This window comes from Oncorhynchus nerka, linkage group LG17 (assembly GCF_034236695.1).
Source record: "Oncorhynchus nerka isolate Pitt River linkage group LG17, Oner_Uvic_2.0, whole genome shotgun sequence".
Classification (NCBI taxonomy): Eukaryota; Metazoa; Chordata; class Actinopteri; order Salmoniformes; family Salmonidae; genus Oncorhynchus; species Oncorhynchus nerka.
This window is the reverse complement of record NC_088412.1, coordinates 2,323,614-2,562,563: the sequence shown is the minus strand read 5'-3', so window position 1 is coordinate 2,562,563 and position 238,950 is coordinate 2,323,614. Positions and strand designations below refer to the sequence as shown.

Below are 238,950 nucleotides of genomic sequence, written 5' to 3'. Positions count from 1 at the left end.
TTTGTTGTTGGACCTAGGGCGTTTGTTGTTGTTCCTAGGGCGTTTGTTGTTGGACCTAGGGCGTTTGTTGTTGGACCTAGGGCGTTTGTTGTTGTTCCTAGGGCGTTTGTTGTTGGACCTAGGGCGTTTGTTGTTGGACCAAGGGCGTTTGTTGTTGTTCCTAGGGCATGTTGTTCCTAGGGCGTTTGTTGTTGTTCCTAGGGCGTTTGTTGTTGTTCCTAGGGCGTTTGTTGTTGGACCTAGGGCGTTTGTTGTTGTTCCTAGGGCGTTTGTTGTTGGACCTAGGGCGTTTGTTGTTGTTCCTAGGGCATTTGTTGTTGTTCCTAGGGCATTTGTTGTTGGACCTAGGGCGTTTGTTGTTGTTCCTAGGGCGATTTACAGAACGCATATGAGTTGTCTTTTACATGTTCCTTCGAGCCGGATCGGAGCAGTTGTCATTGAAACAGAATAGACAGTGATTTGTGTTCTCTCTCCTGTCAGGTCCCAGCCCAGAGCGTGTCTTCAGAGGACAGTAAACATGTCCTGGTTCGCATCCTGTGGGACAACCCGTCACTCCACCAGGACTCTGTCCAGGCCCTATACATGCTCTGGCACGCACATTGTAAGTCATCACAATGGATCGGATTTATAAAGGGATTTTCCAAACTTTGTAAATGTGTAGTTGAATCACTGTGACAGTGACAGGAAACATCACATGGTTGATTCTTTTTTTATTTTATTTGTAAAAAAAAATTGCCCTTTTTCTCCCCAATTTCATGGTATCCAATTGTTTTAGTAGCTACTATCTTGTCTCATCGCTACAACTCCCGTATGGGCTCGGGAGAGACAAAGGTCCTCTGATACACAACCCAACCAAGCCGCACAGCTTCTTAACACAGCGCGCATCCAACCCTGAAGCCAGCCGCACCAATGTGTCGGAGGAAACACCGTGCACCTAGCAACCTTGCGCCCGGCCCGCCACAGGAGTCGCTGGTGCGCGATGAGACAAGGATATCCCTACCGGCCAAGCCTTCCCTAACCCAGACGACGCTAGGCCAATTGTGCGTCGCCCCACGGACCTCCCGGTCGCAGCCGGTTGTGACAGAGCCTGGGCGCGAACCCAGAGTCTCTGGTGGCACAGCTGGCGCTGCAGTACAGCGCCCTTAACCACTGCGCCACCCGGGAGGCCCCAGAAGGCCTTTTTCAATGGGTTTAAATGCCCCTGGAGGTGATTGAGTAGTCTCAGTCTGAACCGAATCAGGCGGAAATGGTACTCGCTATGCAAGAAGCGTGACGTTCTTTACACTCCTGCTCCTGTCCCTGTCTCTCTGTAGAGTCTGACCCCTCCTGTCTCTCTGTAGAGTCTGACCCCTCCTGTCCCTGTCTCTCTGTAGAGTCTGACCCCTCCTGTCTCTCTGTAGAGATATACCCCTGCTGTCTCTGTCCCTGTCTAGGTGCTAACTCTGTGACCCTGCTGTCTGTCTCTAGTCTCTCTCCCCTCAGCCAGTGGAACGGTGTATGAGGAGGGCCAGCCCCAGGACCATCTCTTCTCCTCTGAGGTCCTACAAGGTGCAGTGAGGAACATCCAGAAGGGGGATGTCTACCAGCCCATGAGTCAGATCCTACAGCTGCTGGGACCAGAGCTGGGCTTCAACAGACAGAGGTATGGGGAAGGACATCTATACACAGACAGACAGACAGACAGACAGACAGAGGTATGGGGAAGGACATCTATACACAGACAGACAGACAGACAGACAGACAGACAGACAGACAGACAGACAGACAGACAGACAGACAGACAGACAGACAGACAGAGGTATGGGGAAGGACATCTATACACAGACAGACAGACAGACAGACAGACAGACAGACAGACAGACAGACAGACAGACAGACAGACAGACAGACAGACAGACAGAGGTATGGGGAAGGACATCTACACAGACACATGAAGTCCTGGCACTGTAACATTTTAAAAAGCGTGACTTAGCAGTTATTCAAAAAATACGTTTGAATACTGCAGCGTGTGATTGGTTTAATTCCTGCATGAACAATGTCCACCTTCTCATGGAGCCCCTATAAAACAGAGGTGTTGACAGTCCCTCTCATGGAGCCCCTATAAAACAGAGGTGTTGACAGTCCCTCTCATGGAGCCCCTATAAAACAGAGGTGTTGAGACATCCCCATTAACAGTCCCTCTCATGGAGCCCCTATAAAACAGAGGTATTGACAGTCCCTCTCATGGAGCCCCTATAAAACAGAGGTATTGAGACATCCCCATTAACAGTTCCTCTCATGGAGCCCCTATAAAACAGAGGTATTGAGACATCCCCATTAACAGTCCCTCTCATGGAGCCCCTATAAAACAGAGGTATTGACAGTCCCTCTCATGGAGCCCCTATAAAACAGAGGTATTGACAGTCCCTCTCATGGAGCCCCTATAAAACAGAGGTATTGAGACATCCCCATTAACAGTCCCTCTCATGGAGCCCCTATAAAACAGAGGTATTGAGACATCCCCATTAACAGTCCCTCTCATGGAGCCCCTATAAAACAGAGGTATTGAGACATCCCCATTAACAGTCCCTCTCATGGAGCCCTAGTCCCTCACGGAGCCCCTATAAGAGGTATTGAGACATCCCCATTAACAGTCCCTCTCATGGAGCCCCTATAAAACAGAGGTATTGAGACATCCCCATTAACAGTCCCCCCTCTATAAAACAGAGGTATGGAGTCCCCCATATAAAACAGAGTTATTGAGACATCCCCATTAACAGTCCCTCTCAAGGAGCCCCTATAAAACAGAGGTATTGAGACATCCCCCATTAACAGTCCCTCTCACGGAGCCCCTATAAAACAGAGGTATTGAGACATCCCCCATTAACAGTCCCTCTCACGGAGCCCCTATAAAACAGAGCTATTGAGACATCCCCATTAACAGTCCCTCTCATGGAGCCCCTATAAAACAGAGGTGTTGAGACATCCCCCATTAACAGTCCCTCTCATGGAGCCCCTATAAAACAGAGTTATTGAGACATCCCCATTAACAGTCCCTCTCATGGAGCCCCTATAAAACAGAGGTGTTGAGACATCCCCATTAACAGATTTTTTATACTCCTACAAGAAGTGTGTAATACATTTAATTACTTTTATTTATAGATTTTATTAGTACTAGAAAGTGCGTTACACCTTATTAGTACTGTGTGATCTGTTGTGTGAAGACGGGGAGCAAGAACGCTGCTGCCACCATTCTTACCCTATTGTTCAATCCCCCTCTTCATCCTCATCATCCAGTTCATTCAAATTCAATAGTGAATTCATGTGCACATCATAATGATAATAAATCAAAATCATTCTCTCTCTATTCTACAGGAGTCTGTACAGAGATCTCCTCTTCCTGGCGTTGACCGCCTTGGGGAAGAGCAACATCAATATTGGTGAGTTAAAACCATATCTTTCAGAGCTCTGCTTTCTTCGTCCACTGAAGCTAGAGAAATACGTTGAAAAATGTTTTTTTTTTTAAACTTTTATTTAACTAGGCATGTCAGTTAAAGAACAAATTCTTATTTCCAATGACTGCCTACCAGGGAACAGTGGGTTGTTCTGGGGCAGAATGACAGCTTTTTACCTTGTCAGCTCAGGAATTCGAATCGTGCAACACTCTAACCACCTGTCGCCCCTATTTATTATGGATCCCCATTAGTTCCTGCCGAGGCAGCAGCTACTCTTCCTGGGTTGTATTATGGATCCCCATTAGTTCCTGCCAAGGCAGCAGCTACTCTTCCTGGGGTTTATTATGGATCCCCATTAGTTCCTGCCAAGGCAGCAGCTACTCTTCCTGCGGTTTATTATGGATCCCCATTAGTTCCTGCCAAGGCAGCAGCTACTCTTCCTGGGTTGTATTATGGATCCCCATTAGTTCCTGCCAAGGCAGCAGCTACTCTTCCTGGGGTTTATTATGGATCCCCATTAGTTCCTGCCAAGGCAGCAGCTACTCTTCCTGGGGTTTATTATGGATCCCCATTAGTTCCTGCCAAGGCAGCAGCTACTCTTCCTGGGGTTTATTATGGATCCCCATTAGTTCCTGTTGCCAAGGCAGCAGCTACTCTTCCTGGGGTTTATTATGGATCCACATTAGTTCCTGCCAAGGCAGCAGCTACTCTTTCCTGGGGTTTATTATGGATCCCCATTAGTTCCTGCCGAGGCAGCAGCTACTCTTCCTGGGGTTTATTATGGATCCCCATTAGTTCCTGCCAAGGCAGCAGCTACTCTTCCTGGGGTTTGTTATGAATCCCCATTAGTTCCTGTCAAGGCAGCAGCTACTCTTCCTGGGGTTTATTATGGATCTCCATTAGTTCCTGCCAAGGCAGCAGCTACTCTTCCTGGGGTTTATTATGGATCCCCATTAGTACCTGCCGAGGCAGCAGCTACTCTTCCTGGGGTTTATTATGGATCCCCATTAGTTCCTGCCGAGGCAGCAGCTACTCTTCCTGGGGTTTATTATGGATCCCCATTAGTTCCTGCCAAGGCAACAGCTACTCTTCCTGGGGTTTATTATGGATCCCCATTATTTCCTGCCAAGGCAACAGCTACTCTTCCTGGGGTTTATTATGGATCCCCATTATTTCCTGCCAAGGCAACAGCTACTCTTCCTGGGGTTTATTATGGATCCCCATTAGTTCCTGCCAAGACAGCAGCTACTCTTCCTGGGGTTTATTATGGATCCCCATTAGTTCCTGCCAAGGCAGCAGATACTCTTCCTGGGGTTTCCTCTCCTCTTCCTCTTCCTGTATTCTCCCATCATGGTCACCTAGTAGGTTTAAACAACCACATCATGATCAGTAATAGTGATTGTAAACTAACCTTGCTTCTCTGTTCCAGATGCGTTTGATCGTGAGTACAAGGTTGCTTACGACCGCCTCAGCCCCAGCCAAGTGAAGCTGACACACAACTGTGACCGGCCTCCGGGAGCAGGAGTCATGGAATGTAGAAGGATGTTCGGGAAACCCATTCTGTGAACCCCCCCCCCCCGGCTGCTATCCATCCATCCCTCCCAAAACATGACTGCTGCTCACTTACTACCAGCCCCTCTCTCTGTGGCCCCTCTCTGTGGCCCCTCGCTCTGGCCCCTCTCTCTGTGGCCCCTCTCTCTGTGGCCCCTCTCTGTGGCCCCTCTCTCCCTCTCTGTGGCCCCTCTCTCTGGCCCCTCTCTCCCTCTCTCTGGCCCCTTTCTCCCTCTCTGTGGCCCCTCTCTCTGTGGCCCCTCTTTCTGGTCCCCTCTCTCCCTCTCTGTGGCCCCTCTCTCTGTAGCCCCTCTCTCTGTGGCCCCTCTCTCTGGCCCCTCTCTTCCTCTCTGTGGCCCCTCTCTCTGTGGCCCCTCTTTCTGGCCCCTCTCTCCCTCTCTGTGGCCACTCTCTCTGTGGCCCCTCTCTCTGTGGCCCCTCTTTCTGGCCCCTCTCTCCCTCTCTGTGGCCCCTCTCTCTGTGGCCCCTCTCTCTGTGGCCCCTCTCTCTGGCCCCTCTCTCCCTCTCTGTGGCCCCTCTCTCTGTAGCCCCCCTCTCTCTGTGGCCCCTCTCTCTGTGGCCCCTCTCTCTGTGGCCCCTCTCTCTGTAGCCCCCCTCTCTCTGTGGCCCCCCTCTCTGGCCCCTCTCTGTTGGGGTGAACTCCTCAGGGCCAGCCCACCTGACACCCCAGACAAGGGAAGGAAAGTCATTGGTACCCAACATGCACTTAGACACTGAAGCGTAGTGTGGAACGAATACACAGAAAAGATCCTAGAAGCTTTCGGAGACGCTCCACACCGGTTACAATAGGACATTTACACGTCAGTCATTTAGCAGGCACTCTTATCCAGAGACACTTACAGGAGCAATTAGAGTTAAGTGCCTTGCTCAAGAGCACATTGAAAGATGTTTCACTTTAGTCGCCCCCCGGGATTCGAATCTGTGACTTTTTGGTTAATGGCCCAATGCTCTGAACCGCTAGGCTACCTGCCTCCTTCACATGGTATTCACATGGTTTGACATGGTATTCACGGTATGACATGGTATTACAATGGGACCACATAGCTATTACATGGTATCTCATGGTATCCCAGTAGAACCTCATGATACCTCATGGTATCACAATAGGACCTCATGGTATCACAATAGGACCTCATGGTATCACAATAGGACCTCAAAGTATCACAATAGGACCTCATGATATCACAATAGGACCTCATGGTATCACAGTAGGACCTCATGGTATCACAGTAGGACCTCATTGTATCACAGTAGGACCTCATGGTAATAGGACCTCATTGTATCACAGTAGGATCTCATGGTAATAGGACCTCATGGTATCACAATAGGACCTCATGGTATCACAGTAGGACCTCATGGTATCACAGTAGGACCTCATGGTAATAGGACCTCATGGTATCAGAATACGACGTCATGGTATCAGAATACGACCTCATGGTATCACAGTAGGACCTCATGGTATCACAATAGGACCTCACGGTATCACAGTTGGACCTCATGGTAATAGGACCTCATGGTATCACAGTAGGACCTCATGGTATCACAGTAGGACCTCATGGTATCACAGTAGGACCTCATGGTATCACAGTGGGACCTCATTGTATCACAGTAGGACCTCATGGTATCACAGTAGGACCTCATGGTATCACAGTAGGACCTCATGGTATCACAGTGGGACCTCATTGTATCACAGTAGGACCTCATGGTATCACAATAGGACCTCATGGTATCACAATAGGACCTCATGGTGTCACAGTAGGACCTCATGGTAATAGGACCTCATGGTATCACAGTAGGACCTCATGGTATCACAGTAGGACCTCATGGTAATATTACCTCATGGTATCACAGTAGGACCTCATGGTATCACAGTAGGACCTCATGGTATCACAGTAGGACCTCATGGTAATATTACCTCATGGTATCACAGTAGGACCTCATGGTATCAGAATAGGACCTCATGGTATCACAATAGGACCTCATGGTATCACAATAGGACCTCATGGTATCACAATAGGACCTCATGGTAATAGGACCTCATGGTATCACAATAGGACCTCATGGTATCAGAATAGGACCTCATGGTATCACAATAGGACCTCATGGTATCACAATAGGACCTCATGGTATCACAATAGGACCTCATGGTATCACAATAGGACCTCATGGTATCACATGTATTATTCCTCTGTATTTTCACTATTATTACATTACTCAAATGTTTGTAATATACCATGTGATATATTCTATATATTTGAAGACAATCTGTATCTGATTAACTTGTAAGCGTGTTGTTTCTGTTTTGTTGTGTGAGCTTTGTGTGTTTTCTGTACCACAGTCAGGGCTGTTTTACTGTTGTGATGGGAGGGTTGTTAGGTGTAATGTAAAAGTCTTTCACATGTGATTTTAAGCACTTTCCAAAGAGTAATTTACATTATCTCTTACATTATTGACTTTCACGGGAGTGTTTATTTATGAATCCTTTTGTATCAAAGAAAAATACATTGGAACAACCAAAACAACTGAGCCTGCCCAAATATAAAATATATATGAATATGATTTGTTGATATGTTTTAATTAATTACTAAAGCAATACTCTTTTTATAAGGTCAGAATGTGTGGATTAAGACGTGTTTTCTAATTCTTTCATCAACACACACATTACTTTTTGTAAATAAATGTATGGAGCTGTTCTGTTTCTCTGTATAGTTGTACAGAGTGAATGGTATATTCTGTTTCTCCGTATAGTTGTACAGAGTAAATGGTATATTCTGTTTCTCTGTACAGAGTAAATGGTATATTCTGTTTCTCTGTACAGAGTAAATGGTATATTCTGTTTCTCTGTATAGAGTGAATGGTATATTCTGTTTCTCTGTACAGAGTGAATGGTATATTCTGTTTCTCTGTACAGAGTGAATGGTATATTCTGTTTCTCTGTACAGAGTGAATGGTATATTCTGTTTCTCTGTACAGAGTGAATGGTATATTCTGTTTCTCTGTACAGAGTAAATGGTATATTCTGTTTCTCTGTATAGTTGTACAGAGTGAATGGTATATTCTGTATAGAGTGAATGGTATTCTGTTTCTCTGTATAGTTGTACAGAGTGAATGGTATATTCTGTTTCTCTGTACAGAGTGAATGGTATATTCTGTTTCTCTGTGAAGTATAGTGAAGTGAATGGTATATTCTGTTTCTCTCTGTATATTCTGTTTCTTGTATAGAGTGAATGGTATATTCTGTTTTCTAGTTGTATAGAGTGAATGGTATACAAGTGAATGGTATATTCTGTTTCTCTGTACAGAGTGAATGGTATCACAAGTGAATGGTATATTCTGTTTCTCTGTACAGAGTAAATGGTATATTCTGTTTCTCTGTACAGAGTAAATGGTATATTCTGTTTCTCTGTACAGAGTGAATGGTATATTCTGTTTCTCTGTACAGAGTAAATGGTATATTCTGTTTCTCTGTACAGAGTGAATGGTATATTCTGTTTCTCTGTATAGTTGTACAGAGTGAATGGTATATTCTGTTTCTCTGTACAGAGTAAATGGTATATTCTGTTTCTCTGTACAGAGTGAATGGTATATTCTGTTTCTCTGTATAGAGTGAATGGTATATTCTGTTTCTCTGTATAGAGTGAATGGTATATTCTGTTTCTCTGTACAGAGTGAATGGTATATTCTGTTTCTCTGTATAGTTGTACAGAGTGAATGGTATATTCTGTTTCTCTGTACAGAGTGAATGGTATATTCTGTTTCTCTGTACAGAGTGAATGGTATATTCTGTTTCTCTGTACAGAGTGAATGGTATATTCTGTTTCTCTGTATAGTTGTATAGAGTGAATGGTATATTCTGTTTCTCTGTATAGTTGTATAGAGTGAATGGTATATTCTGTTTCTCTGTACAGAGTGAATGGTATATTCTGTTTCTCTGTACAGAGTGAATGGTATATTCTGTTTCTCTGTACAGAGTGAATGGTATATTCTGTTTCTCTGTATAGTTGTATAGAGTGAATGGTATATTCTGTTTCTCTGTATAGTTGTATAGAGTGAATGGTATATTCTGTTTCTCTGTATAGAGTGAATGGTATATTCTGTTTCTCTGTATAGAGTGAATGGTATATTCTGTTTCTCTGTACAGAGTGAATGGTATATTCTGTTTCTCTGTATAGAGTGAATGGTATATTCTGTTTCTCTGTACAGAGTGAATGGTATATTCTGTTTCTCTGTACAGAGTGAATGGTATATTCTGTTTCTCTGTATAGTTGTACAGAGTGAATGGTATATTCTGTTTCTCTGTACAGAGTAAATGGTATATTCTGTTTCTCTGTACAGAGTGAATGGTATATTCTGTTTCTCTGTATAGTTGTACAGAGTGAAGTATATTCTGTTTCTCAAATATAAGTGAATGGTATATTCTGTTTCTCTGTACAGAGTATGTATATTTGTTTCTCTTACAGAGTGAATGGTATATTCTGTTTCTCTTACAGAGTGAATTATATTCTGTTTCTCTGTACAGAGTAAATGGTATATTCTGTTTCTCTGTATAGTTGTACAGAGTGAATGGTATATTCTGTTTCTCTGTACAGAGTGAATGGTATATTCTGTTTCTCTGTACAGAGTGAATGGTATATTCTGTTTCTCTGTATAGTTGTACAGAGTGAATGGTATATTCTGTTTCTCTGTATAGAGTGAATGGTATATTCTGTTTCTCTGTACAGAGTGAATGGTATATTCTGTTTCTCTGTACAGAGTGAATGGTATATTCTGTTTCTCTGTATAGTTGTACAGAGTGAATGGTATATTCTGTTTCTCTGTACAATAATATTCTGTTTCTCTGTATAGTTGAGCAGAGTGAATGGTATATTCTGTTTCTCCGTATAGTTGTACAGAGTGAATGGTATATTCTGTTTCTCTGTATAGTTGTACAGAGTGAATGGTATATTCTGTTTCTCTGTACAGAGTAAATGGTATATTCTGTTTCTCTGTATAGTTGTACAGAGTGAATGGTATATTCTGTTTCTCTGTACAGAGTGAATGGTATATTCTGTTTCTCTGTATAGTTGTACAGAGTGAATGGTATATTCTGTTTCTCTGTACAGAGTGAATGGTATATTCTGTTTCTCCGTATAGTTGTACAGAGTGAATGGTATATTCTGTTTCTCTGTACAGAGTGAATGGTATATTCTGTTTCTCCGTATAGTTGTATAGAGTGAATGGTATATTCTGTTTCTCTGTACAGAGTAAATGGTATATTCTGTTTCTCTGTACAGAGTGAATGGTATATTCTGTTTCTCCGTATAGTTGTACAGAGTGAATGGTATATTCTGTTTCTCTGTACAGAGTGAATGGTATATTCTGTTTCTCTGTACAGAGTAAATGGTATATTCTGTTTCTCTGTATAGTTGTACAGAGTGAATGGTATATTCTGTTTCTCTGTACAGAGTGAATGGTATATTCTGTTTCTCTGTACAGAGTGAATGGTATATTCTGTTTCTCCGTATAGTTGTACAGAGTGAATGGTATATTCTGTTTCTCTGTACAGAGTGAATGGTATATTCTGTTTCTCTGTACAGAGTGAATGGTATATTCTGTTTCTCTGTACAGAGTGAATGGTATATTCTGTTTCTCTGTATAGTTGTACAGAGTGAATGGTATATTCTGTTTCTCCGTATAGTTGTACAGAGTGAATGGTATATTCTGTTTCTCTGTATAGTTGTACAGAGTGAATGGTATATTCTGTTTCTCTGTACAGAGTAAATGGTATATTCTGTTTCTCTGTATAGTTGTACAGAGTGAATGGTATATTCTGTTTCTCTGTACAGAGTGAATGGTATATTCTGTTTCTCTGTATAGTTGTACAGAGTGAATGGTATATTCTGTTTCTCTGTACAGAGTGAATGGTATATTCTGTTTCTCCGTATAGTTGTACAGAGTGAATGGTATATTCTGTTTCTCTGTACAGAGTGAATGGTATATTCTGTTTCTCCGTATAGTTGTATAGAGTGAATGGTATATTCTGTTTCTCTGTACAGAGTAAATGGTATATTCTGTTTCTCTGTACAGAGTGAATGGTATATTCTGTTTCTCCGTATAGTTGTACAGAGTGAATGGTATATTCTGTTTCTCCGTATAGTTGTACAGAGTGAATGGTATATTCTGTTTCTCTGTACAGAGTGAATGGTATATTCTGTTTCTCCGTATAGTTGTATAGAGTGAATGGTATATTCTGTTTCTCTGTATAGAGTGAATGGTATATTCTGTTTCTCTGTACAGAGTAAATGGTATATTCTGTTTCTCTGTACAGAGTGAATGGTATATTCTGTTTCTCTGTACAGAGTGAATGGTATATTCTGTTTCTCTGTATAGTTGTACAGAGTGAATGGTATATTCTGTTTCTCTGTACAGAGTGAATGGTATATTCTGTTTCTCTGTACAGAGTGAATGGTATATTCTGTTTCTCTGTATAGTTGTACAGAGTGAATGGTATATTCTGTTTCTCTGTACAGAGTAAATGGTATATTCTGTTTCTCTGTACAGAGTAAATGGTATATTCTGTTTCTCTGTACAGAGTAAATGGTATATTCTGTTTCTCTGTATAGTTGTACAGAGTGAATGGTATATTCTGTTTCTCTGTACAGAGTGAATGGTATATTCTGTTTCTCTGTACAGAGTGAATGGTAGTATATTCTGTTTCTCTGTATAGTTGTACAGAGTGAATGGTATATTCTGTTTCTCTGTATAGAGTGAATGGTATATTCTGTTTCTCTGTATAGTTGTATAGAGTGAATGGTATATTCTGTTTCTCTGTACAGAGTAAATGGTATATTCTGTTTCTCTGTATAGTTGTACAGAGTGAATGGTATATTCTGTTTCTCTGTATAGTTGTACAGAGTGAATGGTATATTCTGTTTCTCTGTACAGAGTGAATGGTATATTCTGTTTCTCTGTATAGTTGTACAGAGTGAATGGTATATTCTGTTTCTCTGTACAGAGTGAATGGTAGTATATTCTGTTTCTCTGTATAGTTGTACAGAGTGAATGGTATATTCTGTTTCTCTGTACAGAGTGAATGGTATATTCTGTTTCTCTGTATAGTTGTACAGAGTGAATGGTATATTCTGTTTCTATGTATAGTTGTACAGAGTAAATGGTATAATGGTATGCAGTAAATGGTATGTATTCTTCTGACTGGGTTTTGAAACTGTCACTATATCACCCCCCCCCCCCCCCCCCCCACACACACACACACAAAAAAAATGGAACTTTTGTATATTGTGAATGAACTGGCTTTAGAGAGAAGGGTTCCGACATCATCCCACAACAGAATGGTTCTAATTTAGAATGATTCCTTTACATTCCTTCCTAAAGAGCTCGTAAAACAAACACAGCACTTGATGACAGTTTACAGTAGACTAGCTTTAGGCTTTAGGTTGAGGATTATTCAACAAATGTCTTGTTTTACCATGTCAGACTGTTAAAAGTAAGTAGAAAACACCCTGCCTGTTTACTGCCAAGAAAAAGTACTGTGATATTATATATGAATGTCATTTCACTCATCATTACAACCAGACGTAATAGCTCTCTATTCATCCTGGATGGCTGAAACGTTACAGACTGTGCGGTAGAAATTTTATTTCAGATGGAGACGACATCTGCAGTGTTTACGGTAAAATGCAGGCTCCGCTATAACGCCGGGAACATTGCCTTTAAATTTAAATCAAGCCGTAGCGTTGTACTTCAGTGATACGGATTGCATAGAGCGCTTCAATAATGACTTGGTCTGATAAATATTTGAATACTAATCATAAAAGACCCACTAGTTTATAAATGATGGTTTTTCACAGCTTAAACAGTTGGAATTAAAGTTGAGACCCAGCAGGCATAATTTGGCGTGGGGACGTCAGAAAAGGAAATCAGTTTAAACATATTTTCTATCAATTTTTCTATCTTCTATTTACCCTTTTGGAAGAAATATGAATTGATTGTGTTTTAAATCTCTCCTTGTTATGCTTGATGTCACAGTATGAGTGAAAGCTTTGTGTATAAAAGGTGTACTTTGGTATGTGGCCATTACATAACTCTGTACCAGGGGTCTCCAACCCTGTAGGTTTACACTCCAACCCTGTTCCTGGAGAGAGACCCTCCTGTATAAGGTTTTAACTCCAACCCTGTTCCTGGAGAGAGACCCTCCTGTAGGTTTTAACTCCAACCCTGTTCCTGGAGAGAGACCCTCCTGTAGGTTTTAACTCCAACCCTGTTCCTGGAGAGAGACCCTCCTGTAGGTTTTAACTCCAACCCTGTTCCTGGAGAGAGACCCTCCTGTAGGTTATAGCTCCAACCCTGTTCCTGGAGAGATACTGTCCTGTAGGTTTTAACTCCAACCCTGTTCCTGGTGAGAGACCCTCCTGTAGGTTTACACTCCAACCCTGTTCCTGGAGAGATACTGTCCTGTAGGTTTTAACTCCAACCCTGTTCCTGGAGAGATACTGTCCTGTAGGTTTTAACTCCAACCCTGTTCCTGGAGAGATACTGTCCTGTAGGTTTTAACTCCAACCCTGTTCCTGGAGAGATACTGTCCTGTAGGTTTTAACTCCAACCCTGTTCCTGGAGAGAGACCCTCCTGTAGGTTTTAACTCCAACCCTGTTCCTGGAGAGAGACCCTCCTGTAGGTTATAGCTCCAACCCTGTTCCTGGAGAGATACTGTCCTGTAGGTTTTAACTTCAACCCTGTTCCTGGTGAGAGACCCTCTTGTAGGTTTACACTCCAACCCTGTTCCTGGAGAGAAACTGTCCGGTAGGTTTTAACTCCAACCCTGTTCCTGGAGAGATACTGTCCTGTAGGTTTTAACTCCAACCCTGTTCCTGGAGAGATACTGTCCTGTAGGTTTTAACTCCAACCCTGTTCCTGGAGAGATACTGTCCTGTAGGTTTTAACTCCAACCCTGTTCCTGGAGAGATACTGTCCTGTAGGTTTTTAACTCCAACCCTGTTCCTGGAGAGATACTGTCCTGTAGGTTTTAACTCCAACTCTGTTCCTGGAGAGATACTGTCCTGTAGGTTTTAACTCCAACCCTGTTCCTGGAGAGATACTGTCCTGTAGGTTTTAACTCCACCTCCAGGACAGTATCTCTCCAGGAACAGGGTTGGAGGGCCCTGTATGTAACTACTATACACATTGACCATGATATCACCATATCATCACTATAGATATCAATATGTTGTTGTTTACACCGTTGAAGCACTGTTATGTATTTTGAATATATAATATGTATCATTTTTACCACAGTTTAATACTAATTTGTAAAATTTTGTTTTCATGGAATCTGCCTGACTGGATCTACAGATTGTTTTAAATTCTGAATAAACCACCAGAATAATAAACATGTGTTTCTGGTTTGCCTGATTCAGGATAAACATCCTGGTTCACAGATCCATTTTGTATAAACATTGTGTATTCTATATCACATCTTATATTCCTTCTGGGATACACGAATAAATTAAAAAAAAAAGTGATTCTACAATGAACAAAAATATGAACCCAACATGCAAGAATTTCAAATATTTTACTGAGTTATAGTTCATTTTTAGAAAATCAGTCAATTGATATAAATTCATTAGGCCCTTAATCTATAGATTTCACATGACTTGGAATACAGATATGCATCTGTTGGTCACAAATACTTTTTTTAAAAAAGAAGAAAAGAGTCGGGTCGTGGATCAGGAAACCAGTCAGTATCTGGTGTGACCACTATTTGCGACATAGTATTGTGCATTATCATGCTGATACATGAGGTGGTGGTGGCGGTGGATGAATGGCACGACAATGAGCCTCAGGATCTCGCCACGAGCACGCAAATGAGCTTCCCAGAGACGGTTTCTGGCGGTTTCTTCAGAAATTCTTCGGTTGTGCAAACCCACAGTTACATCAGCTGTCCGGGTGGCTTGTCTGCATTTGAAGAAACCATATGTGGAGGTCCTGGGCTGACATTTCTGGGATCTTTTATTTCAGCTCATGAAACATGGGACCAACACTTTACATGTTGAGATACATTTTTTGTTCAATATATCTATTTATATTCGGTATCATTTTCGAAAAACATTTTTTGTTATCATGCATAATATAACAAATCTATCATCAACATGTTAACATAAACATTTGATAAATTACTCACAAAGGGTCCTAAAAAGTATATCAAGATATCTATAAGTACAGCGCTGTCCTACCTGCCATGAAAGTGTGTTTGGTACCAGATGAGGGGTGTAATTTCTTCACTCTTGGGGTGAATGGCGGGGAGGTTCTCGCAGCGGGTGTATCGCTCATGGCACTATCACCCCGAGGACGCAACGCGAGAGAGGTCTTCACCGTGGATCAGAATATACCTTATGTAATACCTGAGGACAGATAAGATGCATTTATAGATGAATGGTTATGAATAATTATACTTTTCTCAAGTATGCCCCTATTAAAAATACATTTAATTTAGGAGATATGACAGAGCTGTGAGAAATAGAAAAATGAAGATGTATCGGAAATTTGGTCATTCAAAGAAGAATATATATATTTTTTTCACCTTTATTTAATTAACCAGGTCGGCTAGTTGAGAACAAGTTCTCATTTGCAACTGCGACCTGGCCAAGATAAAGCATAGCAGTGTGAACAGACAACACAGAGTTACACATGGAGTAAACAATTAACAAGTCAATAACACAGTAGAAAAAAAAGAGAGTCTATATACATTGTGTGCAAAAGGCATGAGGAGGTAGGCGAATAATTACAATTTTGCAGATTAACACATTTTGTTCTATAATTCATATTTAATTGAAATAATTTGATTTAATCTGTTCATTGATATAATGGTTGAATTTATTGTCTCGTCAGTGGCTGTCAGAACCTCATCGTCTGTTTTCTAATCTGGAATGTCTCGATGTGCTTCTCGCCCTAGGAACTAATGGGGGAAAGGAATGCTTCCGCCCGGACATAATAGTGAACAGTACAAATCCATCGAGAAGATTTCTACGTTGATGGGTATGAATCTTTCTGTTTTTGTCGTTTTCATTATATAACTTTTTAAATACCTGCTCGGCATAATGCATAGTTCTATCTATACTATTTATTTGCAAGCTAAACTCTGTCCTCAAATAAAGGTTAATTTCAAAGCTAGCTATCTTCCTGCCATGATTCGTTAGCTAGCCGTATTGAAAGGACCGGAAAGATAGCCGGCCTGACACGTTTAGCTGGGCTACTTGTTTCTCAACCTGGGATGACAGACATTGGCGGTCGGTGGAGTTTAAAATGAGGGAGAAGTCGTTTTTAAAAATTTTTTTTATGAGTATTGCCTTATTTCTATTACAGCATATTGGATGGCTGTCATTCATATTCCATTCACCCAGCTCATTGTTATCATCGATAAGTTTAGGCTACTACATGATATTAGAATGTTCCTTGACCCATCATGAGTTGCTACAACCTAGCCTATGAATGAAAGTTCACAACGCACAGGTCGAGAGGATTTTGAGTAATCAAGGTGACAGACACATTCAATTCCTCCTTGTACCCTCTGGCCTGCATCTAGCTGATCTAGGGTGGAATCATTAGTCCAACAGTTGCAAATGAGAGTTTCAATTGCACACATTCCGGTATGTTTATCCCCGTGTCGTTACGTTTGCTTCTGTTTAAGAAGTGTTTTTCAACAGAGTCGGCAGAATGAATACACCTCTCACTTTCATAGCAACCGCATAAAAACAGCATAATCACTTTCCTTCTTGTATATATAATTCCCTCTCGCTACTATCTACTCTCTCTCCTCTCACCTTTTTCCTTCGCTTGTGGACTTCAGTGCACAACCCATCAGCTGTCTGTGACCAGGTGAAAATACCTTTTCCAAGCCAAACCTTCATATCATGACCTCTAACCTCTACACACAACCTACAACACTGTCACGTCCTAGTCAACATAATAGAACTAACGTGTTAGTAAACCTGCTACAATCAGTACAGTCAGAAAGCAGTTTAGCAGTTACACCGGTGGGCCCCATTATATGCACTGCAGTGCTAGCTAGCTGAAGCTTGTGCTTTCAGTACTAGATTCATTCTCTGATCCTTTGATTGGGTGGACAACATGTCAGTTCACGCTGCAAGAGCTCTGATAGTGTGATGTCATAATTACTGTGTAAGTCTATGGCAAGGGGTGAGAACCCTGAATCTCCTGGGTTTTGTATTGAAGACAATGTACCCAGAGGAGGACGGAAGCTAGCTGGTCCTCAATGAATTTAATAAAAATTAAAAGTTTTAACATTAAAAAAAGACATCCTCCACTGGATGAAAATGAATGATTGAAGGAATGAGATCCCAACATTGTCAATAATTCTGGGAGTTTAAGGTATTAAGGTATTCTGTACAGTTTGTGGTAGCATAGTACCCATATGTTTCATTCTGTTCTGTTCTCAATAGTGTCCGTGCTGCAACACACAATTTATATAATATATTCCAGGGGTAGGCAACTAGTTAGATTCAGCTGCAGGCCGGAACATGATTATAATAAATTGTACACTGCAAATTGATCACAACTAAGCCCCAAAATGTATTTGAAAATAACAATAATTTCATACCTTCATTACATTGAGACACGATCACACGTCTTTACCCACACTGGTTGAATCAACGTTGTTTCCACGTCGTTTCAACGACATTACGTTGAACCAATGTGGAACAGACGTTGGAATTGATGCCCTGCAGCAGCAGTGTTGTAGTACAGTCTGTATCTCGATGTCGAATCCATTTTTTATTCGGGTCTTGACTCGCTCGTTTCTCGGACACATTGAGGACTCTTAAATTCTTCCCGAGATCAGCGGAGTAAAACAAATGATCAGGTCCCATTCAGTCAGTGCATGAAACCTCTTGGCCAGGTCAAATACCCACACTCCTTTCATAATACATTAATTAGAAACCTGGGCTTTCTATTTTACACCTAACATTACTGTCCTTTTCACTTTTGTTGAATAATATCCTCAAACCTTATCGCGCTCGTTGTCCGCTAGTAGGGAAGAGTGGGGGAAATAGTTTGAAAGTAGCGCACTCACAGTTAGTAAGAGATAGGAAGGAAGAGGAGTAAGTGCAGACTGACAAAAGTTGGAAGACGTTTTGCATCTCTATCTATTTATTTAGAGAACCGTTTGATAGTTAGTTTGATTGATCGTTAGTGATAATTTGTGGAGAGTCTCTTTAGAATGCATTCTGATGTTGTTCTGAAATATAAACACAGAAATACTGGACATTTAGAACTTTTATGGTGGTGATTTGACACAATTACAATCATGGTGTTGAGTTGGACCAGCGTTGTTCTGGTGTTGAGTTGGACTAGCGCTGTTCTGGTCCTGAGTTGGACCAGCATTGTTCTGGTGTTGAGTTGGACCAGCATTGTTCTGGTGTTGAGTTGGACCAGCATTGTTCTGGTGTTGAGTTGGACCAGCATTGTTCTGGTGTTGAGTTGGACCAGCATTGTTCTGCTGTTGAGTTGGACTAGCGCTGTTCTGGTCCTGAGTTGGACCAGCATTGTTCTGGTCCTGAGTTGGACCAGCATTGTTCTGGTCCTGAGTTGGACTTGTTTTGCTCCGGTCTTGTTCTGGAATCTGTCTCGTGGTTTTTATTTCATTTTTTTCTGCTTTTAAAAAAAAATTCCTGGTAATTTTACAGCCTCTTTTGACCAAAAACTAAAGATCACTCCGGAGGGTTGTTTTGGCCCTATTCTATTGTTGACCCTCAATATGTCTTCGTTTTTCCATTGTCTCTTTCAGGTCTTGTCGAGGCACAAATGATTTCCTTACATCAGATACCGGTTGATAAACAAGATGCCCCCACTTTATTTCTAATGTCAACATGCACTATTCTGACTAACGCACGTTTCTGTATTTTCCAGAGTCAGTGTTGTAGTTTCTGTATTTTTCCAGTGTTGTAGTTTCTGTATTTTCCAGAGGCAGTGTTGTAGTTTCTGTATTTTCCAGAGTCAGTGTTGTGGTTTCTGTATTTTCCAGAGTCAGTGTTGTAGTTTCTGTATTTTCCAGAGTCAGTGTTGTAGTTTCTGTATTTTCCAGAGGCAGTGTTGTAGTTTCTGTATTTTCCAGTGTTGTAGTTTCTGTATTTTCCAGAGTTTCTGTATTTTCCAGTGTTGTAGTTTCTGTATTTTCCAGAGGCAGTGTTGTGGTTTCTGTATTTTCCAGAGTCAGTGTTGTAGTTTCTGTATTTTCCAGAGTCAGTGTTGTAGTTTCTGTATTTTCCAGTGTTGTAGTTTCTGTATTTTCCAGAGGCAGTGTTGTAGTTTCTGTATTTTCCAGAGGCAGTGTTGTGGTTTCTGTATTTTCCAGAGGCAGTGTTGTAGTTTCTGTATTTTCCAGTGTTGTAGTTTCTGTATTTTCCAGAGGCAGTGTTGTAGTTTCTGTATTTTCAGAGGCAGTGTTGTAGTTTCAGAGGCAGTGTTGTGGTTTCTGTATTTTCCAGAGGCAGTGTTGTAGTTTCTGTATTTTCCAGAGGCAGTGTTGTAGTTTCTGTTTCTGTATTTTCCAGAGGCAGTGTTGTGGTTTCTGTATTTTCCAGAGGCAGTGTTGTGGTTTCTGTATTTTCCAGAGGCAGTGTTGTAGTTTCTGTATTTTCCAGAGGCAGTGTTGTAGTTTCTGTATTTTCCAGAGGCAGTGTTGTAGTTTCTGTATTTTCCAGAGGCAGTGTTGTAGTTTCTGTATTTTCCAGAGGCAGTGTTGTAGTTTCTGTATTTTCCAGAGGCAGTGTTGTGGTTTCTGTATTTTCCAGAGGCAGTGTTGTGGTTTCTGTATTTTCCAGTGTTGTGGTTTCTGTATTTTCCAGTGTTGTAGTTTCTGTATTTTCCAGAGGCAGTGTTGTGGTTTCTGTATTTTCCAGAGGCAGTGTTGTAGTTTCTGTATTTTCCAGTGTTGTGGTTTCTGTATTTTCCAGAGGCAGTGTTGTGGTTTCTGTATTTTCCAGAGGCAGTGTTGTGGTTTCTGTATTTTCCAGAGGCAGTGTTGTAGTTTCTGTATTTTCCAGAGGCAGTGTTGTAGTTTCTGTATTTTCCAGAGGCAGTGTTGTAGTTTCTGTATTTTCCAGAGGCAGTGTTGTAGTTTCTGTATTTTCCAGAGGCAGTGTTGTAGTTTCTGTATTTTCCAGTGTTGTAGTTTCTGTATTTTCCAGAGGCAGTGTTGTGGTTTCTGTATTTTCCAGAGGCAGTGTTGTAGTTTCTGTATTTTCCAGTGTTGTAGTTTCTGTATTTTCCAGAGGCAGTGTTGTAGTTTCTGTATTTTCCAGAGGCAGTGTTGTAGTTTCTGTATTTTCCAGAGGCAGTGTTGTAGTTTCTGTATTTTCCAGAGGCAGTGTTGTAGTTTCTGTATTTTCCAGAGGCAGTGTTGTAGTTTCTGTATTTTCCAGAGGCAGTGTTGTAGTTTCTGTATTTTCCAGAGGCAGTGTTGTAGTTTCTGTATTTTCCAGAGGCAGTGTTGTAGTTTCTGTATTTTCCAGAGGCAGTGTTGTAGTTTCTGTATTTTCCAGAGGCAGTGTTTGGGTTTCTGTATTTTCCAGTGTTGTAGTTTCTGTATTTTCCAGAGGCAGTGTTGTAGTTTCTGTATTTTCCAGAGGCAGTGTTGTAGTTTCTGTATTTTCCAGTGTTGTAGTTTCTGTATTTTCCAGTGTTGTAGTTTCTGTATTTTCCAGAGGCAGTGTTGTAGTTTCTGCATTTTCCAGTGTTGTAGTTTCTGTATTTTCCAGTGTTGTGGTTTCTGTATTTTCCAGAGGCAGTGTTGTGGTTTCTGTATTTTCCAGTGTTGTAGTTTCTGTATTTTCCAGTGTTGTAGTTTCTGTATTTTCCAGTGTTGTAGTTTCTGTATTTTCCAGTGTTGTAGTTTCTGTATTTTCCAGTGTTGTAGTTTCTGTATTTTCCAGAGGCAGTGTTGTAGTTTCTGTATTTTCCAGTGTTGTAGTTTCTGTATTTTCCAGAGGCAGTGTTGTAGTTTCTGTATTTTCCAGTGTTGTAGTTTCTGTATTTTCCAGAGGCAGTGTTGTAGTTTCTGTATTTTCCAGTGTTGTAGTTTCTGTATTTTCCAGTGTTGTAGTTTCTGTATTTTCCAGTGTTGTAGTTTCTGTATTTTCCAGTGTTGTAGTTTCTGTATTTTCCAGTGTTGTAGTTTCTGTATTTTCCAGTGTTGTAGTTTCTGTATTTTCCAGTGTTGTAGTTTCTGTATTTTCCAGTGTTGTGGTTTCTGTATTTTCCAGAGGCAGTGTTGTAGTTTCTGTATTTTCCAGAGGCAGTGTTGTGGTTTCTGTATTTTCCAGAGGCAGTGTTGTAGTTTCTGTATTTTCCAGTGTTGTAGTTTCTGTATTTTCCAGAGGCAGTGTTGTAGTTTCTGTATTTTCCAGTGTTGTAGTTTCTGTATTTTCCAGAGGCAGTGTTGTAGTTCCTGTATTTTCCAGTGTTGTAGTTTCTGTATTTTCCAGTGTTGTAGTTTCTGTATTTTCCAGTGTTGTGGTTTCTGTATTTTCCAGAGGCAGTGTTGTAGTTTCTGTATTTTCCAGTGTTGTAGTTTCTGTATTTTCCAGAGGCAGTGTTGTAGTTTCTGTATTTTCCAGAGGCAGTGTTGTAGTTTCTGTATTTTCCAGAGGCAGTGTTGTAGTTTCTGTATTTTCCAGTGTTGTAGTTTCTGTATTTTCCAGTGTTGTAGTTTCTGTATTTTCCAGAGGCAGTGTTGTAGTTTCTGTATTTTCCAGAGGCAGTGTTGTAGTTTCTGTATTTTCCAGAGGCAGTGTTGTAGTTTCTGTATTTTCCAGAGGCAGTGTTGTGGTTTCTGTATTTTCCAGAGGCAGTGTTGTAGTTTCTGTATTTTCCAGAGGCAGTGTTGTGGTTTCTGTATTTTCCAGAGGCAGTGTTGTGGTTTCTTTATTTTCCAGAGGCAGTGTTGTGGTTTCTGTATTTTCCAGAGGCAGTGTTGTGGTTTCTGTATTTTCCAGAGGCAGTGTTGTAGTTTCTGTATTTTCCAGAGGCAGTGTTGTGGTTTCTGTATTTTCCAGAGGCAGTGTTGTGGTTTCTGTATTTTCCAGAGGCAGTGTTGTAGTTTCTGTATTTTCCAGTGTTGTAGTTTCTGTATTTTCCAGAGGCAGTGTTGTGGTTTCTGTATTTTCCAGTGTTGTGGTTTCTGTATTTTCCAGAGGCAGTGTTGTGGTTTCTGTATTTTCCAGAGGCAGTGTTGTGGTTTCTGTATTTTCCAGAGGCAGTGTTGTGGTTTCTGTATTTTCCAGAGGCAGTGTTGTGGTTTCTGTATTTTCCAGAGGCAGTGTTGTAGTTTCTGTATTTTCCAGAGGCAGTGTTGTAGTTTCTGTATTTTCCAGTGTTGTGGTTTCTGTATTTTCCAGTGTTGTAGTTTCTGTATTTTCCAGAGGCAGTGTTGTGGTTTCTGTATTTTCCAGAGGCAGTGTTGTAGTTTCTGTATTTTCCAGAGGCAGTGTTGTGGTTTCTTTATTTTCCAGAGGCAGTGTTGTGGTTTCTGTATTTTCCAGTGTTGTAGTTTCTGTATTTTCCAGAGGCAGTGTTGTGGTTTCTGTATTTTCCAGAGGCAGTGTTGTGGTTTCTTTATTTTCCAGAGGCAGTGTTGTAGTTTCTGTATTTTCCAGTGTTGTAGTTTCTGTATTTTCCAGAGGCAGTGTTGTGGTTTCTGTATTTTCCAGTGTTGTAGTTTCTGTATTTTCCAGTGTTGTAGTTTCTGTATTTTCCAGTGTTGTAGTTTCTGTATTTTCCAGAGGCAGTGTTGTAGTTTCTGTATTTTCCAGTGTTGTAGTTTCTGTATTTTCCAGAGGCAGTGTTGTAGTTTCTGTATTTTCCAGAGGCAGTGTTGTGGTTTCTGTATTTTCCAGAGGCAGTGTTGTGGTTTCTGTATTTTCCAGAGGCAGTGTTGTAGTTTCTGTATTTTCCAGAGGCAGTGTTGTAGTTTCTGTATTTTCCAGAGGCAGTGTTGTGGTTTCTGTATTTTCCAGAGGCAGTGTTGTGGTTTCTGTATTTTCCAGTGTTGTGGTTTCTGTATTTTCCAGTGTTGTGGTTTCTGTATTTTCCAGAGGCAGTGTTGTGGTTTCTGTATTTTCCAGAGGCAGTGTTGTGGTTTCTGTATTTTCCAGAGGCAGTGTTGTAGTTTCTGTATTTTCCAGTGTTGTGGTTTCTGTATTTTCCAGTGTTGTGGTTTCTGTATTTTCCAGAGGCAGTGTTGTAGTTTCTGTATTTTCCAGAGGCAGTGTTGTGGTTTCTGTATTTTCCAGTGTTGTGGTTTCTGTATTTTCCAGAGGCAGTGTTGTGGTTTCTGTATTTTCCAGAGGCAGTGTTGTGGTTTCTGTATTTTCCAGAGGCAGTGTTGTGGTTTCTGTATTTTCCAGAGGCAGTGTTGTAGTTTCTGTATTTTCCAGAGGCAGTGTTGTAGTTTCTGTATTTTCCAGAGGCAGTGTTGTGGTTTCTGTATTTTCCAGTGTTGTGGTTTCTGTATTTTCCAGAGGCAGTGTTGTGGTTTCTGTATTTTCCAGAGGCAGTGTTGTAGTTTCTGTATTTTCCAGTGTTGTAGTTTCTGTATTTTCCAGAGGCAGTGTTGTAGTTTCTGTATTTTCCAGTGTTGTGGTTTCTGTATTTTCCAGTGTTGTAGTTTCTGTATTTTCCAGAGGCAGTGTTGTGGTTTCTGTATTTTCCAGAGGCAGTGTTGTAGTTTCTGTATTTTCCAGAGGCAGTGTTGTGGTTTCTGTATTTTCCAGAGGCAGTGTTGTAGTTTCTGTATTTTCCAGTGTTGTAGTTTCTGTATTTTCCAGAGGCAGTGTTGTGGTTTCTGTATTTTCCAGAGGCAGTGTTGTAGTTTCTGTATTTTCCAGAGGCAGTGTTGTAGTTTCTGTATTTTCCAGAGGCAGTGTTGTAGTTTCTGTATTTTCCAGAGGCAGTGTTGTGGTTTCTGTATTTTCCAGTGTTGTGGTTTCTGTATTTTCCAGAGGCAGTGTTGTAGTTTCTGTATTTTCCAGAGGCAGTGTTGTAGTTTCTGTATTTTCCAGAGGCAGTGTTGTAGTTTCTGTATTTTCCAGAGGCAGTGTTGTAGTTTCTGTATTTTCCAGAGGCAGTGTTGTAGTTTCTGTATTTTCCAGAGGCAGTGTTGTGGTTTCTGTATTTTCCAGAGGCAGTGTTGTGGTTTCTGTATTTTCCAGAGGCAGTGTTGTAGTTTCTGTATTTTCCAGAGGCAGTGTTGTAGTTTCTGTATTTTCCAGAGGCAGTGTTGTAGTCTCTGTATTTTCCAGAGGCAGTGTTGTGGTTTCTGTATTTTCCAGTGTTGTGGTTTCTGTATTTTCCAGAGGCAGTGTTGTGGTTTCTGTATTTTCCAGTGTTGTAGTTTCTGTATTTTCCAGTGTTGTAGTTTCTGTATTTTCCAGTGTTGTAGTTTCTGTATTTTCCAGTGTTGTAGTTTCTGTATTTTCCAGTGTTGTGGTTTCTGTATTTTCCAGAGGCAGTGTTGTAGTTTCCATTGTAGACTGTGTTGTATTCACACATCCAGAGAGACTGTGGATGCTTCATTATTAAACTCATTCTGCTTTAGTGGAAACCACATCACCGTCATCATGCCGACGGTGGTCCTGATGGACAGAGGCGTCTCTGTCCATGACTGCGGCCGGTCTCTCTGGAGCAGTGTTCCGAGGAGTTGCAGAGGAAGAACCTAGCTGTGGCCGGACTCACCATGCTGTTTGAGCACATGGCTAACAACTACAGACTGGAATTCACAGTGTTTCTCTAGTGGCCTTCTCTTCCTGTCCAGGGAGCTACTGGTGCCTTTCACCAGGGACTACAACACCCTACAGGTACACAGGTCTGGCTAACACCGCAGGGACTACAACACCCTACAGGTATTTTTCCAGAGGCAGGTCTGTCTAACACCAGGGACTACAACACCCTACAGGTCTGGCTAACACCAGGGACTACAACACCCTACAGGTACACAGGTCTGGCTAACACCAGGGACTACAACACCCTACAGGTACAAAGGTCTGGCTAACACCAGGGACTACAACACCCTACAGGTACACAGGTCTGGCTAACACCGGGGACTACAACACCAGTGTGTTGTGGTTTCTATTTTTTCCAGGTGGGTACACAGGTCTGTCTAACATTTTCCAGGGACTACAACACCCTACAGGTACACAGGTCTGGCTAACACCAGGGACTACAACACCCTACAGGTCTGGCTAACACCAGGGACTACAACACCCTAGGCAGTGTTGTGGTACACAGGTCTGGCTAACACCAGGGACTACAACACCCTACAGGTCCAGAGGCAAAGGTCTGGCTAACACCAGGGACTACAACACCCTACAGGTACACAGGTCTGGCTAACACCGGGGACTACAACACCCTACAGGTACAAAGGTCTGGCTAACACCAGGGACTACAACACCCTACAGGTACACAGGTCTGGCTAACACCGGGGACTACAACACCCTACAGGTCTGGCTAACACCAGGGACTACAACACCCTACAGGTACACAGGTCTGGCTAACACCAGGGACTACAACACCCTACAGGTACAAAGGTCTGGCTAACACCAGGGACTACAACACCCTACAGGTACACAGGTAGACAGGGTAATGTTCTGTGCAGACAGGGTAATGTTCTGTGCAGACAGGGTAATGTTCTGTGCAGCCAGGGTAATGCAGCCAGGGTAATGTTCTGTGCAGCCAGGGTAATGCAGCCAGGGTAATGTTCTGTGCAGCCAGGGTAATGTTCTGTGCAGCCAGGGTAATGCAGCCAGGGTAATGTTCTGTGCAGCCAGGGTAATGCAGCCAGGGTAATGTTCTGTGCAGCCAGGGTAATGTTCTGTGCAGCCAGGGTAATGCAGCCAGGGCAATGTTCTGTGCAGACAGGGTAATGTTCGGTTCAGCCAGGGTAATGCAGCCAGGGCAATGTTCTGTGCAGACAGGGTAATGTTCTGTGCAGCCAGGGTAATGCAGCCAGGGCAATGTCCTGTGCAGCCAGGGTAATGCAGCCAGGGTAATGTTCTGTGCAGACAGGGTAATGTTCTGTGCAGCCAGGGTAATGCAGCCAGGGCAATGTTCTGTGCAGACAGGGTAATGTTCTGTGCAGCCAGGGTAATGCAGCCAGGGTAATGTTCTGTGCAGCCAGGGTAATGTTCTGTGCAGCCAGGGTAATGTTATGTGCGGACAGGGTAATGTTCTGTGCAGCCATGGTAATGTTCTGTGCAGCTAGGGTAATGCAGCCAGGGTAATGTTCTGTGCAGACAGGGTAATGTTCTGTGCAGCCAGGGTAATATTCTGTGCAGAGAGGGTAATGTTCTGTGCAGCCAGGGTAATGTTCTGTGCAGACAGGGTAATGTTCTGTGCAGCCAGGGTAATGCAGCCAGGGTAATGTTCTGTGCAGACAGGGTAATGTTCTGTGCAGACAGGGTAATGTTCTGTGCAGACAGGGTAATATTCTGTGCAGACAGGGTAATCCAGCCAGGGTAATGCAGCCAAGGTAACACTCCTCTGCTCTGCTGTGCAGGAAGCCCTGAACAACCTGGAGGACTATGACAAGACCTGCCTGGAGGCAGCTTTACACGGAGTCAGCAACGTGGTGCAGCAGGAGTGGGGCCACGCCTGTCCTACACAGGTACTATAACCACGCCTGTCCTACACAGGTACTATAACCACGCCTGTCCCACACAGGTACTATAACCACGCCTGTCCTACACAGGTACTATAACCACGCCTGTCCTACACAGGTACTATAACCACGCCTGTCCTACACAGGTACTATAACCACGCCTGTCCTACACAGGTACTATAACCACGCCTGTCCTACACAGGTACTATAACCACGCCTGTCCTACACAGGTAATATAACCACGCCTGTCCTACACAGGTACTATAACCACGCCTGTCCTACACAGGTACTATAACCACGCCTGTCCCACACAGGTACTATAACCACGCCTGTCCTACACAGGTACTATAACCACGCCTGTCCTACACAGGTACTATAACCACGCCTGTCCCACACAGGTACTATAACCACGCCTGTCCTACACAGATGAATGTACTGACTATGACTGGTCCACCTAGCTATCTGGAGATGAATGTACTGACTATGACTGGTCCACCTAGCTATCTGGAGATGAATGTACTGACTATGACTGGTCCACCTAGCTATCTGGAGATGAATGTACTGACTATGACTGGTCCATCTAGCTATCTGGAGATGAATGTACTGACTATGACTGGTCCATCTAGCTATCTGGAGATGAATGTACTGACTATGACTGGTCCACCTAGCTATCTGGAGATGAATGTACTGACTATGACTGGTCCACCTAGCTATCTGGAGATGAATGTACTGACTATGACTGGTCCACCTAGCTATCTGAAGATGTACTGACTATGACTGGTCCACCTAGCTATCTGGAGATGAATGTACTGACTATGACTGGTCCACCTAGCTATCTGGAGATGAATGTACTGACTATGACTGGTCCATCTAGCTATCTGGAGATGAATGTACTGACTATGACTGGTCCACCTAGCTATCTGGAGATGAATGTACTGACTATGACTGGTCCACCTAGCTATCTGGAGATGAATGTACTGACTATGACTGGTCCACCTAGCTATCTGAAGATGAATGTACTGACTATGACTGGTCCACCTAGCTATCTGGAGATGAATGTACTGACTATGACTGGTCCACCTAGCTATCTGGAGATGAATGTACTGACTATGACTGGTCCACCTAGCTATCTGATGAATGTACTGACTATGACTGGTCCACCTAGCTATCTGATGAATGTACTGACTATGACTGGTCCACCTAGCCATCTGGAGATGAATGTACTGACTATGACTGGTCCACCTAGCTATCTGGAGATGAACGTACTGACTATGACTGGTCCACCTAGCTATCTGGAGATGAACGTACTGACTATGACTGGTCCACCTAGCTGTCTGGAGATGAACCACTATGACTGGTCCACCTGATCTATGACTGGTCCACCTAGCTATCTGGAGATGAATGTCCTGACTATGACTGGTCCACCTAGCTATCTGGAGATGAATGTACTGACTATGACTGGTCCACCTAGCTATCTGGAGATGAATGTACTGACTATGACTGGTCCACCTAGCTATCTGAAGATGAATGTACTGACTATGACTGGTCCACCTAGCTATCTGGAGATGAATGTACTGACTATGACTGGTCCACCTAGCTATCTGAAGATGAATGTACTGACTATGACTGGTCCACCTAGCTATCTGGAGATGAATGTACTGACTATGACTGGTCCACCTAGCTATCTGGAGATGAATGTACTGACTATGACTGGTCCACCTAGCTATCTGGAGATGAATGTACTGACTATGACTGGTCCACCTAGCTATCTGGAGATGAATGTACTAACTGTAAGTCACTGGATAAGAGCGTCTGATAAATTGCTAAAATGTTAAATGCAGGTGAATTTTGGTGAATATGGCTGCAGTTTTCCTCATGGCCACCAGGTGGTGCTCTCTGAGACACTCCCTACAGACTATTACATTGATTATTGATCTGGTGGCCACCAGGTGGTGCTCTCTGAGACACTCCCTACAGACACAGGTGGTCCCTTCTGAGACACTCCCTACAGACTATTAGATTGATTATTGATCTGGTGGCCTACAGGTGGTGTTGGTAACAGACGGCTCTCTGGGGATCGGTAAAGGCTCTCTGAGACACTCCCTACAGACTCTGAAAGGACGACCAGAGGATAAGAAGTTCCCCCTGCCCTTCCCTTTCCCTGCCAAGCTGTTCATCATGTGCATCGCTAACGCAGAGGAGGTACGACAGCACCACACTGAATAGCTACTTATTGACCTTATAGACCTGATCACAGCTGGTTGTTTAATTGTAAGGTTAGTAGACGACAGTAGCTAGATATAGGGGCTGGTGTTGCTCCTGGTTGTTTAATTGTAAGGTTAGTAAAGGGCAGTAGCTAGATATAGGGGCTAGTGTTGCTCCTGGTTGTTTAATTGTAAGGTTAGTAAAGGGCAGTAGCTAGATATAGGGGCTAGTGTTGCTCCTGGTTGTTTAATTGTAAGGTTAGTTAAGGGCAGTAGCTAGATATAGGGGCTAGTGTTGCTCCTGGTTGTTTAATTGTAAGGTTAGTTAAGGGCAGTAGCTAGATATAGGGGCTAGTGTTGCTCCTGGTTGTTTAATTGTAAGGTTAGTTAAGGGCAGTAGCTAGATATAGGGGCTAGTGTTGCTCCTGGTTGTTTAATTGTAAGGTTAGTAAGGGCAACTAGCTATAGGGCAGTGTTGATAGGGCTGGAATTTGTTTAATTGTAAATTTAGTTAATTGGGGCAGTAGCTAGATATGGGCAGTGTTGCTCCTGGTTGTTTAATTGTAAGGTTAGTAGACGACAGTAGCTAGATATAGGGGCTAGTGTTGCTCCTGGTTGTTTAATTGTAAGGTTAGTAGATTCACAGTAGCTAGACCAATCAGGGCAACAGTGTTGCTCCTGGTTGTTTAATTGTAAGGTTAGTAGACGACAGTAGCTAGATATAGGGGCTAGTGTTGCTCCTGGTTGTTTAATTGTAAGGTTAGTAGACGACAGTAGCTAGATATAGGGGCTAGTGTTGCTCCTGGTTGTTTAATTGTAAGGTTAGTAGACGACAGTAGCTAGATATAGGGGCTAGTGTTGCTCCTGGTTGTTTAATTGTAAGGTTAGTTAAGGGCAGTAGCTAGATATAGGGGCTAGTGTTGCTCCTGGTTGTTTAATTGTAAGGTTAGTTAAGGGCAGTAGCTAGATATAGGGGCTAGTGTTGCGCCTGTACATCTTAGACAACAAGCAGATGCACTATTAAACAACTATCTGCTACTGTGTGTTGGCAAGGTGACTGATAGGGCTGCACGGTTAGTGGGTCGAGTTTTTATCAAAATTGAGGACGTGATATGGGCAATGTCCATATCGCTGTTCTCTCTCCATCTCTTTTGGCCAATCCCAATCCCACACACAGCAAGCCCCGCCCCCTCTCACTCAACCAGGCAGTTCCTCTAGATTCACTCTGCACCTATTGACCAATCAGCACGCAGTCAACAGATTGTTCCAAACAAGAATGATGCAGCTTTCCACTTTGCATCTTTAATATAAATATATTTTTTCTATATTATTTGTGTAGTTAGAGGGTGGAGTTAGTGGGTGGAGTTAGTGGGTGGAGTTAGTGGGTGGAGTTAGTGGGTGGAGTTAGAGGGTGTAGTTAGAGGGTGTAGTTAGAGGGTGTAGTTAGTGGGTGGAGTTAGAGGGTGTAGTTAGAGGGTGGAGTTAGTGGGTGGAGTTAGAGGGTGTAGTTAGAGGGTGGAGTTAGTGGGTGGAGTTAGTGGGTGGAGTTAGTGGGTGGAGTTAGTGGGTGGAGTTAGTGGGTGGAGTTAGTGGGTGGAGTTAGTGGGTGGAGTTGGTGGGTGTAGTTGGTGGGTGTAGTTAGTGGGTGTAGTTAGAGGGTGTAGTTAGAGGGTGTAGTTAGTGGGTGGAGTTAGTGGGTGTAGTTGGTGGGTGTAGTTAGTGGGTGTAGTTAGAGGGTGTAGTTAGTGGGTGTAGTTGGTGGGTGTAGTTGGTGGGTGTAGTTAGTGGGTGTAGTTGGTGGGTGTAGTTGGTGGGTGTAGTTGGTGGGTGTAGTGGGTGGGTGTAGTTGGTGGGTGTAGTTGGTGGGTGTAGTTGGTGGGTGTAGTTGGTGGGTGTTGTTGGTGGGTGTAGTTGGTGGGTGTTGTTAGTGGGTGTAGTTAGTGGGTGTAGTTGGTGAGTGGAGTTGGTGGGTGTAGTTGGTGGGTGTAGTTAGTTGGTGTTAGTGGGTGTCGTTAGTGGGTGTCGTTAGTGGGTGTAGTTAGTGGGTGTCGTTAGTGGGTGTCGTTAGTGGGTGTCGTTAGTTGGTCTTAGCAAGCTGCAAATGTGTCTTTAAAAAAAATGGTGTTTGCCTCTAATGCTAATGCTTATCGCTTGCTAGCTGATTCTACCTGATGTTCTGTTCGCTACCAGACCACTGGACCACTCCACTACATCCCCTGTTGTTCTATAGTTACAGATGACAGACACGATGCATAACCTGGAGCAGCTGCTCCAGCTGAACGGAGGAGATGGACAGATCTTCACTATGGAAGGCCAGCTCTGTCTGAAGAGTGTCCAGGTCATGTTCGGGTGCGTATGTCAACCCAGAAGCTTCCGTCCAACTCTTCATGTTTACTTCTCAGGGTGGAAGCTAAATCTGAAACTAGTGGAAACGACACAAGCGCCTGGCCCTTTCTCTGGGACCTAGCTAGGTCTTTGGTTGGCACAATTATCGTGTAACTGTGTAACCGACTGTTATAGATGAAGGTCGTTGTGAAAGTGAAAATAACAGTCCAAACAGAAAGGGTTTGTGGAACGTACAGCTGAACTGAAGACGTCTCATTCGATTGAGTCAGTTTCTGTGGTAACGTGGATTCTTAACTCGAGTCGATGTCCGCGCCCCCCACTGAAATCTAATGAGCATAATTACAAACATCCCCATTAATAATCTGTCAGGTTAAGATGGAGAGAGAGATCTATCCACCACATCCCCATTAATAATCTGTCAGATTAAGATGGAGAGAGACATCTATCCACCACATCCCCATTAATAATCTGTCAGGTTAAGATGGAGAGAGACATCTATCCACCACATCCCCATTAATAATCTGTCAGGTTAAAATGGAGAGAGACATCTATCCACCACATCCCCAATAATAATCTGTCAGGTTAAGATGGAGAGAGAGATCTATCCACCACATCCCCATTAATAATCTGTCAGGTTAAGATGGAGAGAGATCTATCCACCACATCCCCATTAATAATCTGTCAGGTTAAGATGGAGAGAGACATCTATCCACCACATCCCCATTAATAATCTGTCAGGTTAAGATGGAGAGAGAGATCTATCCACCACATCCCCATTAATAATCTGTCAGGTTGAGATGGAGAGAGAGATCTATCCACCACATCCCCATTAATAATCTGTCAGGTTAAGATGGAGAGAGAGATCTATCCACCACATCCCCATTAATAATCTGTCAGGTTAAGATGGAGAGAGACATCTATCCACCACATCCCCATTAATAATCTGTCAGGTTAAGATGGAGAGAGATCTATCCACCACATCCCCATTAATAATCTGTCAGGTTAAGATGGAGAGAGACATCTATCCACCACATCCCCATTAATAATCTGTCAGGTTAAGATGGAGAGAGAGATCTATCCACCACATCCCCATTAATAATCTGTCAGGTTAAGATGGAGAGAGATCTATCCACCACATCCCCATTAATAATCTGTCAGGTTAAGATGGAGACGGTTTAGTGCCAAAAGCAAGAGGTTAAATACATGTAAGTCTGTCCTAGATCTCTGATGTTATTCAATGTGTTTCTATGGGCTAATAGCAGTAAGGACTATCTGTTATTCAATGTGTTTCTATGGGTTAATAGCAGTAAGGACTATCTGTTATTCAATGTGTTTCTATGGGCTAATAGCAGTAAGGACTATCTGTTATTCAATGTGTTTCTATGGGCTAATAGCAGTAAGGACTATCTGTTATTCAATGTGTTTCTATGGGCTAATAGCAGTAAGGACTGTCTGTTATTCAATGTGTTTCTATGGGCTAATAGCAGTAAGGACTATCTGTTATTCAATGTGTTTCTATGGGCTAATAGCAGTAAGAACTCTCTGTTATTCAATGTGTTTCTATGGGCTAATAGCAGTAAGGACTATCTGTTATTCAATGTGTTTCTATGGGCTAATAGCAGTAAGGGAAAAAATATTTTTCATCAAATACTTTTTTTGATATAATGTTTTGATACTTCAAGTGGACCTTAAAATTCAACATCCAAATAGCTAAATGATTCTTGGTTTGTCCTTAAAATAATTCAATATATATATATATATATATATATATATAATATATATACAGTAGAACCCTTTCCCCAGCTTAGACCATTAATGGGTTAACAACGTGATTTCCTCTTGTTGCTCCTTGTTGAAACAAGCAAGGTGTTGTAGTAAACTAATCTTTGCAGCAGCAACACACACAGAAATAGAATGAATAGAACAGGCTTGGAACCTCTAACCCTGGGGATTTGTCATGGTTACGCTCGACAATGGCTGCCTGGTATTGTGATGCAATCATTTCCATGGTAATGTAGAATGTTCACTCAAATTATGTTAATTGATTTGTCTCATGCAAATGGAATGTTTTTTTTGTTTGTATTGTCAGTTGAGTTGAATCAACAAATCACAGCACATTTTGATGGGTTCACTTCCTGCTTTACTTCCTGCTTTGCTTCTATGGGTACTTCTATAGCTGAAGAGAAAATGTGTGTAAAAAAAAATATATATATATATTTTGCTATTCGAACGGTTATTACGGTGAATGCAGTCAGTTGGCTGGCCAATTACTGTCATCCCAAATTCCATGAACGTCTTCTCGTTCTTTCTCTCAGCTTGTGTCCTGTTTCTCCTTAATGGTCAAACTGATCTGTCTGTCCAGGAGTCTGATAGATGAGGTCTACTGCCCCCTTCCATGCTGTGTGTGTGTGTGTTGTTGTTTTACACACTGGGTGTGTGTGTGTGTGTGTGTGTGTGTGTGTGTGTGTGTGTGTGTGTGATACAGGCGTCTGATAGATGAGGTCTACTCCCCGTTCCCTGCTGTACTGCGTTGTGGGAACCTGGCATCTGATGTCCAGGTGTTCCCCAGACCTGAGCCTGTGTTCCTGGATGAAGAAATCGACCCTATGCCCCGACACATCCTCACAGGTACCTAACAGACTCTCTAAATCGACCCTACGCCCAGACACATCCTCACAGGTACCTAACAGACTCTCTAAATCGACCCTATGCCCAGACACATCCTCACAGGTACCTAACAGACTCTCTAAATCGACCCTACGCCCCGACACATCCTCACAGGTACCTAACAGACTCTCTAAATCGACCCTACGCCCAGACACATCCTCACAGGTACCTAACAGACTCTCTAAATAGACCCTATCATACAGTACCTAACAGACTCTAAATTATGGAGTAGCCAATCAGAGCTCTGACCTCAATCCAGTCAGTGGAGTGACCCAATCAGAGCTCTGACCTCAATCCAGTCAGTGGAGTGACCCAATCAGAGCTCTGACCTCAATCCAGTCAGTGGAGTGACCCAATCAGAGCTCTGACCTCAATCCAGTCAGTGGAGTGACCCAATCAGAGCTCTGACCTCAATCCAGTCAGTGGAGTGACCCAATCAGAGCTCTGACCTCAATCCAGTCAGTGGAGTGACCCAATCAGAGCTCTGACCTCAATCCAGTCAGTGGAGTGACCCAATCAGAGCTCTGACCTCAATCCAGTCAGTGGAGTGATCCAATCAGAGCTCTGACCTCAATCCAGTCAGTGGAGTGACCCAATCAGAGCTCTGACCTCAATCCAGTCAGTGGAGTGACCCAATCAGAGCTCTGACCTCAATCCAGTCAGTGGAGCTCTGACCTCAATCCAGTCAGTTTAGTGACCCAATCAGAGCTCTGACCCCAATCCAGTCAGTGGAGTGACCCAATCAGAGCTCTGACCTCAATCCAGTCAGTGGAGTGACCCAATCAGAGCTCTGACCTCAATCCAGTCAGTTTAGTGACCCAATCAGAGCTCTGACCCCAATCCAGTCAGTGGAGTGACCCAATCAGAGCTCTGACCCCAATCCAGTCAGTGGAGTGACCCAATCAGAGCTCTGACCCCAATCCAGTCAGTGGAGTGATCCAATCAGAGCTCTGACCCCAATCCAATCAAACATTTGTGCCATGACTTAAAGTTTGCTGTCCATCAATGCTTCCCAAGAAACTTGCCAGAGCTTGAACAGTTTTGTAAAAAAATGACGGTCAAATATAATACAAATATAATCTAGGTGTGCAAAGTTGGTAGCGACCTGTCCCAGCAGGCTGACAGCTAATGGCTGACCCAAGATGCTTCCACCAAGTGTCATCTAAGGGGAGGCTGAGAATGATCCAATTATGACATTTCAGTTTTGTGTTTTTGGTGTGTAGATTAGTGGCAAAAGTCCTTATTTAAATGCATGAAACTCTGAGTCACTGTCACAACAAAATATAAACGGAAGTTCAAGAGGTTTGCAGACTCTAGGCGCTGTATGTTCTCTACCATCCCAGTCACCTGACTTCGTCTCCTTCACTTCAACTGTGTTCAACTCTCTCTTACGGACTTTCACATGTTCTTGATGAACTATCACAGTTCATTGATTTAGATGTGTTATTGCATGTTGTGTATACTGCCATTCCACCTCAAGCTGCCAATGTATACATCAAGTATAACTAAGTACCAAACTGTGTTCCAGATCTGGAGATAGTTGGTTTCATAGAGATAGGAGACATCTCCAGTCCTCCTGTCATGTCCAGACACCTGGTCCTGCCTATCGCTGTCAATAAAGGTTAGTTACTGCTTCTAACTAATACCAACATGGTGTTCTAACCTTCTAGAATATCCTTTTAAATGAGTGTTGTGTAATGTTCTAAAATAGTTATATATTATAAAAGACTGTTCTAATGTTCTAAATGAATGTTCTAAAAGACTGTTCTAATGTTCTAAAAGAGTGTTCTAAAAGGAGTGTTCTAATGAGTTTATTGTTGTGTTCTTGGTTCCAGAGGTGGATGATGTGGGTCCAGGAACCACAGAGGAGCCAGAGGAGGAGACATCAGCCAACCAGCAGGCAGGGAAAGTCCCCAACTTCTGTGTCCTACTCCATGGCAGTCTGAAGGTAGAGGGCATGGTGGCGCTGGTGCAGCTGGGGTAAGATAGCACTATGTTCTGTTATAACACATTATAAAGGTTCATAACGTGCTTATAGCTTGTTATAAAGGTTATAGAGGGCATGGTGTCTCTGGGTAAGATATTAATGTTTTATTCTTTTCTCTCTCAATTCAATTTGCTTTATTGGAGATTTACAATATTGATTATTATTATTTTAAACGGGACAATAGTAACCAACAAAATAACCAACACATTCAACAATAACAATAAGCAATTACAGTAGAGGACATGTGCAGGTTGATTGGTCTGTCAGACACTGTCCCTCATCTTATGGCAGGCAGTAATGTAGTGCGCTGCCAACCCACAGCTCTCTGCGTCCTCCCCCAACAGGACGGGTAGCCTATCCTCATCAGAGAGCTCTTTGAAACGTGGAATAAGTCTTTTCAAATCTGGGGAAAAATGACACTCTGTAATTGTTTAATATTTTGTAACATTTTCTCTCTGTAGCCCAGAGTGGTATGGTATGCTGTACTCCCAGGCAGACAGCAAGAAGAAGTCTAATCTGATGATGTCTCTGTTTGAGCCTGGACCTGAGCCTTTACCCTGGCTGGGCAAGGTGTCTCAGCTAGGACCTATATCAGGTAGCTAATCAAATGGTTAATTAACCCCCCACACACACACACACACCTGTCCAGAGATCTACCAGCTGACAATGGTAGCTTGATTTTCTGACCTTTAACCTCTCTCTCTTTCAGATGCAGCTGAGAACCCGTACGGGGAGGATGACAGTAAGAGTCCTTTCCCTCTGCAGCCTAAGATCAAACGCAGCTACGCTCAGAACGTCACTGTCTGGATCAAAGCTAGCGGACTGCAGGTACAGATAACGGGCTGTGGAAATAGAAGCTAGCGGACTGCGGGTACAGATAACGGGCTGTAGAAATAGAAGCTAGCGGACTGCAGGTACAGATAACGGGCTGTAGAAATAGAAGCTAGCGGACTGCGGGTACAGATAACGGGCTGTAGAAATAGAAGCTAGCGGACTGCAGGTACAGATAACGGGCTGTGGAAATAGAAGCTAGCCGACTGCGGGTACAGATAACGAGCTGTAGAAATAGAAGCTAGCGGACTGCAGGTACAGATAATGGGCTGTGGAAATAGAAGCTAGCGGACTGCAGGTACAGATAACGGGCTGTGGAAATAGAAGCTAGCCGACTGCCGGTACCGATAACGGGCTGTAGAAATAGAAGCTAGCCGACTGCAGGTACAGATAACGGGCTGTGGAAATAGAAGCTAGCCGACTGCAGGTACAGATAACGGGCTGTAGAAATAGAAGCTAGCCGACTGCGGGTACAGATAACGAGCTGTGGAAATAGAAGCTAGCGGACTGCGGGTACAGATAACGAGCTGTGGAAATAGAAGCTAGCGGACTGCAGGTACAGATAACGAGCTGTAGAAATAGAAGCTAGAGGACTGCGGGTACAGATAACGGGCTGTAGAAATAGAAGCTAAGGGACTGCAGGTTCAGATAACGGGCTGTGGAAATAGAAGCTAGCGGACTGCAGGTACAGATAACGGGCTGTGGAAATAGAAGCTAGCCGACTGCGGGTACAGATAACGAGCTGTAGAAATAGAAGCTAGCGGACTGCAGGTACAGATAATGGGCTGTGGAAATAGAAGCTAGCGGACTGCAGGTACAGATAACGGGCTGTAGAAATAGAAGCTAGCGGACTGCAGGTACAGATAACGGGCTGTAGAAATAGAAGCTAGCGGACTGCAGGTACAGATAACGGGCTGTGGAAATAGAAGCTAGCGGACTGCAGGTACAGATAACGGGCTGTAGAAATAGAAGCTAGCGGACTGCAGGTACAGATAACGGGCTGTAGAAATAGAAGCTAGCCGACTGCGGGTACAGATAACGAGCTGTGGAAATAGAAGCTAGCGGACTGCGGGTACAGATAACGAGCTGTGGAAATAGAAGCTAGCGGACTGCAGGTACAGATAACGAGCTGTAGAAATAGAAGCTAGAGGACTGCGGGTACAGATAACGGGCTGTAGAAATAGAAGCTAAGGGACTGCAGGTTCAGATAACGGGCTGTGGAAATAGAAGCTAGCGGACTGCAGGTACAGATAACGAGCTGTGGAAATAGAAGCTAGCCGACTGCTGGTACAGATAACGGGCTGTAGAAATAGAAGCTAGCCGACTGCAGGTACAGATAACGGGCTGTAGAAATAGAAGCTAGCCGACTGCAGGTACAGATAACGAGCTGTAGAAATAGAAGCTAGCCGACTGCTGGTACAGATAACGGGCTGTGGAAATAGAAGCTAGCCGACTGCGGGTACAGATAACGGGCTGTAGAAATAGAAGCTAGCCGACTGCAGGTACAGATAACGGGCTGTGGAAATAGAAGCTAGCCGACTGCTGGTACAGATAACGGGCTGTGGAAATAGAAGCTAGCCGACTGCGGGTACAGATAACGGGCTGTGGAAATAGAAGCTAGCGGACTGCAGGTTCAGATAACGGGCTGTAGAAATAGAAGCTAAGGGACTGCAGGTTCAGATAACGGGCTGTAGAAATAGAAGCTAAGGGACTGCAGGTTCAGATAACGGGCTGTAGAAATAGAAGCTAGCCGACTGCGGGTACAGATATCGGAGTCTTGATAGCCGAGTGGAATTATGAAAGACCATGATTGGAGATGTGTTAAGGCCTCACTGTAAGGATTATGTGGATTGGTTGAGAGGTGCTTGACTTCCTGTGTGTCAACTAATCAACAGACTGATGTGCAGAAGATCCTGAGGAACGCCAGGAAACTGCCAGAGAAGACTCAGACCTTCTACAAGGTACAAGCCCGTACAGGAGTTGTAGCGATGAGACAAGATAGTAACTACTAACAATTGGATACCATGAAATTGGAGAGGTACGGTACAGTGAGAAAGTTCTGGGATGGATACTTAAGTTTTCCTGATTTAACCTGGGTCATGTTCAATGGTTCGCAAACATGGAGGTAGAATCATTTCATTTTCCGTTGCAAAACGTTTTACAACGTTTTGATGTTGTGCCCTAATGAACACAATCCTGGTTCTGACCGCCTATTATTATGTTCACTCTATAATGGAGGTAAACTGATCTATTCATTCTATAATGGAGGTAAACTGATCTAGTCATTCTATAATGGAGGTAAACTGATCTATTCATTCTATAATGGAGGTAAACTGATCTATTCATTCTATAATGGAGGTAAACTGATCTATTCATTCTATAATGGAGGTAAACTGATCTATTCATTCTATAATGGAGGTAAACTGATCTATTCATTCTATAATGGAGGTAAACTGATCTATTCATTCTATAATGGAGGTAAACTGATCTATTCATTCTATAATGGATGTAAACTGATCTATTCATTCTATAATGGATGTAAACTGATCTATTCATTCTATAATGGAGGTAAACTGATCTATTCATTCTATAATGGAGGTAAACTGATCTATTCATTCTATAATGGAGGTAAACTGATCTATTCATTCTATAATGGATGTAAACTGATCTATTCATTCTATAATGGAGGTAAACTGATATATTCATTCTATAATAGAGGTAAACTCTGATCTATTCATTCTATAATGGAGGTAAACTGATCTATTCATGCTATAATGGAGGTAAACTGATTCATTCTATTATGGAGGTAAACTGATCTATTCATTCTATAATGGAGGTAAACTGATCTATTCATGCTATAATGGAGGTAAACTGATCTATTCATTCTATAATGGAGGTAAACTGATCTATTCATTCTATAATGGATATAAACTGATCTATTCATTCTATAATGGATGTAAACTGATCTATTCATTCTATAATGGAGGTAAACTGATCTATTCATTCTATAATGGATATAAACTGATCTATTCATTCTATAATGGATGTAAACTGATCTATTCATGCTATAATGGAGGTAAATTAATTCCTCTATATGTTGTCTATTGCTAGCAGCACCATTTCACATTCTGGGTCTGTAAATATACAGTTGAAGTCGGAAGTTTACATATATCTTAGCCAAATATATTTAAACGCAGTTTTTCACTATTCCTGACATTTAATCGTAGTAAAAATTCCCTGTTTTAGGTCAGTTAGGATCACCACTTTATTTAAAGAATGTGAAATGTCAGAATAATAGTAGAGAGTGATTTATTTCAGCTTTTATTTCTTTCACCACATTCCCAGTGGGTCAGAAGTTTACATACACTCAATTAGTATTTGGTAGAATTGCCTTTAAATTGTTTAACTTGGGTCAAATGTTTCGGGTAGCCTTCCACAAGATTCCCACAATAGGTTGGGTGAATTTTGGCCCATTCCTCCTGACAGAGCTGGTGTAACTGAGTCAGGTTTGTAGGCCTCCTTGCTCGCACATGCTTTTTTCAGTTCTGCCCACAAACGTTCTATAGGATTGATGTCAGGGCTTTGTGATGGCCACTCCAATACCTTGACTTTGATGCCATTTTGCCACAACTTTGGAAGTATGCTTGGGGTCATTGTCCATTTGGAAGACCCATTTGCGACCAAGCTTTAACTTCCTGACTGATGTCCTGAGATGTTGCTTTAATATATCCACATAATTGTCCGTCCTCATGATGCCATCTATTTTGTGAAGCGCACCAGTCCCTCCTGCAGCAAAGCCCCCCCACAACATGATGTTGGGATGGTGTTCTTCGGCTTGCAAGCCTCCCCCTTTTTTTATTTTTGTTTCATCAGACCAGATGACATTTCTCCAAAAAGTACAATCTTTGTCCCCATGTGCAGTTGCAAACCGTAGTCTGGATTTTTTATGGCGGTTTTGGAGCAGTGGCTTCTTCCTTGCTGAGTGGCCTTTCAGGTTATGTCGATATAGGACTCGTTTTACTGTGGATATAGATATTGTTGTACCTGTTTCCTCTAAAATCTTCACACGGTCCTTTGCTGTTGTTCTGGGATTGATTTGCACTTTTCGCACCAAAGTACATTCATCTCTAGGAGACAGAACGCGTCTCCTTCCTGAGCGGTATGACGGCTTGCGTGTTCCCATGGTGTTTCTACTTGCGTACTATTGTTTGGACAGATGAACGTGGTACCTTCAGGTGTTTGGAAATTGCTCCTAAGGATGAACCAGACTTGTGGAGGTCTACAATTTTTTTTCTGAGGTCTTGTCTGATTTCTTTTGATTTTCCCATGATGTCAAGCAAAGAGACACTGAGTTTGAAGGTTGGTCTGGAAATACATCCACACCAACTGACGTCAATTAGCCTATCAGAAGCTTCTAAAGCCATGACGTCATTTTCTGGAATTTTCCAAGCTGTTTAAAGGCACAGTCAACTTAGTGTATGTAAACTTCTGACCCACTGGAATTGTGATACAGTGAATGAATCTGTTGGAAAAATGACTTGTCATGCACAAAGTAGATGTCCTAACCGACTTGCCAAAACTATAGTTTGTTAACGAGAAATTTGCAGAGTGGTTGAAAAACAAGTTTTAATGTCTCCAACTGTACTTGGTGAATAAAAGTGATGTTTATTTAGTTGCGTGTCTCCATCTGCCCACCAGGAGCTGAACCGTCTGCGGAAGGCAGCGCTGGCGTTTGGTTTCTGGGAGCTGCTGAAGGGCGTGGCAGAGCTGTTGGAGAGGGAGTGTACCCTGCTGCCAGACACGGCTCACCCCGACGCAGCCTTCCAGCTGTCACACGCTGCCAAGCAGCTTAAACTGGCCTCCACAGGAGACTCCCAGTACGCTGCCTTCGACCAGAACATCAACCCCATGCACACAGACTTCTCTGGGGGAGGAGCTGGCATGTAGAGGAAGGAAGACTGCTTCTGAAATGGCCCTGTGACCTCTCTAATGCCCAGGAAGCTCCGATTCAAGTAGAGATGTTGGCCTGTGTCCTCTCTAATGCCCAGGAAGCCCCAATTCAAGAAGAGATGTTGGCCTGTGTCCTCTCTAATGCCCAGGAAGCCCCAATTCAAGAAGAGATGTTGGCCTGTGTCCTCTCTCACGCCCAGGAAGCCCCAATTCAAGTAGAGATGTTGGCCTGTGTCCACGCCCAGGAAGCTCCCGTTACGGCTTTGTAAGCGTTGTCAAAATGTTAGTTGCTCAGTGAAACTCCATATTTGGTGAGTAACTATCTTCATTTACTCCCGTTACAGCCGGTATGTAATTTCAGAAAATATCGAGAAAAACCTCTTCGGCACCTACAAATCAGAAGTCTACAACAGCTGGCCAATGAGGCTTTTTCCCCCCTCGATTCCTTGTACATTTGTATTTAGACCTAATAATGAAAAACTTAAATTTGTTGATTAACGGCTGTATTTTGACAATTTGAGCTTCCTGGGTTGTTAGAGAGGAGCCCTGTCGTGCACTATATAGGGAATAGGGTTCTGGTCTAAAGTAGTGCACTATATAGGGAATAGGGTTCCGATCTAAAGTAGTGCACTATATAGGGAATAGGGTGCTGTTTCGGACTATTAGAATGGCACACCAACTGTTAAAAGTTAAAGCTTCACATGTGTTTTTGACCATATCGTTTTTATAACTTTCCTAATGAATAAACTGAAAAAAAAAAAAGATTTCTTTTTTTCCAACGATGAGTATTTTTTATTAATTTTACCCAGGAAGTGGAACTGCTCATTTTTATTCAGCATATTAATTGACGTGACTTTTCCCCCTGAGGACGTTTGTTAGCAGTAAAACATCATACTGCAACGAGGAAAATTCCAAGGTTCTCCTAACTGGGACTTCTGGAAATGTTGAGGAAAAATACTGGAATTTAGTCAACCTAGATGAGATGATGGGAACAGGACAGGCAGCAGAGGTTGTTGGAGGTCAGTTAGACTTCCTCTTCTTGGTCCGGAACCTCTTCCTCCTCTGTTTGTACAGGTGGCGGAAATTGATGAGAAGCCCTGCAAACACAACAGACGAATATTGTTAAGTCATAAGTTGATGAACAATTTAAATATGGGGCGTCCATCTTTTTATATATATGAGGGTGTGGCCGATGTTGTTACATGTACACAGCCTTTAAAGATGGACACCTCAATATTGTCACAATGAGTAATTACCCTATAACTGCAAAGGTGGACAGTATGTATATTGATCCATTTTTCACAACTCACCGATGACCATGAGAGGTAGGTAGATATAGAGGACACAGGAGAAGCTGGCAGAGGAGCCCAGGGCCTCAGGTAGAGGGATACTGAACAGTCTGCTCTGGTCAAACACTGAGATGGACTGGACCACTGCAACCGCTGGAGAGGTAGGGGGGAAAGAGAACTGCTGAGTAAATGGACTGGACCACTGGAGAGGTAGGGGGTGAGAGAACTGTTGGGTATTCTGTCCATTCTTCAGGCTTCCCATTGCCTCTCTTAGTATTACTGTACACCCGTAAACTAACTCACCTTCAGACAGCACCCCCAGAGGGTACAGGACTATCCCGACGGTGTCCCCGTAAACTAACGCACCCCCAGAAGGTACAGGGGTATCCAGACGGTGTCCCCGTAAACTAACGCACCCCCAGAGGGTACAGGGGTATCCCGACGGTGTCCCTATAAACTAACGCACCCCCAGAGGGGACAGGACTATCCAGACGGTGTCCCTGTAAACTCACCTTCAGAGGGTACAGGACTATCCCGACGGTGTCCCCGTAAACTCACCTTCGGCCAGCACCCCCAGAGGGGACAGGACTATCCCGACGGTGTCCCTATAAACTAACGCACCCCCAGAGGGTACAGGGGTACCCAGACGGTGTCCTCGTAAACTCACCTTCAGCCAGCACCCCCAGAGGGTACAGGGGTATCCAGACGGTGTACCTCAGCCAGGTGATCGTCTTCCACTCTGTGTCGATACAACCCAGCATGTAGAATGGATACCTGGGGGGAGGAATGGATTTTCATTGGGGGAAAAAATGGCATCCTTCTGAAGACAAAAAGTAAAGCATAACATTTTCTTTGCTGTTATTCATGAGCTACAGATGTGTGTCAGTGTTGTGGAATAAAAGAGGGTAACATCTACAGAGGAAACTGGACAGATAACTTTACTATTGATCTTACACATGGCTGAGGAAGGTTCCTGACGATCGGCCATTTTGCTTCCACAGCCATACAACACACACACACACAGAGAGCATGAATGACCGACCCCTTTATGTACAGTAGGCTTATAATCCCACCTAAACATCTCTAAAACCACTCCAGAGGTAGAAGACAGTATATACCACCTAAACATCTCTATACCCACCTAAACATCTCTATACCACTCCAGAGGTAGAAGACAGTATATACCACCTAAACATCTCTAAAACCACTCCAGAGGTAGAAGACAGTATATACCACCTAAACATCTCTATACCCAACTAAACATCTCTATACCCACCTAAAGATCTCTATACCACCTAAACATCTCTATACCACCTAAACATCTCTATACCACTCCAGAGGTAGAAGACAGTATATACCACCTAAACATCTCTATACCCAACTAAACATCTCTATACCCACCTAAACATCTCTATACCCACCTAAAGATCTCTATAGCACTCCAGAGGTAGAAGACAAAGAAGACCACTGGTTTGTTGTGCATCTCCTGCAGGCTGCCGAGGATGATGAAGAGGATGAAGTTCCTACCAATCACCTGGAGATGAAGAGCACCACAGTACAGAGTCACAAACACCAGAGAGACTGGCAGAAAGACGTCAACTCCACAGTACACAGAGTCACAAACACCAGAGAGACGTCAACTCCACAGTACACAGAGTCACAAACACCAGAGAGACTGACAGAAAGACGTAGACTCCACAGTACAGAGTCACAAACACCAGAGAGACTGACAGAAAGACGTAGACTCCACAGTACAGAGTAGACTCCACAGTACAGAGTCACAAACACCAGAGAGACTGACAGAAAGACGTAGACCCCACAGTACACAGAGTCACAAACACCAGAGAGACTGACAAAGACGTCAACTCCACAGTACACAGAGTCAAACACCAGAGAGACTGATGTCAACTCCACAGTACACAGAGTCACAAACACCAGAGAGACTGACAGAAAGAGTACAGAGTCAAACACCAGAGAGACTGACAGAAAGATGTCAACTCCACAGTACAGAGTCACAAACACCAGAGAGACTGACAGAAAGACGTAGACTCCACAGTACAGAGTCACAAACACCAGAGAGACTGACAGAAAGACGTAGACTCCACAGTACAGAGTCACAAACACCAGAGAGACTGACAGAAAGACGTAGACTCCACAGTACAGAGTCACAAACACCAGAGAGACTGACAGAAAGACGTAGACCCCACAGTACACAGAGTCACAAACACCAGAGAGACTGACAAAGACGTCAACTCCACAGTCAGTCAAACACCAGAGAGACTGACAGAAAGATCAACTCCACAGTACACAGACTCCACAGTACAGAGTCACAAACACCAGAGAGACTGACAGTACAAAGTCACAAACACCAGAGAGACTGACAGAAAGACGTCAACTCCACAGTACAGAGTCACAAACACCAGAGAGACTGACAGAAAGACGTCAACTCCACAGTACACAGTCACAAACACCAGAGAGACGTCAACTCCACAGTACAGAGTCACAAACACCAGAGAGACTGACAAAGACGTCAACTCCACAGTACACAGTCACAAACACCAAAGACCAGAGAGACTGACAGTCAAACAAAGAGACGATGTCAACTCCACAGTACAGAGTCAAACACCAGAGAGACTGATGTCAACTCCACAGTACACAGTCACAAACACCAGAGAGACTGACAGAAAGACGTCAACTCCACAGTACACAGTCACAAACACCAGAGAGACTGACAGAAAGACGTCAACTCCACAGTACACAGTCACAAACACCAGAGAGACTGACAGAAAGACGTCAACTCCACAGTACACAGTCACAAACACCAGAGAGACGTCAACTCCACAGTACAGAGTCACAAACACCAGAGACTGACAGAAAGACGTCAACTCCACAGTACACAGTCACAAACACCAGAGAGACTGACAAAGACGTCAACTCCACAGTACACAGAGTCAAACACCAGAGAGACTGATGTCAACTCCACAGTACACAGAGTCACAAACACCAGAGAGACTGACAGAAAGACGTCAACTCCACAGTACACAGTCACAAACACCAGAGAGACTGACAGAAAGACGTCAACTCCACAGTACACAGATACACAGAGAGACTGACAGAAAGACGTCAACTCCACAGTACACAGATACCAGAGAGACTGACAGTACACAGTCAGACTGGTGACTGTGACTCCACGTAGAACGTTAGAAAAATCATTAAAACCGTTGTTAACACCTAATAACAATTTTATAAATACGCCATTACAAATGTAGAGTATGATGAACGACCACAGTAAACTACCCGTGTTGTAGAGTATGATGAACGACCACAGTAAACTACCCGTGTTGTAGAGTATGATGAACACTACCCGTGTTGTAGAGTATGATGAACGACCACAGTAAACTACCCGTGTTCCCTGATGCTGTCGGTGTTGTAGAGTATGATGAACGACCACAGTAAACTACCCGTGTTGTAGAGTATGATGAACGACCACAGTAAACTACCCGTGTTGTAGAGTATGATGAACGACCACAGTAAACTACCCGTGTTCCCTGATGCTGTCGGTGTTGTAGAGTATGATGAATGACCACAGTAAACTACCCGTGTTGTAGAGTATGATGAACGACCACAGTAAACTACCCGTGTTGTAGAGTATGATGAACGACCACAGTAAACTACCCGTGTTGTAGAGTATGATGAACGACCACAGTAAACTACCCGTGTTGTAGAGTATGATGACCACAGTAAACTACCCGTGTTGTAGAGTATGATGAACGACCACAGTAAACTACCCGTGTTGTAGAGTATGATGAACGACCACAGTAAACTACCCGTGTTGTAGAGTATGATGAACGACCACAGTAAACTACCCGTGTTGTAGAGTATGATGAACGACCACAGTAAACTACCCGTGTTGTAGAGTATGATGAACGACCACAGTAAACTACCCGTGTTGTAGAGTATGATGAACGACCACAGTAAACTACCCGTGTTGTAGAGTATGATGAACGACCACAGTAAACTACCCGTGTTGTAGAGTATGATGAACGACCACAGTAAACTACCCGTGTTGTAGAGTATGATGAACGACCACAGTAAACTACCCGTGTTCCCTGATGCTGTCGGTGTTGTAGAGTATGATGAACGACCACAGTAAACTACCCGTGTTCCCTGATGCTGTCGGTGTTGTAGAGTATGATGAACGACCACAGTAAACTACCCGTGTTCCCTGGTGTTGTAGAGTATGATGAACGACCACAGTACACTACCCGTGTTCCCTGGTGTTGTAGAGTATGATGAACGACCACAGTAAACTACCCGTGTTGTAGAGTATGATGAACGACCACAGTAAACTACCCGTGTTCCCTGATGCTGTCCCGTGTTGTAGAGTATGATGAACGACCACAGTAAACTACCCGTGTTCCCTGATGCTGTCGGTGTTGTAGAGTATGATGAACGACCACAGTAAAGTATGCTGTCCCGTGTTGTGATGAACGACCACAGTAAACTACCCTTGTTGTGTTCCAGTAAACTGATGTTCCCCTGGTGTTGTAGAGTATGATGAACGACCACAGTAAACTACCCGTGTTCCCTGGTGTTGTAGAGTATGATGAACGACCACAGTAAACTACCCGTGTTCCCTGATGCTGTCCCGTGTTGTAGAGTATGATGAACGACCACAGTAAACTACCCGTGTTCCCTGATGCTGTCGGTGTTGTAGAGTATGATGAACGACCACAGTAAACTACCCGTGTTCCCTGATGCTGTCGGTGTTGTAGAGTATGATGAACGACCACAGTAAACTACCCGTGTTCCCTGATGCTGTCCCGTGTTGTAGAGTATGATGAACGACCACAGTAAACTACCCGTGTTCCCTGATGCTGTCGGTGTTGTAGAGTATGATGAACGACCACAGTAAACTACCCGTGTTCCCTGATGCTGTCGGTGTTGTAGAGTATGATGAAGCGACCACAGTAAACTACCCGTGTTCCCTGGTGTTGTGATGAACGACCACAGTAAACTACCCGTGTTCCTGGTGTTGTAGAGTATGATGACCACAGTAAACTACCCGTGTTGTAGACAGTACGACCACAGTAAACTACCCGTGTTCCCTGATGCTGTCCCGTGTTGTAGAGTATGATGAACGACCACAGTAAACTACCCGTGTTCCCTGATGCTGTCGGTGTTGTAGAGTATGATGAACGACCACAGTAAACTACCCGTGTTCCCTGATGCTGTCGGTGTTGTAGAGTATGATGAACGACCACAGTAAACTACCCGTGTTCCCTGGTGTTGTAGAGTATGATGAACGACCACAGTAAACTACCCGTGTTCCCTGATGCTGTCCCGTGTTGTAGAGTATGATGAACGACCCGTGTTCCCTGATGCTGTCCGTGTTGTAGAGTATGATGAACGACCACAGTAAACTACCCGTGTTCCCTGATGCTGTCCGTGTTGTAGAGTATGATGAACGACCACAGTAAACTACCCGTGTTCCCTGATGCTGTCGGTGTTGTAGAGTATGATAAACGACCACAGTAAACTACCCGTGTTCCCTGATGCTGTCGGTGTTGTAGAGTATGATAAATGACCACAGTAAACTACCCATGTTCCCTGATGCTGTCGGTGTTGTAGAGTATGATGAACGACCACAGTAAACTACCCGTGTTCCCTGATGCTAAACTACCCGTGTTCCCTGGTGTTGTAGAGTATGATGAGCGACCACAGTAAACTACCCGTGTTCCCTGATGCGGTCCCGTGTTGTAGAGTATGATGAACGACCACAGTAAACTACCCGTGTTGTAGAGTATGATGAACGACCACAGTAAACTACCCGTGTTCCCTGATGCTGTCGGTGTTGTAGAGTATGATGAACGACCACAGTAAACTACAGTGCCTTGCGAAATTATTCGGCCCCCTTGAACTTTGCGACCTTTTGCCACATTTCAGGCTTCAAACATAAAGATATAAAACTGTATTTTTTGTGAAGAATCAACAACAAGTGGGACACAATCATGAAGTGGAACGACATTTATTGGATATTTCAAACTTTTTTAACAAATCAAAAACTGAAAAATTGTGCGTGCAAAATATCCAATAAATGTCGTTCCACTTCATGATTGTGTCCCACTTGTTGTTGATTCTTCACAAAAAAATACAGTTTTATATCTTTATGTTTGAAGCCTGAAATGTGGCAAAAGGTCGCAAAGTTCAAGGGGGCCGAATAATTTCGCAAGGCACTGTACCTGTGTTCCCTGATGCTATCGGTGTTGAAGTGGCGTTTGTGCCAACAGCGAATGCTTAGATTGAAAGTAGAGTACCTGAAAACGCAGACAGTACGATACCTGTATAAAAGCAGGAACAACCGCAGCCTTGACCACTCCAAACATAGCATTGAGGACTTCTACACTGGCTAATATTTGGCAGAAAAACATCACGTCGGAGATGGTGTAGAATGTGTCATAGATAGAATCTGAAAGGAAAACAGTTGAAAATATATGTCATGCCATGTCCTTCACTGCCAGAGTTGACAATTTACACTGTTTTCTGAACAGCGAACTCAGCCAGACTGGATGACACACAGGCTCAAACAACCTCATGTCTAACTGAAGTGATTCACCTCGTCCCAGTATAAAGAGTCGGATGGTCATGTCTAACTGAAGTGATTCACCTTGTCCCAGTATAAAGAGTCAGATGGTCATGTCTAACTGAAGTGATTCACCTCGTCCCAGTATAAAGAGTCAGATGGTCATGTCTAAGTGATTCACCTCGTCCCAGTATAAAGAGTCAGATGGTCATGTCTAACTGAAGTGATTCACCTTGTCCCAGTATAAAGAGTCAGATGGTCATGTCTAACTGAAGTGATTCACCTCGTCCCAGTATAAAGAGTCAGATGGTCATGTCTAAGTGATTCACCTCGTCCCAGGATGAAGAGTCGGATGGTCATGTTGACGAAGATCCAGGAGAAGCCCAAGAACTGAACCAGGTTGTAGGTGAACAGAAAAGCTTTCTTCAGAGTGATGTATGCTGGGAAGGAATTCACAATAGGTCACATGTCACATTCTCTGCCTATATTTCTTACACATAAAAATACAGTGTGTTGTACTCACAGTCCTCTGACAGCCTTGACTCCATGTTCAGTCGATTCTTTTTCTCCTCCTGGAAAGTTACAACACAACGAATATACATTAAGTGTTCTATATTGTTATGAATCAATTATAGCATATACATATGAAGTAATCACTGTCCCATTGTGCTATGCTTGATGCTCTTCCCTCACCGCAGAGACAGGCAGGCAGACAGACACAGGCAGACAGACAGGCAGACAGACAGACACAGGCAGGCAGACAGGCAGACAGACAGACACAGGCAGGCAGACACAGGCAGGCAGACACAGGCAGGCAGGCAGGCAGGCAGAAAGACACAGGCAGACACAGGCAGAAAGACACAGACAGACAGACAGGCAGGCAGGCAGGCAGGCAGACACAGGCAGGCAGACAGACACAGGCAGAAAGACACAGACAGACAGACAGACAGACACAGGCAGAAAGACACAAGCAGACAGACACAGGCAGGCAGACACAGGCAGACACAGGCAGACAGACACAGGCAGACACAGGCAGACAGACACAGGCAGAAAGACACAGACAGACAGACACAGGCAGGCAGGCAGGCAGACACAGGCAGAAAGACACAGGCAGAAAGACAGACAGACAGACACAGGCAGGCAGGCAGGCAGACACAGGCAGACACAGGCAGGCAGACAGACACACAGACACAGGCAGGCAGACAGACACAGGCAGGCAGGCAGACACAGGCAGAAAGACGCAGGCAGACAGACACAGGCAGGCAGACACAGACAGGCAGACACAGACAGAAAGACACAGGCAGACACAGGCAGAAAGACACAGGCAGACACAGGCAGAAAGACACAGACAGACAGACAGACAGACACAGGCAGGCAGACACAGGCAGAAAGACACAGGCAGAAAGACACAGACAGACAGACAGACACAGGCAGAAAGACACAGGCAGAAAGACACAGGCAGAAAGACACAGACAGGCAGAAAGACACAGGCAGACAGACAGACACAGGCAGGCAGACAGACACAGGCAGGCGCTGTCTCTCATTAATGAGCCTTATCTGCTGTAACACCAAATGTATCCTGACATCCTGAATTAGCATTACAGGACGTCACCTTCTCCCGTAGCTCCATCTCAGCGTCAGACTCGTCCATCCAGCGGTCGAAGTCAGGAGCCAGGAACAGAGGTTTCTTCTCCTGTAGGGTGAGTCTGTCCCACCAGCCACTCAGCTGCTTACGCACTGTGATGTTAACCTGGCGTTGGGTCGACCTGTGGCTCACCTGGAGAACACATGATATCTATTAGATTAGAATAACCAACACACACACACACACACACACACACCATCTAGTAAACACAGTCTATTATTCAGAATAGTCTAGTTAACAGTATATTATTATTCAGAATAGTCTAGTAAACAGTATATTATTATTCAGAATAGTCTAGTTAACAGTATATTATTATTCAGAATAGTCCATCTAGTTAACAGTATATTATTATTCAGAATAGTCCATCTAGTTAACAGTATATTATTATTCAGAATAGTCCATCTAGTTAACAGTATATTATTATTCAGAATAGTCTAGTAAACAGTATATTATTATTCAGAATAGTCCATCTAGTTAACAGTATATTATTATTCAGAATAGTCCATCTAGTTAACAGTATATTATTATTCAGAATAGTCCATCTAGTTAACAGTATATTATTATTCAGAATAGTCCATCTAGTTAACAGTATATTATTATTCAGAATAGTCTAGTTAACAGTATATTATTATTCAGAATAGTCTAGTTAACAGTATATTATTATTCAGAATAGTCCATCTAGTTAACAGTATATTATTATTCAGAATAGTCCATCTAGTTAACAGTATATTATTATTCAGAATAGTCCATCTAGTTAACAGTATATTATTATTCAGAATAGTCTAGTAAACAGTATATTATTATTCAGAATAGTCTAGTTAACAGTATATTATTATTCAGAATAGTCTAGTTAACAGTATATTATTATTCAGAATAGTCTAGTTAACAGTATATTATTCAGAATAGTCTAGTTAACAGTATATTATTATTCAGAATAGTCCATCTAGTTAACAGTATATTATTATTCAGAATAGTCCATCTAGTTAACAGTATATTATTATTCAGAATAGTCTAGTAAACAGTATATTATTATTCAGATTAGTCCATCTAGTTAATTAGTATATTAGTTATTCAGTAAACACAGTATATATTATTAGTCTAGTTAACAGTATATTATTATTCAGAATAGTCTAGTTAACAGTATATTATTATTCAGAATAGTCTAGTAAACAGTATATTATTATTCAGAATAGTCCATCTAGTAAACAGTATATATTATTATTAGTCTAGTAAACAGTATATATTATTATTAGTCTAGTAAACACAGTATATTATTATTAGTCTAGTAAACACAGTATATTATTATTAGTCTAGTAAACACAGTATATTATTATTAGTCTAGTAAACACAGTATATTATTATTAGTCTAGTAAACACAGTATATATTATTATTATTAGTCTAGTAAACACAGTATATATTATTATTAGTCTAGTAAACAGTATATATTATTATTAGTCTAGTAAACAGTATATTATTATTAGTCTAGTAAACACAGTATATTATTATTAGTCTAGTAAACAGTATATATTATTATTATTAGTCTAGTAAACACAGTATATTATTATTAGTCTAGTAAACAGTATATATTATTATTAGTCTAGTAAACACAGTATATTATTATTAGTCTAGTAAACAGTATATATTATTATTAGTCTAGTAAACACAGTATATTATTATTAGTCTAGTAAACACAGTATATTATTATTAGTCTAGTAAACACAGTATATTATTATTAGTCTAGTAAACAGTATATATTATTATTAGTCTAGTAAACACAGTATATTATTATTAGTCTAGTAAACAGTATATTATTATTAGTCTAGTAAACAGTATATATTATTATTAGTCTAGTAAACAGTATATTATTATTAGTCTAGTAAACACAGTATATATTATTATTAGTCTAGTAAACAGTATATATATTATTAGTCTAGTAAACAGTATATATTATTATTAGTCTAGTAAACAGTATATATTATTATTAGTCTAGTAAACAGTATATATATTATTATTATTAGTCTAGTAAACACAGTATATTATTAATAGTCTAGTAAACAGTATATATTATTATTATTAGTCTAGTAAACACAGTATATTATTATTAGTCTAGTAAACAGTATATATTATTATTATTAGTCTAGTAAACACAGTATATTATTATTAGTCTAGTAAACACAGTATATTATTATTAGTCTAGTAAACACAGTATATTATTATTAGTCTAGTAAACACAGTATATTATTATTAGTCTAGTAAACACAGTATATTATTATTAGTCTAGTAAACAGTATATATTATTATTATTAGTCTAGTAAACACAGTATATTATTATTAGTCTAGTAAACACAGTATATTATTAATAGTCTAGTAAACACAGTATATTATTATTAGTCTAGTAAACAGTATATATTATTATTAGTCTAGTAAACTGTATATATTATTATTAGTCTAGTAAACTGTATATATTATTATTAGTCTAGTAAACAGTATATATATTATTATTATTAGTCTAGTAAACACAGTATATATTATTATTATTAGTCTAGTAAACAGTATATATTATTATTATTAGTCTAGTAAACAGTATATATTATTAGTCTAGTAAACACAGTATATTATTATTAGTCTAGTAAACACAGTATATTATTATTAGTCTAGTAAACACAGTATATTATTATTAGTCTAGTAAACACAGTATATTATTATTAGTCTAGTAAACAGTATATATTATTATTAGTCTAGTAAACAGTATATTATTATTAGTCTAGTAAACACAGTATATTATTATTAGTCTAGTAAACACAGTATATATTATTATTATTAGTCTAGTAAACACAGTATATATTATTATTATTAGTCTAGTAAACACAGTATATTATTATTAGTCTAGTAAACACAGTATATATTATTATTAGTCTAGTAAACACAGTATATTATTATTAGTCTAGTAAACACAGTATATTATTATTAGTCTAGTAAACACAGTATATTATTATTAGTCTAGTAAACACAGTATATATTATTATTATTAGTCTAGTAAACACAGTATATATTATTATTATTAGTCTAGTAAACACAGTATATATTATTATTATTAGTCTAGTAAACACAGTATATTATTATTAGTCTAGTAAACACAGTATATATTATTATTAATAGTCTAGTAAACACAGTATATTATTATTAGTCTAGTAAACACAGTATATTATTATTAGTCTAGTAAACAGTATATATTATTATTATTAGTCTAGTAAACACAGTATATTATTATTAGTCTAGTAAACACAGTATATTATTAATAGTCTAGTAAACACAGTATATTATTATTAGTCTAGTAAACAGTATATATTATTATTATTAGTCTAGTAAACACAGTATATTATTATTAGTCTAGTAAACACAGTATATTATTATTAGTCTAGTAAACACAGTATATTATTATTAGTCTAGTAAACAGTATATATTATTATTAGTCTAGTAAACTGTATATATTATTATTAGTCTAGTAAACAGTATATATATTATTATTATTAGTCTAGTAAACACAGTATATATTATTATTATTAGTCTAGTAAACAGTATATATTATTATTATTAGTCTAGTAAACAGTATATATTATTATTAGTCTAGTAAACACAGTATATTATTATTAGTCTAGTAAACAGTATATATTATTATTATTAGTCTAGTAAACAGTATATATTATTATTATTAGTCTAGTAAACACAGTATATATTATTATTAGTCTAGTAAACAGTATATATTATTATTAGTCTAGTAAACAGTATATATTATTATTATTAGTCTAGTAAACAGTATATATTATTATTATTAGTCTAGTAAACAGTATATATTATTATTATTAGTCTAGTAAACACAGTATATATTATTATTAGTCTAGTAAACAGTATATATTATTATTAGTCTAGTAAACAGTATATATATTATTATTATTAGTCTAGTAAACAGTATATATTATTATTAGTCTAGTAAACACAGTATATTATTATTAGTCTAGTAAACAGTATATATTATTATTATTAGTCTAGTAAACAGTATATATTATTATTATTAGTCTAGTAAACACAGTATATATTATTATTAGTCTAGTAAACAGTATATATTATTATTAGTCTAGTAAACACAGTATATATTATTATTAGTCTAGTAAACACAGTATATTATTATTAGTCTAGTAAACACAGTATATTATTATTAGTCTAGTAAACACAGTATATTATTATTAGTCTAGTAAACACAGTATATTATTATTAGTCTAGTAAACAGTATATTATTATTATTAGTCTAGTAAACAGTATATATTATTATTATTAGTCTAGTAAACACAGTATATATTATTATTAGTCTAGTAAACAGTATATATTATTATTAGTCTAGTAAACAGTATATATTATTATTAGTCTAGTAAACACAGTATATATTATTATTAGTCTAGTAAACACAGTATATTATTATTAGTCTAGTAAACAGTATATATTATTAGTCTAGTAAACACAGTATATATTATTATTAGTCTAGTAAACAGTATATATTATTATTAGTCTAGTAAACAGTATATTATTATTAGTCTAGTAAACAGTATATTATTATTAGTCTAGTAAACAGTATATTATTATTAGTCTAGTAAACAGTATATATTATTATTAGTCTAGTAAACACAGTATATTATTATTATTAGTCTAGTAAACACAGTATATATTATTATTAGTCTAGTAAACAGTATATATTATTATTAGTCTAGTAAACACAGTATATTATTATTAGTCTAGTAAACACAGTATATTATTATTAGTCTAGTAAACACAGTATATTATTATTAGTCTAGTAAACAGTATATATTATTATTAGTCTAGTAAACAGTATATATTATTATTAGTCTAGTAAACAGTATATATTATTATTAGTCTAGTAAACAGTATATATTATTATTAGTCTAGTAAACAGTATATATTATTATTATTAGTCTAGTAAACAGTATATATATTATTATTATTAGTCTAGTAAACACAGTATATTATTATTAGTCTAGTAAACAGTATATTATTATTATTAGTCTAGTAAACACAGTATATTATTATTATTAGTCTAGTAAACACAGTACCTCTGTCTTCACAGCTTTAAGAAACGGCAGACTAAACTGATAATCATTCTGTCCTCTTGCTCCATGGCCCTGGGCTGGAAACAAAGAAACAAAATGATCATTTGTTTCTTCAAAGCCATGCTCTCATGGTAGGCGAATGAGTCTTCAAAGCCATGCTCTCATGGTAGGTGAATGAGTCTTCAAAGCCATGCTCTCATGGTAGGCGAATGAGTCTTCAAAGCCATGCTCTCATGGTAGGTGAATGAGTCTTCAAAGCCATGCTCTCATGGTAGGCGAATGAGTCTTCAAAGCCATGCTCTCATGGTAGGTGTCTTCTAGTTGATAATACTGTAATAAAGAATACGTACCCCTGAATTGGAGGACATTATCATGCACGCTGATGTCAAGATTCTGCAAGAGAAGAGAAGACAGTTCAGACTACATTATGAGTTGCTCCTCTTTAGACTCTACCAAAGAGGATACAGACTACATCATGAGTTAAAGTTGCTCCTCTTTAGACTCTACCAAAATGAAGACAGACAACTAGTTTGTGTTGTCGATGCAAATGAAAGCAGTCAGGACTCGTTATCAGCCCCTAGTCTATCTGTGAAGAGGAAGTCTCGCTATGTCAAAACACTATCTTCAAACACCATCTCCATGCACTTAAGATGTAGACCACACTGATGTTATTTACCACCTCTGAAGAAGCCCGCTAGCCACTCTGAAGAAGCCCGCTAGCCACTCTGAAGAAGCCCGCTAGCCACTCTGAAGAAGCCCGCTAGCCACTCTGAAGAAGCCCGCTAGCCACTTCTGAAGAAGCCCGCTAGCCACTTCTGAAGAAGCCCGCTAGCCACTCTGAAATGGCCTGCTAGCCACCTCTGAAGAAGCCCGCTAGCCACTCTGAAGAAGCCCGCTAGCCACTCTGAAGAAGCCCGCTAGCCACTCTGAAATGGCCCGCTAGCCACCTCTGAAATGGCCCGCTAGCCACCTCTGAAGAAGCCCGCTAGCCACCTCTGAAGAAGCCCGCTAGCCACTCTGAAGAAGCCCGCTAGCCACTCTGAAGAAGCCCGCTAGCCACTCTGAAGAAGCCCGCTAGCCACTCTGAAGAAGCCCGCTAGCCACCTCTGAAGAAGCCCGCTAGCCACCTCTGAAGAAGCCCGCTAGCCACTCTGAAGAAGCCCGCTAGCCACTCTGAAGAGGAGCCCGCTATGTCACCTGACTCAGTTATTATGCCCGCTAGTGACCAGTAAAATGGCCCGCATCACAGTGACTCACCTCTGAAGACATCCAGTGACTCAGTTATTCTGAACACATCACAGTGACTCAGTTATTATGAACACATCACAGTGACTCAGTTATTATGGACACATCACAGTGACTCAGTTATTATGGACACATCACAGTGACCAGTTATTATGGAGCATCACAGTGACTCTTATTATGGACACATCACAGTGACTCAGTTACCTCTGAACACATCACAGTGACCAGTTATTAGAACATCACAGTGACTCAGCCAATTATGGAACATCCAGTGACTCAGCCATTCTGAAGAAGCCAGTGCCACTTATTATGCCCGCATCACAGTGACTCAGGATAATGGATATGTCCCCGTGACTCAGTTATTATGGACACATCACAGTGACTCAGTTATTATGGACACATCACAGTGACTCAGTTATATCACAGTGACTCAGTTATTATGGACACATCACAGTGACTCAGTTATTATGGACACATCACAGTGACTCAGTTATTATGGACGCATCACAGTGACTCAGTTATTATGGACGCATCACAGTGACTCAGTTATTATGGACGCATCACAGTGACTCAGTTATTATGGACGCATCACAGTGACTCAGTTATTATGGACACATCACAGTGACTCAGTTATTATGGACGCATCACAGTGACTCAGTTATTATGGATACATCATTCTCAGAAACACAAGCATACAATTGTATTTATATTCTATTCTGGGGCGGTAGGGTAGCCTAGTGGTTAGAGCGTTGGGTCAGTAACCAGCAGGTAGCATAGTGGTTAGAGTGTTGGGCCAGTAACCAGCAGGCAGCCTAGTGGTTAGAGCGTTGGGCCAGTAACCAGCAGGTAGCCTAGTGGTTAGAGTGTTGGGCCAGTAACCAGTAGGTAGCCTAGTGGTTAGAGCGTTGGGCCATTAACCAGCAGGTAGCCTAGTGGTTAGAGTGTTGGGCCAGTAACCAGCAGGAAGCCTAGTGGTTAGAGCGTTGGGCCATTAACCAGCAGGTAGCCTAGTGGTTAGAGCGTTGGGCCAGTAACCAGCAGGAAGCCTAGTGGTTAGAACGTTGGGTCAGTAACCAGCAGGTAGCCTAGTGGTTAGAGCGTTGGGCCAGTAACCAGCAGGTAGCCTAGTGGTTAGAGTGTTGGGCCAGTAACCAGCAGGTAGCCTAGTGGTTAGAGCGTTGGGTCAGTAACCAGCAGGTAGCCTAGTGGTTAGAGTGTTGGGTCAGTAACCAGCAGGTAGCCTAGTGGTTAGAGTGTTGGGTCAGTAACCAGCAGGTATCCTAGTGGTTAGAGCGTTGGGCCAGTAACCAGCAGGTAGCCTAGTGGTTAGAGTGTTGGGCCAGTAACCAGCAGGTAGCCTAGTGGTTAGAGTGTTGGGTCAGTAACCAGCAGGTATCCTAGTGGTTAGAGTGTTGGGTCAGTAACCAGCAGGAAGCCTAGTGGTTAGAGTGTAGAGGTGGCAGGTAGCTTAGTGGTTAGTGTTGGACTAGTAACCGAAAGGTTGCAAGATCAAATCCCTGAGCTGACAAGGTACAAATCTGTCGTTCTGCCCCTGAACAGGCAGTTAACCCACTGTTCCTAGGCCATCATTGAAAATAATAATTTGTTCTTAACTGACTTGCCTAGTAAAATAAATCAAAATGATTTTCTATAATGCAATGATAGCCTACTCAGTCACATTAGGGCTACATCCTCATGCTAAGGGTCGATTCTCAACCCAATGTGAACTTCGGAGTACAGTGTTTGTGAGCGGTGTATTTATTGCCTCTGGGTGACAGGTCCTCTCTCCACTCACCTGCGCGTCAATCAGCTCCACTCGCAGGTAGATGTCCTCATGCCGCTGAGCCCAGTAGACGTGAGGAGTCAGCGTCTGCTGCATCGCACCTGTTGAGAATATCAGCACAATTCACGAAAGCATGAAAAAAAAAAACTAAAATAACATGCCGGACGATGTGTCTCTCTTGCGGAAGCCGTCGAGGAGCCAGAATATTCTATGGAACTAGCGTGCGCGCTCACGAAAGGTCGTTGCGATACGTGCTCGTTCACCAGTCACGGTTGGTCACGTGGTATCAATGTTTACGGAAGCTGCATCATGCGAAGTTTATAGAGGCTAAAAGTTGGCGATATTTTGCGTATTCTTGGCAATCAGCATGCTCCTAATAACGTGTTGAAGTTGTTTTTTTGTAGTGATCGTTTTCCAGCTAACATGCAGGCGGAATCACCCGTAACGTCTCCGAAATTTGATTTGTTAGACTCGTGTGGTAAATTTCGTGTGCTGGTTGGGGTCACGGGTAGTGTGGCAGCGCTCAAAGTGCCTCTGTTGGTCTCCCAACTTCTAGAGTTGCCCGGGGTAAGTAGATAGGCATCTAACTGGGATGTATTTCCTGCTAGCTATATTTGGATTCATTTTTTTATTTTTTTTATTAACTATTAATTATTATATATGTATGTATGTGTATATATATATATATACTATATTTTTATTTATTTTTATTTATTAGAGAAAGAAGAAAAAATGCAATATATATATATATATATATATAACCCACTGTTATATATATATATAAAAATGCTATATTTTTTAATATATATAATAAATAATATTGCATATTTTTATATAATATATTTGGATTCATGAGTCAGCGTTACTCAAACAGGTATGGGGTCAACCGTTGCTCTCTGTGACCTGCACATGCATGATTATACCGCTGGAGGACGATGTGCACCTTGTATCAAACCAAATCTATCGCTGTATTGTCAAGAGGGGTTATTATGCCATTTAATGGAAACTGACGGGGAAATTCCATACGCAAATAATTATTTACATATCCTAGAGGCGCAGTCACGACGTTACACTTGTAATATCAGGTAATCTCAGCATTAATGTAACAGGTTAATGCTACCACATCCGGTTTTCAGCAGAAAAGGAAGCTACGTTGAATTAGCTCTATCCCCGAAAATCTGTTATGTAGGTAGATAGGCCTAGATAATCAACACTTCTAATAGCAGGTCATATCGAGGCCGAGCTAAATGATCAAACCCCTTACCGGCCCAATAAACTTATCAACTTCAGTTTACCTTGAAGAATATCAGAATGTCAAATTATGGACATTTGTAGAGGCACAAACAGAGGTAAATCACAAATAAGGTTCGGACATCAGCCACACAAAAAAAATCATCCTCATATCTGGACTGTAACACTGCAATATAATTCATAATGAATCTATTTGTTCATGCTTTCATGTGATGGTTCTATTTTGGGGAGTGCCACTGTATAAGACAAAATAAAACATGTATTCCCCTACCTGAGAATAGTAAACCACTGGCTCAAATAGTCAACCAATCAGCCTGTTACCAACCCTTAGTAAACTTTTGAAAAAAATGGTGTTTGACCAGATACAATGCCATTTTACAGTAAACAAATGAAGTCTTTCGGCTGATAGAGAAGGACATTCAACAAGCACAGCACTTACACAAATGACTGATGATTGGCTGAGAGAAATTGATGACAAATGATTGTGGGGGGCTGTTTTGTTAGACTTCAAGTGCAGCTTTTGACATTATTGATCATAGTCTACTGCTGGAAAAACGTTTGTGCTATGGCTTTACACCCTCTGCTATAATGTGGATAAAGAGTTACCTGTCTAACAGAACACAGAGGGTGTTATGGCTTTACACCCCCTGCTATAATGTGGATAAAGAGTTACCTGTCTAACAGAACACAGAGGGTGTTATGGCTTTACACCCCCTGCTATAATGTGGATAAAGAGTTACCTGTCTAACAGAACACAGAGGGTGTTATGGCTTTACACCCTCTGCTATAATGTTGTTAAAGAGATACCTACCAAGGAATAAGTCAAAACTAAAAGCATTGTATTTGGGACAAATCAAACACTAAATCCTAAACCTCAACTGAATTGTGTAATGAATAATGTGGAAATTGAGCAAGTTGAGGTGACAACTGCTTGGAGTAACCCTGGATTGTAAACTGTCATGGTCAAAACATATTGATTCAACAGTAGCTAAAATGGGGAGAAGTCTGTCCATAATAAAGCTTTGCTCTGCCTTCTTAACAACACTATCAACAAGGATGGTCCTACAGGCCCTAGTTTCTACCTTCTTAACAACACTATCAACAAGGCAGGTCCTACAGGCCCTAGTTTCTACCTTATTAACAGCACTATCAACAAGGATGGTCCTACAGGCCCTAGTTTCTACCTTCTTAACAGCACTATCAACAAGGCAGGTCCTACAGGCCCTAGTTTCTACCTTCTTAACAGCACTATCAACAAGGCAGGTCCTACAGGCCCTAGTTTCTACCTTCTTAACAACACTATCAACAAGGCAGGTCCTACAGGCCCTAGTTTCTACCTTCTTAACAGCACTATCAACAAGGCAGGTCCTACAGGCCCTAGTTTCTACCTTCTTAACAACACTATCAACAAGGCAGGTCCTACAGGCCCTAGTTTCTACCTTCTTAACAACACTATCAACAAGGATGGTCCTACAGGCCCTAGTTTCTACCTTCTTAACAACACTATCAACAAGGCAGGTCCTACAGGCCCTAGTTTCTACCTTCTTAACAGCACTATCAACAAGGCAGGTCCTACAGGCCCTAGTTTCTACCTTCTTAACAACACTATCAACAAGGCAGGTCCTACAGGCCCTAGTTTCTACCTTCTTAACAACACTATCAACAAGGCAGGTCCTACAGGCCCTAGTTTCTACCTTCTTAACAGCACTATCAACAAGGCAGGTCCTACAGGCCCTAGTTTCTACCTTCTTAACAACACTATCAACAAGGCAGGTCCTGCAGGCCCTAGTTTCTACCTTCTTAACAGCACCATCAACAAGGCAGGTCCTACAGGCCCTAGTTTCTACCTTCTTAACAACACTATCAACAAGGCAGGTCCTACAGGCCCTAGTTTCTACCTTCTTAACAGCACTATCAACAAGGCAGGTCCTACAGGCCCTAGTTTCTACCTTCTTAACAACACTATCAACAAGGCAGGTCCTACAGGCCCTAGTTTCTACCTTCTTAACAACACTATCAACAAGGCAGGTCCTACAGGCCCTAGTTTCTACCTTCTTAACAACACTATCAACAAGGCAGGTCCTACAGGCCCTAGTTTCTACCTTCTTAACAGCACTATCAACAAGGCAGGTCCTACAGGCCCTAGTTTCTACCTTCTTAACAACACTATCAACAAGGCAGGTCCTACAGGCCCTAGTTTCTAGCTTCTTAACAGCACTATCAACAAGGCAGGTCCTACAGGCCCTAGTTTCTACCTTCTTAACAACACTATCAACAAGGCAGGTCCAACAGGCCCTAGTTTCTACCTTCTTAACAACACCATCAACAAGGCAGGTCCTACAGGCCCTAGTTTCTACCTTCTTAACAACACCATCAACAAGGCAGGTCCTACAGGTCCTAGTTTCTACCTTCTTAACAACACCATCAACAAGGCAGGTCCTACAGGCCCTAGTTTCTACCTTCTTAACAACACTATCAACAAGGCAGGTCCTACAGGCCCTAGTTTCTAACTTCTTAACAACACTATCAACAAGGCAGGTCCTACAGGCCCTAGTTTCTACCTTCTTAGCAACACTATCAACAAGGCAGGTCCTACAGGTCCTAGTTTCTACCTTCTTTACAACACTATCAACAAGGCAGGTCCTACAGGCCCTAGTTTCTACCTTCTTAGCAACACTATCAACAAGGCAGGTCCTACAGGTCCTAGTTTCTACCTTCTTAACAACACCATCAACAAGGCAGGTCCTACAGGCCCTAGTTTCTACCTTCTTAACAACACTATCAACAAGGCAGGTCCTACAGGCCCTAGTTTTGTGTCACCTGGACTACTGTTTAGTCGTGTGGTCAGGTGCCACAAAGAGGGACTTAGGAAAATTGCAATTGGCTCAGAAAAGGGCAGCATGGCTGGCCCTTGGATGTACACAGAGAGCTAATATGAATAATATGCATGTCAATCTCTCTTGGCTCAAAGTGGAGGAGAGATTGACTTCATCACTACTTGTATTTATGAGAGGTATTGACATGTTGAATATACCGTAACTGATGCAGCAGTAGAATCAGGGTATATGGGCTAGGGGTTGATCCTAGGGTATAGGGGCTAGGGGTTGATCCTAGGGTATAGGGGCTAGGGGTTGATCCTAGGGTATAAGGGCTAGGGGTTGATCCTAGGATATAGGGGCTAGGGGTTGATCCTAGGGTATAGGGGCTAGGGGTTGATCCTAGGGTATAAGGGCTAGGGGTTGATCCTAGGGTATAGGGGCTAGGGGTTGATCCTAGGGGACAGGGGCTAGGGGTTGATCCTAGGGTATAGGAGCTAGGGGTTGATCCTAGGGTATAGGGGCTAGGGGTTGATCCTAGGGTATAGGGGCTAGGGGTTGATCCTAAGGGAGAGGTGGTAGGGATTAGGGGTTGACCCCAGGGGAGAGGTGGTAGGGATTAGGGGTTGATCCCAGGGGAGAGGTGGTAGGGATTAGGGGTTGATCCCAGGGGAGAGGTGGTAGGGATTAGGGGTTGATCCTAGGGGAGAGGTGGTTGGGATTAGGGGTTGATCCCAGGGGAGAGGTGGTTGGGATTAGGGGTTGATCCCAGGGGAGAGGTGGTAGGGATTAGGGGTTGATCCTAGGGGAGAGGTATTAGGGGTTGATCCCAGGGGAGAGGTGGTAGGGATTATGGGTTGATCCTAGGGGAGAGGTGGTAGGGATTAGGGGTTGATCCTAGGGGAGAGGTGGTAGGGATTAGGGGTTGATCCTAGGGAGAGGTGGTAGGGATTAGGGGTTGATCCTAGGGGAGAGGTGGTAGGGATTAGGGGTTGATCCCAGGGGAGAGGTGGTAGGGATTATGGGTTGATCCTAGGGGAGAGTTGGTAGGGATTAGGGGTTGATCCTAGGGGAGAGGTGGTAGGGATTAGGGGTTGATCCTAGGGGAGAGGTGGTAGGGATTAGGGGTTGATCCCAGGGGAGAGGTGGTAGGGATTAGGGGTTGATCCCAGGGGAGAGGTGGTAGGGATTATGGGTTGATCCTAGGGGAGAGGTGGTAGGGATTAGGGGTTGATCCTAGGGGAGAGGTGGTTGGGATTAGGGGTTGATCCCAGGGGAGAGGTGGTAGGGATTATGGGTTGATCCTAGGGGAGAGGTGGTAGGGATTATGGGTTGATCCTAGGGGAGAGGTGGTAGGGATTAGGGGTTGATCCCAGGGGAGAGGTGGTAGGGATTAGGGGTTGATCCTAGGGGAGAGGTGGTAGGGATTAGGGGTTGATCCCAGGGGAGAGGTGGTTGGGATTAGGGGTTGATCCTAGGGGAGAGGTGGTAGGGATTATGGGTTGATCCTAGGGGAGAGGTGGTAGGGATTAGGGGTTGATCCTAGGGAGAGGTGGTAGGGATTAGGGGTTGATCCTAGGGGAGAGGTGGTTGGTATTAGGGTTGATCCTAGGGGAGAGGTGGTAGGGATTAGGGGTTGATCCTAGGGGAGAGGTGGTAGGGATTAGGGGTTGATCCCAGGGGAGAGGTGGTTGGGATTAGGGGTTGATCCTAGGGGAGAGGTGGTTGGGATTAGGGGTTGATCCTAGGGGAGAGGTGGTTGGGATTAGGGGTTGATCCCAGGGGAGAGGTGGTAGGGATTAGGGGTTGATCCTAGGGGAGAGGTGGTAGGGATTAGGGGTTGATCCTAGGGGAGAGGTGGTTGGTATTAGGGGTTGATCCTAGGGGAGAGGTGGTAGGGATTAGGGGTTGATCCTAGGGGAGAGGTGGTAGGGATTAGGGGTTGATCCCAGGGAGAGGTGGTTGGGATTAGGGGTTGATCCTAGGGGAGAGGTGGTTGGGATTAGGGGTTGATCCTAGGGGAGAGGTGGTTGGGATTAGGGGTTGATCCCAGGGGAGAGGTGGTAGGGATTAGGGGTTGATCCTAGGGGAGAGGTGGTAGGGATTAGGGGTTGATCCTAGGGGAGAGGTGGTAGGGATTAGGGGTTGATCCTAGGGGAGAGGTGGTTGGGATTAGGGGTTGATCCTAGGGGAGAGGTGGTAGGGATTAGGGGTTGATCCTAGGGGAGAGGTGGTAGGGATTAGGGGTTGATCCCAGGGGAGAGGTGGTAGGGATTAGGGGTTGATCCCAGGGGAGAGGTGGTAGGGATTAGGGGTTGATCCTAGGGAGAGGTGGTTGGAATTAGGGGTTGATCCTAGGGGAGAGGTGGTAGGGATTAGGGGTTGATCCTAGGGGAGAGGTGGTTGGGATTAGGGGTTGATCCTAAGGGAGAGGTGGTTGGGATTAGGGGTTGATCCCAGGGGAGAGGTGGTAGGGATTAGGGGTTGATCCTAGGGGAGAGGTGGTAGGGATTAGGGGTTGATCCTAGGGAGAGGTGGTAGGGATTAGGGGTTGATCCCAGGGGAGAGGTGGTTGGGATTAGGGGTTGATCCTAGGGGAGAGGTGGTAGGGATTATGGGTTGATCCTAGGGGAGAGGTGGTAGGGATTAGGGGTTGATCCTAGGGGAGAGGTGGTAGGGATTAGGGGTTGATCCTAGGGGAGAGGTGGTAGGGATTAGGGGTTGATCCCAGGGGAGAGGTGGTTGGGATTAGGGGTTGATCCTAGGGGAGAGGTGGTAGGGATTATGGGTTGATCCTAGGGGAGAGGTGGTAGGGATTAGGGGTTGATCCTAGGGGAGAGGTGGTAGGGATTAGGGGTTGATCCTAGGGGAGAGGTGGTAGGGATTATGGGTTGATCCTAGGGGAGAGGTGGTAGGGATTAGGGGTTGATCCTAGGGAGAGGTGGTAGGGATTAGGGGTTGATCCTAGGGGAGAGGTGGTAGGGATTAGGGGTTGATCCCAGGGAGAGGTGGTTGGGATTAGGGGTTGATCCTAGGGAGAGGTGGTAGGGATTATGGGTTGATCCTAGGGAGAGGTGGTAGGGATTAGGGGTTGATCCTAGGGAGAGGTGGTAGGGATTAGGGGTTGATCCTAGGGAGAGGTGGTAGGGATTAGGGGTTGATCCTAGGGGAGAGGTGGTAGGGATTATGGGTTGATCCTAGGGGAGAGGTGGTAGGGATTAGGGGTTGATCCTAGGGGAGAGGTGGTATTAGGGGTTGATCCCAGGGGAGAGGTGGTAGGGATTATGGGTTGATCCTAGGGGAGAGGTGGTAGGGATTAGGGGTTGATCCTAGGGGAGAGGTGGTAGGGATTAGGGGTTGATCCTAGGGGAGAGGTGGTTGGGATTAGGGGTTGATCCTAGGGGAGAGGTGGTAGGGATTAGGGGTTGATCCTAGGGGAGAGGTGGTTGGGATTAGGGGTTGATCCTAAGGGAGAGGTGGTTGGGATTAGGGGTTGATCCCAGGGGAGAGGTGGTAGGGATTAGGGGTTGATCCCAGGGGAGAGGTGGTAGGGATTAGGGGTTGATCCTAGGGGAGAGGTGGTAGGGATTAGGGGTTGATCCTAGGGGAGAGGTGGTAGGGATTAGGGGTTGATCCTAGGGGAGAGGTGGTAGGGATTAGGGGTTGATCCTAGGGAGAGGTGGTAGGGATTAGGGGTTGATCCTAGGGAGAGGTGGTAGGGATTAGGGGTTGATCCTAGGGGAGAGGTGGTAGGGATTAGGGGTTGATCCTAGGGGAGAGGTGGTAGGGATTAGGGGTTGATCCTAGGGGAGAGGTGGTAGGGATTAGGGGTTGATCCTAGGGGAGAGGTGGTAGGGATTAGGGGTTGGTTTGTTTTTCAAGGTTGGAATAACACCCTTATTGTGTGTGTCTTCCCGTTTGCAGGTGGATGTGCGTGTTGTCACTACAGAACACGCCAAGCACTTCTACAACCCTGCTGATGTGGCTGTCAGAGTCTACAGTGACACACATGAGTGGGAGGTTGGTTATCAAACAGAGGTCCTGTCTAGATAAGATGGAGTTTAGGTCAAATTGACATCCCAAAGTGTTTTGTTGTTGTTGCATTTTTAGCTAATCCTAACCCTTTTCCTAACCTTATACTAATTATCCTAACCTGCTGCGAAAATTCTCCTAACCTACTATGAAAAGTCCATTCTGACATAAACAGTATACCATCTAGTGAAAACCTCAGACACAGGGTTTAGTCGTGAAGAGTTATAATTGATTTGTAGTTGACTGGCCGGCAGGTAGCCTAGGGGTTATTGGGGCAGGTAGCCTAGGGGTTATTGGGGCAGGTAGGCTAGGGGTTATTGGGGCAGGTAGCCTAGGGGTTATTAGGGCAGGTAGCCTAAGGGGTTTTGGGGCAGGTAGGCTAGGGGTTTTGGGGCAGGTAGCCTTGGAGTTATTGGGGCAGGTAGCCTAACCTGGGTTATTGGGGCAGGTAGCCTAGGGGTTATTGGGGCAGGTGGCCTTGGGGTTATTGGGGCAGGTAGCCTAGGGGTTATTGGGGCAGGTAGCCTAGGGGTTATTGGGGCAGGTAGCCTAGGGGTTATTGGGGCAGGTAGCCTTGGAGTTATTGGGGCAGGTAGCCTTGGAGTTATTGGGGCAGGTAGCCTAGGGGTTAATGGGGCAGGTAGCCTAGGGGTTATTGGGACAGGTAGCCTAGGGGTTATTGGGGCAGGTAGCCTTGGGGTTATTGGGGCAGGTAGCCTAGGGGTTATTGGGGCAGGTAGCCTAGGGGTTATTGGGGCAGGTAGCCTAGGGGTTATTGGGGCAGGTAGCCTAGGGGTTATTGGGGCAGGTAGCCTAGGGGTTATTGGGGCAGGTAGCCTAGGGGTTATTGGGGCAGGTAGCCTAGGGGTTATTGGGGCAGGTAGGCTAGGGGTTATTGGGGCAGGTAGCCTAGGGGTTATTGGGGCAGGTAGCCTAGGGGTTATTGGGGCAGGTAGGCTAGGGGTTATTGGGGCAGGTAGCCTTGGGTTATTGGGGCAGGTAGCCTATGGGTTATTGGGGCAGGTAGCCTAGGGGTTATTGGGGCAGGTGGCCTTGGGGTTATTGGGGCAGGTAGCCTAGGGGTTATTGGGGCAGGTAGCCTAGGGGTTATTGGGGCAGGTAGCCTAGGGGTTATTGGGGCAGGTAGCCTTGGAGTTATTGGGGCAGGTAGCCTTGGAGTTATTGGGGCAGGTAGCCTAGGGGTTAATGGGGCAGGTAGCCTAGGGGTTATTGGGACAGGTAGCCTAGGGGTTATTGGGGCAGGTGGCCTTGGGGTTATTGGGGCAGGTAGCCTAGGGGTTATTGGGGCAGGTAGCCTAGGGGTTATTGGGGCAGGTAGCCTAGGGGTTATTGGGGCAGGTAGCCTAGGGGTTATTGGGGCAGGTAGCCTAGGGGTTATTGGGGCAGGTAGGCTAGGGGTTATTGGGGCAGGTAGCCTAGGGGTTATTGGGGCAGGTAGCCTAGGGGTTATTGGGGCAGGTAGGCTAGGGGTTATTGGGGCAGGTAGCCTTGGAGTTATTGGGGCAGGTAGCCTAGGGGTTATTGGGGCAGGTAGCCTAGGGGTTATTGGGGCAGGTAGCCTATGGGTTATTGGGGCAGGTGGCCTTGGGGTTATTGGGGCAGGTAGCCTAGGGGTTATTGGGGCAGGTAGCCTAGGGGTTATTGGGGCAGGTGGCCTTGGGGTTATTGGGGCAGGTAGCCTAGGGGTTATTGGGGCAGGTAGCCTAGGGGTTATTGGGGCAGGTAGCCTTGGAGTTATTGGGGCAGGTAGCCTTGGGGTTATTGGGGCAGGTAGGCTAGCGGTTAAAGCGTTAACCGAAAGGTCGCTGGTTCGAATACTTTAGCCGACAAGGTGAAAAATCTGTCGATGTGCCCTTGAGCAAGACACTCAATCCAAATTGCTCCAGTTACGACGTACTACTGTGGCTGACCCTGTAAAACAACACATGTACCTATCCGGTAACCGGTATATGTGACAATGAAATATATATATATAGAATTATTTACTGGTCTGATATTTCCATATCTAATTGCGGTTAAAACACAGTTTGGAAATCAAATGTCTTCTCAGACGAATCTGTCTGTAGTTGTGGCTACCAAAATATTTTCTCAACTCTTCATATTGAGCGACTACAGGAGCACATCTGCCATCCCGGTAAGAGATGTGTATTTATCCTCTTTCAGATGTCAAACAGCCTGGTTCCAGTCTCACACCAAGGTAAAGTGTTTGGTAAATGTTGACTGGACTCTATTGGACCCCTGTAGGTTTGGTAGGTAGGAATCTGGGGAATAGGAATCTGGGTTTGGCAGGTAGGAATCTGGGTTTGGCAGGTAGGAATCTGGGTTTGGCAGGTAGGAATCTGGGTTTGGCAGGTAGGAATCTGGGTTTGGCAGATAGGAATCTGGGTTTTGTAGGTAGGAATCTGGGTTTGGCAGGTAGGAATCTGGGTTTTGTAGGTAGGATTCTGGGTTTGGCAGGTAGGAATCTGGGTTTTGTAGGTAGGAATCTGAGTTTGGTAGGTAGGAATCTGGGTTTGGCAGGTAGGAATCTGGGTTTGGCAGGTAGGAATCTGGGTTTGGTAGGTAGGAATCTGGGTTTGGCAGGTAGGAATCTGGGTTTGGCAGGTAGGAATCTGGGTTTGGCAGGTAGGAATTTGGGTTTTGTAGGTAGGAATCTGGTTTTGGCAGGTAGGAATCTGGGTTTGGCAGGTAGGAATCTGGGTTTGGTAGGTAGGAATCTGGGTTTGGCAGATAGGAATCTGGGTTTGGCAGGTAGGAATCTGGGTTTTGTAGGTAGGAATCTGGGTTTGGCAGGTAGGAATCTGGGTTTGGCAGGTAGGAATCTGCGTTTGGCAGGTAGGAATCTGGGTTTTGTAGGTAGGAATCTGGGTTTGGCAGGTAGGATTCTGGGTTTGGCAGGTAGGAATCTGGGTTTGGCAGATAGGAATCTGGGTTTGGCAGGTTAGGAATCTGGGTTTTGTAGGTAGGAATCTGGGTTTGGCAGGTAGGAATCTGGGTTTTGTAGGTAGGAATCTGGGTTTGGCAGTTAGGAATCTGGGTTTGGCTGGTAGGAATCTGGGTTTGGCAGGTAGGAATCTGGGTTTGGTAGGTAGGAATCTGGGTTTGGTAGGTAGGAATCTGGGTTTGGAAGGTAGGAATCTGGGTTTGGCAGGTAGGAATCTGGGTTTGGCAGGTAGGAATTTGGGTTTTGTAGGTAGGAATCTGGTTTTGGCAGGTAGGAATCTGGGTTTGGCAGGTAGGATCTGGGTTTGGCAGGTAGGAATCTGGGTTTGGCAGATAGGAATCTGGGTTTGGCAGGTAGGATCTGGGTTTTGTAGGTAGGAATCTGGGTTTGGCAGGTAGGAATCTGGGTTTGGCAGGTAGGAATCTGGGTTTGGCAGATAGGAATCTGCGTTTGGCAGGTAGGAATCTGGGTTTTGTAGGTAGGAATCTGGGTTTGGCAGGTAGGACTCTGGGTTTGGCAGGTAGGAATCTGGGTTTGGCAGATAGGAATCTGGGTTTGGCAGGTAGGAATCTGGGTTTTGTAGGTAGGAATCTGGGTTTGGCAGGTAGGAATCTGGGTTTTGTAGGTAGGAATCTGGGTTTGGCAGTTAGGAATCTGGGTTTGGCTGGTAGGAATCTGGGTTTGGCAGGTAGGAATCTGGGTTTGGTAGGTAGGAATCTGGGTTTGGTAGGTAGGAATCTGGGTTTGGAAGGTAGGAATCTGGGTTTGGCAGGTAGGAATCTGGGTTTGGCAGGTAGGAATTTGGGTTTTGTAGGTAGGAATCTGGTTTTGGCAGGTAGGAATCTGGGTTTGGCAGGTAGGAATCTGGGTTTGGCAGGTAGGAATCTGTGGTTGGTAGGTAGGAATCTTGGTTTGGCAGGTAGGAATCTGGGTTTGGCAGGTAGGAATCTGGGTTTGGCAGGTAGGAATCTGGGTTTGGCAGGTAGGAATCTGGGCAGGTAGGACTCGGTGGGTTTGGCAGGTAGGACTCGGTGTGGTTGGCAGGTAGGACTCGGTGGGGTTGGCAGGTAGGAATCTGGGTTTGCCTGGTAGGAATCTGGGTTTGGCAGGTAGGAATCTGGGTTTGGCAGGTAGGAATCTGGGCAGGTAGGACTCGGTGGGTTTGGCAGGTAGGACTCGGTGTGGTTGGCAGGTAGGACTCGGTGTGGTTGGCAGGTAGGACTCAGTGTGGTTGGCAGGTAGGACTCGGTGGGTTTGGCAGGTAGGAATCTGGGCATGTACGACTCGGTGGGTTTGGCAGGTAGGACTCGGTGGGTTTGGCAGGTAGGACTCGGTGGGGTTGGCAGGTAGGAATCTGGGCAGGTACGACTCGGTGGGGTTGGCAGGTAGGACTCGGTGGGGTTGGCAGGTAGGAATCTGGGCAGGTAGGACTCGGTGGGGTTGGCAGGTAGGACTCGGTGGGGTTGGCAGGTAGGACTCGGTGGGGTTGGCAGGTAGGACTCGGTGGGGTTGGCAGGTAGGACTCGGTGGGTTTGGCAGGTAGGAATCTGGGCAGGTAGGACTCGGTGGGGTTGGCAGGTAGGACTCGGTGGGGTTGGCAGGTAGGACTCGGTGGGGTTGGCAGGTAGGACTCGGTGGGTTTGGCAGGTAGGACTCGGTGGGGTTGGCAGGTAGGACTCGGTGGGGTTGGCAGGTAGGACTCGGTGGGGTTGGCAGGTAGGACTCGGTGGGTTTGGCAGGTAGGACTCGGTGGGGTTGGCAGGTAGGACTCTGTGGGGTTGGCAGGTAGGACTCGGTGGGGTTGGCAGGTAGGACTCGGTGGGGTTGGCAGGTAGGACTCGGTGGGGTTGGCAGGTAGGACTCGGTGGGGTTGGCAGGTAGGACTCGGTGGGTTTGGCAGGTAGGACTCAGTGGGGTGGGCAGGTAGGTCTTTACCCAGGCCTACATCTCTTAGGGGATATCTATACCTAACCCTACATGACTCACTAGGCTAATCCTAAAATAATCCTGGAGCACGCCAGTGACTTTAAAAACCGTTGGTCTGCATTGTGCTCACAGAGTCTAGGGATTAAATTGGCACCTGCAAATGTATTGAAACAGAACCACAGCTAGCTACAGCCTGGCTGACGCGACTCAGGTGGAACACAACGAGGGAGAGCTGTGAAGACTTCGAGGGAGGTGACAGACTAAGCTAGCTGAAGATTGAAGACATAGTTATATTAATCCTCAGTGACCACTCGCTGTGTTAGACAGCTACTAAATTCTGTGTTAGATTCTCACAGTGTGAGTTAACCTCCAACGCTAATTAGCCCGCTAACTTCCTGTCCTGCGATCAATATAGCTGGAAGAATGGCGATATGGCCTATATACAGTGCCTTGCGAAAGTATTCGGCCCCCTTGAACTTTGCGACCTTTTGCCACATTTCAGGCTTCAAACATAAAAGATATAAAACTGTATTTTTTTTGTGAAGAATCAACAACAAGTGGGACACAATCATGAAGTGGAACGACATTTATTGGATATTTCAAACTTTTTTTAACAAATCAAAAACTGAAAAATTGGGCGTGCAAAATTAAAGGTCAAATACACTGTTTGAACAGCCTGTCCACCTGAAATCACGTGGCATACGTTTATTTCTCAGAATAAAATGCGTATCCCTGGGTAAAATATCATTTATACTCTTATTAGAGTGAAATAATGTCTCACTGTGTTTTAGTGTCCATGTGACCGTTTCTGTTGGACCAAACCTAAAATATAAATAACGAGTTTGAAAGCGCTCGTCAGAGAGGAAGATGTGATTTCTCAGTATTGTTAGCGTGTGAAACATAAGAGGGAGAAGCGAAGCGAGAAGTTTAACTCTCGCTAAAAAAAAAATCTGTCCAAAAGAAGTCCAAATGCGTTGCTATGGGTTTATTTTCGACCTTAAGAGACAATTTTTTCTTGATCCGAAAATGTTGTCGGAAATGGATGATGTGACACAATCGCAGAGCCTCCGGATGTACGCAGGGGGACAAATGGAACTCGCTGTGCGCCTCTCAAATGTTGTAACAATGCGGAAGGTATATATAGCTCCGCATTGACATGATTGGTTGATGGTAGGTGAGGGGGCGGGAGATCCTAAATAAACAAACTCACTCCCTTTGTCAACTTCCTTCACAAAATGCTCTGCACTGCTCAGCGAAGTGCAAGAAGTATGAATATGCCCTGACTTCTGCAAGAGGCCCTATGACACCGTAAATGCTGCGCGGCTAATGCAGACTTCGGATTGACTTTACATTTGTCGTCTCCCTTCCCGCCTTTGGGACAACGACTCCCATTGAAAAGGCAGAAACGTGCATGTCTTCATTATATACAGGTCTCTGGTGTAAATGGGGAGGTGCACACAGCGCAGAGAAGTGAAGGAGGGGAGGGGGGGGGGGTAGCGGTGATGTTGACACTAACACACTCTGACTCTGCACAGGACGGTATTAAGCAAACAGCATCAGCTTGTTCAGGGGGACTTCTATTTGGAAATATGATGTTTCAAACATACTTTAGGTCATTTTCGTTCATTTTCGATCAAAACTATTAAATAACACACATGGAATCATGTAGTAACCCAAACAAAGGTGTTAAAACAAATCAAAATATATTTTATATTTGAGATTCTTCAAAGTATCCCACCGTTTTGCCTTGATGACAAGCTTTGCACAGTGTTGGCATTCAGTTTAATTGGTTTATGTTTACTAGTACAGAAATCAGTTCATGTTCACCAAAGGACATCCAGCCAATTTGACACAACTGTGTGGGAAGCATTGGAGTCAATTTTTGTCCAGCATCCCTGTGGGAGGTTTACGACACCTTGTAGAGTCCATACCCCGAAGAATTGAGGCTGTTCTGAGGACAAGGGGGGTGGGGTGTGGAGGGGCTGGTTTGCAAGTCAATATCAGGAAGGTGTTCCTAATGTTTGGTACAGTCAGTGTACATGCTACACACACACACACACACACACACACACACACACATCACAACTGCTGCTTATCACTCTTATTATGATTGCTAAACACCGCTCAGTTTATACACTGCCCCCCCCCGCCCCCCCGTCTCCAATACACATGTAAATATTGAACTATAAATGGTGTCTTCCTGTATTATATTGATGCTAAATGTCTACTCTACTGCCATTCACGTTATGATGTTATCCCTATCTTTTATGTCTTATTGTCGTTGTCCAGAAGGAACCTGCAATTTGGTTGGAAGGTGTATACCATGTGTATTATGTACATACAACGAATACAACTCAGGAAAAACTCCTGATTAAATAGGCAGTCTAACAGCTGAGTTGAGTCTGCCAGTGAACAGCTCTTTTGCAATATATATATATATATATATTTTTTTAAATTTATATACAATCACTGGTTTAAACACTGGAAAACAAGTGGCTACTGGTGAAGACTGTCTCATCTGTCTGACTAAGACTTGAGTCTCCAGTCATGTACATTATGTCGTGTTGCATCGCCGTGCCTTTATAACAAGGACACATTCATCACGGACCCGAAGGATCCAGAAATGATCTTCACCTCGTGTGTAAATCCTAGAAAACACCTGTGGACCTAGAGGTGATAACTGGTCTGAATACTACTCCTCTGTCTCAGTTGTAGACCTAGAGGTGATAACTGGTCTGAATACTACTCCTCTGTCTCAGTTGTAGACCTAGAGGTGATAACTGGTCTGAATACTACTCAGCTGTAGACCTAGATGTGATAACTGGTCTGAATACTACTCCTCTGTCTCAGCTGTAGACCTAGAGGTGATAACTGGTCTGAATACTACTCATCTGTAGACCTAGAGGTGATAACTGGTCTGAATACTACTCATCTGTAGACCTAGAGGTGATAACTGGTCTGAATACTACTCATCTGTAGACCTAGAGGTGATAACTGGTCTGAATACTACTCCTCTGTGGACCTAGAGGTGATAACTGGTCTGAATACTACTCCTCTGTGGACCTAGAGGTGATAACTGGTCTGAATACTACTCCTCTGTGGACCTAGAGGTGATAACTGGTCTGAATACTACTCCTCTGTGGACCTAGAGGTGATAACTGGTCTGAATACTACTCCTCTGTGGACCTAGAGGTGATAACTGGTCTGAATACTACTCCTCTGTGGACCTAGAGGTGATAACTGGTCTGAATACTACTCAGCTGTAGACCTAGAGGTGATAACTGGTCTGAATACTACTCCTCTGTGGACCTAGATGTGATAACTGGTCTGAATACTACTCATCTGTAGACCTAGATGTGATAACTGGTCTGAATACTACTCAGCTGTAGACCTAGAGGTGATAACTGGTCTGAATACTACTCAGCTGTAGACCTAGATGTGATAACTGGTCTGAATACTACTCCTCTGTGGACCTAGAGGTGATAACTGGTCTGAATACTACTCCTCTGTGGACCTAGAGGTGATAACTGGTCTGAATACTACTCCTCTGTGGACCTAGAGGTGATAACTGGTCTGAATACTACTCCTCTGTGGACCTAGAGGTGATAACTGGTCTGAATACTACTCAGCTGTAGACCTAGATGTGATAACTGGTCTGAATACTACTCAGCTGTAGACCTAGAGGTGATAACTGGTCTGAATACTACTCCTCTGTCTCAGTTGTAGACCTAGAGGTGATAACTGGTCTGAATACTACTCCTCTGTCTCAGTTGTAGACCTAGAGGTGATAACTGGTCTGAATACTACTCATCTGTCTCAGTTGTAGACCTAGATGTGATAACTGGTCTGAATACTACTCAGCTGTAGACCTAGAGGTGATAACTGGTCTGAATACTACTCCTCTGTCTCAGCTGTAGACCTAGATGTGATAACTGGTCTGAATACTACTCCTCTGTCTCAGCTGTAGACCTAGATGTGATAACTGGTCTGAATACTACTCAGCTGTAGACCTAGATGTGATAACTGGTCTGAATACTACTCCTCTGTGGACCTAGAGGTGATAACTGGTCTGAATACTACTCAGCTGTAGACCTAGATGTGATAACTGGTCTGAATACTACTCAGCTGTAGACCTAGATGTGATAACTGGTCTGAATACTACTCAGCTGTAGACCTAGATGTGATAACTGGTCTGAATACTACTCCTCTGTGGACCTAGAGGTGATAACTGGTCTGAATACTACTCATCTCAGCTGTAGACCTAGATGCGATAACTGGTCTGAATACTACTCATCTGTGGACCTAGAGGTGATAACTGGTCTGAATACTACTCCTCTGTCTCAGTTGTAGACCTAGATGTGATAACTGGTCTGAATACTACTCCTCTGTGGACCTAGAGGTGATAACTGGTCTGAATACTACTCATCTGTGGACCTAGAGGTGATAACTGGTCTGAATACTACTCATCTGTGGACCTAGATGCGATAACTGGTCTGAATACTACTCATCTGTGGACCTAGAGGTGATAACTGGTCTGAATACTACTCCTCTGTCTCAGTTGTAGACCTAGATGTGATAACTGGTCTGAATACTACTCCTCTGTGGACCTAGAGGTGATAACTGGTCTGAATACTACTCAGCTGTGGACCTAGAGGTGATAACTGGTCTGAATACTACTCCTCTGTCTCATCTGTGGACCTAGAGGTGATAACTGGTCTGAATACTACTCCTCTGTCTCAGTTGTAGACCTAGATGTGATAACTGGTCTGAATACTACTCAGCTGTAGACCTAGATGTGATAACTGGTCTGAATACTACTCAGCTGTAGACCTAGAGGTGATAACTGGTCTGAATACTACTCAGCTGTAGACCTAGATGTGATAACTGGTCTGAATACTACTCAGCTGTAGACCTAGATGTGATAACTGGTCTGAATACTACTCAGCTGTAGACCTAGAGGTGATAACTGGTCTGAATACTACTCAGCTGTAGACCTAGATGCGATAACTGGTCTGAATACTACTCATCTGTGGACCTAGAGGTGATAACTGGTCTGAATACTACTCCTCTGTCTCAGTTGTAGACCTAGATGTGATAACTGGTCTGAATACTACTCCTCTGTGGACCTAGAGGTGATAACTGGTCTGAATACTACTCAGCTGTGGACCTAGAGGTGATAACTGGTCTGAATATTACTCCTCTGTCTCAGCTGTAGACCTAGATGTGATAACTGGTCTGAATACTACTCAGCTGTAGACCTAGATGTGATAACTGGTCTGAATACTACTCAGCTGTAGACCTAGATGTGATAACTGGTCTGAATACTACTCAGCTGTAGACCTAGATGTGATAACTGGTCTGAATACTACTCAGCTGTAGACCTAGATGTGATAACTGGTCTGAATACTTCTCAGCTGTAGACCTAGAGGTGATAACTGGTCTGAATACTACTCAGCTGTAGACCTAGATGTGATAACTGGTCTGAAGACTACTCAGCTGTAGACCTAGATGTGATAACTGGTCTGAATACTACTCAGCTGTAGACCTAGATGTGATAACTGGTCTGAATACTACTCAGCTGTAGAACTAGATGTGATAACTGGTCTGAATACTACTCATCTGTGGACCTAGAGGTGATAACTGGTCTGAATACTACTCCTCTGTCTCAGTTGTAGACCTAGATGTGATAACTGGTCTGAATACTACTCCTCTGTGGACCTAGAGGTGATAACTGGTCTGAATACTACTCCTCTGTCTCAGTTGTAGACCTAGAGGTGATAACTGGTCTGAATACTACTCAGCTGTGGTCCTAGAGGTGATAACTGGTCTGAATACTACTCAGCTGTAGACCTAGAGGTGATAACTGGTCTGAATACTACTCATCTGTAGACCTAGATGTGATAACTGGTCTGAATACTACTCAGTTGTAGACCTAGATGTGATAACTGGTCTGAATACTACTCAGCTGTAGACCTAGAGGTGATAACTGGTCTGAATACTACTCATCTGTAGACCTAGATGTGATAACTGGTCTGAATACTACTCAGTTGTAGACCTAGATGTGATAACTGGTCTGAATACTACTCAGCTGTAGACCTAGATGTGATAACTGGTCTGAATACTACTCAGCTGTAGACTTAGATGTGATAACTGGTCTGAATACTACTCAGCTGTAGACCTAGATGTGATAACTGGTCTGAATACTACTCAGCTGTAGACCTAGAGGTGATAACTGGTCTGAATACTACTCCTCTGTCTCAGCTGTAGACCTAGATGTGATAACTGGTCTGAATACTACTCAGCTGTAGACCTAGATGTGATAACTGGTCTGAATACTACTCAGCTGTAGACCTAGAGGTGATAACTGGTCTGAATACTACTCCTCTGTAGACCTAGATGTGATAACTGGTCTGAATACTACTCCTCTGTCTCAGCTGTAGACCTAGAGGTGATAACTGGTCTGAATACTACTCAGCTGTAGACCTAGATGTGATAACTGGTCTGAATACTACTCCTCTGTCTCAGCTGTAGACCTAGAGGTGATAACTGGTCTGAATACTACTCCTCTGTCTCAGCTGTAGACCTAGAGGTGATAACTGGTCTGAATACTACTCCTCTGTCTCAGCTGTAGACCTAGATGTGATAACTGGTCTGAATACTACTCAGCTGTAGACCTAGATGTGATAACTGGTCTGAATACTTCTCAGCTGTAGACCTAGATGTGATAACTGGTCTGAATTCTACTCATCTGTCTCAACTGTGGACCTAGAGGTGATAATGTATCTGATAATGTCTTGATAATGTTCCCATTGTCCCATAGCTGTGGAGCCAGCGTTCTGACCCTGTCCTGCACATAGAGCTGAGACGCTGGGCTGACCTCTTCGTTATAGCCCCTCTGGACGCTAACACACTGGGGAAGATCGCCAGCGGCATCTGTGACAACTTACTGGTGAGATCTTGTACTGGTAGACTGACAGGACATGGTTAGGACCCTCTAACTAGACAGACTGCCTGTCAACAGGACATGGTTAGGACCCTCTAACTAGACAGACTGACCATGAACACTACTATGAACACTACTATGACCATGAACACTACTATGACCATGAACACTACTATGAACACTACTATGACCATGAACACTACTATGACCATGAACACTACTATGACCATGAACACTACTATGAACACTACTATGACCATGAACACTGCTATGACCATGAACACTACTATGACCATGAACACTACCATGAACACTACTATGACCATGAACACTACCATGAACACTACTATGACCATGAACACTACTATGACCATGAACACTACTATGAACACTACTATGACCATGAACACTACTATGAACACTACTATGACCATGAACACTACTATGAACACTACTATGACCATGAACACTACTATGACCATGAACACTACTATGAACACTACTATGAACATGAACACTACTATGAACACTACTATGACCATAAACACTACTATGAACATTACCATGAACACTACTATGACCATAAACACTACTATGACCATGAACACTACTATGAACATGAACACTACTATGAACATGAACACTACTATGACCATGAACACTACTGTGACCATGAACACTACTATGACCATGAACACTACCATGAACACTACTATGACCATGAACACTACTATGAACACTACTATGAACGCTACTATGACCATGAACACTACTATGAACACTACTATGAACACTACTATGACCATGAACACTACTATGACCATGAACAGTACTATGAACACTACCATGAACAATACAATGACCATGAACACTACTATGACCATGAACACTACTATGAACATTACCATGAACACTACTATGACCATAAACACTACTATGACCATGAACACTACTATGACCATGAACACTACTATGAACATGAACACTACTATGACCATGAACACTACTGTGACCATGAACACTACTATGACCATGAACACTACCATGAACACTACTATGACCATGAACACTACTATGAACACTACTATGAACTCTACTATGACCATGAACACTACTATGAACACTACTATGACCATGAACACTACTATGACCATGAACAGTACTATGAACACTACCATGAACAATACAATGACCATGAACACTACTATGACCATGAACACTACTATGACCATGAACAGTACTATGAACACAACCATGAACAATACAATGACCATGAACACTACTATGAACACTACCATGACCATGAACAGTACCATGACCATGAACACTACTATGACCATGAACACTACCATGACCATGAACACTACTATGAACATTACCATGAACACTACTATGACCATGAACACTACCATGACCATGAACACTACTGTGACCATGAACACTACTGTGACCATGAACACTACTATGACCATGAACACTACCATGACCATGAACACTACTATGAACATTACCATGAACACTACTATGACCACTACTATGACCATGAACACTACCATGACCATGAACACTACTATGAACATTACCATGAACACTACTATGACCACTACTATGACCATGAACACTACTATGACCACTACTATGACCATGAACACTACTATGACCATGAACACTACTATGACCATGAACAGTACTATGAACACTACTATGACCATGAACACTACTATGACCATGAACAGTACTATGAACATGAACACTACTATGAACACTACTATGACCATGAACACTACTATGACCATGAACAGTACTATGAACATGAACACTACTATGAACAGTACTATGAACATGAACACTACTATGAACAGTACTATGAACAGTACTATGAACATGAACACTACTATGAACACTACTATGAACAGTACTATGAACAGTACTATGAACATGAACACTACTATGAACACTACTATGACCATGAACACTACTATGAACAGTACTATGACCATGAACACTACTATGAACACTACTATGAACACTACTATGACCATGAACACTACTATGAACACTACTATGACCATGAACACTACTATGAACACTACTATGAACACTACTATGAACAGTACTATGAACAGTACTATGAACACTACTATGAACACTACTATGACCATGAACACTACTATGAACACTACTATGACCATGAACACTACTATGAACACTACTATGACCATGAACACTACTATGAACACTACTATGAACACTACTATGACCATGAACACTACTATGAACACTACTATGACCATGAACACTACTATGAACACTACTATGACCATGAACACTACTATGACCATGAACACTACTATGAACACTACTATGACCATGAACACTACTATGAACATTACTATGAACACTAATATGAACAGTACTATGAACAGTACTATGAACAGTACTATGAACAGTACTATGAACACTACTATGAACAGTACTATGAACACTACTATGAACACTACTATGAACACTACTATGAACACTACTATGAACAGTACTATGAACACTACTATGGACACTAATATGAACAGTACTATGAACAGTACTATGAACACTACTATGAACAATACAATGACCATGAACACTGTAATGTACTACACTACTACTACTAGTACACTGGAATGTACTATATTCTACTGTGCTGTACTATACTGTACTCTACTATACTGTGCTGTACTATACTGTAATGTGCTCTACTATACTGTACTCTACTATACTGTACTCTACTATACTGTGCTGTACTATACTGTACTGTACTCTACTATACTGTAATGTGCTCTACTATACTGTAATGTACTGCTATACTCTATTGTACTCTACTATACTGTAATGTGCTCCACTATACTGTGCACTAACTGTACTCTACTATGCTGTAATGTACTCTATTGTACTCTACTATACTGTAATGTGCTCTACTATACTGTGCTGTACTATACTGTACTCTACTATACTGTAATGTACTATACTGTACTCTACTATACTGTGCTGTACTATACTGTACTCTACTATACTGTGCTGTACTATACTGTACTCTACTATACTGTAATGTGCTCTACTATACTGTACTCTACTATACTGTAATGTACTGTGCTCTACTATACTGTAATGTACTGTGCTGTACCCTACTATACTGTACTCCACTATACAGTAATGTACTCTGCTATACTCTATTGTACTCTACTATACTGTAATGTGCTCTACTATACTGTGCTGTACTATACTGTACTCTACTATACTGTAATGTACTATACTGTACTCTACTATACTGTGCTGTACTATACTGTACTCTACTATACTGTGCTCTACTATACTGTACTCTACTATACTGTAATGTGCTCTACTATACTGTGCTGTACTATACTGTACTCTACTATACTGTGCTGTACTATACTGTACTCTACTATACTGTGCTGTACTATACTGTAATGTACTGTGCTGTACCCTACTGTACTGTAATGTACTATACTGTACTCCACTATACAGTAATGTACTCTGCTATACTCTATTGTACTCCACTATACTGTAATGTGCTCTACTATACTGTGATGTACTCTACTATACTGTAATGTACTCTGCTATACTCTATTGTACTCCACTATACTGTAATATCCTCTGCTATACTCTATTGTACTCCACTATACTGTAATGTACTCTGCTATACTATATTGTACTCCACTATACTGTAATATCCTCTGCTATACTCTATTGTACTATACTGTAATGTACTCCACTATACTGTAATGTACTCTACTATACTGTAATGTACTCTACTGTAATATCTTCTACTATACTGTAATGTACTCTGCTATACTATATTGTACTCCACTATACTGTAATATCCTCTGCTATACTCTATTGTACTCTACTATACTGTAATGTACTCTACTATACTGTGATGTACTCTACTATACTATATTGTACTCTACTATACTGTAATGTACTATACTGTAATGTACTCTACTATACTGTGATGTACTCTACTATACTGTAATGTACTCTACTATACTGTGATGTACTTTACTATACTGTAATGTACTCTACTATACTGTAATATCCTCTGCTATACTCTATTGTACTCCACTATACTGTAATGTACTCTGCTATACTATATTGTACTCCACTATACTGTAATATCCTCTGCTATACTCTATTGTACTCTACTATACTGTAATGTACTCTACTATACTGTAATGTACTCTACTATACTGTAATGTACTGTGTATACTGTGATGTACTCTACTGTAATATCCTCTACTATACTCTTGTACTCCACTATACTGTGATGTACTCTACTATACTGTAATGTACTCTACTATACTGTACTCTACTATACTGTGATGTACTCTACTATACTGTGATGTACTCCACTATACTGTAATGTACTATACTGTAATGTACTCTACTATACTGTAATATCCTCTACTATACTGTAATGTACTCTACTATACTGTAATGTACTCTACTATACTGTAATGTACTCTACTATACTGTGATGTACTCTACTATACTATATTGTACTCTACTATACTGTAATGTACTCTACTATACTGTGATGTACTTTACTGTAATATCCTCTACTATACTCTTGTACTCCACTATACTGTAATGTACTCTGCTATACTATATTGTACTCCACTATAGTGTAATATCCTCTGCTATACTCTATTGTACTCTACTATACTGTAATGTACTCTACTATACTGTAATGTACTCTACTATACTGTAATATCCTCTGCTATACTCTATTGTACTCTACTATACTGTAATGTACTCTACTATACTGTGATGTATTCTACTATACTGTAATGTACTCTGCTATACTGTAATGTACTCTGCTATACTGTAATGTACTCTACTATACTGTAATGTACTCTACTATACTGTGATGTACTCTACTATACTGTGATGTACTCTACTATACTGTAATGTACTCTACTGTACTCTATTGTACTCCACTATACTGTAATGTACTCTACTATACTGTAATGTACTCTACTATACTGTAATGTACTCTACTATACTGTAATGTACTCTACTATACTGTGATGTACTCTACTATACTGTGATGTACTATACTGTGATGTATTCTACTTATTTTCAGACGTGTGTGGTACGGGCCTGGGATACCAGTCGTCCTCTACTCTTCTGTCCAGCGATGAACACTGCTATGTGGCATCACCCCATCACCTCTCGCCAGGTGGACATCCTTAAAGAGTTTGGCTACGTTGAGATCCCCTGCATCGCCAAGAAACTGGTCTGTGGAGACCAAGGTGTGTTGCGCTGATAGTTCATAACGTGCGGAATGTTTAGATTGACGGAATCGACGCTTGTGTTAGTCGTTCCTCACTGCTAAATGAAACATACTATTGTATTCTGTCTGGACTATGTACAAGCTTTCACCTTTTGTACCTCTTACCTGTTTCTATTGTGGTTTATACGTCGTTGAAGTAACTTGGGAGTGTCACTTTACAGGTAAAGGGGCCATGGCAGAGGTGTCAACGATCGTAGATGTTGTGAACCAATTCATCCAGAAAGCTGCCGAGTCTCCTCAGGAAGGAGCAGGCCAGGTGCTGTGAGGAAGGAGCAGGCCAGGTGCTGAGAGGAAGGAGCAGGCCAGGTGCTGTGAGGAAGGAGCAGGCCAGGTGCTGTGAGGAAGGAGCAGGCCAGGTGCTGTGAGGAAGGAGCAGGCCAGGTGCTGTGAGGAAGGAGCAGGCCAGGTGCTGTGAGGAAGGAGCAGGCCAGGTGCTGTGAGGAAGGAGCAGGCCAGGTGCTGAGAGGAAGGAGCAGGCCAGGTGCTGTGAGGAAGGAGCAGGCCTGTGAATATGAATGAACTGCAGATAGTAAAACCCAGATGGACTCCTAGACCCTATGCACTTGTGGAGATCTGAGAGGATTTTGATTGGAATAGGTAATATGCTGAAACTTCCATCTAGCTTATCAGAGGGCAAGGTGGAACTATTACCATAATGACTGCGCCTGTCAAATCTTCTCAGATCTGCTTAAATCAATCCCTAGGTCCTAGGGGTCCAGTGGGATTGGGCCGGGGGTCCGTTTGGAATTGGGCCATTGACACGAAGATGAGGCATTCAGATGAAGATTGCTGCAGTTGTGATGTGATGTAATCATTTGAATGTAAATGAACCTATTTTATTGAAGCCCCAAATGTTAAAGAGACAAGAGTTTGCAATAGATGTTTGTAATTTAATTATCGAGGAATTTGTGTCGGATATTCTTGCTGACTTGGATTAGCAGCAACTGCTGCTATGTGAGTGTTATGTACACACACCCCTAGTAAAGGTGTGTTATAATGCTCCTCCCCCTAGTAAAGGTGTGTTATTATAATGCTCCTCCTCCCCCCTAGTAAAGGTGTGTTATAATGCTCCTCCCCCTAGTAAAGGTGTGTTATTATAATGCTCCTCCCCCTAGTAAAGGTGTGTTATTATAATGCTCCTCCTCCCCCCTAGTAAAGGTGTGTTATTATAATGCTCCCCCCCTAGTAAAGGTGTGTTATTATAATGCTCCACCTCCACCTAGTAAAGGTGTGTTATTATAATGCTCCTCCTCCCCCTAGTAAAGGTGTGTTATTATAATGCTCCTCCTCCCCCCTAGTAAAGGTGTGTTATTATAATGCTCCTCCTCCCCCTAGTAAAGGTGTGTTATAATGCTCCTCCCCCCTAGTAAAGGTGTGTTATTATAATGCTCCTCCTCCCCATAGTAAAGGTGTGTTATTATAATGCTCCTCCACCTAGTAAAGGTGTGTTATTATAATGCTCCTCCTCCCCCTAGTAAAGGTGTGTATAACGCTTTTCCCCTAGTAAAGCTCCCTCCCCCTAGTAAAGGGTGTGTTATAATGCTCCTCCCCTAGTAAAGGTGTGTTATTATAATGCCCTCCTCCCCTAGTAAAGGTGTGTTATTATAATGCTCCTCCTCCCCTAGTAAAGGGGTGTTATTATAATGCTCCTCCTCCCCTAGTAAAGGTGTGTTATAATGCTCCTCCTCCCCTAGTAAAGGTGTGTTATAATGCTCCTCCCCCTAGTAAAGGTGTGTTATTATAATGCTCCTCCCCTAGTAAAGGTGTGTTATTATAACGCTCCTCCCCCTAGTAAAGGTGTGTTATTATAATGTTCCACCTCCCCTAGTAAAGGTGTGTTATAATGCTCCTCCTCCTAGTAAAGGTGTGTTATTATAATGCTCCTCCTCCCCCTAGTAAAGGTGTGTTATAATGCTCCTCCTCCTAGTAAGGTGTGTTATAATGCTCCTCCTCCCCCTAGTAAAGGTGTGTTATTATAATGCTCCCCTAGTAAAGGTGTGTTATTATAACACTCCGCCTCCCCTAGTAAAGGTGTGTTATTATAATGCTCCTCCCTAGTAAAGGTGTGTTATTATAATGCTCCTCCTCCCCTAGTAAAGGTGTGTTATTATAATGCTCCTCCTCCCCATAGTAAAGGTGTGTTATTATAACGCTCCTCCCCCTAGTAAAGGTGTGTTATTATAATGCTCCTCCTCCCCATAGTAAAGGTGTGTTATAATGCTCCTCCCCCCTAGTAAAGGTGTGTTATTATAATGCTCCTCCTCCCCCCTAGTAAAGGTGTGTTATTATAATGCTCCTCCCCCTAGTAAAGGTGTGTTATAATGCTCCTCCCCCTAGTAAAGGTGTGTTATTATAATGCTCCTCCCCCTAGTAAAGGTGTGTTATTATAATGCTCCTCCTCCCCCTAGTAAAGGTGTGTTATTATAATGCTCCTCCTCCCCATAGTAAAGGTGTGTTATTATAATGCTCCTCCCCCTAGTAAATGGGTGTTATTATAATGCTCCTCCCCTAGTAAAGGTGTGTTATTATAATGCTCCTCCTCCCCTAGTAAAGGTGTGTTATTATAATGCTCTTCCCTAGTAAAGGTGTGTTATTATAATGCTCCTCCTCCCCTAGTAAAGGTGTGTTGTTATAATGCTCCTCCCCTAGTAAAGGTGTGTTATTATAATGCTCCCCCTAGTAAAGGTGTGTTATTATAATGCTCCACCTCCACCTAGTAAAGGTGTGTTATTATAATGCTCCTCCTCCCCTAGTAAAGGTGTGTTATTATAATGCTCCTCCTCCCCCTAGTAAAGGTGTGTTATTATAATGCTCCTCCTCCCCTAGTAAAGGTGTGTTATAATGCTCCTCCCCTAGTAAAGGTGTGTTATTATAATGCTCCTCCTCCCCATAGTAAAGGTGTGTTATTATAATGCTCCTCCCCTAGTAAAGGTGTGTTATTATAATGCTCCTCCTCCCCCCTAGTAAAGGTGTGTTATTATAACGCTTTTCCCCCTAGTAAAGGTGTGTTATAATGCTCCTCCCCCTAGTAAAGGTGTGTTATTATAATGCCCCTCCTCCCCCCTAGTAAAGGTGTGTTATTATAATGCTCCTCCTCCCCCCTAGTAAAGGGGTGTTATTATAATGCTCCTCCTCCCCCCTAGTAAAGGTGTGTTATAATGCTCCTCCTCCTAGTAAAGGTGTGTTATAATGCTCCTCCCCCTAGTAAAGGTGTGTTATTATAATGCTCCTCCCCTAGTAAAGGTGTGTTATTATAACGCTCCTCCCCCCTAGTAAAGGTGTGTTATTATAATGTTCCACCTCCCCCTAGTAAAGGTGTGTTATAATGCTCCTCCTCCTAGTAAAGGTGTGTTATTATAATGCTCCTCCTCCCCCCTAGTAAAGGTGTGTTATAATGCTCCTCCTCCTAGTAAAGGTGTGTTATAATGCTCCTCCTCCCCCCTAGTAAAGGTGTGTTATTATAATGCTCCCCCCTAGTAAAGGTGTGTTATTATAACACTCCGCCTCCCCCTAGTAAAGGTGTGTTATTATAATGCTCCTCCCCCTAGTAAAGGTGTGTTATTATAATGCTCCTCCTCCCCCCTAGTAAAGGTGTGTTATTATAATGCTCCTCCTCCCCATAGTAAAGGTGTGTTATTATAACGCTCCTCCCCCTAGTAAAGGTGTGTTATTATAATGCTCCTCCTCCCCATAGTAAAGGTGTGTTATAATGCTCCTCCCCCTAGTAAAGGTGTGTTATTATAATGCTCCTCCTCCCCCTAGTAAAGGTGTGTTATTATAATGCTCCTCCCCTAGTAAAGGTGTGTTATAATGCTCCTCCCCTAGTAAAGGTGTGTTATTATAATGCTCCTCCCCTAGTAAAGGTGTGTTATTATAATGCTCCTCCTCCCTAGTAAAGGTGTGTTATTATAATGCTCCTCCTCCCCATAGTAAAGGTGTGTTATTATAATGCTCCTCCCCCTAGTAAAGGTGTGTTATTATAATGCTCCTCCCCTAGTAAAGGTGTGTTATTATAATGCTCCTCCTCCCCTAGTAAAGGTGTGTTATTATAACGCTCTTCCCCCTAGTAAAGGTGTGTTATTATAATGCTCCTCCTCCCCCCTAGTAAAGGTGTGTTATAATGCTCCTCCTCCTAGTAAAGGTGTGTTATAATGCTCCTCCTCCTAGTAAAGGTGTGTTATTATAATGCTCCTCCTCCCCCCTAGCAAAGGTGTGTTATAATGCTCCTCCTCCTAGTAAAGGTGTGTTATAATGCTCCTCCTCCTAGTAAAGGTGTGTTATAATGCTCCTCCTCCCCCCTAGTAAAGGTGTGTTATAATGCTCCTCCTCCTAGTAAAGGTGTATTATAATGCTCCTCCTACCCCCTAGTAAAGGTGTGTTATTATAATGCTCCCCCCCTAGTAAAGGTGTGTTATTATAACGCTCCGCCTCCCCCTAGTAAAGGTGTGTTATTATAATGCTCCTCCTCCCCCTAGTAAAGGTGTGTTATAATGCTCCTCCCCCAAGTAAAGGTGTGTTATTATAATGCTCCGCCTCCACCTAGTAAAGGTGTGTTATAATGCTCCTCCTCCCCCCTAGTAAAGGTGTGTTATTATAATGCTCCTCCCCCCTAGTAAAGGTGTGTTATTATAATGCTCCACCTCCCCTAGTAAAGGTGTGTTATTATAATGCTCCACCTCCCCCTAGTAAAGGTGTGTTATTATAATGCTCCTCCTCCCCCCTAGTAAAGGTGTGTTATTATAATGCTCCACCTCCCCCTAGTAAAGGGGTGTTATTATAACGCTCCTCCCCCTAGTAAAGGTGTGTTATTATAATGCTCCACCTCCCCCTAGTAAAGGTGTGTTAATATAATGCTCCACCTCCCCCTAGTAAAGGTGTGTTATTATAATGCTCCACCTCCCCCTAGTAAAGGTGTGTTATTATAATGCTCCTCCTCCCCATAGTAAAGGTGTGTTATTATAATGCTCCACCTCTAGTAAAGGTGTGTTATTATAATGCTCCTCCTCCCCCTAGTAAAGGGGTGTTATTATAACGCTCCTCCCCCTAGTAAAGGTGTGTTCTTATAATGCTCCTCCTCCCCCCTAGTAAAGGTGTGTTATTATAACGCTCTTCCCCCTAGTAAAGGTGTGTTATTATAATGCCCCTCCTCCCCCTAGTAAAGGTGTGTTATTATAATGCTCCTCATCCCCCCTAGTAAAGGCGTGTTATTTTAACGCTCCTCCCCCCTAGTAAAGGTGTGTTATAATGCTCCTCCTCCCCCCTAGTAAAGGTGTGTTATAATAATGCTCCTCCCCTAGTAAAGGTGTGTTATTATAACGCTCCTCCCCCTAGTAAAGGTGTGTTATTATAATGCTCCACCTCCCCTAGTAAAGGTGTGTTATAATGCTCATCCTCCTAGTAAAGGTGTGTTATAATGCTCCTCCTCCCCTAGTAAAGGTGTGTTATAATGCTCCTCCTCCTAGTAAAGGTGTATTATAATGCTCCGCCTCCCCTAGTAAAGGTGTGTTATTATAATGCTCCCCCTAGTAAAGGTGTGTTATTATAACGCTCCTCCTCCCCTAGTAAAGGTGTGTTATTATAATGCTCCTCCCCCTAGTAAAGGTGTGTTATAATGCTCCTCCCTAGTAAAGGTGTGTTATTATAATTCTCCTCCTCCCCCCTAGTAAAGGTGTGTTATTATAATGATCCACCTCCCCCTAGTAAAGGTGTGTTATTATAATGCTCCTCCTCCCCATAGTAAAGGTGTGTTATTATAATGCTCCTCCCCCTAGTAAAGGGGTGTTATTATAACGCTCCTCCCCCTAGTAAAGGTGTGTTCTTATAATGCTCCTCCTCCCCCTAGTAAAGGTGTGTTATTATAACGCTCTTCCCCCTAGTAAAGGTGTGTTATTATAATGCCCCTCCTCCCCCTAGTAAAGGTGTGTTATTATAATGCTCCTCATCCCCCCTAGTAAAGGTGTGTTATTATAACGCTCTTCCCCCTAGTAAAGGTGTGTTATTATAATGCCCCTCCTCCCCCTAGTAAAGGTGTGTTATTATAATGCTCCTCCCCCTCTAGTAAAGGTGTGTTATTATAATGCTCCTCCTCCCCCTAGTAAAGGTGTGTTATTATAATGCTCCTCCTCCCCCCTAGTAAAGGTGTGTTATTATAATGCTCCTCCTCCCCATAGTAAAGGTGTGTTATTATAATGCTCCTCCCCCTAGTAAAGGTGTGTTATTATAATGCTCCTCCTCCCCCCTAGTAAAGGTGTGTTATTATAATGCTCCTCCCCCTAGTAAAGGTGTGTTATTATAATGCTCCTACCCCTAGTAAAGGTGTGTTATTATAATGCTCCTCCTCCCCCTAGTAAAGGTGTGTTATTATAATGCTCCTCCTCCCTAGTAAAGGTGTGTTATTATAATGCCCCTCCTCCCCTAGTAAAGGTGTGTTATTATAATGCTCCTCCTCCCCTAGTAAAGGTGTGTTATTATAATGCTCCTCCCCCTAGTAAAGGTGTGTTATTATAATGCTCCTCCTCCCCTAGTAAAGGTGTGTTATTATAATGCTCCTCCCCTAGTAAAGGTGTGTTATAATGCTCCTACCCCTAGTAAAGGTGTGTTATTATAATGCTCCTCCTCCCCCTAGTAAAGGTGTGTTATTATAATGCTCCTCCTCCCCATAGTAAAGGTGTGTTATTATAATGCTCCTCCCCCTAGTAAATGGGTGTTATTATAATGCTCCTCCCCCTAGTAAAGGTGTGTTATTATAATGCTCCTCCTCCCCCCTAGTAAAGGTGTGTTATTATAACGCTCTTCCCCCTAGTAAAGGTGTGTTATTATAATGCCCCTCCTCCCCCTAGTAAAGGTGTGTTATTATAATGCTCCTCCTCCCCCCTAGTAAAGGGGTGTTATTATAACGCACCTCCCCCTAGTAAAGGTGTGTTATTATAATGCTCCTCCTCCCCCCTAGTAAAGGTGTGTTATTATAACGCTCCTCCCCTAGTAAAGGTGTGTTATTATAATGCTCCTCCTCCCCCCTAGTAAAGGTGTGTTATAATGCTCCTCCTCCTAGTAAAGGTGTGTTATAATGCTCCTCCCCCCCCTAGTAAAGGTGTGTTATTATAATGCTCCTCCCCCCTAGTAAAGGTGTGTTATTATAATGTTCCACCTCCCCCTAGTAAAGGTGTGTTATAATGCTCCTCCTCCTAGTAAAGGTGTGTTATAATGCTCCTCCTCCTAGTAAAGGTGTGTTATTATAATGCTCCTCCTCCCCCCTAGCAAAGGTGTGTTATAATGCTCCTCCTCCTAGTAAAGGTGTGTTATAATGCTCCTCCTCCTAGTAAAGGTGTGTTATAATGCTCCTCCTCCCCCCTAGTAAAGGTGTGTTATAATGCTCCTCCTCCTAGTAAAGGTGTATTATAATGCTCCTCCTACCCCCTAGTAAAGGTGTGTTATTATAATGCTCCCCCCCTAGTAAAGGTGTGTTATTATAACGCTCCGCCTCCCCCTAGTAAAGGTGTGTTATTATAATGCTCCTCCTCCCCCTAGTAAAGGTGTGTTATAATGCTCCTCCCCCAAGTAAAGGTGTGTTATTATAATGCTCCGCCTCCACCTAGTAAAGGTGTGTTATAATGCTCCTCCTCCCCCCTAGTAAAGGTGTGTTATTATAATGCTCCTCCCCCCTAGTAAAGGTGTGTTATTATAATGCTCCACCTCCCCCTAGTAAAGGTGTGTTATTATAATGCTCCACCTCCCCCTAGTAAAGGTGTGTTATTATAATGCTCCTCCCCCCTAGTAAAGGTGAGTTATTATAATGCTCCTCCTCCCCCTAGTAAAGGTGTGTTATAATGCTCATCCTCCTAGTAAAGGTGTGTTATAATGCTCCTCCTCCCCCCTAGTAAAGGTGTGTTATAATGCTCCTCCTCCTAGTAAAGGTGTATTATAATGCTCCGCCTCCCCCCTAGTAAAGGTGTGTTATTATAATGCTCCCCCCTAGTAAAGGTGTGTTATTATAACGCTCCTCCTCCCCCTAGTAAAGGTGTGTTATTATAATGCTCCTCCTCCCCCTAGTAAAGGTGTGTTATAATGCTCCTCCCCCTAGTAAAGGTGTGTTATTATAATTCTCCTCCTCCCCCTAGTAAAGGTGTGCTATAATGCTCCTCCTCCCCCCTAGTAAAGGTGTGTTATTATAATGCTCCTCCCCCTAGTAAAGGTGTGTTATTATAATGCTCCTCCTCCCCTAGTAAAGGTGTGTTATAATGCTCCTCCTCCCCTAGTAAAGGTGTGTTATTATAATGCTCCTCCCCTAGTAAAGGTATGTTATTTTAATGCTCCTCCTCCCCTAGTAAAGGTGTGTTATTATAATGATCCACCTCCCCTAGTAAAGGTGTGTTATTATAATGCTCCTCCCCTAGTAAAGGGGTGTTATTATAATGCTCCTCCTCCCCTAGTAAAGGTGTGTTCTTATAATGCTCCTCCTCCCCCTAGTAAAGGTGTGTTATTATAACGCTCCTCCCCTAGTAAAGGTGTGTTATTATAATGCTCCTCCTCCCCCTAGTAAAGGTGTGTTATAATGCTCCTCCTCCTAGTAAAGGTGTGTTATAATGCTCCTCCTCCCCCTAGTAAAGGTGTGTTATTATAATGCTCCCCCTAGTAAAGGTGTGTTATTATAACGCTCCTCCCCCTAGTAAAGGTGTGTTATTATAATGCTCCTCCTCCCCTAGTAAAGGTGTGTTATAATGCTCCTCCCCCAAGTAAAGGTGTGTTATTATAATGCTCCGCCTCCACCTAGTAAAGGTGTGTTATAATGCTCCTCCTCCCCTAGTAAAGGTGTGTTATTATAATGCTCCTCCCCTAGTAAAGGTGTGTTATTATAATGCTCCACCTCCCCCTAGTAAAGGTGTGTTATTATAATGCTCCACCTCCCCCTAGTAAAGGTGTGTTATTATAATGCTCCTCCTCCCCATAGTAAAGGTGTGTTATTATAATGCTCCTCCCCCTAGTAAAGGGGTGTTATTATAACGCTCCTCCCCCTAGTAAAGGTGTGTTCTTATAATGCTCCTCCTCCCCCCTAGTAAAGGTGTGTTATTATAACGCTCCTCCCCCTAGTAAAGGTGTGTTATTATAATGCTCCTCCTCCCCCCTAGTAAAGGTGTGTTATAATGCTCCTCCTCCTAGTAAAGGTGTGTTATAATGCTCCTCCTCCCCTAGTAAAGGTGTGTTATTATAATGCTCCCCCTAGTAAAGGTGTGTTATTATAACGCTCCTCCCCCTAGTAAAGGTGTGTTATTATAATGCTCCTCCTCCCCCTAGTAAAGGTGTGTTATAATGCTCCTCCCCCAAGTAAAGGTGTGTTATTATAATGCTCCGCCTCCACCTAGTAAAGGTGTGTTATAATGCTCCTCCTCCCCCTAGTAAAGGTGTGTTATTATAATGCTCCTCCCCCCTAGTAAAGGTGTGTTATTATAATGCTCCACCTCCCCCTAGTAAAGGTGTGTTATTATAATGCTCCACCTCCCCCTAGTAAAGGTGTGTTATTATAATGCTCCTCCTCCCCATAGTAAAGGTGTGTTATTATAATGCTCCTCCCCCTAGTAAAGGTGTGTTATAATGCTCCTCATCCCCCCTAGTAAAGGGGTGTTATTATAACGCTCCTCCCCCTAGTAAAGGTGTGTTCTTATAATGCTCCTCCTCCCCCCTATTAAAGGTGTGTTATTATAACGCTCTTCCCCCTAGTAAAGGTGTGTTATTATAATGCCCCTCCTCCCCCTAGTAAAGGTGTGTTATTATAATGCCCCTCCTCCCCCTAGTAAAGGTGTGTTATTATAATGCTCCACCTCCCCTAGTAAAGGTGTGTTATTATAATGCCCCTCCTCCCCTAGTAAAGGTGTGTTATTATAATGCCCTCCTCCCCCTAGTAAAGGTGTGTTATTATAATGCCCCTCCTCCCCTAGTAAAGGTGTGTTATTATAATGCTCCTCCTCCCCATAGTAAAGGTGTGTTATTATAATGCTCCTCCCCCTAGTAAAGGGGTGTTATTATAACGCTCCTCCCCTAGTAAAGGTGTGTTCTTATAATGCTCCTCCTCCCCTAGTAAAGGTGTGTTATTATAATGCTCCTCCCCCTAGTAAAGGTGTGTTATTATAATGCTCCACCTCCCTAGTAATGCTCCTCCTCCCCATAGTAAAGGTGTGTTATTATAATGCTCCTCCTCCCCATAGTAAAGGTGTGTTATTATAATGCTCCTCCTCCCCCTAGTAAAGGGGTGTTATTATAACGCTCCTCCCCCTAGTAAAGGTGTGTTCTTATAATGCTCCTCCTCCCCCTAGTAAAGGTGTGTTATTATAACGCTCTTCCCCCTAGTAAAGGTGTGTTATTATAATGCCCCTCATCCCCCCTAGTAAAGGCGTGTTATTTTATAATGCTCCTCCCCCTAGTAAAGGTGTGTTATAATGCTCCTCCTCCCCCCTAGTAAAGGTGTGTTATAATAATGCTCCTCCCCCTAGTAAAGGTGTGTTATTATAACGCTCCTCCCCCCTAGTAAAGGTGTGTTATTATAATGCTCCACCTCCCCCTAGTAAAGGTGTGTTATAATGCTCATCCTCCTAGTAAAGGTGTGTTATAATGCTCCTCCTCCCCTAGTAAAGGTGTGTTATAATGCTCCTCCTCCTAGTAAAGGTGTATTATAATGCTCCGCCTCCCCCCTAGTAAAGGTGTGTTATTATAATGCTCCCCCCTAGTAAAGGTGTGTTATAATGCTCCTCCTCCCCCCTAGTAAAGGTGTGTTATAATGCTCCTCCTCCCCCTAGTAAAGGTGTGTTATTATAATGCTCCTCCTCCCCCCTAGTAAAGGTGTGTTATTATAATGCTCCTCCCCCCTAGTAAAGGTGTGTTATTATAATGCTCCTCCTCCCCCTAGTAAAGGTGTGTTATAATGCTCCTCCTCCCCCCTAGTAAAGGTGTGTTATTATAATGCTCCTCCCCCTAGTAAAGGTATGTTATTTTAATGCTCCTCCTCCCCCCTAGTAAAGATGTGTTATTATAATGCTCCACCTCCCCCTAGTAAAGGTGTGTTATTATAATGTGCCTCCTCCCCATAGTAAAGGTGTGTTATTATAATGCTCCTCCCCCTAGTAAAGGGGTGTTATTATAACGCTCCTCCCCCTAGTAAAGGTGTGTTCTTATAATGCTCCTCCTCCCCCCTAGTAAAGGTGTGTTATTATAACGCTCCTCCCCCTAGTAAAGGTGTGTTATTATAATGCTCCTCCTCCCCCTAGTAAAGGTGTGTTATAATGCTCCTCCTCCTAGTAAAGGTGTGTTATAATGCTCCTCCTCCCCCTAGTAAAGGTGTGTTATATAATGCTCCCCTAGTAAGGTGTGTTATTATAACGCTCCTCCCCCTAGTAAAGGTGTGTTATTATAATGCTCCTCCTCCCCTAGTAAAGGTGTGTTATAATGCTCCTCCCCCTAGTAAAGGTGTGTTATTATAATGCTCCTCCTCCCCTAGTATTAAATGCTCCGCCTCCACCTAGTGTGTTATTATAATGCTCCTCCTCCCCCTAGTAAAGGTGTGTTATTATAATGCTCCTCCCCCTAGTAAAGGTGTGTTATTATAATGCTCCTCCCCTAGTAAAGGTGTGTTATTATAATGCTCCTCCTCCCCATAGTAAAGGTGTGTTATTATAATGCTCCTCCCCTAGTAAAGGGTGTTATTATAATGCTCCTCCCCTAGTAAAGGTGTGTTCTTATAATGCTCCTCCTCCCCTATTAAAGGTGTGTTATTATAACGCTCTTCCCCCTAGTAAAGGTGTGTTATTATAATGCCCCTCCCCCCTAGTAAAGGTGTGTTATTATAATGCTCCTCATCCCCCTAGTAAAGGCGTGTTATTTTAATGCGCTCCTCCCCCTAGTAAAGGTGTGTTATAATGCTCCTCCCCTAGTAAAGGTGTGTTATAATGCTCCTCCTCCCCCTAGTAAAGGTGTGTTATAATAATGCTCCTCCTCCCCTAGTAAAGGTGTGTTATTATAACGCTCCTCCCTAGTAAAGGTGTGTTATTATAATGCTCCACCTCCCCTAGTAAAGGTGTGTTATAATGCTCATCCTCCTAGTAAAGGTGTGTTATAATGCTCCTCCTCCCCCCTAGTAAAGGTGTGTTATAATGCTCCTCCTCCTAGTAAAGGTGTATTATAATGCTCCGCCTCCCCCTAGTAAAGGTGTGTTATTATAATGCTCCCCTAGTAAAGGTGTGTTATTATAATGCTCCTCCTCCTCCTCCCTAGTAAAGGTGTGTTATTATAATTCTCCTCCTCCCCCTAGTAAAGGTGTGCTATAATGCTCCTCCTCCCCCCTAGTAAAGGTGTGTTATTATAATGCTCCTCCCCCCTAGTAAAGGTGTGTTATTATAATGCTCCTCCTCCCCCTAGTAAAGGTGTGTTATTATAATGCTCCTCCTCCCCTAGTAAAGGTGTGTTATTATAATGCTCCTCCTCCCCTAGTAAAGGTGTGTTATTATAATGCTCCTCCCCTAGTAAAGGTGTGTTATTATAATGCTCCTCCTCCCCCTAGTAAAGGTGTGTTATAATGCTCCTCCTCCCCCCTAGTAAAGGTGTGTTATTATAATGCTCCTCCTCCCCCTAGTAAAGGTATGTTATTTTAATGCTCCTCCTCCCCCTAGTAAAGGTGTGTTATTATAATGCTCCTCCTCCCCCCTAGTAAAGGTGTGTTATTATAATGCTCCACCTCCCCCTAGTAAAGGTGTGTTATTATAATGTGCCTCCTCCCCATAGTAAAGGTGTGTTATTATAATGCTCCTCCCCTAGTAAAGGGTGTTATTATAACGCTCCTCCCCTAGTAAAGGGTGTTATTATAACGCTCCTCCCCTAGTAAAGGTGTGTTCTTATAATGCTCCTCCTCCCCCTAGTAAAGGTGTGTTATTATAACGCTCCTCCCCTAGTAAAGGTGTGTTATTATAATGCTCCTCCTCCCCCCTAGTAAAGGTGTGTTATAATGCTCCTCCTCCCCCTAGTAAAGGTGTGTTATAATATCCTCCCCCTAGTAAAGGTGTGTTATAATGCTCCTCCTCCCCCTAGTAAAGGTGTGTTATTATAATGCTCCTCCTCCCCCTAGTAAAGGTGTGTTATTATAATGCTCCTCCCCCTAGTAAAGGTGTGTTATTATAATGCTCCTCCTCCCCCCTAGTAAAGGTGTGTTATAATGCTCCTCCTCCCCCTAGTAAAGGTGTGTTATTATAATGCTCCTCCCCTAGTAAAGGTATGTTATTTTAATGCTCCTCCTCCCCCTAGTAAAGATGTGTTATTATAATGCTCCACCTCCCCCTAGTAAAGGTGTGTTATTATAATGTGCCTCCTCCCCATAGTAAAGGTGTGTTATTATAATGCTCCTCCCCCTAGTAAAGGGGTGTTATTATAACGCTCCTCCCCCTAGTAAAGGTGTGTTCTTATAATGCTCCTCCTCCCCCCTAGTAAAGGTGTGTTATTATAACGCTCCTCCCCCTAGTAAAGGTGTGTTATTATAATGCTCCTCCTCCCCCCTAGTAAAGGTGTGTTATAATGCTCCTCCTCCTAGTAAAGGTGTGTTATAATGCTCCTCCTCCCCCCTAGTAAAGGTGTGTTATTATAATGCTCCCCCCCTAGTAAAGGTGTGTTATTATAACGCTCCTCCCCCCTAGTAAAGGTGTGTTATTATAATGCTCCTCCTCCCCCTAGTAAAGGTGTGTTATAATGCTCCTCCCCCAAGTAAAGGTGTGTTATTATAATGCTCCGCCTCCACCTAGTAAAGGTGTGTTATTATAATGCTCCTCCTCCCCCTAGTAAAGGTGTGTTATTATAATGCTCCTCCCCTAGTAAAGGTGTGTTATTATAATGCTCCACCTCCCCCTAGTAAAGGTGTGTTATTATAATGCTCCTCCTCCCCATAGTAAAGGTGTGTTATTATAATGCTCCTCCCCCTAGTAAAGGGGTGTTATTATAACGCTCCTCCCCCTAGTAAAGGTGTGTTCTTATAATGCTCCTCCTCCCCCTATTAAAGGTGTGTTATTATAATGCTCTTCCCCTAGTAAAGGTGTGTTATTATAATGCCCTCCTCCCCTAGTAAAGGTGTGTTATTATAATGCTCCTCATCCCCCCTAGTAAAGGCGTGTTATTTTAACGCTCCTCCCCCCTAGTAAAGGTGTGTTATAATGCTCCTCCTCCTAGTAAAGGTGTGTTATAATGCTCCTCCTCCCCCCTAGTAAAGGTGTGTTATAATAATGCTCCTCCCCCTAGTAAAGGTGTGTTATTATAACGCTCCTCCCCCCTAGTAAAGGTGTGTTATTATAATGCTCCACCTCCCCCTAGTAAAGGTGTGTTATAATGCTCATCCTCCTAGTAAAGGTGTGTTATAATGCTCCTCCTCCCCCCTAGTAAAGGTGTGTTATAATGCTCCTCCTCCTAGTAAAGGTGTATTATAATGCTCCGCCTCCCCCCTAGTAAAGGTGTGTTATTATAATGCTCCCCCCCTAGTAAAGGTGTGTTATTATAACGCTCCTCCTCCCCCTAGTAAAGGTGTGTTATTATAATTCTCCTCCTCCCCCTAGTAAAGGTGTGCTATAATGCTCCTCCTCCCCCCTAGTAAAGGTGTGTTATTATAATGCTCCTCCCCCCTAGTAAAGGTGTGTTATTATAATGCTCCTCCTCCCCTAGTAAAGGTGTGTTATTATAATGCTCCTCCTCCCCCTAGTAAAGGTGTGTTATTATAATGCTCCTCCTCCCCTAGTAAAGGTGTGTTATTATAATGCTCCTCCCCCTAGTAAAGGTGTGTTATTATAATGCTCCTCCTCCCCTAGTAAAGGTGTGTTATAATGCTCCTCCTCCCCCTAGTAAAGGTGTGTTATTATAATGCTCCTCCTCCCCTAGTAAAGGTATGTTATTTTAATGCTCCTCCTCCCCCTAGTAAAGGTGTGTTATTATAATGCTCCTCCTCCCCCCTAGTAAAGGTGTGTTATTATAATGCTCCACCTCCCCCTAGTAAAGGTGTGTTATTATAATGTGCCTCCTCCCCATAGTAAAGGTGTGTTATTATAATGCTCCTCCCCCTAGTAAAGGGGTGTTATTATAACGCTCCTCCCCCTAGTAAAGGGGTGTTATTATAACGCTCCTCCCCTAGTAAAGGTGTGTTCTTATAATGCTCCTCCTCCCCCCTAGTAAAGGTGTGTTATTATAACGCTCCTCCCCCTAGTAAAGGTGTGTTATTATAATGCTCCTCCTCCCCCCTAGTAAAGGTGTGTTATAATGCTCCTCCTCCTAGTAAAGGTGTGTTATAATGCTCCTCCTCCCCCCTAGTAAAGGTGTGTTATAATGCTCCTCCTCCTAGTAAAGGTGTGTTATAATGCTCCTCCTCCCCCCTAGTAAAGGTGTGTTATTATAATACTCCTCCCCCTAGTAAAGGGGTGTTATTATAACGCTCCTCCCCCCTAGTAAAGGTGTGTTATTATAATGCTCCTCCTCCCCCTAGTAAAGGTGTGTTATAATGCACCTCCCCCCTAGTAAAGGTGTGTTATTATAATGCTCCTCCCCCTGGTAAAGGTGTGTTATTATAATGCTCCACCTCCCCCTAGTAAAGGTGTGTTATTATAATGCTCCCCCTCCTCCCCATAGTAAAGGTGTGTATTATAATGCACCTCCCCCCTAGTAAAGGTGTGTTATAATACTCCTCCTCCCCCTAGTACAGGTGTGTTATAATGCTCCTCCTCCTAGTAAAGGTGTGTTATTATAATGCTCCTCCTCCCCCTAGTAAGGTGTGTTATAATGCTCCTCCTCCCCTAGTAGTAAAGGTGTGTTATTATAATGCTCCTCCTCCCCTAGTAAAGGTGTGTTATTATAATGCTCCTCCCCTAGTAAAGGTGTGTTATTATAATGCTCCTCCTCCCCTAGTAAAGGTGTGTTATTATAATGCTCCTCCTCCCCCTAGTAAAGGTGTGCTATAATGCTCCTCCTCCCCCCTAGTAAAGGTGTGTTATTATAATGCTCCTCCTCCCCCCTAGTAAAGGTGTGTTATTATAATGCTCCTCCTCCCCCCTAGTAAAGGTGTGTTATTATAATGCTCCTCCTCCCCCCTAGTAAAGGTGTGTTATTATAATGCTCCTCCTCTCCCTAGTAAAGGTGTGTTATTATAATGCTCCCCCTAGTAAAGGTGTGTTATTATAATGCTCCTCCTCCCCCTAGTAAAGGTGTGTTATTATAATGCTCCTCCCCTAGTAAAGGTGTGTTATTATAATGCTCCTCCTCCCCTAGTAAAGGTGTGTTATTATAATGCTCCTCCTCCCCCTAGTACAGGTGTGTTATAATGCTCCTCCTCCTAGTAAAGGTGTGTTGTTATAATGCTCCTCCTCCCCCTAGTAAAGGTGTGTTATTATAATGCTCCTCCTCCCCCTAGTAAAGGTGTGTTATTATAATGCTCCTCCCCTAGTAAAGGTGTGTTATTATAATGCTCCTCCTCCCCTAGTAAAGGTGTGTTATTATAATGCTCCTCCTCCCCTAGTAAAGGTGTGTTATAATGCTCCTCCTCCCCTAGTAAAGGTGTGTTATTATAATGCTCCTCCCCCTAGTAAAGGTGTGTTATTTTAATGCTCCTCCTCCCCCTAGTAAAGGTGTGTTATTATAATGCTCCTCCTCCCCTAGTAAAGATGTGTTATTATAATGCTCCACCTCCCCTAGTAAAGGTGTGTTATTATAATGTGCCTCCTCCCATAGTAAAGGTGTGTTATTATAATGCTCCTCCCCCTAGTAAAGGGTGTTATTATGCTCCTCCCCCTAGTAAAGGTGTGTTCTTATAATGCTCCTCCTCCCCTAGTAAAGGTGTGTTATTATAATGCTCCTCCCCCTAGTAAAGGTGTGTTATTATAATGCTCCTCCTCCCCCTAGTAAAGGTGTGTTATAATGCTCCTCCTCCTAGTAAAGGTGTGTTATAATGCTCCTCCTCCCCCTAGTAAAGGTGTGTTATTATAATGCTCCCCCTAGTAAAGGTGTGTTATTATAATGCTCCTCCTCCCCCTAGTAAAGGTGTGTTATTATAATGCTCCTCCTCCCCTAGTAAAGGTGTGTTATAATGCTCCTCCCCCAAGTAAAGGTGTGTTATTATAATGCTCCTCCTCCCCTAGTAAAGGTGTGTTATTATAATGCTCCTCCTCCCCTAGTAAAGGTGTGTTATTATAATGCTCCTCCCCTAGTAAAGGTGTGTTATTATAATGCTCCTCCTCCCCCTAGTAAAGGTGTGTTATTATAATGCTCCTCCCCCCTAGTAAAGGTGTGTTATAATGCTCCTCCTCCCCCTAGTAAAGGTGTGTTATTATAATGCTCCTCCCCCTAGTAAAGGTATGTTATTTTAATGCTCCTCCTCCCCTAGTAAAGGTGTGTTATTATAATGCTCCTCCTCCCCTAGTAAAGATGTGTTATTATAATGCTCCACCTCCCCCTAGTAAAGGTGTGTTATTATAATGTGCCTCCTCCCATAGTAAAGGTGTGTTATTATAATGCTCCTCCCCTAGTAAAGGGGTGTTATTATAACGCTCCTCCCCCTAGTAAAGGTGTGTTCTTATAATGCTCCTCCTCCCCTAGTAAAGGGTGTGTTATTATAACGCTCCTCCCCTAGTAAAGGTGTGTTATTATAATGCTCCTCCTCCCCTAGTAAAGGGTGTGTTATAATGCTCCTCCTCCTAGTAAAGGTGTGTTATAATGCTCCTCCTCCCCTAGTAAAGGTGTGTTATTATAATGCTCCCCCTAGTAAAGGTGTGTTATTATAATGCTCCTCCTCTCCCTAGTAAAGGTGTGTTATTATAATGCTCCCCCCTAGTAAAGGTGTGTTATAATGCTCCTCCTCCCCTAGTAAAGGTGTGTTATTATAATACTCCTCCCCTAGTAAAGGTGTGTTATTATAATGCTCCTCCTCCCCCCTAGTAAAGGTGTGTTATTATAATGCTCCTCCTCCCCCCTAGTACAGGTGTGTTATAATGCTCCTCCTCCTAGTAAAGGTGTGTTGTTATAATACTCCTCCTCCCCCCTAGTAAAGGTGTGTTATTATAATGCTCCTCCTCCCCCTAGTAAAGGTGTGTTATTATAATGCTCCTCCCCCTAGTAAAGGTGTGTTATTATAATGCTCCTCCTCCCCCCTAGTAAAGGTGTGTTATTATAATGCTCCTCCTCCCCCTAGTAAAGGTGTGTTATAATGCTCCTCCTCCCCTAGTAAAGGTGTGTTATTATAATGCTCCTCCCCCTAGTAAAGGTATGTTATTTTAATGCTCCTCCTCCCCCTAGTAAAGGTGTGTTATTATAATGCTCCTCCTCCCCCCTAGTAAAGATGTGTTATTATAATGCTCCACCTCCCCCTAGTAAAGGTGTGTTATTATAATGTGCCTCCTCCCCATAGTAAAGGTGTGTTATTATAATGCTCCTCCCCCTAGTAAAGGGGTGTTATTATAACGCTCCTCCCCCTAGTAAAGGTGTGTTCTTATAATGCTCCTCCTCCCCCCTAGTAAAGGTGTGTTATTATAACGCTCCTCCCCCTAGTAAAGGTGTGTTATTATAATGCTCCTCCTCCCCCCTAGTAAAGGTGTGTTATAATGCTCCTCCTCCTAGTAAAGGTGTGTTATAATGCTCCTCCTCCCCCCTAGTAAAGGTGTGTTATTATAATGCTCCCCCCCTAGTAAAGGTGTGTTATTATAACGCTCCTCCCCCCTAGTAAAGGTGTGTTATTATAATGCTCCTCCTCCCCTAGTAAAGGTGTGTTATAATGCTCCTCCCCAAGTAAAGGTGTGTTATTATAATGCTCCTCCTCCCCTAGTAAAGGTGTGTTATTATAATGCTCCTCCCCCCTAGTAAAGGTGTGTTATTATAATGCTCCTCCCCCTAGTAAAGGTGTGTTATTATAATGCTCCTCCTCCCCCTAGTAAAGGTGTGTTATTATAATGCTCCTCCTCCCCTAGTAAAGGTGTGTTATAATGCTCCTCCTCCCCCTAGTAAAGGTGTGTTATTATAATGCTCCTCCCCTAGTAAAGGTATGTTATTTTAATGCTCCTCCTCCCCTAGTAAAGGTGTGTTATTATAATGCTCCTCCTCCCCTAGTAAAGATGTGTTATTATAATGCTCCACCTCCCCCTAGTAAAGGGTGTGTTATTATAATGTGCCTCCTCCCCATAGTAAAGGTGTGTTATTATAATGCTCCTCCCCTAGTAAAGGGGTGTTATTATAACGCTCCTCCCTAGTAAAGGTGTGTTCTTATAATGCTCCTCCTCCCCTAGTAAAGGTGTGTTATTATAACGCTCCTCCCCTAGTAAAGGTGTGTTATTATAATGCTCCTCCTCCCCCCTAGTAAAGGTGTGTTATAATGCTCCTCCTCCTAGTAAAGGTGTGTTATAATGCTCCTCCTCCCCCCTAGTAAAGGTGTGTTATTATAATGCTCCCCCCCTAGTAAAGGTGTGTTATTATAACGCTCCTCCCCCCTAGTAAAGGTGTGTTATTATAATGCTCCTCCTCCCCCTAGTAAAGGTGTGTTATAATGCTCCTCCCCCAAGTAAAGGTGTGTTATTATAATGCTCCGCCTCCACCTAGTAAAGGTGTGTTATAATGCTCCTCCTCCCCCCTAGTAAAGGTGTGTTATTATAATGCTCCTCCCCCCTAGTAAAGGTGTGTTATTATAATGCTCCACCTCCCCCTAGTAAAGGTGTCTAATTATAATGCTCCACCTCCCCCTAGTAAAGGTGTGTTATTATAATGCTCCTCCTCCACCCTAGTAAAGGTGTGTTATTATAATGCTCCACCTCCCCCTAGTAAAGGTGTGTTATTATAATGCTCCTCCCCCTAGTAAAGGTGTGTTATTATAATGCTCCTCCTCCCCCTAGTAAAGGTGTGTTATTATAATGCTCCTCCTCCCCATCGTAAAGGTGTGTTATTATAATGCTCCTCCCCCTAGTAAAGGGGTGTTATTATAACGCTCCTCCCCCTAGTAAAGGTGTGTTCTTATAATGCTCCTCCTCCCCCCTATTAAAGGTGTGTTATTATAACGCTCTTCCCCCTAGTAAAGGTGTGTTATTATAATGCCCCTCCTCCCCCTAGTAAAGGTGTGTTATTATAATGCTCCTCATCCCCCCTAGTAAAGGCGTGTTATTTTAACGCTCCTCCCCCCTAGTAAAGGTGTGTTATAATGCTCCTCCTCCTAGTAAAGGTGTGTTATAATGCTCCTCCTCCCCCCTAGTAAAGGTGTGTTATTATAACGCTCCTCCCCCCTAGTAAAGGTGTGTTATTATAATGCTCCACCTCCCCCTAGTAAAGGTGTGTTATAATGCTCATCCTCCTAGTAAAGGTGTATTATAATGCTCCGCCTCCCCCCTAGTAAAGGTGTGTTATTATAATGCTCCCCCCCTAGTAAAGGTGTGTTATTATAACGCTCCTCCTCCCCCTAGTAAAGGTGTGTTATTATAATGCTCCTCCTCCCCCTAGTAAAGGTGTGTTATTATAATGCTCCTCCTCTCCCTAGTAAAGGTGTGTTATTATAATGCTCCTCCTCTCCCTAGTAAAGGTGTGTTATAATGCTCCTCCCCCTAGTAAAGGTGTGTTATTATAATGCTCCTCCTCCCCCCTAGTAAAGGTGTGTTATTATAATGCTCCTCCTCTCCCTAGTAAAGGTGTGTTATAATGCACCTCCCCCTAGTAAAGGTGTGTTATTATAATTCTCCTCCTCCCCCTAGTAAAGGTGTGCTATAATGCTCCTCCTCCCCCCTAGTAAAGGTGTGTTATTATAATGCTCCTCCCCCCTAGTAAAAGTGTTATTAAAATGCTCCTCCTCCCCCTAGTAAAGGTGTGTTATTATAATACTCCACCTCCCCCCTAGTAAAGGTGTGTTATTATAATGCTCCTCCCCCTAGTAAAGGTATGTTATTTTAATGCTCCTCCTCCCCCTAGTAAAGGTGTGTTATTATAATGCTCCACCTCCCCCTAGTAAAGGTGTGTTATTATAATGCTCCACCTCCCCCTAGTAAAGGTGTGTTATTATAACGCTCCTCCCCCTAGTAAAGGTGTGTTCTTATAATGCTCCTCCTCCCCCCTAGTAAAGGTGTGTTATTATAACGCTCCTCCCCCTAGTAAAGGTGTGTTATAATGCTCCTCCTCCTAGTAAAGGTGTGTTATAATGCTCCTCCTCCCCCCTAGTAAAGGTGTGTTATTATAATACTCCTCCCCCTAGTAAAGGTGTGTTATTATAACGCTCCTCCCCCCTAGTAAAGGTGTGTTATTATAATGCTCCTCCCCCTAGTAAAGGTGTGTTATTATAATGCTCCTCCTCCCCCTAGTAAAGGTGTGTTATTATAATGCTCCTCCTCCCCATAGTAAAGGTGTGTATTATAATGCACCTCCCCCCTAGTAAAAGTGTGTTATAATACTCCTCCTCCCCCTAGTAAAGGTGTGTTATAATGCTCCTCCCCCCTAGTAAAGGTGTGTTATAATGCCCCTCCTCCCCCTAGTAAAGGTGTGTTATTATAATGCTCCTCCCCCCTAGTAAAGGTGTGTAATAATGCTCCTACTCCCCCTCGTAAAGGTAACATTAGCGCTGTAGAAACTATTGCATTTCTAGGGTTCATCCTTAAAGTGCTGAGTGTCAAAGACAAAAAAAAAACGAATTATGCACTTTAATATTTGTTTGTCTTTGAAATGAACAACTAATCTCTTCCAACATTTTATACACTAACTTTGTAAATAAGAAATACAATTTTAATAGCAGAAAGAAAATGTAGAAAAGTTTTTTTTTTTGAGGGGGGGGGGGGGGGGTGAAGCTTCTATCAAATGAAAGTAGCTGCTTTCATGTTACTTTGAATGTTAAATTGAAATGTTGGTAGCGAACAAGCAAGCATACAGACATTGTGATGATAACAGAAGAATATGTCCCAAATTAATCCCTATTCCCTACGTAGTGCATTAGCTCTGGTCAAAAGAAGTGCACTATATAGTCATTTGGGACGTAGAGCAAGCATACAGACATTGTGATGATAACAGAAGAATATGTCCCAAATGAATCCCTATTCCCTACGTAGTATGATGTAGTGCATTAGCTCCGGTCAAAAGAAGTGCACTATATAGTCATTTGGGACGTAGAGCCTGTGGGTCTCACAGACGGCTGTAGCTGCAAGACAGAGGGACACATGGATTTTCCTTCGTAAAGAAAAATTCAAATTCAATCATTGATTCGTCACCTGGGCAGAGGAACAAAACAAAAGCATCTGAAAGCCTGACACAGCATACAAGTCACAACTACAACTTTTGTCCCGTAACACAGTGTATTATTCGGGGTAAATCCATACAAACATTACTGGAGTACCACTCTTCATATTTTCAAAAAAACGTAGTGGTGGCTGCATCATGTTATGGGTATGATTGTAATCGTTAAGGACTGGCGAGTTTCAGGATAAAAAAAATAAAGAAACGGAGCTAAGCACAGGTAAAAAAAAAAAATCCTAGACGAAAACCTGGTTCAGTTTGCTTTCCACCAGACATTTTTGGAGAGGAATTCACCTTTCAGCAGGTCCTAAATAACAAGGCCAAATATAGAACGGAGTTGCTTACCAATTAGACAGTGAATGTTCCTGAGTGGTCTAGTTAGTTTGTCTTAAATCTGCTTGAAAATGGTAATCTAGCAATGATCAACAACCAATTTGAGAATTTAAAGATGGAAAATATTGTACAATCCAGGTGTGTAAAAGATATTAGAGACGTACCCAGAAAGACTCACAGCTGTAATCACTACTAAAAAGGTGATTCTAACATGTATTCACCCAGGATTGTGAATACTTAAATGAGATTTCCATATTTAAAATGTTCAATATATATTTGAAAAGAATTGTACAAACATGTTTTCACCTTGTCATTATGGGATATTGTGTATAGATATTTAATCCATTTTAAATTCAGGCTGTATCAAATTGTGGAAATAAGTCAAGGGGTATGAACACTTCCTCTAATATGTAAATACATTTGATGCAACTTTTTTTTTCTGCCCAAAAGACCACTAGTATTCATCTCCTCCCTCTCTCCCTTTCTCTCCCCTTCCTCCCTCTCTCCCCTTCCCCTCCTCCCTCTCTCCCCTCTCATCTTGTCTGAATGAATCTGAACATAATTTCACCCATTCTGGAAGTTTGGAAAGCCTTGTTCACATTGCCAGTTTTTAGTTACTCAAAAACAAAATGTGCATATCTGATTCAAAATGTTATTTTTCCTTGCAGCCACATTTCAAACAAACTTGGCCATGTGACTTTATTTGGCGTCAAGTGGTTTTTAAGTGGTCATTATTTGGATTTGTTTTACACTTTTTTTTGGTTACTACATGATTCCACGTGTGTTATTTAATTAGTTTTGATATTATTCTACAAAAATAAATGAAGAAAAAACCTGGAATGAGTTGGTGTCCAAACCTTTGACTGGTACGGCGTGTGTGTTTTGCCAGCTGCTCTGTTGACAGTTCAGTTCGACAAGAACATGTTCAAGCTAACTAGCGTGTTAATTGTTCACAAACAAAATAGTTAACAGCTAGCTCTAAGCTAGCTCGTTGACTGCTGTGGCTAGACAAAAAAAAAAAAAAGGGACTCGTTTTTTCAAGTTGGTTCATCTAAAAGTGTACTTACATTTTGATTTTGGACATTCAGAGCAACGGGGAAATATCCATTGTTGTCATAACTTCTGTGTGACAGGAAGCACAAGCACCACCACTAATCAGCCTAAACACCTGTGCACATACACACACACACCCGTCGTTACTATGACAACTAGCATAGCCATACGAGCAAACGACTGCCGTCTGAACACACACACACACCCGTCGTTACTATGACAACTAGCATAGCCATACGAGCAAACGACTGCCGTCTGAACACACACACACCTGATTTGTGAACGAGGCTTTAGAGATCTCATTCTAGACTGATTTAACACACTGCAAATTAAGGTCGCGAAAATCCTGGTTGGAGGGATCCCAGATTTCTGCTTATTCGCTCCTGATAGTGGGAATCTTCCAACCAGGATTTCTGAAGAACCTGTGAACAGAATTCTGAATACTACAGTGCAAATACACACCGAGACACTCCTGTTGTATATTCAAGTAATTCATATAAAACAATTTCAGTTGAGAGTTCTAATTCTACTGACTCACACAATACTCCCAGTAATGACATTTATTAAAATCAAAACATATCATTTAATAGAATTATACTTCCTTAATAATGGTGTCAACACATAAGCATTTTGGGGGCGAGAACGAGTCCTAAATTTGCCAAAACGACTGGGGCAAAAAAAAAAAAGGATTGGTTTTGAACGATGGCCACCTTCAGACTTAACTGCAGCAGCTGTTCTAGCTGATTTTCGATGTGATCTATGCCCCTTTTTTTGGCAGTCGTATGAAATCTGATGCAGTTCAGTAACACCCGGCCAGGAGGGATGGACTGGGACCAGAAATCGATCCACTCTTGAATGGTCAGTCTTCTCACACTGTTTTAATATTCTACCCCTCTTATTGATGATTTCCTTTGAAAGTTTCCATTCAACCAGGGAGGTGAGTAGGATGTAATGGTGGGTGGTGTCCCAGGAGATATCCTCTAAACTAGGAGATAGTCCATGGTGATGTGCAGAAGGTAGAAGAAAGAGATATTCTATTCTCTAGAGAAGAGATACTCAGAGATGGTGTGGAGAGGGTAGAGACAGTAGAGAGAAACACTTACAGAACACAGATATCCTCTCCTCAAGGACTAAGAACAAATATTCTCTAGAGATGGTCCACGAGGAGAGAGAGGGGGGGGCAAAGAAAATATATTCTCTCTAGAGATGGTCCACGAGGAGAGGCCAATGTACTCCCATTGGTCCTTCTTAATCCTCTATGTACTCCCATTGGTCCTTTTCATAGCCTTCGTGAACATGTTGTAGCAGCACCCTCCGCCGGCTCTCACAATATCTACACAAGACACAGGAGAGAGATGATGTACAGCATCTACACACATGGGAGAGAATATACACAGGAGAGAATATACACAGGAGAGAATATACACATGAGTACACCAAACTTCAAGAACACCTCTTTCCATGACAGACTAGGTGAAAACAGGGGTCCCTTATTGGATGTCACCTGTTAAATCCACTTCAAAATCAGAGTAGATGAAGGGGAGGAGACATGTAGATGAAGGGGAGGAGACATGTAGATGAAGGGGAGGAGACATGTAGATGAAGGGGGAGGAGACATGGAGACATGTATATGAAGGGGGAGGAGACATGTAGATGAAGGGGGAGGAGACATGTAGATGAAGGGGAGGAGACATGTAGATGAAGGGGAGGAAACAGGTTAAAGAAGGATTTTTAAGCCTGGAGACAATTGAGACATGGATTGTGAATGTCTGCTATTCAGAGATTATATATTCACTTTGTATGTTGTCTACCTCACTTGCTTTGGCAATGTTAACACATGTTTCCCATGTCAATAAAGCCCTTGAATTGAATTGAGTGAACGGGCAAGACAAAATATTAATGTGCCTTTGAACGGGGTAGCGGGTCAACAGTTTCCTGTGTGTATCAAGAATGGTCCACCACCCAAAGGACATTCAGACAACTGTGGGAAACATTGGAGTCCACATTTTCAACACCTCGTAGAGTCCATGCCCCAATGAATTGAGGCTGTTCTGAAGGGGGGTGGGGGGGCATCTCAGTATCAGAAAGTTGTTCCTAATTTTTTGACAACTCAGGTATATATTGGACAATATCTCTAGACACTGATTTATTTATTTTTACCTTTATTTAACTAGGCAAGTCAGTTAAGAACAAATTATTATTTTCAATGACGGCCTAGGAACAGTGGGTTAACTGCCTGTTCAGGGGCAGAACTACAGATTTGTACCTCGTCAGCTCGGGGGTTTGAACTTGCAACCTTCCGGTTACTAGTCCAACGCTGCTAACCACTAGGCTACCCTGCTGCCCCAAATGTTTCAGGGCCTTACCAAAGAGGGTCAAATGTGTCACACTATGCCATTTTCAGGTTGTAAATTGGTTCATGTAGCGACGTAAAAAGCTTCCAAACCCACCTGTATTTATCTTGTACTTTTTGCTTGATATCCTGCAAGGAATCCTGGGAGATGTCCCTCTCCAGATATCCTGACAACGTCTCTGTGCAGTTCTCCAGGTCCGCCTGGTTGTTCTGATGACACGACAACAAGTCCGTCTCAGTCAGTGAGCGTTCAGCCTAGTCACCCATATTACCACCACACCGGGGGTCACAACGCACCAAACCCGAGAAAACAGGGACATATACCATTGCAATTTGTCCAATAGGAAATGGTCACACTACCTAGCCACTTTCACCATACATCAAGTATGACGACAGGCTGTTCTTGAAGGGTTTGAGTTAGCTGTCTATACAGAAGAGTTTAGGGTTGGAGCTGGGGCCGGCTAGCTACCAGGGTTGGAGCTGGGGCCGGCTAGCTACCAGGGTTGGAGCTGGGGCCGGCTAGCTACCAGGGTTGGAGCTGGGGCCGGCTAGCTACCAGGGTTGGAGCTGGGGCCGGCTAGCTACCAGGGTTGGAGCTGGGGCCGGCTAGCTACCAGGGTTGGAGCTGGGGCCGGCTAGCTACCAGGGTTGGAGCTGGGGCCGGCTAGCTACCAGGGTTGGAGCTGGGGCCGGCTAGCTACCAGGGTTGGAGCTGGGGCCGGCTAGCTACCAGGGTTGGAGCTGGGGCCGGCTAGCTACCAGGGTTGGAGCTGGGGCCGGCTAGCTACCAGGGTTGGAGCTGGGGCCGGCTAGCTACCAGGGTTGGAGCTGGGGCCGGCTAGCTACCAGGGTTGGAGCTGGGGCCGGCTAGCTACCAGGGTTTGAGCTGGGGCCGGCTAGCTACCAGGGTTTGAGCTGGGGCTAGATTCCTCCCCCTCCCCTTACATCAAATTAAACTCAGTCCTCTGGGCCCCATTTTGTTTTTATCCCATACACTACACAGCTGATACAAATTATCAAAGCTTGATGGTTAGTTATTTTAAAATCAGCTGTGTATTGCTAGGACAAAAAAATAAATAAAAAATAACAGAGTTTGGGAAAACCCTGGGTTAAGGTCACACCGTACCTCAAAGATGATGGACTGGTTGTTCTTCTTCAGGTAGAAGGCGAAGACGTAGGTGAACATGAGAGTGGAGCGACACTGACACAGCACGTCCACGGCCTTCTTCAGGAACTGCACCTCGATCCAGGACATGTTGTGCTGCTGCATCTCCTCCATCTTGGCCTTGACCCCGGCGTACAGCTTGTGCTCGAAGCGCAGCGACTGCATGTGGTTCATGTAACGGTTGCAGTAGAACAGGTACCGCTGTAACATTGCTCTGGAGCGCTGTAACGCACACGCCTTAACTTAATTACAGTAGAACAGGAAGTGCTGTAACGCCTTAACTTAATTACAGTAGAACAGGAAGTGCTGTAACGCCTTCAATTAATTACAGTAGAACAGGAAGTGCTGTAACGCCTTCAATTAATTACAGTAGAACAGGAAGTGCTGTAACGCCTTCAATTAATTACAGTAGAACAGGAAGTGCTGTAACGCCTTCAATTAATTACAGTAGAACAGGAAGTGCTGTAACACCTTCAATTAATTACAATAGAAGAGGAAGTGCTGTAACGCCTTCAATTAATTACAGTAGAACAGGAAGTGCTGTAACGCCTTCAATTAATTACAGTAGAACAGGAAGTGCTGTAACGCCTTCAATTAATTACAGTAGAACAGGAAGTGCTGTAATGCTTTCAATTAATTACAGTAGAACAGGAAGTGCTGTAACGCAACAGTGACTATATAACCTACCTACCGCCCACTACAACAGTGACTATAACCTACCTACCGCCCACTACAACAGTGACTATAACCTACCTACCGCCCACTACAACAGTGACTATAACCTACCTACCGCCCACTACAAAAGTGACTATAACCTAACCTACCTACCGCCCACTACAACAGTGACTATAACCTAACCTACCTACCGCCCACTACAACAGTGATTATATAACCTACCTACCGCCCACTACAACAGTGACTATATAACCTACCTACCGCCCACTACAACAGTGACTATATAACCTACCGCCCACTACAACAGTGACTATAACCTACCTACCGCCCACTACAACAGTGACTATAACCTACCTACCGCCCACTACAACAGTGACTATATAACCTACCGCCCACTACAACAGTGACTATATAACCTACCGCCCACTACAACAGTGACTATAACCTACCTACCGCCCACTACAACAGTGACTATAACCTACCTACCGCCCACTACAACAGTGACTATAACCTACCTACCGCCCACTACAACAGTGACTATATAACCTACCTACCGCCCACTACAACAGTGACTATATAACCTACCTACCGCCCACTACAACAGTGACTATAACCTACCTACCGCCCACTACAACAGTGACTATAACCTACCTACCGCCCACTACAACAGTGAAAATATAACCTACCTACCGCCCACTACAACAGTGACTATAACCTACCTACCGCCCACTACAACAGTGACTATAACCTACCTACCGCCCACTACAACAGTGACTATAACCTACCTACCGCCCACTACAACAGTGACTATAACCTACCTACCGCCCACTACAACAGTGACTATAACCTACCTACCGCCCACTACAACAGTGACTATAACCTACCTACCGCCCACTACAACAGTGACTATAACCTACCTACCGCCCACTACAACAGTGACTATAACCTACCTACCGCCCACTACAACAGTGACTATATAACCTACCTACCGCCCACTACAACAGTGACTATATAACCTACCTACCGCCTACTACAACAGTGACTATAACCTACTGCCCACTACAACAGTGACTATAACCTACCTACCGCCCACTACAACAGTGACTATAACCTACCTACCGCCCACTACAACAGTGACTATATAACCTACCTACCGCCCACTACAACAGTGACTATAACCTACCTACCGCCCACTACAACAGTGACTATAACCTACCAGTGACTATAACCTACCCCACTACAACAGTGACTATAACCTACCTACCGCCCACTACAACAGTGACTATATAACCTACCTACCGCCCACTACAACAGTGACTATAACCTACCTACTGCCCACTACAACAGTGACTATATAACCTACCTACCGCCCACTACAACAGTGACTATATAACCTACCTACCGCCCACTACAACAGTGACTATATAACCTACCTACCGCCCACTACAACAGTGACTATAACCTACTGCCCACTACAACAGTGACTATAACCTACCTACCGCCCACTACAACAGTGACTATAACCTACCTACCGCCCACTACAACAGTGACTATATAACCTACCTACCGCCCACTACAACAGTGACTATATAACCTACCGCCCACTACAACAGTGACTATAACCTACCTACCGCCCACTACAACAGTGACTATATAACCTACCGCCCACTACAACAGTGACTATATAACCTACCGCCCACTACAACAGTGACTATAACCTACCTACCGCCCACTACAACAGTGACTATAACCTACCTACCGCCCACTACAACAGTGACTATATAACCTACCTACCGCCCACTACAACAGTGACTATATAACCTACCTACCGCCCACTACAACAGTGACTATATAACCTACCTACCGCCCACTACAACAGTGACTATATAACCTACCTACCGCCCACTACAACAGTGACTATAACCTACCTACCGCCCACTACAACAGTGACTATAACCTACCTACCGCCCACTACAACAGTGACTATAACCTAACCTACCTACCGCCCACTACAACAGTGACTATATAACCTACCTACCGCCCACTACAACAGTGACTATATAACCTACTTACCGCCCACTACAACAGTGACTATATAACCTACCGCCCACTACAACAGTGACTATAACCTACCTACCGCCCACTACAACAGTGACTATAACCTACCTACCGCCCACTACAACAGTGACTATAACCTACCTACCGCCCACTACAACAGTGACTATATAACCTACCTACCGCCCACTACAACAGTGACTATAACCTACCTACCGCCCACTACAACAGTGACTATATAACCTACCTACCGCCCACTACAACAGTGACTATATAACCTACCTACCGCCCACTACAACAGTGACTATATAACCTACCTACCGCCCACTACAACAGTGACTATAACCTACCTACCGCCCACTACAACAGTGACTATAACCTACCTACCGCCCACTACAACAGTGACTATAACCTACCTACCGCCCACTACAACAGTGACTATATAACCTACCTACCGCCCACTACAACAGTGACTATAACCTACCTACCGCCCACTACAACAGTGACTATAACCTACCTACCGCCCACTACAACAGTGACTATAACCTACCTACCGCCCACTACAACAGTGACTATATAACCTACCTACCGCCCACTACAACAGTGACTATAACCTACCTACCGCCCACTACAACAGTGACTATATAACCTACCTACCGCCCACTACAACAGTGACTATATAACCTACCTACCGCCCACTACAACAGTGACTATAACCTACCTACCGCCCACTACAACAGTGACTATATAACCTACCTACCGCCCACTACAACAGTGACTATATAACCTACCTACCGCCCACTACAACAGTGACTATATAACCTACCTACCGCCCACTACAACAGTGACTATAACCTACTGCCCACTACAACAGTGACTATAACCTACCTACCGCCCACTACAACAGTGACTATATAACCTACCTACCGCCCACTACAACAGTGACTATATAACCTACCTACCGCCCACTACAACAGTGACTATATAACCTACCTACCGCCCACTACAACAGTGACTATATAACCTACCTACCGCCCACTACAACAGTGACTATAACCTACCTACCGCCCACTACAACAGTGACTATAACCTACCTACCTACAACAGTGACTATATAACCTACCGCCCACTACAACAGTGACTATAACCTACCTACCGCCCACTACAACAGTGACTATAACCTACCTACCGCCCACTACAACAGTGACTATATAACCTACCTACCGCCCACTACAACAGTGACTATAACCTACCTACCGCCCACTACAACAGTGACTATAACCTACCTACCGCCCACTACAACAGTGACTATATAACCTACCTACCGCCCACTACAACAGTGACTATAAACCTACCGCCCACTACAACAGTGACTATAACCTACCTACCGCCCACTACAACAGTGACTATAACCTACCTACCGCCCACTACAACAGTGACTATAACCTACCTACCGCCCACTACAACAGTGACTATATAACCTACCTACCGCCCACTACAACAGTGACTATATAACCTACCGCCCACTACAACAGTGACTATAACCTACCTACCGCCCACTACAACAGTGACTATAACCTACCTACCGCCCACTACAACAGTGACTATAACCTACCTACCGCCCACTACAACAGTGACTATATAACCTACCTACCGCCCACTACAACAGTGACTATAACCTACCTACCGCCCACTACAACAGTGACTATAACCTACCTACCGCCCACTACAACAGTGACTATATAACCTACCTACCGCCCACTACAACAGTGACTATATAACCTACCTACCGCCCACTACAACAGTGACTATAACCTACCTACCGCCCACTACAACAGTGACTATAACCTACCTACCGCCCACTACAACAGTGACTATAACCTAACCTACCTACCGCCCACTACAACAGTGACTATATAACCTACCTACCGCCCACTACAACAGTGACTATATAACCTACCTACCGCCCACTACAACAGTGACTATATAACCTACCTACCGCCCACTACAACAGTGACTATATAACCTACCTACCGCCCACTACAACAGTGACTATATAACCTACCTACCGCCCACTACAACAGTGACTATATAACCTACCTACCGCCCACTACAACAGTGACTATAACCTACCTACCGCCCACTACAACAGTGACTATAACCTACCTACCGCCCACTACAACAGTGACTATAACCTACCTACCGCCCACTACAACAGTGACTATATAACCTACCTACCGCCCACTACAACAGTGACTATAACCTACCTACCGCCCACTACAACAGTGACTATAACCTACCTACCGCCCACTACAACAGTGACTATAACCTACCTACCGCCCACTACAACAGTGACTATATAACCTACCTACCGCCCACTACAACAGTGACTATAACCTACCTACCGCCCACTACAACAGTGACTATATAACCTACCTACCGCCCACTACAACAGTGACTATATAACCTACCTACCGCCCACTACAACAGTGACTATAACCTACCTACCGCCCACTACAACAGTGACTATATAACCTACCTACCGCCCACTACAACAGTGACTATATAACCTACCTACCGCCCACTACAACAGTGACTATAACCTACCTACCGCCCACTACAACAGTGACTATAACCTACCTACCGCCCACTACAACAGTGACTATAACCTACCTACCGCCCACTACAACAGTGACTATATAACCTACCTACCGCCCACTACAACAGTGACTATATAACCTACCTACCGCCCACTACAACAGTGACTATAACCTACCTACCGCCCACTACAACAGTGACTATAACCTACCTACAACAGTGACTATAACCCACTACCGCCCACTACAACAGTGACTATAACCTACCTACCGCCCACTACAACAGTGACTATAACCTACCTACCGCCCACTACAACAGTGACTACTACCTACCGCCCACTACAACAGTGACTATAACCTACCTACCGCCCACTACAACAGTGACTATAACCTACCTACCGCCCACTACAACAGTGACTATATAACCTACCTACCGCCCACTACAACAGTGACTATAACCTACCTACCGCCCACTACAACAGTGACTATAACCTACCTACCGCCCACTACAACAGTGACTATAACCTACCTACCGCCCACTACAACAGTGACTATAACCTACCTACCGCCCACTACAACAGTGACTATAACCTACCTACCGCCCACTACAACAGTGACTATAACCTACCTACCGCCCACTACAACAGTGACTATAACCTACCTACCGCCCACTACAACAGTGACTATAACCTACCTACCGCCCACTACAACAGTGACTATATAACCTACCTACCGCCCACTACAACAGTGACTATACCTACCGCCCACTACAACAGTGACTATAACCTACCTACCGCCCACTACAACAGTGACTATAACCTACCTACCGCCCACTACAACAGTGACTATATAACCTACCTACCGCCCACTACAACAGTGACTATATAACCTACCTACCGCCCACTACAACAGTGACTATATAACCTACCTACCGCCCACTACAACAGTGACTATATAACCTACCTACCGCCCACTACAACAGTGACTATAACCTACCTACCGCCCACTACAACAGTGACTATAACCTACCTACCGCCCACTACAACAGTGACTATAACCTACCTACCGCCCACTACAACAGTGACTATATAACCTACCTACCGCCCACTACAACAGTGACTATAACCTACCTACCGCCCACTACAACAGTGACTATATAACCTACCTACCGCCCACTACAACAGTGACTATAACAACAGTGACTATAACCTACCTACCGCCCACTACAACAGTGACTATAACCTACCTACCGCCCACTACAACAGTGACTATAACCTACCTACCGCCCACTACAACAGTGACTATAACCTACCTACCGCCCACTACAACAGTGACTATATAACCTACCTACCGCCCACTACAACAGTGACTATAACCTACCTACCGCCCACTACAACAGTGACTATATAACCTACCTACCGCCCACTACAACAGTGACTGATATAACCTAACCGCCCACTACAACAGTGACTATAACCTACCTACCGCCCACTACAACAGTGACTATAAACCTACCGCCCACTACAACAGTGACTATAACCTACCTACCGCCCACTACAACAGTGACTATAACCTACCTACCGCCCACTACAACAGTGACTATAACCTACCTACCGCCCACTACAACAGTGACTATAACCTACCTACCGCCCACTACAACAGTGACTATAACCTGACCTACCGCCCACTACAACAGTGACTATATAACCTACCTACCGCCCACTACAACAGTGACTATAACCTACCTACCGCCCACTACAACAGTGACTATAACCTACCTACCGCCCACTACAACAGTGACTATAACCTACCTACCGCCCACTACAACAGTGACTATATAAACCTACCGCCCACTACAACAGTGACTATAACCTACCTACCGCCCACTACAACAGTGACTATAACCTACCTACCGCCCACTACAACAGTGACTATAACCTACCTACCGCCCACTACAACAGTGACTATAACCTACCTACCGCCCACTACAACAGTGACTATATAACCTACCTACCGCCCACTACAACAGTGACTATAACCTACCTACCGCCCACTACAACAGTGACTATATAACCTACCTACCGCCCACTACAACAGTGACTATATAACCTACCTACCGCCCACTACAACAGTGACTATAACACTACAACAGTGACTATAACCTACCGCCCACTACAACAGTGACTATAACCTACCTACCGCCCACTACAACAGTGACTATATAACCTACCTACCGCCCACTACAACAGTGACTATATAAACCTACCGCCCACTACAACAGTGACTATATAACCTACCTACCGCCCACTACAACAGTGACTATAACCTACCTACCGCCCACTACAACAGTGACTATATAACCTACCTACCGCCCACTACAACAGTGACTATAACCTACCTACCGCCCACTACAACAGTGACTATATAACCTACCTACCGCCCACTACAACAGTGACTATATAACCTACCTACCGCCCACTACAACAGTGACTATAACCTACCTACCGCCCACTACAACAGTGACTATAACCTACCTACCGCCCACTACAACAGTGACTATAACCTACCTACCGCCCACTACAACAGTGACTATAAACCTACCGCCCACTACAACAGTGACTATAACCTACCTACCGCCCACTACAACAGTGACTATAACCTACCTACCGCCCACTACAACAGTGACTATAACCTACCTACCGCCCACTACAACAGTGACTATAACCTACCTACCGCCCACTACAACAGTGACTATAACCTACCTACAACAGTGACTATATAACCACTACCGCCCACTACAACAGTGACTATAACCTACCTACCGCCCACTACAACAGTGACTATATAACCTACCTACCGCCCACTACAACAGTGACTATAACCTACCTACCGCCCACTACAACAGTGACTATAACCTACCTACCGCCCACTACAACAGTGACTATAAACCTACCGCCCACTACAACAGTGACCGCCCACTACAACAGTGACTATATAACCTACCTACCGCCCACTACAACAGTGACTATAACCTACCTACCGCCCACTACAACAGTGACTATAACCTACCTACCGCCCACTACAACAGTGACTATAACCTACCTACCGCCCACTACAACAGTGACTATAACCTACCTACCGCCCACTACAACAGTGACTATATAACCTACCTACCGCCCACTACAACAGTGACTATAACCTACCTACCGCCCACTACAACAGTGACTATATAACCTACCTACCGCCCACTACAACAGTGACTATATAACCTACCTACCGCCCACTACAACAGTGACTATAACCTACCTACCGCCCACTACAACAGTGACTATAACCTACCTACCGCCCACTACAACAGTGACTATAACCTACCTACCGCCCACTACAACAGTGACTATATAACCTACCTACCGCCCACTACAACAGTGACTATAACCTACCTACCGCCCACTACAACAGTGACTATATAACCTACCTACCGCCCACTACAACAGTGACTATAACCTACCTACCGCCCACTACAACAGTGACTATATAACCTACCTACCGCCCACTACAACAGTGACTATATAACCTACCTACCGCCCACTACAACAGTGACTATAACCTACCTACCGCCCACTACAACAGTGACTATATAACCTACCTACCGCCCACTACAACAGTGACTATAACCTACCTACCGCCCACTACAACAGTGACTATAACCTACCTACCGCCCACTACAACAGTGACTATAACCTACCTACCGCCCACTACAACAGTGACTATAACCTACCTACCGCCCACTACAACAGTGACTATAACCTACCTACCGCCCACTACAACAGTGACTATAACCTACCTACCGCCCACTACAACAGTGACTATATAACCTACCTACCGCCCACTACAACAGTGACTATAACCTACCTACCGCCCACTACAACAGTGACTATAACCTACCTACCGCCCACTACAACAGTGACTATAACCTACCGCCCACTACAACAGTGACTATAACCTACCTACTGCCCACTACAACAGTGACTATATAACCTACCTACCGCCCACTACAACAGTGACTATAACCTACCTACCGCCCACTACAACAGTGACTATATAACCTACCTACCGCCCACTACAACAGTGACTATAACCTACCTACCGCCCACTACAACAGTGACTATATAACCTACCTACCGCCCACTACAACAGTGACTATATAACCTACCGCCCACTACAACAGTGACCTATAACCTACCACTACAACAGTGACTATAACCTACCTACCGCCCACTACAACAGTGACTATAAACCTACCGCCCACTACAACAGTGACTATAACCTACCTACCGCCCACTACAACAGTGACTATAACCTACCTACCGCCCACTACAACAGTGACTATAACCTACCTACCGCCCACTACAACAGTGACTATATAACCTACCTACCGCCCACTACAACAGTGACTATAACCTACCTACCGCCCACTACAACAGTGACTATAACCTACCTACCGCCCACTACAACAGTGACTATAACCTAACCTACCGCCCACTACAACAGTGACTATAACCTACCTACCGCCCACTACAACAGTGACTATAATAACCTACCGCCCACTACAACAGTGACTATATAACCCTACCGCCCACTACAACAGTGACTATAACCTACCTACCGCCCACTACAACAGTGAATATAACCTACTGCCCACTACAGTGACTATAACCTACCGCCCACTACAACAGTGACTATATAACCTACCTATCGCCCACTACAAGTGACTATAACCTACTGCCCACTACAACAGTGACTATAACCTACCTACCGCCCACTACAACAGTGACTATAACCTACCTACCGCCCACTACAACAGTGACTATATAACCTACCTACCGCCCACTACAACAGTGACTATATAACCTACCTACCGCCCACTACAACAGTGACTATATAACCTACCTACCGCCCACTACAACAGTGACTATATAACCTACCTACCGCCCACTACAACAGTGACTATAACCTACCTACCGCCCACTACAACAGTGACTATAACCTACCTACCGCCCACTACAACAGTGACTATATAACCTACCGCCCACTACAACAGTGACTATAACCTACCTACCGCCCACTACAACAGTGACTATATAACCTACCTACCGCCCACTACAACAGTGACTATAACCTACCTACCGCCCACTACAACAGTGACTATAACCTACCTACCGCCCACTACAACAGTGACTATAACCTACCTACCGCCCACTACAACAGTGACTATATAACCTACCTACCGCCCACTACAACAGTGACTATAACCTACCTACCGCCCACTACAACAGTGACTATAACCTACCTACCGCCCACTACAACAGTGACTACAACCTACCGCCCACTACAACAGTGACTATAACCTACCTACCGCCCACTACAACAGTGACTATAACCTACCTACCGCCCACTACAACAGTGACTATATAACCTACCTACCGCCCACTACAACAGTGACTATATAACCACCTACCGCCCACTACAACAGTGACTATATAACACTACAACAGTGACTATAATAACCTACCGCCCACTACAACAGTGACTATAAACCTACCGCCCACTACAACAGTGACTATAACCTACCTACCGCCCACTACAACAGTGACTATAACCTACCTACCGCCCACTACAACAGTGACTATAACCTACCTACCGCCCACTACAACAGTGACTATAACCTACCTACCGCCCACTACAACAGTGACTATATAACCTACCTACCGCCCACTACAACAGTGACTATATAACCTACCTACCGCCCACTACAACAGTGACTATATAACCTACCGCCCACTACAACAGTGACTATAACCTACCTACCGCCCACTACAACAGTGACTATAACCTACCTACCGCCCACTACAACAGTGACTATAACCTACCTACCGCCCACTACAACAGTGACTATATAACCTACCTACCGCCCACTACAACAGTGACTATAACCTACCTACCGCCCACTACAACAGTGACTATAACCTACCTACCGCCCACTACAACAGTGACTATATAACCTACCTACCGCCCACTACAACAGTGACTATATAACCTACCTACCGCCCACTACAACAGTGACTATATAACCTACCGCCCACTACAACAGTGACTATATAACCTACCGCCCACTACAACAGTGACTATAACCTACCTACCGCCCACTACAACAGTGACTATAACCTACCTACCGCCCACTACAACAGTGACTATAACCTACCTACCGCCCACTACAACAGTGACTATATAACCTACCTACCGCCCACTACAACAGTGACTATAACCTACCTACCGCCCACTACAACAGTGACTATAACCTACCTACCGCCCACTACAACAGTGACTATAATAACCTACCTACCGCCCACTACAACAGTGACTATAACCTACCTACCGCCCACTACAACAGTGACTATATAACCTACCTACCGCCCACTACAACAGTGACTATAACCTACCTACCGCCCACTACAACAGTGACTATAACCTACCTACCGCCCACTACAACAGTGACTATAACCTACCTACCGCCCACTACAACAGTGACTATAACCTACCTACCGCCCACTACAACAGTGACTATAACCTACCTACCGCCCACTACAACAGTGACTATAACCTACCTACCGCCCACTACAACAGTGACTATAACCTACCTACCGCCCACTACAACAGTGACTATATAACCTACCTACCGCCCACTACAACAGTGACTATAACCTACCTACCGCCCACTACAACAGTGACTATATAACCTACCGCCCACTACACAACAGTGACTATAACCTACCTACCGCCCACTACAACAGTGACTATAACCTACCTACCGCCCACTACAACAGTGACTATATAACCTACCTACCGCCCACTACAACAGTGACTATAACCTACCTACCGCCCACTACAACAGTGACTATATAACCTACCTACCGCCCACTACAACAGTGACTATATATACCTACCGCCCACTACAACAGTGACTATAACCTACCTACCGCCCACTACAACAGTGACTATAACCTACCTACCGCCCACTACAACAGTGACTATAACCTACCTACCGCCCACTACAACAGTGACTATATAACCTACCTACCGCCCACTACAACAGTGACTATATAACCTACCTACCGCCCACTACAACAGTGACTATAACCTACCTACCGCCCACTACAACAGTGACTATAACCTACCTACCGCCCACTACAACAGTGACTATAACCTACCTACCGCCCACTACAACAGTGACTATAACCTACCTACCGCCCACTACAACAGTGACTATATAACCTACCTACCGCCCACTACAACAGTGACTATATAACCTACCGCCCACTACAACAGTGACTATAACCTACCTACCGCCCACTACAACAGTGACTATAACCTACCTACCGCCCACTACAACAGTGACTATATAACCTACCTACCGCCCACTACAACAGTGACTATATAACCTACCTACCGCCCACTACAACAGTGACTATAACCTACCACCGCCCACTACAACAGTGACTATATAACCTACCTACCGCCCACTACAACAGTGACTATAAACCTACCGCCCACTACAACAGTGACTATAACCTACTACCGCCCACTACAACAGTGACTATATAACCTACCTACCGCCCACTACAACAGTGACTATAACCTACCTACCGCCCACTACAACAGTGACTATAACCTACCTACCGCCCGCCCACTACAACAGTGACTATATAACCTACCGCCCACTACAACAGTGACTATAACTTACCTACCGCCCACTACAACAGTGACTATAACCTACCTACCGCCCGCCCACTACAACAGTGACTATAACCTACCTACCTACCGCCCACTACAACAGTGACTATAACCTACCTACCGCCCACTACAACAGTGACTATAACCTACCTACCGCCCACTACAACAGTGACTATAACCTAACCTACCTACCGCCCACTACAACAGTGACTATAACCTACCTACCGCCCACTACAACAGTGACTATAACCTACCTACCGCCCACTACAACAGTGACTATATAACCTACCGCCCACTACAACAGTGACTATATAACCTACCGCCCACTACAACAGTGACTATAACCTACCTACCGCCCACTACAACAGTGACTATAACCTACCTACCGCCCACTACAACAGTGACTATAACCTACCTACCGCCCACTACAACAGTGACTATAACCTACCTACCGCCCACTACAACAGTGACTATATAACCTACCTACCGCCCACTACAACAGTGACTATATACCTGCCTACCGCCCACTACAACAGTGACTATAACCTACCTACCGCCCACTACAACAGTGACTATAAACCTACCGCCCACTACAACAGTGACTATAACCTACCTACCGCCCACTACAACAGTGACTATAACCTACCTACCGCCCACTACAACAGTGACTATAACCTACCTACCGCCCACTACAACAGTGACTATAACCTACCTACCGCCCACTACAACAGTGACTATATAACCTACCTACCGCCCACTACAACAGTGACTATATAACCTACCGCCCACTACAACAGTGACTATAACCTACCTACCGCCCACTACAACAGTGACTACATAACCTACCGCCCACTACAACAGTGACTATAACCTACCTACCGCCCACTACAACAGTGACTATAACCTACCTACCGCCCACTACAACAGTGACTATAACCTACCTACCGCCCACTACAACAGTGACTATATAACCTACCTACCGCCCACTACAACAGTGACTATATAACCTACCTACCGCCCACTACAACAGTGACTATATAACCTACCTACCGCCCACTACAACAGTGACTATAACCTACCGCCCACTACAACAGTGACTATAACCTACCTACCGCCCACTACAACAGTGACTATATAACCTACCTACCGCCCACTACAACAGTGACTATATAACCTACCTACCGCCCACTACAACAGTGACTATATAACCTACCTACCGCCCACTACAACAGTGACTATAACCTACCTACCGCCCACTACAACAGTGACTATAACCTACCTACCGCCCACTACAACAGTGACTATAACCTACCTACCGCCCACTACAACAGTGACTATAACCTACCTACCGCCCACTACAACAGTGACTATAACCTACTGCCCACTACAGTGACTATAACCTACCGCCCACTACAGTGACTATAACCTACCGCCCACTACAACAGTGACTATATAACCTACCTATCGCCCACTACAACAGTGACTATAACCTACTGCCCACTACAACAGTGACTATAACCTACCTACCGCCCACTACAACAGTGACTATATAACCTACCGCCCACTACAACAGTGACTATAACCTACCTACCGCCCACTACAACAGTGACTATAACCTACCTACCGCCCGCCCACTACAACAGTGACTATATAACCTACCGCCCACTACAACAGTGACTATAACTTACCTACCGCCCACTACAACAGTGACTATAACCTACCTACCGCCCGCCCACTACAACAGTGACTATAACCTACCTACCTACCGCCCACTACAACAGTGACTATAACCTACCTACCGCCCACTACAACAGTGACTATAACCTACCTACCTACCGCCCACTACAACAGTGACTATATAACCTACCGCCCACTACAACAGTGACTATAACCTACCTACCGCCCACTACAACAGTGACTATAACCTACCTACCGCCCGCCCACTACAACAGTGACTATAACCTACCGCCCACTACAACAGTGACTATAACCTACCTACCGCCCACTACAACAGTGACTATAACCTACCTACCGCCCACTACAACAGTGACTATATAACCTACCTACCGCCCACTACAACAGTGACTATATAACCTACCGCCCGCCCACTACAACAGTGACTATAACCTACCTACCGCCCACTACAACAGTGACTATAACCTACCTACCGCCCACTACAACAGTGACTATAACCTACCTACCGCCCACTACAACAGTGACTATAACCTACCTACCGCCCACTACAACAGTGACTATAACCTACTGCCCACTACAGTGACTATAACCTACCGCCCACTACAGTGACTATAACCTACCGCCCACTACAACAGTGACTATATAACCTACCTATCGCCCACTACAACAGTGACTATAACCTACTGCCCACTACAACAGTGACTATAACCTACCTACCGCCCACTACAACAGTGACTATATAACCTACCGCCCACTACAACAGTGACTATAACCTACCTACCGCCCACTACAACAGTGACTATAACCTACCTACCGCCTATAACCTACCGCCCACTACAACAGTGACTATATAACCTACCGCCCACTACAACAGTGACTATAACCTACCTACCGCCCACTACAACAGTGACTATAACCTACCTACCGCCCGCCCACTACAACAGTGACTATAACCTACCTACCTACCGCCCACTACAACAGTGACTATAACCTACCTACCGCCCACTACAACAGTGACTATAACCTACCTACCGCCCACTACAACAGTGACTATAAACCTACAACAGTGACTATAACCTACCCCACTACAACAGTGACTATAACCTACCTACCTACCGCCCACTACAACAGTGACTATATAACCTACCGCCCACTACAACAGTGACTATAACCTACCTACCGCCCACTACAACAGTGACTATAACCTACCTACCGCCCACTACAACAGTGACTATATAACCTACCTACCGCCCACTACAACAGTGACTATAACCTACCTACCGCCCACTACAACAGTGACTATAACCTACCTACCGCCCACTACAACAGTGACTATAACCTACCTACCGCCCACTACAACAGTGACTATAACCTACCTACCGCCCACTACAACAGTGACTATAACCTACCTACCGCCCACTACAACAGTGACTATAACCTACCTACCGCCCACTACAACAGTGACTATAACCTACCTACCGCCCACTACAACAGTGACTATAACCTACCTACCGCCCACTACAACAGTGACTATAACCTACCTACCGCCCACTACAACAGTGACTATAACCTACCTACCGCCCACTACAACAGTAATCGAATGGCAGATATAATAGGTGAAAGTGTTTTGTAAAAGTTTAACCCTGTAGACTTACCTCCTGTGCATCTCTGGCTGCCTTGGCATCGTCTTCATTGTAGCGGTTGCAGTTGTACCTGCAGGAGTTTATTATTAGGTACACCAACACATTAGCTCCTGCAGACAGTGAGTCACATGTCTCGCTATATATATATATATAAAGGAGGCAGACAGGCATCAAGGCATTCAGTTACTGTTCGACTTCACGTTAGAATGGGCAAAAAAAACAACAACGACTCAAGCGACTTTGTTCGTGGTGTGATCGTCGGTGCCAAGACGCGCCGGATCCAGTATCTCAGAAACATCCGCCCTCCTGGGCTTTTCACCCACGACATTGTCTAGGGATTATCGAGAATGGTGCGACAAAACACAAAACATCCAGTCTGTGGCAGTTCCCTTTTGGGGTGAACACAGGTCGTTGACGAGAGGTCCAAGGAGAAGCGGGAGTCATGCAAGCTAACGGGCGGGCCACAAACAGGTCCCTAAATACGCAGTGGTGCGCAGAACGGCATCTCGGAAACGCACCACTCGTCGACCCTCGTCACGGATTGGCTATTACCTGCAGACGACCACACCAGGTTCCACTCTTATCTGCTGTTCTGAAGGCAAAATGAGGAATGACCCCGGGACTAGATGGGTGTACCTTATAAAACTGTTTGGTGACTATATATACACAGTATACCATTTAGCAGACACTTGAATCCAAACTTCCAGTCATGCGTGCCTTTTTTTATTTTTTTATGCGTGGGTGGCCTCGGGAATCGATCCCACTATCCTGGCAGTTACAAGAGCCATGCTCTACCAACTGAGCTTACAGAGGGCCGTGAAGTGAGTACACGGTCACCTGTCCGGTTTCTCCAGACTCACCAAACGTGTGTGTGATTCTTACTACTCACCATGCTGAGCCGTGTGGCTCCCAGGGCCCCAGACAGACCCAACAGAACTCAGCTTTACAGCTCTGGTTCCGACACACCATGTGATTGCAGCCGCCGTCCTTCTCAATGGTCACGTGACACTTTGGACACTCCTGTGAAAAAGTGTGCCGAGGACAGTGAAACCCCCTAGTGGAGCGCAGCCAATACCAAGGGTATGAAAAACGTCTATCTAGATCACATTAGCCTGGGCCCATATTCACACAGCGTCTCAGAGTAGGCCTCTCTTACATCAGTATTCCTAGTCTGAAACGCTTAATACAATACAGACCACGATGTTCTCGCTGTACAGTTCTGTAGATCTGGACTGGTAACATATCTTGGTATTATGTTATGTAGCATTATAACCATACCTTAGTATTAGGTGTTATGTAGCATTATAACCATACCTTAGTATTAGGTGTTATGTAGCATTATAACTATACCTTAGTATTAGGTGTTAGGTAGCATTATAACTATACCTTAGTATTAGGTATTATGTAGCATTATAACTATACCTTAGTATTAGGTGTTATGTAACATTATAACTATACCTTAGTATTAGGTGTTATGTAGCATTATAACTATACCTTGGTATTAGGTGTTATGTAGCATTATAACCATACCTTAGTATTAGGTGTTATGTAGCATTATAACTATACCTTAGTATTAGGTGTTATGTAGCATTATAACCATACCTTAGTATTAGGTGTTATGTAGCATTATAACCATACCTTAGTATTAGGTGTTATGTTATGTAGCATTATAACTATACCTTAGTATTAGGTGTTATGTAGCATTATAACTATACCTTAGTATTAGGTGTTAGGTAGCATTATAACTATACCTTAGTATTAGGTGTTATGTAGCATTATAACTATACCTTAGTATTAGGTGTTATGTAGCATTATAACTATACCTTAGTATTAGGTGTTATGTAGCATTATAACTATACCTTAGTATTAGGTGTTATGTAGCATTATAACTTAGTATTAGGTGTTATGTAGCATTATAACTATACCTTAGTATTAGGTGTTATGTAGCATTATAACTATACCTTAGTATTAGGTGTTATGTAGCATTATAACTATACCTTAGTATTAGGTGTTATGTAGCATTATAACTATACCTTAGTATTAGGTATTATGTAACATTATAACTATACCTTAGTATTAGGTGTTATGTAGCATTATAACCATAACTTAGTTTTAGGTATTAAGTTACGTAGCGTTATAACCATACCTTGGTATTCTGTTATGTAGCATTATAACCATACCTTGGTATTCTGTTATGTAGCATTATAACCATACCTTGGTATTCTGTTATGTAGCATTATAACCATACCTTGGTATTAGCTGCAATCCAGTTGGATGTTTCACTGTCATCGTCACACTTTTTAATCCACTTTCTCAGCCACTGTAGGACAGCAGAGCAACAGAGGTCAGCTAATTGTTGCATATTCATCCAGCAAGAGAGACAAACACCGAGTGTACAAAACATTAGGAACACCTGTACTTCCCATGACATAACCTGGACCAGGTGAAAGCTATGATCCCTTATTGGGACGTCACCTGTTAAACCCACTTCAATCCGTGTAGATGAAGGGGAGGAGACGTGTTTTTAAAAGCTATGAGAAAATTAAGACATGGATTTTGTATGTGTGCCACTCAAAAGTGCCTTTGAACAGAGTATGGTAGTAGGTGCCAGGTGCACCGGTCCATCACCCAACCGATATTCAGCCAACTTGACAACAGCATCCATGCGAAATGCTTTTTGACACCGTGGAGTCCATGCCACGACGAATTGAGGATGTTCTAAGGGCGAAAGGTGAGTGGTGCACCTCCATATTAGGAAGCTGTTCCTACTGTTATGTACACTCAGTGTACATGATATTATTACACGATATCATGTCGTGTCCGAGGGTAGAACCTAGCCCTATGTCGTGTCCGAGGGTAGAACCTAGCCGTATCCGAGGGTAGAACCTAGCCCTATGTCGTGTCCGAGGGTAGAACCTAGCCCTATGTCGTGTCCGAGGGTAGAACCTAGCCCTATGTCGTGTCCGAGGGTAGAACCTAGCCCTATGTCGTGTCCGAGGGTAGAACCTAGCCCTATGTCGTGTCCGAGGGTAGAACCTAGCCCTATGTCGTGTCCGAGGGTAGAACCTAGCCCTATGTCGTGTCCGAGGGTAGAACCTAGCCCTATGTCGTGTCCGAGGGTAGAACCTAGCCCTATGTCGTGTCCGACGGTAGAACCTAGCCCTATGTCGTGTCCGAGGGTAGAACCTAGCCCTATGTCGTGTCCGAGGGTAGAACCTAGCCCTATGTCGTGTCCGAGGGTAGAACCTAGCCCTATGTCGTGTCCGAGGGTAGAACCTAGCCCTATGTCGTGTCCGAGGGTAGAACCTAGCCCTATGTCGTGTCCGAGGGTAGAACCTAGCCCTATGTCGTGTCCGAGGGTAGAAGCTAGCCCTATGTCGTGTCCGAGGGTAGAACCTAGCCCTATGTCGTGTCCGAGGGTAAAATCTAGCCCTATGTCAAGTCAGGATAGAACCCAGCCCTATGTCATGTCAGGATAGAACCCAGCCCTATGTCATGTCAGAGGATAGAACCCAGCCCTATGTCATGTCAGAGGATAGAACCCAGCCCTATGTAATGTCAGGATAGAACCCAGCCCTATGTCATGTCAGGATAGAACCCAGCCCTATGTCATGTCAGGATAGAACCCAGCCCTATGTCATGTCAGAGGATAGAACCCAGCCCTATGCCATGTCAGGATAGAACCCAGCCCTATGTCATGTCAGAGGATAGAACCCAGCCCTATGTCATGTCAGGAAAGAACCTAGCTCTTTGTAAAGTCTTGTCAGAGGGTAGAAGCTAGCCCTATATCATGTCGTGTCAGAGGGTAGAAGCTAGCCCTATATCATGTCGTGTCAGAGGGTAGAAGCTAGCCCTATATCATGTCGTGTCAGAGGGTAGAAGCTAGCCCTATATCATGTCGTGTCAGAGGATAGAACCCAGCCCCATGTCGTGTCAGAGGGTAGAAGCTAGCCCTATATCATGTCGTGTCAGAGGGTAGAACCTAGCCCTATATCATGTCGTGTCAGAGGGTAGAAGCTAGCCCTATATCATGTCGTGTCAGAGGGTAGAAGCTAGCCCCATGTCTTGTCAGAGGGTAGAAGCTAGCCCTAAATCATGTCAGAGGGTAGAAGCTAGCCCTATATCATGTCGTGTCAGAGGGTAGAAGCTAGCCCTATATCATGTCGTGTCAGAGGGTAGAAGCTAGCCCTATATCATGTCGTGTCAGAGGGTAGAACCTAGCCCTATATGTCGTGTCAGAGGGTAGAAGCTAGCCCTATATCATGTCGTGTCAGAGGGTAGAAGCTAGCCCTATATCATGTCAGAGGGTAGAAGCTAGCCCTATATCATGTCATGTCAGAGGGTAGAAGCTAGCCCTATATCATGTCATGTCAGAGGGTAGAAGCTAGCCCCATGTCTTGTCAGAGGGTAGAAGCTAGCCCTAAATCATGTCAGAGGGTAGAAGCTAGCCCTATATCATGTCATAGGGTAGAAGCTAGCCCTATGTCATGTCATGTCAGAGGGTAGAACCTAGCCCTATATCATGTCGTGTCATAGGGTAGAAGCTAGCCCTATATCATGTCGTGTCAGAGGGTAGAAGCTAGCCCTATATCATGTCAGAGGGTAGAAGCTAGCCCTATATCATGTCATGTCAGAGGGTAGAAGCTAGCCCTATATCATGTCATGTCAGAGGGTAGAACCTAGCCCTATATCATGTCGTGTCAGAGGGTAGAAGCTAGCCCTATATCATGTCAGAGGGTAGAAGCTAGCCCTATATCATGTCATAGGGTAGAAGCTAGCCCTATGTCATGTCATGTCAGAGGGTAGAACCTAGCCCTATATCATGTCGTGTCATAGGGTAGAAGCTAGCCCTATATCATATCATGTCATGTCAGAGGGTAGAAGCTAGCCCTATATCATGTCGTGTCAGAGGGTAGAAGCTAGCCCTATATCATGTCGTGTCAGAGGGTAGAAGCTAGCCCTAAATCATGTCTTCTGCACATACCTTACACTTGACAGGATCGTGCCAGTTCTCCCCACAGTTGAAGCTAGAATGATAAAATACATCCCATTAGTATCAATTGTTTCTATTCTCCCCCATGTTGTAGTTGCAGGGATTAGGTAAAAGGTTGCCAACAGGAAGCTATGCTCCCAGAGGAGCCTGTTGTGACTGGTGGCAGCTACGTGGGGAGGAAAACTCAAGGCTGCCGGGATCTCATACCAACTCCTTTTGGGTCTCGACTAACCCAGCCACCGCCCGAGTCTCGACTAACCCAGCCACCGCCCGAGTCTCGACTAACCCAGCCACCGCCCGAGTCTCGACTAACCCAGCCACCGCCCGAGTCTCGACTAACCCAGCCACCGCCCGAGTCTCGACTAACCCAGCCACCGCCCGAGTCTCGACTAACCCAGCCACCGCCCGAGTCTCGACTAACCCAGCCACCGCCCGAGTCTCGACTAACCCAGCCACCGCCCGAGTCTCGACTAACCCAGCCACCGCCCGCCAGTCTCGACTAACCCAGCCACCGCCCGAGTCTCGACTAACCCAGCCACCGCCCGAGTCTCGACTAACCCAGCCACCGCCCGAGTCTCGACTAACCCAGCCACCGCCCGAGTCTCGACTAACCCAGCCACCGCCCGAGTCTCGACTAACCCAGCCACCGCCCGAGTCTCGACTAACCCAGCCACCGCCCGAGTCTCGACTAACCCAGCCACCGCCCGAGTCTCGACTAACCCAGCCACCGCCCGAGTCTCGACTAACCCAGCCACCGCCCGAGTCTCGACTAACCCAACCCAGCCACCGCCCGAGTCTCGACTAACCCAGCCACCGCCCGAGTCTCGACTAACCCAGCCACCGCCCGAGTCTCGACTAACCCAGCCACCGCCCGAGTCTCGACTAACCCAGCCACCGCCCGAGTCTCGACTAACCCAGCCACCGCCCGAGTCTCGACTAACCCAGCCACCGCCCCAGTCTCGACTAACCCAGCCACCGCCCGAGTCTCGACTAACCCAACCCAGCCACCGCCCGAGTCTCGACTAACCCAGCCACCGCCCGAGTCTCGACTAACCCAGCCACCGCCCGAGTCTCTAACCCAGCCACCTAACCCAGCCACCGCCCGAGTCTCGACTAACCCAGCCACCGCCCGAGTCTCGACTAACCCAGCCACCGCCCGAGTCTCGACTAACCCAGCCACCGCCCGAGTCTCGACTAACCCAGCCACCTCCCGAGTCTCGACTAACCCAGCCACCTCCCGAGTCTCGACTAACCCTAACCCAGCCACCGCCCGAGTCTCGACTAACCCTAACCCAGCCATCTCCTGAGTCTTGACTAACCCAGCCATCTCCTGAGTCTTGACAAACCCAGCCATCTCCTGAGTCTTGACAAACCCAGCCATCTCCTGAGTCTTGACAAACCCAGCCATCTCCTGAGTCTTAACAAACCCAGCCATCTCCTGAGTCTTGACAAACCCAGCCATCTCCTGAGTCTTAACAAACCCAGCCATCTCCTGAGTCTTGACTAACCCAGCCATCTCCTGAGTCTTGACAAACCCAGCCACCTCCTGAGTCTTGAGACATTGTTGTTCTAAAGATGTGCCTTAAAACTTCTTACGGAGTAGACTGTACTGTCATTTCATAGTAAAGAGAGGACAAGGCAGATCATTTAGGAGACTTGTCTTACCAGAACTGTCGACCACACTTGCACCTGACCGGCTTGGCGTCGGGGTACTGGACTTTAACGACGTGATGGCAGTCTGGTGCGGGACACCACTTCAACAGTCTATTACACTGGAGAAGTGGGAGATTAGGACAGTAAGACCCATTCAGTAATCCAATCGTATTAAATCATTCAAAAAAATAAACGCAATAAATTCATTCTAATGCACATTGAATGTAACAGCGGTCTGGTCTAATGCACATTGAATGTAACAGTGGTCTAGTCTACTGCACATTGAATGTAACAGCGGTCTAGTCTACTGCACATTGAATGTAACAGCGGTCTAGTCTACTGCACATTGAATGTAACAGCGGTCTAGTCTAATGCACATTGAATGTAACAGCGGTCTAGTCTAATGCACATTGAATGTAACAGCGGTCTAGTCTAACGCACATTGAATGTAACAGCGGTCTAGTCTAACGCACATTGAATGTAACAGCGGTCTAGTCTACTGCACATTGAATGTAACAGCGGTCTAGTCTACTGCACATTGAATGTAACAGCGGTCTAGTCTACTGCACATTGAATGTAACAGCGGTCTAGTCTACTGCACATTGAATGTAACAGCGGTCTAGTCTAGTCTGCACATTGAATGTAACAGCGGTCTAGTCTAGTCTAATGCACATTGAATGTAACAGTCGTCTAGTCATTGAATGTAACAGCGGTCTAGTCTACTGCACATTGAATGTAACAGCGGTCTAGTCTAATGCACATTGAATGTAACAGCGGTCTAGTCTAGTCTAATGCACATTGAATGTAACAGCGGTCTAGTCTAACGCACATTGAATGTAACAGCGGTCTAGTCTAACGCACATTGAATGTAACAGCGGTCTAGTCTAATGCACATTGAATGTAACAGCGGTCTAGTCTAATCGCACATTGAATGTAACAGCGGTCTAGTCTACTGCACATTGAATGTAACAGCGGTCTAGTCTAATGCACATTGAATGTAACAGCGGTCTAGTCTACTGCACATTGAATGTAACAGCGGTCTAGTCTACTGCACATTGAATGTAACAGCGGTCTAGTCTACTGCACATTGAATGTAACACATTGAATGTAACAGCGGTCTAGTCTACTGCACATTGAATGTAACAGCGGTCTAGTCTAATGCACATTGAATGTAACAGCGGTCTAGTCTAATGCACATTGAATGTAACAGCGGTCTAGTCTAATGCACATTGAATGTAACAGTGGTCTAGTCTACTGCACATTGAATGTAACAGCGGTCTGGTCTACTGCACATTGAATGTAACAGCGGTCTAGTCTAACGCACATTGAATGTAACAGCGGTCTAGTCTAGTCTAACGCACATTGAATGTAACAGCGGTCTAGTCTACTGCACATTGAATGTAACAGCGGTCTAGTCTAACGCACATTGAATGTAACAGCGGTCTAGTCTAATGCAGCACATTGAATGTAACAGCGGTCTAGTCTACTGCACATTGAATGTAACAGTGGTCTAGTCTAATGCACATTGAATGTAACAGTGGTCTAGTCTAATGCACATTGAATGTAACAGCGGTCTAGTCTAACGCACATTGAATGTAACAGTGGTCTAGTCTAATGCACATTGAATGTAACAGCGGTCTAGTCTAACGCACATTGAATGTAACAGCGGTCTAGTCTAACGCACATTGAATGTAACAGCGGTCTAGTCTAACGCACATTGAATGTAACAGCGGTCTAGTCTAACGCACATTGAATGTAACAGCGGTCTAGTCTAGTCTAATGCACATTGAATGTAACAGCGGTCTAGTCTAGTCTAACGCACATTGAATGTAACAGTCGTCTCATTGAATGTAACAGCGGTAGTCTAACGCACATTGAATGTAACAGCGGTCTAGTCTACTGCACATTGAATGTAACAGCGGTCTAGTCTAACGCACATTGAATGTAACAGCGGTCTAGTCTAATGCACATTGAATGTAACAGCGGTCTAGTCTAACGCACATTGAATGTAACAGCGGTCTAGTCTAACGCACATTGAATGTAACAGCGGTCTAGTCTAATGCACATTGAATGTAACAGCGGTCTAGTCTAGTCTAATGCACATTGAATGTAACAGCGGTCTAGTCTAGTCTAACGCACATTGAATGTAACAGCGGTCTAGTCTACTGCACATTGAATGTAACAGCGGTCTAGTCTAGTCTAACGCACATTGAATGTAACAGCGGTCTAGTCTACTGCACATTGAATGTAACAGCGGTCTAGTCTAGTCTAATGCACATTGAATGTAACAGCGGTCTAGTCTAGTCTAATGCACATTGAATGTAACAGTGGTCTAGTCTAGTCTAATGCACATTGAATGTAACAGTGGTCTAGTCTACTGCACATTGAATGTAACAGTGGTCTAGTCTAACGCACATTGAATGTAACAGCGGTCTAGTCTAACGCACATTGAATGTAACAGCGGTCTAGTCTACTGCACATTGAATGTAACAGCGGTCTAGTCTACTGCACATTGAATGTAACAGCGGTCTAGTCTACTGCACATTGAATGTAACAGCGGTCTAGTCTACTGCACATTGAATGTAACAGCGGTCTAGTCTACTGCACATTGAATGTAACAGCGGTCTAGTCTAGTCTACTGCACATTGAATGTAACAGCGGTCTAGTCTAACTGCACATTGAATGTAACAGCGGTCTAGTCTACTGCACATTGAATGTAACAGCGGTCTAGTCTACTGCACATTGAATGTAACAGCGGTCTAGTCTACTGCACATTGAATGTAACAGTCTAACGCACATTGAATGTCTAGTCTACTGCACATTGAATGTAACAGCGGTCTAGTCTACTGCACATTGAATGTAACAGCGGTCTAGTCTAACGCACATTGAATGTAACAGCGGTCTAGTCTAATGCACATTGAATGTAACAACATTGAATGTAACATTGAATTGAATGTAACAGCGGTCTAGTCTACTGCACATTGAATGTAACAGCGGTCTAGTCTAACGCACATTGAATGTAACAGCGGTCTAGTCTAATGCACATTGAATGTAACAGCGGTCTAGTCTAACGCACATTGAATGTAACAGCGGTCTAGTCTAACGCACATTGAATGTAACAGCGGTCTAGTCTAGTCTAATGCACATTGAATGTAACAGTGGTCTAGTCTAACGCACATTGAATGTAACAGCGGTCTAGTCTAACGCACATTGAATGTAACAGCGGTCTAGTCTAATGGACATTGAATGTAACAGCGGTCTAGTCTACTGCACATTGAATGTAACAGCGGTCTAGTCTAATGCACATTGAATGTAACAGTGGTCTAGTCTAATGCACATTGAATGTAACAGCGGTCTAGTCTACTGCACATTGAATGTAACAGCGGTCTAGTCTAGTCTACTGCACATTGAATGTAACAGCGGTCTAGTCTACTGCACATTGAATGTAACAGTGGTCTAGTCTAGTCTACTGCACATTGAATGTAACAGCGGTCTAGTCTGCACATTGAATGTAACAGCGGTCTAGTCTAGTCTACTGCACATTGAATGTAACAGCGGTCTAGTCTAATGCACATTGAATGTAACAGTGGTCTAGTCTACTGCACATTGAATGTAACAGCGGTCTAGTCTAATGCACATTGAATGTAACAGCGGTCTAGTCTAGTCTAACGCACATTGAATGTAACAGCGGTCTAGTCTAGTCTAACGCACATTGAATGTAACAGCGGTCTAGTCTACTGCACATTGAATGTAACAGCGGTCTAGTCTAGTCTACTGCACATTGAATGTAACAGCGGTCTAGTCTAATGCACATTGAATGTAACAGCGGTCTAGTCTAATGCACATTGAATGTAACAGTGGTCTAGTCTAATGCACATTGAATGTAACAGTGGTCTAGTCTAACGCACATTGAATGTAACAGCGGTCTAGTCTAATGCACATTGAATGTAACAGCGGTCTAGTCTAATGCACATTGAATGTAACAGCGGTCTAGTCTAATGCACATTGAATGTAACAGCGGTCTAGTCTAATGCACATTGAATGTAACAGCGGTCTAGTCTACTGCACATTGAATGTAACAGCGGTCTAGTCTAACGCACATTGAATGTAACAGCGGTCTAGTCTAGTCTAATGCACATTGAATGTAACAGTGGTCTAGTCTAATGCACATTGAATGTAACAGCGGTCTAGTCTAGTCTAATGCACATTGAATGTAACAGCGGTCTAGTCTAACGCACATTGAATGTAACAGCGGTCTAGTCTAACGCACATTGAATGTAACAGTGGTCTAGTCTAACGCACATTGAATGTAACAGCGGTCTAGTCTAGTCTACTGCACATTGAATGTAACAGCGGTCTAGTCTAATGCACATTGAATGTAACAGCGGTCTAGTCTACTGCACATTGAATGTAACAGCGGTCTAGTCTAACGCACATTGAATGTAACAGCGGTCTAGTCTAGTCTAACGCACATTGAATGTAACAGCGGTCTAGTCTAACGCACATTGAATGTAACAGCGGTCTAGTCTAATGCACATTGAATGTAAAGCGGTCAGTGCACATTGAATGTAACAGCGGTCTAGTCTAATGCACATTGAATGTAACAGCGGTCTAGTCTAATGCACATTGAATGTAACAGTGGTCTAGTCTAGTCTAACGCACATTGAATGTAACAGCGTCTAGTCTAGTCTATGCACATTGAATGTAACAGTCTAACGCACATTGAATGTAACAGCGGTCTAGTCTAGTCTAACGCACATTGAATGTAACAGCGGTCTGGTCTAATGCACATTGAATGTAACAGCGGTCTGGTCTAATGCACATTGAATGTAACAGCGGTCTAGTCTAACGCACATTGAATGTAACAGTGGTCTAAGTCTAACGCACATTGAATGTAACAGCGGTCTAGTCTAACGCACATTGAATGTAACAGCGGTCTAGTCTAACGCACATTGAATGTAACAGCGGTCTAGTCTAACGCACATTGAATGTAACAGCGGTCTAGTCTAACGCACATTGAATGTAACAGCGGTCTAGTCTAACGCACATTGAATGTAACAGCGGTCTAGTCTAACGCACATTGAATGTAACAGCGGTCTAGTCTAACGCACATTGAATGTAACAGCGGTCTAGTCTAACGCACATTGAATGTAACAGTGGTCTAGTCTAGTCTAATGCACATTGAATGTAACAGTGGTCTAGTCTAACGCACATTGAATGTAACAGTGGTCTAGTCTAACGCACATTGAATGTAACAGCGGTCTAGTCTAGTCTAACGCACATTGAATGTAACAGCGGTCTGGTCTAATGCACATTGAATGTAACAGCGGTCTAGTCTAACGCACATTGAATGTAACAGCGGTCTAGTCTAACGCACATTGAATGTAACAGCGGTCTAGTCTAACGCACATTGAATGTAACAGCGGTCTAGTCTAACGCACATTGAATGTAACAGCGGTCTAGTCTACTGCACATTGAATGTAACAGCGGTCTAGTCTACTGCACATTGAATTTTCTTATTGTTCCAGTCTAATGCACATTGAATGAACTCATAAATGCACATTGAATGTAAAGGTAAAACAATTGAATGTTACAGTGGTCTAGTCAAAACATTATTGGCACATTAATTAAATGTCTTGGTACATTGAATGTCAGCTTGCACATTTTAGAGTCTGTTATGAGGTCGCCTGTAACAGCGGGGTCTAATGCAAAATGTAACAAACTGCACATTATTAGCGGTCGATCCATGATGTCTTGACAAAATAAGCTAGCTTTTCCCTGGGTAAGTGCGTTCGGAAAGTATTCAGACCCCTTCACCTTTTCCCCACATTTTGTTATGTTACAGCCTTGTTCTATAATGGATTAAATAAAAAATTAAATAAATCTACACACAACACCCCATAATGACAAAGCGAAAACAGGTTTTTTGAAATTGTTGCTATTTTATAAAAGAAATAAACCGAAAAACCCTTATTTGCACAAGTATTCAGATACTTTGCTATGAGACCCGAAATTGAGCTCAGGTGCATCCTGTTTCCATTGATCGTCCTTGAGATGTTTCTACAACTTGATTGGAGTCCACCTGTGGTAAATTCAATTGATTGGACATGATTTGGAAAGGCACACACCTGTCTATATAAGGTCTCAGAGTTGACAGTGCAAGTCAGAGCAAAAACCAAGCCATGAGGACGAAGGAATTGTCCGTAGAGCTCCGAGACAGGATTGTGTCGAGGCACAGATCTGGGGAAGGGCACCAAAACATTTCTGCAGCATTGAAGGTCCCCAAGAACACAGTGGCCTCCATCATTCTGCAGCATTGAAGGTCCCCAAGAACACAGTGGCCTCCATCATTCTGCAGCATTGAAGGTCCCCAAGAACACAGTGGCCTCCATCATTCTGCAGCATTGAAGGTCCCCAAGAACACAGTGGCCTCCATCATTCTGCAGCATTGAAGGTCCCCAAGAACACAGTGGCCTCCATCATTCTTAAATGGAAGAAGTTTGGAACCACTAAGACTTCCTAGAACTGGCCGCCCGGCCAAACAGAGCAATTGGGGGAGAAGGGCCTTGGTCAGGGAGGTGACCAAGAACCCGATGGTCACTCTGACAGAGCTCCAGAGTTCCTCTGTGGTGATTGGAGAACCTTCCAGAAGGACAACCACATTTGCAGCACTCCACCAATCAGGTCTTTATGGTCGAGTGGCCAGATGGAAGCCACTCCTCAGTAAGACAACGACAACCCGCTTGGAGTTTGCCAAAAGGAACCTAAAAAGGACTCTGACCATGAGAAACAACATCCTACTTATGTAAATGTGATTTACATGTGGTTTATTTAAATGATTTAAGTGATATTTAAGTGATATTTAAGTGATATTATTTAAGTGATTTAAATGTGGTTTATTTATAAATTAGCCAAGATTTCTAAAAAAACTGTTTTGGCTTCATCATTATGGGGTATTGTGCGTAGATTGTCCCCCCCCCCTCATCAATTTAACCAATTTTAGAATACGGCTGTAACGTTACAAAATGTGGAAAAAAATTCAAGGGGTCTGAATACTTTCAGAAGGCACTGTAGCTACTACCAATATGGTGCGTTTGCTATAATTCTGCAGAATTATGGGTTGAGTCTGCCTCACTAACGGAGGAGAAACCACATCTAGGTTGTTAAGTAAATGGCTACATGAATGTTGTATGGTGTTGAGGCCTGCTGTAACCTGACTGTCAACATTTAGTCAACAGCGTACTGCAGTGAGACTCTACGGCCGTAGTGAGATCAGGGTGAGACTCTACGGCCGTAGTGAGATCAGGGTGAGACTCTACGGCCGTAGCGAGATCAGGGTGAGACTCTACGGCCGTAGCGAGATCAGGGTGAGACTCTACGGCCGTAGCGAGATCAGGGTGAGACTCTACGGCCGTAGCGAGATCAGGGTGAGACTCTACGGCCGTAGCGAGATCAGGGTGAGACTCTACGGCCGTAGCGAGATCAGGGTGAGACTCTGACGGCCGTAGCGAGATCAGGGTGAGACTCTAAACGGCCGTAGCGAGATCAGGTGTGAGACTCTACGGCCGTAGCGAGATCAGGGTGAGACTGTAGCTACTACGGCCGTAAGCGAGATCAGGGTGAGACTCTACGGCCGTAGCGAGATCAGGGTGAGACTCTACGGCCGTAGCGAGATCAGGGTGAGACTCTACGGCCGTAGCGAGATCAGGGTGAGACTCTACGGCCGTAGCGAGATCAGGGTGAGACTACACGGCCGTAGCGAGATCAGGGTGAGACTACACGGCCGTAGCGAGATCAGGGTGAGACTACACGGCCGTAGCGAGATCAGGGTGAGACTCTACGGCCGTAGCGAGATCAGGGTGAGACTGCACGGCCGTAGCGAGATCAGGGTGAGACTGCACGGCCGTAGCGAGATCAGGGTGAGACTCTACGGCCGTAGCGAGATCAGGGTGAGACTCTACGGCCGTAGCGAGATCAGGGTGAGACTCTACGGCCGTAGCGAGATCAGGGTGAGACTGCACGGCCGTAGCGAGATCAGGGTGAGACTCTACGGCCGTAGCGAGATCAGGTGAGACTCTACGGCCGTAGCGAGATCAGGGTGAGACTCTACGGCCGTAGCGAGATCAGGGTGAGACTCACGTAGCGAGATCAGGGTGAGACTCTACGGCCGTAGCGAGATCAGGGTGAGACTCTACGGCCGTAGCGAGATCAGGGTGAGACTCTACGGCCGTAGCGAGATCAGGGTGAGACTCTACGGCCGTAGCGAGATCAGGGTGAGACTCTACGGCCGTAGCGAGATCAGGGTGAGACTCTACGGCCGTAGCGAGATCAGGGTGAGACTCTACGGCCGTAGCGAGATCAGGGTGAGACTCTACGGCCGTAGCGAGATCAGGGTGAGACTCTACGGCCGTAGCGAGATCAGGGTGAGACTCTACGGCCGTAGCGAGATCAGGTGAGACTCTACGGCGAGATCCGTAGTGAGATCAGGGTGAGACTCTACGGCCGTAGCGAGATCAGGGTGAGACTCTACGGCCGTAGTGAGATCAGGGTGAGACTCTACGGCCGTAGCGAGATCAGGGTGAGACTCTACGGCCGTAGCGAGATCAGGGTGAGACTGCACGGCCGTAGTGAGATCAGGGTGAGACTGCACGGCCGTAGCGAGATCAGGGTGAGACTGCACGGCCGTAGCGAGATCAGGGTGAGACTGCACGGCCGTAGTGAGATCAGGGTGAGACTGTACGGCCGTAGCGAGATCAGGGTGAGACTGCACGGCCGTAGCGAGATCAGGGTGAGACTCTACGGCCGTAGCGAGATCAGGGTGAGACTCTACGGCCGTAGCGAGATCAGGGTGAGACTCGGGCTGTAAATTAGCTTTAGAGCTGCCTACTGGGTCAAGACAGGAAGCTACAGATTAACAATCATGTCCTCAATACAGTCTACAGGCATTAGGGTCCCTTATTGGATGTCACCTGTTAAATCCACTTCAAAATCAGAGTAGATGAAGGGGAGGAGACATGTAGCTGAAGGGGAGGAGACATGAAGGGGAGGAGACATGAAGGGGAGGAGACAAGATAAAGAAGGAAACAGGTTTTTAAAGCCTCTATACAATTGAGACATGGATTGTGAATGTCTGCTATTCAGAGAGTGAACGGGCAAGACAAAATATTGAAGTGCCTTTGAACGGGGTATGGTAGTAGGTGCGAGGCGCACCGGTTTGTGTCAAGAACTGCTGGGTTTTTCACACTCTACAGTTCCTTGTGTATCAAGAAATGGTCCACCACCCAAGGGACATCCTGCCAACTGGACAACTGTGGGTCAACATGTCCCCGGCATCCCTGTGAGAAGCTTTGTAGAGTCCATGCCCTAATGAGAGGGGGGACAAAAGGTGGTTCAACTCGATATTAGGAAGGTGTTCCTAACGGTGCACTCAGACCATAACGATACTCACATGACTGTGTTGTCATCCACTAAGATGTCACAACTATGGGCAGGGCAGGAGATGGTCTGAAAAAAAAACAAAAAAGACAATGAGTTCAAAAGACGGTGACTGAACAGTCGGGTGTCACCAGTCCCTTTTACATACGATCATCACACTACCTGTCCCATCCCCTCCTCGATGATTTTGGTTGTCAGGTAATCTCCCCAGCACTGTAGACAAAACTTGTGTCCACACTCTAAGCCAGTGAAATACTGCGGGGAAAAACAAAAGAAAACATTATTTTAGGATTTTCAGACACCGCCGCCAAAAAACAGCCGAGTCTCAGGGTCTCCGACCGGAGGGTAGCTCCTTCCAGAGCACAATGTTTGTCACAGCTTCATCTGCATCTAATAGGGCTCGGGGGTTCATAGTGCGCAGTATAGGGTTCCACAATGGGCCGACGCTCCAGTCAGTCCCTACGGGAACCGTAGCCATGGATACCACTGGACAGACGTGACAAGAGTGTTACGTCGTTTTCACAATGTGTATCGTCTGGCTGCCTAAAGAGCCGTTTCCTGGATAGACCGCTGTCATTTACCCTATCAGGGTGAGATCTGCATTGCCTAGCAACAAAACACAGTGGAATTTCATTGAATAGCCAGTCTCTTGCTTAATTTAAGTATATATTTTTTTAAAATCTTTACTTAACTCGGCAAGTCAGTTAAGAACTAATTCTTATTTATAATGACGGTTTACCAGGGAACAGTGGGTTAACTGCCTTGTTCAGGGGACAGAAAAACGCATTTCTACCTGGTCAGCTCGGGGATCCGATCTTGCAACCTTTCGGTTACCAGTCCAACGCTCTAAACACTAGCCCAGATAGTGAACCCTGAAGGAACTGAACCTACAACCTAACTGTGTTAGACGGAGGCATAATGTTTTTGATAAAATGGTATGGAACCGTTGCACAGCGAGCCCAATACAGGTTTACCTTTACCAGACTCGTATCCAGAGGGATTATATAGTCAGTACATTCATCTTCAGATAGCTAGGTGGACCAGTCATAGTCAGTACATCTTCAGATAGCTAGGTAGACCAGTCATAGTCAGTACATCTTCAGATAGCTAGGTGGACCAGTCATAGTCAGTACATTCATCTCCAGATAGCTAGGTGGACCAGTCATAGTCAGTACATTCATCTCCAGATAGCTAGGTGGACCAGTTATAGTCAGTACATTCATCTCCAGATAGCTAGGTGGACCAGTCATAGTCAGTACATTCATCTCCAGATGGCTAGGTGGACCAGTCATAGTCAGTACATTCATCTCCAGATAGCTAGGTGGACCAGTCATAGTCAGTACATTCATCTCCAGATAGCTAGGTGGACCAGTCATAGTCAGTACATTCATCTCCAGATAGCTAGGTGGACCAGTCATAGTCAGTACATTCATCTCCAGATAGCTAGGTGGACCAGTCATAGTCAGTACATTCATCTCCAGATAGCTAGGTGGGCCAGTCAGTCAGTACATTCATCTTCAGATAGCTAGGTGGACCAGTCATAGTCAGTACATTCATCTCCAGATAGCTAGGTGGGAGTCAGTACATCTTCAGATAGCTAGGTGGACCAGACATTCATCTCCAGATAGCTAGGTGGACCAGTCATAGTCAGTACATTCATCTCCAGATAGCTAGGTGGACCAGTCATAGTCAGTACATTCATCTCCAGATAGCTAGGGGACCAGTACATTCATCTCATAGCTCAGTACATTCATCTCCAGATAGCTAGGTGGACCAGTCATAGTCAGTACATTCATCTTTAGATAGCTAGGTGGACCAGTCATAGTCAGTACATTCATCTCCAGATAGCTAGGTGGACCAGTCATAGTCAGTACATTCATCTCCAGATAGCTAGGTGGACCAGTCATAGTCAGTACATTCATCTCCAGATAGCTAGGTGGACCAGTCATAGTCAGTACATTCATCTTCAGATAGCTAGGTGGACCAGTCATAGTCAGTACATTCATCTTCAGATAGCTAGGTGGACCAGTCATAGTCAGTACATTCATCTTTAGATAGCTAGGTGGACCAGTCATAGTCAGTACATTCATCTCCAGATAGCTAGGTGGACCAGTCATAGTCAGTACATTCATCTCCAGATAGCTAGGTGGGACAACCTCATATCACAGTCAGTACATTTTTCCTCAATAGGTAATAACCTTATGACAGGTAGTTTAGATAACAGATCTGACACGGCAGGTAATATAATTATAATATATGAAGGGACTGACTGAGTTTGGGTAGTTTAGATAATAGATCTGACACGGCAGGTAATATAATTATAATATATGAAGGGACTGACTGAGTTTGGGTAGTTTAGATAACAGATCTGACACGGCAGGTAATATAATTATAATATATGAAGGGACTGACTGAGTTTGGGTAGTTTAGATAACAGATCTGACACGGCAGGTCCTATAATTATAATATATGAAGGGACTGACTGAGTTTGGGTAGTTTAGATAACAGATCTGACACGGCAGGTAATATAATTATAATATATGAAGGGACTGACTGAGTTTGGGTAGTTTAGATAACAGATCTGACACGGCAGGTCCTGAACAGCGGATCTTGTGTTCATCAGTCTGGTCCTCGACTTCTTACAGGGGTTGATGACGTGGCACTCTGAGAACAGCTTATCCACATTACCGTCGAAATACCTGCAGAGAGAAGAGGAGGAGCGGGGAGAGGGGGAGAGAGAATTGAAGAGGGCACTAGAACAGTCTGCAGCACTCGGCCTCACCCAGCCAAGGGAGGGCCTACAGCAACACCTAGATATTCTGCACAGATTGGGCCCTGAGAGTAAATCTCAGTAAGACAAAACGACTGGTTTTCCCCAACAACAAAAAAAAAAATCCAGTTGCCAGGATCACAAATACAAATTCCATCTAGACGTCGTTGCCCTGGAGCACACAAAAAAACTATACATACCTCGGCCTAAACATCAGCACCACAGGTAAGTTGCACAAAGCTGTGAACGATCTGAGAGACAAGGCAAGAAGGGCATTCTATGCCATCAAAAGGAATATAAAATTCAACATACCAATTAGGATCTGGCTAAAAATACTTGAATCAGTCATAGAGCCCATTGCCCTTTACGGGTGTGAGGTCTGGGGTCCGCTCACCAACCAAGAATTCACAAAATGGGACAAACACCAAATTGAGACTCTGCACGCAGAATTCTGCAAATATATTCTCTGTGTAAAACGTAAAACACAAAATAATGCATGCAGAGCAGATCTAGGCCGATACCCGCTAATTATACCCGCTAATAATCTAGAAAAGAGCCGTTAAATTCTACAACCACCTAAAAGGAAGTGATTCCCAAACCTTCCATAACAAAGCCATCACCTACAGAGAGATGAACCTGGAGAAGAGTCCCCTAAGCAAGCTGGTCCTGGGGCTCTGTTCACAAACACAAACACACCCTACAGAGCCCCAGGACAACAGCACAATTAGACCCAACCAAATCATGAGAAAACAAAAAGAATATTACTTGACACATTGGAAAGAATTAACAAAAAAAAAACAGCAAACTAGAATGCTATTTAGCCCTAAACAGAGAGTACACAGTGGCAGAATACCTGACCACTGTGACTGACACAAATTTAAGGAAATCTTTGACTATGTACAGACTCAGTGAGCATAGCCTTGCTATTGAGAAAGGCCGCCGCAGGCAGACATGGCTCTCAAGAGATGTGCTCACTGCCCACAAAATGAGGTGGAAACTGAGCTGCACTTCCTAACCTCCTGTCCAACGTATGACCATATTAGAGAGACATATTTCCCTCAGATCACACAGATCCACAAAGAATTTGAAAACGAATCTAATTTTTTTTGATAAACTCCCATATCTACTGGGTGAAATACCACAGTGTGCCATCACAGCAGCAAGATTTATGACCTGTTGCCACGAGAAAAGGGCAACCAGTGAAGAACAAACACCATTGTAACCTTTCCCACATTGTTACGTTACAGCTTCATCTTAAAATGGATGAAAAGTGTTTTATACATTTGCAAACATTCATTAAAAAAAAACTGTTTTTTTTTGTCATTGTGGGGTATTGTGATGTCATTATGGGGTATTGTGATGTCATTATGGGGTATTGTGATGTCATTGTGGGGTATTGTGATGTCATTGTGGGGTATTGTGATGTCATTATGGGGTATTGTGATGTCATTGTGGGGTATTGTGATGTCATTGTGGGGTATTGTGATGTCATTGTGGGGTATTGTGATGTCATTGTGGGGTATTGTGATGTCATTGTGGGGTATTGTGATGTCATTGTGGGGTATTGTGATGTCATTGTGGGGTATTGTGATGTCATTTGGGGTATTGTGATGTCATTGTGGGGTATTGTGATGTCATTGTGGGGTATTGTGATGTCATTGTGGGGTATTGTGATGTCATTGTGGGGTATTGTGATGTCATTGTGGGGTATTGTGATGTCATTGTGGGGTATTGTGATGTCATTGTGGGGTATTGTGATGTCATTATGGGGTATTGTGATGTCATTATGGGGTATTGTGATGTCATTATGGGGTATTGTGTGTCGATTGATGAGGTGAAAAAAAACCCAATGTAATCAATTTTAGAATAAGGCTGTAACGTAACAATGTGTAAAAAGTCAAGGGGTCTGAATACTTTTCCGAATGCCCTGTAAATTACAACCCATTTTTTATGTTAATTAATTTTCCTTTAACTATCGGTACATTGTTACAACACTGTAAATATATAATGGCTAACTTTAGTGAGTAATGTTTACTGTTCATTTATGTTTGTTTATATGTATATTATCTACTTCACTTGCTTTGGCAATGTTAACATATATGTTTCCCATTCCAATAAAGCCCTTTCAACTGAATACACACACACACACACACTGTTCATTTCTATTGTAACGTTGTGTTTGGCAAAATGGATCAACACATCATGCCAATAAAGATAACTGAAATAGAATTTAAGGAGAGACAGAAACAAGCTTTGACAAACACATCATCATCATCGTTTGAAACCAGCAGAATGAAACAAAGGTCATAAAACTGGAGAAAATAAAAAAAAACTTAACCGGGTCGGTATACCTTTCCATGAGCTTCTCTCTGTCCCAGTTGAAGTGACTCAGAAGGATCCTGGTGATTGTTGCAGGATTCTAACAGGAAACAGAAGAGAAATGGCTGTGTTATACTGGCTGTGTTATACTGGCTGTGTTATACTGGCTGTGTTAGTTATACTGGCTGTGTTAGTTATACTGGCTGTGTTATACTGGCTGTGTTATACACGCAACAAGTTAGCACCGTATACAGTCCAACATTAGACACGGAAAGCGGTCGCTAAGCTGTAGCCCAGGACAGGTTTATAATGTTGTTGTCACCAGTAACAAAAACACAAGTGATTATTATAACATAGACGATATGTGTGAGTGCCAGTCAAACCTCATCACTGATCATAACTACGGCATTGTATTTTTACGCAGTTATGTGATATAGCAAGAGATTCTTCCTGTATTTTAAGAGTTATCCAGAAACGAGAAAGCGTAAAGGGATGGTCCTCAGGAAACTGTAAAGATTTGGTCCTCAGATCCTCTAAAGGTTCTACAGCTGCACCATCGAGAGTATCCTGACTGGTTGCGTCACTGCCTGGTATGGCAACTGCTCAGCCTTCGACCACAAGGCACTACATAGAGTAGTGCGAACAGCCCAGTACATCACTGGGGCCAAGCTTCCTGCCATCCAGGACCTCTCTACCAGGCGGTGTCAGAGGAAGGCCCTACATTTTTTTTAAAGACTCCAGCCACCCTAGTAATAGACTGACCTCTCTGCTACCACACGGCAAGTGGTACCGGTACCGGAATCTAGGTCCATAAGACTCCTGAACAAATAATCAAAGGGCCCCTCTTTTACACTGCTGCTACTCTCTGTTTATTATCTATGCATAGTTATTTTAACTCTACCTACATGTACATATTACCTCAATTACCTCGACTAACCGGTACCCCCTGTATATAGCCTCCACATTGACTCTGTACCGGTACCCCCTGTATATAGCCTCCACATTGACTCTGTACCGGTACCCCCTGTATATAGTCTCCGCATTGACTCTGTACCGTAACACCCTGTATATAGCCTCCGCATTGACTCTGTACCGTAACACCCTGTATATAGTCTCCGCATTGACTCAGTACCGTAACACCCTGTATATAGTCTCCGCATTGACTCTGTACCGTAACACCCTGTATATAGTCTCCGCATTGACTCTGTACCGTAACACCCTGTATATAGTCTCCACATTGACTCTGTACCGTAACACCCTGTATATAGCCTCCACATGGACTCTGTACCGTAACACCCTGTATATAGCCTCCACATTGACTCTGTACTGGTACCCCCTGTATATAGCCTCCACATTGACTCTGTACCATAACACCCTGTATTTAGTCTCCACATTGACTCAGTACCGTAACACCCTGTATATAGTCTCCGCATTGACTCAGTACCGTAACACCCTGTATATAGCCTCCACATGGACTCTGTACCGTAACACCCTGTATATAGCCTCCACATTGACTCTGTACTGGTACCCCCTGTATATAGCCTCCACATTGACTCTGTACCATTACACCCTGTATATAGCCTCCACATTGACTCTGTACTGGTACCCCCTGTATATAGCCTCCACATTGACTCTGTACCATAACACCCTGTATATAGCCTCCACATTGACTCTGTACCGGTACCCCCTGTATATAGCCTCCACATTGACTCTGTACCGTAACACCCTGTATATAGTCTCCACATTGACTCTGTACCGTAACACCCTGTATATAGCCTCCACATTGACTCTGTACCGTAACACCCTGTATATAGTCTCCACATTGACTCTGTACCGTAACACCCTGTATATAGCCTCCACATTGACTCTGTACCGTAACACCCTGTATATAGTCTCCACATTGACTCTGTACCGTAACACCCTGTATATAGCCTCCACATTGACCCTGTACAGTAATACCCTGTATATAGCCTCCGCATTGACTCTGTACCGGTACCCCCTGTATATAGCCTCCACATTGACTCTGTACCGTAACACCCTGTATATAGCCTCCACATTGACTCTGTACCGTAACACCCTGTATATAGTCTCCGCATTGACTCTGTACCGTAACACCCTGTATATAGTCTCCGCATTGACTCTGTACCGTAATACCCTGTATATAGTCTCCACATTGACTCAGTACCGTAATACCCTGTATATAGCCTCCACATTGACTCTGTACCGTAACACCCTGTATATAGTCTCCACATTGACTCTGTACCGTAATACCCTGTATATAGTCTCCACATTGACTCTGTACCGTAACACCCTGTATATAGCCTCCACATTGACTCAGTACCGTAACACCCTGTATATAGTCTCCACATTGACTCTGTACCGTAACACGCTGTATATAGCCTCCACATTGACTCTGTACCGTAACACCCTGTATATAGCCTCCACATTGACTCTGTACCATAACACCCTGTATATAGCCTCCACATTGACTCTGTACCGTAACACCCTGTATATAGCCTCCACATTGACTCTGTACCGTAACACCCTGTATATAGTCTCCACATTGACTCTGTACCGTAATACCCTGTATATAGCCTCCACATTGACTCTGTACCGTAATACCCTGTATATAGCCTCCACATTGACTCTGTACCGTAATACCCTGTATATAGCCTCCACATTGACTCTGTACCGTAATACCCTGTATATAGCCTCCACATTGACTCAGTACCGTAACACCCTGTATATAGTCTCCACATTGACTCAGTACCGTAATACCCTGTATATAGCCTCCACATTGACTCTGTACCGTAACACCCTGTATATATCCTCCACATTGACTCAGTACCGTAACACCCTGTATATAGTCTCCACATTGACTCAGTACCGTAATACCCTGTATATAGTCTCCACATTGACTCAGTACCGTAATACCCTGTATATAGCCTCCACCTTGACTCTGTACCGTAACACCCTGTATATAGCCTCCACATTGACTCTGTACCGTAACACCCTGTATATAGCCTCCACATTGACTCTGTACCCTGTATATAGTACCCTGTATATAGCCTCCACCTTGACTCTGTACCGTAACACCCTGTATATAGCCTCCACATTGACTCTGTACCGGTACCCCCTGTATATAGCCTCCACATTGACTCTGTACCGGTACCCCCTGTATATAGCCTCCACATTGACTCAGTACCGTAACACCCTGTATATAGCCTCCACATTGACTCTGTACCGTAACACCCTGTATATAGCCTCCACATTGACTCTGTACCAGTACCCCCTGTATATAGCCTCCACATTGACTCTGTACCGTAATACCCTGTATATAGCCTCCACATTGACTCAGTACCGTAACACCCTGTATATAGTCTCCACATTGACTCAGTACCGTAATACCCTGTATATAGCCTCCACATTGACTCTGTACCGTAACACCCTGTATATATCCTCCACATTGACTCAGTACCGTAACACCCTGTATATAGTCTCCACATTGACTCAGTACCGTAATACCCTGTATATAGTCTCCACATTGACTCAGTACCGTAATACCCTGTATATAGCCTCCACCTTGACTCTGTACCGTAACACCCTGTATATAGCCTCCACATTGACTCTGTACCGTAACACCCTGTATATAGCCTCCACATTGACTCTGTACCGGTACCCCTGTATATAGCCTCCACCTTGACTCTGTACCGTAACACCCTGTATATAGCCTCCACATTGACTCTGTACCGGTACCCCTTGTATATAGCCTCCACATTGACTCTGTACCGGTACCCCCTGTATATAGCCTCCACATTGACTCAGTACCGTAACACCCTGTATATAGCCTCCACATTGACTCTGTACCGTAACACCCTGTATATAGCCTCCACATTGACTCTGTACCAGTACCCCCTGTATATAGTCTCCACATTGACTCAGTACCGTAACACCCTGTATATAGCCTCCACATTGACTCTGTACCGTAACACCCTGAATATAGCCTCCACATTGACTCAGTACCGTAACACCCTGTATATAGCCTCCACATTGACTCTGTACCGGTACCCCCTGTATATAGCCTCCACATTGACTCTGTACCGTAACACCCTGTATATAGTCTCCACATTGACTCAGTACCGTAACACCCTGTATATAGCCTCCACATTGACTCTGTACCGGTACCCCCTGTATATAGCCTCCACATTGACTCTGTACCGGTACCCCCTGTATATAGCCTCCACATTGACTCTGTACTGTAACACCCTGTATATAGTCTCCACATTGACTCTGTACCGTAATACCCTGTATATAGTCTCCACATTGACTCAGTACCGTAATACCCTGTATATAGCCTCCACATTGACTCAGTACCGTAATACCCTGTATATAGCCTCCACATTGACTCTGTACTGTAACACCCTGTATATAGTCTCCACATTGACTCAGTACCGTAATACCCTGTATATAGCCTCCACATTGACTCAGTACCGTAATACCCTGTATATAGCCTCCACATTGACTCAGTACCGTAACACCCTGTATATAGCCTCCACATTGACTCTGTACCGTAACACCCTGTATATAGCCTCCACATTGACTCAGTACCGTAATACCCTGTATATAGCCTCCACATTGACTCTGTACCGTAATACCCTGTATATAGCCTCCACATTGACTCTGTACCGTAACACCCTGTATATAGCCTCCACATTGACTCTGTACCGTAACACCCTGTATATAGCCTCCACATTGACTCTGTACCGTAACACCCTGTATATAGCCTCCACATTGACTCTGTACCGTAATACCCTGTATATAGCCTCCACATTGACTCTGTACCGTAACACCCTGTATATAGCCTCCACATTGACTCTGTACCGTAATACCCTGTATATAGCCTCCACATTGACTCTGTACCGTAACACCCTGTATATAGTCTCCACATTGACTCTGTACCGTAATACCTGTACCCCCTGTATACACCCTGTATATAGCCTCCACATTGACTCTGTACCGTAATACCCTGTATATAGCCTCCACATTGACTCTGTACCGTAATACCCTGTATATAGCCTCCACATTGACTCTGTACCGGCACCCCCTGTATATAGCCTCCACATTGACACTGTACCGTAATACCCTGTATATAGCCTCCACATTGACTCTGTACCGTAACACCCTGTATATAGCCTCCACATTGACTCTGTACCGTAATACCCTGTATATAGCCTCCACATTGACTCTGTACCGTAATACCCTGTATATAGCCTCCACATTGACTCTGTACCGTAATACCCTGTATATAGCCTCCACATTGACTCTGTACCGTAATACCCTGTATATAGTCTCCACATTGACTCTGTACCGTAATACCCTGTATATAGCCTCCACATTGACACTGTACCGTAATACCCTGTATATAGCCTCCACATTGACTCTGTACCGTAACACCCTGTATATAGCCTCCACATTGACTCTGTACCGTAATACCCTGTATATAGCCTCCACATTGACTCTGTACCGTAATACCCTGTATATAGCCTCCACATTGACTCTGTACCGTAATACCCTGTATATAGCCTCCACATTGACTCTGTACCGTAATACCCTGTATATAGTCTCCACATTGACTCTGTACCGTAATACCCTGTATATAGCCTCCACATTGACTCTGTACCTGTATATAGCCTATTGATACCCTGTATATAGCCTCCACATTGACTCTGTACCGTAATACCCTGTATATAGCCTCCACATTGACTCTGTACCGTAATACCCTGTATATAGCCTCCACATTGACTCTGTACCGTGAACACCCTGTATATAGCCTCCACATTGACTCTGTACCGTAATACCCTGTATATAGCCTCCACATTGACTCTGTACCGTAATACCCTGTATATAGCCTCCACATTGACTCTGTACCGTAATACCCTGTATATAGCCTCCACATTGACTCTGTACCGTAATACCCTGTATATAGCCTCCACATTGACTCTGTACCGTAATACCCTGTATATAGCCTCCACATTGACTCTGTACCGTAATACCCTGTATATAGCCTCCACATTGACTCTGTACCGTAATACCCTGTATATAGCCTCCACATTGACTCTGTACCGTAATACCCTGTATATAGTCTCCACATTGACTCTGTACCGTAATACCCTGTATATAGCCTCCACATTGACTCTGTACCGTAATACCCTGTATATAGCCTCCACATTGACTCTGTACCGTAATACCCTGTATATAGCCTCCACATTGACTCTGTACCGTAACACCCTGTATATAGCCTCCACATTGACTCTGTACCCCCTGTAATAGCCTCCACATTGACCTGTATATAGCCTCCACATTGACTCTGTACCGTAATACCCTGTATATAGCCTCCACATTGACTCTGTACCGTAATACCCTGTATATAGCCTCCACATTGACTCTGTACCGTAATACCCTGTATATAGCCTCCACATTGACTCTGTACCGTAATACCCTGTATATAGCCTCCACATTGACTCTGTACCGTAATACCCTGTATATAGCCTCCACATTGACTCTGTACCGTAATACCCTGTATATAGCCTCCACATTGACTCTGTACCGTAATACCCTGTATATAGCCTCCACATTGACTCTGTACCGTAACACCCTGTATATAGCCTCCACATTGACTCAGTACCGTAACACCCTGTATATAGCCTCCACATTGACTCTGTACCGTAACACCCTGTATATAGCCTCCACATTGACTCTGTACCTGTATATAGTACCCCCTGTATATAGCCTCCACATTGACTCTGTACCGTAACACCCTGTATATAGCCTCCACATTGACTCTGTACCGTAACACCCTGTATATAGCCTCCACATTGACTCTGTACCGTAACACCCTGTATATAGCCTCCACATTGACTCAGTACCGTAACACCCTGTATATAGCCTCCACATTGACTCTGTACCGTAATACCCTGTATATAGTCTCCACATTGACTCTGTACCGTAATACCCTGTATATAGCCTCCACATTGACTCTGTACCGTAATACCCTGTATATAGCCTCCACATTGACTCTGTACCGTAACACCCTGTATATAGCCTCCACATTGACTCTGTACCGTAATACCCTGTATATAGACTCTACCGTAATACATCATTGACTCTGTACCGTAATACCCTGTATATAGCCTCCACATTGACTCTGTACCGTAATACCCTGTATATAGCCTCCACATTGACTCTGTACCGGTACCCCCTGTATATAGCCTCCACATTGACTCTGTACCGTAACACCCTGTATATAGCCTCCACATTGACTCAGTACCGTAACACCCTGTATATAGCCTCCACATTGACTCAGTACCGTAACACCCTGTATATAGCCTCCACATTGACTCTGTACCGTAACACCCTGTATATAGTCTCCACATTGACTCTGTACCGTAACACCCTGTATATAGCCTCCACATTGACTCTGTACCGTAATACCCTGTATATAGCCTCCACATTGACTCTGTACCGTAATACCCTGTATATAGCCTCCACATTGACTCTGTACCGTAACACCCTGTATATAGCCTCCACATTGACTCTGTACCGTAATACCCTGTATATAGCCTCCACATTGACTCTGTACCGTAACACCCTGTATATAGTCTCCACATTGACTCTGTATATACATTGACTCTGTACCCCTGTATATAGCCTCCACATTGACTCTGTACCTGTATATAGCCTCCACATTGATACGTAACACCCTGTATATAGCCTCCACATTGACTCTGTACCGTAATACCCTGTATATAGCCTCCACATTGACTCTGTAACACCCTGTATATAGCCTCCACATTGACTCTGTACCGTAATACCCTGTATATAGCCTCCACATTGACACTGTACCGTAATACCCTGTATATAGCCTCCACATTGACTCTGTACCGTAACACCCTGTATATAGCCTCCACATTGACTCTGTACCGTAATACCCTGTATATAGCCTCCACATTGACTCTGTACCGTAATACCCTGTATATAGCCTCCACATTGACTCTGTACCGTAATACCCTGTATATAGCCTCCACATTGACTCTGTACCGTAATACCCTGTATATAGCCTCCACATTGACTCTGTACCGTAATACCCTGTATATAGCCTCCACATCTGACTCTAGCCTCCACCGTACCCTGTATATACCCTGTATATAGCCTCCACATTGACTCTGTACCGTAATACCCTGTATATAGCCTCCACATTGACTCTGTACCCTGTATATAGCCTCCACATTGAACCGTAATACCCTGTATATAGCCTCCACATTGACTCTGTACCGTAATACCCTGTATATAGCCTCCACATTGACTCTGTACCGTAATACCCTGTATATAGCCTCCACATTGACTCTGTACCGTAATACCCTGTAATACCCTGTATATAGCCTCCACATTGACTCTGTACCGTAATACCCTGTATATAGCCTCCACATTGACGTAATACCTGTATATAGCCTCCACATTGACTCTGTACCGTAATACCCTGTATATAGCCTCCACATTGACTCTGTACCGTAATACCCTGTATATAGCCTCCACATTGACTCTGTACCGTAATACCCTGTATATAGCCTCCACATTGACTCTGTACCGTACCCCCTGTATATAGCCTCCATTGACATTGACTCTGTACCGTAATACCCTGTATATAGCCTCCACATTGACTCTGTACCGTAATACCCTGTATATAGCCTCCACATTGACTCTGTACCGTAATACCCTGTATATAGCCTCCACATTGACTCTGTACCGTAATACCCTGTATATAGCCTCCACTTTGACTCTGTACCGTAATACCCTGTATATAGCCTCCACATTGACTCTGTATATAGCCTCCACATTGACTCTGTACCGTAATACCCTGTATATAGCCTCCACATTGACTCTGTACCGTAATACCCTGTATATAGCCTCCACATTATGACTCTGTACCGTAATACCCTGTATATAGCCTCCACATTGACTCTGTACCGTAATACCCTGTATATAGCCTCCACATTGACTCTGTACCGTAATACCCTGTATATAGCCTCCACATTGACTCTGTACCGTAATACCCTGTATATAGCCTCCACATTGACTCTGTACCGTAATACCCTGTATATAGCCTCCACATTGACTCTGTACCGTAATACCCTGTATATAGCCTCCACATTGACTCACATTGACTCTGTACCGTAATACCCTGTATATAGCCTCCACATTGACTCTGTACCGTAATACCCTGTATATAGCCTCCACATTGACTCTGTACCGTAATACCCTGTATATAGCCTCCACATTGACTCTGTACCGTAATACCCTGTATATAGCCTCCACATTGACTCTGTACCGTAATACCCTGTATATAGCCTCCACATTGACTCTGTACCGTAATACCCTGTATATAGCCTCCACATTGACTCTGTACCGTAATACCCTGTATATAGCCTCCACATTGACTCTCTACCGTAACACCCTGTATATAGCCTCCACATTGACTCTGTACCTTAATACCCTGTATATAGCCTCCACATTGACTCTGTACCGTAATACCCTGTATATAGCCTCCACATTGACTCTGTACCGTAACACCCTGTATATAGCCTCCACATTGACTCTGTACCGTAATACCCTGTATATAGCCTCCACATTGACTATGTACCGTAATACCCTGTATATAGCCTCCACACTGACTCTGTACCGTAACACCCTGTATATAGCCTCCACATTGACTCTGTACCGTAATACCCTGTATATAGCCTCCACATTGACTCTGTACCGTAATACCCTGTATATAGCCTCCACATTGACTATGTACCGTAACACCCTGTATATAGCCTCCACATTGACTCTGTACCGTAACACCCTGTATATAGCCTCCACATTGACTCTGTACCGTAACACCCTGTATATAGCCTCCACATTGACTCTGTACCGTAATACCCTGTATATAGCCTCCACATTGACTATGTACCGTAACACCCTGTATATAGTCTCACTATTTTACTGGTGCTGTTTAATTATGTTACTTTTTTATTTAACACTTAAAGCATTGTAAGTGAAGGGCTTTGTAAGTAAGCATTTCACTGTTGTATTTCGGCGCATGTGACAAATCAAATGAGTTGACCATTGGGCGTAAGAAGAAAAAAAAAAGGTCAAGTTTGATGAAAAAGCTTTAAATAAATTTAAAAAAAGGTTCAAATTCAGGTCATGTGACAATTGTGCAAAACCAAGGGCCCTAATTCATTACTACAATCCTCTGTTTGGTTCAAAAGCACAGCTTCAATAATGTTCCTGGTGACTCTGTATATTATGATGGGAGGCGGGTACGGGACCCGACGGGAGGCGGCTACGGGACCCGACGGGAGGCGGCTACGGGACCCGACGGGAGGCGGCTACCGACGGCGGGCGGCTACGGGACCCCGACGGGAGGCGGCTACGGGACCCCGACGGGAGGCGGCTACGGGACCCCGACGGGAGGCGGCTACCGACGGCGGGCGGCTACGGGACCCCGACGGGAGGCGGCTACCGACGGCGGGCGGCTACGGGACCCCGACGGGAGGCGGCTACGGGACCCCGACGGGAGGCGGCCACGGGAGCCCGACGGGAGGCGGCTACGGGACCCTGACGGGAGGCGGCTACGGGACCCCGACGGGAGGCGGCCACGGGACCCCGACGGGAGGCGGCCACGGGACCCCGACGGGAGGCGGCTACGGGAGCCCGACGGGAGATGGCTACGGGACCCGACGGGAAGCGGCTACGGGAGCCCGACGGGAGGTGGCGACGGGAGCCCGACGGCAGGTGGTTATGGGAGCCCGACGGGAGGCGGCTACCGACGGCGGGCGGCTACGGGAGGTGGCTATATTGTAATTTTCTGACCTGGTCTGGCGATGAACTGCCTGCTATATTTAGGGGAGAGTCTGTGTCCCAATTTCCAAAATGGCACCCTATTCCCTATATAGTGCACTACTTTTGACCAGAGCCACTATAAAAGGGAATTAAGTCCCATTTGGGACACAACCACTGTCACGCTGGTGTCTCAACATCGTGCCAACCAAAAACCACATTCATAGAAAAATACAAAATCGGATTTTTGAATGTAATCAGCAGCCAGCAACTGATATGGTGGTTTTGCATTTCAGATGAAGTCATGAGAATACAAGAGGTTTGATTGTAGTGTATTACCCTGATAAGGAAGTTAGCTTCTATCATGTCATGGTGTTTAAAAAAGAACAATGGGGGCAGGTGGTCAACTGGTTGGCTAACTCTGGATCATTGCTTGATGTACAGGCTATGTGTATGGAAACACCTCATAGGAAGACGATATGTAGGCAGGCAGCAGTTGGAGCATGGGGAATACCAACTCCGCTTGTGCTTGTGAAATCAAAATTTGATTTATCATAGTCTACAACCTGCGGTTTACCAAGCATAACAGTGAAATGCTTACTTTACAAACCTTACTTCCCAACAACACAGAGAGAAAAATAGATACTTTTTCCAAAAAAACAACCTGTTTTTGCTGAATCTTTATGGGGTATTTATTGTATTCATACAGTGCATTCAGGAAGCATTCAGACCCCTTCACCTTTTCCACATTTTGCTACATTACAGCCTTGTTCTAAAAAAGTATTACATTATTTATTTTCCACACCAATAATTTTATAGAATAAGTCTGTAACGTAACAAAATGTGGAAAAAGTGAAGGGGTCTGAATACTTCCTGAATGCACTGTATGAACACAATACGAAAACAGGTTTTTAGAATTTTTTGCAAATGTATTAGAAAATAAAAACAGAATTACCTTATTTACATAAGTATTCAGACCCTTTGCTTTGAAACTCAACATTTCACAAATTAACAAGGCACACCTGTTAATTGAAATGCATTCCAGGTGACTACCTAGTGACTGCCGGTTGAGAGAATGCTAAGAGTGTGCAAAGCTGTCATCAAGGCAAAGGGTGGCTACTTTGAAGAATCTCAAATATATTTTGATTTGTTTAACACTTTGGTTACTCCAAAATGTCCTCATTATTATTCTACGATGTAGAAAATAGTCAAAATAAAGTAAAACCCTTGAATGAGTAGGTATCCAAACGTTTGACTGGTACTGTATATATATATCTATCTCGTACCCCTGCACATGGACTCAGTACTGGTACCCTGTGTATAAAGCCAAGTTATCGTTACTCATTGCGTGTTTATTAAGTGTTTTATTTTTCTATTTCCTTTCTCTTTGCATTGTTGGGAAGGCCCCTCACTAAGCATTTCACTGTTAGTCAACACCCGTTGTTCACCAAGCATGTGACAAAATAACATTTGATTTGAGACTAGACCTACAATACTGTACAGTTGAGTTCCCTCCTCTAGGATTTGTATGTATTTATTTTATTTCACCTTTATTTAACCAGGTAGGCTAGTTGAGAACAAGTTCTCATTTACAACTGCGACCTGGCCAAAAGGATTCATGCCCAGGCTTAGCTTAGAATTTAACACCAATGTTGACAATTTAAAGATATTACATTGTCAAAATGAAGAGGTAAATTCTTAGCTACACCAGGCCGATACATATAAAGCGCTAGTTAGGGTGTCTCTTCAGACCAGAGGCACTGGACCATGGTTTAAAATGTGTTGTTGTTATTGCTGAGGTTATTAAGACATTGACAGGGGCCGTGGGGCACGGTCAGCTGAGCACATCTCAATGGGCAGTTTTATAAAATGATAGTAATCCTGGTGGGGGGGAATAGGCTACCTGGCAGATACTTTGATCACAGAAGGGCTGTGGGAGGCACATAACTAGCTAGTTGACGTATACAGCTATGTTTCATGGTTAATTGATAAACTAGCTAACTTTAACTAGTAAGGATATTTGAAAGAGACATCTAGCTAATCACCTTGCCTAGTTGACGTTAATTAGCTTCCGGGTACGAGTTAGCTTAGCTACCCGACCTTAGCTACTAGCCGTTAGCTACCCGGCCTTAGCTACCCGCGTTAGCTACCCGCCCTTAGCTACAAGCCAGATGGCGAAACAACTTTAGTCGATAACATGTAAGATACTAACAAAACACATGTTGTCTTCAGTTAACTAGTCAGTTAATCTAAAACGAGCCGTTTAATTTGTACGGTTAGTCTAGCTAACAGCAGGATAGGTGGCCTGTCAACTTTCCACCGTCCCCGGTCTTTCCTGCACCGACACGTCTCGTAATACCTCACCTGGATGACCTCGTTGACCTCCCTGATACACTCCACCATATGCTGGAGTATCTGCTCGGCAGTCAGGACTTCGAAGCGGTAGTCCTCTTCCTCTTGCCCGGTCCCATGACCACTTCCCCCGGTCTCCAAACCTTCGTCCCGTTCCCCTCCGGCCTCCGCGGGATCGACCAGTTCCACCTCGTCCTCGCCTAACTCCAGGGTGTCTTCCCCCGGTTCCTCTGCGCCGCTGTCTTCGCTACATTCGTCCTCGTCGAAGTCATAGTTATAACCTTCGTCTGAGTCCATTACTCGGTTAATAATCGAGAATGTGACAAACCGATGTAAGATGCTTGGAATGGGGCAGTTTGCTTGTTATGGAATGGATCCAAACAACAACAACAGCAACAAAAAAACAACAAAACACACACGGTCGGGTCGGTCTTGTATTTTTTTTTCAGTTGTAGTGAAAATAACAACAAATGTCGCCGCTAGATGAAACCGTGCACAAAGAGACGCGGCGTCGTGACGCACGTCAGTTGGATGACTAGGGGCGAATAAAAACAGGGTCGTGGCTAGAAGGGATCCAACTTTTTGTCAAATTAACGTATAAAAAGGGCAAATTCTTTGCATTTTTTTTTTTTTTTTTTAGCTAACCCTAACTCTTTTCCTAACCTTAACTTAATTCTCCGAACCTGCTACGAAACGTAAAATATACTAATGGTGAACCATAATTAATACAAATCCATTCATTAATATACATACAAATCTGACGTTAATTTGACAAAAGCTGAATCCCTTCTAGCAATGACCTAAAAAGATGCTTACAATGTTTTGTATTTTATTATCCGTTTTTTAAATAAAGTAAATTAAAATAATATTTTGGGGTATATTGAGTGCAGCGCAATGTTTATTTATTTATTTGTAAGTCACTACGGAAGTTCTAGAGCGCAGTTACATTTGGCTTAAAAGCATTTTAAAACTCCATGGGTTGAAGTAGTAAGAGATAGATGTAATTGTTGTAAAAAAACTAAAAAAAACTGAGTGTGCTTCATTTACTATCATCCTAAATTTAAAATATTGAATTATTTTGTCACATTTATTTTATATTATGCCAATTTCCTCAATGTGGACAGTTTGTGGTACTGCATTTTCACCGCAGAATTACACATCCTGTTTGCTTCAGATTGGTGACGTTCATATAAAAGTTTACAGTCATCACGAATACAGTAAATTGATTGCTTAAAACAGATTCATATATTTGGCTTGGTACTACAGGCGCCTGTCCGTCTCAGGACATAAACGTCTCTGCATTAAAAGTCGATGGCAAACAAATTCACGGATTTGACAGTCATGCTATCACTAAAATGAAAGCCAACCTCTTTGTCACTTTGTAGAACTACCTGTGAGGTGATGATTCATTTAAGTGAAATTTAAAAAAAAAAAAAAAAAAAAGCAGCCACCCAGAATCTCCATTTGACATTCTAGAATTTAGAATGATTAACAATTCTAGAATGTTGTCTTCGACAAATTGTCTTCTAACCAGTGATGTTAAATAGTATTTTCTTAAACAGTGCATACACACCAAACGTTTGTCCCCTGTGCTATTGATTTCAACATGTTATAGCTGGAAGTGATTAACACATATTTTTTTGTTGTTGTTACATACATACAGATGCAATTTTCCGGGGGGTGGTTTGGGGAGAGCAGTGTGTTTGTTTCCTGGTTTAAATTCACTCTTTTTCAGGTTTTAACTATACAATTTCTTCCACATGTCCTCATCTGCTTGCATGCTCCTCCCCTATCAAGGTGTTTTGGTACTTCCCTTATGCACTATGTACTTTCTGCATGCTCCTCCCCTATCAAGGTGTTTTGGTACTTCCCTTATGCACTATGTACTTTCTGTATGCTCCTCCCCTATCAAGGTGTTTTGGTACTTCCCTTATGCACTATGTACTTTCTGCATGCTCCTCCCCTATCAAGGTGTTTTGGTACTTCCCTTATGCACACTGCTCCTCCCTATCAAGGTGTTTTGGTACTTCCCTTATGCACTATGTACTTTCTGCATGCTCCTCCCCTATCAAGGTGTTTTGGTACTTCCCTTATGCACATGCATGCTCCTCCCTATCAAGGTGTTTTGGTACTTCCCTTATGCACTATGTACTTTCTGCATGCTCCTCCCCTATCAAGGTGTTTTGGTATTCCCCTTATGCACTATGTACTTTCTGCATGCTCCTCCCCTATCAAGGTGTTTTGGTATTCCCCTTATGCACTGTGTACTTTCTGCATGCTCCTCCCCTATCAAGGTGTTTTGGTATTCCCCTTATGCACTGTGTACTTTCTGCATGCTCCTCCCCTATCAAGGTGTTTTGGTATTCCCCTTATGCACTGTGTACTTTCTGCATGCTCCTCCCCTATCAAGGTGTTTTGGTACTTCCCTTATGCACTATGTACTTTCTGCATGCTCCTCCCCTATCAAGGTGTTTTGGTATTCCCCTTATGCACTGTTTTTCAGTGTGCCAACTTTTACTATACCACAGGTCAGTACCAGTGTAACGGACTCTCCACCTTTCATAGTGACAATAGTGGATCGGTTGTCCAGATCTGCAGTAGGCTAACTAGCAATCATACTACACGAAAAAACGTTAAAAGCTGCATACATTTTCTATATGAATCGACAAGAACCAATAGGAGTAGCTGATATGCAATGGAGAGACATCATGAAAGAACAGTGAAGACAGGAGACACAGCTGAACCTGTACACTGCTGCTACTTGCTGTTTATTATCTATGGTCACTTCACCCCAACCTACATGTACAGATTACCTCTAACGTCTACACTTGTTGTGTTCATCGTTTCACGGTAAAGTCTACACTTGTTGTGTTCGGCGCATGTGACAAATAAAGTTTGATTTTTAATTTAATTTGAAACATCTCCCCTATTGATCTTGTTTAGGGACAATACAAGTATTCCACTGAATGCGCTGTCTGTTGCAGATCATTATTCTCCCAAGTCGTCCTATAATAACATGGCCACATTAGGCTCCCAGCAGATCCAGTTATTCAGGAAAGCTTAAGACGTGTTCAGCCTCCTCTCCAATCAGAGCGACTATTCCTCGAGCACCTAGAACCTATAACGTTAAATTATAAATATATAAATAAATAAAATAAATAAATAAATATAAATAAAAATAAATAAAATTAAATATTGCCTAAACATGTATTATTGTACTTTTTTTTTTTAAAAAATGTATTCCCTTTTATTCATAAACACAACAGTCGTAATGTTTTAATCTGATTAGGCTACTTTAAAAGTATCCTGTAGGTAAGAACACGTTCATCCAAAATACACTATATATACATAAGTATGTGGACGCCCCTTCAAATGAGTGGATTCGGCAATTTCAGCCACATCCGTTGTTGACGGGTGTATAAAAATCAAGCACACCGCCATGCAATCTCCATAGACAAACATTGGCAGTAGAAGGGCCTTATTGAAGAGCTCAGTGACTTTCAATATGGCACCGTCATAGGATACCACCTTTCCAACAAGTCAGTTCGTCAAATTTCTGTCCTGCTAGAGCTGCCCTGGTCAACTGTAAGTGCTGTTATTGTGAAGTGGAAACTTCTAGGCGCAACAATGACTCAGCCAAGAAGTGGTAGGCCACGCCATCTCACAAAACAATGACTCAGCCAAGAAGTGGTAGGCCACGCCATCTCACAAAACAATGACTCAGCTAAGAAGTGGTAGGCCACGCCATCTCACAAAACAGGACCGTGTAAAATGTATCTGTCCTCGGTTGCAACACTCACTACCGAGTTCCAAACTTCCTCTGGAAGCAACGTCAGCACAAGAACTGTTCGTCTGGAGTTTAATGAAATGGGTTTCCACGGCCGAGCAGCCGCACACAAGCCTAAGATCACCATGCGTAAATGCCAAGCGTCAGCTGGAGTGGTGTAAAGCTCCCCGCCATTGGAAACACGTTCTCTGGGGTGATTAATCATGTTTCACCATCTAGCAGTTTCTGGGTTTGGCAGATGCCATGAGAGCACTATCTGCCCCAATGCATAGTGTAAACTGTAAAGTTTGGTGGAGGAGGAATAATGGTCTGGGCCCTTAGTTCCAATGAAGGGTGAAATCTTAACGCTACAGCATACAATGACATTCTAGACGATTCTGTGCTTTCAACTTTGTGGGAACAGGTTCGAAAAGGCCCTTTCCTGTTTCAGCATTACAATGCCCTCTCCCTTTCCTGTTTCGGCATTACAATGCCCTCTCCCTTTCCTGTTTCGGCATTACAATGCCCTCTCCCTTTCCTGTTTCGGCATTACAATGCCCTCTCCCTTTCCTGTTTCGGCATTACAATTCCCTCTCCCTTTCCTGTTTCAGCATTACAATGCCCTCTCCCTTTCCTGTTTCGGCATTACAATGCTTTCCTCTCCCTCTTCCTGTTTCCTGGCATTACAATTCCCTCTCCCTTTCCTGTTTCGGCATTACAATTCCCTCTCCCTTTCCTGTTTCGGCATTACAATGCCCTCTCCCTTTCCTGTTTCGGCATTACAATGCCCTCTCCCTTTCCTGTTTCGGCATTACAATTCCCTCTCCCTTTCCTGTTTCGGCATTACAATTCCCTCTCCCTTTCCTTTCCTGTTTCCTGTTTCGGCATTACAATGCCCTCTCCCTTTCCTGTTTCGGCATTACAATGCCCTCTCCCTTTCCTGTTTCGGCATTACAATTCCCTCTCCCTTTCCTGTTTCGGCATTACAATTCCCTCTCCCTTTCCTGTTTCGGCATTATAATTCCCTCTCCCTTTCCTGTTTCGGCATTACAATTCCCTCTCCCTTTCCTGTTTCGGCATTACAATTCCCTCTCGCACAAAGCCTGGTCCCGTCCCTCAAGTCAGTGAGTCAACACAGGAAGGAGCAATGGATGGATTTTTAATTTTTTTTAAAAATTTAACCTTTATTTAACTAGTTCATTTATTTCCAACGCTGCAATTGACGGGACACACACAGCAATTAGTCGACGCGATATAAATAGCACGCAGCAATTCTCCATCAATCTGCCGTATAATATACTATACTATATTAACAATATATATATAATATATAATATATATAATATATAATATACTAACAAACAAAAAAAAAACTATCGAAATGTCTATCAAGATCATTGTGATCATATTGTGGATTTAACCATTTCTAATAATTCCTAATTTACTATGATAAAAATACATTGTTTCCATGTGTAATCTCACATTCACAACATCATAATGAACCATCATCCATTTTAGTATTCAAGATGTATAAAATGAAACCTGAAGAATGACTCAATGTCCCCATCTTGTGGCGAAGAAATACAACACACCTGGAATATACAACATATTTTCCTAAACGAACAAAACCAGGCTACTACGCTGGCTGGGTTTATTAAACAAATAATTTATACATTTGTCATAAATTACCTGCAATGATGGGACACACACAGTATGGATGATTTATCATTAGTCGACAGGACATAAATATGACTCCTAAAGAAGATGCATTTTCCAGTTTTTTCAGAAAACTGAGATTCAGAAGAAACTAGCTTCTAGTGGAAAGCCTTCCCAGAAGAGTGGAGGCTGTTATAGCAGCAATGTTCCAACATCTAGTGGAAAGCCTTCCCAGAAGAGTGGAGGCTGTTATAGCAGTAATGTTCCAACATCTAGTGGAAAGCCTTCCCAGAAGAGTGGAGGCTGTTATAGCAGCAATGTTCCTACATCTAGTGGAAAGCCTTCCCAGAAGAGTGGAGGCTGTTATAGCAGCAATGTTCCTACATCTAGTGGAAAGTCTTCCCAGAAGAGAGTGGAGCAATGCTGTTATAGCAGCAATGTTCCAACATCTAGCAGCAATGTTCCTACATCTAGTGGAAAGTCTTCCCAGAAGAGTGGAGGCTGGAAGCCTTCCCAGAAGAGTGGAGGCTGTTATAGCAGCAATGTTCCTACATCTAGTGGAAAGTCTTCCCAGAAGAGAAGGAGGCTGTTATAGCAGCAATGTTCCAACATCTAGTGGAAAGCCTTCCCAGAAGAGTGGAGGCTGTTATAGCAGCAATGTTCCAACATCTAGTGGGAAGCCTTCCCAGAAGAGTGGAGGCTGTTATAGCAGCAATGTTCCTACATCTAGTGGAAAGTCTTCCCAGAAGAGTGGAGGCTGTTATAGCAGCAATGTTCCAACATCTAGTGGAAAGCCTTCCCAGAAGAGTGGAGCAATGCTGTTTTAGCAGCAATGTTCCAACATCTAGTGGAAAGCCTTCCCAGGAGAGTGGAGGCTGTTATAGCAGCAATGTTCCTACATCTAGTGGAAAGCCTTCCCAGAAGAGTGGAGGCTGTTTTAGCAGCAATGTTCCAACATCTAGTGGAAAGCCATATTAATGCACATGATTTTGGAATATAGTGTATAATTCCAGCATCCTCAAAATGGCTTGACACCAACCAGGTTTCATCCAGGTTTCCATCCAACCTTTTATGTAAGAAAAGTTTTTAATCAGGAAAGTAATTTTCTGATTAAAAAAAATGCCATCACATCGTAGGAAAGCACGCAGTTTATTAGGCTACAAATGAAATAAATGATGATTAACTTCACAGGGTGGTGAAAGTGCACAGAGATGAGGTTGATGCTCCTTTCAATAAATATCAAGGGTCTTATTCTGGTGACATGATTGTCGATGCTTAGCCGCCATTAGACAAATAAAATTAATCTTGCACTTTTGTCCATAATAATTTCATCATGCACCTGGCTATACCAGTACATGGCCGGATTTATGGACGGGGCCTAGGAGTCCTGGTCCGCCCTATCGTACATCCTTGCACATCCAAATAATGTATTTATTTCTAATTTATTTGACCGATATCTGACCGATATCTCAGATAAAGCATCCGAGAGAGCGAAACAGCTCTGTCTCCGTTGTAGACCATATATCTGATACCGTCTGGACATAAGGGTCATACTGTTTCTGACCAGACAGCATCAGATACACGTTCTACATATAGTACGACTGAGGACGCTGGTTCGCTCGCGTGTTTCCGCAGAGAGGAAGAGGTGAAGCGTGTACCGACACGGTGAAACACCGCTTCCCATTCATTTTCAATGGAAGGAAAGCGGTGACAAATGGCGAGGGGCCGTTGGGCAGCGCGAATATGGCGTGGGAGGCGGTGAAAACGTTCAGCCACAGATAGAACGATGAGACAGATATTTCACCGGATGTATAACTGTGAAGCATCCGCTTGGCGTTTCCACTCACCATCATTCTGGCAGTGAGAGGAAGCCCAGTGTCCGGCAGTGGGACAAGATGGAAGGAGATCGATTTTGGGGCTGAAATTCTGCACATTTTCTCATCGATGAAACATTTTTCATCACAATACAGTTTTCTGTTCCCAAAACTAGAATCTGATACGAACAGAGTGGACTACATTTTGTAGACTTTAACCTTTGCTCAATTTGTAAAAAAAAAAAAAATCGCGCTTTTTAAAAGGAGTGTAAAGGTGAATTGAGTTATTGCACACAGAGTAGGCGTTCCCTAACGGAAATATGCAGATATCTTCTTGAACGGGCCAATAGAAAGGAGGGTGCGGGGCCGTGGGTATCAGTGAAGGCTTTATTGATTTTGTCCTGAAATGAAGTTACTAAAAGTAAATGTAAGTTATGTAAGTGCAGTGCCATGTTTGGTGGAGCACAGAGAACAAGGAGTGTAAACGTTAGACCGGAACACAGACCAGCCGTCCGCTAGATGGCAGTGTATTCCTAACTCTCTCCTCAAGCTGCACTTTGCCCTGCAGCCGAGCAACAGGTAAACACGGAAGTAACGCACTTGCTGCCAACAAAAATACATTTAAAAAAATCAATAATTTGACCGTTAAAACATCTGCATGATGTCATGATTTTGTCCATAAATACACACATATTTAACTTATTTAGTGAGGTCGTTATTGAGCGTTAAAGTTTACAGGACAATGTATAATAAAGCGTCTGGATATCAGTCTCTACCGCAACGAGATTTGCTCACTGCCAAACCGGGGTTGTTCGTGGCGACAGAAAGCTTCGTCCAATCTCCATTCCACCATCATAAAGGACATTCGTTTGACTACATCCCCAATGTTAGAGACAACGACTACAGTGGTAAGTATTGGCTAAATTAATGCACGACTCGTTAGTTAGTTAGTTAGTTAGATAACGTTACATACAACGTCGGTACTAACTACCTAACAGATCGTTGCTCAGTTTTTTTCCAGCAATTTCTTCTTGCAACAAGCTTGGTATGCAAGTACCGTATTGTAGTAGTGATCCACGCTATACTCGAGACCTAGGTTCGTTTCCCATTCCCCCCTGTTTGCTACATTGGTGTCAGAAGTGGAATGGCGGGAGGCCATCGCAACGCGTATGCGTACATGTGAAGGGGCTTGAAAGAAAGTTGTAGCATGCGGGCACGAGCCTTCCCGTTAGCGGTGGGCAGTGTAGCGATATTGGTGCAATGCGTTCACGCCCCCCCGAACACTTCCGGTTTTGCTTCCCGCTCCATCCGTTCTCTACAGTATTTATAATTATGATTAGGTAGACTGATGGACTGGTTCTTATTTTCTCAAATGTATTTGATTAGCTCCTAGATCAAACCTAACATCTCTTCTCTATTCTCCAGACTCCACTCAGGGATGGCTGTCCTGGATCTGCAATGTTATTGTCTGCTTCATGGTCTATGTCTGCACCTTCATAACCTTCCCCATATCAGGCTGGTTCGTACTGAAGGTAACACACCCCCATACCCTTCACATATCAGGCTGGTTTGTACTGAAGGTAACACACTAACCTTCCACATATCAGGCTGGTTCGTACTGAAGGTAACACACACCTCCATACCCTTCACATATCAGGCTGGTTCGTACTGAAGGTAACACACACCTCCATACCCTTCACATATCAGGCTGGTTCGTACTGAAGGTAACACACTAACCTTCCTCATATCAGGCTGGTTCGTACTGAAGGTAACACACTAACCTTCCCCATATCAGGCTGGTTCGTACTGAAGGTAACACACTAACCTTCCCCATATCAGGCTGGTTCGTACTGAAGGTAACACACTAACCTTCCCCATATCAGGCTGGTTCATACTGAAGGTAGTAACACACTAACCTTCCCCATATCAGGCTGGTTCGTACTGAAGGTAACACACCCCTCCATACCCTTCACATATCAGGCTGGTTCGTACTGAAGGTAACACACTAACCCTTCCCCATATCAGGCTGGTTCGTACTGAAGGTAACACACTAACCTTCCCCATATCAGGCTGGTTCGTACTGAAGGTAGTAACACACTAACCTTCCCCATATCAGGCTGGTTCGTACTGAAGGTAACACACTAACCTTCCTCATATCAGGCTGGTTCGTACTGAAGGTAACACACTAACCCTTCCCCATATCAGGCTGGTTCGTACTGAAGGTAACACACTATCCTTCCCCATATCAGGCTGGTTCGTACTGAAGGTAACACACTATCCTTCCCCATATCAGGCTGGTTCGTACTGAAGGTAACACACTAACCCTTCCCCATATCAGGCTGGTTCGTACTGAAGGTAGTAACACACTAACCTTCCCCATATCAGGCTGGTTCGTACTGAAGGTAACACACTAACCTTCCCATATCAGGCTGGTTCGTACTGAAGGTAACACACTAACCTTCCCCATATCAGGCTGGTTCGTACTGAAGGTAACACACTCCAACCTTCCATATCAGGCTGGTTCGTACTGAAGGTAACACACTAACCTTCCCCATATCAGGCTGGTTCGTACTGAAGGTAACACACTAACCTTCCCCATATCAGGCTGGTTCGTACTGAAGTAGTAACACACTAACCTTCCCCATATCAGGCTGGTTCGTACTGAAAGTAGTAACACACTAACCTTCCCCATATCAGGCTGGTTCGTACTGAAGGTAGTAACACACTAACCTTCCCCATATCAGGCTGGTTCGTACTGAAGGTAGTAACACACTAACCTTCCCCATATCAGGCTGGTTCGTACTGAAGGGTAACACACTAACCTTCCCCATATCAGGCTGGTTCGTACTGAAGTAGTAACACACTAACCTTCCCCATATCAGGCTGGTTCGTACTGAAGGTAACACACTATCTCTGTTGATTTATTAACAGGAATATCTTCCTCCAGGTTGTCCCTAACTCAGGCTGGTAGTGTTTCGTCTGGTAACAGAGTACGTCCTCCTAATAGGGCCAGGCTGGTTCTGCCTCTTATTGACCAATGGCAGAGGTGACCTACGAACCCGGGCCTTCCAACATCCCTCCATGCCAGGTATCACGCACACACACACGCACACGCAATCTAGCTCAAACATTAACGATCGGCAGGGTACAAATCAAACTGCTGTTTTTAGTTCTGACTGTCTGCTAAAGGACTCAAATGTAAATTATCAGTGCCCTGGTAACCACTACTCCAAGGTAACACATCTAACCTTCCCCATATCAGGTGTGGTGTCTGTACTGAGCAGGTAAGTTATATAAACCTCTCTATATCAGTTATAACCCTCTCTATAACAGTTATAACCCTCTCTATAACAGTTATAACCCCTCTATAACAGGTTACTACCAGGTAACGGAGGTGTGGTGTCTGTTGCATTTATTAACAGTTAATACCCTCTCTATCCAGGTTCCCTACCAGGGAGCGCAGGTGTGGTGTCTGTGGGCAGATATTCAGTTATATAACCCTCTCTATAACAGTTATAACCTGTTGTTATCCCTCTATAGGTTACTACAATGGACGGAGGTGTGGTGTCTCAACAGGGGCAGATATTCAGTTATATAACCCTCTCTATAACAGGTTACTACCAGGGACTGAGGTGTGGTGTCTGTAAGATATTCAGTTATATAACCCTCTCTATAACAGGTTCTACCAGGGACAGAGGTGTGGTGTCTAAAGGGGCAAATGTAAATTATAACCCTCTCTATAACAGGTTACTACCAGGGACGGAGGTGTGGTGTCTGTAGGGGCAGATATTCAGTTATATAACCCATCTATAACAGGTTACTACCAGGGACGGAGGTGTGGTGTCTGTAGGGGCAGATATTCAGTTATATAACCCCTCTCTATAACAGGTTACTACCATAACGGAGTTGGTGTCTGTAGGGGCAGATATTCAGTTATATAACCCTCTCTATAACAGGTTACTACCAGGGACGGAGGTGTGGTGTCTGTAGGGGCAGATATTCAGTTATATAACCCTCTCTATAACAGGTTACTACCAGGGACGGAGGTGTGGTGTCTGTAGGGGCAGATATTCAGTTATATAACCCTCTCTATAACAGGTTACTACCAGGGACAGAGGTGTGGTGTCTGTAGGGGCAGATATTCAGTTATATAACCCTCTCTATAACAGTTATAACCTCTATAACAGTTATAACCTCTATAACAGTTATAACCCTCTCTATAACAGGTTACTACCAGGGACAGAGGTGTGGTGTCTGTAGGGGCAGATATTCAGTTATATAACCCTCTGGATAACAGGTTATGTCAGTGTGGTGTCAGTAGGGGCAGATATCAGTTATATAACCCTCTCTATAACAGGTTACTACCAGGGACAACCAGTCTGGGGGCAGATATTCAGTTATATAACCCTCTCTATAACAGCTGTTACTACCAGGGACTGAGGTGTGAGTGTCAGCAGCAGATATCAGTTATATAACTGTCTCTATAAAGGTTCAACCAGGGACGGAGGTGTGGTGTCTGTAGGGGCAGATATTCAGTTATATAACCCTCTCTATAACAGTTATAACCTCTATACAGTTATAACCCTCAGTTCAGGTTACTACCAGGGACTGAGGTGTGGTGTCTTAGGGGCAGATATTCAGTTATATTCTCTATAACAGGGACTACCAGGGATGAGTGCATCTGTTGGTCATTCAGTTATATAACCCTCTCTTAAAGGTTATAAAAGGGAGGGGTGTGGATCTGTAGCAGAATTCAGTCAGTATAACCCTGGTCTGGATAACAGAGAACCAGGGACAGTATCTGGTGTCTGGATCAGAGAACCAGTTATATAACCCTCTCTGGACAGAGTTACTACCAGGGATCAGTATCTGTCTGTGGATCAGAAAACCAGTCAGTATCTCTCTATAACAGAAACCCTATCAGTTATCCCTCTCTGGATAAGAGTTAACCAGTCAGGATCGGAGGTGTGGTGTCTGTAGGGGCAGATATTCAGTTATATCTGGTATAACAGGTTACTACCAGAAAACCAGTCAGTATCTGTCTGTGGATCAGAAATTCAGTTCCGTATCTGGAGCCGGTGAGTCAGTCAGTGTCTGGTTCAGGATCTTAACGAACCAGTCAGTATCTGTGTGGATCAGACAACCAGCCTGGGCAGGAATCGTGGTGTGGATCAGAGAGAACCAGCTGGGAGTACCTTGGGGTGTGGAGCAAAACCAGTCAGTATCTGAACAAAAATATAAACTCAACATGCAACAATTTCAGAGAACCAGTCAGTATCTGGTGTGGATCAGAATTTAAATACAGTAATTGGCCCTAATCTATTGATTTCACATGACTGGGAACCAGTCAGTATCTGTTGGTCAGAGAACCTTTAAAATAAAAGGTAGGGGTGTGGATCAGAGAACCAGTCAGTATCTGGTATGGATCAGAAAACCAGTCAGTATCTGGTGTGGATCAGAGAACCAGTCAGTATCTGGTGTGGATCAGAGAACCAGTCAGTATCTGGTGTGGATCAGAAAACCAGTCAGTATCTGGTGTGGATCAGAAAACCAGTCAGTATCTGGTGTGGATCAGAAAACCAGTCAGTATCTGGTGTGGATCAGAAAACCAGTCAGTATCTGGTGTGGATCAGAGAACCAGTCAGTATCTGGTGTGGATCAGAAAACCAGTCAGTATCTGGTGTGGATCAGAAAACCAGTCAGTATCTGGTGTGGATCAGAAAACCAGTCAGTATCTGGTGTGGATCAGAAAACCAGTCAGTATCTGGTGTGGATCAGAAAACCAGTCAGTATCTGGTGTGATCAGAAAACCAGTCAGTATCTGGTGTGGATCAGAGAACCAGTCAGTATCTGGTGTGGATCAGAAAACCAGTCAGTATCTGGTGTGGATCAGAAAACCAGTCAGTATCTGGTGTGGATCAGAGAACCAGTCAGTATCTGGTGTGATCAGAGAACCAGTCAGTATCTGGTGTGGATCAGAAAACCAGTCAGTATCTGGTGTGGATCAGAAAACCAGTCAGTATCTGGTGTGGATCAGAAAACCAGTCAGTATCTGGTGTGGATCAGAAAACCAGTCAGTATCTGGTGTGGATCAGAAAACCAGTCAGTATCTGGTGTGGATCAGAAAACCAGTCAGTATCTGGTGTGGATCAGAAAACCAGTCAGTATCTGGTGTGGATCAGAAAACCAGTCAGTATCTGGTGTGGATCAGAGAACCAGTCAGTATCTGGTGTGGATCAGAGAACCAGTCAGTATCTGGTGTGGATCAGAGAACCAGTCAGTATCTGGTGTGGATCAGAAAACCAGTCAGTATCTGGTGTGGATCAGAGAACCAGTCAGTATCTGGTGGATCAGAAAACCAGTCAGTATCTGGTGGATCAGAAAACCAGTCAGTATCTGGTGGATCAGAAAACCAGTCAGTATCTGGTGTGATCAGAAACACATCTCCTTCACATAGAGTTGATCAGGCTGTTGATTCTGGCCTGTGGAAGAAACCAGTCTCTTCAATGGCTGTGGAAGAAAACCAGTCAGTATCTGGCTGTCAGGAACCAGTCAGTATCCTCTTCAGAAAACCATGGCTGTGGAATGTCGTCCCCACTCCTCTTCAATGGCTGTGGAAGAAAACCACTCAGTATCTCAATGGCTGTGGAATGAAAACCAGTCCCCATCTCCTCTTCAATGGCAGTCAGTATCTGTTGATCAGAAAACCAGTCAGTATCCTCTTCAAAACCAGTGGAATGTGTCAGAAAACCTCTTCAATGGCTGTGGAATGTTGCCCCCACTCCTCTTCAATGGCTGTGGAAACCAGTCCCCATCTCCTCTTCAATGGCTGTGGAATGTTGTCCCCACTCCTCTTCAATGGCTGTGAATGTTGAACCCTCTTCAACGGCTGTGGAATGTTGTCCTCTTCAATGGCTGTGGAATGTTGTCCCCACTCCTCTTCAATGGCTGTGGAAACCAGTCTCTTCAATGGCTGTGGAATGTTGAACCAGTCCTCTTCAATGGCTGTGGATGAAAACCAGTCCTCCTCTTCAATGGCTGTGGAATGTTGTCCCCAGTCTCCTCTTCAATGGCTGTGGAATGTTGTCCCCACTCCTCTTCTGGCTGTGAATGTTGAAACCAGTCCTCTTCAATGGCTGTGGATGTTGTCCCCACTCAGTCTTCAATGGCTGTGGAAGAAAACCACTCCTCTTCTGGCTGTGGAATGTTGAAAACCAGTCTCTTCAATGGCTGTGGAATGTTGAAAACCAGTCCTCTTCTGGCTGTGGAAGTTGAACCTCTTCAATATCTGTGGATCAGAAAACCACTCCTCTTCAATCTGTGGTGTTGACTCCTCTTCAATGAAAACCAGTGGCTGGATATTGGTGGGAACAGAGAACCAGCTGTTGTACATCGTCGATCAGAGCATCCCAAACATGCTCAATGGGTGAAATGTCTGGTGTGTATCAGGCCATGGAAGAGCTGGGACATTTTCAGCTTCCAGGAATCATGTTCAGATCTGGGGCCGTGCATTATCATGCTGAAACAGGATGTGATGGCGGCAGATGAACCAGTCAGTATCTGGGTCTCAGGAACCAGTCAGTTTCTGGTATGCATTCAATTTGCCATCGATTAAAACCAGTCAGTATCTGGTTGTGGCAGCTTCTGCCTGCCCATGTCAAACCCCCCACCACCATCATAACCCCACCACCACCAACCATAACCCCACCACCACCATGGACCATAAACCACCACCATCTGGTGTGGACCAGATAACCCCACCTCCAGTAACCCCACCTGTGGATCAGACCCCACCACCAGTCAGTATCCACTCCACCCCATACCATAACCCCCACCATCTACCATAACCCCACCACCACCATACCATAACCCCACCTCCACCATACCATAACCCCACCACCACCATACCATAACCCCCCACCAGAAAACCACCTCCAGTATCTAACCCCACCTCCACCATACCAAACCAGTCACCATCTACCATGGACCCCACCAAAACCATACCAGTATCTCCACCTTGGACCATAAACCAGTCAGTATCTAACCCCACCACCACCACCATCATAACCCCCCACCACCATACCATAACCCCACCACCACCATCTGGTGTATCCACACCAACCAGTCATATCTGGTGTGGACCATACCATAACCCCCCAGTCACCATATCTAACCCCACCTCCACCAGATAACCACCACCACTGGTGGATAACCCCCCAGAACCAACCACCCCACCACCACCATATCTGGTGTGGATGAGAGAACCAGTCACCACCTGGTGTGACCATAACCAGTCAGTATCACAACGTGTGGACATCAGCAAAACCACCATAACCCCACCACCACCATACCATAAACCACCACCAGTAATCCACTGCCACCACCATACCATAACCAGTCACCACCTGGGGCTGATCAGACAACCAGTCAGTATCAGTGTGATCAGATAACCACCAGTATCTGGGTGTGGACATCAGTAAAACCATACCAGTATCCACCATGGATCAGAACCCCAACCAGTCAGTATCTGGTGTGGATAACCCCACCAGAACCAGCCAGTATCTGGTGTGGATCAAAACCACCACCAGTATCTGGTGTGGATCAGAAACCAGTCACCATCTGGTGTGGATCAGAGAACCAGTCAGTATCTGGTGTGGATCAGACCAACCAGTACCAGTACCCCCCCGCCACCATCAGAAAACCACCACCATCCATAACCCCAGTCAGTATCTAACCCCCCCACCACCAACCATAAGTCAGTATCACCATACCATCAGACCAACCAGTCAGTATCTGGTGTGATCAGAAACCAGTCAGTATCTGGTGTGGACCAGAGAACCAGTCAGTATCTGGTGTGGATACCATAAACCAGTCAGTATCTGGTGTGACCCCACCACCAAACCAGTCAGTATCTGGTGTGGATCAGAAACCAGTCAGTATCTGGTGTGATCAGAGAACCAGTCACCATCTGGTGTGGATACCAGAGAACCAGTCAGTATCTGGTGTGGACCAGAAAACCAGTCAGTACCATCACCTGTGATACCATAAAACCACCATACCATATCTGGTGTGGACCAGAGAACCCCCAGTATCTACCATAACCCCACCACCACCATACCATAACCCCACCACCACCATGACCATAACCCCACCACCACCAGTTGATCACCACCACCATTGTGGCCATGTGGAACCACCACCATACCATAACCCCACCTTCAATGGCTGTGGAACCCCACCACCACCATACCTAACCCCTTCAATGACTGTGGACCCCATCCACCTTGTCCCCACTCCACCATACCATTCAATGGCTGTGGAATGTTGTCCACCACCATACCATAACCCCACCACCACCATACCATTCACCAATGGCTGTGGAACCACCCCATACCTCCCCTTCAATGGCTGTGGAATGTTGTCCACCACCATACCTCTTCAATGGCTGTGGAACCCCACCACCATACCATAACCCCTCTTCAATGGCTGTGGAATGTTGACCAGCAAACACCATACCTCTTCAATGGCTGTGGAATAACCCCACCACCACTCTTCAATGGCTGTGGACCACCATACCATAACCCCCCCACCTCTTCAATGGCCTGTGGAACAACGTTGTCCCCACCTACCTAACCCCTTCAATGGCTGTTCACAAGTGGCTGGATATTGGTGGGAACTAGAACACGCTGTTGTAACCCCACCTCCATCCAGAGCATCCCAAACATGCTCAATGGGTGAAATGTCTGGTGAGTATGCAGGCCATGGAAGAGCTGGGACATTTTCAGCTTCCAGGAATCACCACCAGATCCATAACCCGTGCATTATCATGCTGAAACAGGATGTGATGGCGGCAGATGAACACCACGACAATGGGGTCTCAGGATCTCATCACGGTTTCTCTATGCATTCAATTTGCCATCGATTAAAATGCAGTACCATAACCCCCCACCACCATACCATAACCCTGCCACCACCATGTCATAACCCCCCCACCACCATACCATAACCCCACCACCACCATACCATAACCCCACCACCACCATACCATAACCCCCCACCACCATACCATAACCCCACCTCCACCATACCATAACCCCACCTCCACCATACCATAACCCCACCACCACCATACCATAACCACTCCACCCCCATACCATAACCCCCCACCACCATACCATAACCCCACCACCACCATACCATAACCCCACCACCACCATACCATAACCCCACCACCACCATACCATAACCCCCCACCACCATACCATAACCCCACCTCCACCATACCATAACCCCACCTCCACCATACCATAACCCCACCACCACCATACCATAACCCCACCACCACCATACCATAACCCCACCTCCACCTTACCATAACCCCACCTCCACCATACCATAACCCCACCACCACCACCATACCATAACCCCCCACCACCATACCATAACACCCCACCACCACCATACCATAACCCCACCACCACCATACCATAACCCCCCACCACCATACCATAACCCCCCACCACCATACCATAACCCCACCACCACCATACCATAACCCCACCACCACCATACCATAACCCCACCACCACCATACCATAACCCCACCACCACTATGGGGCTGTTCACAACGTTGACATCAGCAAACACCATACCATAACCCCACCACCACCATACCATAACCCCACCACCACCATACCATAACCCCACTGCCACCACCATACCATAACCCCCCCCACCACCATGGGGCCACCAACGTTGACATCAGTAAACACCATACCATAACCCCACCACCACCATGGGGCTAACCCCAACGCTGACATCAGTAAACACCATACCATAACCCCACCACCACCATACCATAACCCCACCTCCACCATACCATTACCCCACCTCCACCATACCATAACCCCACCACCACCACCATACCATAACCCCATGGGGCTGTTCAACGTTGACATCAGCAAACACCATACCATAACCCCAACCGACCATACCATAACCCCACCACCACCATACCATAACCCCACCACCACCATACCATAACCCCCCCACCACCATACCATAACCCCCCCCACCACCATACCATAACCCCACCACCACCATACCATAACCCCACCTCCACCATACCATTACCCCACCTCCACCATACCATAACCCCACCACCACCATACCATAACCCCACCACCACCATACCATAACCCCACCACCACCATACCATAACCCCACCACCACCACCATACCATAACCCCACCACCACCACCATACCATAACCCCCCGCCACCATACCATAACCCCACCACCACCATACCATAACCCCACCACCACCATACCATAACCCCCCCACCACCATACCATAACCCCACCACCACCACCATACCATAACCCCCCCCACCACCACCATACCATAACCCCACCACCATACCATAACCCCACCACCACCATACCATAACCCCACCACCACCATACCATAACCCCACCACCACCACCATACCATAACCCCACCACCTCCACCATACCATAACCCCACCACCACCATACCATAACCACTCCACCCCCATACCATAAACCCCCCACCACCATACCATAACCCCACCACCACCATACCATAACCCCACCACCACCATACCATAACCCCACCACCACCATACCATAACCCCCCACCACCATACCATAACCCCACCTCCACCATACCATAACCCCACCTCCACCATACCATAACCCCACCACCACCATACCATAACCCCACCACCACCATACCATAACCCCACCTCCACCTTACCATAACCCCACCTCCACCATACCATAACCCCACCACCACCACCATACCATAACCCCCCACCACCATACCATAACCCCACCACCACCATAACCCCACCACCACCATACCATAACCCCACCACCACCATACCATAACCCCCCACCACCATACCATAACCCCCCACCACCATACCATAACCCCACCACCACCATACCATAACCCCACCACCACCATACCATAACCCCACCACCACCATACCATAACCCCACCACCACCATACCATAACCCCACCACCACCATACCATAACCCCACCACCACTATGGGGCTGTTCACAACGTTGACATCAGCAAACACCATACCATAACCCCACCACCACCATACCATAACCCCACCACCACCATACCATAACCCCACTGCCACCACCATACCATAACCCCCCCACCACCATGGGGCTGTTCACAACGTTGACATCAGTAAACACCATACCATAACCCCACCACCACCATGGGGCTGTTCACAACGCTGACATCAGTAAACACCATACCATAACCCCACCACCACCATACCATAACCCCACCTCCACCATACCATTACCCCACCTCCACCATACCATAACCCCACCACCACCATACCATAACCCCACTACCACCATACCATAACCCCACCACCACCATACCATAACCCCACCTCCACCATACCATTACCCCACCTCCACCATACCATAACCCCACCACCACCATACCATAACCCCACCACCACCATACCATAACCCCACCACCACCATACCATAACCCCACCACCATACCATAACCCCACCACCACCACCATACCATAACCCCGCCACCATACCATAACCCCACCACCACCACCATACCATAACCCCACCACCACCATACCATAACCCCCCACCACCATACCATAACCCCACCACCACCATACCATAACCCCCCACCACCACCATACCATAACCCCCCACCACCATACCATAACCCCACCACCACCATACCATAACCCCACCACCACCATACCATAACCCCACCACCACCATACCATAACCCCACCACCACCATACCATAACCCCACCACCACCATACCATAACCCCACCACCACCATACCATAACCCCACCACCACCATACCATAACCCCACCACCACCACCATACCATAACCCCCCACCACCATACCATAACCCCACCACCACCATACCATAACCCCACCACCACCATACCATAACCCCACCACCACCATACCATAACCCCCCACCACCATACCATAACCCCCCACCACCATACCATAACCCCACCACCACCATACCATAACCCCACCACCACCATACCATAACCCCCCACCACCACCATACCATAACCCCACCACCACCACCATACCATAACCCCCCACCACCATACCATAACCCCCCACCACCATACCATAACCCCACCACCACCATACCATAACCCCACCACCACCATACCATAACCCCACCTCCACCATACCATAACCCCACCTCCACCATACCATAACCCCACCACCACCATACCATAACCCCACCACCACCATACCATAACCCCACCACCACCATACCATAACCCCACCTCCACCATACCATAACCCCACCTCCACCATACCATAACCCACCACCACCATACCATAACCCCACCACCACCACCATACCATAACCCCACCTCCACCATACCATAACCCCACCACCACCATACCATAACCCCACCACCACCATACCATAACCCCACCACCACCATACCATAACCCCCCACCACCATACCATAACCCCACCACCACCATACCATAACCCCCCACCACCATACCATAACCCCACCACCACCATACCATAACCCCCCACCACCATACCATTACCCCACCTCCACCACCATACCATAACCCCACCACCACCATACCATAACCCCACCACCACCATACCATAACCCCACCACCACCATACCATAACCCCACCACCACCATACCATAACCCCACCACCACCATACCATAACCCCACCACCACCATACCATAACCCCCCACCACCATACCATAACCCCCCACCACCATACCATAACCCCACCACCACCATACCATAACCCCACCACCACCATACCATAACCCCCCACCACCACCATACCATAACCCCACCACCACCACCATACCATAACCCCACCACCACCATACCATAACCCCCCACCACCATACCATAACCCCACCACCACCATACCATAACCCCACCACCACCATACCATAACCCCACCACCACCACCATACCATAACCCCACCACCACCACCATACCATAACCCCCCACCACCATACCATAACCCCACCACCACCATACCATAACCCCACCACCACCATACCATAACCCCCCACCACCATACCATAACCCCCCACCACCATACCATAACCCCCCACCACCATACCATAACCCCACCACCACCATACCATAACCCCACCACCACCATACCATAACCCCACCACCACCATACCATAACCCCACCACCACCATACCATAACCCCACCACCACCATACCATAACCCCACCACCACCATACCATAACCCCACCACCACCATACCATAACCCCACCACCACCATACCATAACCCCACCACCACCATACCATAACCCCACCACCACCATACCATAACCCCCCACCACCATACCATAACCCCACCACCACCATACCATAACCCCACCACCACCATACCATAACCCCACCACCACCATACCATAACCCCACCACCACCACCATACCATAACCCCACCACCACCACCATACCATAACCCCACCACCACCATACCATAACCCCCCACCACCATACCATAACCCCACCACCACCATACCATAACCCCACCACCACCATACCATAACCCCACCACCACCACCATACCATAACCCCACCACCACCATACCATAACCCCCACCACCATACCATAACCCCACCTCCACCATACCATAACCCCCCCCACCACCATACCATACCCCCCCCACCACCATACCATAACCCCACCACCACCATACCATAACCCCACCACCACCATACCATAACCCCACCTCCACCATACCATAACCCCACCACCACCATGCCATAACCACTCCACCACCATACCATAACCCCCCACCACCATACCATAACCCCCCACCACCATACCATAACCACTCCACCACCATACCATAACCCCCCACCACCATACCATAACCACTCCACCACCATACCATAACCCCCCACCACCATACCATAACCCCCCACCACCATACCATAACCCCACTACCACCATGTCATAACCCCACCACCACCATACCATAACCCCACCACCACCATACCATAACCCCCCACCACCATACCATAACCCCACCACCACCATACCATAACCCCAACACCACCACCATACCATAACCCCACCACCACCACCATACCATAACCCCACCTCCACCATACCATAACCCCACCACCACCACCATACCATAACCCCACCACCACCATACCATAACCCCCCACCACCATACCATAACCCCACCACCACCATACCATAACCCCACCACCACCATACCATAACCCCACCTCCACCATACCATAACCCCACCACCACCATACCATAACCCCACCACCACCATACCATAACCCCACCACCACCATACCATAACCCCACCACCACCATACCATAACCCCCCACCACCATACCATAACCCCCCCCACCATACCATAACCCCCCCACCATACCATAATCCCCCCCACCATACCATAACCCCCCACCACCATACCATAACCCCCCACCACCATACCATAACCCCACCACCACCATACCATAAACCCCCCACCACCATACCATAACCCCCCCACCACCATACCATAACCCCACCTCCACCACCATACCATAACCCCCCACCACCATACCATAACCCCACCACCACCATGGGGCTGTTCCCAACGTTGACATCAGTAAACACCATACCATAACCCCACCACCACCACCATACCATAACCCCCCACCACCATACCATAACCCCACCACCACCATACCATAACCCCCCACCACCATACCATAACCCCCCACCACCACCATACCATAACCCCACCACCACCATACCATAACCCCCCACCACCATACCATAACCCCACCACCACCATACCATAACCCCCCACCACCATACCATAACCCCCCTCCACCATACCATAACCCCACCTCCACCATACCATAACCCCACCACCACCATACCATAACCCCCACCACCATACCATAACCCCACCACCACCATACCATAACCCCACCTCCACCATACCATAACCCCACCACCACCATACCATAACCCCCACCACCATACCATAACCCCCCCACCACCATACCATAACCCCACCACCACCATACCATAACCCCACCACCACCATGGGGCTGTTCACAACTTTGACATCAGTAAACCGCTCGCCCGCGTGACGCCATACACGTGGTTTGTGGTTGCGAGGCCGGTTGGACGTACTGCCAAATGCAACGCTCCCTCAAAACTTGAGACAAACTGTGGCATTGTTTTGTGTGACACAACGGCACATTTTAGAGTGGGCCTTTTATTGTCCCCAGCACAAGGTGCACCCATGAAATGATTCTGATTTGTAATCAGCTTCTTGATATTCCACACCTGTCAGGTGGATGGATTATTTTGGCAAAGGAGAAATGCTCACTAACGGGGATATAAACCAATTTGGGGCCAAAATGTGAGAGAAAGAAGCTTTTTGTGCATACAGAATATTTCAGGGATCTTTTTATTTCAGCTCATGAAATATGGGACCAACACTTTACATGGTTGCATTTATATTTTTGTTCAGTGTATTTAAATATAACACTTAATATGCATTAGTGCTGGGCGATATGGCAAAAATATAATTTCACATTATTTTTCTGATTTATGACGGTTTTATGTTAGTAGTGTGTCACCCTAGGATGACAACACATAACATTCTAAGTGATTTTCAATGGGTCTTTCTCCATTCTGATTGGTTTATAGCAGGGATGGGCAACTTTGATTGGGGGTGAGACCATAAAAAACTGAGTGGCTCGTGGGGCTGCAGTGGCTCGTGGGGCTGCAGTGGCTCGTGGGGCTGCAGTGGCTCGTGGGGGCTGCAGTGGCTCGTGGGGCTGCAGTGGCTCGTGGGGCTGCAGTGGCTCGTGGGGGCTGCAGTGGCTCGTGGGGCTGCGGACCATCCATGGGGCTGCAGGTTTAAATGGGGCTGGTCGCTAGACTAACTTACCATTTACCCATCTTGTTCAATTAAACTTCAACCCCAAAAAGGTTTCAGCATTTTCATCCATTTCTGTATTTCCTCATTTGAGATCATTTCCACACTGCAAATCAAATCCAATACAATTTTAACACAGGACTGTAAGATATGGGCAAATAAATCTAGGTTTTATTTTTAACCTAATATTGCAAATGCAATTTAGATCAAAACTCTTGGATGAACTGTTGGAATCTTGGAAATATAATGATTTATTCTAGTAGTTATTCTAGTAGTTATTCTAGTAGTTATTCTAGTAGTTATTCTAGTAGTAATTCTAGTAGTTATTCTAGTAGTAATTCTAGTAGTTATTCTAGTAGTTATTCTAGTAGTTATTCTAGCAAATATTCTAGTAGTTATTCTAGTAGTTATTCTAGTAGTTATTCTAGTAGTTATTCTTAGTTATTCTAGTAGTTATTCTAGTAGTAATTCTAGTAGTTATTCTAGTAGTAATTCTAGTAGTTATTCTAGTAGTAATTCTAGTAGTTATTCTAGTAGTTATTCTAGTAGTTATTCTAGTAGTTATTCTAGTAGTTATTCTAGTAGTTATTCTAGTAGTTCTTCTAGTAGTAATTCTAGTAGTAATTCTAGTAGTAATTCTAGTAGTAATTCTAGTAGTAATTCTAGTAGTTATTCTAGTAGTTATTCTAGTAGTTATTCTAGTAGTTATTCTAGTAGTTATTCTAGTAGTTATTCTAGTAGTTATTCTAGTAGTAATTCTAGTAGTAATTCTAGTAGTTATTCTAGTAGTTATTCTAGTAGTAATTCTAGTAGTTATTCTAGTAGTTATTCTAGTAGTAATTCTAGTAGTAATTCTAGTAGTTATTCTAGTAGTTATTCTAGTAGTTATTCTAGTAGTTATTCTAGTAGTTATTCTAGTAGTTATTCTAGTAGTAATTCTAGTAGTTATTCTAGTAGTTATTCTAGTAGTTATTCTAGTAGTTATTCTAGTAGTTATTCTAGTAGTAATTCTAGTAGTTATTCTAGTAGTTATTCTAGTAGTTATTCTAGTAGTTATTCTAGTAGTAATTCTAGTAGTAGTTATTCTAGTAGTTATTCTAGTAGTTATTCTAGTAGTTATTCTAGTAGTTATTCTAGTAGTTATTCTAGTAGTTATTCTAGTAGTAATTCTAGTAGTTATTCTAGTAGTTATTCTAGTAGTTATTCTAGTAGTTATTCTAGTAGTTATTCTAGTAGTTATTCTAGTAGTAATTCTAGTAGTTATTCTAGTAGTTATTCTAGTAGTTATTCTAGTAGTTATTCTAGTAGTTATTCTAGTAGTAATTCTAGTAGTTATTCTAGTTATTCTAGTTATTCTAGTAGTTATTCTAGTAGTTATTCTAGTAGTTATTCTAGTAGTTATTCTAGTAGTTATTCTAGTAGTAATTCTAGTAGTTATTCTAGTAGTTATTCTAGTAGTTATTCTAGTAGTTATTCTAGTAGTAATTCTAGTAGTTATTCTAGTAGTTATTCTAGTAGTTATTCTAGTAGTAATTCTAGTAGTTATTCTAGTAGTTATTCTAGTAGTTATTCTAGTAGTTATTCTAGTAGTTATTCTAGTAGTAATTCTAGTAGTTATTCTAGTAGTAATTCTAGTTATTCTAGTAGTTATTCTAGTAGTAATTCTAGTAGTTATTCTAGTAGTTATTCTAGTAGTAATTCTAGTAGTAATTCTAGTAGTAATTCTAGTAGTAATTCTAGTAGTTATTCTAGTAGTAATTCTAGTAGTAATTCTAGTAGTTATTCTAGTAGTTATTCTAGTAGTTATTCTAGTAGTTATTCTAGTAGTAATTCTAGTAGTTATTCTAGTAGTTATTCTAGTAGTAATTCTAGTAGTAATTCTAGTAGTTATTCTAGTAGTTATTCTAGTAGTTATTCTAGTAGTAATTCTAGTAGTAATTCTAGTAGTAATTCTAGTAGTAATTCTAGTAGTAATTCTAGTAGTTATTCTAGTAGTAATTCTAGTAGTTATTCTAGTAGTTATTCTAGTAGTTATTCTAGTAGTTATTCTAGTAGTTATTCTAGTAGTTATTCTAGTAGTAATTCTAGTAGTTATTCTAGTAGTAATTCTAGTAGTAATTCTAGTAGTAATTCTAGTAGTTATTCTAGTAGTAATTCTAGTAGTAATTCTAATAGTAATTCTAGTAGTTATTCTAGTAGTTATTCTAGTAGTTATTCTAGTAGTTATTCTAGTAGTAATTCTAGTAGTTATTCTAGTAGTTATTCTAGTAGTTATATATTCTATAGTTAGAATATAATAGTGGGCACTTTGAATACAGTGTTTGACCATGACAACAAATTAAAATGCCAGGGAGGAGTTATTGTGACAGGGTAGGAACCAAAGTGATGGTCAGCGTTTCCTAGGGGACCCTATAATCTTTGGCTACATTAAATGTTTTCTCTTAGCTACTTCACGTTGCCAGAGAAATGGTATGAGGTTAGTATCATAGCGTCTCTCTCCATTGAAAACAGACGGTTGACCTCAACAACCCTCATCAAATATATATATATTTTTTAAATAATATTGAGATGTATCCACCAGTCCAAAGAAAGGACGGGAGCTAGACAGTCCTCCGTGCCGCTTTGTGGACAATGATTCCCATTGTCAGGGTTGAGAGACATGCATCTTGTCAGTATATCCATAATCTTTGATGTAGCAATATCATATTTAACAAAACCAAACATTGAAATACCGTTATAGAAGGTAAAGTGAAAACCCAAAGTGATCTATAGTCTTATCGCCCAGCCCTAATATGCATCGGGTCACAGTTATCATCTAATATCTGTTAGGGTCACTGTATCTTGGTAAGTTAGTACTCATAACATCTCTTCTACCGTTGAAGTGGATGGTCCCTCTCTCCATCTTCCCTCACTTCCTCTCTCCTCGCCTCCTTCTGAAAACCCATTGCAGTTCCTCCGTTTAGGTCCTCTCCTACAAAGTGTTTTTATAGAAGGAGAGAGAGGATGTGAAATCACCACGGTTTCTTAACCTTTTCTTTCCCAGATGGACATCAATGAGATGACTAAGCCCTGGGGTCTGGAGGTAGACAGGGTGGAGCTGACTGTAGGTGCTGTCCTGAAGCCCCCAGAGGACCATTCATCTGGGCCTGGCTCGGTCATCCTACCCCCCTCTATTCCTGGTCTCGAGGGCCTGGCTGGACCCATACAACAACTGGCTATGCACTTCCTGGGCAATACCTCCCTGGTTGGACAGGTACAACCATGGAGCTCCCTGGTTAGGACAGGTACAGTCACAATGGAGCTCCCTGGTTAGGACAGGTACAGTCACAATGGACCTCCCTGGTTAGGACAGGTACAGTCACAATGGACCTCCCCTGGTTAGGACAGGTACAGTCACAATGGACCTCCCCTGGTTAGGACAGGTACAGTCACAATGGAGCTCCCCTGGTTAGGACAGGTACAGTCACAATGGACCTCCCCTGGTTAGGACAGGTACAGTCACAATGGAGCTCCCCTGGTTAGGACAGGTACAGTCACAATGGACCTCCCCTGGTTAGGACAGGTACAGTCACAATGGACCTCCCCTGGTTAGGACAGGTACAGTCACAATGGACCTCCCCTGGTTAGGACAGGTACAGTCACAATGGACCTCCCCTGGTTAGGACAGGTACAGTCACAATGGACCTCCCCTGGTTAGGACAGGTACAGTCACAATGGAGCTCCCCTGGTTAGGACAGGTACAGTCACAATGGAGCTCCCCTGGTTAGGACAGGTACAGTCACAATGGAGCTCCCCTGGTTAGGACAGGTACAGTCACAATGGACCTCCCCTGGTTAGGACAGGTACAGTCACATAGTAACAATGGACCTCCCCTGGTTAGGACAGGTACAGTCACAATGGACCTCCCCTGGTTAGGACAGGTACAGTCACAATGGACCTCCCTGGTTAGGACAGGTACAGTCACAATGGACCTCCTGGTTAGGACAGGTACAGTCACAATTGAGCTCCCCTGGTTAGGACAGGTACAGTCACAATGGACCTCCCCTGGTTAGGACAGGTACAGTCACAATGGAGCTCCCCTGGTTAGGACAGGTACAGTCACATAGTAACAATGGACCTCCCCTGGTTAGGACAGGTACAGTCACAATGGAGCTCCCCTGGTTAGGACAGGTACAGTCACAATGGACCTCCCCTGGTTAGGACAGGTACTGTAACAATATACCTCCCCTGGTTAGGACAGGTACAGTCACATAGTAACAATGGACCTCCCCTGGTTAGGACAGGTACAGTCACAATGGAGCTCCCCTGGTTAGGACAGGTACAGTCACAATGGACCTCCCCTGGTTAGGACAGGTAGAGTCACATAGTAACAATGGACCTCCTCTGGTTAGGACAGGTACAGTCACATAGTAACAATGGACCTCCCCTGGTTAGGACAGGTACAGTCACAATGGAGCTCCCCTGGTTAGGACAGGTACAGTCACATAGTAATAATGGACCTCCCCTGGTTAGGACAGGTACAGTCACAATGGACCTCCCCTGGTTAGGACAGGTACAGTCACAATGGACCTCCTGGTTAGGACAGGTACAGTAACAATGGACCTCCCCTGGTTAGGACAGGTACAGTCACAATGGACCTCCCCTGGTTAGGACAGGTACAGTCACATATTAACAATGGACCTCCCCTGGTTAGGACAGGTACAGTCACAATGGACCTCCCCTGGTTAGGACAGGTACAGTCACATAGTAACAATGGACCTCCCCTGGTTAGGACAGGTACAGTCACAATGGACCTCCCCTGGTTAGGACAGGTACAGTCACAATGGAGCTCCCCTGGTTAGGACAGGTACAGTCACATAGTAACAATGGACCTCCCCTGGTTAGGACAGGTACAGTAACAATATACCTCCCCTGGTTAGGACAGGTACAGTCACATAGTAACAATGGACCTTCCCTGGTTAGGACAGGTACAGTCACAGTAACAATGGACCTCCCCTGTTAGGACAGGTACAGTCACAATGGACCTCCTCTGGTTAGGACAGGTACAGTCACATGGTAACAATGGACCTTCCCTGGTTAGGACAGGTACAGTCACATAGTAACAATGGAGCTCCCCTGGTTAGGACAGATACAGTCACATAGTAACAATGGATCTCCCCTGGTTAGGACTGGTACAGTCACAATGGACCTCCCCTGGTTAGGACAGGTATAGTCACATAGTAACAATGGACCTCCCCTGGTTAGGACAGGTACAGTCACAATGGACCTCCCCTGGTTAGGACAGGTACAGTCACATAGTAACAATGGACCTCCCCTGGTTAGGACAGGTACAGTAACAATATACCTCCCCTGGTTAGGACAGGTACAGTCGCAATGGACCTCCCCTGGTTAGGACAGGTACAGTCGCAATGGACCTCCCCTGGTTAGGACAGGTACAGTCTCAATGGACCTCCCCTGGTTAGGACAACCTGCAAAATCGGCAGTGTATCAAATACTTGTTCTCCCCACTGTAGTGATAATGATACAGACAGACAGACAGACAGACAGACAGTACCAGGCAAAAGTTTGGGCACACCAATGGACCTCCCTGGTTAGGACATACAGTCAAGTTTGACATTTTCTGGTTTTACTATACAGCACCTCAGGTACAGTTGGACCTCTGTAGTCTCTGTGACCTCCTCAGAGGACAGCATCAGCTTCTCTGTATCTCTGTGTCCTCAGAGGACAGCATCAGCTTCTCTGTATCTCTGTGTCCTCAGAGGACAGCATCAGCTTATCTGTATCTCTGTGTCCTCAGAGGACAGCATCAGCTTCTCTGTATCTCTGTGTCCTCAGAGGACAGCATCAGCTTCTCAGACGAGGTGAGCAGTGCTCCCCTGGCTATAAGTTGTACCGGAGCCAGGGATGAAGCTGTAACCAGGCCCATGTCAGTGCTGGAACTGTACGAGGGCCTTCTCCTCTCAGAGTCTCTGGTCAGTCAGGTGGGAGCCTGCTTCCTGTTCCTCCTCCAATCGCCTGACGGACAACAGACAAGCTATTACGTAGACCTGAGCCAAGGTGAGACGACGACAAACTGTCATTCTATAAGAGTCTTATAGGCCCGGGTTTCCTGGACAAAAAGCATTCTCTGAGGATGGTTTGTTCTAGGTCTGGGAAACTGGCGTGACATTGTTTTGCAAACATGGTCTCTGGACCTCCTTTGTCATGTAAAGCAAATGACTAGTTTGGGCGGCAGGGTAGCCTAGTGGTTAGAGCGTTGGACTAGTAACCGGAAGGTTGCAAGTTCAAACCCCCGAGCTGACAAGGTACAAATCTGTAGTTCTGCCCCTGAACAGGCAGTTAACCCGCTGTTCCTAGGCCGTCATTGAAAATAAGAATTTGTTCCTAACTGACTTGCCTGGTTAAATAAAGGTAAATAAAAACAACAACAAATAACAGTCTCTATCCCTCCGGCCTGTGTTTGATAAGATAAACCTTTTTTTTAGGGCCAGTTTCCCCCAGACACATTCAGCCCTCACGAAAGATAACTTTCAATAGGATTGAACATCCGTTCTAGTTTAGGGCTTAGTCTGTATTCAGTAAGTCGTTATCATCTCTGTCAGATAACAGACTAACGGTGAGTTCCCCTCCTCCTCTGTGTGTAGGTAGTGGCTCAGCAGGACCAGGGTCCCCTCCAGAGGGCCAGGTACCAGACGTCACCCTCAGTATGACGGACCAGGACCTGCTGGCTATGTTCGAGGGAACCCTACGACCCTTCGCAGCCTACGCCACTGGGCGACTCAAGGTCCAGGGAGACCTGAAGACTGCCATGAAGCTGGAGGAAGTCATCAAGCTACTCCGGCCTTAAGCACTGGCTTCAGACCTGTCCTTTATATAAATACCAGGTCCTAGAAATACATGGTTCTGACCTTAACCACTGGCTTCAGACCTGTCCTTATACAAGTACCAGGTCCTAGAAATACATGGTTCAGACCTTAACCACTGGCTTCAGACCTGCCTTTATATAAATACCAGGTCCTAGAAATACATGGTTCTGACCTTAACCACTGGCTTCAGACCTGCCTTTATATAAATACCAAGTCCTAGAAATACATGGTCACTAATAACAGTTCATATAGACCCATCTCTTTAATGATGACAAGCATGCCAATCTCTCATGGCTCAAAGTGGAAGAGATTTGACTTCCTCATTACGTGTTTTTGTGTGTTGACAAGCTGAAGGTACCGAGCTGTCTGTTTAAAGTACTGGCCACACAGCTCGGATAAAAATGCATACCCCACAAGACATGCCACCAGAGGTCTCTTCACAGTCCCCAAGTCCAGAACAGACTACGGGAGGTGCACAGTACTACATAGAGCCATGACTACATGGAACTCTATTCCACAGTACTACATAGAGCCATGACTACATGGAACTCTATTCCACAGTACTACATAGAGCCATGACTACATGGAACTCTATTCCACAGTACTACATAGAGCCATGACTACATGGAACTCTATTCCACAGTACTACATAGAGCCATGACTACATGGAACTCTATTCCACAGTACTACATAGAGCCATGACTACATGGAACTCTATTCCACAGTACTACATAGAGCCATGACTACATGGAACTCTATTCCACAGTACCTCATAGAGCCATGACTACATGGAACTCTATTCCACAGTACATAGAGCCATGACTACATGGAACTCTATTCCACAGTCCTACATAGAGCCATGACTACATGGAACTCTATTCCACAGTACTACATAGAGACATGACTACATGGAACTCTATTCCACATTACGACATAGAGCCATGACTACATGGAACTCTATTCCACAGTACTACATAGAGCCATGACTACATGGAACTCTATTCCACAGTACTACATAGAGCCATGACTACATGGAACTCTATTCCACAGTACTACATAGAGACATGACTACATGGAACTCTATTCCACAGTACTACATAGAGCCATGACTACATGGAACTCTATTCCACATCAGGTAACTGATGCAGCAGTAGAATCAGATTTAAAAAGCAGATAAAAATACACCTTATGGAACAGCGGGGACTGTGAAGAGACACACACAGGCATAGACACATGCACACACACACACACACGATAACACACACACACATAGGCACAGACCCATGCATACACACACATAATAACACACACACTATACATACACATGGATTTAGCACTGTAGATATGTGGTAGTGGTGGCCTGAGGGTACACACTTAATGTGTTGTGTATTCTGTAATAAATATATTGCAATGTTTTTAAAATTGTGTAACTGCCTTAATTTTGCTGGACCTCAGGAAGAGTAGCTGTTGCCTTGGCAGGAACTAATGGGGATCCATAATAAACCCCAGGAAGAGTAGCTGCTGCCTCGGCAGGAACTAATGGGGATCCATAATAAACCCCAGGAAGAGTAGCTGCTGCCTTGGCAGGAACTAATGGGGATCCATAATAAACCCCAGGAAGAGTAGCTGCTGCCTTGGCAGGAACTAATGGGGATCCATAATAAACCCCAGGAAGAGTAGCTGCTGCCTTGGCAGGAACTAATAGGGATCCATAATAAACCCCAGGAAGAGTAGCTGCTGCCTCGGCAGGAACTAATGGGGATCCATAATACACCCCAGGAAGAGTAGCTGCTGCCTTGGCAGGAACTAATAGGGATCCATAATAAACCCCAGGAAGAGTAGCTGCTGCCTTGGCAGGAACTAATGGGGATCCATAATAAACCCCAGGAAGAGTAGCTGCTGCCTTGACAGGAACTAATGGGGATCCATAATAAACCCCAGGAAGAGTAGCTGCTGCCTCGGCAGGAACTAATGGGGATCCATAATAAACCCCAGGAAGAGTAGCTGCTGCCTCGGCAGGAACTAATGGGGATCCATAATACACCCCAGGAAGAGTAGCTGCTGCCTTGGCAGGAACTAATAGGGATCCATAATAAACCCCAGGAAGAGGAGCTGCTGCCTTGGCAGGAACTAATGGGGATCCATAATAAACCCCAGGAAGAGTAGCTGCTGCCTTGGCAGGAACTAATAGGGATCCATAATAAACCCCAGGAAGAGTAGCTGCTGCCTCGGCAGGAACTAATGGGGATCCGGAAGATTAGCTGCTGCCTTGGCAGGAACTAATGGGGATCCATAATAAATACAAATGAACACATTCAGTTCACATAGATGGGTTGGCATTCTCCTCCACCTACTCATCAACATAAAGATGGGTTGGCATTCTCCTCCACCTACTCCTCCTCATCCAGATGGGTTGGCATTCTCCTCCACCTACTCGTCAACATCCAGATGGGTTGGCATTCTCCTCCACCTACTCATGAACATCCAGATGGGTTGTCATTCTCCTCCACCTTCTCATCAACATCCAGATGGGTTGGCATTCTCCTCTACCTTCTCATCATCCAGATGGGTTGGCATTCTCCTCCACCTACTTGTCATCATCCAGATGGGTTGGCATTCTCCTCCACCTACTCAACATCCAGATGGGTTGACATTCTCCTCCACCTACTCATCAACATAAAGATGGGTTGGCATTCTCCTCCACCTACTCATCAACATCCAGATGGGTTGGCATTCTCCTCCACCTACTCATCAACATCCAGATGGGTTGGCATTCTCCTCCACCTTCTCATCAACATCCAGATGGGTTGGCATTCTCCTCCACCTCATCAACATCCAGATGGGTTGGCATTCTCCTCCACCTTCTCATCAACATCCAGATGGGTTGGCATTCTCCTCCACCTACTCAACATCCAGATGGGTTGGCATTCTCCTCCACCTCCTCGTCAACATCCAGATGGGTTGGCATTCTCCTCCACCTACTCATCAACATCCAGATGGGTTGGCATTCTCCTCCACCTACTCATCAACATCCAGATGGGTTGGCATTCTCCCCCACCTACTCATCAACATCCAGATGGGTTGGCATTCTCCTCCATCTACTCATCAACATCCAGATGGGTTGGCATTCTCCTCCACCTTCTCATCAACATCCAGATGGGTTGGCATTCTCCTCCACCTTCTCATCAACATCCAGATGGGTTGGCATTCTCCTCCACCTTCTCATCAACATCAAGATGGGTTGGCATTCTCCTCCACCTACTCCTCAACATCCAGATGGGTTGGCATTCTCCTCTACCTACTCCTCAACATCCAGATGGGTTGGCATTCTCCTCAACCTATTCCTCAACATCCAGATGGGTTGGCATTCTCCTCCACCTACTCATCAACATAAAGATGGGTTGGCATTCTCTCCACCTACTCATCAACATCCAGATGGGTTGGCATTCTCCTCCACCTACTCATCAACATCCAGATGGGTTGGCATTCTCCTCCACCTTCTCATCAACATCCAGATGGGTTGGCATTCTCCTCCACCTCATCAACATCCAGATGGGTTGGCATTCTCCTCCACCTTCTCATCAACATCCAGATGGGTTGGCATTCTCCTCCACCGACTCCTCAACATCCAGATGGGGTGGCATTATCCTCCACCTACTCATCATCCAGATGGGTTGGCATTCTCCTCCACCTTCTCATCAACATCCAGATGGGTTGGCATTCTCCTCCACCTACTCATCAACATCCAGATGGGTTTGCATTCTCCTCCACCTCCTCGTCAACATCCAGATGGGTTGGCATTCTCCTCTACCTTCTCATCATCTGGATGGTTGGCATTCTCCTCCACCTACTCAACATCCAGATGGGTTGGCATTCTCCACCTTCTCATCAACATCCAGATGGGTTGGCATTCTCCTCTACCTTCTCATCATCCAGATGGGTTGGCATTCTCCTCCAACTACTCATCAACATCAAGATGGGTTGGCATTCTACTCCACCTACTCCTCAACATCCAGATGGGTTGGCATTCTCCTCCACCTACTCCTCCTCATCCAGATGGGTTGGCATCTCCTCCACCTACTCGTCAACATCCAGATGGGTTGGCATTCTCCTCCACCTACTCAAAATCCAGATGGGTTGGCATTCTCCTCCACCTACTCATCAACATCCAGATGGGTTGGCATTCTCCCCCACCTACTCATCAACATCCAGATGGGTTGGCATTCTCCTCCATCTACTCATCAACATCCAGATGGGTTGGCATTCTCCTCCACCTTCTCATCAACATCCTGATGGGTTGGCATTCTCCTCCACCTTCTCATCAACATCCAGATGGGTTGGCATTCTCCTCCACCTTCTCATCAACATCAAGATGGGTTGGCATTCTCCTCCACCTACTCCTCAACATCCAGATGGGTTGGCATTCTCCTCTACCTACTCCTCAACATCCAGATGGGTTGGCATTCTCCTCAACCTATTCCTCAACATCCAGATGGGTTGGCATTCTCCTCCACCTACTCATCAACATAAAGATGGGTTGGCATTCTCCTCCACCTACTCATCAACATCCAGATGGGTTGGCATTCTCCTCCACCTACTCATCAACATCCAGATGGGTTGGCATTCTCCTCCACCTTCTCATCAACATCCAGATGGGTTGGCATTCTCCTCCACCTCATCAACATCCAGATGGGTTGGCATTCTCCTCCACCTTCTCATCAACATCCAGATGGGTTGGCATTCTCCTCCACCGACTCCTCAACATCCAGATGGGGTGGCATTATCCTCCACCTACTCATCATCCAGATGGGTTGGCATTCTCCTCCACCTTCTCATCAACATCCAGATGGGTTGGCATTCTCCTCCACCTACTCATCAACATCCAGATGGGTTTGCATTCTCCTCCACCTCCTCGTCAACATCCAGATGGGTTGGCATTCTCCTCTACCTTCTCATCATCTGGATGGTTGGCATTCTCCTCCACCTACTCAACATCCAGATGGGTTGGCATTCTCCACCTTCTCATCAACATCCAGATGGGTTGGCATTCTCCTCTACCTTCTCATCATCCAGATGGGTTGGCATTCTCCTCCAACTACTCATCAACATCAAGATGGGTTGGCATTCTACTCCACCTACTCCTCAACATCCAGATGGGTTGGCATTCTCCTCCACCTACTCCTCCTCATCCAGATGGGTTGGCATTCTCCTCCACCTACTCGTCAACATCCAGATGGGTTGGCATTCTCCTCCACCTACTCAAAATCCAGATGGGTTGGCATTCTCCTCCACCTACTCATCAACATCCAGATGGGTTGGCATTCTCCCCCACCTACTCATCAACATCCAGATGGGTTGGCATTCTCCTCCATCTACTCATCAACATCCAGATGGGATGGCATTCTCCTCCACCTTCTCATCAACATCCAGATGGGTTGGCATTCTCCTCCACCTTCTCATCAACATCCAGATGGGTTGGCATTCTCCTCCACCTTCTCATCAACATCAAGATGGGTTGGCATTCTCCTCCACCTACTCCTCAACATCCAGATGGGTTGTCATTCTCCTCTACCTACTCCTCAACATCCAGATGGGTTGGCATTCTCCTCAACCTATTCCTCAACATCCAGATGGGTTGGCATTCTCCTCCACCGACTCCTCAACATCCAGATGGGATGGCATTATCCCCCACCTACTCATCATCCAGATGGGTTGGCATTCTCCTCCACCTTCTCATCAACATCCAGATGGATTGGCATTCTCCACCTTCTCATCAACATCCAGATGGGTTGGCATTCACCTCTACCTTCTCATCATCCAGATGGGTTGGCATTCTCCTCCAACTACTCATCAACATCCAGATGGGTTGGCATTCTACTCCACCTTCTCATCAACATCCAGATGGGTTGGCATTCTCCTCCACCTTCTCATCAACATCAAGATGGGTTGGCATTCTCCTCCACCTATTCCTCAACATCCAGATGGGTTGGCATTCTCCTCCACCGACTCCTCAACATCCAGATGGGATGGCATTATCCTCCACCTACTCATCATCCAGATGGGTTGGCATTCTCCTCCACCTTCTCATCAACATCCAGATGGGTTGGCATTCTCCACCTTCTCATCAACATCCAGATGGGTTGGCATTCTCCTCTACCTTCTCATCATCCAGATGGGTTGGCATTCTCCTCCAACTACTCATCAACATCCAGATGGGTTGGCATTCTCCTCCTCATCCAGATGGGTTGGCATTCTCCTCCACCTACTCGTCAACATCCAGATGGGTTGGCATTCTCCTCCACCTACTCAACATCCAGATGGGTTGGCATTCTCCTCCACCTACTCGTCAACATCCAGATGGGTTGGCATTCTCCTCCACCTACTCAACATCCAGATGGGTTGGCATTCTCCTCTACCTTCTCATCAACATCAAGATGGGTTGGCATTCTACTCCACCTACTCCTCCTCATCCAGATGGGTTGGCATTCTCCTCCACCTACTTGTCAACATCCAGATGGGTTGGCATTCTCCTCCACCTACTCAACATCCAGATGGGTTGGCATTCTCCTCTACCTTCTCATCATCCAGATGGGTTGGCATTCTCCTCCAACTACTCATCAACATCAAGATGGGTTGGCATTCTACTCCACCTACTCCTCAACATCCAGATGGGTTGGCATTCTCCTCCACCTACTCCTCCTCATCCAGATGGGTTGGCATTCTCCTCCACCTACTCGTCAACATCCAGATGGGTTGGCATTCTCCTCCACCTACTCAAAATCCAGATGGGTTGGCATTCTCCTCCACCTACTCATCAACATCCAGATGGGTTGGCATTCTCCCCCACCTACTCATCAACATCCAGATGGGTTGGCATTCTCCTCCATCTACTCATCAACATCCAGATGGGTTGGCATTCTCCTCCACCTTCTCATCAACATCCAGATGGGTTGGCATTCTCCTCCACCTTCTCATCAACATCCAGATGGGTTGGCATTCTCCTCCACCTTCTCATCAACATCAAGATGGGTTGGCATTCTCCTCCACCTACTCCTCAACATCCAGATGGGTTGGCATTCTCCTCTACCTACTCCTCAACATCCAGATGGGTTGGCATTCTCCTCAACCTATTCCTCAACATCCAGATGGGTTGGCATTCTCCTCCACCGACTCCTCAACATCCAGATGGGATGGCATTATCCCCCACCTACTCATCATCCAGATGGGTTGGCATTCTCCTCCACCTTCTCATCAACATCCAGATGGATTGGCATTCTCCAACTTCTCATCAACATCCAGATGGGTTGGCATTCACCTCTACCTTCTCATCATCCAGATGGGTTGGCATTCTCCTCCAACTACTCATCAACATCCAGATGGTTTGGCATTCTACTCCACCTTCTCATCAACATCCAGATGGGTTGGCATTCTCCTCCACCTTCTCATCAACATCAAGATGGGTTGGCATTCTCCTCCACCTACTCCTCAACATCCAGATGGGTTGGCATTCTCCTCTACCTACTCCTCAACATCCAGATGGGTTGGCATTCTCCTCCACCTATTCCTCAACATCCAGATGGGTTGGCATTCTCCTCCACCGACTCCTCAACATCCAGATGGGATGGCATTATCCTCCACCTACTCATCATCCAGATGGGTTGGCATTCTCCTCCACCTTCTCATCAACATCCAGATGGGTTGGCATTCTCCACCTTCTCATCAACATCCAGATGGGTTGGCATTCTCCTCTACCTTCTCATCATCCAGATGGGTTGGCATTCTCCTCCACCTACTCATCAACATCCAGATGGGTTGGCATTCTACTCCACCTACTCTTCAACATCCAGATGGGTTGGCATTCTCCTCCTCATCCAGATGGGTTGGCATTCTCCTCCACCTACTCGTCAACATCCAGATGGGTTGGCATTCTCCTCCACCTACTCAACATCCAGATGGGTTGGCATTCTCCTCCACCTACTCGTCAACATCCAGATGGGTTGGCATTCTCCTCCACCTACTCAACATCCAGATGGGTTGGCATTCTCCTCTACCTTCTCATCAACATCAAGATGGGTTGGCATTCTACTCCACCTACTCCTCCTCATCCAGATGGGTTGGCATTCTCCTCCACCTACTTGTCAACATCCAGATGGGTTGGCATTCTCCTCCACCTACTCAACATCCAGATGGGTTGGCATTCTCCTCCACCTACTCATCAACATCCAGATGGGTTGGCATTCTCCTCCACCTACTCATCAACATCCAGATGGGTTGGCATTCTCCTCCATCTACTCATCAACATCCAGATGGGTTGGCATTCTCCTCCACCTTCTCATCAACATCCAGATGGGTTGGCATTCTCCTCCACCTTCTCATCAACATCCAAATGGGTTGGCATTCTCCTCCACCTTCTCATCAACATCAAGATGGGTTGGCATTCTCCTCCACCTACTCCTCAACATCCAGATGGGTTGGCATTCTCCTCTACCTACTCCTCAACATCCAGATGGGTTGGCATTCTCCTCCACCTACTCCTCAACATCCAGATGGGTTGGCATTCTCCTCCACCTATTCCTCAACATCCAGATGGGTTGGCATTCTCCTCCACCGACTCCTCAACATCCAGATGGGATGGCATTATCCTCCACCTACTCATCATCCAGATGGGTTGGCATTCTCCTCCACCTTCTCATCAACATCCAGATGGGTTGGCATTCTCCACCTTCTCATCAACATCCAGATGGGTTGGCATTCTCCTCTACCTTCTCATCATCCAGATGGGTTGGCATTCTCCTCCAACTACTCATCAACATCCAGATGGGTTGGCATTCTACTCCACCTACTCTTCAACATCCAGATGGGTTGGCATTCTCCTCCTCATCCAGATGGGTTGGCATTCTCCTCCACCTACTCGTCAACATCCAGATGGGTTGGCATTCTCCTCCACCTACTCAACATCCAGATGGGTTGGCATTCTCCTCCACCTACTCGTCAACATCCAGATGGGTTGGCATTCTCCTCCACCTACTCAACATCCAGATGGGTTGGCATTCTCCTCTACCTTCTCATCAACATCAAGATGGGTTGGCATTCTACTCCACCTACTCCTCCTCATCCAGATGGGTTGGCATTCTCCTCCACCTACTTGTCAACATCCAGATGGGTTGGCATTCTCCTCCACCTACTCAACATCCAGATGGGTTGGCATTCTCCTCCACCTACTCATCAACATCCAGATGGGTTGGCATTCTCCTCCACCTACTCATCAACATCCAGATGGGTTGGCATTCTCCTCCATCTACTCATCAACATCCAGATGGGTTGGCATTCTCCTCCACCTTCTCATCAACATCCAGATGGGTTGGCATTCTCCTCCACCTTCTCATCAACATCCAGATGGGTTGGCATTCTCCTCCACCTTCTCATCAACATCAAGATGGGTTGGCATTCTCCTCCACCTACTCCTCAACATCCAGATGGGTTGGCATTCTCCTCTACCTACTCCTCAACATCCAGATGGGTTGGCATTCTCCTCCACCTACTCCTCAACATCCAGATGGGTTGGCATTCTCCTCCACCTATTCCTCAACATCCAGATGGGTTGGCATTCTCCTCCACCGACTCCTCAACATCCAGATGGGTTGGCATTATCCTCCACCTACTCATCATCCAGATGGGTTGGCATTCTCCTCCACCTTCTCATCAACATCCAGATGGGTTGGCATTCTCCTCTACCTTCTCATCATCTGGATGGTTGGCATTCTCCTCCACCTACTCAACATCCAGATGGGTTGGCATTCTCCACCTTCTCATAAACATCCAGATGGGTTGGCATTCTCCTCTACCTTCTCATCATCCAGATGGGTTGGCATTCTCCTCCAACTACTCATCAACATCCAGATGGGTTGGCATTCTCCTCTACCTTCTCATCAACATCAAGATGGGTTGGCATTCTCCTCCATCTACTCATCAACATCCAGATGGGTTGGCATTCTCCTCCACCTACTCCTCCTCATCCAGATGGGTTGGCATTCTCCTCCACCTACTCGTCAACATCCAGATGGGTTGGCATTCTCCTCCACCTACTCAACATCCAGATGGGTTGGCATTCTCCTCCACCTACTCATCAACATCCAGATGGGTTGGCATTCTCCTCCAACTACTCCTCAACATCCAGATGGGTTGGCATTCTCCTCCACCTACTCCTCCTCATCCAGATGGGTTGGCATTCTCCTCCACCTACTCGTCAACATCCAGATGGGTTGGCATTCTCCTCCACCTACTCAACATCCAGCTGGCCTTAGCTTTCCTGACTGACTGCGTGTATTGGTTCCTGACTTCCCTGAACAGTTGCATATCACGGGGGCTATTCGATGCTATTGCAGTCCGCCACAGGATGTTTTTGTGCTGGTCGAGGGCAGTCAGGTCTGGAGTGAACCAAGGGCTGTATCTGTTCTTGGTTCTGCATTTTTTGAACGGAGCATGCTTATCTAAAATGGTGAGGAAGTTACTTTTAAAGAATGACCAGGCATCCTCAACTGACGGGATGAGGTCAATGTCCTTCCAGGATACCCGGGCCAGGTCGATTAGAAAGGCCTGCTCACAGAAGTGTTTTAGGGAGCGTTTGACAGTGATGAGGGGTGGTCGTTTGACTGCGGCTCCGTGGCGGATACAGGCAATGAGGCAGTGATCGCTGAGATCCTGGTTGAAGACAGCGGAGGTGTATTTGGAGGGCCAGTTGGTCAGGATGACGTCTATGAGGGTGCCCTTGTTTACAGAGTTAGGGTTGTACCTGGTGGGTTCCTTGATGATTTGAGTGAGATTGAGGGCATCTAGCTTACATTATAGGACTGTGTTAAGCATATCCCAGTTTAGGTCACCTAACAGAACAAACTCTGAAGCTAGATGGGGGGCGATCAATTCACAAATGGTGTCCAGGGCACAGCTGGGAGCTGAGGGTGGCCGGTAGCAGGCGGCAACAGTGAGAGACTTATTTCTGGAGAGGGTAATTTTCAAAATTAGTAGTTCGAACTGTTTGGGTATGGACCTGGAAAGTATGACATTACTTTGCAGGCTATCTCTGCAGTAGACTGCAACTCCGCCCCCTTTGGTGGTTCTATCTTGATGGAAGATGTTATAGTTGGGTATGGAAATCTCTGAATTTTTGGTGGCCTTCCTGAGCCATCAACATCCAGATGGGTTGGCATTCTACTCCACCTACTCCTCAACATCCAGATGGGTTGGCATTCTCCTCCACCTACTCCTCCTCATCCAGATGGGTTGGCATTCTCCTCCACCTACTCGTCAACATCCAGATGGGTTGGCATTCTCCTCCACCTACTCAACATCCAGATGGGTTGGCATTCTCCTCCACCTACTCATCAACATCCAGATGGGTTGGCATTCTCCTCCACCTACTCATCAACATCCAGATGGGTTGGCATTCTCCTCCATCTACTCATCAACATCCAGATGGGTTGGCATTCTCCTCCACCTTCTCATCAACATCCAGATGGGTTGGCATTCTACTCCACCTACTCCTCAACATCCAGATGGGTTGGCATTCTCCTCCACCTACTCCTCCTCATCAAGATGGGTTGGCATTCTCCTCCACCTACTCAACATCCAGATGGGTTGGCATTCTCCTCTACCTACTCAACATCCAGATGGGTTGGCATTCTCCTCCACCTACTCATCAACATCCAGATGGGTTGGCATTCTCCTCCAACTACTCCTCAACATCCAGATGGGTTGGCATTCTCCTCCACCTACTCCTCCTCATCCAGATGGGTTGGCATTCTCCTCCACCTACTCGTCAACATCCAGATGGGTTGGCATTCTCCTCCACCTACTCAACATCCATATGGGTTGGCATTCTCCTCCACCTACTCATCAACATCCAGATGGGTTGGCATTCTCCTCCATCTACTCATCAACATCCAGATGGGTTGGCATTCTCCTCCACCTTCTCATCAACATCCAGATGGGTTGGCATTCTCCTCCACCTTCTCATCAACATCCAGATGGGTTGGCATTCTCCTCCACCTTCTCATCAACATCAAGATGGGTTGGCATTCTCCTCCACCTACTCAACATCCAGATGGGTTGGCATTCTCCTCCACCTACTCAACATCCAGATGGGTTGGCATTCTCCTCCACCTACTCATCAACATCCAGATGGGTTGGCATTCTCCTCCAACTACTCCTCAACATCCAGATGGGTTGGCATTCTCCTCCACCTACTCCTCCTCATCCAGATGGGTTGGCATTCTCCTCCACCTACTCGTCAACATCCAGATGGGTTGGCATTCTCCTCCACCTACTCAACATCCAGATGGGTTGGCATTCTCCTCCACCTACTCATCAACATCCAGATGGGTTGGCATTCTCCTCCACCTACTCATCAACATCCAGATGGGTTCGCATTCTCCTCCATCTACTCATCAACATCCAGATGGGTTGGCATTCTCCTCCACCTTCTCATCAACATCCAGATGGGTTGGCATTCTACTCCACCTACTCCTCAACATCCAGATGGGTTGGCATTCTCCTCCACCTACTCCTCCTCATCCAGATGGTTTGGCATTCTCCTCCATCTACTCATCAACATCCAGATGGGTTGGCATTCTCCTCCACCTTCTCATCAACATCCAGATGGGTTGGCATTCTCCTCCACCTTCTCATCAACATCCAGATGGGTTGGCATTCTCCTCCACCTTCTCATCAACATCCAGATGGGTTGGCATTCTACTCCACCTACTCCTCAACATCCAGATGTGTTGGCATTCTCCTCCACCTACTCCTCCTCATCCAGATGGGTTGGCATTCTCCTCCACCTACTCATCAACATCCAGATGGGTTGGCATTCTCCTCCATCTACTCATCAACATCCAGATGGGTTGGCATTCTCCTCCACCTTCTCATCAACATCCAGATGGGTTGGCATTCTACTCCACCTACTCCTCAACATCCAGATGGGTTGGCATTCTCCTCCACCTACTCCTCCTCATCCAGATGGGTTCGCATTCTCCTCCACCTACTCGTCAACATCCAGATGGGTTGGCATTCTCCTCCACCTACTCAACATCCAGATGGGTTGGCATTCTCCTCTACCTACTCATCAACATCCAGATGGGTTGGCATTCTCCTCCACCTACTCATCAACATCCAGATGGGTTGGCATTCTCCTCCACCTACTCATCAACATCCAGATGGGTTGGCATTCTCCTCCACCTTCTCATCAACATCCAGATGGGTTGGCATTCTCCTCCACCTTCTCATCAACATCCAGATGGGTTGGCATTCTCCTCCACCTTCTCATCAACATCAAGATGAGTTGGCATTCTCCTCCACCTACTCCTCAACATCCAGATGGGTTGGCATTCTCCTCTACCTACTCCTCAACATCCAGGTGGGTTGGCATTCTCCTCCACCTATTCCTCAACATCCAGATGGGTTGGCATTCTCCTCCACCGACTCCTCAACATCCAGATGGGATGGCATTATCCTCCACCTACTCATCATCCAGATGAGTTGGCATTCTCCTCCACCTTCTCATCAACATCCAGATGGGTTGGCATTCTCCTCCACCTCCTCGTCAACATCCAGATGGGTTGGCATTCTCCTCTACCTTCTCATCATCTGGATGGTTGGCATTCTCCTCCACCTACTCAACATCCAGATGGGTTGGCATTCTCCACCTTCTCATCAACATCCAGATGGGTTGGCATTCTCCTCTACCTTCTCATCATCCAGATGGGTTGGCATTCTCCTCCAACTACTCATCAACATCCAGATGGGTTGGCATTCTACTCCACCTACTCTTCAACATCCAGATGGGTTGGCATTCTCCTCCACCTACTCCTCTTCATCCAGATGGATTGGCATTCTCCTCCACCTACTCGTCAACATCCAGATCGGTTGGCATTCTCCTCCACCTACTCGTCAACATCCAGATGGGTTGGCATTCTCCTCCACCTACTCAACATCCAGATGGGTTGGCATTCTCCTCTACCTTCTCATCAACATCAAGATGGGTTGGCATTCTACTCCACCTACTCCTCCTCATCCAGATGGGTTGGCATTCTCCTCCACCTACTTGTCATCATCCAGATGGTTTGGCATTCTCCTCCACCTACTCAACATCCAGATGGGTTGGCATTCTCCTCCACCTACTCATCAACATCCAGATGGGTTGGCATTCTCCTCCACCTACTCATCAACATCCAGATGGGATGGCATTCTCCTCCATCTACTCATCAACATCCAGATGGGTTGGCATTCTCCTCCACCTTCTCATCAACATCCAGATGGGTTGGCATTCTCCTCCACCTTCTCATCAACATCAAGATGGGTTGGCATTCTCCTCCACCTACTCAACATCCAGATGGGTTGGCATTCTCCTCTACCTACTCCTCAACATCCAGATGGGTTGCCATTCTCCTCCACCTACTCCTCAACATCCAGATGGGTTGGCATTATCCTCCACCTACTCATCATCCAGATGGGTTGGCATTCTCCTCCACCTTCTCATCAACATCCAGATGGGTTGGCATTCTCCTCCACCTCCTCGTCAACATCCAGATGGGTTGGCATTCTCCACCTTCTCATCAACATCCAGATGGGTTGGCATTCTCCTCCATCTCCTCGTCAACATCCAGATGGGTTGGCATTCTCCTCCATCTACTCATCAACATCCAGATGGGTTGACATTCTCCTCCATCTCCTCGTCAACATCCAGATGGGTTGGCATTGTCCTCCATCTCATCGTCAACATCCAGATGGGTTTGCATTCTCCTCCATCTCCTCGTCAACATCCAGATGGGTTGGCATTCTCCTCCACCTACTCCTGCTCACCCAGATGGGTTGGCATTCTCCTCCACCTACTCATGAACATCCAGATGGGTTGGCATTCTCCTCCACCTTCTCATCAACATCCAGATGGGTTGGCATTCTCCTCTACCTTCTCATCTTCCAGATGGGTTGGCATTCTCCTCCATCTCCTCGTCAACATCCAGATGGGTTTGCATTCTCCTCCATCTCCTCGTCAACATCCAGATGGGTTGGCATTCTCCTCCACCTCCTCGTCAACATCCAGATGGGTTGGCATTCTCCTCCACCTCCTCGTCAACATCCAGATGGGTTGGCATTCTCCTCCACCTTCTCATCAACATCCAGATGGGTTGGCATTCTCCTCCACCTACTCATCAACATCCAGATGGGTTGGCATTCTCCTCCACCTACTCGTCAACATCCAGATGGGTTGGCATTATCCTCCACCTACTTGTCAACATCCAGATGGGTTTGCATTCTCCTCCACCTACTTGTCAACATTCAGATGGGTTGGCATTCTCCTCCACCTACTCGTCATCATCCAGATGGGTTGGCATTCTCCTCCACCTACTTGTCAACATCCAGATGGGTTGGCATTCTCCTCCACCTACTCAACATCCAGATGGGTTGGCATTCTCCTCCACCTACTCATCAACATCCAGATGGGTTGGCATTCTCCTCCATCTCCTCGTCAACATCCAGATGGGCGGGCATTCTTCTCCACCTTCTCGTCAACATCCAGATGTGTTGGCATTATCCTCCACCTCCTCGTCAACATCAAGATGGGTTGGCATTCTCCTTTACCTACTCCTCCTCACCCAGATGGGTTGGCATTCTCCTCCACCTACTCATGAACATCCAGATGGGTTGGCATTCTCCTCCACCTTCTCATCAACATCCAGATGGGTGCGCATTCTCCTCTACCTTCTCATCAACATCCAGATGGGTTGGCATTCCCCTCCACCTACTCAACATCCAGATGGGATGGCATTCTCCTCCACCTACTTGTCAACATCCAGATGGGTTGGCATTCTCCTCCACCTACTTGTCAACATCCAGATGGGTTGGCATTCTCCTCCACCTACTCATCAACATCCAGATGGGTTGGCATTCTCCTCCACCTACTCATCAACATCCAGATGGGTTGGAATTCTCCTCCACCTACCTGTCAACATCCAGATGGGTTTGCATTCTCCTCCACCTACTTGTCAACATCCAGATGGGTTTGCATTCTCCTCCACCTACTTGTCAACATTCAGATGGGTTGGCATTCTCCTCCACCTACTTGTCAACATCCAGATGGGTTGGCATTCTCCTCCACCTACTCAACATCAAGATGGGTTGGCATTCTACTCCACCTACTCCTCATCCAGATGGGTTGGCATTCTCCTCCACCTACTTGTCAACATCCAGATGGGATGGCATTCTCCTCCACCTACTCAACATCCAGATGGGTTGGCATTCTCCTCCATCTCCTCGTCAACATCCAGATGGGTTGGCATTCTCCTCCATCTCCTGGTCAACATCCAGATGGGTTTGCATTCTCCTCCATCTCCTCGTCAACATCCAGATGGGTTGGCGTTTTCCTCCACCTCCTCGTCAACATCCAGATGGGTTGGCATTCTCCTCCAACTACTTGTCAACATCCAGATGGGTTTGCATTCTCCTCCACCTACTTGTCAACATCCAGATGGGTTTGCATTCTCCTCCACCTACTCATCAACATCCAGATGTGTTGGCATTCTCCTCCATCTCCTCGTCAACATCCAGATGGGTTGGCGTTCTCCTCCACCTCCTCGTCAACATCCAGATGGGTTGGCGTTCTCCTCCACCTACTCATCAACATCCAGATGGGTTGGCATTCTCCTCCACCTACTTGTCAACATCCAGATGGGTTTGCATTCTCCTCCACCTACTTGTCAACATTCAGATGGGTTGGCATTCTCCTCCACCTACTTGTCATCATACAGATGGGTAGGCATTCTCCTCCACTTACTTGTCAACATTCAGATGGGTTGGCATTCTCCTCCACCTACTCGTCATCATCCAGATGGGTTGGCATTCTCCTCCACCTACTTGTCAACATCCAGATGGGTTGGCATTCTCCTCCACCTATTTGTCAACATCCAGATGGGTTGGCATTCTCCTCCATCTCCTCGTCAACATCCAGATGGGTTGGCATTCTCCTCCACCTACTCAACATCCAGATGTGTTGGCATTCTCCTCCACCTACTCATCAACATCCCGAAGGGTTGGCATTCTCCTCCATCTCCTCGTCAACATCCAGATGGGTTGGCATTCTCCTCCATCTCCTCGTCAACATCCAGATGGGTTTGCATTCTCCTCCATCTCCTCGTCAACATCCAGATGGGTTGGCATTCTCCTCCACCTCCTCGTCAACATCCAGATGGGTTGGCATTCTCCTCCACCTACTCATCAACATCCAGATGGATTGGCATTCTCCTCCACTTACTTGTCAACATTCAGATGGGTTGGCATTCTCCTCCACCTACTCGTCATCATCCAGATGGGTTGGCATTCTCCTCCACCTACTTGTCAACATCCAGATGGGTTGGCATTCTCCTCCACCTACTTGTCAACATCCAGATGGGTTGGCATTCTCCTCCATCTCCTCGTCAACATCCAGATGGGTCGGCATTCTCCTCCACCTTCTCATCAACATCCAGATGTGTTGGCATTCTCCTCCATCTCCTCGTCAACATCCAGATGGGTTGGCATTCTCCTCCACCTACTTGTCAACATCCAGATGGGTTGGCATTCTCCTCCACCTACTCAACATCCCGAAGGGTTGGCATTCTCCTCCATCTCCTCGTCAACATCCAGATGGGTTGGCATTCTCCTCCATCTCCTCGTCAACATCCAGATGGGTTGGCATTCTCCTCCATCTCCTCGTCAACATCCAGATGGGTTTGCATTCTCCTCCATCTCCTCGTCAACATCCAGATGGGTTGGCATTCTCCTCCACCTCCTCGTCAACATACAGATGGGTTGGCATTCTCCTCCACCTACTCATCAACATCCAGATGGATTGGCATTCTCCTCCACCTACTCGTCAACATCCAGATGGGTTTGCATTCTCCTCTACCTTCTCATCAACATCCAGATTGGTTGGCATTCCCCTCCACCTACTCAACATCCAGATTGGTTGGCATTCTCCTCCACCTACTCATCAACATCCAGATGGGTTGGCATTCTCCTCTACCTTCTCATCAACATCCAGATGGGTTGGCATTCTCCTCCACCTACTCATCAACATCCAGATGGGTTGGCATTCTCCTCCACCTACTCTTCAACATCCAGATGGGTTTGCATTCTCCTCCACCTACTTGTCAACATCCAGATGGGTTTGCATTCTCCTCCACCTACTTGTCAACATTCAGATGGGTTGGCATTCTCCTCCACCTACTCGTCATCATCCAGATGGGTTGGCATTCTCCTCCACCTACTTGTCAACATCCAGATGGGTTGGCATTCTCCTCCACCTACTCATCAACATCCAGATGGGTTGGCATTCTCCTCCACCTCATCAACATCCAGATGTGTTGGCATTCTCCTCCATCTCCTCGTCAACATCCAGAAGGGTCGGCATTCTCCTCCACCTCATCAACATCCAGATGTGTTGGCATTCTCCTCCATCTCCTCGTCAACATCCAGATGGGTTGGCATTCTCCTCCATCTCCTCGTCAACATCCAGATGGGTTTGCATTCTCCTCCATCTCCTCGTCAACATCCAGATGGGTTGGCATTCTCCTCCACCTCCTCGTCAACATCCAGATGGGTTGGCATTCTCCTCCACCTACTCATCAACATCCAGATGGGTTGGCATTCCTCTCCACCTTCTCATCAACATCCAGATGGGTTGGCATTCCTCCTCCACCTACTCATCAACATCCAGATGGGTTGGCATTCTCCTCCACCTACTCATCAACATCCAGATGGGTTGGCATTATCCTCCACCTACTTGTCAACATTCAGATGGGTTGGCATTCTCCTCCACCTACTCATCAACATCCAGATGGGTTGGCATTCTCCTCCACCTACTCAACATCCAGATGGGTTGGCATTCTCCTCCACCTACTCATCAACATCCAGATGGGTTGGCATTCTCCTCCATCTCCTCGTCAACATCCAGATGGGTCGGCATTCTCCTCCACCTTCTCATCAACATCCAGATGTGTTGGCATTCTCCTCCATTTCCTCGTCAACATCCAGATGGGATGGCATTATCCTCCACCTCCTCGTCAACATCCAGATGGGTGGCATTCTCCTCCACCTACTCCTCCTCACCCAGATGGGTTGGCATTCTCCTCCACCTACTCATGAACATCCAGATGGGTTGGCATTCTCCTCCACCTTCTCATCAACATCCAGATGGGTTGGCATTCTCCTCTACCTTCTCATCATCCAGATGGGTTGGCATTCTCCTCCAACTACTCATCAACATCCAGATGGGTGCGCATTCTCCTCTACCTTCTCATCAACATCCAGATGGGTTGGCATTCCCCTCCACCTACTCAACATCCAGATGGGTTGGCATTCTCCTCCACCTACTTGTCAACATCCAGATGGGTTGGCAATCTCCTCCACCTACTCGTCAACATCCAGAAGGGTTTGCATTCTCCTCCACCTACTTGTCAACATTCAGATGGGTTGGCATTCTCCTCCACCTCCTCGTCAACATCCAGATGGGTTGGCATTCTCCTCCACCTACTCATCAACATCCAGATGGGTTGGCATTCTCCTCCACCTACTCATCAACATCCAGATGGGTTGGCATTCTCCTCCACCTACTCATCAACATCCAGATGGGTTGGCATTCTCCACCTACTCATCAACATCCAGATGGGTTGGCATTCTCCTCCACCTACTCATCAACATCCAGATGGGTTGGCATTCTCCTCCACGTACTTGTCAACATCCAGATGGGTTTGCATTCTCCTCCACCTACTTGTCAACATTCAGATGGGTTGGCATTCTCCTCCACCTACTTGTCAACATCCAGATGGGTTGGCATTCTCCTCCACCTACTCAACATCCAGAGGGGTTGGCATTCTCCTCCACCTACTCAACATCCAGAGGGGTTGGCATTCTCCTCCACCTACTCATCAACATCCAGATGGGTTGGCATTCTCCTCCATCTCCTTGTCAACATCCAGATGGGTTGGCATTCTCCTCCACCTACTCATGAACATCCAGATGGGTTGGCATTCTCCTCCACCTACTCATGAACATCCAGATGGGTTGGCATTCTCCTCCAACTTCTCATCAACATCCAGATGGGTTGGCATTATCCTCCACCTACTCAACATCCAGATGGGTTGGCATTCTCCTCCACCTACTTGGTAACATCCAGATGCGTTGGCAATCTCCTCCACCTACTCATCAACATCCAGACGGGTTGGCATTCTCCTCCACCTACTTGTCAACATCCAGATGGGTTTGCATTCTCCTCCACCTACTTGTCAACATTCAGATGGGTTGGCATTCTCCTCCACCTACTTGTCAACATTCAGATGGGTTGGCATTCTCCTCCATCTCCTCGTCAACATCCAGATGGGTTTGCATTCTCCTCCACCTACTTGTCAACATTCAGATGGGTTGGCAATCTCCTCCACCTACTTGTCAACATTCAGATGGGTTGGCATTCTCCTCCACCTACTCAACATCCAGATCGGTTGGCATTCTCCTCCATCTACTCATCAACATCCAGATGGGTTGCCATTCTCCTCCATCTCCTCGTCAACATCCAGATGGGTTGGCATTCTCCTCCACCTCCTCATCAACATCCAGATTGGTTGGCATTCTCCTCCACCTACTCCTCAACATCCAGATGGGTTGGCATTCTCCTCCACCTACTCTTCCTCATCCAGGTGGGATGGCATTCTCCTCCACCTACTCGTCAATATCCAGATGGGTTGGAATTCTCCTGCACCTACTCCTCAACATCCAGATGGGTAGGCATTCTCCTCCACCGACTCCTCAACATCCAGATGGGATGGCATTCTCCTCCACCTACTCATCATCCAGATGGGTTGGCATTCTCCTCCACCTTCTCATCAACATCCAGATGGGTTGGCATTCTCCTCCACCTTCTCATCATCCAGATGGGTTGGCATTCTCCTCCACCTACTCCTCAACATCCAGATGGGTTGGCATTCTCCTCCACCTACTCATCATCCAGATGGGTTGGCATTCTCCTCCACCTTCTCATCAACATCCAGATGGGTTGGCATTCTCCTCCACCGACTCCTCAACATCCAGATGGGTTTGGCATTCTCCTCCACCTACTCTACTCCTCCTCATCCAGATGTGTTGGCATTCTCCTCCACCTACTCCTCATCATCCAGATGGTTTGGCATTCTCCTCCACCTACTCCTCCTCATCCAGATGGGTTGGCATTCTCCTCCACCTACTCCTCCTCATCCAGATGGGTTGGCATTCTCCTCCACCTACTCCTCAACATCCAGATGGGTTGGCATTCTCCTCCACCTACTCCTCATCATCCAGATGGAATGGCATTCTTCTCCACCTTCTCATCATCATCCAGATGGGTTGGCATTCTCCTCCACCTACTCCTCCTCATCCAGATGGGTTGGCATTCTCCTCCACCTCCTCGTCAACATCCAGATGGGTTGGCATTCTCCTCCACCTACTCATCAACATCCAGATGGGTTGGCATTCTCCTCCACCTACTCGTCAACATCCAGATGGGTTGGCATTCTTCTCCACCTTCTCATCATCATCCAGATGGGATGGCATTCTCCTCCCACCTACTCCTCCTCATCCAGATGGGTTGGCATTCTCCTCCACCTCCTCAACATCCAGATGGGTTGGCATTCTCCTCCACCTACTAGTCAACATCCAGATGGGTTGGCATTCTCCTCCACCTACTCGTCAACATCCAGATGGTTTGGCATTCTCCTCCACCTACTCAACATCCACATGGGTTTGCATTCTCCTCCACCTACTAGTCAACATCCAGATGGGTTGGCATTCTCCTCCACCTACTCGTCAACATCCAGATGGGTTGGCATTCTCCTCCACCTACTCAGCACAATACTGGCTGTATCCAAGGCTCAGCCATTTGTTTACTTAACAACAGAACTCAGCACAATACTGGCTGTATCCAAGGCTCAGCTCATCGTTCCCATAACAACAGAATGCAGCAATATGCTGGCTGTATCCAAGGCTCAGCCATTTGTTTACTTAACAACAGAATGCAGCAATATGCTGGCTGTATCCGAAGGTCAGCTCATCGTTCCCATACCAACAGAACGCAGCATGCGACTGAAGAGAGAAGAGACAACCAACTTCCTAGTTACAGCATCAGCGTGCGCTCTGGAAAGAGCGGGAGAGTGGAACGGCAGTTTGTCAGTTACAGCATCAGCGTGCGCTCTGGAAAGAGCGGGAGAGTGGAACGGCAGTTTGTCAGTTACAGCATCAGCGTGCGCTCTGGAAAGAGCGGGAGAGTGGAACGGCAGTTTGTCAGTTACAGCATCAGCGTGCGCTCTGGAAAGAGCGGGAGAGTGGAACGGCAGTTTGTCAGTTACAGCATCAGCGTGCGCTCTGGAAAGAGCGGGAGAGTGGAACGGCAGTTTGTCAGTTACAGCATCAGCGTGCGCTCTGGAAAGAGCGGGAGAGTGGAACGGCAGTTTGTCAGTGACAGCAGCGTGTCCCCTGAACAGTAACTGAGAGGTAACAGTAGCACTGAGACCTGGGTGAGAAGGTGATGAAGCCTACTTCATGAGCTGTAACCGAAAAACAACTGGCTTTTGGAAAGTTTGAAGTGAGGGAGAAAGTGTGGTGGAACAAGTATTGGCATTGTTAAGTATCTTTCTAGCTGGATCTAATTCTCCGTTAGCTAGCCAGAGAAATGTTAAGCAACATTAGCCAACTTAACTGATGAAATAATTGAGTTTATGGTGTGAAAATTAGCTGGCTAATAAAGTCAGACAGCTAGCTAGCTAACGTTAGTAACCTAACCAATTCGCTATAGTATTAACTGGTATAAGACACCATGCCGTTCCTCAAGTTAACTAATGCCTTAGTTGACCCTGGCAATCTGTGTGAAATGTTAACTAGTTTACGAACTAACTACTATCTGTGTCTTCCCTCTACAGTAACGTTATGTGGTTCATTTTTAGAATGAGAGAAGTAGCTGAAAATGAAGCGATGCTTGTTAAACAAGTGGATTCAGGGATGAAGTGGAGCTGGGCCTGGTGCTGGAGCTGGACCTGGAGCTGGACCTGGAGCTGGAGCTGGAGCTGGGCCTGGTTTAAACTGGATGTCACTGTAGAGGTGAAAGGAACAACACACACTTTTCCCTCTTTCTCTCTTCTTCAATACAGTGGATTAAAAGGGGTACGCCAGGTGTTACTCTCTTCTTCAATACAGTGGATTAAAAGGGGTACGCCAGGTGTTACTCTCTTCTTCAATACAGTGGATTAAAAGGGGTACGCCAGGTGTTACTCTCTTCTTCAATACAGTGGATTAAAAGGGGTACGCCAGGTGTTACTCTCTTCTTCAATACAGTGGATTAAAAGGGTTACCTTCTTCAATACAGTACGCCAGGTGTTACTCTCTTCTTCAATACAGTGGATTAAAAGGGGTGTGCCAGGTGTTACTCTCTTCTTCAATACAGTGGATTAAAAGGGGTACGCCAGGTGTTACTCTCTTCTTCAATACAGTGGATTAAAAGGGGTATGCCAGGTGTTACTCTCTTCTTCAATACAGTGGATTAAAAGGGGTACGCCAGGTGTTACTCTCTTCTTCAATACAGTGGATTAAAAGGGGTACGCCAGGTGTTACTCTCTTCTTCAATACAGTGGATTAAAGGGGTATGCCAGGTGTTACTCTCTTCTTCAATACAGTGGATTAAAAAGGGGTACGCCAGGTGTTACTCTCTTCTTCAATACAGTGGATTAAAAGGGGTATGCCAGGTGTTACTCTCTTCTTCAATACAGTGGATTAAAAGGGGTATGCCAGGTGTTACTCTCTTCTTCAATACAGTGGATTAAAAGGGGTATGCCAGGTGTTACTCTCTTCTTCAATACAGTGGATTAAAAGGGGTACGCCAGGTGTTACTCTCTTCTTCAATACAGTGGATTAAAAGGGGTATGCCAGGTGTTACTCTCTTCTTCAATACAGTGGATTAAAAGGGGTATGCCAGGTGTTACTCTCTTCTTCAATACAGTGGATTAAAAGGGGTACGCCAGGTGTTACTCTCTTCTTCAATACAGTGGATTAAAGGGGTACGCCAGGTGTTACTCTCTTCTTCAATACAGTGGATTAAAAGGGGTACGCCAGGTGTTACTCTCTTCTTCAATACAGTGGATTAAAAGGGGTACGCCAGGTGTTACTCTCTTCTTCAATACAGTGGATTAAAAGGGGTACGCCAGGTGTTACTCTCTTCTTCAATACAGTGGATTAAAAGGGGTACGCCAGGTGTTACTCTCTTCTTCAATACAGTGGATTAAAAGGGGTATGCCAGGTGTTACTCTCTTCTTCAATACAGTGGATTAAAAGGGGTGTGCCAGGTGTTACTCTCTTCTTCAATACAGTGGATTAAAAGGGGTACGCCAGGTGTTACTCTCTGCTTCAATACAGTGGATTAAAAGGGGTACGCCAGGTGTTACTCTCTTCTTCAATACAGTGGATTAAAAGGGGTACGCCAGGTGTTACTCTCTTCTTCAATACAGTGGATTAAAAGGGGTACGCCAGGTGTTACTCTCTTCTTCAATACAGTGGATTAAAAGGGGTATGCCAAGTGTTACTCTCTTCTTCAATACAGTGGATTAAAAGGGGTGTGCCAGGTGTTACTCTCTGCCTGAAACAGACCAATTATACCAACAAAGGGTATTGTGCTCTGCTGGCACATTGTAGAACAGATGTCCACAGGCAGAAAGTGTATTATGTGCAGTGTAGCCCAAAGATATTGATTTAGTTGTGTTGAACTTGACAGTAACACTTGTGTGTGAGTGAGGGGGGATTTTGAACACATGTAGCCTTGTCTGCTTGATTGATGTCTTTAGTGGCCACTATAATAGAGCAAAAATAGAATAGCCTGTTTGTTTCATTCTATTTCCACTTAAAGAGGTTTTTTTCCCAATTTTCCCAATATAGTGCAATATTTAGATGTGTGTGTGGTCACAAGCGTTCTATTATAAAGGCTGTCATGGTAACAAGCGTTCTATTATAAAGGCTGTCATGGTAACTAGCTTTCTATTATAAAAAGCTGTCATGGTAACAAGCATTCTATTATAAAGGCTGTCATGGTAACTAGCTTTCTATTATAAAGTGTCACGACTTCCACCGAAATCGTTTCCTCTCCTTGTTCGTGGCGGGGTCAGCGTCACCGGTCTTCTAGCCATCGTCGATCCACTTTTAATTTTCCATTTGTTTTGTCTTGTTTTCCTACACACCTGGTTTCCATTTCCCTCGTTAATTGTTGTGTATTTAACCCTCTGTTCCCCCCATGTCTTTCTGTGGTATTGTTTGTTGTAAGTGCTTGTGCACATGTTTACTGGTGCGCGTCAGGTTTTTGTACTCATATTCTGTTGTATTTTTAAGTCGTTGGTTTTTGGATTAAACTGCTCCGGCTATTACCAAGTTCTGCTCTCCTGCGTCTGACTTCCCTGCCACCAGACCCCTTACAGAATTCCACACCCACTACAGTCAGCAGGAGCAGGTGCCCCTGGTATGGGGATAGAGGAGCACGTCCAGGAGCAAGCGACGATGATCCACCATCTCGGCACCGCCATGGACCGCTGGGAGAGACAGGGAGTTCCTCCAGCGTCTCCTCTAGCACAACCAGGGCCTCCACTACTCGCCTCCCCTTCACCCAGTCCCAGTGGGATTCGTCTCGCCTTTCCCCGGGAGTACGACAGGACGGCTGAACGCTGCTAGTGTTTCCTATTGCAGCTAGAGCTCTACCTGGCAATCGTCCACCCGGCTCCTTCTGGCCGTGAGAGGGTGTGAACCCTCGTCTCGTGCCTCTCAGGGAAAGCCCCGGAGTGGGCCAACGCCGTGTGGAGAGAAGGAGACGCGGCGCTGGACCATTTCGAGGATTTCACCCGCCGTTTCCGGGCAGTCTTCGACCACCCGCCCGAGGGTATAGTGGCGGGTGAACGTATTTACCATCTGAGGCAGGGGACGAGGAGCGTCCAGGAGTTCGCCATGGATGGAGCGACAGATCAACCACTGCAGTTTGCGAGAGGGACGTCCGTCGGGAGTTGGCCTGCAGGGATACCACCCTCACCTTCGACCAGCTGGCGGACCTGTCTATTTGGTTGGATAACCTGCTGGCTATCCGCGGACGTCCAGAGCGGGGTCTGTCGGTTCCATCCCCCAGCACCACCGCTCCGATACCCATGGAGCTGGAAGGTGCTGCGCTCAGGGAGACCAGAGGAGGTTCCGTCTCGTGCACCATCTGTGGCCGCAGAGATCACACTGCTGTTCGGTGCCGGGTTGTTTCCTCTGGGGATCGAGGCAGTAGGCAGGGCACTCTGGTGTCACCCCAGGTGAGCCGGCACCAGCCTCACCCAGAGCCCTCTGTTGCACACAAACATTTTGTATGTCACTTTTCCTGAATTTGCCCCTTATTCCCAGCATGAGGCGTTCGTCGAATTTTATAGACAAATCGTTCGCCCATAGTTTAGGGATCCCCATTGTTCCCGTGGCTGTGCCCTTCCCTGTTCATGCCTTAGACAGTCAACCATTAGGGTTGATTAGGAGGTCACAGCTCCCCGGGGCATGGTGACGCAGGGGGATCACAAGAAGAGAATCAGTCTCTTTCTTGTTGACTCTCCTGCGCTTCCCGTGGTGCTAGGCCTACCCTGGTTAGCCTGTCATGACTCCACTGTCTCGTGGCAACAGAGGGCTCTCACGGGAGTGCTTGGGTAGATGTTTAGGGGTTTCTGTTGGTGCTACTATGGTGGAGAGTCCAGACCAGGTTTCCACCGTGCGCATTCCCCCTGAATATGCCAATCTGGCTCTTGCCTTCTGTAAGAAGAAGGCGACTAAATTACCACCTCATCGACGGGGGGATTGTGCGATAGATTTCCTGGTAGACGCCGCACTTCCCAGGAGTCACGTGTATCCCCTGTCACAGGCGGAGATGGAAAAATATGTCTCCGAATCCCTGCGTCAGGGGTACATTCGGTCCTCCACTTCACCCACCTCCTCGAGTTTCTTTTTTGTAAAGAAGAAGGAGGGAGGTCTGTGCCCGTGTATTGACTATCGAGGTCTAAATCTGATCACTGTGAGATACAGTTACCCGCTACCTCTAATCGCCACAGCGATTGAGTCAATGCACGGGACGCACTTCTTCACCAAACTAGATCTCGGGAGCGCTTACAACCTGGTGCCTATCCGGGAGGGAGACGAGTGGAAGACGGCTTTCAGTACTACCTCAGGGCATTATGAGTACCTTGTCATGCCGTACGGTTGATGAATGCTCTATCAGTCTTCCAAACCTTTGTAGACGAGAGGACCTTTTCAGGGACCTGCACGGGCAGGGTGTAGTGGTGTATATAGTATATAATATATAATATCGATGACATTCTGATATACTCAACTATACGCGCCGATACTATACGTGTCCCTGATGCGCAGGGTGCTTGGTCACCAACCTGTACGTCAAGGCTGAGAAATGCCTGTTCTTCCAGCAGTCCGTCTCCTTCCTAGGGTACCACATTTCCACCTCAGGGGTGGAGATGGAGAGTGACCGCATTTCAACCGTGCATAATTGGCCGACTCCCACCATGGTAAAGGAGGTGCAGAGGTTTCTAGGGTTTGCCAACTACTACCGGAGGTTTATCTGGGGTTTTGGTCAGGATGCGGCTCCCATTACCTCACTGCTGAAGGGGGGGACCGGTACGTTTGCAGTGGTCAGTTGAGGCGGACAGGGCTTTTGGTCACCTGAGGGCTCTGTTTACCTCGGCTCCCGTGCTGCCCATCCGGATCCCTCTTTGGCGTTCACAGTGGATGTGAATGTGGATGCATCTGAGGCTGGGATAGGAGCCGTGCTCTCTCAGCGCTCGGGCACGCCACCAAAGCTCCACCCCTGTGCCTTCTTCTCGAGGAAGCTATGACGTGGGGGACCGGGAGCTGTTGGCTGTCATCAAGGCTCTGAAGGCGTGGAGACATTGGCTTGAGGGGGCGAAACACCCTTTTCTCATCTGGACTGACCAATACAATCTGGAGTACATCCGGGCTGCAAGGAGACTGAACCCTCGCCAGGCAAGGTGGGCCATGTTTTTCACCCGTTTTGTATTCACCCTCTCTTACAGACCAGGTTCCCAGAACGCCAAGGCAGACGCACTGTCCCGGCTGGATTCATGTGTTCATTGTCCGTAGCTTCTGCCTGCCCATACCATAACCCCAACACCACCGTGAGGCACTCTGTTCACAACGTTGACATCAGCAAACACCATAACCCCACCACCATGGGGCACTCTACACAATAGTCGGTGACATCATGACGCCTCCTCACAGCAGCCGGTGACATCGGAGTATCACAGAGGAGATGGTGACATCATGACGCCTCCTCACAGCAGCCAGTGACATCATGACGCCTCCTCACAGCAGCCGGTGACATCATGACGCCTCCTCACAGCAGCCGGTGACATCAGAGTATCACAGAGGAGATGGTAACATCATGACGCCTCCTCACAGCAGCCGGTGACATCATGACGCCTCCTCACAGCAGCCGGTGACATCAGAGTATCACAGAGGAGATGGTGACATCATGACGCCTCCTCACAGCAGCCGGTGACATCAGAGGAGATGGTGACATCATGACGCCTCCTCACAGCAGCCGGTGACATCAGAGGAGATGGTGACATCATGACGCCTCCTCACAGCAGCCGGTGACATCAGAGGAGATGGTGACATCATGAAGCCTCCTCACAGCAGCCAGTGTTTCAGAGTATCACAGAGGAGAAAGATTTAACTCAAATACTGTTTTAATAGACTAGTAAATATCTGTCACAACTGTTCACGTAAACATCAGACAAAACAAAACATAGAACTGATTTAACAAAAATGAAATATACTTTTATTTTTGGGAAAATGTTTATTGTCTAATAACTAAAAAACAAAAAACATTTTCAGGAAAATGTATGACTTTGTCCTGGGGTATTAGCTGGGTATCAGGTCTGTATGTTGAGTAGGTCAGGTAGCCGAGAGGTCGGGGTTAGAGGTCAGACTCTTCTAATGGACACATACACACAGGTAGTCGGGAGGTCAGGGGTTAGAGGTCAGGTTCTTCTGAAGGAGACAGACACACAGGTGGTCGGGGGTTAGAGGTCAGACTCTTCTGAAGGAGACAGACACGCAGGTAGTCGGGGGTTAGAGGTCAGACTCTTCTGAAGGAGACAGATACACAGGTAGTCGGGGTTAAAGGTCAGACTCTTCTGAAGGAGACAGATACACAGGTGGTCGGGGTTAAAGGTCAGACTCTTCTGAAGGAGACAGACACACAGGTAGTCGGGAGGTTGGGGTTAGAGGTCAGACTCTTCTGAAGGAGACAGACACGCAGGTGGTCGGGGGTTAGAGGTCAGACTCTTCTGAAGGAGACAGACACACAGGTAGTCGGGAGGTTGGGGTTAGAGGTCAGACTGTTCTGAAGGAGACAGACACACAGGTAGTCAGGGGTTAGAGGTCAAGTATGGGAGGTAGGGTCACTTCTTCATCGACTTCAGCTCTCTTTGTCGGGTACGCTCCAAGCACAGAATCTGACACACTCTTCTGAAGGAGACAGAAACACAGGTAGCAGGGAGGTCAGAGGTTAGAGGTCAGACTCTTCTGAAGGAGACAGATAATAGGGAAAATCCATGTAGGTACTGACCAGGGGTAGGTACTGACCAGGGGTAGGTACTGACCAGGGGTAGGTACTGACCAGGGGAAGGTACTGACCAGGGGTAGGTACTGACCAGGGGTAGGTACTGACCAGGGGTAGGTACTGACCAGGGGAAGATCATGGACCAGGGGTAGGTACTGACCAGGGGTAGATACTGACCAGGGGAAGGTACTGACCAGGGGTAGATACTGACCAGGGGAAGATCATGGACCAGGGGTAGGTACTGACCAGGGGTAGGTACTGACCAGGGGTAGGTACTGACCAGGGGTAGATCATGGACCAGGGGTAGATACTGACCAGGGGTAGGTACTGACCAGGGGAAGATCATGGACCAGGGGAAGGTACTGACCAGGGGTAGGTACTGACCAGGGGTAGGTACTGACCAGGGGAAGGTACTGACCAGGGGTAGGTACTGACCAGGGGAAGGTACTGACCAGGGGAAGATCATGGACCAGGGGTAGGTACTGACCAGGGGTAGGTACTGACCAGGGGTAGGTACTGACCAGGGGAAGGTACTGACCAGGGGAAGGTACTGACCAGGGGTAGGTACTGACCAGGGGTAGGTCATGGACCATGGGTAGGTACTGACCAGGGGAAGGTACTGACCAGGGGAAGGTACTGACCAGGGGAAGATCATGGACCAGGGGTAGATCATGGACCAGGGGTAGGTACTGACCAGGGGTAGGTACTGACCAGGGGTAGGTACTGACCAGGGGTAGGTACTGACCAGGGGAAGGTACTGACCAGGGGTAGGTAATGGACCATGGGTAGGTACTGACCAGGGGAAGGTACTGACCAGGGGAAGATCATGGACCAGGGGTAGATCATGGACCAGGGGTAGGTACTGACCAGGGGTAGGTACTGACCAGGGGAAGATCATGGACCAGGGGTAGATCATGGACCAGGGGTAGGTACTGACCAGGGGTAGGTACTGACCAGGGGAAGATCATGGACCAGGGGTAGATACTGACCAGGGGTAGATCATGGACCATGGTGGATGACGTGCTACTGCATGTAGGTACTGACCAGGGGTAGATACTGACCAGGGGAAGATCATGGACCAGGGGTAGGTACTGACCAGGGGAAGATCATGGACCAGGGGTAGGTACTGACCAGGGGTAGGTACTGACCAGGGAAAGATCATGGACCAGGGGTAGGTACTGACCAGGGGAAGATCATGGACCAGGGGTAGGTACTGACCAGGGGAAGATCATGGACCAGGGGTAGATCATGGACCAGGGGTAGGTACTGACCAGGGGAAGGTACTGACCAGGGGAAGGTACTGACCAGGGGAAGATGACCAGGGGTAGGTACTGACCAGGGGTAGGTACTGACCAGGGGAAGATCATGGGCCAGGGGTAGATCATGGACCAGGGGTAGATCATGGACCAGGGGTAGATCATGGACCAGGGGTAGGTACTGACCAGGGGTAGATCATGGACCAGGGGTAGGTACTGACCAGGGGAAGATCATGGACCAGGGGTAGGTACTGACCAGGGGAAGGTACTGACCAGGGGAAGGTACTGACCAGGGGTAGATCATGGACCAGGGGTAGGTACTGACCAGGGGAAGATCATGGACCAGGGGAAGATCATGGACCAGGGGAAGATCATGGACCAGGGGAAGGTACTGACCAGGGGTAGATCATGGACCAGGGGTAGGTACTGACCAGGGGAAGATCATGGACCAGGGGAAGGTACTGACCAGGGGAAGGTACTGACCAGGGGTAGATCATGGACCAGGGGAAGATCATGGACCAGGGGTAGGTACTGACCAGGGGAAGATCATGGACCAGGGGTAGATCATGGACCAGGGGAAGATCATGGACCAGGGGTAGATCATGGACCAGGGGAAGATCATGGACCAGGGGAAGATCATGGACCAGGGATAGGTACTGACCAGGGGAAGATCATGGACCAGGGGAAGATCATGGACCAGGGGAAGATCATGGACCAGGGGAAGGTACTGACCAGGGGAAGATCATGGACCAGGGGTAGATCATGGACCAGGGGTAGATCATGGACCAGGGGTAGGTACTGACCAGGGGTAGATCATGGACCAGGGGAAGATCATGGACCAGGGGAAGATCATGGACCAGGGGTAGGTACTGACCAGGGGAAGATCATGGACCATAGTGGATGACGTGCTACTGCATGTAGGTACTGACCAGGGGAAGATCATGGACCATGGTGGATGACGTGCTACTGCATGTAGGTACTGACCAGGGGAAGATCATGGACCAGGGGTAGGTACTGACCAGGGGTAGGTACTGACCAGGGGTAGATCATGGACCAGGGGTAGATCATGGACCAGGGGTAGATCATGGACCAGGGGAAGATCATGGACCAGGGGAAGATCATGGACCAGGGGAAGATCATGGACCAGGGGTAGATCATGGACCAGGGGACGATCATGGACCAGGGGAAGATCATGGACCAGGGGTAGGTACTGACCAGGGGTAGATCATGGACCAGGGGTAGGTACTGACCAGGGGAAGGTACTGACCAGGGGAAGGTACTGACCAGGGGAAGATCATGGACCAGGGGTAGATCATGGACCAGGGGTAGGTACTGACCAGGGGTAGGTACTGACCAGGGGAAGATCATGGACCAGGGGTAGATACTGACCAGGGGTAGATCATGGACCATGGTGGATGACGTGCTACTGCATGTAGGTACTGACCAGGGGTAGATACTGACCAGGGGAAGATCATGGACCAGGGGTAGGTACTGACCAGGGGAAGATCATGGACCAGGGGTAGGTACTGACCAGGGGTAGGTACTGACCAGGGAAAGATCATGGACCAGGGGTAGGTACTGACCAGGGGAAGATCATGGACCAGGGGTAGGTACTGACCAGGGGAAGATCATGGACCAGGGGTAGATCATGGACCAGGGGTAGGTACTGACCAGGGGAAGGTACTGACCAGGGGAAGGTACTGACCAGGGGTAGGTACTGACCAGGGGAAGATCATGGGCCAGGGGTAGATCATGGACCAGGGGTAGATCATGGACCAGGGGTAGATCATGGACCAGGGGTAGGTACTGACCAGGGGTAGATCATGGACCAGGGGTAGGTACTGACCAGGGGAAGATCATGGACCAGGGGAAGGTACTGACCAGGGGTAGGTACTGACCAGGGGTAGGTACTGACCAGGGGAAGGTACTGACCAGGGGAAGGTACTGACCAGGGGAAGATCATGGACCAGGGGTAGGTACTGACCAGGGGTAGGTACTGACCAGGGGTAGGTACTGACCAGGGGAAGGTACTGACCAGGGGTAGGTACTGACCAGGGGTAGGTCATGGACCATGGGTAGGTACTGACCAGGGGAAGGTACTGACCAGGGGAAGGTACTGACCAGGGGAAGATCATGGACCAGGGGTAGATCATGGACCAGGGGTAGGTACTGACCAGGGGTAGGTACTGACCAGGGGAAGATCATGGACCAGGGGTAGGTACTGACCAGGGGTAGGTACTGACCAGGGGTAGGTACTGACCAGGGGTAGATCATGGACCAGGGGTAGATACTGACCAGGGGTAGGTACTGACCAGGGGAAGATCATGGACCAGGGGTAGGTACTGACCAGGGGAAGATCATGGACCAGGGGAAGGTACTGACCAGGGGTAGGTACTGACCAGGGGAAGGTACTGACCAGGGGTAGGTACTGACCAGGGGAAGGTACTGACCAGGGGAAGATCATGGACCAGGGGTAGGTACTGACCAGGGGTAGGTACTGACCAGGGGTAGGTACTGACCAGGGGTAGGTCATGGACCATGGGTAGGTACTGACCAGGGGAAGGTACTGACCAGGGGAAGGTACTGACCAGGGGAAGATCATGGACCAGGGGTAGATCATGGACCAGGGGTAGGTACTGACCAGGGGTAGGTACTGACCAGGGGAAGATCATGGACCAGGGGTAGATACTGACCAGGGGTAGATCATGGACCATGGTGGATGACGTGCTACTGCATGTAGGTACTGACCAGGGGTAGATACTGACCAGGGGAAGATCATGGACCAGGGGTAGGTACTGACCAGGGGTAGGTACTGACCAGGGGAAGATCATGGACCAGGGGTAGGTACTGACCAGGGGTAGGTACTGACCAGGGAAAGATCATGGACCAGGGGTAGGTACTGACCAGGGGAAGATCATGGACCAGGGGTAGGTACTGACCAGGGGTAGGTACTGACCAGGGGTAGGTACTGACCAGGGGTAGATCATGGACCAGGGGTAGATACTGACCAGGGGTAGGTACTGACCAGGGGAAGATCATGGACCAGGGGTAGGTACTGACCAGGGGAAGATCATGGACCAGGGGAAGGTACTGACCAGGGGTAGGTACTGACCAGGGGTAGGTACTGACCAGGGGTAGGTACTGACCAGGGGAAGGTACTGACCAGGGGAAGATCATGGACCAGGGGTAGGTACTGACCAGGGGTAGGTACTGACCAGGGGTAGGTACTGACCAGGGGAAGGTACTGACCAGGGGAAGGTACTGACCAGGGGTAGGTCATGGACCATGGGTAGGTACTGACCAGGGGAAGGTACTGACCAGGGGAAGGTACTGACCAGGGGAAGATCATGGACCAGGGGTAGATCATGGACCAGGGGTAGGTACTGACCAGGGGTAGGTACTGACCAGGGGAAGGTACTGACCAGGGGAAGGTACTGACCAGGGGTAGGTCATGGACCATGGGTAGGTACTGACCAGGGGAAGGTACTGACCAGGGGAAGATCATGGACCAGGGGTAGATCATGGACCAGGGGTAGGTACTGACCAGGGGTAGGTACTGACCAGGGGAAGATCATGGACCAGGGGTAGATACTGACCAGGGGTAGATCATGGACCATGGGTAGGTACTGACCAGGGGAAGGTACTGACCAGGGGAAGGTACTGACCAGGGGAAGATCATGGACCAGGGGTAGATCATGGACCAGGGGTAGGTACTGACCAGGGGTAGGTACTGACCAGGGGTAGGTACTGACCAGGGGAAGGTACTGACCAGGGGAAGGTACTGACCAGGGGTAGGTCATGGACCATGGGTAGGTACTGACCAGGGGAAGGTACTGACCAGGGGAAGATCATGGACCAGGGGTAGATCATGGACCAGGGGTAGGTACTGACCAGGGGTAGGTACTGACCAGGGGAAGATCATGGACCAGGGGTAGATACTGACCAGGGGTAGATCATGGACCATGGTGGATGACGTGCTACTGCATGTAGGTACTGACCAGGGGTAGATACTGACCAGGGGAAGATCATGGACCAGGGGTAGGTACTGACCAGGGGAAGATCATGGACCAGGGGTAGGTACTGACCAGGGGTAGGTACTGACCAGGGAAAGATCATGGACCAGGGGTAGGTACTGACCAGGGGAAGATCATGGACCAGGGGTAGGTACTGACCAGGGGAAGATCATGGACCAGGGGTAGATCATGGACCAGGGGTAGGTACTGACCAGGGGAAGGTACTGACCAGGGGAAGATGACCAGGGGTAGGTACTGACCAGGGGTAGGTACTGACCAGGGGAAGATCATGGGCCAGGGGTAGATCATGGACCAGGGGTAGATCATGGACCAGGGGTAGGTACTGACCAGGGGTAGATCATGGACCAGGGGTAGGTACTGACCAGGGGAAGATCATGGACCAGGGGTAGGTACTGACCAGGGGAAGGTACTGACCAGGGGAAGGTACTGACCAGGGGTAGATCATGGACCAGGGGTAGGTACTGACCAGGGGAAGATCATGGACCAGGGGAAGATCATGGACCAGGGGAAGATCATGGACCAGGGGAAGGTACTGACCAGGGGTAGATCATGGACCAGGGGTAGGTACTGACCAGGGGAAGATCATGGACCAGGGGAAGGTACTGCCCAGGGGAAGGTACTGACCAGGGGTAGATCATGGACCAGGGGAAGATCATGGACCAGGGGTAGGTACTGACCAGGGGAAGATCATGGACCAGGGGTAGGTACTGACCAGGGGAAGATCATGGACCAGGGGTAGATCATGGACCAGGGGAAGATCATGGACCAGGGGTAGATCATGGACCAGGGGAAGATCATGGACCAGGGGAAGATCATGGACCAGGGGAAGATCATGGACCAGGGGTAGGTACTGACCAGGGGAAGATCATGGACCAGGGGAAGATCATGGACCAGGGGAAGATCATGGACCAGGGGAAGGTACTGACCAGGGGAAGATCATGGACCAGGGGTAGATCATGGACCAGGGGAAGATCATGGACCAGGGGAAGATCATGGACCAGGGGTAGGTACTGACCAGGGGAAGATCATGGACCATAGTGGATGACGTGCTACTGCATGTAGGTACTGACCAGGGGAAGATCATGGACCATGGTGGATGACCTACTGGGGTAGGTACTGACCAGGGGAAGATCATGGACCAGGGGTAGGTACTGACCAGGGGTAGGTACTGACCAGGGGTAGATCATGGACCAGGGGTAGATCATGGACCAGGGGAAGATCATGGACCAGGGGAAGATCATGGACCAGGGGAAGATCATGGACCAGGGGTAGATCATGGACCAGGGGACGATCATGGACCAGGGGAAGATCATGGACCAGGGGTAGGTACTGACCAGGGGTAGATCATGGACCAGGGGTAGGTACTGACCAGGGGACGGTACTGACCAGGGGAAGGTACTGACCAGGGGAAGATCATGGACCAGGGGTAGATCATGGACCAGGGGTAGGTACTGACCAGGGGTAGGTACTGACCAGGGGAAGATCATGGACCATGGTGGATGACGTGCTACTGCATGTAGGTACTGACCAGGGGTAGATACTGACCAGGGGAAGATCATGGACCAGGGGTAGGTACTGACCAGGGGAAGATCATGGACCAGGGGTAGGTACTGACCAGGGGTAGGTACTGACCAGGGAAAGATCATGGACCAGGGGTAGGTACTGACCAGGGGAAGATCATGGACCAGGGGTAGGTACTGACCAGGGGAAGATCATGGACCAGGGGTAGATCATGGACCAGGGGTAGGTACTGACCAGGGGAAGGTACTGACCAGGGGAAGGTACTGACCAGGGGAAGATGACCAGGGGTAGGTACTGACCAGGGGTAGGTACTGACCAGGGGAAGATCATGGGCCAGGGGTAGATCATGGACCAGGGGTAGATCATGGACCAGGGGTAGATCATGGACCAGGGGTAGGTACTGACCAGGGGAAGATCATGGACCAGGGGAAGGTACTGACCAGGGGAAGGTACTGACCAGGGGTAGATCATGGACCAGGGGAAGATCATGGACCAGGGGTAGGTACTGACCAGGGGAAGATCATGGACCAGGGGTAGGTACTGACCAGGGGAAGATCATGGACCAGGGGTAGATCATGGACCAGGGGAAGATCATGGACCAGGGGTAGATCATGGACCAGGGGAAGATCATGGACCAGGGGAAGATCATGGACCAGGGGAAGATCATGGACCAGGGGTAGGTACTGACCAGGGGAAGATCATGGACCAGGGGAAGATCATGGACCAGGGGAAGATCATGGACCAGGGGAAGGTACTGACCAGGGGAAGATCATGGACCAGGGGTAGATCATGGACCAGGGGTAGATCATGGACCAGGGGTAGGTACTGACCAGGGGTAGATCATGGACCAGGGGAAGATCATGGACCAGGGGAAGATCATGGACCAGGGGTAGGTACTGACCAGGGGAAGATCATGGACCATGGTGGATGACGTGCTACTGCATGTAGGTACTGACCAGGGGAAGATCATGGACCATGGTGGATGACGTGCTACTGCATGTAGGTACTGACCAGGGGAAGATCATGGACCAGGGGTAGGTACTGACCAGGGGTAGGTACTGACCAGGGGTAGATCATGGACCAGGGGTAGATCATGGACCAGGGGTAGATCATGGACCAGGGGAAGATCATGGACCAGGGGAAGATCATGGACCAGGGGAAGATCATGGACCAGGGGTAGATCATGGACCAGGGGACGATCATGGACCAGGGGAAGATCATGGACCAGGGGTAGGTACTGACCAGGGGTAGATCATGGACCAGGGGTAGGTACTGACCAGGGGAAGGTACTGACCAGGGGAAGATCATGGACCAGGGGTAGGTACTGACCAGGGGAAGGTACTGACCAGGGGAAGATCATGGACCAGGGGAAGGTACTGACCAGGGGAAGATCATGGACCAGGGGTAGGTACTGACCAGGGGAAGATCATGGACCAGGGGTAGGTACTGACCAGGGGAAGATCATGGACCAGGGGAAGATCATGGACCAGGGGTAGGTACTGACCAGGGGTAGATCATGGACCAGGGGTAGGTACTGACCAGGGGAAGATCATGGACCAGGGGAAGGTACTGACCAGGGGTAGATCATGGACCATGGGAAGATCATGGACCAGGGGAAGATCATGGACCAGGGGTAGATCATGGACCAGGGGTAGATCATGGACCAGGGGAAGATCATGGACCAGGGGTAGATCATGGACCAGGGGAAGATCATGGACCAGGGGAAGATCATGGACCAGGGGTAGGTACTGACCAGGGGAAGATCATGGACCAGGGGTAGGTACTGACCAGGGGTAGATCATGGACCAGGGGAAGATCATGGACCAGGGGTAGATCATGGACCAGGGGTAGGTACTGACCAGGGGTAGATCATGGACCAGGGGTAGGTACTGACCAGGGGTAGATCATGGACCAGGGGTAGATCATGGACCAGGGGTAGGTACTGACCAGGGGTAGATCATGGACCAGGGGTAGGTACTGACCAGGGGTAGATCATGGACCAGGGGTAGGTACTGACCAGGGGTAGATCATGGACCAGGGGTAGGTACTGACCAGGGGTAGATCATGGACCAGGGGTAGGTACTGACCAGGGGAAGATCATGGACCAGGGGAAGATCATGGACCAGGGGAAGATCATGGACCAGGGGTAGATCATGGACCAGGGGAAGATCATGGACCAGGGGAAGATCATGGACCAGGGGAAGATCATGGACCAGGGGTAGATCATGGACCAGGGGTAGATCATGGACCAGGGGTAGATCATGGACCAGGGGTAGATCATGGACCAGGGGAAGATCATGGACCAGGGGAAGATCATGGACCAGGGGTAGATCATGGACCAGGGGAAGATCATGGACCAGGGGAAGATCATGGACCAGGGGAAGATCATGGACCAGGGGAAGATCATGGACCAGGGGAAGATCATGGACCAGGGGTAGATCATGGACCAGGGGAAAATCATGGACCAGGGGAAGATCATGGACCAGGGGAAGATCATGGACCAGGGGTAGATCATGGACCAGGGGTAGATCATGGACCAGGGGTAGATCATGGACCAGGGGAAGATCATGGACCAGGGGAAGATCATGGACCAGGGGAAGATCATGGACCAGGGGTAGATCATGGACCAGGGGTAGGTACTGACCAGGGGTAGATCATGGACCAGGGGTAGATACTGACCAGGGGAAGATCATGGACCAGGGGTAGGTACTGACCAGGGGAAGATCATGGACCAGGGGTAGGTACTGACCAGGGGAAAATCATGGACCAGGGGAAGATCATGGACCAGGGGTAGATCATGGACCAGGGGTAGATCATGGACCAGGGGTAGATCATGGACCAGGGGTAGATCATGGACCAGGGGTAGGTACTGACCAGGGGAAGATCATGGACCAGGGGTAGATCATGGACCAGGGGTAGATCATGGACCAGGGGTAGGTACTGACCAGGGGAAGATCATGGACCAGGGGTAGGTACTGACCAGGGGTAGATCATGGACCAGGGGTAGATCATGGACCAGGGGTAGATCATGGACCAGGGGTAGATCATGGACCAGGGGAAGATACTGACCAGGGGAAGATACTGACCAGGGGAAGATCATGGACCAGGGGTAGATACTGACCAGGGGAAGATCATGGACCAGGGGTAGATCATGGACCAGGGGTAGGTACTGACCAGGGGTAGATCATGGACCAGGGGAAGATCATGGACCAGGGGTAGATCATGGACCAGGGGTAGATCATGGACCAGGGGAAGATCATGGACCAGGGGTAGATCATGGACCAGGGGTAGGTACTGACCAGGGGTAGATCATGGACCAGGGGTAGATACTGACCAGGGGAAGATCATGGACCAGGGGTAGGTACTGACCAGGGGAAGATCATGGACCAGGGGTAGGTACTGACCAGGGGAAGATCATGGACCAGGGGTAGATACTGACCAGGGGAAGATCATGGACCAGGGGTAGGTACTGACCAGGGGAAGATCATGGACCAGGGGTAGATCATGGACCAGGGGAAGATCATGGACCAGGGGTAGATCATGGACCAGGGGTAGATCATGGACCAGGGGAAGATCATGGACCAGGGGTAGATCATGGACCAGGGGAAGATCATGGACCAGGGGAAGATCATGGACCAGGGGTAGATCATGGACCAGGGGTAGATCATGGACCAGGGGTAGATCATGGACCAGGGGAAGATCATGGACCAGGGGTAGATCATGGACCAGGGGAAGATCATGGACCAGGGGAAGATCATGGACCAGGGGAAAATCATGGACCAGGGGAAGATCATGGACCAGGGGTAGATCATGGACCAGGGGTAGATCATGGACCAGGGGAAGATCATGGACCAGGGGTAGATCATGGACCAGGGGTAGATCATGGACCAGGGGAAGATCATGGACCAGGGGTAGATCATGGACCAGGGGTAGATCATGGACCAGGGGAAGATCATGGACCAGGGGAAGATCATGGACCCCAGGGGTAGATCATGGACCAGGGGTAGATCATGGACCAGGGGAAGATCATGGACCAGGGGAAGATCATGGACCAGGGGTAGATCATGGACCAGGGGAAGATCATGGACCAGGGGTAGGTACTGACCAGGGGAAGATCATGGACCAGGGGAAGATCATGGACCAGGGGTAGATCATGGACCAGGGGAAGATCATGGACCAGGGGTAGGTACTGACCAGGGGAAGATCATGGACCAGGGGTAGGTACTGACCAGGGGAAGATCATGGACCAGGGGTAGGTACTGACCAGGGGAAGATCATGGACCAGGGGAAGATCATGGACCAGGGGTAGGTACTGACCAGGGGTAGATCATGGGCCATGGTGGATGACGTGCGATCCAAACCGTAGATGTGTTCACTGAGTCTGGTCAGCATGTCTTGTTTCTGTTTGCCCCATCGCTTCGAGTTATCTTCCAGCTGACACGCACACACACACACACACACAGACAAGTCTTCAGTGTGTTTGTGTGTTCGTGTCTGTGTGTGTCTGTGTTCGTGTGTGTGTCTGTGTGTTTGTGTGTGTGTCTGTGCGTGTCTGTATCTGTGCGTGTGTGTGTTCGTGTGTGTGTCTGTGTTCGTGTGTGTGTCTGTGTGTTTGTGTGTGTGTCTGTGCGTGTCTGTATGTCAGAGAGTAGTACCTGTTTCTCAAGTGTTTGTACTCTGGTCTCTGCCTTCTCCAGCTTACTGAGCAGACTCAGCCTCTCTCTGTCTGGGAACACCTGCCGAGGGAGAGAATTACGGAGAGGAGAGTCTCCACGTTATGGCAGTCTAGTGTCTGTGTCTCTCTGTGTGTCTCTGTGTCTCTGTGTGTCTCTCTGTGTCTGTGTGTCTGTGTGTGTGTCTCTGTGTCTGTGTGTCTCTGTGTCTCTGTGTGTGTCTCTGTGTGTCTGTGTGTGTGTCTCTGTCTCTGTGTGTCTCTGTGTCTCTGTGTCTGTGTGTCTCTGTGTCTCTCTGTGTGTGTCTCTGTGTCTGTGTGTCTGTGTGTGTGTCTCTGTCTCTGTGTGTCTCTGTGTCTGTGTGTCTCTGTGTCTCTGTGTCTGTGTGTCTCTGTGTGTCTGTGTGTCTCTGTGTGTCTCTCTGTGTGTCTCTGTGTGTCTCTGTGTGTCTCTGTGTCTGTGTGTCTCTGTGTGTCTCTGTGTGTCTCTGTGTCTGTGTGTCTCTGTGTGTCTCTCTGTGTGTCTCTCTGTGTGTCTCTGTGTCTGTGTGTCTCTGTGTGTCTCTCTGTGTGTCTCTGTGTCTCTGTGTGTCTCTCTGTGTGTGTGTGTGCGTCTCTCTGTGTGTCTGTCTCTCTGTGTGTCTGTCTGTCTGTGTGTGTGTCTGTGTGTGTGTGTGTCTCTGTGTGTGTGTGTGTGTGTGTGTGTCTCTGTGTGTGTGTGTGTGTGTGTGTGTGTGTCTCTGTGTGTCTGTGTGTCTCTCTGTGTCTCTGTGTGTGTGTGTGTCTCTCTGTGTCTCTGTGTGTCTGTGTGTGTGTGTGTGTGTGTGTGTGTGTGTGTGTGTGTGTGTGTGTGTGTGTGTATCTGTGTGTCTGTGTGTCTCTCTGTGTCTCTGTGTGTGTGTGTGTGTGTGTGTGTGTGTGTGTGTGTCTCTGTGTGTCTGTGTGTCTCTCTGTGTCTCTGTGTGTGTGCGTCTCTCTGTGTGTCTGTCTCTCTGTGTGTCTGTCTGTCTGTGTGTGTGTGTGTCTGTGTGTGTGTGTGTGTGTGTGTCTCTGTGTGTCTGTGTGTCTCTCTGTGTGTGTGTGTGTGTCTGTGTGTCTCTCTGTGTGTGTCTGTGTGTCTCTCTGTGTGTGTCTGTGTGTCTGTGTGTCTCTCTGTGTGTGTCTGTGTGTCTCTCTGTGTCTGTGTGTCTCTGTGTGTGTGTGTGTGTGTGTGTGTGTGCGCGTCTCTCTGTGTGTGTCTGTGTGTCTCTCTGTGTGTCTGTGTGTCTCTCTGTGTGTGTCTGTGTGTCTCTCTGTGTCTGTGTGTCTCTCTGTGTGTCTGTGTGTGTGTGTGTGTGTGTGTGCGTCTCTCTGTGTGTGTCTGTGTGTCTCTCTGTGTGTGTCTGTGTGTCTCTCTGTGTCTGTGTGTCTCTCTGTGTGTGTCTGTGTGTCTCTCTGTGTCTGTGTGTCGAGAACTTACTTCCGGGTTGGAGCGAGCAGTCGCATCCGCGCTTCGGTCTGCAGGTTGTATAACTTTTCATTACATTTCATTACATTTCATTATAGTACAACGGTTTGATTTGTCTAATCTTAGCAATTTCTTCTTAGCTAGCTACATAGCCGTCTTCGTATCAAAGATAATTGCGTAATTATCGTATTTCGTCGTCCTCCTATCTGCCCAGCAGCTAGCCAGCTAGCTAACGTTCACCGTCTACCGTAGCACTGTAGTAACTATCACACTCAACTGAACGACTTGATTAGTGTAGTGTTAGCTAGCTACATAGTTGTCTTTGCTGTCTTCGTATCCAAGATAATTGTGTAGTTTAGAGTGTGTAGTCTTAGAGCGATTATCTTAATTTACCGAGGTTAGCTAGCCAGCTATTTGTCGTCCTTAACGTAGGAGTCACTCCTAGCTAGCCAACAGCTAGCCAACGTCTACTGAATAGAACTTTCGCATTCCGGTCGCATTCCGCTTCGCTCCACAGGTAGTATCACATTTTCATTTAATTTCATTACAGTCCCAACGGTGTGATTTGTTTGATCGTAGCTAGCTACATAGCTAGCTACATAGCCGTCTTTGTTTCAAAGATAATTGTGTAGTCTAGAGCGATTTTCTAGGTTAGCTAGCCAGCTATTGTCGTTCTTTTAACGCAACGTAACGTAATCAACACTGCTAGCTAGCCAGCTAGCCCCCGAATAGCAGCATTGTAGAAACTTTACACTCAACGGAACGACTTGATTAGTGTAGTGTCAACAACGCAGCCACTGCCAGCTAGCCTACAAAGTCAACAACGCAGCCACTGCCAGCTAGCCTACCTCAGCAGTACTGTATCATTTTAATCATTTTAGTCAATTAGATTCTTGCTACGTAAGCTTAACTTTCTTAACATTCGAGACGTGTAGTCCACTTGTCATTCCAATCTCCTTTGCATTAGCGTAGCCTCTTCTCTAGCCTGTCAACTATGTGTCTGTCTATCCCTGTTCTCTCCTCTCTGCACAGACCATACAAACGCTCCACACCGCGTGGCCGCGGCCACCCTAATCTGGTGGTCCCAGCGCGCACGACCCACGTGGAGTTCCAGGTCTCCGGTAGCCTCTGGAACTGCCGATCTGCGGCCAACAAGGCAGAGTTCATCTCAGCCTATGCCTCCCTCCAGTCCCTCGACTTCTTGGCACTGACGGAAACATGGATCACCACAGACAACACCGCTACTCCTACTGCTCTCTCTTCGTCCGCCCACGTGTTCTCGCACACCCCAAGAGCTTCAGGTCAGCGGGGTGGTGGCACCGGGATCCTCATCTCTCCCAAGTGGTCATTCTCTCTTTCTCCCCTTACCCATCTGTCTATCGCCTCCTTTGAATTCCATGCTGTCACAGTTACCAGCCCTTTCAAGCTTAACATCCTTATCATTTATCGCCCTCCAGGTTCCCTCGGAGAGTTCATCAATGAGCTTGATGCCTTGATAAGCTCCTTTCCTGAGGACGGCTCACCTCTCACAGTTCTGGGCGACTTTAACCTCCCCACGTCTACCTTTGACTCATTCCTCTCTGCCTCCTTCTTTCCACTCCTCTCCTCTTTTGCCCTCACCCTCTCACCTTCCCCCCCTACTCACAAGGCAGGCAATACGCTCGACCTCATCTTTACTAGATGCTGTTCTTCCACTAACCTCATTGCAACTCCCCTCCAAGTCTCCGACCACTACCTTGTATCCTTTTCCCTCTCGCTCTCATCCAACACTTCCCACACTGCCCCTACGCGGATAGTATCGCGCCGTCCCAACCTTCGCTCTCTCTCCCCCGCTACTCTCTCCTCTTCCATCCTATCATCTCTTCCCTCTGCTCAAACCTTCTCCAACCTATCTCCTGATTCTGCCTCCTCAACCCTCCTCTCCTCCCTTTCTGCATCCTTTGACTCTCTATGTCCCCTATCCTCCAGGCCGGCTCGGTCCTCCCCTCCCGCTCCGTGGCTCGACGACTCATTGCGAGCTCACAGAACAGGGCTCCGGGCAGCCGAGCGGAAATGGAGGAAAACTCGCCTCCCTGCGGACCTGGCATCCTTTCACTCCCTCCTCTCTACATTTTCCTCCTCTGTCTCTGCTGCTAAAGCCACTTTCTACCACTCTAAATTCCAAGCATCTGCCTCTAACCCTAGGAAGCTCTTTGCCACCTTCTCCTCCCTCCTGAATCCTCCTCCCCTCCCCCCCTCCTCCCTCTCTGCAGATGACTTCGTCAACCATTTTGAAAAGAAGGTCGACGACATCCGATCCTCGTTTGCTAAGTCAAACGACACCGCTGGTTCTGCTCACACTGCCCTACCCTGTGCTCTGACCTCTTTCTCCCCTCTCTCTCCAGATGACATCTCGCGTCTTGTGACGGCCGGCCGCCCAACAACCTGCCCGCTTTACCCTATCCCCTCCTCTCTTCTCCAGACCATTTCCGGTGACCTTCTCCCTTACCTCACCTCGCTCATCAACTCATCCCTGACCGCTGGCTACGTCCCTCCCGTCTTCAAGAGAGCGAGAGTTGCACCCCTTCTGAAAAAACCTACACTCGATCCCTCCGATGTCAACAACTACAGACCAGTATCCCTTCTTTC

General features: G+C 45.5%; 5 protein-coding genes and 2 pseudogenes across 7 annotated transcripts in view; 4 read left to right on the top strand and 3 right to left on the bottom strand.

Annotated features, from left to right (window-relative positions):
- Positions 1-275: 275 nt before the first annotated feature.
- On the top strand, positions 276-6,616 carry LOC115127156 (C-myc promoter-binding protein-like). Its single transcript, XM_065002767.1, has 4 exons — positions 276-601; positions 1,468-1,642; positions 3,355-3,419; positions 4,864-6,616. Exons 1-4 carry the CDS (start codon positions 583-585, stop codon positions 4,998-5,000), a joined length of 396 nt encoding a protein of 131 aa, XP_064858839.1. The 5' UTR covers positions 276-582; the 3' UTR covers positions 5,001-6,616.
- An 18,016-nt stretch (positions 6,617-24,632) lies between these two features.
- ints14 (integrator complex subunit 14) lies at positions 24,633-42,554 on the top strand. Its single transcript, XM_065002743.1, has 14 exons — positions 24,633-24,685; positions 24,827-24,869; positions 25,154-25,204; positions 25,529-25,633; positions 26,567-26,674; positions 28,715-28,870; positions 31,103-31,221; positions 33,704-33,846; positions 35,414-35,506; positions 35,721-35,865; positions 36,334-36,467; positions 36,582-36,700; positions 38,599-38,664; positions 41,402-42,554. The coding sequence occupies exons 1-14, from the start codon at positions 24,633-24,635 to the stop codon at positions 41,648-41,650; spliced, it is 1,584 nt and encodes a 527-aa protein (XP_064858815.1). The 3' UTR covers positions 41,651-42,554.
- Positions 42,467-59,510, bottom strand: hacd3 (3-hydroxyacyl-CoA dehydratase 3). Its single transcript, XM_065002838.1, has 11 exons — positions 59,332-59,510; positions 56,642-56,684; positions 56,295-56,368; positions 51,138-51,302; positions 50,049-50,097; positions 49,855-49,965; positions 49,284-49,411; positions 44,364-44,476; positions 43,610-43,716; positions 42,964-43,095; positions 42,467-42,750 (listed from the first exon to the last, which is right to left on the bottom strand). Exons 1-11 carry the CDS (start codon positions 59,413-59,415, stop codon positions 42,674-42,676), a joined length of 1,083 nt encoding a protein of 360 aa, XP_064858910.1. The 5' UTR covers positions 59,416-59,510; the 3' UTR covers positions 42,467-42,673.
- Positions 59,511-59,610: 100 nt separating this feature from the next.
- On the top strand, positions 59,611-85,496 carry ppcdc (phosphopantothenoylcysteine decarboxylase). 3 transcript variants are annotated; one of them, XM_065002839.1, is made up of 5 exons: positions 59,611-59,886; positions 67,311-67,424; positions 79,130-79,258; positions 84,393-84,561; positions 84,764-85,496. In XM_065002839.1, exons 1-5 carry the CDS (start codon positions 59,743-59,745, stop codon positions 84,865-84,867), a joined length of 660 nt encoding a protein of 219 aa, XP_064858911.1. In that variant the 5' UTR covers positions 59,611-59,742; the 3' UTR covers positions 84,868-85,496. The 3 variants fall into 3 exon arrangements, with proteins under 3 accessions (XP_064858911.1, XP_064858913.1, XP_064858912.1); XM_065002840.1 differs by having other exon boundaries at positions 59,617-59,886; positions 67,311-67,406; XM_065002841.1 differs by lacking the exon at positions 67,311-67,424 and having other exon boundaries at positions 59,613-59,886.
- A 20,744-nt stretch (positions 85,497-106,240) lies between these two features.
- On the bottom strand, positions 106,241-163,154 carry LOC115115726 (E3 ubiquitin-protein ligase arih1-like; annotated as a pseudogene).
- Positions 163,155-169,888: 6,734 nt separating this feature from the next.
- LOC115125545 (stomatin-like protein 1) lies at positions 169,889-193,744 on the top strand (annotated as a pseudogene).
- Positions 193,745-222,620: 28,876 nt separating this feature from the next.
- ccdc33 (coiled-coil domain containing 33) overlaps positions 222,621-238,950 on the bottom strand; it is a 101,126-nt gene continuing 84,796 nt past the window's right edge. The window contains exons 9-11 of the mRNA XM_065002766.1: positions 234,859-234,939; positions 234,521-234,637; positions 222,621-223,298 (exon numbers count right to left, since the gene is read on the bottom strand). Of these exons, the coding sequence (XP_064858838.1) occupies positions 223,206-223,298; positions 234,521-234,637; positions 234,859-234,939 (291 nt within the window). The 3' untranslated portion in view covers positions 222,621-223,205. The remainder of the gene's footprint in view (positions 223,299-234,520; positions 234,638-234,858; positions 234,940-238,950) is intronic.

Excerpts from the sequence above, each read along its gene's own strand:
- LOC115127156 (XM_065002767.1), top strand. Across the intron at positions 1,643-3,354 it reads CTGGGCTTCAACAGACAGAG|GAGTCTGTACAGAGATCTCC; the intron begins GTATGGGGAAGG and ends TCTATTCTACAG. Across the intron at positions 3,420-4,863 it reads GAAGAGCAACATCAATATTG|ATGCGTTTGATCGTGAGTAC; the intron begins GTGAGTTAAAAC and ends TCTCTGTTCCAG.
- ints14 (XM_065002743.1), top strand. The coding sequence starts at position 24,633 with ATGCCGACGGTGGTCCTGATGGACAGAGGCGTCTCTGTCCATGACTGC. Across the intron at positions 24,686-24,826 it reads TCTGTCCATGACTGCGGCCG|GGAGCTACTGGTGCCTTTCA; the intron begins GTCTCTCTGGAG and ends CTTCCTGTCCAG. Across the intron at positions 26,675-28,714 it reads GCCACGCCTGTCCTACACAG|GTGGTGTTGGTAACAGACGG; the intron begins GTACTATAACCA and ends GGTGGCCTACAG.
- hacd3 (XM_065002838.1), bottom strand. The coding sequence starts at position 59,415 with ATGCAGCAGACGCTGACTCCTCACGTCTACTGGGCTCAGCGGCATGAG. Across the intron at positions 43,717-44,363 it reads AGTGCTATAGAGATCTTTAG|GTATCCATTCTACATGCTGG; the intron begins GTGGGTATAGAG and ends TCCTCCCCCCAG. Across the intron at positions 42,751-42,963 it reads CCTACCTCTCATGGTCATCG|GGCTTCTCATCAATTTCCGC; the intron begins GTGAGTTGTGAA and ends TTGTGTTTGCAG.
- ppcdc (XM_065002839.1), top strand. The coding sequence starts at position 59,743 with ATGCAGGCGGAATCACCCGTAACGTCTCCGAAATTTGATTTGTTAGAC. Across the intron at positions 59,887-67,310 it reads AACTTCTAGAGTTGCCCGGG|GTGGATGTGCGTGTTGTCAC; the intron begins GTAAGTAGATAG and ends TCCCGTTTGCAG. Across the intron at positions 84,562-84,763 it reads ACTGGTCTGTGGAGACCAAG|GTAAAGGGGCCATGGCAGAG; the intron begins GTGTGTTGCGCT and ends GTCACTTTACAG.